The 244,785-nt window shown below is 40.4% G+C and overlaps 2 protein-coding genes and 1 long non-coding RNA gene across 8 annotated transcripts; 1 reads left to right on the forward strand and 2 right to left on the reverse strand.

Moving 5' to 3' along the window:
- Window positions 1–40,465: 40,465 nt before the first annotated feature.
- ANP32A (acidic nuclear phosphoprotein 32 family member A) lies at window positions 40,466–81,743 on the reverse strand. Of its 3 annotated transcripts, none has more exons than XM_082447255.1 (7): window positions 79,913–81,705; window positions 48,550–48,699; window positions 48,194–48,316; window positions 45,650–45,848; window positions 44,245–44,342; window positions 41,913–41,976; window positions 40,466–41,701 (listed from the first exon to the last, which is right to left on the reverse strand). In XM_082447255.1, the coding sequence occupies exons 1-7, from the start codon at window positions 80,627–80,629 to the stop codon at window positions 41,640–41,642; spliced, it is 1,413 nt and encodes a 470-aa protein (XP_082303381.1). In that variant the 5' UTR covers window positions 80,630–81,705; the 3' UTR covers window positions 40,466–41,639. The 3 variants fall into 3 exon arrangements, 2 of the variants coding, with proteins under 2 accessions (XP_082303381.1, XP_082303382.1); XM_082447256.1 differs by lacking the exon at window positions 79,913–81,705 and adding an exon at window positions 79,712–79,842; XR_014258919.1 differs by lacking the exon at window positions 40,466–41,701 and adding an exon at window positions 42,281–42,477 and having other exon boundaries at window positions 79,913–81,743.
- On the forward strand, window positions 77,146–243,328 carry SPESP1 (sperm equatorial segment protein 1). 4 transcript variants are annotated; one of them, XM_082447979.1, is made up of 4 exons: window positions 77,204–77,304; window positions 155,954–156,046; window positions 172,894–172,953; window positions 236,488–243,328. In XM_082447979.1, the coding sequence occupies exons 3-4, from the start codon at window positions 172,920–172,922 to the stop codon at window positions 237,498–237,500; spliced, it is 1,047 nt and encodes a 348-aa protein (XP_082304105.1). In that variant the 5' UTR covers window positions 77,204–77,304; window positions 155,954–156,046; window positions 172,894–172,919; the 3' UTR covers window positions 237,501–243,328. The 4 variants fall into 4 exon arrangements, 3 of the variants coding, with proteins under 3 accessions (XP_082304105.1, XP_082304106.1, XP_082304104.1); XM_082447980.1 differs by lacking the exon at window positions 77,204–77,304 and adding an exon at window positions 150,901–150,921; XR_014259131.1 differs by lacking the exons at window positions 155,954–156,046; window positions 172,894–172,953; window positions 236,488–243,328 and adding an exon at window positions 79,788–79,925 and having other exon boundaries at window positions 77,146–77,304.
- On the reverse strand, window positions 158,653–228,056 carry LOC309654358. Its single transcript, XR_014260183.1, has 2 exons — window positions 210,729–228,056; window positions 158,653–158,775 (listed from the first exon to the last, which is right to left on the reverse strand). It is a non-coding gene; the product is annotated as an uncharacterized lncRNA (long non-coding RNA).
- Window positions 243,329–244,785: the final 1,457 nt, after the last annotated feature.

Here is a 244,785-nt window from a genome sequence, read left to right on the forward strand (position 1 = left end):
AATTCAGAGTAATGATAGTAAAGATGACCCAAAATCTCGGAAACAGAATGGAGAAAATACAAGAAACATTTAACAAGGATCTAGAAGAACTAAAGAGCAAAGAAACAGTGATGAACAGCACAGTTACTGAAATTAAAAATACTCTAGAAGGAGTCAATAGCAGAATAACTGAGGCAGAAGAACGGATAAGTGAGCTGGAAGATAAAATGGTGGAAATAACTGCCAGGGAGCAGAATAAAGAAAAAAGAATGAAAAGAATTGAGGACAGTCTCGGAGACTTCTGGGACAACATTAAATGCACCAACATTCGAATTGTAGGGGTTCCAAAGAAGAAAAAGAAAAAGAGTCTGAGAAAATATTAGAAGAAATTATAGTCAAAAACGTACCTAACATGGGAAAGGAAAGAGTCAGTCAAGTCCAGGAAGCACAGAAAGTACCATACAGGATAAACCCAAAGAGAAACAGGCCGAGACACATATGAATCAAACTATCAAAACTTAAATACAAACAAAAGATTTTAAAAGCAGCAAGGTAAAAGCAACAAATAACATAAAAGGGAATCCCCATAAGGTTAACAGCTGATCTTTCAGCAGAAACTCTTCAAGCCAGAAGGGAGTGGCAGGACATATTTAAAGTGATGAAAGGGAAAAACCTACACCCAAGATGACTCTACCCAGCAAGGATCTCATTCAGATTTGACAGAGAAATTAAAACCTTTACAGACAAGCAAAAGCGAAGAGAATTCAGCACCACTAAACCAGATTTACAACAAATGTTAAAGGAACTTCTCTAGGCAGGAAACACAGGAGAAGGAAAAGACCTACAATAACAAACCCAAAACAATTAAGAAAATGGTAATAGGAACATACATATCAATAACTACCTTAAATGTAAATGGATTAAATGCTCCAACCAAAAGACATAGACTGGCTGAATGGATACAAAAACAAGACCCATATATATGCTGTCTACAAGAGACCAATTCAGACCTAGGGACACATACAGACTGAAAGTGAGGGGATGGAAAAAGATATTCCATGCAAATGGAAATCAAAAGAAAGCTGGAGTAGCAATTCTCATATCAGACAAAATAGACTTTAAAATAAAGACTATTACAAGAGACAAAGAAGGCCACTACATAATGATCAAAGGATCATTCCAAGAAGAAGATATAACAATTGTAAATATTTATGTACCCAACATAGGAGCACCTCAATACATAAGGCAAATGATAACAGCCATAAAAGGGGAAATCGACAGTAACACAATAAGAGTAGGGGACTTTAACACCCCACTTTCACCAATGGCCAGATCATCCAAAATGAAAATAAATATGGAAACACAAGCTTTAAATAACAAATTAAACAAGATGGACTTAATTGATATTTTTAGGATATTCCTCCAAAAAACAACAGAATACACTTTCTTCTCAAGTGCTCATGGAACATTCTCCAGGATAGACCATATCTTGGGTCACAAATCAAGCCTTGGTAAATTTAAGAAAATTGAAATCGTATCAAGTATCTTTTCCAGCCACAATGCTATGAGACTAGATTTCAATTACAGGAAAAAAAAAAACTGTAAAAAATACAAACACATGGAGGCTAAACAATACACTACTAAATAACCAAGATATCACTGAAGAAATCAAAGAGGAAATAAAAAATACCTAAAAACAAATGACAATGAAAACACAACGACCCAAAACCTATGAGATGCAGCAAAAGCAGTTCTAAGAGGGATGTTTATAGCAATACAATCCTACCTCAAGAAACAAGAAGCATCTCAAATAAACAACCTAACCTTACACCTAAAGCAATTAGAGAAAGAAGAACAAAAAACCCCCAAAGTTAGCAAAAGGAAAGAAATCATAAAAATCAGATCAGAAATAAATGAAAAAGAAAAGGACACAATAACAGAGATCAGTAAAACTAAAAGCTGGTTCTTTGAGAAGATAAACAAAGTTTATAAACCATTAGCCAGACTCATTAAGAAAAAGAGGGAGAGGACTCAAATCAATAAAATTAGAAATGAAAAAGGAGAAGTTACAATGGACACCGCAGAAATACAAAGCATCCTAAGAGACTACTACAAGCAACTCTATGCAATAAAATGGACAACCTGGAAGAAATGGATAAATTCTTAGAAAGCTATAACCTTCCAAGACTGAACCAGGAAGAAATAGAAAATATGAACAGCCCAATCACAAGTAATGAAATTGAAACTGTGATTAAAAATCTTCCAACAAACAAAAGCCCAGGACCAGATGGCTTCACAGGCGAATTCTAGCAAACATTCAGAGAAGAGCTAACACCTACCTCTCTCAAACTCTTCCAAAATATAGCAGAGGAAGGAACACTCCCAAACTCATTCTACAAGGCCACCATCACCCTGATACCAAAACCAGACAAAGATGTCACAAACAAAGAAAACTACAGGCCAATATCATTGATGAGCATAGATGCAAAAATCCTCAACAGAATACTAGCAAACAGAATCCAACAGCACATTAAAAGGATCATGCACTATGCTCAAGTGGGGTTTATTCCAGGAATGCAAGGATTCTTCAATATACGCAAATCATTCAATGTGATACACCATATTAACAAATTGAAGGATAAAAACCATATGATCATCTCAATAGATGCAGAAAGAGCTTTTGACAAAATTCAACACCCATTTATGATAAAAACTCTCCAGAAAGTGGGCACAGAGGGAAACTACCTCAACATAATAAAGGCCATATATGACAAACCCACAGCCAACATCATCCTCAATGGTGAAAAACTGAAACCATTTCCACTAAGACCAGGAACAAGACAAGGTTGCCCCCTCTCACCACTATTATTCAACATAGTTTGGGAAGTTTTAGCCACAGCAATCAGAGAAGAAAAAGAAATAAAAGGAATACAAATCAGAAAATAAGAAGTAAAACTGTCACTGTTTGCAGACGACATGATACTATACATAGAGAATCCTAAAGATGCTACCAGAAAACTAGTAGAGCTCATCTATGAATTTGGTAGAGTAGCAGGATACAAAATTAATGCACAGAAATCTCTTGCATTCCTATACACTAATGATGAAAAATCTGAGAGAAATTAAGGAAACACTCCTATTTACCATTGCAACAAAAAGAATAAAATACCTAGGAATAAACCTACATAAGGAGACAAAAAGATCTGTATGCAGAAAACTATGACACTCATGAAAGAAATTAAAGATGATACAAACAGATGGAGAGATATACCATGTCCTTGTATTGGAAGAATCAACATTGTGAAAATGACTATACTACCCAAAGCAATCTACAGATTCAGTGCAATCCCTATCAAACTACCAATGACATTTTTCAAAGAACTAGAACAAAAAATTTCACAGTTTGTATGGAAACAGAAAAGACCCTGAATAGCCAAAGCAATACTGAGAAAGAAAAACAGAGCTGGAGGAATCAGGCTCCATGACTTCAGATTATACTACAAAACTACAGTAATCAAGACAGTATGGTACTGGTACCAAAACAGAAATATAGATCAATGGAACAGGATAGAAAGCCCAGAGATAAACCCACACACATATGGTCACCTTATCTTTGATAAAGGAGGCAAGAATATACAGTGGAGAAAAGCCAGTCTCTTCAATAAGTGGTGCAGGGAAAACTGGACAGCTACATGTAAAAGCATGAAACTAGAACACTTCCTAACACCATATGCAAAAATAAACTCAAAATGGATTAAAGACCTAAATGTAAGGCCAGACACTATAAAACTCTTAGAGGAAACCATAGGCAGAACACTATGACATAAATCACAGCAAGATCCTTTTTGATCCACCTCCTAGAGAAATGGAAATGAAAACAAAAATAAACAAATGGGATCTAATGAAACTTAAAAGCTTTTGCACAGCAAAGGAAACCATAAATAATACGAAAAGACAACACTCAGAATGGGAGAAAGCATTTGCAAATGAAGCAACTGACAAAGGATTAATCTCTAAAATATACAAGGAGCTCATGCAGCTCAATATCAAAAAAACAAACAACCCAATCCAAAAACAGGCAGAAGACTTAAACAGTCATTTCTCCAAAGAAGATATACAGATTGCCAACAAACACATGCAAAGATGCTCAGCATCACTATTCATTAGAGAAATGCAAATCAAAACTACAATGAGGTATCACCTCACACTGGTCAGTATGGCCATCATCAAAAAATCTACAAACAATAAATGCTGGAGAGGGTGTGGAGAAAAGGGAACCCTCTTGCACTGTTGGTGGGAATGTAAATTGATGCAGCCACTATGGAGAACAGTATGGAGGTTCCTTAAAAAACTAAAAATAGAACTACCATACGACCCAGCAATCCCACTACTGGGCATATACCCTGAGAAAACCATAATTCAAAAAGAGTCATGTACCACAATGTTCATTGCAGCTCTATTTACAATAGCCAGGACATGGAAGCAACCTAAATGTCCATCGACAGATGAATGGATAAAGAAGATGTGGCACATATATACAATGGAATATTACTCAGCCATAAAAAGGAACGAAACTGAGTTATTTGTAGTGAGGTGGATGGACCTAGAGTTGGTCATACAGAGTGAAGTAAGTCAGAAAGAGAAAAACAAATACCATATGCTAACACATATATATGGAATCTAAAAAAAAAAAAAAGGTTCTGATGAACCTAGGGGCAGGACAGGAATAAAGACACAGACGTAGCCAATGGACTTGTGGACGTGGGGAGAGGGAAGGGTAAGTTGGGACGAAGTGAGAGAGTAACATTGACATATATACACTACCAAATGTAAACTAGATAGCTAGTGGGAAGCAGCCACATAGCACATGGATATCAGCTCAGTGCTTTGTGACCACCTAGAGGGCTGGGATAAGGAGGGTGGGAGGGAGACGCAAGAGGGAAGGGATATGGAGATATATGTATGCATATAGCTGATTCACTTTATTAAACAGCAGAAACTAACACAACATTGTAAAGCAATTATACTCCAATAAAGATGTTTAAAAAAAAGGAGTTTGTTGAAAAATACAAAAAAAACCCTAGATGTTGCAGAGCATTACAAAAGATTGGAGTTATCTTAAAGCAGGTCTATTGTGGCCTAACTGATAAACCAAGAATGACACAGATTTAATGTGTGCAATTTTATGAGTTTGGACACATGCCCACACTTGTGAGATCTTTACCGCAACCAAGGTAATAGACATACACATCACCTCCCAAAGTTTGCTTATGTCCCTTTGTTTGTTTGTGATAAGAACACTTAACACCCTCTTTTTTTTTTTTAATTAATTAATTTCTTTATTTTTGGCTGAGTTGGGTCTTCGCTGTTGTGTGCGGGCTTTCTCTAGTTGCCGTGAGCGCGGGCTACTCTTTGTTGCGGTGCGTGGGCTTCTCATTGTGGTGGCTTCTCTTGTTGCGGAGCACGGGCTCTAGGCCCACGGGCTTCAGTAGTTGTGGCACGTGGGCTCAGTAGTTGTGGCTTGCGGGCTCTAGAGCGCAGACTGAGTAGTTGTGGTGCACGGGCTTAATTGCTCCGCGGCATGTGGGATCTTCCCAGACCAGGGCTTGAATCCGTGTCCCCTGCATTGGCAGGTGGATTCTTAACCACTGCGCCACCAGAGAAGTCCCACTTAACACCCTCTTAACAAATTTTGAACGAGAGACTGAAGTCAGGCGTCGACTTCCAAGTACAGTGTAGGTGACAAGGACAAATTTGAATAGGGAAGTTGTTGGTTCAGTGGGATGCTGGCCTCCAGGAAATGATGCAGTCCAGGAAGTTATATATTTCACATAAAGACACAACCAGGAAGTGGTGCTTTAGTTCCAGTGGAAAGCATGGGAGGCATTGTGGCTGAGGCTGCACAGGGAGCTTCCTGAGCCAATGGCTTGGGGTTGGATGCTGAGCTTTGCAGGAGAATCGAGGGCAGGTGCATAAAGGAGAAGAAAGGCAGGGAGGGATGGACCACCCCTTGGGGAGGAGGCAGGCCCTGAGGGGGGCTCCCCATCAGCAAGCGTATTCTTGAAATGACACAGGATCAGGAAGCAGGCTTCTTCCAGTATCCATAGTTGACCCCTTTCATCATGAAGGAAGAACAGCTGAAAAGAATAGATGTTTTGAATACTACCATGAAGCAGAAGAAAACCAAGACAATGTTTTAGTTAAATAGGTAAAGTAAAGAAAAGGAAAGGAAGTACAAACCTCAAAACACCAGTAGCAAATATCCACCAGGAAGATGAGCAGTTATGGGGAAGATCTCAAAGAAGACAGCAAATTCTGTCCCTTTTTGTTGTAAAGCATCAAATATCACGTCTAGCTTTAGGGCTCCAACCATGGCCATAGAGTGTGGATCCCTCTGACCTCGGGACACAAAGGGAGTTTACGAATTCAGGAACCATATCAGTTCCAGAAAACCCTTCCAGTCACCTCCAAGATACCAGCGCAAAATAATAATGGGACAGTAAAACAGGGTTCCCAGGATACAATGAACAGCACATTTTTAGATCAATGAGAAAGGAGGCAGAACGTTTTTCTCCTAAAGTTTTCCAAATGCCCCATACTCCAAAAAAACTCTCAGCAGAAGTATGAAAGAGAAAAAAAGCTAACAATGAAAGAAAAGCTAAGATGAAGTTGGAAGGAAAGCTGACCACTTTAAGAAGTATGAAAAGGGTGACAAAAAGAAGAGAGGCATGAAAAATTAGGATCCCCTGATGGGAACTTTATCCAGAGCCTGAAGTGAGTGGAACAGCTTGGACCTCAGAGGGTTGGGTGGACCGGAAGAGATGCTTTCTGCTGAGAACCTCAGCAGCCCAGTTCTTTACAGGAAGATGAAACTTTAGTCCTCTTCCTGGCTTTCCTGGTAGAGAACTGATTCCTTAAAAATTGCCTTTAGGGACTTCCCTGGTGGCACAGTGGTTAAGAATCTGCCTGCCAATGCAGAGGACACGGGTTTGATCCCTGGTCCGGCAAGATCCCACATGCTGCGGAGCAACTAAACCTGTGCGCTGCAACTACTGAGCCTGTGCTCTACAGCCCACGACCCACAACTACTGAAGGCCGTGCACCTAGAGCCCGTGCTCTGCAACAAGAGAAGCCACCGCAATGAGAAGCCCACGCACCGCAATGAAGAGTAGCCCCTGCTGTGGAAGCACAGAGTCCTACCCACTGGACCACCAGGGAATTCCCTCTCCTGAAATCATCAATTACTTTGTTCTGTGTGCTCAGACCTACTCCACCACCTCAGCCTAGACTGGACCTTTCAAAAAAAAGGATTCCCTTTAGGATCATTCATAGACAGCAACCCCCCCCCCCACCCCCGCACATCCTGGTGTAAAAGATCTTAAATTTAACTTTAATTGGTATCTGGTGAAAGAGAAATTCAAGTCAGCTCGGGAAGATTCCAGGGGTTCAAAAGAACTTAGAAATGGAGGAAACAATATGAAAAGTGCTAAAGGAAAGTGAACTGTCTTGTAGTCATTTAAATACTATTAGTATTTGATAAGTGACTTTAGTAGATGATTGTGCTGAATCAATTAAATGACCTCCTAACAACAACAACAGGCTCAGTAAAAAGATTCAAATAATTTGGAAGTATTCAAAGTGAAGTCCCTATCGCTCGCTCACAATCAGGGGGATTTGGAGTACATATCCTTAATTGTTTAATTATCCTTCTAGACCTTTTATTATCTGTCAGATTGAAACATGACTACTGACATCTATTGGAATGTCCTCAGCCTGTGCTAACTGCCCTACAATCTCCTTTTAAATATTTTTAACAAGACAATACATTGTGGATATGTGTTAAGGTTGCCGTATGAAGATTTACTTCATTCTTTATCATGGTTACACTGTTTCCCACAGTGTAGATTTATAATAATACATATATATATTTTATTGAAGTATAGTTGATTTACAATGTCGTGTTAGCTTTAGGTGTACAGCAAAGTGCTTCAGATATGTATATATATATTCTTTTTCAGATTCTTTTCACTTGTAGGTTATTATAAAATACTGAGTATAGTTCCCTGTGCTATACAGTAGGTCCTTGTTGGTTATCTGTTTTATGTATAGTAGTGTGTATATGTTAATCCCAAACTCCTAATTTATCCCCCCCCCCCGATAATAATATTAATTAACTCACTTTGGAACATTCAGGCTTCTCAATTTTTTTTTTTTTTCACTATTTCAGAAGAGTATATTTGTATCATGCTAAGAGCACAGACTAGGAGCAGCCTGCTTGGGTGCAGTCCTCTTTCTGCAGCTTTCCCCTCTGTCTCCAGGCTCCATAACTGTAAAACGGGGAGAATTAGCCCTGCCTCATAGGATTGTGAGGCTTAGATGAGTTTATATTGTAGAGCACTTTGCACTATGTCTCCACGTCACCCATTCTTGCTATAATTATTCCATATGTCTTTGCAACTTGTGCTAGAATTTCTGTAAGATGGCTTTCTAGAGTGAGAATTTGCGAGATTAGACTGACCATTTAAACTGGAGCTTAGAATACCTGCCAAAATTTCAAATACGTATACTCTTTGACCCAGCAATGCGAGTTCTGGAAATTTATCCTACAGATAGACTAGCAGGCTTGCAAAATGACACGTCTGCAAGGTTATTCATTGTGGTATTGTTTGTAACAGCAATAGACTGGAAACTAATAGGAGACCAGTTAAATAATTTATGGCTCAACCACACAATGGATTACTATATAGCCACTTAAAAAAAAAAAAGAAAAAAAGGAGAGGCTCTCTTTGTACCAATACAGAATGATATCCAAGATGTATTTTTAAGTGAAAATAAGAGTGTAATAGCTAACACTTGTATCCCATATTACATCAATTCTAAGATGTGCATTTTTTCTCTTTGTGACGTACTTGAAATGAGGATATGTTATAGTCAAAGGCATGTCATAATTTAATTGGATTTTTTTTTTCTTTCCTAGTCCATAAAATAATGATGTGTCTTACATACATGGCGTTTTGGACCTGAGGAAATACAGCCATGCTTACCCAGTGTGAGGCACTGTCCATTTCAATCTCACAACAACCCTGTGAGGGTAAGTACTATTATTTTCTACATTTCACATGTAAGGAAGTAAGATTTGATCTTGCGCAGTCTCACTCCAGAGCCCACGCACTTAGACTTCTGATATCACACCTCCCTATGGTGACAGTACCACATGTCACATATAGGTGGCTCACTGTGTGCCAGGCCCTGTCCTAAGTGCTTCATACATATATTTGCTCATCTAATCCTCAAATAACCATATGAGACAACCTTATTATACAGATGAGGAAACTGAGGCACTAAGAGGTTATGAAACTTGCTTAAAGCCACAGCTAATTTGTGGAAGAACTGGGGTTTAAACATGGGCAATCTGGCTTCAGAGATCATGCTCTTAATGCTACTTTTTGTGTAAAGAAGGGGGGGAGTTATGATATATTCTTTTTTGCAAAATATCTTGGAAGTAATTTAAAAAGTGATGCAAGTGTATCATCAGTAGGGTAGCACATAGGAACTGAGTAATTGGAGGATGCCAAAGTTTTTATTGCACACCTTTTAAAATTTTTTATTTTTTATTTATTTTATTTATTTAATTTTGGCTGTGTTGGGTCTTCGTTTCTGTGCGAGGGCTTTCTCTAGTTGCAGCAAGCGGGGGCCACTCTTCATCGCGGTGCGTGGGCCTCTCACTATCGCGGCCTCTCTTGTTGGGGAGCACAGGCTCCAGACGCGCAGGCTCAGTAGTTGTGGCTCACGGGCCTAGTTGCTCCACGGCATGTGGGATCTTCCCAGACCAGGGCTCAAACCCGTGTCCCCTGCATTGGCAGGCAGATTCTCAACCACTGCACCACCAGGGAAGCCCTTAAATTTATTTTTTAATACATTTATTTATTTGGCTGTGTTGGGTCTTCGTTTCTGTGCAAGGACTTTCTCTAGTTGCGGTGAGCGGGGGCCACTCTTCATCGCAGTGTGCGGGCCTCTCACTGTCGCAACCTCTCTTGTTCCAGAGCACAAGCCCCAGACATGCAGGCTCAGTAGTTGTGGCTCACGGGCCCAGTTGCTCCGCGGCATGTGGGATCTTCCCAGACCAGGGCTCGAACCCGTGTCCCCTGCATTGGCAGGCAGATTCTCAACCACTGCGCCATCAGGGAAGCCCGCCCTTAAATTTTTAAATTTTATTTTATTTACTTATTTTATTGAGGTATAGTTGATTTATAATGTGTTTGTTTCAGGTGTAAAACAAAGTGATTCAGTTATATGTGTGTGTGTATATATATATATATATATATATATATATATATATATTGTGTTGGCCAAAATGTTCATACGGTTTTTTCTGTAAGATGGCTCTAGTAGCACTTAGTTGTCTTTAACTTCATTCGAAACAATTTTGTTAGATTGTATGTGACAGCTGTCATATCAGTGTGCATTTAAAAAAAGACATCAAAATTGGTGAATTTTTGTGTAGCCATTTAAATATTGACGATGGAAGAAAACAACATTTTCAGCATATTATGGTTTATTATTTCAAGAAAGGTAAAAACACAACTGAAATGCAAAAAAATTTGTGCAGCATATGGAGAAGATGCTGTGACTGACCGAACATGTCAAAAGTGGTTTGCAAAGTTCCTGCTGGAGATTTTGCGCTGGCTGATTCTCCACGGTCGGGTAGACCAGTTGAAGTTGATAGTGATCAAATTGAGATGTTAATTGAGAACAATCAATATTGCACCACGTAGGAGATAGCCAACATACTCAAAATATCCAAATCAAGCACTGAAAATCATTTGCAACAGCTTGGTTATGTGAATCAATTTGATGTTTGGTTTCCACATAAGCTAAGCGAAAAAAACCTTCTTGACCATATTTCTGCATGCGATTCTCTACTAAAATGTAATGAAAACGTTCTGTTTTTAAAACAAATTGTGATGTGCGATGAAAAGTGGATACTGTACAATAATGTGGAATGGAAGAGATCGTGGGGCAAGTGAGATGAACCACCACCAACCACACCAAAGGCCAGTCTTCATCCAAAGAAGGTGATGTTGTGTGTATGGTGGGATTGCAAGGGAGTCCTCTATTATGGGCTTCTTCCGGAAAACCAAATGATTAATTCCAACAAGTACTACTCCCAGTTAAACCAACTGAAAGCAACACTCGATGAAAATGTCCAGAATTAGTCAACAGAAAATGCAGGATCTTGCATCAGGATAACCCAAGACTGCATGTTTCTTTGACAACGAGGCAAAAACTGTTACAGCTTGGCTGGGAAATTCTGATTCATCTGCTGTATTCACCAGACATTGCACCTTCAGATTTCCATGTATTTAGGTCTTTACAAAATTCTCTTAATGGAAAAAATTGCAATTCCCTGGAAGACTGTATAGGGCATTTGGAACAGTTCTTTGCTCAAAAAGATTAAAAGTTTTGGGAAGATGGAATTATGAAGTTGCCTGAAAAATGGGAGAAGGTAGTAGAACAAAAAGGGTGAATACGTTGTTCAATAAAGTTCTCGGTGAAAATGAAAAATGTGTCTTTTATTTTTAGTTAAAAACTGAAGGTACTTTTTGGCCAGCCCAATACATATTTTTTTCAGATTCTTTTCCATTATAGGTTATTACAAGATATTGAATACAGTTCCCTGTACTATATAGCAAGTCCTTGTTGTTCATCTATTTTATATATAGTAGTTTGTGTCTGTTAATCTCAAACTCCCAATTTATTCCTTCTCCTCTTTCCCCTTTGGTAACCATAAATTTGTTTTCTATGTCTGTGAGTCTATTTCTGTATTGTAAATGAGTTCATTTGTATCATTTTTTTAGAGTCCACATATAAATGATATTGTATGATATTTGTCTTTCTCTTCTGACTTACTTCACTTAGTATGGTAATCTCTAGGTTCATCCATGTTGCTGCAAATAGGATTATTTCATTCTGTTTTTATGGCTGAGTAATATTTCATTGTACATGTATGCCACATTTTCTTTATCCATGTAGCTGTTGATGGACATTTAGGTTGCTTCCATGTGTTGGCTATTGTAAATAGTGCTGCTATGAACATTGGGGTGTATGTGTCTTTTTCTTTTTTAAAATTTTTATTGGAGTATAGTTGATTTACAATGTCATGTTAGTTTCAGGTGTACAGCAAACTGAATCAGTTATACATATGTCCACTCTTTTTTAGATTCTTTTCCTGTAAAAGCCATTACAGAGTATTGAGTAGAGTTCTCTGTGCTATACAGTAGGTCCTTATTAGTTATCTATTATATATATGCATATGTCTTTTCAAATTAAGAGTTTTTGTCTTTTCCAGATATATGCCCAGGAATGGGATTGCTGGATCACATGGTAACTCTATTTTTAGTTTTTTAAGGAACCTCTGTGCTGGTCTCCATAGTGGCTGCACCAATTTACATTCTCACTAACAATGTAGGAGGGTTTCCTTTTCTTCACACCCTCTCCAGCATTTATTATTTGTAGCCTTTTTGATGATGGCCATTCTGACTGGTGTGAGGTGATACCTCACTGTAGTTTTGATTTCCACTTCTCTAATAATTAGTGATATTGAGCATCTTTTCACATGCCTGTTGGCCATCTGTATATCCTCTTTGGAGAAATGTCTACTTAGGTTCTGCCCATTTTTTTTTTTAATTTTTATTGAGCTGTATGAGCTGTTTGGATAGTTTGGAAATTAATCCCTCCCTTGTCAGTCTCATCATTTGCAAATATTTTCTCCCATTCTATAGGCTTTCTTTTCATTTTGGTGATCGTTCCCTTTGCTGTGCAAAAACTTTTAAGTCTAATTAGGCCCCATTTGTTTATTCTTGCTTTTACTCTAGGAGACGGATCCAAAAAACTATTGCTGCAATTTAGGTCAAAGAGTGTTCTGCCTATGTTTTCCCCTAGGAATTTTATAGTATCCTGTCTTACATTTAGGTCTTTAATCTGTTTTGAGTTTATTTTTGTATATAGTATTAGAGAATGTTCTAATTTCATTCTTTTACATGTAGCTGTCCAGTTTCCCCAGCACCACTTATCGAACAGACTGTTTTTTCTCCATTGTATATTCTTGCCTCCTTTGTTGTAGATTAATTGACCATAGGTGTGTGGGTTTATTTCTGGGCTTTCTATCCTGTTCCATTGATCTATGTGTCTGTTTTTGTGCCAGTACCATACTCTTTAATGACTGTAGCTTTGTAGTATAGTCTGAAGTCCCAGAGTGTGATTCCTCCAGCTCTGTTCTTTTTTCTCAGGATTGTTTTGGCTATTCAGAGTCTTTTGTGTTTCCTCACAAATTTTAAAATTATTCTAGTTCTGTGAAAAATGCCATTGGTAATTTGATAGGGATTGCATTAAATCTGTAGATTGCTTTAGGTTATATGGTCATTTTAACAAGATTGATTCTTCCAATCCAAGAACATGGTATATCTTTCCATCTGTTTGTGTCATCTTCAGTTTCTTTCATCAGTGTCTTATAGTTTTCAGAGTACAGGTCTTTTGTCTCCTTAGGTAGGTTTGTTCCTAGGTATTTTATTCTTATTGCAGAACTTTTTGTTTGATTTTTGACCCATATGAGTGTATTACTTATTTAAACCATAACAAAACAATTTAAACTTTGCTTCAAATTAATATGTCAGTGGTTTGAGAGAAGTGATCCCAAGTAATCAGTTAATGAGATTTCTGTACCCATTTGCTCTTTTAATATTTATCTTTTAAGCCTCAGAAGGATTCTGTTTTATTGTTTTTAAAGTAGCAATGGATAACGATGAAAACCTCCATTAATCCTGATTACAAATACCATGATTTCAAGGCTTGAATCCCATCATAACACCTATATATGGCTCTGCCAGACCATGCCAATATGAAGATGGTAACATATAACCCACATGTAATTCCACCTTTCTTTTTTTTTTTTTTTTTTTTAAAGTGAAGGGTGGGTAGTAGCTTGAAGTACTGATGAAACAGAAATGGCAGATAATTAGTAGTCACTGAAGCTGGGTGACAGGTCTCTTTTTTTTTTTAATATATATTTTTTCTTAACCATATTTGCTTATTTATTTATTTATTTATTTATTTATTTTTATTTTATGGCTGTGTTGGGTCTTCGTTTCTGTGCAAGGGCTTTCTCTAGTTGTGGCAAGTGGGGGCCACTCTTCATCACAGTGCGTGGGCCTCTCACCATCTCGGCCTCTCTTGTTGCGGAGCACAACCTCCAGATGCGCAGGCTCAGCAACTGTGGCTCACGGGCCTAGTTGCTCCGCGGCATGTGGGATCTTCCCAGACCAGGGCTCGAACCCGTGTCCCCTGCATTTGCAGGCAGATTCTCAACCACTGCGCCACCAGGGAAGCCCCCCACCTTTCTCTTTGATCACAATGCTGCCTCAGGCTGTCACCTCCAGTGAGTGAACAGTAGAATGGCATGAACGTCAGTTGTGTTGTGGACTGATTTTTTTTTTGTCTTTTAACTCATGATAGTGTTCAATTTAGTAAGGCCATGAACTCTCCTGACATTTTCCTCTATCCTCCATAATTTGGAGGATATGAATTTTTTAAATATCTAGATTCACCAATAAAATCCCATCTTGAAGGACTGGAACTTGGTCCTTGGCCTGTATTTATATCACACAGTAATGGCATCAGCTTTCAAGTGGATTTTGAGGAAGCTTTTGGCTTTCCAGAAAAGGTGATAAAGTGTCTACTTTGTATTTGTATTTAGTTTGGGAATCTGCCTGCTATTACAGACATAAAGGACAAGATGTGATACATTTTAGTTTTGTTAAATGGTTTATTTGAATTGGTAGATCAGCATCCCAGCCTGATGTTTCATGAGGGTGGGTAGAAAGCAACCCTTCTAGTGTTGATTCTTCCAGGGTGCCGTTCCAACACAAGGGGAAAATACCTGGGCTCTGTTTCTTTCTGGATAAAAACCTAAATAATCAGCTAATATGAATCCAGTCATCCTAGATCAGGGCATACTATACTCAAAGGACTCAGGACTCAGCAGAGCCATCAAAAGAGAACTCTGTTAATGCCATTTTTTAGGATTCCTGGTAAGTTATAAAATGAAGAAACGTCTGAATGGGGCCACAAAAATTAAAGCATATTTTAAATATCTACATTTTAAAAATTGGCCATTTTAATACAAAAAAATCAGAAATAATAAAATTTACTATAATTGTGCTAATTAGAAGATAATTACAGAATTCATAAAAATATTAATTCACAACACACAATCATCAATGTGGTCCAGTAATGGACCACAAGTTTAAACTTCCTGGATAAGCCTCTTTCAGTTTCGTTTGCATGCCTCTGAGGTTATATGTATGGTTTCATTTGGAAAAAATATTAAAATTCTATATTTAAGATCTTTTGTGAATGTGAGGCCTGGGGGAATCCAGCAAAATTCTAGAGGTTGGGAGAATCATCCCCATAAAATACTAATTAGGAGAAGACCTCTGACTGTAGTTCTGTTCTTTGGCATAAATTCTACAAGGATTGGTATAAGTCAGCTTTGAATCAGGCATATCAAAGTTACTAGGATTCATTTCTTTTTTTAAATTAATTTGAAATTAATTAACAAGAGAGCACATAGGGAGTAAAATAAGTAAATTCAGCAATGCTGCTTGGTCTTGGCAATTTTAGGTTCTTTTCATTATGGAAAACTAAAAGTTTACTCTATTTTTTAAAAGTATTTAACTAGAATTCTCATCATCTATTTTCCATTTTAAAGAAGCTCTTTAGAAAATATAACTTCTATGCAGATAGCAATCAAAAGAAAGTAGGAGTGGCTATATTAATATCAGATAAAGTAGACTTCAGAGCAAACAATTTTACCAGGGACAAAGAGGGACATTACACAGTGATAATGGGACCTATCTACCAAGAAAGTGTAGCAATCCTAAATGTATATATACCAACAACAAAGCTGCAAAATATATGAAGCAAAAACTGATAGAGCTGAGAGGAGAAATAGACAAATCCACACTTGGAGTTGAAGACTTCAATACTCCTTTCTCAACAAGTGATAGAGCTAGACAGAAAATCAGCAAGGATAAAGAGGAAAACAACAACTGACAGGATTTCATTGACCTTTTTAGGACATTCTACCCAACAACAGCAAAATTACACATTCCTTTCAAGCCCTAACAGAATACACCAAGATATGCGAAGATAGACCATATCCTGGGCCATAAAACAAGCCTCAACAAATTTAAGAATTAAAATCATAAAGAGTTTCTTTTTTGAACACAATGGAATCAAACTAGATATCAATAACAAAAAGATAACAGTGAGATTTTTAAACAATTAGAAGCTAAACAGCACACTACTAAAAAAAAATTCATGGATCAAAGAAGATGTCACAAGAGAAATAAAAAATACATTGTACAGCACAGGTGTAGAAAACTAACTTATGGTTACCAAAGGGGAAAGAAGGGGGTGGTAGGGATAAATTAGGATTATGGGATTAACAGATACAAACTACTATATATAAAACAGATAAGCAACAATGATTTATTGTATAGCACAGGGAATGATATTCAATATCTTGTAATAACCTATAATGGAAAATAATCTGAAAAAAATATATATAACTGAATCACTTTGCTGTACACCTGAAACTAACATAATATTGTAAATTGACTTTACCTAGATAAAAATTTTAAAAAATACATTGAACTGAATTCAAATAAAAATAAAATATATAGAAATTTGTGGAATGCAGTTAGAGCAGTGCTGAGAGGGAAATTTTAGCACTAAATGCATACATTAGGAAAGAGGGAAAAATCCCAAATCAACAATCTAAGCTCTCAAGAACCTCAAGAACCTAGAAAGAGAGTAAAATAAACTCAATGCAAGAAGAAAGGAAATAATACGGACAAGAAGAGAAATCAATGAAATTGAAAACAGAAAAATCTATAGAAAAAAATCAATGAAACAAAGAGCTGGTTCTTTGAAAAGATTGATAAAGTTGACAAAACAAGGAAGACAAAGCAAAAATGAGAGAAAGCATGAATTACCAATATCAGGAATGAAATTGAGGTTATCACTATAGACCCTGTAGAGATCAAAAGAAAAATAAGGAAATACTAAGAACAACTCTACACACATACACTTGACAACTTAGATGAAAAAGATCAATTCTTAAAAAAACACAAACTGTCACAACTTACTTAAGATGAAACAGATAACTTGAGTAGCTAGCCCTATAACTATTAAGGAAACTGATAAAAACTCCTGCAAAAAGAAAACTTCAGGCCCAGGTGGTTTCACTGGAAAAGTCTACAAAATATTTAAAGAATTAACACCAATTCTACACAATCTCTTCCAGAAAATAAAATAAGAGAGAATACTTACCAATTCATTTTATGAAACTAGTATTCCCCTGATACCAAAGCCAAATAAAAATAGTACAAAAAAGAAAACTACAAACCAATATTCATCATGAATATACATGCAAAGTCCTTAACAAAATATTAGAAAATAGAATTCAGCACTATATAAAAAGAATTATACACTACAACAAAGTGGAGATTATTCCCTGGTTGCAAGGTTGATTCAACATTTGAAAATCAATTACTGTAATCCACTTTAACAGTTTAAAGGAGAAAAATCACTCAGTCATATCAATCATTTCAGGAAAATCCTTTGACAGAATTCAACATCCATTCTTGATAAAGACTCTTAGAAAAAAAGGAAGAGAAGGGAACTTCCTCAATTTGATAGAAAAAATCTACAGCTAACATTTTACTTACTGGAGAAAGACCAAATGCTTTCTCCCAAATTTCAGGAACAAGGCAAGTATTTCCACTTTCATCACTCTTAGTCAACATACTGCAGGAAGTTCTAGTCAGAGCATTAAGGCAGGAAAAGGAAATTAAAGGAATAAAGATTTTAGGAAAGAAACAAAAATGGCACTATTTGCAAATGATATGATTGTCTGCCTAAAATTCCAAAGAATCTACCCAAAAAACCCTTCTAAAACTAATAAGTGAGTTCAGCAAGTTTGCAGGATACAAGATCCACATAACAAAATCAATTATATTTCTATATTCTAGTAATGACCATGTGAACACTGAAATTAAAATACCATTTTAAATTGTTCAAAAAATGAAATACTTAAGCATAAATCTAACAAAACATGAGAGGGCTTGTGTGCTGAAAGCTCAAAGCACTAATGAAAGAAATCAAAGAAGATCTAAATAAATGGAGAGACAGATTGTGTGAATGGATTGGAAGGCTCCGCACAGTAAGGATGCCAATCATCTCTAAACTGATATATAAGTTTAATGCATTTTCTATCAAAATCACACAAAGATTTTTTTGTAGACATGGGCAAGGTTTTTATAAAATTTATATGGAAAGGCAAAGAAGCTAGAATAACTAAAACAATTTTAAATAAGAAAAAATGGAAGGAATTTGTCTACTTAATTTCAAGATTTATTAAGTAGTTACAGTAATCAAGACTGTGTGCTATTGGCAGAAGGATAAACACTAGATCAATAGAATAGAGTATCCAGAAATAGATAGATAGATAGATAGTTAGGTAGATAGGTATAGATCTCCACATATATGCCTAATTGATTTTTTTACAAAGGTGCAAAAGCAATTCAATGGAGGAAAGACAGACTTCTCAAAATATGGTGCTGGAGTAATTGGACATTCATAGGTTCAAAACAAACAAACCCTCAACCTTAGCCTCACACCTTATATAAAAATGAACTCAAAATGGATTATGGATTTAAAAGTAAAATGTAAAACTATAAAACTTTTAGATAAAAACATAGGAGAAAATCTTCCAGATATAGTGCTAAACACAGAGTTCTTAGTCTTGACACCAAAGGCATCATCCATAAAAGGATTAACTGGACTTCATTAAAATTAAAAACTTGTGCTCTGCAAAAGAGCATGTTAAGAGGATGAAAAGAGGATGTTAAGAGGGGCAGAAAGTATTTGCAAACCACATATGTGACAAAAGACTAGTAACTAGTATGCATAAAGAACTCTCAAAATTCAACACTTAAAAAAAAAGAAGAAAGAAAGACAGGAAAAGAAAAAGGAAATAAGAAGAAAGAATCTAACGAGAAAACAGAAAAAATACATGAAGTGACATTTCACCAAAAAAAGGATGTAGTGATGGCAGATAGGCACATGGAAATTTTTTTTTTTTTTAATTGTGGCTATGCTGGGTCTCCATTGCGGCACGTAAGCTCTTCATTGTGGTGCACGGGCTCAGTAGTTGTGGCAGGCGGGCTTCGTTGCGGTATGTGGGATCTTAGTTCCCAACCAGGGATCAAACCTGGGCCCCCTGCATTGGGAGGCAGAGTCTTTACCGCTGGACCACCAGGGAAGTCCCTGGAAAGATGTTTAACATCATTAACCATTAGGGAAATGCAAATTAAATCCACCATAAGCTACCACTACACAACCAGCAGAATTTCTAAAATTAAAAAAAAAAATTGTGACAACACCAATGCTGGCAAGGATGAGGAGAAACTGGATCATTTACATATTACTGGTGGGAATGTAAAATGGAATGTCCTCTCTAGAAAAGAGAGAGTTTCTTTGAAAACTAAACATGCAATTTCCTTACAATCTAGTTATTGCACTCCTGGGTATTTATCCCAGAGAAATTAAGACGTATGTTTACATAGAAACCTATACAGGAATTCTTATACAGTTTTATCATAATAGCCAAAAACTAGAAACTACCCACATGTCCTAGAATGGGTGGAATGGTTAAGCTCTGGTACATCTGTATCATGAAATACTACTCAGCAATGAAAAGGAGGGAGCTATTGATACAACAACTGGTATGAGTCTACAGAGAATTATGCTGAGTGAAATTAGACAATCCCAAACATTTACATATTGTATGATTACACTTATACAAAATTCCTAAAAGATGAAATTTTAGAAATGGAGAACACAATCATGGTTGTCAGGGGTTAGGGAGGGTTTGGAGGCAGGAGGAAAGCATGACTATAAAAAAGACAACGTGAAGGATCTTTGTGGTGACAGAAATGTTCTGCATATTGACCATATCAATGTTAATATCCTGGTTATGATATTTTACTATAATTTTGCAAGATCTTACCATTGGGGGAACTGGGTGAAGAGTGTGCAGAATTTCTCTGCATTATTTCTGACTACTACATGTGAATCTACAAGTATCTCAAACTAAAAATTTCAGTTAAAAAAAAGAAGCAATAAATTGGGGAAAATATCTGTAGCAAGCACATAAGTCATGGGATAGTAAACTCATTTTATAAAAAGCTTTAAAATAAATATTTTTTAAAGTTTTAGTTAATCAATAATTAAAATAGTAAAAATCCCCCAGAATGATAGGGAAATAGATGTGGATAGATAATTCACAAAAGAAATACAAATCACTATTAGAATTTGGAAAAAGAAATGTTTGGTAGCAAAGGAATACAAATTAAAACTATAATAAGATACAATCTTCCATCTATGAAATTGACCAAAAAACTGAATTTAAAAAAATATATATCCAAAGGTGACTAAGTTGCATGAAAAAAAACCACTCTCATACACTCCTTGGAGTATGTAAATTTGCTAGTGTTAAATGTAAAAAATGTGTCTAACTTTTGACCTAGTAACCCAACTTCAAGGAATCCATCCTAAGAAAAATCAAAATGTGGTAAAAAATGTATGCACAGAAATGTTCACCCCAACTTTGTTTGCAGCAGAAAAACTTGGAAACAGGCCAGTGTTTAACAATAGGGAATGATTTTTATAATTTATATATAGTATATACATACAATGGAATATACGATCTAAAAATCATGCTTTTAAGAACACTTAATGACAAGAAAATGTTCAAGATATATTAAGTAAAAAAATAAACTTAATATGTCACTAAGTGATTCTCTATGCGTCATGGGTTTACAGATTAAAAAATTTTTGTTTCTACTTTTCTGCATATTCCAAAATTTCTAAAATAAACCTTTTTTTTTTTTTTTACTTTGGTAATGCAAGAATGATGTTAAAGTATTTAAATTGAATATAAAACACAATTTAATGTTTTAGGTGATTTTAAAAAGTCCTCCATAATCTTAATTCTACAATATCTTTGTTTTTGCATGTTATCTTCTACATCATTATTTCACCCTGAAATTTTTCATACATACAGACAACCTGAAAAAATTGTACATTAATCGCTCACATATTTGCCATTTAGATTCTATAATTAACATTTTGCTTATTTACTTGATCACATATCCATCAATCCATCTTATCTTTTTAGGTGTTTAAAAATAAGTTTCAGAAATCAGTGCCTTTCACTCCTAAATACTTCAGCAGGAATATCCTTAGCTAAAGTTCAATATTTATTTATGGTCCTAATTTTTTTTAGTTAAAATTTACACCCAGTGAAATGCACCAATCTTGTGTTTGATGCATTTTGACAAATGTGTACACATGTGTAACACACACCCTAATCAAGATATAGAATGATTCCATCACCCTGATAGTTCCCTCATGCCTTTTCCAATCAATCCCCAATCTCATGCTCCCAGAGGCAAATCAGTATTTGACTTCTTTAACTATAGATTAGTTTTGCTTATTATTAAATTTTATGTAAGTGGAGTCATACAGTATGTACTTTTTTGTGTCTGGCTTGGTTGCAGCATGTGGGCTCAGTAGTTGTGGCTCACGGGCTCTAGAGCACAGGCTCAGTAGTTGTGGTACACAGGCTTAGTTGCTCTGTGGCACGTGGGATCTTCCCAGACCAGGGCTCGAACCCGTGTCCCCTCCATTGGCTGGCAGATTCTTAACCACTGCACCACCACGGAAGTCCAGTGCATGAGATTATTTCTGGACTTTCTATCCTGTTCCCTTGATCTATGTGTCAGTTTTAGTGTTTTGATTACTATAGCTTTGTAGTATAGACTTAAGTCAGGGAATGTGATTCCTCCAACTCCATTCTTCTTTCTCATGATTCTTTTGGCTATTTGGGGTCTTTTGCGTTTCCACGCAAATTAAAAAATTTTTTGTTCTAGTTCTGTGAAAAATGCCATTGGTGATTTGATAGGGATTGCATTAAATCTGTAGATTGCCTTGCGTATGGTCATTTTAACAAGATTGTTTCTTCCAATCCAAGAACATGGTATATCTTTCCATCTGTTTGTGTCATCTTCAGTTTCTTTCATCAGCATCTTATAGTTTTTGGAGTACAGATCTTTTGCCTCCTTAGGTAGGTTTATTCCTAGGTATTTTATTCTTTTTGATGTGATGGTAAATGGGATTGTTTCCTTAATTTCTCTTTTTGATATTTCATTGTTAGTGTATAGGAATGCAACAGATTTCTGTATATTTATTTTGTATCTTAATTTTGCAGAATTCATTGATTAGCTCTAGTAGTTTTCTGGCAGCATCTCTAGGATTTTCTATGTATAGGATCATGTCATCTGCCAACAGTGACAGTTTTACTTCTTCTTTTCCAATTTGGATTCCTTCTATTTCTTTTTTTTCTCTGATTGCTGTGGCTAGGACTTACAAAACTACGTTGAATAAAAGTGGTGAGAGTGAGCATCCTTGTCTTGTTCCTGATCTTAGAGGGAATGCTTTCAGCTTTTCACCGCTAAGTATGATGTTAGCTGTGGGTTTGTCATATATGGCCTTTATTATGTTGAGGTATGTTCTCTCTATGCCCACTTTTTTTTTTTTTTCGCTGCATTTAGTCTTCATTGGTGCGTGTGGGCTTTCTCTAGTTGCAGCGAGCAGGGGCTACTCTTCGTTGCAGTGCATGGGCTTCTCATTGCAGTGGCTTCTCTTGTTGCGGAGCACAGGTTCTAGGCGCGTGGGCTTCAGTAGTTGCAGCATGCAGGCACAGTAGTTGTGCCTCGTGGGCTCTAGGGTGCATGGGCTTCAGTAGTTGTGTCGCATGGGCTTCGTTGCTCTGCGGCATGTGGAATCTTACTGGACCAGGGATCAAACCCGTGTCCCCTGCATTGGCAGACGGATTCTTAACCACTGTGCCACCAGGGAAGTCCCTCTATGCCCACTTTTTGAAGAATTTTTATCATAAATGGACGTTGAATTTTATCAAAAGCTTTTTCTACATTTATTGAGAGGATCATATGTTTTTTATTCTTCAATTTGTTAATGTGGAGTACCACATTGATCGATTTGTGGATATTGAAAACTCCTTGCATCACTGGGATAAATCCCACTTGATCATGGTGTATGATCCTTTTTTTTTTTTATTGCAGTATAATTGCTTTACAATGGTGTGTTAGTTTCTGCTTTATAACAAAGTGAATCCGTTATACATATACATATGTTCGCATATCTCTTCCCTCTTGCATCTCCCTCCCTCTCACCCTCCCTATCCCACCCCTCTAGGTGGTCACAAAGCACAGAGCTGATCTCCCTGTGCTATGCGGTTGCTTCCCACTAGCTATCTATTTTACGTTTGGTAGTGTATATATGTCCATGCCACTCTCTCACGTTATCACGTCTTATCCTTCCCTCTCCCCATATCCTCAAATCCATTCTCTAGTAGGTCTGTGTCTTTATTCCCATCTTGCCACTAGGTTCTTCATGACCTTTTTTCTTTTTCCTTAGATTCCATATATATGTGTTAGCATACGGTATTTGTTTTTCTCTTTCTGACTTACTTTACTCTGTAAGACAGACTCTAGGTCCATCCAACTCACTACAAATAACTCAATTTCGTTTCTTTTTATGGCTGAGTAATATTCCATTGTATATATGTGCCACATCTTCTTTATCCATTCATCCGATGATGGACATTTAGGTTGCTTCCATGGCCTGGCTATTGCAAATAGAGCTGCAATGAACATTTTGGTACATGACTCTTTTTGAATTATGGTTTTCTCAGGGTATGTGCCCAGTAGTGGGATTGCTGGGTCCAATGGTAGTTCTATTTTTAGTTTTTTAAGGAAGCTCCATACTGTTCTCCATAGAGGCTGTATCCATTTACATTCCCACCAACAGTGCAAGAGTGTTCCCTTTTCTCCACACCCTCTCCAGCATTTATTGTTTGTAGATTTTTGGATGATGGCCATTCTGACCAGTGTGAGATGATATCTCATTGTAGTTTTGATTTGCATTTCTCTAATGATTAATGATGTTGAGCATTCTTTCATGTGTTAGTTGGCAATCTGTATATCTTCTTTGGAAAAATGTCTATTTAGGTCTTCTGCCCATTTTTGGATTGGGCTGTTTGTTTTATTGTTATTGAGCTGCTTGTAAATTTTGGATATTAATCATTTGTCAGTTGCTTCATTTGCAAATATTTTCTCCCATTCTGAGTGTTGTCTTTTGGTCTTGTTTGTGGTTTCCTTTGCTGTGCAAAAGCTTTTAAGTTTCATTAGGTCCCATTTGTTTATTTTTGTTTTTATTTCCATTTCTCTAGGAGCTGGGTCAAAAAGGATCTTGCTGTGATTTATGTCATAGAGTGTTCTGCCTATGTTTTCCTCTAAGAGTTTTATGGTGTCTGGCCTTACATTTAGGTCTTTAATCCATTTTGAGTTCATTTTTATGTATGGTGTTAGGGAGTCTTCTAATTTCATATTTTTACATGTAGCTGTCCCATTTTCCCAGCACCACTTATTGAAGAGACTGTCTTTTCTCCACTGTACATGCTTGCCTCCTTTATCAAAGATAAGGTGACCATATGTGCATGGGTTTATCTCTGGGTTTTCTCTCCTGTTCCATTGATCTATATTTCTGTTTTTGTGCCAGTACCATACTGTCTTGATTACTGTAGCTTTGTAGTATAGTCTGAAGTCAGGGAACCTGATTCCTCCAGCTCCATTTTTCTTTCTCAAGATTGCTTTGGCTATTTGGGATTTTTTGTGTTTCCATACAAATTGTGAAATTTTTTGTTCTAGTTCTGTGAAAAATGCCAGTGGTAGTTTGATAGGGATTGCATTGAATCTGTAGATTGCTTTGGGTAGTAGGGTCATTTTCACAATGTTGATATTTCCAATCCAAGAACATGGTATATCTCTCCATCTATTTGTATCATCTTTAATTTCTTTCATCAGTGTCTTATAATTTTCTGCATACAGGTCTTTTGTCTCCTTAGGTAGGTTTATTCCTAGATATTTTATTCTTTTTGTTGCAATGGTAAATGGGAGTGTTTTCTTAATTTCACTTTCATATTTTTCATCATTAGTGTATAGGAATGCAAGAGATTTCTGTGCATTAATTTTGTATCCTGCTACTTTACCAAATTCATTGATTAGCTCTAGTAGTTTTCTGGTAGCATCTTTAGGATTCTCTATGTCTAGTATTATGTCATCTGCAAACAGTGACAGCTTTACTTCTTATTTTCTGATTTGGATTCCTTTTATTTCTTTTTCTTCTCTGATTGCTGTGGCTAAAACTTCCAAAACTATGTTGAATAATAGTGGTGAGAGTGGGCAACCTTGTCTTGTTCCTGGTCTTAGTGGAAGTGGTTTCAGTTTTTCACCATTGAGGACGATGTTGGTTGTGGGTTTGTCATATATGGCCTTTATTATGTTGAGGAAAGTTCCCTCTATGCCTACTTTCTGCAGGGCTTTTATCATAAATGGGTGTTGAATTTTGTCGAAAGCTTTCTCTGCATCTATTGAGATGATCATATGGTTTTTCTCCTTCAGTTTGTTAATATGGTGTATCATGTTGATTGATTTGCGTATATTGAAGAATCCTTGCATTCCTGGAATAAACCCCACTTGATCATGGTGTATGATCCTTTTAATGTGCTGTTGGATTCTGTTTACTAGTATTTTGTTGAGGATTTTTGCATCTATGTTCATCAGTGATATTGGCCTGTAGTTTTCTTTCTTTGTGACATCTTTGTCTGGCTTTGGTATCAGGGTGAAGGTGGCCTCGTAGAATGAGTTTGGGAGTGTTCCTCCCTCTGCTATATTTTGGAAGAGTTTGAGAAGGATAGGTGTTAGCTCTTCTCTAAATGTTTGATAGAATTCGTCTGTGAAGCCATCTGGTCCTGGGCTTTTGTTTGTTGGAAGATTTTTAATCACAGTTTCAATTTCATTACTTGTGATTGGTCTGTTCATATTTTCTATTTCTTCCTGGTTCAGACTCGGCAGGTTGTGCATTTCTAAGAATTTGTCCGTTTCTTCCAGGTTGTCCATTTTATTGGCATAGAGTTGCTTGTAGTAATCTCTCATGATCGTTTGTATTTCTGCAGTGTCAGTTGTTACTTCTCCTTTTTCATTTCTAATTCTATTGATTTGAGTCTTCTCCCTTTTTTTCTTGATGAGTCTGGCTATTGGTTTATCAATTTTGTTTATCTTCTCAAAGAACCAGCTGTTAGTTTTATTGATCTTTGCTATTGTTTCCTTCATTTCTTTTTCATTTATTTCTTATCTGATCTTTATGATTTCTTTGCTTATGCTAACTTTGAGGTTTTTTTGTTCTTCTTTCTCTAATTGCTTTAGGTGCAAGGTTAGGTTGTTTATTCAAGATGTTTCCTGTTTCTTGAGGTAGGCTTGTATTGCTATAAACTTCCCTCTTAGAACTGCTTTTGCTGCATCCCATAGGTTTTGGGTCGTTGTGTCTCCTTTGTCATTTGTTTCTAGGTATTTTTTGATTTCCCCTTTGATTTCTTCAGTGATCACTTCATTATTAAGTAGTGTATTGTATAGCCTCCATGTGTTTGTATTTTGTACAGATCTTTTCCTGTAATTGATATCTAGTCTCATAGTGTTGTGGTCAGAAAAGATACTTGTTAAAATTTCAATTTTATTAAATTTACCAAGGCTTGATTTGTGACCCACGATATAATCTATCCTGGAGAATGTTCCATGAGCACTTGAGAAAAATGTGTATTCTGTTGTTTTTGGGTGGAATGTCCTATAAATATCAATTAAGTTCATCTTGTTTAATGTATCACTTAAAACTTGTGTTTCCTTATTTATTTTCATTTTGGATGATCTGTCCATTGGTGAAAGTGGGGTGTTAAAGTCCCCTACTACGATTGTGTTACTGTCGATTTCCCCTTTTATGGCTGTTAGTATTTGCCTTATGTACTGAGGTGCTCCTATGTTTGGTGCATAAATATTTACAATTCTTATATCTTCTTCTTGGAATGATCCTTTGATCATTATATAGTGTCCTTCTTTGTCTCTTGTAATAGTCTTTATTTTAAAGTCTATTTTGTCTGATATGAGAATTGCTACTCCAGCTTTCTTTTGATTTCCATTTGCATGGAATATCTTTTTCCATCCCCTCACTTTCAGTCTGTACGTGTCCCTAGGTCTGAAGTGGGTCTCTTGTAGACAGCATATATACAGGTCTTGGTTTTGTATCCATTCAGCCAGTCTGTGTCTTTTGGTGCGAGCATTTAATCCACTTACATTTAAGGTAATTATTGATATGTATGTTCCTATTACCATTTTCTTAATTGTTTTGGGTTTATTATTGTAGGTGTTTTCCTTCTCTTGTGTTTCTTGCCTAGAGAAGTTCCTTTAACATTTGTTGTAAAGCTGGTTTGGTGGTGCTGAACTCTCTCAGCTTTTGCTTGTCTGTAAAGGTTTTAATTTCTCCATCAAATCTGAATGATATCCTTGCTGGATAGAGTAATCTTGGTTGTAGGTTTTTCTCCTTCATCACTTTAAATATGTCCTGCCACTCCCTTCTGGCTTGCAGAATTTCTGCTGAAAGATCAGCTGTTAACCTTATGGGGATTCCCTTATGTGTTACTTGTTGTTTTTCCCTTGCTGCTTTTAATATTTGTTCTTTGTATTTAAGTTTTGATAGTTTGATTAATATGTGTCTTGGCGTGTTTCTCCTTGGATTTATCCTGTATGGGACTCTCTGTGCTTTCTGGACTTGACTAACTATTTCCTTTCCCATATTAGGGGAGTTTTCAACTATAATCTCTTCAAATATTTTCTCAGTCCCTTTCTTTTTCTCTTCTTCTTCTGGGACCCCTATAATTCGAATGTTGGTGCTTTTAATGTTGTCCCAGAGGTCTCTGAGACTGTCCTCAATTCTTTTCATTCTTTTTTCTTTATTCTACTCTGCAGTAGTTTTTTCCACTATTTTATCTTCCAGGTCACTTATCCGTTCTTCTGTCTCAGTTATTCTGCTATTGATTCCTTCTACAGAATTTGTAATTTAATTTATTGCATCGTTCATCATTGTTTGTTTTCTCTTTAGTTCTTCTAGGTCCTTGTTAAACGTTGTATTTTCTCCATTCTATTTCCAAGATTTTGGATCGTCTTTACTATCATTACTCTGAATTTTTTTTCAGGTAGACTGCCTGTTTCCTCTTCATTTTTTAGGTCTGGTGGGGTCTTGCCTTGCTCCTTCATCTGCTGTGTGTTTCTCTGTCTTCTCATTTTGCTTAACTTACTGTGTTTGTGGTCTCCTTTTTGCAGGCTGCAGGTTCGTAGTTTCCGTTGTTTTTGGTGTCTGTCCCCAGTGGCTAAGTTTTGTTCAGCGGGTTGTGTAGGCTTCCTGGTGGAGGGGACTAGTGCCTGTGCTCTGGTGGATGAGGCTGGATCTTGTCTTTCTCGTGGGCAGGTCCACGTCTGGTGGTGTGTTTTGGGGTGTCTGTGGCCTTATTATCATTTTAGGCAACCTCTCTGCTAATGGATGGGGCTGTGTTCCTGTCTTGCTAGTTGTTTGGCATAGGGTGTCCTGCACTGTAGCTTGCTTGTCATTGAGTGAAACTGTGTCTTGGTGTTGAGATGGAGATCTCTGGGAGATTTTTGTCATTTGGTATTACGTGGAGCTGGGAGGTCTCTTGTGGACCAGTGTCCTGAAGTTGGCTCTCCCACCTCAGAGGCACAGCCCTGATGCCTGGCTGGAGCACCAAGAGCCTTTCATCCACACGACTCAGAATAAAAGGGAGAAAAAATAGAAAAAAAGAAGGAGGATAAAATAAAATAAAGTAAGATAAAATAAAATAAAGTTATTAAAATATAAAATAAAAAATAATTATTAAGGAAAAAAGAAAAAAATTTTTAAGTAAAAAAACAAAAACAAAAATAAACAAACAAACAAAACAAAACAAAACAAAAATAAAATGGACGGACAGAACCTTAGGACAAATGTTGAAAGCAAAGCTATACAGACAAAATCTTACACAGAAGCATACACATACACACTCACAAAAAGAGGAAAAGGGGAAAAAATAATATATCTTGCTCTCAAAGTCCACCTCCTCAATTTAGGATGATTCGTTGTCTATTCAGGTATTGCACACATGCAGGTACATCAAGTTGTTTGTGGAGCTTTAATCTGCTGCTCCTGAGGCTGCTGGGCGAAATTTTCCTTTCTCTTCTTTGTTCGAACAGCTCCTGGGTTTCAGCTTTGGATTTGGACCCACCTCTGTGTGTAGGTTGCCTGAGGGCGTCTGTTCTTCGCTCATACAGGACGGGGTTAAAGGAGCAGCTGCTTCGGGGGCTCTGGCTCACTCAGGCCGGGGGGAGGGAGGGGTACGGATGCGGGACGAGCCTGCGGCGGCAGAGGCCAGCGTGACGTTGCACCAGCCCGAGGTGTGCCGTGCGTTCTCCCGGGGAAGTTGTCCCTGGATCACGGGACCCTGGCAGTGGCGGGCTGCACAGGCTCCTGGGAGGGGCGGTGTGGATAGTGACCTGTGCTTACACACAGGCTTCTTGGTGGCAGCAGCAACAGGCTTAGCATCCCATGCCCCTCTCTGGGGTCCGCGCTGATGGCCGCAGCTCGCGCCCATCTCTGGAGCTCGTTTAGGCGGCGCTCTGAATCCCCTCTCCTCGCGCACCAGGAAACAAAGAGGCAAGAAAAAGTCTCTTGCCTGTTCGGCAGCTCCAGACCTTTTCCCAGACTCTCTCCCGGCTAGCTGTGGTGCACTAGCTGCCTTCAGGCTGTGTTCACACCGCCAACCCCAGTCCTCTCCCTGCGATCCGACTGAAGCCCAAGCCTCAGCTCCCAGTCCCCGCCCGTCCCGGCGGGTGAGCAGACAAGCCTCTCAGGCTGGTGAGTGCTGGTCGGCACCGACCCTCTGTGCAGGAATCTCTCCACTTTGCCCTCCGCACCCCTGTTGCTGTGCTCTCCTCCGTGGCTCCGAAGCTTCCCCCCTCTGCCACTCACAGTCTCCACCTGCAAAGGGCCTTCCTAGTGTGTGGAAACCTTTCCTCCTTCACAGGTCCCTCCCACTGGTGCAGGTCCCGTCCCTATTCTTTTGATTCTGTTGTTTCTTTTTTCTTTTGCCCTACCTAGGTACGTGGGGAGTTTCTTGCCTTTTGGGAGGTCTGAGGTCTTCTGCCAGCATTCAGTGGGTGTTCTATAGGAGCAGTTCCACGTGTAGATGTATTTCTGATGTATCTGTGGGGAGGAAGGTGATCTCCGCGTCTTACTCTTCCACCATCTTCTCCTCTCTTTTCTGATTCTTTAAATATATTGTTGGATTTGGTTTGCTAGTATTTGGTTGAGGATTTTTGCATCTATGTTCATCAGTGATATTGGCCTGTAATTTTCTTTTTTTGTGTGTGATACTGTTGTCTGGTTTTTGTATCAGGGTAATGGTGGCCTGATAGAATGAGTTCAGAAATGTTCCTTCCTCTGTAATTTTTGGAATAGTTTCAGAAGGATATTAACTCTATTAAGGCACTAACTCTTCTCTAAATGTTCGTTAGAATTTACCTGTAAAGCCATCTGGTCCTGGACTTTTGTTTGTTTGGAATTTTTAAATTTCTGATTCAATTTCAGAATGGTAATTGGTCTGTTCATATTTTCTATTTCTTCCTGGTTCAGTCTTAGGAGATTGTACCTTTCTAAAAATTTGTCCATTTCTTCTAGGTTGTCCATTTTATTGGCATATAGTCGCTCATAGTAGTCTCGTATGATCTTTGTATTTCTGTGGTGCTGGTTGTAACTTCTCCTTTTTCATTTCTGATTTTATTGATTTGGGCTCTCTCCCCATTTTTTTCTTGGTGAGTTTGGCTAAGTTTATCGATTTTGTTTATCTTTTCAAAGAACCACCTTAATATCATTTATCTTTTCTATTTTTTTTTAGTGTCTATTTCATTTATTTCTGGTCTGATCTTTATGATTTCTTTCCTTCTAATAACTTTGGGTTTTGTTTGTTCTTTCTCTAGTTGCTTAGGGTATAAGGTTAGGTTGTTTATTTGAGATTTTTCTTTTTTTCCTGAGGTAAGCTTGTATTACTATAAACTTTTCTCTTAGAACTGCTTTTGCTGTGTCCCATAGGTTTTAGATCATCATGTTTTCATTTTCATTTGTCTTTAGATATTTTCTTGATTTCCTTTCTGATTTCTTCAGTGATCCATTGGTTGTTTAGTAGCATATTGTTTAGCCTCCACATGTTTGTGCTTTCTGCAGTTTTTTCTTGCAGTTGATTTCTAGCCTCATAGTGTTGTGGTTGGAAAAGATGCTTGATATGATTTCAGTTTTCTTAAATTTACCAAGGCTTGTTTTGTGACCCAGCGTGTTCTCTATCCTGGAGAATGTTTCACGTGCACTTGAAAAGAATGTGTATTCTGTTGCTTTCAGATGGAATGCTATAACAATCAATTAAGTCCATTTGGTCTAATGTGTCATTTAAGGCCTATGTTTCCTTATTGATTTTCTGTGTGGATGATCTGTCCATTGATCTGTCCCTTGATGTAAGTGGGGTTTTAAAGTCCCCTACTATTAGTGTGTCTCTCCTCTTATGTCTGTTAATATTTGCCTTATATATTGAGGTGCTCCTGTGTTGGGAGCATATATATTTTTAATTGTTATATCTTCTTTTTGGATTGATCCTGTGATCATTATGTAGTGTTCTTTGTCTCTTGTAACAGTCTTTATTTTAAAGTCTATTTTGTCTGATACAAGTATTGCTACTCTGGCTTTCTTTTGATTTCCATTTTTGTAGAATACCTTTTTCCATCCCCTCACTTTCAGTCTGTATGTGTCTCTAGATCTGAAGTGAGGCTCTTGTAGGCAGCATATATATGGGTCTTTGTTTTGTATCCATTTAACCAGTCTGTGTCTTTTGGTTGGAGCATTTAGTCCGTTTACATTTAAGGTAATTATCAATATATATGTTCTTATTGCCATTTTGTTAATTGTTTTTGATTTGTTTTTGTAGGCCTTTTTTTTTTTTCCTTTTTCTTTTGTTCTCCTCTCTTGTGATTTGATGAGTTTCTTTAGTGTGGTGTTTGGGTTCCTTTTTCTTTTCTGTGTGTCTATCTATTATAGGTTTTTGGTTTGCAGTTACCATGATGTTTCTGTGTAGTAGTCTCTATATATATGTGATTGTTTTAAGTTGCTGACCTCTTAATTTCAAATGCATTTTAAATACCCTGCTTTTGTACTACCTTCCCCTCATGATTAATGTTTTTGATATCATATTTTACAACTCACTGTTTTGTGTATCGCTTAACTGCTTATTATGGATACAAATGATTTTACTACTTTTGTCTTTTAATCTCCCTGCTAGCTTTGTTTTGAATGATTTCCTATCTTTTTTTTTTTTAAATAGATTTGCCTATTCTGAACATTTCATATAAATGGCATCTTATAATAAGTGATCTTTTGTAACTGGCTTTTTGTCACTTAGCATGATTGATTGATTGATTGATTGATTGATTTATGGCTGTGTTGGATCTTCGTTTCTGTGTGAGGGCTCTCTCTAGTTGCAGCAAGTGGGGGCCACTCTTCATTGCGGTGCGCGGGCCTTTCACTATCACGGCCTCTCTTGTTGCGCAGCACAGGCTCCAGACGTGCAGGCTCAGCAATTGTGGCTCACGGGCCTAGTCGCTCCACAGCATGTGGGATCTTCCCAGACCAGGGCTAGAACCCGTGTCCCCTGCATTGGCAGGCAGATTCTCAACTACTGTGCCACCAGGGAAGCCCCTGATTTCCTATCTTTACTGCATGTTTGTCTTTACTGGTAAGCTTTTCTATTTTGTAATCTTCTTGTTTCTAATGTGGCCTTTTCTTTTTTGCCTAGAGAGGTTCCTTTAACATTTGTTGGAACCCTGGCTTGGTGGTGCTGAATTCTTTTAGCTTCTGCTTGTCTGTAAAGCTTATGATTTCTCCATCAAATCTGACTGAGAGCCTTGCTGGGTAGAGTATTCTTGGTTTTAGGCTTTTTTCTTTCATCATTTTAAATATATCATGGCATTCCCTTTTGGCCTGCAGAGTTTCTGCTGAAAAATCAGCTGATAGCCTTATGGGAGTTCCCTTGTATGTTATTTGTTGCTTTTACCTTGCTGTTTTTAGTATTCTCTCTTTGTCTTTAATTTTTCTCATTTTGATTATGGTGTGTCTTGGTGTGTTCCTCTTTCAGTTAATCCTGTATGGGACTCTCTGTGCCCAGGCAGCTCTTTCTACACAGTCCTTAGGGATTATAAATTACAGCTGGAGCCCCCACAGCCAGACGAATGAAGCAGGGGTTGGTGTCCAGGCCAGAACCTGACCAATAAGTGAGGTTTCCTACTGCCCATGACTGAGCAGCTCAGGCAGCTTATTTTTGCCTGGGGAGGGGAAGGTGGGGTGTGCAGAGAGCAGCAGAATCCACTGAATGGCTGAGGCCCCAGAGCTGCCATTATATCTGAGTGACAAAGGAGCCTTTGCTGCAATTCTCCAACATGCCTGTTGTATAGTCTGTGAAGGGCTAGGACCCAGAGGGGCTAGGCAATGGTGGTGTTTCCTGCTTTCCTCCCTGCCATCTGAATCCCACTGATAAAGTTAGAACACTGGCCAAAGGTGTGCAAGTAAGAGGGGACATCTGGCTTAGACATTTGGCCAATGGATGCATATCTGGATGCTCAATCAGCCAGCGTCTTGCCAGGCTGGGTGGGGCTAAGTCGACAGGCAGAGACCACCACCTCTATCCAGCTAGAACAGAGATATCAGGGGTATGGGTTCACAGGGAGTTGGCAGCCCCTGAGAGGAGAAACCAGCGAGCTCCAAAGAATCTGAGACAACAAACGACACAAGACAGCCAGCTCCTCTGTGGATTCCCACAACCACCAGAATGGAAAAGACCCAGCCTTCTCTTCTGCCTTAGCCCTGCCCCACCACCAACCTGAAAGTACGTGGAAGTTGTATTAAGGGGAACAAGGGCTGTTTCCCACACTCTTCACCTCCTCAGTCTTTCTGGAAGCATGTATGGTCCATCAGTAAGCAGCTGATGGACCTCCTCTCTTATCCTAGCTCAAACCTAATGATGCCACTTCCCCTGCAGTCTTCTCATGAGGAGGCCACAGGGGAGGCCGGCCCCCTCCTTCATGGAACTGGAGAATTGTTCTTGTTCCCCATCACTGCTTCCATTTCTCTTCCTGCCTCTTTTACAGTCACGTCTACCTCTTTGATGCTGTCATTTGCCTCCTTATTAGTGAGGGCTCTAGCAGTTGGTTCATTATCTTTTTTCCTATTATTGTTCCTGTTATCATTCTTGTCAACTTCAATAACCTCATGGATGAGCCATCCAGGGGACTTCCCTGGCAGTCCAGTGGTTAGGACTCCATGCTTCCACTGCAGGGGGCACAGGTTTGATCCCCGGTCAGGGAACTAAGATCCTGCATGCCTCGTGGTGTGGCAGAAAAAACAAAAAACAGAAAAAAAGCTAACAGTTAAAAAAAAAAAATGAGCCATCCAATACCTTGGCCTCTCAGTTCTGCAAACTGCTCACTTCTACACCTCCAATGAAGATATGCTTCTCCATCCTACCTACATGGTCATTTCCTTGACCTTCTCACCAATAAGTGCACCACCTTGGACACCTCCACTCTCTGACCACTGCCTCTTCTTCTTGCCGCTCACCTACCTTGGTGCTCCCGTCCCAACAATCCTTCAGCTCCAGCCATTCTCCAATCTACCGACCGTCTCCTGCTTCCTCACTCTCAGTCATGACTCACTTCCCTCTTTAGCCAATTTAGGACACACGGTCCCCTCTTACAACTTTCTAAACACCCCGTCTTCCTTGCCCCACGCTCTGTGCATTACAGTCGTCCGGCTAGTTAAACCCAACTGTCTGCCACCTTGATGCCTGCACTCTAGCAGCTAAGCCATGCTGACAGGTCCTCCTTTAAAGTCGTGGTCATCTGTTGCAGGTAAATAGGCGTTCACCGCCCCCAGGCTTCCCAGGGGTGGTGGTTTACCTAGCCTCCAGAACAACGTCTCATAACTTCTTGTCTCTCTTCAGACCACTACTCCCATTCTGCCCCTCTCTGACTCCATACCCCACTGGTGACCTTGGCTCATATGTCCTTCAAAAGCCGATGGAACTCTACCTTCTTCCCTCCACCAAAGCTACCCACCCACCTGTACCCATAACCTTTCTCTCCCTTCTTTCCTGTCACAAAGGAAGAAGTGTCCTTTCCTCTACCAAAGGCTAAGCTTCTATTACAGGATCCCAGGCCTCTGATTTTCTCCCAGATTCTGTCTCTTCTACATCATTGATGCCTCCCTCTCCACTGGACCAGTTCTATCATCTCTGTATCTCCTGACACTTCTGGGAGGTACACACTCCAGAGAGGTGGCTCGTCCCCAGTCACACAGGCCTCCCAGCTCTAGCCCAGGATGGTACCACCAGCCTTGCTCTCTCTTCTATTTTTCAAGCATTAGAAGGAGCTGCTGTTGATCCTTCAAAACATCTAGGGTCCCTCTCTCCAGAGGTAGCGATCCATCCTCCTTGTTCCTGAGGTTCAGATCATTTTTGTCGTAAGACATCTGTTCCCAGGGACCATGGAGAGGCTGATTTTGTCAGATGTAGAAGTCTGGAGAACTGCAGAGATGAGTGGGAGGAGTGTGCTAGGCCTGACAGCTAGATTCTCGAGAAAAGCTATGAAATTAGTCCACCAAGATCTGGAGGAGATGAATCTCCCTGCAGTTCATTGTAGGCTTCACAGGACCTGAGAACTGAGGAAACACTTCCGTATTTTGGGCCAGGGAGCTATGGGTTCTGATACCAGCTCATGGCTTCCTGGGCTGTATGATGTTGAGCAGATGACGTAATGTCTCTGAACCTCAGCGTATTCATCTGGAAAGTGGGGAGAATAATAAATACCTCAAAGGAGATTCTACAACAAGAATGAAATGAGAGCACCTGTGTCGAGCTCTGGGCACCCAGTGAGCACTCAGTTCAGATTAGTTTTCTCTCTGCTTCCTTATTGGCCCGGCTAGATGACCCAGGCAATTGTGGGTGTGTATAGACTGGGCTGTCTGTCTACTCGTTGGGACCTCAGGAAGTCATCGGAGAGCTCCTGCCTCAGCAGAAAGGCTGTTTCTCCCACATGAACCCTTCTGTCACCTCGAAGTTTTTACCAGGGAATACCTTTCCTAAACTTCACATTCAACAAAGCCCTAACTAGAGCCTCAGGGCAGGGAGGGAAAGAACGTAACAAACTATAGACTGAGGCTGTCAGTAGTCATGCAGTCTACATCACTCTTCTCATAGGATGTAAAGGTGACCTGTCTGCAATTACCCAGCTATTAGTCTCAGAGCGAAGATGAGAGTCTAGGTCTTCTGAACCTTGGCCAAAACTTGTAACACCTTCAAAAGGCCATCAGCAAGACTTAGGATACCCCCCGGAGTGCAAATCCTTTTCTGTTTACAACTAAGATCTTCTGCAAACTAAGATCTAGCATGACTGTGGTGGTTGATACAAAGAGTGAATCTCATTACATGTAAATTTTAAAGGGAGGAAAAAAAAACTTCCACGTAGATTATCTTAATTACCAAGTGGCTTTTAGGACTTCTGTTTTTCCCTGGTTAGAGAAAATATTTGAGTTGCTTGGGCTTCTCTCTCTCTCCGTAGTGGTTTTCACTTTCCACGTTGCGGTGTTCTTTCCATCTTTTGCATCATCTCACAATCTGTGAGATACACAGGCAGTCATTATCATCCCTTTTCCCCAAGGAGTGTGAACGTCACGTAGACCCAGGTTCAAACCCCAGCTCTGTCACTCACCACCTGTGTCAGCTTGGGCAGGTTATATAACCTCTCTTGAGCCTCACTTTCCTCAGCTTTAAATAAAAATGGCTGTAATACCTTCCTCAGTAGGCTGTGGTGGGGATTGAGTTGACTGCTTTTCCCGAATGTCCTCGATGATGAGAATCCTCTGGGCACTTGTTAAAACACAGATTCCTGGGCCCCGCTCCAGAGCCACTGAACCAGAATTCCCAGGGGTGAGACCTGGCAGTCTGACAAGCCCCAGGGATTCTTATCAGGGAAATTTAGGAAACACTAGGCTGATTTTTATAAAGTATTTATTGTGTGCCGGTCACTAAACAGCTAATATTTATCAAGTACTTATATGTGCTCAATCTTCGACATGGGGGTAATAATGACTACCAGATAGGATATTATGAGAAACGAGCAAAATAATGTACAATGCCCAGCAAACAATACGTTCTAAATGTATGCTGGTGTCCTCACTTCACTGTGTTAGTCAGGACTCTCTCAGGCTGAAATGGAAACATCTAGAGGTTCTCTCCGAGGGATGTGCCTCCATCCTCCCAGCCCAGTACCCCCAGTAGGAGGTTTCTCCTTTTCCAAATCCCAGGGACCAAACCTCATTTAACCAGTTTGGGTTCCAGGCTCTTCCTTGTACCAGTCACCATGGTCAAAGTTCAGAATATGCTGATTGGCCAGGACAGTGTCACCTGCTCACCCCAGGAACCAGAGCGGTGGGTAAGCCCCATCTGAGCTTCAGGAATGGGAGTGGTCCATAGCCATGTGAGTCCTTCCAGTGGTCCCTTGTAGTGTTGTTGCCAGACCAAGAGCAACTGATGCTTGGCCGGCAACTGCACTGATGTCTCCTTCATCAGCTCCTAAAGTCAGAGACAGTTAGCAGTCTACGGATGCCCCGTCAGGTTTGAATCTTTCTCCAGTCTCTCCCCTTGCTGGCATATTCGTGGCTATCTTGAGGGCCTCAGTCAGGCCGATTCAGCCTCAGACCTGCCCTCATCCGTCCCACCAGCTCCAGCCCTCTCCTTGGCCCCGCTCACCCCTGGGTCCAGCCGGCCACAGGGGCCTGTCCAAGGGCTGGTCCGGGGACTCAGGGCAGCCATTGTCCAAAGCCGCTTTATTAGGGACCCACTGGGAATCCTTCCAACCAAGAACAATGAGTTTCTGAATCAGGATAAAAACAGCCTTTCCAAGTCAGCAAATGAGACAAACTGAATTGCTCATCCCCTCTTCCCTCATCTGCCTGGCTCTTTCAACACAGTGGATGAGAACAAGGTCTCTTGCATCAGAAAGACATAGGTTTGAGGCTAGTTCTCTCACCTCTCTGAGCCTTGGTTACATCTATGAAATCTGTATGAGGACTGAGGGAGGCAATGGATATAGCACATGACACAGAGTAGGAGCTCATGATCAAGAATCATCACATTACCAAGAAATGCACACCCTTTTCAGGGATGATCAATCTCAGACACTAGCGGGAAGGCAAACCCACTGTGAATATTTAAAAACATAGGATGCACTCCAAAGCCACATGAAACAGAGAGATGTGCCATGCATTCACTACCTCCTGTCCCCCCAAGGCTTGGCTGTGTTCTGGAAGACACTACACTGTGTACCTTCTGCATCTCAGGACAGCTGGCTTCCCTGCAACCGCATGGTGCAGCTGCGAGATGTGGTGCTTCAGAAGCCCAGGAATGGGAGTCCTGGACTCCAGCTGGGCTCTGGCACTGCCTTGCAGGGTGACCTTGGGCACATCACTTATGCCCCCTGGGTTTTGGTTTCCTCTTTCATCAAATGAGAGGGCTGGTTGATGACTAGGTGGTTTCTAAGGGCCCTTCCATTTCAGGGGTCCGTCCTGTGGCATTCGCTAGACCCGGTGCGGAAACCTGTCACCAGGGCTGTGCTGGGCAGGGGGTGAGGAACTGCTTCAACACAGCTGGCCCACACAGGTGGTTGCAGCTGGGGGAGGAGTCGACGGGAGGCACTCTAGTGGAAGGCAAGAGGGCTGGTGCTGGAACCACACACCCCTAGTTTATTCCTGATGCTGCTCTTTTCTGGCTGCAGGACCTTGGGCAAATCACATTCTGAGCCACCTGTATAGCAAGGGCAATGGCACCCACCTAAGGCGGTTGTGAGGATTCATCTCAAATGAATGAGATGCTGCACGTAAAGCACGGTACCCGGCACACAAGAACTCAATAAAGGTCAGCTCTTACTGCCTCTCCCCCTCTGGATGAGCTTCCTCTTCCCCTTGCCATTCATGACTAAGTTTGATGAAATGGAAATAGCCCAAACAGGTTTAACCCTGCCTCCCCCTCTTCTTACCTCCAAGTCACTGGACCTGTTTTCCTCATCAGTAAAATGGGCACAAGACCGTATCTCAGGTGCTGATGTAACTGCTTGATATGACTGACATAGGGTTTTCCTCCCTTGGTCCCATGAGCATTAACCCATCCATCATCATTCATTTTACCTTACATTTTATAGCATTTATTTCCATATCTATGTGAAGTTAACCAATCCTTAAAGTCCCCATGGAGAGAGTCAGGGCCAGAAAACCTGAGTCCAAGCTTGAGTGCCTCTGGATTTCACTCCACTCCCATGTTCCTTCACCAGCTCTGGGAGGGACAGAGCACACCTGGCCAGTTCATCCTCATAGTCCCGATGCCTAGCATAGGACCTGGCCTCAAGGCCACCTCCCAAGCCTACACCTGGAGCCAGAGGACGTCTGTCTGCTCCAAACAAGAGGGCAGTAGGTGTCAGGGTACCACCCAGAGGGTGGGGTGGGTCAGTCTCTACTGAGAACACCTCATTCTGCTGGAATTACACAGGATCTAGGGCTTGCTGTCGGGTTCAAGGCCATACGGCTGAGAATGAATATATGTGTATAAATTACCACAGTACATTGGTATAACCCTTCTGGAAAACATGGAACCTTGCACATGAGCCTTATAAATGTCACCTTTTGGTGTAATGACTCTGCAAAGTATAACAGAATGTCTAGTGGTAAGTTAGAAATAACCCAAACATCTTAACCGTTTGGTTAAAATTAAGCAAATCAGAATAGTTAATGGACTACTACATAGCCATTTCAGATACATGCTTTTAAAGACTCCTCTTTAGAGGTAGAGAAATTATAATTAACATTAAGTGAAAAAGGAACAAATTTGTATATTCCTCAGGTTTTCCTGTATTCTTTTTACAGTCTGAACAACAAAACGATGAAAGATAGTCAAAGTAAGGTCTCAAGGCTGGCCTTTCTGGTGAGTGTTTTTTAATAACTTTTTATATCTTTCTCTCTGTACATCACCACCCCCACTTCCCTGCCCAAATGAAGTTTTTAATGAAGATAGCACACCACCGAGTCTCAAGTTGAGACCCAAAGTATCCAAACTTAGTGTATCAGGTTATATATCCTGTAAGAAAAATGATTTTATCAGGTAACCAATGTGAAGCTCCCCCCTGCACCCCCATCAGTTAGCAGGTTATCTGGAATTCATCCTAGATCAATGACCTGTTGGACTCAAAGAAGCCACCCCCAAAAAAATTGTATAAAAAGATTTATTGAAATTTATCAATGACAAACAGACATAAAACTCAACGTTTGGCTCTTCTGAGGGGGAGGAAAACCGGTGCAGATGTTCTTTTATACAGATGAAACACGGGCTAAGGAATCACACGTCACTTCAAAAGCAATCCAGAAGAGGGACAGGAAAGCAAACCTGTACATTCGCTAGGAATTTGCAGTCATTTCAGATTTCCACTAGGTAAGAAAATACAATTTTGCGTTAGTTTTTCCGTGCTCGGGTGTATGAAAAAAAAAACCCAGCCGACATGCAGCAGCGTCTCCTGTGCTTAGGTTTGTAAAAATGGTCTAAGCACAGAAGGACACGTAGAAGAATTCTCTTGTCATTTTGTAAAACAAAGCGTTCTAATATTTTACAGAACAAGATAGGACAGTTTTGTTTTTAATCTTTGAAAGAGGTTGAAGTTTGAGGGTTTGCTTCTTCTCTTTTAATTAGAATTACCAGATCCATTTTACTCCTAACAAACAACTCAGAAGCCTGCTGTTCTCAGCTCTCTGGCTCATCACAAGAGTGACATCAGAGTCTTCTTCGGACAGCAAAGCCCACCACCATCTGTGAAGAGGGAAAGGGGACGGGGGACGGGGAAGATCCCCCGACCAGTGCCAAAATACGCCTTTAGGTTGCTATTTACAAACCAGGGCGCTGGCTGCCTCTAGCAGGTCCAAGAAATGCGGAAATCACGGGAACCAGAACAAGAGGTAAGATGCGGCTGGTGCTCAGCCCCTCCTGGGCTCTGAGAAACCAAACTGAGGCCAGCCATGGCCTTCCAACCAACTCAAGAGAGAGAGAGACTCGGGAAATACCAGGAAACGTCAGAGATCTCCAAACCGTCCTCTTTGAGGGTAAGGAACAAACGTTCACTTGTGTGTACTCAGCTATCGCAAATTTATCAGGGACAAAACAGACACAAAGAAAAAGTAGGGGAAAAAAATAAAGAGTGGCAGTAAAAATAGTATTTTATTCCACCCCCTCCCCCCTCCCTCCCCCCACAACCCCCAGTACACTTTTCCCCTCTCGTTCCCACAGCAACGTTACAATCAGAAAAAAATAAGTTTCGGGGAGCGGGATTTGGGGGGGTACGGGTAAAAACAGTCAAATCACAATAGGAATTTTTCAAAATAGGTTATTCCACTTAGTCATCGTCTTCTCCCTCATCTTCAGGTTCTCGTTTTCGCTTCTGACCCCTTTCTTCTTCTGGAAGAGTAAGGAAAAGGCATTCAGATTAAACGTGGATCTCGCCTCCTACTCAACCCCCCCCCCCCCCCGCTGGGAAAGCAGGGGACCGTACGTCTAGGACGCTTTACCAACCCTGGCAAACCGAGGCCAGGTCCTCAGGACCCAGGCCATCTACTGTCAACTGAGGGGGCCAGCCTGCTACCCGCGGAGAGTAAAAACGCTGCCGTACCACCAAGCTCCTCTTCATCTTCCTCATCGTCTACTTCCCCGTCGTTATAACCCTCCTCATCCTCCTAGGAGAGAAGATGGACACTGGACATTAGGAACGCCCCGACCGTGGGACACGTGGAGGATGCCACTTGCCCTGACACCGAGCACAGAAAGGTGGGGGCCGCCCCCAGCCCCTCAGAGCGCCCACGGACCTGCTTCGCTCCGGTGAACCTAAAGCAGAGGTTGTTTTGTATCAAGGACCCCCTTTAAGAATCTGTAGAAAGTTTTGAACCCCTTCCCTAGAAAATACCCACATTACACACAATATCTGCAAACAATGTCGGCAGAGGGGGGTGAATTCTACCCCCCCCGTTAAGAATTCCTGACCTGAAGTCCCTATAACTCAGGCAGCTCCGCAGTGTGCCCTCCTAGGGGAACAAGTTTCCCAGCCGACTCTCCATCGTGTGAAGTAGGCCGAGCTTTCATCTGTCCTCACTCTAGTTTTGGCTTCAAGAGAAGACCCCAGTCCAGACCCCCGTCTGTGGGTGAGTGCAGCCCCTTCACCGTCTTGCAAACTTGGGTCACTTGGAGGGAGGAAAAATACAATTCTCACCCCCTGCCCAGGACATCACTCCCAGCTCCGTGAGATTCAGCAAGGGGTGTGAATTCACCCTCAACACAGGACCACGCTTCACGCTGCTCCTGTAGATCCAGGCTAGTTGAATCTCTGCATGAACACTGTTCCTAAAGCACCAGGCAGCCCATTGTTTAATAAGAACTCGGCAATAGACTTCTTTTTGTCAAGGGAAATATCCTTTTATAATGTCACCAAATAGTTCCTTAATCAGTCTGTTTGCTAACAGAGAGAGAGAGAGAGAGAGAGAGAGAGGGAGGGAGGGAGGGAGGGAGGGAGGGAGAGAGAGAGAGAGAGAGAGAGAGAGAGAGAGAGAGAGAGAGAGAGAGAGAGAGAGAGAGTGTGTGTGTGTGTGTGTGTGTGTGTGCGTGTGCGTGCACGCACGCGCTCTCCTTTACTGGAAGCTGGAAATTTGCAGATAGTCAATGAGATTACCAAAAACAACAACAACAACAAAACAACCCCAAACCGAAAACAACCTCTACATGTTGGCGGCTCCTGACAGGAAGAGCAAGACGAAAAATCCATTGGCCAACATGACTTATTGCCCTGTCCTAGGGGGGCCTATTTTGCTAGGTCTCTATTTTTAAAATACACAATATTCTTCAGAGGTGAGCCTAGCAGCCTACACCTGGGGAGAAGAGACACCCAGCAGCACAACTTGACGGGAACCAAGACTATCTCACCAGCTTTCTCACTAACCCCGACCTGCCTCTCCCCAGCTTGTGGGGGGCTGGCTGGGAGATCCCGCCTGAGCAGGTCTGTGTGGCAGACAGGTATCTGTGACCTTGATGGAGACAGACAGGAAACCTGGGGGAGAAGGCAGGCACCTTGTCCATGCTGTCATCATTTTAAACCTCTCTTGGTCTAAGTTTTGCAATCAGCAAGAGTTGATTTAGAAATCTGAAAAGCTAGGGAAAATGACTCTGCTATAGAAAGACTCAGAACATCCAAACACAAAACCCAGCACACAGAGCCAGGACCTTGGAGAAGGGTGTGAAAGCCTAAAATAGTAAGTGGTCAAACACTCCCTGTCCTTAAACATTTTACTTACAAATTATTTTATCCTCTTAAGCCAGTGAGTTGATCCCTATTTACAACCCAGCTGTAAAATGACACCTATTGTACAGATGAAGAAATAGGCTCAAAAGGTCAAGGAACTTGTCCAGGGACACACAGCTAGCAAGTGGTAGAAGCTGGGATCCACCCCGTCACAGACACATCCCAGACCTTGTTAAAAAATGATGCCAGCCAGTGTGTTTGGATAATGGCACTATCCGCTGTGTACAGGGGACCCCTGTCACCCTCTGATGTGGAATCCAGAAGTGTCTTTATCCTATTACCCACCAGTTCAAGGCAGTCTTTGATTTTCCCTAGCACACTGTAAGTGCTCACTGAATATCTGAATTAACATACTAATGCAAAAAGGTAGAAAAAGGGGATGTGGATTCTACAAGAACTAATTTTCATGTGGAAACAAGTGCCAGGCTTGCCCCAGCAGATGAATCCCCTCCCTCTTTCTTTTGCAGGGCCAGCTGCAAGGCTTGCCTCTCCCAAACCAACCCAGTAACAGGCCCTGAAGTGGATTCAATTCCCAATCAGGGCTCCCGGCTGCCGAGGCGGATCACTGAGGCAGTTAGCGGGACTGACTCAGAGGCAGCAGAGCAAGTAAGGGGGGGCTCCGAGAGACAGTTCCCTGCCCAGCCCAACCTCTTACCTCTTCCTCTCCACTCACATCCTCCTCTTCACCTTCCTCCTCCTCCTCCTCGTCCTCCTCATCTTCCACTACCTGAGCATCTTCATCGTACTCTTCCTCTGTGCAGTGGGAATGGGGACAAGAACAAACTGGTGGTGAGCTGGCCCTTCCCTCCCACAGCACAGGCCCAGGGCCTGGCACCAGAGGTGCGGTCCTGTGTGGGGCCCACGACTCTCCCACGCCCATCCAGGCCCACAGCCTGGATGCTCTAATGTGACTGAACGCATCCTAAAGTAACCCAAAAGATAAGCATCTTAAAATGATCCCAAAGGTAAGCCCTCCTCCCAAGTATGAAAACAAAAGACCTCTCGTGGAGGCTGAGATGGGAGAGAAAATGCCAGATTAGAGAACCAAGTTACGGGGCCTGGGACAGCTGAGAAGTCAATTCATTCACAAAGAGCATCTAGCCAAACTCGCTGCTCTAAAGGTGAGGAAACTGAGTCCCAGAGGGGGAGAAGTGAGTTGTTCAAGGTCACACCTGGAGTTAGCTGCAGATCTGGGCCTAGAAGCCTGGTCTCAGGGCTCCAGTCCTGGGACCTTTCTGTCCCATCAGAAGAGGGAACAAACTAAGGCAAACAGGGTGTCTGAATCCCTTGTAAAATACTCCCACCTAACAAGGGAAAAGCACTCTTAACGTCTGAATTATTCAGGCAAGGTCTCAACCCTCAACTTTACTCTGGCCACAAAGACCTGCAGGGAAGCCGCACCGAGCTGGCAGCGTGGGAAGGAAATACGAGGCTCTCCATCCTTTTCCTTCTTTCCTTCCTGTGGTCCCTGACTGCTCACCGCACCACCAGGGAGCCCAACGTGCTGCCTGCAGCCTCCTCTGCTTCCTGGGCCCCTGGGGCTCCTGAGTCCTCACCCCCCCCCAGGTCCTACCATGTGGTCCTGTGGGCGGCAGTCACCTGGGGGCCCCACGACCTCTCCAGCAGTGACCTCATCTCCAATACCAGACCCTAGATGGAGATAGGGGACCCTCAGGCCACACCCCACCTTCCTCCATCCGCTCATCCCCTCCCTGGAAGAGTATCTGAGTCCAGCACCACACTATAGAGAGACACTGTAGGATCTCATTTTCAGAGGGACTTTGGAAAAGGTTAAAAAATTGAAGGAAGACTCAGATGGTTTTTAAGAAGTTATTATGCAGTTGGAGAACCTCAGGATGTTTCTCTGGGGCTCAGGCCCTGTTATTTTAGGGGCGTCAATCAATGAGACAGACCAGGGACAACAGTAAACAGAGCAGACAGCCCACTCCCCTCCACAGCTCTAGAAAGAGGTTGATAGCCCTCGGGGGCCGGTGGGAGCCCCCTGACACCCAGCCCGCCCCCCATAAAGCCTGGCCTGGCCTCTCCCTGGCGCCACCCACCATCCTCATCCTCCTCGTCATCCTCCAGGCCCTCCACGTAGCCCTCGGCGTCCGAGTCGGGGGCCTCCTTGTCGTCCCGATCGTAGCCATCGAGATACGTGAGCTGAGGAAGGAGCTTGAACACGTTTTCTCGGTAGTCGTTCAGGTTGGTCACCTCGCAATTGAAAAGGTCTAAGCTCTTGAGGTTTTCTAACTTTTTCTGCAAGCAAACAACAAAGTTGACAGTGAGTGGCGTGGGAGGAGGGTGGGGAGACAGATGGGGGTGACGTGAGACGGCGTGCAGAGCTCCAGGCTCACAGGTGAGGAGCGCACTCTGGTTTGGCTCTGTTCGGCCGCGTCAGCCCTGGCTGGGGGGCCTCGTGTTCATTCACGTGGAAGATGGGAGGTTGGACTTGAGGATCTTCGAAGCCTCATCCGATGCCAACACTTTTATTCTGCAATTACAGCTCTTGCCGTAACAGTGACGCACCTGAAATTAACCCGGGGCTCTCTTGGTGCGTGAGCCAAGAGCTTTGCTGCCTGCCCCTGTGACTAAGGAGCCAGAGAGGAACTGAAAAGGCCTCAGGAACTAACAAACTACCTCCTTCTATGAATAATAATAATAATGGCAATTAATATAGCACTTTATGGATTAACTCAATTTATCCTCATGACCCCGATAGGGCGGAAATAATTATTAGTTCATTTCACAGACAAGGAGGTAGAGGGCAGAGAACTGGGATTTGATCAGGCAGCCCAACTTCAGACCTGTGCTCTTACTCTTTGCCTGTCAAAAAGGACAAGAGAAAAACCAATGAAGCATCCAGATTTTGTCCACAATTTGCTTTATCAAAGCTTTATATATCGATGGGTTCTAGGTCCATATTATACCCACTTGGTGGCTGGAATCTGAGGCCCAGGAAGCAAAAGGGTCATACTTCTAGCAAGAAACAGCTGCCTCCTGACTTCCTACCTCACAGGTCTCCAAGGCGCAGGTACCCCGCCCCGGGCCAAGTCCCTGTTCCAGTGGGGCCAGGCGTAACTGGTGATTAAAGCTACTGTCCCTCAGGGTCAATGTCAGGAACGAGGCTGCTCTCTTGAGATTTCGTGACTGAGACCCGGTCATTCTCAGCAGAGGGTCAAGGGCAGGGAAGGAGTCCGAGCTGCGGACCGGGTGGGTGAGGCCAGCATCCCCCAACCAAAGGCAGTTTCCCCACCCTCAGAAGTGAGTAAAACACATTAATCACACTGATAATCAGGGAAGAAGCTACAAAACCATGTGTGGTCTGGGCAAGGGAATAGGGTGTGTGTGTGTGTGTGTCTGATCTAGAATGGTACGCATATCACAACCAAAACACACATATACAGAACTTCAAAGATTTTTTCCTTTTATAATGAAATTATGAAATCAAGGCTTCCAGGTAGATCAAAATAGTTTTGCTTTCCCCAAGGAAAGTGGTGGAAGACCTGAAAGAAAGTTCTATGGGAAGCACAGTCTAGTAGTTGACCCCATGCCACAGATGAGCAGGTAAAGTCTGAGTTGGGAGGAGAAATGCCAGCTTCCCGTTCTGCCACGCTGGCCCATCAACCTGCCCTTCAAGCATCCACGAAGGGCAAGGCATGCTTTTTGGACAAGAACACAAACTGAGAGATGCCCCAACTGCCACTCTATATACCCAGAAAAGGGGAATGTGGCAAACTTGGCCAAATATCCTCATGGCCTTTCCCTGATTCTAAGGTGCACGGCTTATGAAGTAATTCTTACGTATATATATCTACAATAAGTGTTAATGCGGTAGTTATTTCTACATTTCAAGAAAGCTATCATTAATCAGTGATACATCTTACAGCTGACTTCCCTGAAGTCAAGGGAATACAGTCATTCAGATCTGGGTAATGCAGACACTGTTATTCTAACCATGACCTGCCCCTTCTGGCTAGTGATCGTGAAGTTTGGGGTGTGCTCAGCTCTATGTGGACCAGCAGAGGAGGAAATGCGGCCCAGATCTCTGAGTCCCTGGTCACCATCACACCCAGGACTGGTGACCAGGGTCCCTCTTCTCTACGCCCCACAGAGGAAGGCCTGCATGGGGTTCCCGTGCCACACAGCTCTCTGTCATCCCAGGGGGCCTGTGTCAGGACCGACCCACCTCCCACGGTTCAGAGGGGCTAGCCTCTGGCCAGTGACCCAAGGAGAAAGCAGGTGAGCACCTGCAGGGTCAGCTTAATTCCTGGATGGCTCCTCTCTCCCCAGTGAAGGGCACAAGCCATGCTCTAAGCCTAAAGAAGTGACAGCTCAGGTTTCCAAAGCTGAGCAGAAACTGTAAGAGGAAAAGCACTAGACCAGAAATTGAGACCTGGGTCCTACAGCATCCTTCACCCTGATGCCCATTCTAACTGTGCGACCCTGGTCAAGCTCTTCAACTTCTCTAGGCCTCAGTTTCTCTACGGACGGAGCAGAAGTAGGAGCCCCGACTCTATCTCATGGCGCACAATTAGAGTAAAAACAAAACAGCATGTTATACCAGTGCGAAAGCAGTAATCCCTCCCACCCCAGTGACTCACCAGTGGCTCTATTGTGCTGAGGTCTTTAATTTTGTTGCCACTTAAATTTAGATGCGTGAGGTTCGGACACTTTTCTGCCAATACTTCCAGGCCCCCTGAGATTCTGTTATCGCTTAGTTCAAGCTAAACAGGCAGGGAGAGAAAAAGCAGAAACGGCTTTTAAAATGAAGGCTCAGGGCTCAGGCGGCCGGCTCCCCTTCGACAGGCCAGGAAGGGAGTTGGCTCAGGAACTGGCAGGCGTGCTGGGGCTCGCACCTGGCCTCCCCTTCAGTTATGCTCCCTCAATGTGGAAAAATGACCCCTTCCTCCTCCCCAGCCCGGCCTCCCAAGCACACACGCTCCTCCGCTCTGTTTACCTTCTTAAGTTTGTTTAACTTTGGTAAGTTTGCGACTGAGGTGAGGCCTACGTTGATTGTACTCAAGAACTCCAGTTCTTCAAATTCATCTGTGAGGCCTTCGATTTTGCCTTCATTTGACCGACAGTTGTCCAGGACAAGCTCTTTCACCTGGAAAGGGAAGGAGGGCGTGAACCAACTGGGCGAGGAATCGGGGCTGAGGCCGGGGTAGGGGGAGGACAGGAGGCAGGCCAGGAAGCATCGCAGCACCAGCGCCCACCCTGACCTTTCTGCCTTTACCAATGCTGGGGGGATCGAGGGGAGCGCTGCGGTGAACGGAGCTGCAGAACCAGGGGGCCCCTCTGGACAGGAGCCTCGGCTGGACCGGAGAAGACAAACCCAATAAGCCCTGCTGCTGTCAGCAAGGTTGGGGGCGGTGTCTCGTTCCAACCCTACCGCCACACCTCAGCCCCCAGCTCTCCACTGTACCAGCCGTTAACACTGTTGGCAACCTCTGGGCCTTGCCATTCCATCAGAGCCCCTCTCCCAGCGCCCACCACGGCCCCAGCCTGACCGTCTTACTGAGGCCAGCCACCTACGACTTCGCCTCCTCGGCCCCCACGGGCCTTTCACCTCCATGTGTCTGTGGACGGGTCCCAGGATGTACCCGTCTGCTTGCATTCGTACCTGCCCCTGCCACCAGTCAGAGCCTGCCCATCCGGCCTGGCATTCACCACTTGGCCCCACTGTAAGGGTCACAGACCAGGGACCCCCTCCAACTCTCCATCCTCTAGACCAGCGCTGTCCACCAGAACCAAAAGAACTTCCTGTGACGATGGAAACCCATCTAAGAGAAGAGCCCCTAGCCACATGTGGCCGCTGAGGTGAGACTGAGGAACTAAGTTTTAAATTTTATTTAGTTTTTTTTTTTTTTTTTTGGCCACACCGCACAGCATGTGGGATCTTAGTTCCCCAACCAGGGGTTCAAACCAGTGGAAGCGCAGAGTCTTAACCACTGGACCGCCAGGGAAGTCCCAAATTTTATTTAGTTTTAATCAATATAAGTGTAAAGAGACACATGTAAATTACCATATGGAATATCATGGCTCTAGACTTTGCTCTTCAGGGTCCTGGGAGTAGATGTGGAAGGAGAGAATGGATATCTACAAACCCAGGATGGACCCATATAGAAGTGCTGAGGTTGGCAAGGTCCAAAAGTTAGTCTTTGGAGGCACCTCCGTGGTCCTGCCTGCCCCCCCAACTCCCTGGAGGTGGTTTCGCCCTATTAGAGTTCTTAGATTCCCCTCTCTTCTCTTCTTACTGAAAATTTGGGCCCTAAATCCTCATTTCAAATGAGATAGAAAGAACTGATAAAGAGCTACCGTCTCATTGTGTTGTTAAAAGGCAGACCTGGCTGCAGGTTCCAGCGCAGATGGTAGGGAGACAGGCTGAGGAAGAGTCCTCAGGTCTCAGGCCTGAAATGACCCAGGGGAGTCAGCAAGGGATGCCAGGGTGCCTGGCCCTCCAGACAGATGCCCAGAGTTATCCACTCCTGTCCTGAGCTGATAGGGGACTGCTCCCTGGCCTTCCAGGGCTGGCAGGCACCTTAAAGGTGATCCCTCCTGGCTGCACCTGGTGCTTGACACAGCATCTCCACGTGCCCCCTCCCTGCAGCCTCCAGGAAACATGTACTGACGTCACCTGGGTATGATGCCTCCCTGGGACTTCCACCCACAGGTTCGGATTTCTCACCCATGGGTCACTCGGTACAGGCCCGTCCTTCTCCACAGCAGCCCTGCGTTGTCACTCCCTGTGGAGAGGCAGGGAGCAGCCTTTCCTCCTCCTAGATAAGCAGACAGGCCTATGCTAAGCAGTCCTTGTCCAGGGCTGCTCCCTGCCCCTCCGCAGGCCCATTTGCCCAGCTTCTTCCTGCAGGGCCCAGGATGACTGTCTGTCTCAGTGGTCCTCTACTCGGGCATCACTGGGCCAACATGGGGGAACAGAGTCCACAGCAGGCTGCTGTGCCCCTCCTCAGTCCACCCTTGCCAGTGGTCAGACCAGGAGAGCTCGGGGCATGTCTGGGCCACAGCACCCTGTACTTGCCCTGCCTTCTTCTTCCCTGGTGGAGAGAGAGAGCCTGCTCAGTCTAGGACAGCAGCAATTTGCCAGGAGGGGCAAAGCCAGGCGAGGCAGCTCTCACCCAGAGCTAGCAAGCTCTCGGCTCAAGCACCAGCGCCAGGGCCCACCTTTCCCTTGGATCTGGGATGGGGGAAGTTAAGTTCTTTCCCACTCTCTCAGTCCCCAGGGGAGGGGATGCCCAGGTCAAGCCACCTTTCTCAAGGTCACTGCAAGTGTGCCTGGGAATAAATCCCATGAGGCCTTCTGCCCTAGGGCAGGAAATCAGTGTAGAGCCAGGAAACCAGGCCTTAGGGGAGCAGTGGAGGGAGATCAACTTTCCTGGGGGAGGGAGAGTCACCTCCCCTTCGTTTGCAGTTACTGCTGGGGTCACACAGCCACTGGAGTGGCTCCTCCAGTCACTCCTTTCCTTGGAAGGCCCTGGGAATTCTTTAAGCTCCACCAAAGAAAGACAAATATGAGAAGGGTTTCCAGTCCACCCTCAAAGGTTTCAGACATGTGGTTTTTCTAGATGGGTCAAGGGCTTCTCCTCATACGGCCATCAGCCAAGGAGGAGGCCTCAGTAACAGGGGGAGGCGGCGCTGTGGAGTCAAGGGAATTCGTCCTGGAAGTCGGCCTCTGTCCCGGAGAGGCACAATGCTGCCTAGGAATCCTACAGACAGACCCAAGGTTCCAGCCCCAGCTCCCAGCACCATGCCCAGACCGGTGGCCATTCCTCTCGGGGACAATATGCAAGTCACCACTACTAGTGCTTTTATTAACAACAATCATGGGCTCTTTCCAGAGCCCTTAGCAGGCACACTCTTCACAGGCACTGTCTCATTTAATCCTCACAATCGCTCCACGGGGTGTTCGTGGGGGTATTCTCCCATTTTACAGCCACAGCTGAACCACAGATCCTAAAGCCCCAGGAATGGGCACAGGAGGGTATTTAATGGACCCCGATGGTCAGTGTTGCCGCAAGATAAGGAGGGTTTCCCTGCTATTCCCAAGTGCAGGGCACAGGCTCTTGCAGACCCCCAAATGATCCTACAAGCTACCCTGATGGCAACTAAACCCCCTTTGGCCCCTCTTCTAACTGTTCCACCAGCCGGGTGGGGGCCACTCCCAGTGGTCCCCACCCTGGGTACATTTCCTCGGTAACCAAAGCACAAAACTTAACCCAGCTCCCGTTCCAATGACACTGCAGTCAGTGGGGGAGGATCTGGAGAGGGGCCCGGGGGCCTGAGACCCCGCTCTTCCCCAAGGAGAAAGAGGCTGCTTCCCATCACTCGGGAGGGAAAGCCTGTGGTGTCTGGAAGGCCAGGTGGCTGCTCCAGGTCTGTGGGGCCTCCGGGATCCCCATGGTTTCTGCATTTCCTTCCTGGCGGGGTTTCAGCACAGTTTGGGGAGAGATCAAAGAGGGGAGGGGTGGGCTGAGGCTTACACCAGAGAGGCCAAACCACATGGGGGAAACCCACTGCCTCTCTGTGGGGTGATGAGTCACATCGGGGATGGCAAGTAAGCAGCCTGTGAAGTGTCTGTAATGCACCAAACAGGAAAAAACAAAAACTCCAGCCCAAGAGCTGACCTGTGGAAGGTATTCCGTCCACCCCCTGTTCCACCTGCTTCCACACAGGGCCACGCTTTCTTACAGCTCCAGGGCAGGCTAACGTGTTTCAAAACGTCCAACCCACCCCAACCTTCCTTAAACTGACTTTGAAATCCTGCTGCAATTACAGCCCACTTCCTCCCATCTCTGCTCGCTGCTGCTGCCGCTGCAAACCCTTCCATGTGAAGAGAACATCCCTTTTACATCCAGGGTGTATTCTGCTTAAAAAAGAAAAAAAAAAAAAAGTGAGGCCCATTCTCCCCGCCAAACCATGGGTGTGAGCTAAGTGCAAAGTTAAAATTAAACTGAAAATTTGTACTTTGGGTTTAGACTCTCTCCCAACTCCACTGGCCGTTTAAAAATATCCGAATGCGGTTACTCTCTCCAGAACCCAAAACTGGAATTACTCTGCTTGTATCGGGAACTTTTCAATCACCCCAAAAACCCTCCACAGGATCCTTTGCTTCATTCCTCCAGTGTTAACACCCAAGAAGTGTCTGCGTATTCATACTCAGCGCCCACCCCCCCATCCCCCCCGGAGATATTAGTGGGGAGGCACTGAAGGTTCCCAAGAAATCAGACTGCGCGGCTCCAGCATTTCCTGAAAAACTTGTCTCCAAAGCAAGGACGCAGCAGTCATTTCTCACCAAGGGGAGCTGAACCGTCCGTGATAAACACGAACACGTTATTACTCTAAGGAACAACCCGTTGCTTGTTTCAAAACTGTGAAGTCTTGTCTTTACAGATCTCTGACATTTGACCATTCCTCTCTACTGCCGGCACTGCAGTCCTGGTCACGGTCATCTAAGTCACTCTAAGTCTGCTTCTGCTTCCAAATGGGGTCCATGTAACAGTGGGAATGCTGGACTACTGGGAATAGGCCCCCACCCAGAGGCCAAGGCCTGGCTGGCTGAATGACTCTGACTCGATCCCTGACGTCTCAGGCTCTGCCTCGAAGAAAGGGGAGGATGATATCTGTTTAACCTATAAAGTGCAAACTCTGGCCTAGAAAACATTGCTGGCTTCCCGCCGCCTCTGGGAAAAAATTCAAGGTCCTAAACTGACCCAAGGAGGCCCTCCACTCTCCACCTCTCCCCACTCCCTCCAACCTCATCGCCCCCTGCCCACCTCTCACACTCGCCTGCAGATCTAGTTAAGCCCGCCTCCCCAGGAAGCCTTCTGCACCCAGCTCTGAGCATCCCGGGGCACCGAGGGCAGCTGCCGCATGAATCATTTAATCGTGTATTAAGCATCCGATCCTCCTAGAGGTCAGGAACTGTCCTTCTCCGTAATCAGCCTAGCAGGGAGCGGACACCAGAGCAACTGCTTAACAAATGTTCCTGTTTATCGTGCCAGCCACAGCACTAGGCGCTGGGGCATACAGAGGGAGACAAAGCATCGTGACACGGTGCAACCAGTCCGATACACCTTGAACAAGCCCTCCCTTATTATAAACAATAACAACAACGTGTTCTCGTGTGTTTTGTGTCCCCCCAGGTAAGCATAAGCCCCAAGAGGAGGTAGGTCAATGGTGCACCCTCCTCTTGACCCGACCCAGTGGTCTGCACTCAGGTCTCTTGCCCGTAAGAAACCCCTCTTTCCACCCAGCAAGCTCCTGTGACACTGTCCATCTGAGCAGCTGAGGGGACACGGAGGTGACGGAGAGCCACAGCTGGGGTCCCTGACAGCAAGAGGTGTGGTGGCGGGCTAGGAGGAGACAGACCCCTGGTAAACAACTATAGTCCACTGTGTGCCAGGTAGCAGGCCCGAGGCTGGGAACAGGGTGCGTGCTTCACATGGCTCCACCCTGAGAGGATGGGCACACTAAGGACAGGCAGGAGGGACCCAGAAAGACCAAGAAAGGGGATGCACTACAGCAAAGCCAGGGCTGGCCAGATAATTTGCAGGGCCCAGTGCAAAATGAAAATGGGAGACCCCTTACTCAAAAATTGTTAAGTATTCCCAGACAGTGACAGGAGCGCATTAAACCCAAGAGCAGGGAGGGACCTTCTAAGCCTGGAGCCTGTGTGACCACACAGGTCACATGCCCATGAAGTTGGCCCTGATTTAAATGGACAGCTTGGGCCTAAAGCAGAGCCCTCTGAAGGCCAGAAGCAGAGAGAAGGAAGCTCGAGAGGGCACTGCTCTTTATTTTTCCAGCACTTCCTGAGGCAATGTGGAGAGGTGGACAGAAGGCAGGCTCTGGAGTCGGACGCACCTGGCTCAAGTTCAAATTCCCCACTGCAAGCTCATCATCTCACCTCTACTGAGCTTGCTTCCTCCAATGACAATAGTGCCCACCACTTAGGGTTGGATTAGATGAAATAATGCACTTAGAGCATCCCCAGCTTGGAAAAAGTCACCTGCCGATTCCTCAATCCACGGCCTGTGGATTGAGTCAAGGCACAAGAATGGGAATCAAGGCAGGTCCGCAGCTCTGAGTCACCCCTGCTGCCCGCAGGGCTTCTTCATGGAACAGAAGCCTCTCTACGCTCTGGAGAGCTAAGATGGTGTGCCCAGAAGACACCCCCTGCTGGATTTTATACCTACACCTTGTTTTGTTTAGTTTTTCCCACTGAACTCGAAGCCTGATCTTCTTTTCTTTCACCAAACAAGAATGTAATAAATATTTGTAGCTTTGGTTTCAACCTTGTCAGTCCCTGACCAATTTAGTTTTCAGGTCCCAGCCTTCCAACAGAAGACTTAAATCAGATTGACCCCGTGTTTTTTTGGTGCTCATGGGTTTTAAATAGGTCAGCTTTTAAATGGGCCATCCCCTGTTGCAGATCCCATTTCTAGCTCGAAGACCAACTGCTTGAGACACCGAGGCTGAGGGGAAATGGGCTTCTTCTCAGAGGTGCTCGATACGAGTGATAGACACTTGTGGTTCTGTCCCTAAAATCTCTAGTTCTGCTTAACAGTCAGTGTGGCAAAACCTGCAAAAATCAGTCGGGTTCCACGAGGGAAAAGTCAGGCTCTGGGGGAAAAGCTGGACATTTAGAAAGCTTAGAAAGGCCTTCAGGATCATCTAGGTCAGTGGCTTTCTGACCACAACCCACAGTAAAAAATACATTAACACCTTGGCTCAGCACACACATGTTTTTGTGTGTGTATAGGCATACACACTGAAACAAAACTTACGCTGTTACAATTACTCTTTTCTATCACGTTAAAAAATAATTTTTTAAAAAAATGTGACCCACAGTTTGCAAAATGCTGGTCTAGTTTAGCTCTCTTTTTCTAGAGGAAGAAGCAAGGTCCAGAGTTGGCCAAGAGCCCAGGAACCCCAAGCTGGGTGATTCTCCCACCACACCACACACCACGCCGCTGCTCTGATCGGAAATCACAGTCCCCAGTGGAAGACCGGGGAATCAACCACGTAGCTTTCGTGTTTCTGCTAACAGAAGGCTGTTCTGCAGCCTCAGTGGTAGCTAAGACTCAGGTCTCCATACCTCTTAAAGATCTTTTAAAATCTTAACTAAGGGGCAGGGCCCCACCTTACTTTAAAACAAACAAACAAAAAATCTAAGAAAAAAGCATCTGGGTCTCTGGATTTTGTTTGTTTCCTACAATAGAGCTCTGAAGGCACGGGTGGGAGCACATGGCGCGGGAAGTCGGTGACGCCATCCTTATTATTTTAGGGAACCATGGAAGGCAGGCCGAGGCTCGCTGCGGCGGTAATTAAGCTGTCGGCAGGGCCTGGGTAATAGGCTAAGCGCCGGCTGGGGGAGGGCCCGCATTAACATAAACCCTGTGACTGGCTCCCTCGCGGCCTGGAACCGGCTTCCTACCTCCTGCCCCAAGCATGGGGAGGACTTAGTTTCTGCCTCGCCAAAGACAGAGGAGCTGGTGCCACTGCAGATGCTTCTCCGGCCAGAAGAACAGACTCAGGGCAGTAACCCCAGGACTGGCGCAATTGGTATAGGACCTGGGCTTTGGGCTTATCAGATGGACCTGTTTAGCTAATGAAGCCTGGCAGAGCTGGAAAGCAAATGTTATGCCTTTGCTTTCCTCCCCTTGAACCTCACTCCTCCCTTCCAGACAGTCTAGATTCTACTCCACTTCAAGGACTTGTCAGTTCCATCTCCTGCAGGAAGCCTTCCCTGATTGCTCAGCCCTGTCCTAGCCCTGCCTGACTTAACAGCAGGTGAACAATTCCCAGAGCCGGAGAAAATAGGCCCGGAAGGCTGTCTGCGGTCTGTGGGAAAGGAAATGGGGAGGAGTCAAGCTGGGTCTGACTTTACCGTGTGTGTGTGGTGGGGGTGACAGTGCAGTAGGGACAGGGAGAGATGAGGGTTTTGGAACTGGTGAATGACATGATCAAGCGAAAATCTAGCAGGCTGCATCTTCTACGTGGCTGTCCCTTGCTACCTTCAGCGGGTACTGGAAGGTGTGAGAAGCAGGAGTTGGAAGCAGAGCCCAGTGAAGGCGCAGTCCCAGCAGGCAGTGTTTGAATGGTGACCAGAAGGAAGAGGGACAAGAAGCACGGAGGTTTGGTGCAAAGGATGCTCGTCAGGCAGTCTGCTGACCTGGACTCTGGGCCCACTTTGCCACTAACTTGCGATGTGCCCCGGGGGGAGTCACATCCACACCCTCTGGGCTTCTACAGTCCCCGAATCCACACACTGGACAGACAGACACGAGATTCCTTCTAGTTTCAAAATTCTGTGGGTCCACCCACTTTTAGTCCTCCCTACATCCAAACTCAATCATTGTTCCCCAAAAGGAGGTGGGAGATTTTATGGGCCAGAGGAGCCCAGGATTCATCGTGTTGAGGGATGCCAAAAAGTAAATCTGGGCCGCCGGGCAATTATCCCGGATAATTACTGAAATGCGAAAATCAACCATGTAGTCTCTTAAAACACACCGGGATCATAAAAACAGCCCCCAGGGCTCAAGGTTTTGGGTTCCAAATGTGGGAGTCTGGCATCGCCCCATCTGATGCCTGCCACCTTACAGGACAGCTTGGAGCAGGTATCTCAACACATGGGGTCCTACTGCCTGCTGTGCAATCCTGTGGTTCATAAAAAAACCACACCATCCATGATGATCCAAGAGCCACAGCACTGGCCCCATGCAACAGAAGAGCCCTGAGGAGAGTGAAGAGGAAGGCCCAGAGAGCAGAGGGGGTACACCCTGGGCAACCTTCCCAAAATGCTGTTTTGATCATGTCACGTCATGGCCCATCACTCCTTGTCCAAAAGCCTGTAATGGCCACGGGATTCTAGTGCCAAATCCAGGGGAGAATTCCCAGCCCCCCGACCATCAATGTCCCCTGACTAAAACCCTGTGGCTCTTTTCAAGTTTGTCCCTGCCTCACCCCTCTGCCAGCCTCCCTGATTGGCAGCAAACACAATGACACCACCTGGCATTTCTTCCCCACGTTACAGTTTACGAAGTGCTTCCCCAGGCATCACCTCATCGAATCCACAGACAACTGGATCCCACCCCCTGGAAACCGTCCCTGTCCACCTACCAGGGCCCTCAGAGAACCGTGGCTTGGTCACAGGATGCCTGGCAGTCTTTCGTCCTGTGGTCTCCCCTCCAAACACAGCCTTGCTATGGTCTGAGGTCTTGGTGTCCCTTGCTGGTGCCCTGCCCAGAGGGGCTGGCTAAGTGGTCAAACTGGACCAGGTCACTCAAGAGGAAAAGATGGAGTGGGGGAGGGCAACGGCACTGACCCCTTACTCACTTTTGGAAGCAAAGCACTCCACTAACTCCACTCTTGGGCAAATCAACAAAACGATACAAAAATGGCTTCCTGGGCCCCCTGTCCCAGCTGCCCTGATATGGCTAATTTGGGTCCCTGATATCAATTTCAGGGATTTGAGCCCAGCTGGGCTGGGACCACTTGTGGAAATCCCACCAGAGTCCTCGAGTCAGCAGGGTCTGAAAAGAGGACACAGCCCAGGGTCTCTGCCGTGGGTCTGGTGTGGATGGTGACAGCTACCCACTCGCCAGGGACCAAGTGGAAGAATGGTCTGCAAAACAGAAGTTAATTCATTTCCTCAGCTTCACCACACAGAGATCCATAGGCCAGCAGTTCATAGCCCCTACCCAGCCCAGGCGAACAGCACAACCCATCTAAGAAGACACCATGCCTTCAGACTCGGGCTGAGACACTTCCCACAGCCCTCGTATGGGCCCCTGCCAAATTTCCAGTCGGCTTTAGAAAAGCGCTTCAGAGAACTAAAGAATCCCTCATCGCACCTCTAGGGAACCACTGGATCCAGTCCAGCTCCTCAGGCAACTAACAAAGCCAGGTAGAAACCAACACCGTGACTCACCCAAGGTCACACAGTTAGTTAGCCCTTTATGGAACCAAACCTTGGGCCATTTCTTAATCCTCTTAACTTAGGGCCCACACCCCAAAGTCACAGGCCTCTCCATGGTGAACTCCTTGAAGCAAGAGGAAATGGAGTAGGAGAAAGAAAACAGCTGTTAGGAAAAGAGCCCCAGGCCTGAACCCAACCCTCCCCCCCACACCCCGGCCTGCCTCTCCTCTCCATGCATGCCGGGAGGGCTGGCAGGGCAGAAGAGGCCAGGGAGGGCTAAGTGGCCTCAGAGAAGAAACCCTCGACCTTGGCCTCCTTCCCTGCCACCTCTACCAAAATGACAGCCACATTGGCAATGACAGAAGCCGAGCAAACACCGTGGCACTGAAGCCCTCGTGTCCAACCACCAATCGGAAACCACTGATTTGGGCAGAAAAGGGAACCAATCATGCAAAAGAACCTAAAGCTGGGGACTGAAAGTTTTTTCTATCCAAGACCGCAAAACAAATTAGCCAAGGGTCACACATAAGAAGGAATTTAATCTCTTTCTCCCTTAGAGAAATGTGACATGTGCAGCTTGCCTTAGTCTGGAAATTAAGTGCTTATGGTAAAAGTATTGGTGATGGAAGTGCAGGAAATCCTAAGGAGTAATGTTAGTTCCATATGCTACTAGCTAGAAGGGGGAAAACAGGAGGCAATGGAATGAGAGCAAGGAAGGAAGGGGAGGCGAAGGGCTGCTGGAAGGAGGGGAGAGGGGTGGAACATGGAGGGCGGGGGGGACAGATGGACACTGGGAAAAGGACACAGGCAGTCAAAAAGAGGGCAGAAAGGAGAAAGTTAAAGGCTCTGTGGGTTTTTCTTTACTTCCATAGTTCCACCCTCTTCACCTAGATCTTGGTGATAGAACTTTACCTATGTTTACTGTTTTTTAAAATATAGTACAGGTTGAATTCATTGCTGTTCACAGATTTACAGCTGCTTTAATCTTAAAATGCTAAAAACGAAGACAGAACAAAAACCTTCATGATTCTTGAAGAGTCAGGGAGGGGCTAGACAAATAGAGACGATGTAAAAAAAAGAGCCTAGAGATTTTAGTCTTCATCAGAAGCTCATAAAGGAGGTCCCTGCCAAGGTGGCCAACACAGACAAGGCCGTCCCAGAACACTGCTGTGACGGGACCAAACCAGAAACTCCAACACCTGAAGCAGAACAAACTTGAAGAAGGTGACAAGGGTGGGAAGGCTTCTGAAAACCGTGCCTCTAGAAGAACAATGGAAGGAACTAGTATGTTTAGGCCAGAGGCGGTGGAGACTCATGATAGCTCTCTCTCTCTCCAACTATTTGAAGGAGAGTCGTATGCAAATAGAAGTACATTTATTCTGTGTTCTCCGGCAGCTCAAGAGCTAAGATCAGTGTGCAGGAATTACAAATAGGTAGTTTTCGGCCCAACGTAAAACATAAGAGGGTGTTTAAATCTTTACAGCTGTCCCACGAAAGAATGGGCCGTTCTAAGAAAATCAGTGATCCCGCTGTCCCAGTAAGCATACACATTGGAGACTGCTCAGTGACTGTCTGCAAAGAACCGTACACATAAACAGCACTGAACAATTATTAAATGAATTAATAATATTGTATGATGAAGTCCTGCATAAGAGATGAGCCTCGGGTCTTTTCACCTCTTAAAACGCTATGACTGATTCTTTCCTCTTTAAAGAAGCATTATGTGTTTAGGCCACAGGCCCAATGTACTCATTCAACAATATCAACAGAGTATCTGTCAGATGCTGGGCACCTGTGCTAGGCAGTGACCAAGCAGCAGAGACCAAAACTGGCTGCCTAGCCCACGGGTTTACAATCTAGTGGAGGAGTGAGATAATAAGCCAATAAGTGTATATGTCTATATACAACATATATAAATGCTACAAAGGGAAAAAGGGGAAAGAACAGAGATCATGACGAGAGAGGAATTTACAAAGCGTACCACGGAAGGCCGATCCAAGCTGAGCTTTCAGTGGGGACTTGAAGCCAAGTGAAGAGGGCAGAGGGAACAGCCAGGGCAAAGACCCTGAGCAGGGAGCATGCTTGGTCCTTCTGGGGAACAGCTAGGATGACAGGTGGTGGTAAAGGAATTTGTGGAAGGGAAGGAAAGGAAGTGGTGGAGTGAGAAAGGGGTGGGGAGAAGGCGCTGTCTGTCAAATGCACTCGTGCACACCCATGGGACCTTCTGCACCTAACTGGTGGCAGGGTGATGGGTTTCACAAGCAGTGGAAGTCAGAATTGTCTGGACCACAGCAAAGGGGGTAAGACCCAAGACCTGACCATAAGCCTGAGATTTCTCTTGCCTTTCCTTAGAGGAAAAAAGGAGCTTTACTCAGGACAGTGCTCACCCAATGTTTCCCAGTAGAAACGGGCCTTGGCTACACCCCTGGGGAATATCCTATGGCAGAAGGTTTTGCTTATGAGTGTTTGGGTGCATGAGACGTAGTCAGAAAAAATGTGGTTTGGTTCCAGGCTTTACCACTTAGGAACTGTGTGGCTTTGGGCAAGACTTCACTGAGACTTAATTTCCTCATCTGTAAAATGGAGAGAAGAATCCCTACCAATCCCACAAATCTCTGTGGGACCAGACGAGGTAAACCGTGCTGTCCTGGACAGTACAGGGAGGAATTTTACGAGCAAGTTTCGTACCCAAAACTTGGCACCCCAGAGAGCAGAGCGGAGGTGTTATGTAGCTGATTCCCCCATACTGCCTTGCACTTAGCTCACAATAAATGTCTGCTGAACTGAAAAGCATTAAAAATAACCTGGGAAAACATGCTGCCATTTTTCCTTCTTCCTATTAAACTGGAGCACTTTGCCAGAATGCTCCAGAACAGTCTCTCTTCTCTGTAATCCTTCATTTAGGGGAAGAACCAACTGAGTCACATCAGGGCAGGGTGTTCAGAGGATAAAGTCCCACGAATGGGGACAGAAACTAGGCCCGACCCCTCTGCAGAAGGCTCCTGGCTCTCTGCATCACCCCAGTCTTTCTCCAACAGCCTGAGCTGATCCAAGTCCAGGCCACCAACGGAAGAAGGGACCGCAGACCATCCTAGGGTCAGCAGCTCCTAGAAAAGCCCATGAAAGCCAGAGATACACAATATATACCCCATGCCATCCACATGAAGCCTTGATCTAATCCAATCACCTCTCCCCTACAGATGCGGAGACTGAAGCCCAGATACATAGACTAGCTAGTCCAAAGCCACTTCCGTTATTTTCTTCTTTTTAATTTTTTGAATAAGTAACACAATCATTCTCAACATATACAGTTAATTTTCCTTCTCGTCCTGTCCAGTAACTATTCCACCCATTAAAAATCCTTCCACAGTTTGTTTATACATACACGAGCAAATTCAGAATCTTATTTTTCGGGCTTCCCTGGTGGCGCAGTGGTTAAGAATCCGCCTGCCAATGCAGGGCACATGGGTTCGAGCCCTGGTCCGGGAAGATCCCACATGCCGCGGAGCAACTAAGGCCGTGCGCCACAACTACGGAGCCTGTGCTCTACAGCCCGCGAGCCACAACTACTGAAGCCCACATGCCTTAGAGCCCCTGCTCTGCAACAAGAGAAGCCACCGCAACGAGAAGCCTGCGCACTGCAAGGAAGAGTAGCCGCCGCTCACCGCAACTAGAGAAAGCCCGCGCACAGCAACAAAGACCCAACACACAGCCAAAAAAAAAAAAAAAAGAAGAAACTTATTTTTCTCTTTTACACCAAATTAACATATTATATATTGATCTTTGCCTTGCCTTTTTTCATGAAGTTTGTGTAATATACAGTACGCAAAAACCGTCCTTGTTTCTTACTTGCATTGTATTCCATTGTGTGGATGTGCCATCATTTTTCTTAACCAGTCCCTTATTTGATGAGTATTTGGGTTACTTCCAATCTTTTGCTATAATGTTGCAATATAGATAAGCTGGCACATATGTCATTTTGCATTCACCCAGCTTATTAACCAAAGAGCTGGAATCAGACCCCACTTCTGACCTGCAGGGCAGCAGTCATAGAGACTGGGAGTTCTAGAATCTAATGGGCTCACCACTGTACCTGTGTGAACAAGTTACCTCGTCTCCATCCGTTCAATACTACTACTTAGAACCTACCAAATGCTAGGCACTGCACCAGGCTCCAACGATAAAGGTATCCTTGCCTTCTGCCCCCAAGGTGTTCAGTCTGGGATAGACAAGCAGAAGGGACTGCTACAGCATAAGGGCAAGTTCAGTGTGCCTTGAAGGCCACCTGACCTCTGTGGGCTTGTTTCCCTGTCTGGTAACAGGGTGGCCAGACGTGGACTGTAGGGGGCGTTCTAAAGGATCAAAACGTAATGCTTGCTAAGTACCTAACACGAAGCAAGGCTTGGAGCAGGTGCTCAACAAGGGATAAGCCTAACTCCTGTCCCAGAAGGGGTCTTACTGATGGCAAGGGCAGCAAGGTGTTCTAGGCAAAACACATGGCACTCACTGCCATGCCCGTTCACAACACTTTCCTTACAGAAGGTTGGAATGCACTATTAGTTTTTGAGGCAGCACCCAAGCCCCCAATTATGTCTTAGCCCACTTTTATTGGAGAATGATTTGGCCTTCTCCCACCTTCCAAACCCTCTTTCGTACTTTGAGGTATCCTGGGTATATTTCTCATTTGTGTGCACAAGCCCTCATGTTTGAAGTACATCAGAGCTGTCAGTGGAAACCCAGACACATATTTATTAAGACCCTGGCACACAAAGGCAAGGATAGGCACATGGAAAGTTGATTTTGTTAGGATTTCCCTGACAGTGTAAAATAATCATTTAAAGGAAAAAAAAATCTAAAGGAGAAAAATCACTGAACCTCACATTTGTTTTGTTTACTTTTAAATGTGTTCTATTTCACAATAATACACTTTTAAAAATCTGAAATTCTGGCATCATCTGTTTTGCTTTCCTGGGGGAACAAATGCAGCAGAGAAAAGAAAGAAATGGAAGTCAGGAGTGTAGAGTATTTCCATATTAGCAGCAGCCCCAAAAGTGGCTGAGAGGAGGCAAGAGGTCAAAGTTAAGACGCAAGGTTCCATGAATTGCTCTGAAGCCAATGACCTGGCTTTGCACCCAGCTCAGCTCCTCAGTACTATGTGACCTTGAGCTAGTTCACTAGCTTTCTGAGCCCCACTTCCCTCATCTGCTAAAGTGGGAATAATCCCATTCATTTTGTAGTGTTTCTGTATAGATTAAATAAGAACAAATGAGTACCTATGTGCCAGACACCACAACAGTTAAAAACAAACAAAACACACACAAAAGATACTACTTTCTCTCAATACTTAGCAAAAAGATGAAAATCTAGTGCCTTTCCTTTAGCAGCTCAAAGCAGAACAGGAGGCATCAAATTACCCAGCCCCCATAATACTGGGAAGCCAGGCTCCTAGCAGGCTGATTAATGAAGTCTTACTTCACCAGAAGCTCCTTTCATATTCATGCAAGACGCCTGCTTCTAGATGAAAACTATCAGCCAATTAAGGCTCATCCCGGTCCTTGGGAGAGGGTGGGTCATGGCTGGATTTGTGATCTGACTTAACTGTGGGTTTCTCTCCCTAAAATAAGCTCTGGGGCCTCTGAGTTCTGTCTTACTATCCTTCATCAGAGGCTCTGGCAGGGTCTCCGTTGCCCACTCAAAGGCACTTGGCCCCCCAAACCAGGTGGGGAGGGCCTGAAAGATCCAGATGGAATCCAAAGAGTACCAGTAGGGGTCCTTCAAGAAACTGCTATTTCAGAAGCATGGATAGAAATCCCACCGTGAAAGGAAGCGAGAGCCCGTGGTTACCCACACCGGGCCGCATCTCTGCCGAGACAGGAGCCTAAGCAGCTCCCGGTGGTGAGCCCGTGCCTGGGGGGCTGACTGGCAGTTACAGATGCGTTCCTGCTCCCCACCCCCCAACACACCAGCCACAAATGAGAAAATAAATCTACTATTGTTAATGAATGCAATTTGGAAGTACCAATCTTTCAAAGTGCGAGCCTCAAGAGGATGATAAAAGACATTATGGGATGAAAAGGCAGAGGGTCAGCTGGCCTGGGGAAAGGCATAAGGTTGAGAGCAGAGAGTACTGGCCGGTTATAGTTTGTCACTCTTTTGTGTCATGTCATTAGCTCATGAATTCTCATCGTAACCTCGCTGGGCCTCAGCTTGCTCCTCAGCAAGATGATTCGTAGGTACTTCCAAATCAGACATCCTAAGTTGCTGGCTCAGGGGGGCCAGAAGTCCAGTGTAGGTTACTTGAGCCTCTGCTCAAATGCCACTGTGTCAGAGAAGCCTTCCTGGATCATCTATCCCCTTTAACACAGCTTTATCTGTCTTCATGGGACCTATCACACCAGCAGTCATGCCTTTGCTTGACTTATTGATGGTCTCCCTCAACGGAATGGAAGCCCCACATGGGCAGCCCAGATAATGTCCTTGGTCCTGTTCACTGCTGTATCCGGAATGTTCAGGAAAGAACCTGGCACAGGGCGGGCATTCAATCAATACTGGAAACGAATGACCCTCCACAGTATTTTCTATCTTCAGAAATCACCCTCACAACTCTGGCTAACATCAGGCACCAGCCGCCAGCGCTGCTCATCATCAGGGACGTCTATGGCCGTAATAAGCCTCCTGGGGCTGGCAAGCCATGCGCCCAATACAAGTCTGGTTTCCGGCACAGTGGGCACCTCAAACTGGGATTCAGACCTCGCTGGAGTCTAAGCCCACAGGTCAAGTTCGGAGGTGCTTTTTCACTCTCACATCTGACCCTCTTGGGTGACCACTCCTGACAATGACCACACTGGCCACGGGATCTGAGGGAAGATTCCTGAGAGTCTACAGAGGCCAACTGTCTGCCCTGAACCAAGTTCCCCTCGCTTTTAAGAAGCCAGCATTCCATTTCTCCTCCCAGATTGGCTGCTCTACCTCACCCCACACAGCAGCCCCCGGAGGGCCCTACCCTAGATGTCTCCCCAGACTCCCAGACCACACCTCAACGTACAGACACACCAGCTCTCTTAACCGAGACTCACAAAGGCATGACTGCAACAGAGCCGCAAACGAGATGGGGGCTCAGAGGAGAACCACTCATTATGGCAGCAGGCCAACCTCTGCAGAGGCTTCTTCAGGCCTCCCAGACAGCTGGGGAGCTTTACTCAAGTCCACGCCTGCCCACTCTCCCTGGGCTGCACCGGGGTACACCCGAATCTCCAGGGGGAAAGGGAGACGTGCAGCATTGCAAGGAACGCCCCGAGTGACTGCAATGGCCTGTTCCTGGCCCTCCATATGGAACAGGCCCCTGTGCCAGAACAGACAGATCCTTCCCACTGGCAGCCAGGCGGGAGGCTGGAGGCCACATGACATCATCACAGCGCCTTCCTGATGCACCCAGCTACAGGGGAGCTGTGCTGGGCTCTGCAAACCGTCAGCGCTGCCCTCCGGCAGGGGGGAATAAAGGGACCCTGACTAATCCAAGGAGAGAGGGGCCACCATGCACACCCTAAGGAGGTGATCCCAGAATCAGTAGAGAGAACACTGCTGCAAGACCTAGAAATCCTGGGGACGTCTACATCTCGACATCACCTGGGATGGACATAATTTGCTCCCCCTTCCTCCAGTGAGTCAAGGAAGACTTTCTGGAGGAGACCGCTCAGGAGCCGTTTGGATGAAAGATAAAGGCCTGAGCAGGGCAGACCCAGAATTCTGTAGCCAGCAGGGGAGCTGAGAGGCAGGAGGGGCTGCTGGCACAGAGCATGCCAGGTAGAGAGCCTCTAACCCCTACCCCACGATAGGAAGGGAGGCCCTGGGGCAGGGGATGTCTGCAGCTTGGCTGATGTAGCTCCAGCCCCACCTCAACAAGAAACTGGGGGCTCTGTCCCTTGCTTGGGACCCCTCCTGCCCTCGCCCACCTGCTTGAGCCACTCCAAGTGAGGCCTCCTTCTGAGGCAGGCAAAGACAGCTCTCCCAAGAAGTATTCCCACTACACACAAGCTCAGACAGCGAGCAAGGGCCTTCTTTAGCCGGGCTGGCTCCCCCTCATTCCAACAGCTCAATCAAGCCCAGGCTGGTTAGAATCTACTAATCTTCAGGGGCTGTCCACAACACACACCTGGCATGAACCTTATTTCTTTCAGTCCTGACAACAGCCCCTGGGAAGCAGGTGTTAGTATTAGTCACCATTTTACAGATGAGGCAACTGAGGCTTAAAAACGTAACCTCCTAGATATCCTCAAGCCACAGGGCTCAGCAGTCCCTGGCACGGCCCAGTACATCTGACTGCTTGGCCCTTTGGTCCCCTCCTTTTCACAAGATGCCCACTTGCCTCAGTCCCCTGGAGATCAAGGATGGGCCAAGTCCAGCCTTGCTCAATAAATCCCACTTAGCACTCGGCAGCCTCATGAGATACAAGTAAATGAAAACTCACAAGTGTGATGAGCAGGAATCTGGGCACGTGTGAAATGTGTGTGGCCATGGCGGGTGGGGCTGGGGGGGGGGGATACAGTGAGCAGGCCAAGGACCGGGTCCCAGCACCTCAGCAGCTTAAATCCTGCATCCTTTCCAATCTCCTGTTTTCCTTGCTCCATTTTCCTCTCTCTTACATCCACTTAGCTTACTTCTTCCTACCCACTGTGAAGTTCTGCACCCCGCCTCAATGTGGCGGCTTCCAACCTTGCTTTAGAGAACCCCTTTAGAGCATTCTAAAAATACACAGACTGGGCACCACCCTCGGAGACTGACTCGGGAGTTGGGTAGAGCCTGGGAATTTCTCAAAATGCTCCCCTGGTGGTTCTGATACACAGCTGGGGTTGAAATCTGCCTTACCAACCACACACCTTTCCTCCTGCCTATGTGCTGTGTTTTTATATATATATATATATATATATATATATATATATATATATATATATATATATACACACACACACACACACACACACACATATATATATATATATATATATATATATATATACGCCTCCCCAGCTCCACCACAGAAACGGGCAGTACGTACCAGCTTTCTGTAACCTGCTCCCCCATGTTCATATCCCTTGCCCCCCAGCCCAGGACATAAGTAACTAGATTCAATGAACTCTACCTGCTACACGGATATTTACGGAGCGTTCCTAAAGCCCCGTGCATCATCCTGGAGGCTGCGCACACAGCCCATGTCAGTGAATGTGGGCTCCCCTCACCCTCCCCTCCACAGCCACACCGTTTGGGCCCGTTGGTGAGGCCAAAAGCTCAGGGGAAAGCTGGTTACATTACGTGGGATGGGGCTCTCCTCGGGATGCATGCCCCTGTAGAAATCTACAATTAATCCCTTAAAATTTACTATAAGGGCTGTGCTCCCTCCCAGCCCCCACTCACTCAGGACTCTCACTCACTCACGCCTTCTGCAAGAGGCAGCAGAATCCACCGATCCAGACCTTCTGGGCACTTCTGACTGCAGAGTCCTGGCACAACCTTGCTGATGGTGCCCCACAAAAACACACAGGAACACCAGCAGGCTTCTCTCCTCCAGGTTTCCCTCTGGCCCGCACAGATCCTGCCTTTGACTTATTTCCAGCCTGACGGATAAGCAGGAGAAAGCCTCCTCCCCCCGCTGCAATGACCAGCTGAAGTCTATGGCTGATGGAATCCTCTCATCTCAGGTGCTTCTGGGCCATTCCAAGCATCTTCAGAAGCAGCCCAGGAGTTGGCTTCACTGGACCCCAAGGGACGACCTGAGGGAAACTGGGAGGGTCTGTGCACACAGCCTGACCAGGCAGCACCCAGCTGACATGGGGCAATGGACGCTTGATTTGCTAGGGAGCTCAGGCAGACCACTGGATCTTCCCTGCTTATCAAAGAAGGGCTAAGAATGCTCTCCACTCCTACCCCATCAACACCAGGGCGGGGAAGATCTTAATAAGGAAAGGGCACTTAATAAGGCACAGGCATTTCTTGTATGCCGTGAACTTTTGTAACCAAATTAAAAATAAAATAAGCAACTGACTGGCTCAATATTAAAAAAACAACTCAATCAAAAAAATGGGCATAAGACCTAAAGAGACATTTCTCCAAAGAAGACATATAGATGGCCAAGAAGCACATGAAAAGCTGCTCAACATCACTAATTATTAGAGAAATGCAAATCAAAACTACAATGAGGTATCACCTCACACCAGCTAGAATGGACATCATCAGAAAATCTACAAACAACAAATGCTGGAGAGGGTGTAGAGAAAAGGGAACCCTCTTGCACTGTTGGTGGGAATGTAAACTGACACAGCCACTATGGAGAACAGTATGGAGGTTCCTTAAAAAACTAAAAACAGAATTACCATATGACCCAGCAATCCCACTATTGGGCATATACCCAGAGAAAACCATAATTCAAAAAGACACATGCACCCCAATGTTCATTGCAGCACTATTTACAATAGCCAGGTCACGGAAGCAATCTAAATGCCCATCGACAGACAAATGGATAAAGAAGATGTGGTATATATATATATATATATATATATATATATATATATATATACACACACACACATACATACATACAATGGAATATTACTCAGCCATAAAAAGGAACGAAATTGGGTCATTTGTAGAGATATGGATGGATCTAGAGACTGTCATACAGAGTGAAGTCAGAAAGAGAAAAACAAATATCGTATATTAACGCATATATGTGGAACCTAGAAAAATGGTACAGACGAGCCAGTTTGCAGGGCAGAAATAGAGACACAGATGTAGAGAACAAACGTATGGACACCAATGGGGGGAAGTGGTGGCAGGGGTGGTGGTGGTGGGAGACTGGGATTCACATGTATACACTAATATGTATAAAATAGATAACTAATAAGGACTTGCTGTATAAAAAAATAAGTAAAATAAAATTAAAAAAAAAAAAAGCAAATGACTGGAGGAGTGGTCTCCTAAGTGGATCAACCCCAGACAATCCATGGGGCTGCCGGAAGAAAACCCTCGGACTTTTAATATTTTTTAACTTAACCTCTTAAATTTTAATTTTTTGGTGTAGTTTTACAATGTACATATTTATAGGCAGTGTATGTGAATAATTCCTAACTAAAGGGAGACATACCGGGGCCAGGGCTCAGGTTCAAATTTTTTACCGACACGGGATATGAAACCCAGAAAAACGTGAAGACCACTAGGCTGAGAAAGTGTGAATCAGCCACCCAGAGGCAGGAGCTCACACTGACCCTGGGAAAGCTGAGGACACCAAACCACAGTGGTGTTTCGGATGCTTTGTTTCAGTGGCTTCGTGCTTGGCTCACCAGACCGTGGGTGATGAAAATGACAAGAACGTGCAAGGACCATGGCTCCTTCACTCAACCAATACTTCTACAATGCCTGGCACGTGCCAAGTGCACTGCTGAGCCCAAACAGGCCCCATCAATCATGCAGCCTATCGGCTACATGGCGACAGAGATGCCATTTCAAACACACGCAGGAATGTCTAATTACAAACTGAAGCTCTTTGAAGGAAATTTCTATAAGAGTTTTAGAACAAAAGAAGACCTAGAGCTGAGGAGGGATGGAGGATGAAGGAGATCGTAAAGATGATTAGATGCGAGGGAAGTAATGGTGGCAGTTCCAGAGTGGAGTAGATTTGAGAGCGTAAACGGTAGTGAGTGAGGCCAGCGCAGTGGGAAAGGGGGGTGAGGAAAAAGAAGAGAGTAAGAGGCAGACCATGCAGGACCCTTGTTGGTCTTATTAAGGCTTTTGGGCTTTATCCTAAGGACAATGGTGTATTTTAAGTACAGGGTGACATGATTACACTTGCATTTTGGTAAGATCATTCTGACAAGTTTGAAGCATGGCTTCAAGGGGGCTTTGTGCAGGGGAAATCGGCTGGATGATATTTTGAACTGACAGGATTTGTGATGGAAAGATCACATGTGTACGTGTGGGGAGGATGGAGGAGGTTGCAGAGGCCATGGGTTTCCATTGGACATGCTGAATGTGGGGCGCTCTGGGGACACTCAGGGGGAGACACTAGGCGCGTCCTGAGCTCAGTCAAGAAGTCAGGCCGGAGATGTTAACAGTAAACGTCAGACCCCAGGCACCACAAAGTACCTGCAGCTGTCAGTGAGGAAGAACAAGATTTTGTGGGGAGGGAATACAGAACAAGAGAGAGCTCAGGGCCTGGGCCTGACTGAGTCTGATACTTCATGGCTGTAGAGAGGAGGGCCAAAGAACCGCAGAAACTGAGGAATGGCCACAGTCGTAGGAGAAATACCGGAGAAAGGGGGAGGTAATGGGGAACGTATCTCATGAAGGTCAAGGGTGGGAAAACAGTACTGCTGCTGAGGAGTCATGTAAAAGAAGACAGTGACGGCTGCTGGGATTTGGGGAGCTGTTTGGGAAGCTGAGGAGGCTGAGGTGTGAGAGAAGTGAGGGAAGGGAGAAGGTGGTTAAAGACAACTCAGGAAGTTTGAATGTAAAAGGGGAGAGACAGCCAGTTGCTAGAGTGAGATAGGAGATCCAGGGATGTTTCCTGTCTGCTTTAAGATGGGAGAAACACCCCAAGCTTGAGAAGGATCCAAAGGAGAGTAGCTAGGTGCCCAGGAGGAAAAAGGTAACTGAAAGGCAGGCGCAGGTAAGACCCAAAGGACAGCTGAGCAGGGCACAGGTTTGGTCTAGGAATTTCTTAGGAAACCAGGAAGTTTCCATTTTCTCTGTGAGGGGAAGGTCGTTGGCTGGGAGGGAGGGGGTGGAGGGTTGGTGGGCAGTTTGAGGAGTAGAGTCTGAATTACTCGCTTTAGGTGGTGACCAGGTGTTGCCCAGGAAAAGGGAGAGTCATGTTATTACCCTCAGCAGAAACTACCTACTTAGAATCCAGTGCTGGGGCTATTCCATGATGTTTAGATGCTAGAGCTACACTCAGGTGGAGAAACAACACATTTACTGTTGAATTGCTTGTGGGGAAAAACAACTGGCAAGTTTGAATCTCTAGCTTCTAACCTCCTTCCCCACTGAAACAAATGTTACTTTTTGATATAACGTGTCTGTTGATAATGTAAACTTTTTTTTTTAAGTGAATGCCAACTGTGGTGTTCTAACGGAACAGACCGTAATAACAATGACATCTAACGTTTCTCGAGCCCTTACTTTGTGCCAGACTGTGTGGTAGGCACTATTACATTGTTATTTTACAAAGACAAAAAGGGGGGGTGGTGGTGAGGGTAGAGAGAAGGGGGTGGAGGAACATGCTTGGCGGAGGGCTGCTGGCACAACCAGGAGACTTGGAAGGCATCCATCCGGGCAGGAATTTAGGATAATGATTCCATAATGCCGTGAGAAGGTCTGGGTTGGGAAAGGGCTAAGGAGAGCAGCTTGAGAACATAGGACCCAAGATGAGATGGTTTCAAAGCAGGAGGAATCACTACTGACCCTCGGTGGAGAGATTTCACAAAGCTGCAAGTGGCATTCCCGCATTCCTCCAAATCAAACCACAAAACATTTGAGTGTGAAGGAACGAACCTTAATATTCATCTTTTAATGTCTTTTAAACATTAACAAGTAATGAAATCAATTTATGGGTCAAAGCCAGCATTTTTTTTAATGAATATAAGAGTGTTTTATCCACAGTAAGGGAGCGTGTTGTCAGTTTTTCAGATAACCTGTGTATGTTATCAACATATACACACTGGGTAGTGGTGTAAAACATATTTCTTAGTATAGGAACAAAAAGTTTGAAAGTCACTGATCTCACTCAACACTCCCATTTTAGAGTGGAGAAAACAGAGGCCCAAAGAGGCCAAACAACTGTCCAAGTTAGTTAATAGCAAGGCTGAGAAGAGCACCGAAGTCTCTAATAGTTCTCTGTTAATTTCCTCACCAAACCGGAATCTCCAAACGCAAATCCCTCTGGGAAAGACAGCCCAGACTTTAATCCACATTAGAGTAAGTGATAGTGGGGTAAGTAAACTCATCTTCTAGATTTGACACCTGGAGCAAGTTTTGGTAACAGAAGGCAACAGATGTGTGCACCAGGGCATCTGTGAAGCTGAAACAAAATAAATTTGAGTGAAAACACAGGGGTTTCAGGGTGTGGCCCAGGAGGCACTCGATGGGGCCCAGTGCCAGTGAACAAAGACATCTTATCTTGTTTTACAGGCTTCGTGTTAACAAATGTCATCAGGACAACTGGTTCTATGCAGGGAGGCTGCTTCCATGTCTGGGAAGGGGGCCCAGGCCAACGGGGGCTTTGTTCATCTAGCTTCAACCCATTTTATTAAATGAGAAGTTCGGAATAACAGATGCCTTCACAAGTCTCCATCCCTGCCAGACTCCATCTCTTTAATGAAAACATCATTGTTGGGTATTTATCATTTGTCATATAATTATATTTCAAAGTAATATAAGATTCAGACTCAGGTCACTATTTCTCTCCTTTGCTTGTGGGAGGAAGGCAGTGGTGATGGGGGACTGGGGGAGGGTACTTCCTAGGAGACTAGAGCACTAGCTAGAATAGGGGGTGGATAGGTCAAAACGTGTGTGTTGCAGGGGAGGGCATGGTAGCGAACATCTGTAAGGGAATAGCCCCTCTGGACAACAGAGTAATGAGCCTCCTCTTCACCAAGTCATAATTCAGGCTCAACAACGGGGCCAAGCTCATTCGACCAGGGCTCATGACCACTCAGCAACAAGCTCTCTGCTCCTTTCCTAAGTGATACACCAGAGTAGAGGGCAGGCACCGTGGTAACGAGACATCTGATGAGCATCCTACACAATCTCCATAAAAGATCCCCAACAGCCCTGAGGTTTATTTCAATGCGGTAAAATTAATATAAAATGAAGCTCTGGATGACCAGCCCCCAAAGCTCAATCAAGGTGCCTGTATTACCTTGAGAGGCTGGTGGTGCAGCAGCGGCCCAGAGAGGGAACTGGGTCTGCAGTTTGCTGTCCTTAAAGTACAGGCCACAGTTACGGGGACTGGGATTCACCCTCTTGGATTTATCGCCTCCTCCTGTGGCCTGGCCAATTTTCTATCCATTCCTTCCGCTCATTAGCTCAGGCACAAGAGGCTAGAGAGGTAGAAAGAAGGGCTCTGGAACTCAAAGCCACTTTGCTGCTAGTACGTTCCCCAGGCAACATGCCCGGTGGAAGAGCAGCAGGCCCAAACTAGAGATTCTAGGATTATCTGTGCTTTTCAGTGATCTGTGCTCTGAAGTTCTGATGTCAGCCACCAGGTACACAGCTGCTGCACCTTCCAGGCCTCAAAGCTCCAACCGTTGCAGTTCAAAGCTCCTTTTCTCTAGCTCTGAGAAGACATCTAAAACTTAAGGGTAACCATTTAACTACAAGGTATGCAAAAACCTTTTGAAATATCCTGAATATGCAAGATGAAGAATTTCGGTTGGTTACACAGAATAACTTCTGGATAGAAGGGATGCTCAATTTTACACCAGCAACAAGTACGATTTCTCTTCTTATGGATGTTCACGGATTGAGGCTGATTTCCACCAGACATCAACTAGATAAAAGGCACATGTAAAAGGACTTGGAAAGACCCCTAAGGCACCACCCAGAAGAAAGGCTTCTTACACGCTTAATAAAAAATTTAATAATCAAAAAAATTAAAAAACTGAGATCCCAAGGTCCTTCCCCACAATCTATTAAACTAGGGATTACTAAACTTTTTCTGTAAGGGGCCAGATAGTAAACCTTACCTAAAGGTAAAACTGACAATACTACATAGGCACTTTTATAATGAAAGAAAACAAATTTCCACAATTCTTTTATTGATAAAATTCAAAACATATAATGAGCACAATTTTTTTCCTAATAAAGGTCCAAGGAGACAAGTATAATTCTTTGCAGGGGGGAAAGGGAGACAACATTTCACTTAACTGAGATTCAGTGTTCCACATCATCAAACTGATTGCAATGTTTACATGTACAAATTATTCTTAGCTCGTGATACAAACACAGGCAGTTCACCCAAAATTTGGCAATGCCTGTGCTAAACCAATGTCCAGGGGTGGAGCCAGGAATCTGCATTCTACATGCACCCGGATGATTCTGGTGATGGGCCACGTTTGGGACCCAACAGACTATACAATTTTCCAAGTCCTTACTGTCTAACTAAGGACCTCCGGTTTTACAGTGGGAGCAGAACCCAACTCTGCTGCCTACCAGCTGTTTGACCTACTCTCCCAGCCTGGATGATTCACCCTCACAACAGAGGATGTCACCCTGCTTGGCCTATCCTTAAGGAGTTGTTGGAGGATTAAGTGAGATGATCCATGAAGTGTTATTAGTAAATTAGATCCTGGAAACCAAGGACATGCCAATTCTGTTCAGCTTTTTGTCTGATAATAAAAGTGGGAAATGCATTACATGCACGATCCCACACACACCACTGCCTGAGTGGCTCCTGCTTATCTTCTCATTCCTCAAAATGTGTCCCCCAACACCTAAAAGGCCAGATTCTAACCAGATGTGATGTGCTAACCCAAACTAGGGAAGTGTATGTATGGCCTCCTCCTTAAAACCGACAAGTCAGAGAGCCTCTGATCCTGACCACCCACCTCAGTATCTTCAACCAGGAGGCTGTCCAGTCTTCTAACTCTCTCATAAGGTGGCAATATTTCAAAGCCAAGGAAGAAGCAGCTCTTCCCCACAGTCTCTTACAAGTAAGGGTACTTCAGGGGAGGCAGTATAGAGGTTGAGTATGCAGATTGGCTGTGATAACATTTTTATGCCTCGATTTCCTGTGTTAATATAAGGATTATAATAGTACCTGCCTCCTAGTGCTGCTGTGGGGACTAAATTAACTGATATGTGTAATCCACTTAAAACTGTACCAGGCATAGCATGGGTGCTATACAAGCATCAGCTATTATTATTGTTGTTCTCTAAACCCTAGAGACGCCTAAAGTTGTGCTGCATCACACCCCCCCATCTCTCTGAGAATAACACTATCACATACTGAGCACCTGAGGGCCAGATCAAGCCAGTTTTGTCACTGACTCATTAAATAGGATTATTCCCATTTTACAGGTGAGGAAACCAAGGATCAAAGAGCTAGGTTAAGTTAACCGGCTTGAGATCACAGGGGCAGGTTAACTTATCTTACCTCTGTGACACGAGGAATTTACACTTAGGCCTGCGTGGTTCTACTACCCAGCTCCCCCGTGAAGCCCTCAGGCTCAAAACTACCATCAGCAGCAGCAATCCAGTACCAAAACATAACTGACCATGTCCATACAGAACTCATGCTCAATTTTCTGCCTCTGGATCCCTGGTAGGCTTCCATAAACTGGAGTTAATATCAGGCTACTTGAACCCAATTAGGCAGTAAGTCAGTCTGGAAAACATGATGTGACGTATTCCAAAGGTCAAAGTTAAACCTGGCTTCCTGGGCAGCCTTGGCCGGGCACTGCCATGAAAGCTAGTCTCCATGCAGACGTCTACCAGAGTTTAACCAGTGAGGTGCTTAACCAGCATGGATATCAGCTTTTAAAAAGTCTCAGAGAGATGCCGGCGACGCGATGCCTTGCCTGGTTCACAGTCAACAGCCAGAGAAAGGCAGTTAGAAAAAATAAGACATCATTTACTTTTTAAAAAGCAACCCTTATTCCCTAATCTTTTCGGTTTAGGGTTACCTTTACTACTGTAGCTGCCTTCCCCTGGGCAAAAATAAAAGGGGGAGGGGCAGAGGAAAAGCAAGGGGGCCTCCCCTAGCAGCCAGCAGGGCGCTGCAACACCCACCTGAAACACCGAGCGCGACCTACCTTCCCGGAGAGCCCAGCCCCGGAGGGCGTTTCCCCAACGCATCAACTCGTCCCTCCCGGCTAAGCGGCTGCTGTCCTCGGCTTCAGTCAGGGCCGCTAGAGTCGCGTGCGCCCCCCCCAAAAGAAACCTCATGTTTAATTTCTCCCCCCACCCTCCTATCAGTTCCGCATAAAGAGCAAACACCAGGGCGATCCGTTCGTCTTTAGGGCCACATTGAACTACGTCTAAAACGCCTGCAGGAGGAAGGACGAAATACTGGCGAGAAGAGGGGCGGGGGAGGCAGGGAGCGCGCTGGGGGTGGGGGGAGCACTCGCCAGGAGGATCGTCGCCCTCCCGGAGCAACGGCCGCCGCAACGCTCCAGCAGAGCCTCAGGCCGTTGGCAAGGGGCGGGGACCCCCATCGGGGTCCAGAGCACAACTGGGGGTCCCCGGAGCCCGCTCCCCCTGCTGCCTCCACGTCCGGGGCCGTCGGGGCGATGGCGCAAGTCTGCGCCCCCCCCCCACCCAGGGACAACAGCCACGGTGACAAAATGGCAGCCCGGCGCCCGGCAGTCGTGCCACAGGCGAGCAGGGCCCCGGCGGCCGCCCCTGCCCCCCAGTAACGCCTCGGCGCCCTTCGGGCTCGGCCTCCGGCGGGCCTGGCCGTTACAAAAACAATAATAATAAATAAAACACCTCGAGCTCCAAACCAGCTCGGGAAGCCAAAAGGCCCGCCCGGAGGCCAGCCCGGCGCGCCCGCACCCCGACCCGCGCGCGCGAGGCCCGGCCGCCGGGTCGCCCGGCCGCCGGCCCGCGCCCCGCGCCGCATGGAGCCCGGCGCCCGCATTAGGAGCCCCGCGCTCGGCGCCGGCCGCGCCATGGGGGAGGGGAGGGGCGGGCCGCGCGAGACCCGGGAAACATGGCTGCTTGTCCTATTTCGGCGTCGCGGCGTGGCCACCAGCCCCCGGATCAGAGTTGGGAGAGGCTCCGAAGGTGGGTGTGTGGGGGCCCTGGGGGGAGCACGGCAGGGAGGGGTGCAGGGGGCGCTCTCCGGGAGCTATTTGTCTTAAGAACGTTTAAAAAACCGAGTTTCTCCTCCCTCACCCCTTTTGTCCCTCATTAGCTAGCTTTCTCCCCCTCCTCCGCAAACGGACAGAAAGTGCCCCCTCCACCCCCACCCGCGCCCCACCCCGCCTCAAGGTAGGGGGCAGGCGTGTGGGCCGGGAGACTCGAAGGCGAGGGGGCGTAAGCGTGAGAAATCGCTCCCAGTTCGGCGCGGTGCGCTCCCCTCCCCCAGCACACACTCGGGAAGTTTAAAGAGCCGGTTCGACCCGCTTTCGATCTCGCTCCCAGTTGGCCAGCAGCGGCGATAGGGTTGGCCGGGCGAACCGTGCCTCCTCACCCTCCCGCCGCGACCCCGGCCCCCTACTTGGCGCCCTTCCCCCTCCGCACGGGGGGCTTCCGGAAAGTACGCGGGAAGCCCGCGGCTCCGGCCCCCTCCCCCAACACCACACCCAGCCCCCCAATCCTCTGGCTCGGGGTCCAAGCTGGGATGAAACCGGCCAGAGAAAGGCAAACCGCCGGCAAATTGTTCGCGGAAACTCCAGCGTCCTCCGGCGGGCAACCCCTCCCCTCCCTCCGCCACCCCCTCCCCGCCCTGCGCGCCATAAGGCATTGCACGTCTACAGTCCACAGCTGCGTTATGATGGGGGGGGGCACAAAAAGGATCTTGTTTTCAAAAGTCTCACTCAGGTTTGGGGGAGGAAGTAGAGAAAAGAGGAAGCAAGGCCTGCCTACGCCAGGGATTCGGGTTTTAACGGGCTGGAGGGGCGACAGGTCAGCGCATAGTGCTACCCCAAACTCCCAACTCTGTGGAACCCTGGCCACCGGGGCTGGGGTGAGGGGTCCTCCCGCCCGCGCTCCGCTGGTCCCCCGAGGGGCCACAAGAGGAGTCAGCCAGCGTCTCCGCCCCAGACCCGGGGTCTCCTCCGCTGAGCCTCCAACTCACATAAAACAGTGTTTGAAAGCGAGAGGGAGACAAATAAAAACGGGCGTTCGAGTAACCCACCCTCACCTTTCCCCTCCTCGGGGGTAGGCTTTTGCCCGAGCCTCCCAGTTCCCATCGGTGTAAGTTTCCTCCGGCCGTACTCCCGCTACTGCCCAATCAATAACGGCGAGGGGAAGGCAAACTCCCATCCCGGAGCTGCGTGTCTGCTAAGCCCGCATAAATCTGGACCCAGCCAATACCCACCACAGGCACCAGCTCTGGGCAGCTCGCGTCCTGACAAAGTTTCCCGGGCCCATTTATTAACTGGGCGCCGAATGGCTGCCAAGGAGCCCACCCTAGAGAAAGACGGGCCGGGGGTCGGAGCCGGGGGTCGCCAGGGCTCAAAGGCTAGCATCTTAGGGAGGCCGGAAGGAGCAGGGGCGAGGGGGGACCGGGACGTAGCCTTTGGGTAACTTGCAGTAGCGATCGCGCGAGGTGGGAAGGCGCGGGGATTATCTGTGCCTTTGCACGTTCGAAAATCCCTCCCCCCGTCTTCCAATTTATCCTCCCTTCGGAAGGAAAGGAAGAAACATCAGCATCTGGCCCGAAGGTGGGGTGGAAAGAGTGAGGGAGAAAGAGGAGGAGAGGAAGGGAGGCAGAGAAAGGGAGGGAGGGAGAGAAAGGGCGCGTTCACGAACACTACAAAGTTACAAATATGGCTCCCCCGTCTCTCGCCTCATCACTGCAAAGAAATGAAGACGCACTTTAAACTCGAGCCATTCCCAACTCCACTGCAGCCCCCTCCCCACGCGCTCTCCCCAGGGGCCTCGGCCCACATTTATCAGAAACTAAACCGGACTCGCGAAGCCCAAAACTTATTGTGTGTGTGCGAGCGAGCGAGCGAGCGAGCGAGAGAGAAAGGGAGGGGGAAGGCGCGGGAGGGGGGCGGAAGGGGGGATTCATTTATAAAATATAAAACCCCCTTTTTTTGTTGTTAAATCCAGGAGGCAGCCCCTCTCCTCCTCCTCTCTTGTTAATCTTTCCCTCAGACGGAGTCACGGGAGCAGCGAGCTCAGAGGGTTATTTTGCCTCATTCTCTCCGACCCAAACGCGTGCGCCCGCTGGCCCCCGATGGGTGCACACTCTGGCACCCACACTCGCACACGCGGGAGCACACGCACAGGTAGTCACACACCAAGGGCAGCGGCGGCGGCAGCCGGAACATGCTCGGATGGCACTGCAACCCCCCAACCTTGCAATTCATTTGCAGTCCGACCCCCAAACCTACATCTCCCGGGCGCCCCCCTCAAAAAAAAGTGCCTCCCCCCAACGCACACACACACACACACACACACACACACACACACAAAGTAGGAGAATGGACCGACAGAGATATTTTTGGCAAATGCTCACATCAGAGGGCGTCCTGTTCCGCAGCTCTAAATGAATCCGTTTGTCCATGTCCATCTCTCGCGCTCTCTCTCTGCAGAGGCTCCCGCGCCGGCGGAATTCAATCAATAAACCCCGAACCCACGGCCGCGCGTTTTAGGACTTTGAAGGCTCAACCAGCTCCGCTCGGTTCTCGAGCCCCCAGCACCCGCGGCGCACACTAACCTGATCACCGTGGAGGCGGGATTGGCAGCCCGGAAGAGTGGCAGCAGCCTTAGCCAATCGCCGCCGAGGGTCTCCGGGCAACAGCGAATGGTGGCGGAGGCGGGGGGGAAGGGACCAATGGGCGGGCTGCGCAGCCGGCCAGGGAGGCTCAGCCATTTGGTTGTGGTGCCGGAGACGGACCCCTTTAGATTTCGGGGCGGCTGAGGAGCGCGGCGGCAGCTCGGCGGCTGAGCGAGGGGGGTGGGCGGAATGTAGGGGGAAGGGAAGGCGACTGTGCCTGGAGGGCCGAGCCGCCCGGCCTCGCCAGCCCGCCGCCGCCTCAGCGTTTGGCCGGGGGCGGGGCCGCAGGTGCGTTATACGAAAGGGAGGGGCGCGGCCGGAGGGGCCGGGGGTCGGGGTCCTCGCCGGGCCATGGGCTTCGTGGGGTTGCCCCGGGCCTGACCGCGCCGCACGACCGGGTTGTGGAAAGAGGCAGACGGCGAGAGGTCTGGGGGCCGCGGACTGCCGGGCGGGCGGGTGGATGAAAGGCCTGGAAAGAGGGGAGGGGTCAAGGGTGCGGTGGGGGGAGGGGCTGGTCATTTTCTGGGTCCAGCGGGCAGAGCTAGTGGAGCGTGGCTGCTGCCCCCCATCTCCTCTGCGGGTTCCCACCCCCGGGCTGCGGCTCACAGCCCGCGCGCCCTTTCGCCTCCCGCCTCGTCGTAGTCCAGCCGTGGCCATCGCAGCCCCTTGAATACATAAGTAAATAAAAAGCAAGATGCGTCCACTTCTGGATGACTTACCTTGCGGTCTCGACTCTCCCCAGGGCGAGGCATTTCAGTTTGCATGTCAGCTTGGAAGGAGTGATCACCAAGAGGCACCTGGGGTTTTGTTTAATCAATAAATGAGTGAAGACCATGGACTAAGAATTCATGCTGAATATATTGAATATTTTTAAAAATGGAAAGGGAAGGTGCTAGTAACTCCTGGCTTTCTGGACCGAACATAATTTATGGGCTTTATAGACCTTGTGAAAGAAAACGGCGCACAGTTTATTTTAATTGTCCACCTGAGTCATTTGGTTCAATCTGGGCTGCCAAAGAGGCTCTATTTGGAGCACTTTCTCCAAGTTTTACGGTTTGCTTGCTTTCGGTTTTTTGAATCACATTGGTTGTAAGAGACCTTAAAGCCTTAATTCCTACTTGGTTAACAACTTCTTATGGCCAGTTCTAGGACAGTGTTGTGTACTACGTTGGCTGCCTATGTCTGTTAACAAATCATGGGGATTGTTGTCAACAGGACAGATACATCTCCACACAACTGTTTTTCGATTCTTTTATTTCTACACGTCTACACTCTTCCTCATGCACCCCAAGGTAGTTCTTTTGCATACATTGTGTTTATTTTTCAGGGACATGGGTTCAAGGGAGAGATTAAACCAATATGTATGTTGCAAGTTTGAAATATTGTTACATAACACCAATACAGTTTCATTCTTGAGCATACAAAGTTTAGGAGGAAATAAAAAGTGACAGAATGTAAATAAAAGGCACATACAGAATGCTTACACTGGGGAAGAAAACTGTAGTAACTTTAATTTTGTAACCTGACGGATTGCAAATGTGAAATCCTGCAACTAAGCATTTTACTCAGTAAATTCTTCTTTCAGATAAAATATTAAGTGGAATTGGAAAAGTGATCATGTATACTCTGAGTAGCTGTGAAATGCAAAATAAAAATGGAAAGCCATTGTTTTATCTCATCTGCGTAAAAATAGTATGGGGTAATTTATTTGACTTGTTGCCTTAGCTGACATCAGTCTTCCTCAGTTTTGTTAATCTTATTGAGGTCAATTTGTGTAGCTGGAATTTATTCTTTTTAAAATTGGCTTAGTTATAAAACATACAGGGACCCCAAATTTCCTCTCTTTACCAGAGTCAGCTGTTATTTCTGGATATGGTATTTAAGGTTGTTTCAAAACAGAGCTCTTCATCAAACACATTTAGCCAATATGATGTCTAGAATCTATATAGCACAGGAGTCCTGAAGTTTATGTCCTCTCTGGTGGCAAATGCTCATCTTCAATTTCAAATTTTAACCACAACTAAGTCCACGCCGCTAGCAATGGGATATGGCACGGTACCTTTCCAAAGAAGTAATCCTTTAAAAGCCAACCAATCAACTGCAGAGATAGCCCCCATCCAGCTCTGCTAAAGGGAAGCAAATAGCTCATTTTATCGTACAAAGACTGGAGAAGATGACTTGGAAGCCCAAACCCCCCGTTAAAAAATGTACAGGAACAAATTAGAATGGAAAAAGTCATGACTTCATTACTACTCAAAATATTAAACTTAACGGTTGTTTTTAGATAACAGCTTTTGTACTGGTTTTAGAAAATCGAAAGAAGGCTTCACTGGATGTCAATCATTACGGAAGCTGAAATATCCAAAAAGTGTATTTAGCCAATTGAATACTTAACTTCCCATCTTTCCAACATACTTTGAAAGAAGAGATTTTTCTCTCACTTTCACAAATAGATTTCTTTGTAGTTTATTTCTCAGAAAATTTTAGTGATTTTGATTTTTGTTATTATCAAAAGGAAATAGGAATATAGTTCAGCCAAAGCTGAGCCATTTGCCCCAGGCTACTTAACCAAACATCCAAACAAACAACAACAACAAGCACTGCCCTTACAGTCCCTATTTTACAGAGTTGTTTCTTAAATTGCACTTCATTGCATATTATAGGAAATAAATGCCCTTGAATGGCTCTGAATATCAGACATATAGTAAGAAAAGAAGCCCCATATCAAGGAATATGGGCTGAATTTTGATGTGGAGTGGGAAGAGGATGAGTTCCTAACTCCTGAGTGATTCTACAATGGGAGTTAGGTTATGAAAGATGTAGAGTCTGTAACTTGCAGAACTGGATTTGATTCACACTGAGAAGAATAAATGAGATACAGTTCAAAGGTTTGAGCCCCTAGGGAGAAAGATGGCCTTCAAGTAAGGAGAGCTATCTTCCTGCCTTACAGAATATTTTCCTTCAAGAACCAATGCAAACAAATGAGCAGCCCATCTTATTCTTTAAGAGGTACGAGCAATGGGTGTCCTTAGCCTCTTGATACATTTTGGAAAACACTGTTTTATAAATAACCCACATTGATGTTGCTGCCATTTTAACTCATTTGCCCTTGTTTGGTCTCTAAAGATGGAGACCCTCTGGTTAGCATCCTTTTATGAGTCAAGTTGATGTATTCACAAGTTCAACTTTTTGTTCTTCAGCTTGAATCACATACACTGGAACCTGGCCATAGTACTTTTTCACCTACATCATGGTTCTGCTGCCTGGACCCCAAAAGACAATGATATGGAAAGACTCCAGCTTAATTATGTTCTCTTTTGTCTTTCTATATAAATAGCTTTTAGAAATGTAGATTATTCTTTTTTTCCTCTTGTTTTTTAAAAATGTAGATTGTTCTTTTGAAATTCATGGTAACAAATGTGAAGACTACTGCATTTTGATTTGAATAGCAAAGGCATGTTGAGGTCCAGGATTTAAAAAGTTAAACCATTCTTAATTCTTTTGCTTAATAAAGCATTGGATGATTTTATCTTTCAAATTATTGAATAGTTACCTTATCAATGCATTGGTCATGGAGAAAAAGCACTGTCGTTATGAAATATATAATGAAAATAGTCATTATATGTGATTTTTAAAATTAATAGTAAAAATCATAAAAGCAGCTTAAAGATAGCTTATAGATAGAAAAATACCTATCATCTATCTACACACTCGTTAGAAACTCACTAGAAATTTTGTGAGTCTGTTTCTTAGATATATTTATTAAGGGTAATTTGGGGGTAGCAATAAGAGGAAAGTTTGTATACCACTCACCAGGAAGAAAACCATAGCTATAATCTCTTATTTTTAGTATTAATTATGGCTATAAAGGAAAAAAAAATAGATGCCTTAAAGACAAATAATGGGTTAAGGAGCCATAGAATAAGACTGACTGAGGACAACCTAGGTTGAAAAAATAGAAATGCAATTAATTTAGAATCTCCTAATTCATTTTAATCTATCTGGGGTTGAAGTTTACCTCTATGAAGAAAAGAGTACTAAAGTCTATTAAGATGGAAGAGGTAGAGAATAGATTTTCTAAGAGCTTTTAATATATTTACTATCTGCAACTAGTGTTTATAAGTTTAAGCATGCCTGGTAAAACTGTCCTCTCAGACTGCCTACTTTGTAATGGCAGTTATTATTTGTACATATAAGTAATTATTTAAAAATGTATATTCTGCAATTCTTCTTAGAGATGAATTTAGTGCATTCTGAGAAATTAGTAATTTAAAAATTATTTCTAGTGGAAATATTAGGTCCTCAGGAGAGTCTACCTATAACCTGAACTTCCTCTGAAAATTCTGAATTCTAGCAACTTGAATATAAAAATTACACCCAATGCACTTGACCAAGTGAGTCATGTGAGGACTCTTACCCAGCAAAGGAACACTGTCCTCTGAAATCATTTTGTACGCCTTATTGTGTAAGAGAATTATATCACTTCTACGTATGTTTATTCAAAGGCAACTTGAGTAAGGGTGACAAATACTTTTCACTAGGCTGGACCAACTCATTATGTCTATATTCACGTTCATGTGCAGAAGCAAAGCTATAGATGAGGCAGAACAGCAGGTCAATAGCAAGCACGTTGATCACAATGTGGTAGCACTTTTTATAATAGCTAAAGAAAGAAACAAAGAATATATTCATATACCCAGGAAAAAAGTCTAGGAGAGTATGCACCAGAAAATGTTAAAAAAAATTTTTTTACAAAGGTTCTCTGTGGGTGATGAGGTTACACTGTTTTTTGTTTTTGTCTATATTTTCTAAGTTTTTCAGTTGATAAATAATTTTTGCAATAAGAAAAAGTTATTTTAATGGAAAATACAGGTGTAACAGATTTGGGGGATGTTTGTGCTAGTAGGATTTCTTAGTTGCAGACAATGGAAACTTTCCCTGACTGATACAAGCAGTAGGCAATTTCTTATAAGGCTGTTACAAACCAAAGAACAAGGTACAGGAAAAGAGCAGGAAGTGGGAAGCTGGGCAGCCTGGAGCAGCCAAGATGGTACTCCAGGTATAGTCTACAGAAGACTCCCATACCTTGGAAGTCATCTCTAGGCTGTGGACTCTGCACCCCTCCATTGCTGGGAATGATCGATCTTTCAGGAGCCTTCATTTTTGTGTCACTCCCTCAAGCTTCAGAGCCCTTGGCAGGAATATTTGCAGATGCCCCAGCTGTCAGGGGAAAAGATTATCTGAGCCCTTTAGCTCCTACAGTGGGGTGTGTGACCCTGCCTCCCATCTATTTTAGGATTCTGCCCAAAGAGTATTCTGATGCTAGGTGACCAAAAGCAAAATCCACTAAAGTGTTCTGATTAAACCATACTCTGAAGTTTTCCTAATGATCCAAATTAGCCTTGTCTGAGCTCCTCCCCTGCTCCCTGCTATTTACGAGGAAGAGACTTGCTGTAGTCTGAATGTTTGTGTACCTCCCCCTACAGTTCATATGTTGAAATCCTAATCCTCAAAGTGTTGAGTTTAGGAGGCGGGGCCTTCTCCTTCAGGAGGTGACTAAATCTTTAGCCCTCATGATTGAGATTTGTGCCCTTATTAAAGAGGCCCCACAGAGCTCCCTAGCCTTTCTGCCATGTGAGGACACAGCGAGAAGTCTACAACCTGGAAGACAGCCTTCACCCAACCATGCCGGCACCTGACCTCGGACTCCCAGCCTCCAGAACTGTGAGAAATAAATGTTTCTTTTAATTTGTAAACCACCCAACCTGTGGTATTTTGTTGTAGGAACCCAAACATACTAAGACAAGACTGCATCACCTATCTAGGATCAACCTAAAACAGAGCTAATATCCGAACTCTTTGATTTCCTTTCAAATGCTTCCCTCTCCAGACCCTAGGCCAGAAGAAACAATGTACTATTGTTGATGTCAATGAAATACTTAACAAATCCGAGCTGGTAATAACTTTGACTTTGAGAAGAAGGATGCCCAGTAGAGATAATTGATTTTACATTACAAGGAATTTAGTCCTAAGGGTTATGCTAAAGATGAGAATAACCTACAAGTCATTTGTCATGAATAAATGCAAAGATCTCTGGATATCTTGTGGTATAAGATCTTGAGTAGTGATATATTACTGCTGATGGGTTTCTATCTGCTGCTGTGAGCGTATTTTCAGGCTCAGGTGCAGAACTAAGCTGAGGGGTATGAGATTTGTAGTAAAAATTTATTGGAAGTAGGCAAGCGGTCATAGACTAAGTAAGGGTTCACAATAGGATGCAGTCACTTTAAGGACAATTCTGAAGAAAAAATGCTGATGGTGAAAGAAATGCAAAAACCACAAACACATCAAAGAGGTTCATATTCCTGGGAACAAAAAGGAAGGTCGGAAAGGATCTGCTTATAGAAAACATATTAATCTTGGGACGCTGTCCTTTTGCCTCTTGCCCCCCATTATTTCAGGTCACTTAGCTTAGATTCCTTTTCAGCTGGAAAAAGCAAATGATACCCTTGCAAGGACTCTGCACAACATTATAGGAATTCAGCTGTTTTATTTTTACAACTATTAAAGCATGGTTTAACTGTTACATGAATAGCAGTTCCTTATAAATGGCAGTAACTTCTCTCCAGAGATGCAGTGCTCAAGATTCTGTTCATTGACATACAAAATGCTCTTCATGATCAAGTGTCTTACTTATTAGAATTTAACTCTTTCTCAGACGATTTAATACAAACCGTGGCAGACAGCTGATTATTCGACAAAATCCATTTCCTCTTCTTCCCAGACACAAAGCTTGACTATGCTTTCCAGCTGCCCTTGTCATTAAATTGGGCCATATGACTGAGTTCTAGCCAGGGGAGTGTGAGTAGAAGTAATGTTTGCCACTTGGAGGGCTGAAATCTTGAATTCATGCTGACTGAGATGGAAGTGACAGAGTGACCTTAGGTGCCATGTGTTGTTCATGAAGGTGGAACCCCCATCTGCCTGGGTCTCTATGGAGAGCTGTTCTACCAACCTGTTCACTTGCTCATCAAGAGACAAAGTGTGACCAAGATAGAAACTTTTAGATACTGTACCGTTACATGTTTGTTTATTTGTTACTGCAGCCTAGGCTAACCAATACACTAATAAAACTTTTTTCAGTCTTAGTTTTTGATTCATTTATGATTTTGTAGATCAATTGTAAATTTTAAATATTTATCATTATATTTGCAATATATCTTTGAATTAGAGGTTCTAAAGCACCATTAAACAGAAATAAAAGAGTTATACTGTTGACTCTTGAACAGCGTGGGTTTGAACTGTGCGGGTCCACTAATATGTGGATTTAAAAAAATAAATACAGTAGAATACAATACCACGTTGGTTGAATCAATGGATGCAGACTGAAGGTTACAGAGGGCTGACTCTGGGCCTTGAGCATCCACAGATTTTGGTATCCACAGTGGGTCTTGGAACCAATCCCCCATTGATACCGAGGGACGATTGTATTAACAAGTACTTAATGAAAAGATCATTGTAAGGGAGTCTATATAAATGACATGCAAATATATCTTTCCCCCCCAAATTTAGTGCTTGGCTCATAGTAGGTATAAAATAAATATCTTTTCTCAACAATAACTTAACCTCCCTCCCAAGCTCCAGACTGATTTCAGTTGCCCAAGGGACATTTTTCAACAGTTTCCTACAGGAACATCCGCAGAACATTTCCACAACTAAAATGATCTTCCCTGTCAACCTCTGCCTACTCTGCCTCTACCAAAATACCATCATGCTCCCCACTCTCCTGTTTTTATCAAGGGCACCCTTCGAATTGTCCTCTGTTGACTCACATAGCCAAATGGTTGCTTCATCTTCTAAGTTTTATTTCCCAAATATCTTTCCTCCTTTAGCACACTTTCTCCACTCTATCCAAGAGTACTCAACCAGCTCTAATTGACCCTATGTAACAGTAGCTCCCAGGCTTCTAGTTTTCTGGCCAATAACATTGCAAAAAAAAAAAAAAAGTGTTTTAGGGACCAACATATGATTGCAAACTTTTAATTTGGCCAAATAACATTATTTTGAAAAAATTTTTTATGGCTGAATAACATTCATATAAAAATATATATCACATTTATATATATCCTATATATATCACATTTTATTTATCCATTCATCCATTGACACTTTGTTTCTATGTCTTGTCTATTGTAAATAATGCTGCAATGAACATGGGCATTTATCATATATTTTCTATAGACTATTTTTAAAATAGTAAGGTAGAGAGGGCTCATTTCAGAAAATAGGAAAGCCTTTTACCTTAAATAAATTAAATTTTATGCAAACCATGACATTCTCCAAGATTTTCTACTCAGGTAGTTAGAAACTCTTCGGTGGACCAGCATTGGTCCTGAGGTCCTGATATCCTCTCATAGCTAGATGAATATTTCTGAGCTCCAGTCACAGTGTTCCTTTGATCAACAGTAGCCTCTTTGGTTCCAGGTGGCCTACCCCCCAACAAACTGGCATTTAATCTCCCAAAAAGAAGACCCCACACTACCTTCCCATTATTATCTCTAATTTCCAGACAAATCAGACCATCTGCTATTCCCTTCTTTTCTATCTTTGATGTGATTCTCCCAGCTTATATACCCTTTCCTTTTTATCCTCATCAGTCAAAATTCTACCCAAAATTTAAGATCAATTTTGATGGCACTGCATCACGAAACCTTTTATGATCCACCTAAACAAATAAGATCTTTCCTCTCCTTGAACTTTCATAACACTGTAAAGGGTATCAAGGGACCACTTACTTCCATGTACTATGTTTATTTACCCCTCCCACAATAAATTCTTTTTTTTTTCACAATAAATTCTTGAAGGTAAGAATAATGTTTGACACATTTTTGTTACCCCTGCATTATATATACATATATATAAAATGTATACGTGTGTGTATATATATATATATATATATATATATATATATATATATATATATATATATATACACATACACTAAATAAATGCTTTGAGAATAGTGGGCACTCTACTTTTAAAAGTTCTTTTGTCCAGCAATCCCACTCCTGGGCATATATCCAGAGAAAACCATAATTTGAAAAGATACATATGCACTCCAATGTTCATTGCGGCACTATTTACAATAGCCAAGACATGGAAGCAGCCTAAATGTCCACCAACAGATGAATGGATAAAGAAGATGTGGTACATATATACAATGGAATAGTACTCAGCCATAAAAAAGAATGAAATAATGCCATTTGCAGCAACATGAATGGACCTAGAGATTATCATACTAAGTGAAGTAAGTCAGACAGAGAAAGACAAATATCATATGATACCACTTATATGTGGAATCTTAAAAAAATGATACAAATGAACTTATTTACAAAACAGAAACAGACAGACACAGAAAACATACTTATAGTTACCAATGGGGAAATGGGGGGAAAAAAAGTTCCTTTGAAACATTTAAATAACTTTGATCTTCAATGTCACATAAATAGCAATAGGGTATTGGGGAAACAGGGATTGCTAAGTAACTTCTTTATTCTTTCTAACATGAGGGAAACAAAAATAAATTCATGTTTCTATGACCATAACACAGAAGCTTGTCTACTATAAAAATACTATTTTCGACTCCTACTCAGGAATTGTCTTTTATTTTAGGCTCCTACCCAGGGATTGAATCGTCTTAAAAGACAACTTGTTGGAGAGATGGGAATTACAGAGCTCCCTAACTCTAATCTAATTTTGTGTCTATGCCAGTTTTAGTGAAGGTACACAATATTTATTCCTTTGGGTTTTACATTCATCATGAAGCAAGACAACAAAGCTCAAAGATCTGAAACCATAAAATTTCTAGAAGAAAACATAGGGGGTAAATTCCTTGACATTGGTCTTGGCAGTGATTTTTGAATATGATACCAAAAGCGAAGGCAACAAAATTAAAAGTAAACAGGTGAGACTACATCAAATTAAAAAGCTTCTGCACAGCAAAGGAAACTATCAACAAAAGGAAAAAGCAAACTATAGAATGGGAGAAAATATCTGCAAATCGTGTATCTGATAAGAGGTGGTTAATATTCAAAATGTATAAACAACAACTCCATAACAACAACAACAACAACAAAAAGAATCCAATTTAAAAATGGATAGAGGAACTGAACAGACATTTTTCCTAAAGAAGACATACAAATGGCCAACAGGTACCTGAAAAGGTGCTCAACATCACTAATCATCAGGGAAATGCAAATCAAAACCTCAATGACCTATCACTTCACACCTGTTAGAATGTCTTTTATCAGAGATACAAGCGATAACAGGTGTTGTCAAGGATTTGGAGAAGAGGTAACCCTTGTGCACTGCTGGTGGGGATGAACATTGGTGTACCCACTATGGAAAACATGGAGTTTCCTTAAAAGATTAAAAATAGAACTATCATTTGATCCAGCAATTCCACTTCTGGGTATACAGCTGAAGGAAAAAAAAAATCACTATCTAGAGAAGATATCTGCACCTTCATGTTCATTGCAGCATTATTTACAATAGCCAAGATATGGAAACAACCTAAGTATGCACTGATGGATGAATGAATAAAGAAAATGTGAGATATAAAAAAAGAAGGAAATTCTGCCATTTGCAACAACATGGATTGACCTTGAGGGCATTATCCTAAATGAGAAGTCAGAGAAATACAAATACCATATGATCTCACTTATATGTGGAATCTTAAAAAACTGAACTCAAAGGTACAGAGAACAGATTGATGTTGCCATAGGTGGGGGATGTGGGGAGGGGAAAATGGGTAAAGGTAGTTAAAAGGTACAAATTTCCAGTTATAAGATAAATAAGTTCTGGGGATGTAATGTACAGCATGGTGACTAAAGTTGATAATACTGTATTGTACATTTGAAAGTTGCTAAGCGAGTAGGTCTTAAAAGTTCTCATAACAGGAAAAAAAATAACTATTTGTGGTGATGGATGTTAGCTAACCTTATTGTGGTAATCATTTTGCAATATATACATATATCAAAGCGTCATGTTCTATACCTAAAACTAAGGAAATCTGAGCACTTATACTACTGTGTCCTATCTTTGAGCTAAGAAATCTAACTTTTTGTCTGTAATGCTCTATAAATATGAAAATCAATATGCAAATGCTTTAGTTTCACTCCAATTATATGAATAGAAAATTTAGCAAAGATTAGAATGAGCATATTTTATTAAGCTCTTAATTGTTTTAAGGGAGGCATGAAAATAAAGGACAGAACCCTATAAAAACATAGGACTTTCAATTTGGAATTTAAATTTGAGTGGGAGCATTTGGTAAGAGGATCTTTATGCTTAGCCTTGCTCTACAGCTAGAGATGAGAAAAACATAATGGTTGCTTAAATTCATTCCTTTTAAAAAATGAATCTCTTGATTTCCAGCTCTGGTTGTGATTGAGTACCTGACATTGGACTCACCTTCCTGCTGTAAACAACAATAAAAGCTAGATAAATTGTGTAAAACAATGATCGAAGGCACTGGACAGCAACCAAGGCAGAAAAGGGAAGCACATGAGGTCAGCTTCATGTTTATCCCAGTATAGGGATATACAGCCCAAGCAGAGAATAGGAGTGTCTCTGGGCAGAGGAAACAGAGATCAAAGTTCAGACCTGCTAACCCAGCTGGGTTTGAAGGGCAAGGTGCCTTAGAGAAGGGAGCTGCAGAGAAGAAGCCCTCCAAAACTGCATAAAAATTTCCCTCAGGTACTTGGTCCACTGTTGAGATGTGAATGAGCAGGGCAAGACTCCAGGAGACCTAGCAGAGGACAATTTCTGGGAAACTGAGCGCTGAACAGAGATTTCAGAGGTTTCACAATATGGGGAGACATGAGAGGTTAGGCCCAGCCTAATGGAGAATGTATAAACCTTCACAAATACTTACGCATTAATTGAGACCCCACATCCTAGGGTTAAGGACCATGAACTAGCAGGGTTACCAATAGGAGTAAGGACTAGATTTAAATAGACACTTGTTGCCAGAACAAGATTCAAACTCAGAGCCTCTTCACTGTATTAACCACTGCACCAGTGGATACACACACACACACACACACACACACACACACACACACACACACAACCAACCACTGGACATGCAGAGGAAAAAGAAAAAACAACCAAATCATCATGAGATAAAGTAGTAAAAGAAGCAGACCCAGAGATGATTCATATATTAGAGTTATCACTTAAAAATGTCAAAATAACTATACTTAGTATGTTAAAGAAATTGGAGGAAAATGGAGACAAAATGGATAAAAAGAGTGCTTCAGTAGAGAATTTAAATCTAGAATAGGAATCAAATGGGCATTTTAGAAATGCAAGTTGAAATATCTGCAATTAAGAACTAGTTGAATGGTTACAGTATGAGTCTAGATTCAAAGATAGTCATATAAAGTATTTACACTGAACACAGAAGGAAAAAATACTGAAAAAGAACAAAGTATGAGACAGATTTGGGTCACAGGCTAAAGGTTTAACATACATGTAATTGGAGTCCCAAAAGGAGAGAAGAGAGAGACAGGACATATGTGATATTTGAAGATTGATGCCTGAGAATTTTCCTAATCTAAGGAATGATAAATGACACACATTCAAAAAGCTTCACAAACACCGAGCAGGATAATAAAAGAAAACCACACTTAAGGACACCATAATCAAACTTCTGAAAAGTTAAGTTAAAAAGAAAATCTTTAAAGTGGCCAGAAAAAAAGCCACACTATCTCCTGAGGAAACTATTATAAAAATAGTAGTTGATATCTTAACAAAAATCTATGGATGCTGAAAGACAATGAAATAACATCTTTAAACTGCTAAAAGGTAAAACAAACAAACAACAAAAAACACAAAAAAACCCTGTCAAACTAGAATTCCATACCAAAAAGAAAAGGAAAAAAAAACCTTCAAATATGAGAGTTTAAAAAAATATTCTCAGATAAATAAGAGCTGCAAAATTGTATCCCTAGCAGGCTTACATGACTAAATAAATAAATCTTAAAAGTACTTATTCAGGCTAAAGGGAAGTGATCCTACATCAGCATACTCAGTAAATATAAAAGACTATTGACTATTAACAATAATAACAAATACTTGTGGGGTTTATAACACAGGTAGGGAATAAAATACATAAAATCAATAAAAATATGTGTGTGGGGATAAATGGAGATAAACTGTAGTAAGATTCTTGCATTATTTGTGACAATGATAGGTACACTGTAATGAGAATACACTTTTTAAATTCTAGGATTAAGTGCTGAAAGATTGACAGTAAAAGGGAAACAAAAAAGATAAAATGGAATATTAAAATACCTGATTAATAAAAAGAAGGCATGAAGGGAGGAAGAAAAGAACAGATGGGAAAAATAGAAAACAAATAGCAAGATAGTAGACTTAACCCCAACTTAATTATGTCATAATAGAGCAAGTGTAAGTGTAAAGAACAAAACACCCTATAAAAACATAGGTTGGTAGGAGATTTTTTAAAAAAGACTCAATTATGTGCTGCTTACACAAGACATGCCAAAATACACCAAAGTATGAAAACACAAATAAGTTTTGTGTGAAAAGACAAATCAAATATGTCATTTAAACAACTAACCAAAGAAAGTAAGTATGATTTCATTAATATAATCATATGTAATCAAATAATCATAGAAAGCTGAAAACTTTAAGCCAAGAAGCTATTACTTGAAATAAAGAAATTCCATACTGATAAGAGTTAATTCAACAAGAAGCAACAACAGTGCACCTAAGAATATAACTATAAAATGCATAAAGCAGCGATTGACAGAGTAAAAGGATAGACAAATCCATGATCATATTTGGAGAATTCAACACAGAATGATCAGAAAAGTTAAAAATGGAATATCTAAGCAATACTATCAACCAATTTTACCTGATTAGTATTTATAGAATACTATACCCCAAAAGTACAGAATATACATTCTTTTCAAGTACAAGTAACACTTATCAAATAAAACATACTTCAGTCCATAAAGCAAGTTTCAGCAAATTTCAAAGGCTTAAAACCATGCAGTGTATTATTTCTGACCACAATAGAATTAAATTAGTACACACTAACAGAACTGTAAGTTAAAAAATGCCAAGTATTTAGAAATTAAGGGGAAAACTTCAAAAATAAACTTTGGATCAAAGCAGTCATTACAATGGAAATTATAAAGTAATCTGAGCATTAGCTTAGATTATAATGGAAATGCAACCTATCAAAATTAGTGAGATGCAGTTAAAATAATATGTTAAATAAATTTATAGATTGAAATATATATATTAGAAAAGAAGAATAGTGTAAATCAATGACCTAAGCTCCCAATGCAAGATGTTAGAAAAAGAACTTTTAAAAAATCCAAAGCAGGCAGAAAGAAGGAAATAATAAAAATAAGGGCAGAAATCAAAATAGAATATACACCTATATAGAGTATATCCGTATAGTCAAAATTTGTTTTCTAGGGAAAAAAAAAAACAACCCTAGCAAGACTGAATAAGAAAATAGAGAACACACACATACACACAACAGTATCAAGAAAGAGATGATATTATGAATAACTTTATGCCAACAAATATGAATATTTAGATGAATGGACAAATTCCTTGAAAAACACAATTTACCAAAATATAATCAAGAAGAAATAGAAAATCTGAATAGTCCTATATCTATTAAATAAATTGATAGCAGGACTTCTCTGGTGGTCCAGTGGCTAAGACTCCATGCTCCCAATGCAGGGGACCTGGGTTCAATCCTTGGTTGGGGAGCTAGATCCCACACACTGCAACTAAGAGTTCTCATGCTGCAACTAAAGATCCCGTGTGCCGCAGCGAAGACCCGATGCAGGCAAATAAATAAATAAATGTTAAAAAAAATAAATTGATAGCAAACCTTTCCATGAAGTAAACTCCAAGCACAGATGGCTTCACTGGTGAAATCTATTACATATTTAGTGAAGAAAAGATGCTAACTTACATAAATTCTTTCAGTAAATAGAGGATGAGAATATTTCCTAATGCATTTATGAGTTCAGCATAACCTGGATATAAAACTTTATAAGGCTATTACAAAAAAGGCAATTACAGCAAAATAATATCTTTCATGAACATAGGTACATATTCTTAAATAAAATTTAGCAAATGAGAACTATTCCAGGGTAGCAAGGGCAGTTTAATGTGAGAAAATCAGTCAATGAAATTTGTCACAATAATAAGGTGTAGGTAAAAACCCATGTCATACTCTCAGTAGATTCAGAAAAAGTGTTCAGTAAAAGGGAGTATCAGTTCACAACTAAAATATCTTAAACTGGCATGGCAGGGAGCTTCTTTTTTTTTTTTTAAAGATATTTGCCATGTATTTCTTCTTTAGGTTTTTTTTTTTCCATTTATTTACTTATTTTTATATTTATTTTTGGCTGTGTTCGGTCTTCGTTTCTGTGCGAGGTCTTTCTCTAGTTGCGGCAAGTGGGGGCCACTCTTCATCGCGGTGTGCGGGCCTCTCACTATTGCAGCCTCTCTTATTGCGGAGCACAGGCTCCAGACGCACAGACTCAGTAATTGTGGCTCACGGGCCTAGTTGCTCCGTGGCATGTGGGATCTTCCTGGACCAGGGCTCGAACCCATGTCCCCTGCATTGGCAGGCAGATTCTCAACCACTGCGCCACCAGGGAAGCCCCAGGGAGCTTCTTCAAGCTGATAAAGGGCATCTAAGAAAATCCTAGAGCTAACACAGTACGATTATGGTGAAATGTTGAAAAATATTGCCTTAAGGTCAGAAAAAGGCAAGCATTTTCACTGTTATCACTTCTGTTTGACATTGTATTGGAAGTCCTAGCCAATGTGACAAAACAAGAGAAAGACATAGGTATACAGATTGTAAAAGGTTGAAGTAAAACTGTCTTTACTACAGACAATATGATAGTTTACGTTAAAAACTCTTTTTAAATCTATGAAAAAAATACTAAAACTGAAGTGTGAATTTAAGAACTTTATATGATTATTCTTGGTTGTATGTTTTTCTCTTTTATCACTTTAAGTATATCATGCCACTCCCTTCTGCCTGCAGAGTTTCTGCTGAAAAATCAGCTGATAGCCTTATGGGAGTTCTGTTGTATGTTATTTGTTGCTTTTCCCTTGTTGCTTTTAATATTCTCTCTTTATCTTTAATTTTTGTCATTTTGATTACAATGTGTCATGGTGTATTCTTCTGTGGGTAAACCGTGAATGGGACTCTCTGTGCTTCCTGGACTAGGTCGACTGTTTCCTTTCCCAGATTAGGGAAGTTTTCAGCTATTATCTCTTAAAATACTTTCTCAGGCCCTTTCTCTCTCTTTTCTCCTTCTGGGACCCCTATAATGCAAATATTAGTGTGCTTGATGTTGTCCCAAAGGTCTCTTAAACTGTCCTCATTTCATTTCATTCTTTTTTCTTTTATCTGTTTGGTGGCAGTGATTTCCACTACTCTGTCTTTCGGCTCACTGATCCGTTCTTCTGCCTCATTTAGTCTACTATCAATTCCTTCTAGTATATTTTTCATTTCAGTTATTGTATTCTTTAATTACATTTGGTTGTTCTTAATATTTTCTAATTTTTTGTTAAAAACTTCTAATTTCTTGTTCTGTGCATCCATTCTTCTCCTGAATTCTTTGATCATCTTTATGATCATTACTCTGAACTCTTTCTCAGGTAGATTGCCTATCACCACATCACTTAGTTCTTCTTCTGGGGTTTTATCTTGTCCCTTCATCTAAAACATATTCTTCTGTTGTGTCATTTTGTCTAAATTGCTACTGATATTTTTATGTATATGGCAGGTTATGTTTTTTCACCTTGGAGAAGTGGCCCTCTGTAGGAGATGTCCTATGCATCCCAGCAGTACACTCCTCTCTTGTCACCCAAGGGCCAGGGGCCAGCTGGTCCCAGGGTAATGATTGGCCTATGTTAGCAGATTTGGTCTGCAGGCTGCAGGACTGTAGTTTTCTTGCTTCTGGTGTCTGCCATCTGGTGGGTGAAGCTGGTCTAGAGGCTTGTGCAGACTTCTTGGTGGGAGGGGCTGGTGCCTGCCCCCTGGTGAGTAGAGCTGGATCTTGGTGCTCTGGTAGGCAAGGCCCTGACTAGAGGTGTGTCTAGAGGTACCTGTTGTCTCAGGAAGTCTTTAGGCAGCCTGTCTACTGATGGATGGGGCTGTGTCCCTGCCCAGTTTGTTGTTTGACCTGAGGAATCCCAGCATTGAAGCCTACAGGCTGTTGAGTGGGGCCAGGGCTTGCTGCCAAACTGTCAGCCTCCAGAAGAGCTCACACAGATGAATACTCCCCGATATGTCCGTCACCAGTGTCTATGTTCCCAGGTGGGCCACACCCATCCCCTGACTCCCTAGGAGACCCTCCAAGATCAACAGGTGGGTCTGGCCCAGGCTCCTATCAAATGACTGCTGTTTCCCTTGGTCCCAGTGCACATGAGATTTTGTGTGTGCCCTTTAAGAGTGAAGTCTCTAAACAAACGTATGGACACCAAGGGGGGAAAGTGGGGGCAGGGGTGGTGGTGGGATGAATTGGGAGATTGGGATTGACATATATACACTAATATGTATAAAATAGATAACTAATAAGAACCTGCTATATAAAAAATTTTTTAAAAAAAGAGTGGAGTCTCTATTTCTCCCTATCTTCTGGAGCTCCTGCAGTCAAGCCCCACTAGCCTTCACGGCCAAGTGGTCTGGGGGCTCCTCTAATCACTTCCAGACCCCTGGGCTGGAGGGTCTGACATGGGGCTCAGAACTGGTACTCCTGTGGGAGAATCTCTGTAATATAATTATTCTCCAGTTTGTGGGTTGCCTACCCAGGGGGTATGGGATTTGATTACATTGCAAGTCCGCCCCTCCTACCCATCTCCTTGTGGTTCCATCTTTATGACATTAGTTGTAGAGGATCTTTTCTGGTAGGTTTCAGTCTTTTGCAGTGATGGTTGTTCTGCAAACTGTTTTGATTTTGGTGTGCTTGTGAGAGGAGGTGAGCTTAGGTTCCTTCTACTCCATGACTTTGGATGCTTCTCCCCTCCAGGTTTTTCTTTATGCAATTCCTTCACCTCGTATTGTGTAGGTCACAGGTCCTGGGCAAGCTAAGCTGGGCTCTACTCAGGGTAAATGAAGTTATGGACCAGCTGGACTCTTATCTGGAGGTACTGGAGGAGAATCCACTTTCAAGCTTATTCAGGTGTCGGCAGAATTCAGTTCCTTGCAGGTGTAGGATGGAGGTCCTCATTTCCTTGCTGGCCATCAGCCAGGGACTGCTGTTTGCTCTTAGAAGCTGCCCACATTCCTTCTCATGTGGCTCCTGCCATCTTCAAACAAGCAAAAGCATGTCCATGCCTTCTCATGCTTGGAATCCTCTGACTTTCTCTTCTGCCTACAACCAAGAATACTCTACCCAGCAAGGCTCTCATTCACATTTGATGGAGAAAGGAAAAGCTTTACAGTCAAGCAATCTAAAAGAATTCAGAACCACCAAACCAGCTTTACAACAAATGCTACAGGAAATGCTCTAGGAAAAAAAGAAAAGGCCACAACTAGAAACAAGAAAATTACAAAATGGAAAAGCTCACCGGTAAAGGCAAACATACAATAAAGATAGAAAATCATCCATGCACAAAGCTAGTAGGGAGGTTAAAAGACAAAAGTAGTAAAATCATTTGTATCCACAATAAGCAATTAAGGGATGCACAAAACAGTTAGATGTAAAATGTAATAGCAAAAACAGTAATTGTGAGGGGAAGAGAGTACAAATGCAGGGTATCTAAAATGCATTTGAAATTAAGAGATCAGCAACTTAAGCACATAAAAATTTAGACTCCTAAACAAATACCTCATGGTAACTGCAAAACAAAAATCTATAATAGATATACACACAAAAAAGAAAAAGGAATCCAAACATAACACTAAAGATAGTCATCAAATCACAAGAGAGCAAAAGGAGGGGGAAAGAAAGAACTACAAAAACAAATTTAAAAAATTAACAAAATGGCAATAAGAACATATATATTGATTATTACCTTAAATGTAAATGGATTAAATTTTCCAACCAAAAGACACAGACTGGCTGAATGGACATAAAAACAAGACTGAAATATTTGCTGCCTACAAGAGACTCACTTCAGATCTAGAGACACATACAGACTGAAAGCGAGACAATGGAAAAACGTATTCCATGCAGATGGAAATTAAAAGAAAGCCGTTGTAGCAATACTCATCAGACAAAATAGACTTTAAAATAAAGACTGTTACAAGGGACAAAGAAGGACACTACATAATGATCAAAAGATCAATCCAAAAAGAAGATATAACAATTGTAAATATATATGCACCCAACATAGGAGCACCTCAATGTATAAGGCAAATGTTAACAGACGTGTAAGGTGAAATTGACAGTAACACAATAATAGTGGGGGACATTAACACCCCGCTTACATCAATGGACACATCATCCAGACAGAAAATCAATATGGAAACCCAGGCCTTAAGTGACACATTAGACCAGCTGGACTTAATTGACATGTATAGAGCATTCCATCCAAAAGCAGCAGAATATACATTATTTTCAAATGCACTTGGAACATTCTCCTAGATATATCACATGCTGGGTCACAAAGCAAGCCTCAGTAAATTTAAGAAAACTGATATCACATTAAGCATCCTTTCTGACTACAACACTCTGAGGCTTCAAATCAACTACAACGAAAAAACTGCAAAAACTACAAAAACGTGGCGGCTAAACAATATGCTACTAAACAACCAATGGATCACTGAAGAATCAAAGAGGAAATTAAAAAAAAATACCTAGAGGCAAATGAAAATAAAAACACAATGATCCAAAACCTTTGGGGTGCAGCAGAAGCAATTCTAAGAGGGAAGTTTATAGCAATACAAGCTTACTTTAAGAAATTAGAAAAATCTCAAATAAACAACCTAACCTTACAACTAAAGCAAATAGATAAAGAAGAAACAAAACCCAAAGTTAGTAGAAGGAAAGGAATCATAAAGATTACAGCAGAAATAAATGAAATAGATGCGAAAAAAAAAAGAAAGGAAAGAAAAGATCAATGAAACTAAAAGCTAGTTCTTTGAAAAAATAAGCAAAATAGATAAACCTTTAGCCAAATTCATCAAGAAAAAAAGGGATAGGGCCAAAAACAATAAAATCGGAAATGAAAAGGAGAAGGTACAATCAACACCACAGAAATACAAAGGATCATAAGAGTCTACTACAAACAACTATATGCCAACAAAATGGACATTCTAGAAGAAATGGACAGATTCTTAGAGAGGTACGATCTCCCAAGAAAGAAGCAAGAAGAAATAGAAAATATGAACAGACCAATTACCAGTACTGAAATTATATCAGTAATTTAAAAACTTCCAACAAGCAAAAGTCCAGGACCAGATGGCTTCACAGGTGAATTCTACCATACATTTAGAGAAGAGTTAACACCTATCCTTCTGAAACTATTACAAAAAATTGCAGCACAAGGAACACTTTCAAACTCATTCTATGAGGTCACTGTTACCCTGATACCAAAACCAGACAAAGATATCACAAAAGGAAGAAAATTACAGACCAATATCACTGATGAACATAGATGCAAAAATCCTCAACCAAATACTAGCAAACTGACTCCCACAATACATTAAAATGATCATACACCATGATCAGATGGGATTTATCCCAAGAATGCAAGGAGTTTTCAATATCCACAAATCAATCAATCTGATACACCACATTAACAAACTTAAGAATAAAAACCATATGATCATTTCAATAGATGCAGAAAAAGTTTTGATAAAATTGAACATCCATCCGTGATAAAAACTCTTCAGAAAGTGGGCAGAGAGGGAACATACCTGAACATAATAAAGACCAAAAATGACAGACCCACAACTAACCTCATACTTAGTGGTGAAAAGCTGAAAGCATTTCCTCTAAGATCAGGAACAAGAGAAGGATGCCCACTCTCACCACTTTTATTCAACATAGTTTTGGAAGACCTAGCCACAGCAATCAGAGAAGAAAAAGAAATAAAAGGAATCCGCATTGGGAAAGAAGAAGTAAAACGGTCACTGTTTGCAGATGACATGATGCTATATGTAGAAAATCCTAAACATGCTACCAGAAAACTACTAGAGCTCATCAATGAATTCTGTAAAGTTGCTTGATATAAAATTAATAGACAGAAATCTGTTGCATTTCTATACACTAACAACAAATATCAGAAAGGGAAATTAAGGAAACAATCCCATTTACAATCACATCAAAAAGAATAAAATACCTAGGAATAAACTTACCTAAGGAGGCAAAGAACTGTACTCCAAAAACTATAAGACACTGATGAAGGAAACTGAAGACAACACATACAGATGGAAAGATATACCATGTTCTTGGATTGGAAGAATCAACATGGTGAAAATGACTATACTACCCCAAACATTCTACAGATTCAATGCAATCACTATCAAACTACCAATGGTATTTTTCACAGAACTAGAACAAAAAAGTTTTAAATTTGTATGGATACACAAAGAACCCCAAATAGCCAAAACAATCTTGAGAAAGGAGAACAGAGCTGGAGGAATCACATTCCCTGACTTCAGACTATACCACAAAGCTACAGTAATCAAAGCAGTATGGTACTGGCACAAAAACAGAAATATAGATCAATGGAACAAGATAGAGAGCGCAGAAATAAACTCATGCACCTATGGTCAATTAATCTGTGAAAAAGGAGGCAAGAATATACAATGGAGAAAAGACAGTCTCTTCAATAAGTCGTGCTGGGAAAACTGGACAGCTACATGCAAAAGAATGAAACTAGAACACTCCCTAACACCATACACAAAAATTAACTCTAAATGGATTAAAGCCCTAAATGTAAGGTTGGATACTATAAAACTCCTATAGGAAAACATAGGCAGAACACTCTTTGACATAAATCACAGGAATAGTTCTGTCTCCTAGAGTAATAGAAATAACAAAAATAAACAAATGGGACTTAATTAAACATAAAAGCTTTTGCACAAGAAAGGAAACCATCATCAAAACAAAAAGACAACCTATGGACTGGGAGAAAGTTTTTGCAAATGATGCTACCAACAAGGGATTAATTTCCAAAAGATACAAACAGCTCACACAGCTTAATATAAAAAAACCAAACAACCCAATTTAAAAAAAAGGGCAGAAGAACTAAATACACATTTCTCCAAAGAAGACATGCAGGTGGCCAGCATGAAAAGAAGCTCAATATTGCTAATTATTAGAGAAGTGCAAATCAAGACTACAATGAGGTATCACCTCACACTGGTCAGAATGGCCATTTTTCAAAAAGTCTACAAATAATATATGCTTGAGGGGAGACCTTCAAGACGGCAGAGGAGTAAGACATGGAGATCACCTTCCTCCCCACAAATACATCAAAATACATCTACATGTGGAACAACTACAGAACACCTCTGAACACTGGCAGAAGACCTCAGACTTCCCAAAAAGGCAAGAAAATCCCCACATACCTGGGTAGGGCAAAAGACAAAAAGAAAAAACAGAGACAAAAGAATAGGGATGGAACCTGCACTTCTGGGAGGGAGCTGTGAAGGAGGAAAAGTTTCCACACACTAGGGAGCCCCTTCACTGGTGGGGACAGGCGGTGGGCGGGGGGGGGGAAGCTTCAGAGCCACAGAGGAGCGCGCAGCAACAGGAGTGCAGAGGGCAAAGTGGAGAGCTTCCTGCACAGAGGATTGGTGCCGACCAGCATTCACCAACCTGAGATGCTTGTCTGCTCACCTGCTGGGTTGGGTGTGGGCTGGGAGCTGAGGCTTGGGCTTTGGAGTTCAGACCCCAGGGAGAGGACTGGGGCTGGCTGCGTGAAGACAGCCTGAAGGGGGCTAGTGCACCACAACAAGCCAGGAGGGAGTCAGGGAAAAAGTCTGGACCTGCCGAAGAGGCAACAGACCATTGTTTTGGGATGTACAAGGAGAGGGGATTCCTTCCCCCTGTGCCCACAGAAGGCAGAGCACTGACTAAGCGATATCCAGACATGGGTGTGAGCTGCAGCTATCAGCTCGGACCCCAGAGAGGGGCAGGAAATGCTAACTCTGCTGCCACTGCCACCAAGAGTCCTCTGTGCAAGCACAGGTTACTACCCACACCCTCCATGGGAGCCTGTGCAGCACACCACTGACAGGGTCCTGAGATCCAGGGACAACTTCCCCAGGGGGAACACACAACATGCCTCAGGCTATCGCAATGTCATGCTGAATTCTGCCGCCCAGGCTCACCCTACATTCCAATTATGACTACAGTACCCCTCACTCTCCCTGTCCTGAGTGAGCAAGAGAGCCCTAATCAGCTGCTGCTTTAACCCCCTCCTGTCTGGGCAGGGAACAGATGCCTCAGGGTGACCTACATGCAGAGGTGGGGCCAAAACCAAAGCTGAACCCCAGGAGCTGTGGCAACAAAGAAGAGGAAGGGAAATCTCTCCATGCAGCCTCAGGAGCAGTGGATTAAATCCCCACAATCAACTTGATGAACCCTGCATCTATGGAATAACTGAATAGACAAAGAATGTTTCCAAAATTGAGGCAGTGGACTTTGGGAGCAACTGTAGACTTGAGGTTTGCCTTCTGTGACTGATGTGTTTCTGATTTGTATGTTTCTCTTAGTTTAGTCTTTAGTGCTTGTATATCATTGGTGGATTTGTTTATTGGTTTGGTGGCTCTCTCTCTTTTTTAAATTTATTTATTTATTTTATTTTATTTCCTTTTTTTTTCTTCCTTTTCTTCTGAGCCGTGTGGGTGACAGGGTCTTGGTGCTCTGGCCGGGTGTCAGGCCTGAGCCTCTGAGGTGAGAGGGCCAAGTCCAGGAAACTGGACCACCAGAGACTTCTCGGCCCCACGTAATATCAATCAGCGAGAGCTCTCCCAGAGATCTCCATCTCAACACTAAGACCCAGCTCCACCCAATGGCCAGCAAGCTCCAGTGCCAGATGGCCCATGGCAAAAAACCAGCAAGACAGGAACACAACCCCACCCATTAGCAAAGAGGCTGCCTAAAGTCATACTTAGTTCACAGACACCCCAAAACACATCACCGGACGTAGCCCTGCGCACCAGAAAGACAAGATCCAGCCCCACCCACCAGAACACAGGCACCAGTCCCCTCCACCAGGAAGCCTACACCACCCACTGAACAAACCTCACCTACTGGGGGCAGACACCAAAAACAATGGGAAGTACGAACGTGCAGCCTGTGAAAAGGAGACCCCCAAACACAGTAAGTTAAACAAAATGAGAAGATAGAAAAATATGCAGCAGATGAAGGAGCAAGGTAAAAACCCACCAGACCAAATAAATGAAGAGGAAATAGGCAGTCTACCTGAAAAAAAATTCAGAATAATGGTAGTAAAGATGATCCAAAATCTTGGAAATAGAATGGAGAAAATATAAGAAACGTTTAACAGGGACCTAGAAGAACTAAAGAGCAAACAAACAATGATGAACAACACAATAAATGAAATTTAAAATTCTCTAAAAGGAATCAATAGCAGAATACCTGAGGCAGAAGAATGGATAAGTGACCTGGAAGATAAAATAGTGGAAATAACTACCACAGAGCAAAATAAAGTAAAAAGAATGAAAAGAATTGAGGACAGTCTCAGAGATGTGTGGGACAACATTAAACACACCAGCACTTGGATTATAGGGGTCCCAGAAGAAGAAGAGAAAAAGAAAGGATCTGAGAAAATATTTGAAGAGATTATAGTTGAAAACTTCCCTAACATGGGAAAAGAAATAGTCAATCAAGTTCAAGAAGCACAGAGAGTCCCATACATGATAAATCCAAGGAGAAACATGCCAAGACACATATAACCAAACTATCAAAAATTAAATACAAGGAAAAAATATTAAAAGCAGCAAGAGAAAAGCAACAAATAACATAAAAGGGAATCCCCATAAGGTTAACAGCTGATATTTCAGCAGAAACTCTGCAAGCCAGAAGGGAGTGGCAGGACATATTTAAAGTGATGAAAGGGAAAAACCTACAACCAAGATTACTCTACCCAGCAAGGATCTCATTCAGATTCGATGGAGAAATTAAAACCTTTACAGACAATCAAAAGTTAAGAGGATTCAGCACCACCAAACCAGCTTTACAACAAATGCTAAAGGAACTTCTCTAGGTGGGAAACAAAAGAGAAGGAAAAGACCTACAATAACAAACCCAAAAATATTAAAAAATAGTAATAGGAGCATGAGGCGGGGCCTAGGTGGGGCGACGTTCAAGCGTGTGGCAGGGGCTCTGTTTAGGACCTGCGCGGAAGGGGAGATGCAGCACGTTGAAAGGAGGGCCTCTGGGCTGTGGAATTCCAGAGTTTGGAGGTTCTGTCTTTTGGAAAGACAATTCCACATATTGAAAGAGGACTTTTGGGGCCACCAGGACATAAGGCAAGTGCTCTCAGATGACCAATGATTAAAAAGCTGAACAAGGGACTTCTCTGGTGGTGCAGGGGTTAAGAATCTGCCTGCCAATGCAGGGGACATGTGTTCGAGCCCTGGTCCGGGAAGATCCCACATGCCGCGGAGCAACTAAGCCCATGAGCCACAACTACTGAGCCTGCGCTCTAGAGCCTGTGAGCCATAACTACTGAGCCTGTGTCCCACAACTACTGAAGCCTGCGTGCCTAGAGCCTGTGCTCCACAGCAAGAGAAACCACTGCAACAAGAAACCCGCACACTGCAATGAAGAGTAGTCCCCACTTGACGCAACTAGAGAAAAGCCCATGTGCAGCAATGAAGACCCAACACAGCCAAAAATAAATCAAAAATTAAAAAAAAAAAGCTGAACAAGTAGGGGAATATGGTGTTGGAGGCTATGAGGCAATGACCGTTGGATAGTTCTGAGTATCAGATAGCCCTTATTGTGTTACAGTAAATGTTCTCCTCATGTTTCTAGCAAAATCAGTCACATAGGTGTTCTCTGAGATGGAGAACAGAAAAGTCTTCTTGCTGGTAGGTTTTTCTGAAGGGAATCATATTAGCGCCTGGGAAGAGTTTCAGTGCTCTAAACTTCCAGAAACAAGGTGATTGGCTTTTTTATGATTATAGAAGTGATACATGAAATACATGAAGAGTTATATAAAAGCGAAAGTATGACATTATAAAAATATAAAAAACAACCCTCCATGACCCGGAGAGAATATATAATCTATATATACATAGATTTTAAACAATGGGACTATACACTTTAAACAGTTTTGTAAACCTACTGTTTTCATTAACAATATCTCATAACCATCTTTCCATGTCAGGAAATGGAAATACGCATCATCATTTTAAAATCTAAATAGTATTCCATTTGTGGAGGAATCATAGCATATTTAATCAATCTTCTGTTTTTCCCATATTTAAGCAAATATTATAAACAATGCTATAATAAATTTCTTTAACTTAAAAAAAATGGTAATAGGAACATACATATTGATAACTACCTTAAATGTAAATGGATTAAATGCTCCTACCAAAAGACACAGACTGGCTGAATGGATACAAAAACAAGACCTGTATATATGCTGTCTACAAGAGACCCACTTCAGACCTAGGGACACATACAGACTGAAAGTGAGGGGATGGAAAAAGATATTCCATGCAAATGGAAATCAAAAGAAAGATAGAGTAGCAATTCTCATATCAGACAAAATAGACTTTAAAATAAAGACTATTACAAGAGACAAAGAAGGACACTACTTAATGATCAAGGAATCAATCCAAGAAGAAGATACAATAATTGTAAATATTTATGCACCCAACATAGGAGCACCTCAATACATAAGGCAAATGCTAACAGCCATAAAAGGGGAAATTGACAGTAACACAATAATACTAGGTGACTTTAACACCCCACTTTCACCAATGGGCAGATCATCCAAAATGAAAATAAATAAGGAAACACAAGCTTTAAATGACACATTAGACCACATGGACTTAATTGATATTTATAGGACATTCCATCCAAAAACAACAGAGTACACTTTCTTCGCAAGTGCTCATGGAACATTCTCCAGGATAGATCATATCTTGGGTCACAAATCAAGCCTCAGTAAATCTGAGAAAATTGAAATTGTATCAAGTATCTTTTCCAAGCACAATGCTATGAAACTAGATATCAATTACGGGAAAAGAAACCTGTAAAAATTACAGACACATGGAGGCTAAATAATACGCTACTAAATAACCAAGAGATCACTGAAGAAATCAAAGAGGAAATAAAAAATACCTAAAAACAAATGACAATGAAAACACGATGACCCAAAATCTATGGGATACAGCAAAAGCAGTTCTAAGAGGGAAGTTTATAGCAATAAAATCCTCCCTCAAGAAACAAGAAAAATCTCAAATAAACAACCTAACCTTACACCTAAAGCAATTAGAGAAAGAAGAAGAACAACAAAAAACCCAAAGTTAGCAGAAGGAAAAAAATCATAAAGATCAGATCAGAAATAAATGAAAAAGAAATGAGGGAAACAATAGTAACAATCAATAAAACTAAAAGCTGTTTCCTTGAGAAGATAAACAAAATTGATAAACCATTAGCCAGACTCATCCAGAAAAAAATGGAGAAGACTCAAATCAACAGAATTAGAAATGAAAGAGAAGAAGTAACAACTGACATTGCAGAAATACAAAGGATCATGAGGGATTACTACAAGCAACTCTATGCCAATAAAATGGACAACCTGGAAGAAATGGACAAATTCTTAGAAAAACACAACCTTCCAAGACTGAACCAGGAAGAAATAGAAAATAAGAACAGACCAATCACAAGCACTGAAATTGAAACTGTGATTAAAAATCTTCCAACAAACAAAAGCCGAGGACCAGATGGCTTCACAGGTGAATTCTATCAAACATTTAGAGAAGAGCTAACACCCATCCTTCTCAAACTCTTCCAAAATATAGCAGAGGGAGGAACACTCCCAAACTCATTCTATGAGGCCACCATCACGCCGATACCAAAACCAGGCAAAGATGTCTCAACAAAAGAAAACTACAGGCCCATATCACTGATGAACACAGATGCAAAAATCCTCAACAAAATACTAGCAAACAGAATCCAACAGCACATTAAAAGGATCATACACCATGATCAACTGGAGTTTATCCCAGGAATGCAAGGATTCTTCAATATACGCAAATCAATCAATGTGATACACCATATTAACAAACTGAAGGATAAAAACCATATGATCATCTCAATAGATGTAGAAAAAGCTTTTGACAAAATTCAACACCCATTTATGCTAAAAACCCTCCAGAAAGTAGGCATAGAGGGAACCTACCTCAACATAATAAAGGCCATATATGACAAACCCACAGCCAACATCGTTCTCAATGGTGAAAAACTGAAAGCATTTCCTCTAAGATCAGGAACAAGACAAGGTTGCCCGCTCTCACCACTATTATTCAACATAGTTTTGGAAGTTTTAGCCACAGCAATCAGAGAAGAAAAAGAAATAAAAGGAATACAAATCAGAAAATAAGAAGTAAAGCTGTCACTGCTTGCAGATGACATGATACTATAACTAGAGAATCCTAAAGATGCTACCAGAAAACTACTAGAGCTAATCAATGAATTTGGTAAAGTAGCAGGATACAAAATTAATACAGAGAAATTTCTTGCATTCCTATACACTAATGACGAAAAATCCAAAAGAGAAATTAAGGAAACACTCCCATGCACCACTGCAACAAAAAGAATAAAATGCCTAGGAATAAACCTACCTATGGAGACAAAAGGCCTGTATTCAGAAAACTATAAGACACTGATGAAACAAATTAAAGACGATACAAACAGATGGAGAGATATACCATGTTCTTGGATTGGAAGAATCAACATTGTAAAAATTATTATACTACCCAAAGCAATCTACAGATTCTGTGCAATCCCTATCAAACTACCAGTGGCATTTTTCACAAAACTAGAACAAAAAATTTTACAATTTGTGTAGAAACACAAAAGACCCCGAACAGCCAAAGCAATCTTGAGAAAGAAAAACAGAGCTGGAAGAATCAGGCTCCCTGACTTCAGACTATACTACAAAGCTACAGTAATCAGGACTGTATGATACTGGCACAAAAACAGAAATATAGATCAATGGAACTATATAGATATAGATCAAGGATAGAAAGCCCAGAGATAAACCCACGCACATATGGTCACCTTATCTTTGATAAAGGAGGCAAGAATATACAGTGGAGAAAAGACAGTCTCTTCAATAAGTGGTGCTGGGAAAACGGGACAGCTATATGTAAAAGAATGAAATTAGAACACTCCCTAACACCATATACAAAAATAAACTCAAAATGGGTTAAAGACCTAAATGTAAGGCCAGACACTATCAAACTCTTAGAGGAAAACATAGGCAGAACACTCTATGACATAAGTCACAGCAAGATCCTTTTTGACCCACCTCCTAGAGAAATAGAAATAAAAACAAAAATAAACACATGGGACCTAATGAAACTTAAAAGCTTTTGCACAGGAAAGGAAACCATAAACAAGATGAAAAAGTAACCCTCAGAATGGGAGTAAATATTTGCAATCGAAGCAACTGACAAAGGATTAATCTCTAAACTATACAAGCAGCTCATGCAGCTCAATATTAAAAAAACAAACAACCCTGTCCAAAAATGGGTGGAAGACCTAAACAGACATTTCTCCAAAGGAGATATACAGATTGCGAACAAACACATGAAAGGATGCTCAACATCACTAATCATTAGAGAAATGCAAATCAAAACCACAATGAGGTATCACCTCACACCAGTCAGAATGGCCATCATCAAAAAATCTACAAACAATAAATGCTGGAGAGGGTGTGGAGAAAAGGGAATCCTCTTGCACTGTTGGTGGGAATGTAAATTGATACAGCCACTATGGAGAACAGTATGGAGGTTCCTTAAAAAACTAAAAATAGAACTACCATATGACCCAGCAATCCCACTACTGGGCATATACCGTGAGAAAACCATAATTCAAAAAGAGACATGTACCACAGTGTTCACTGCAGCACTATTTACAATAGGCAGGACATGGAAGCAACCTACGTGTCCATCGACAGATTAATGGATAAAGAAGATGTGGCACATATATACAATGGAATATTACTCAGCCATAAAAAGAAATGAAATTGAGTTACTTGTAGTGAGGTGGATGGACCTAGAATCTGTCATACAGAGTGAAGTAAGTCAGAAAGAGAAAAATAAATACCATATGTTAACACATATATATGGAATATGGAATCTAAAAAAAAAAAAAGAAAGAAAATGGTCAGAAGAACCTAGGGGCAGGACAGGAATAAAGACACAGATGTAGAGAATGGACTTGAGGACACGGGGAGGGGGAAGGGTAAACTGGGACAAAGTCAGAGATTAGCACTGGCATATATACACTACGAAATGTAAAATAGATAGCTAGTGGGAAGCAGCTGCATAGCACAGGAAGATCAGCTCGGTGCTTTGTGACCACCTAGAGGGATGGAATAGGGAGGGTGGGAGGGAGATGCAAGAGAGAGGGGATATGGGGATATATGTATACATATAGCTGCTTCACTTTGTTATACAGCAGAAACTAATACAACATTGTAAAGCAATTATACTCCAATAAAGATGTTAAAAAAATATATGCTAGAGAGGGTGTAGAAAAGTGGAACCTTCCTACACTGTTGGTGGGAATGTAAATTGGTACGGCCACTATGGAGACCAGTATGGAGGTTCCTTAGAAAACTAAAAATAGAGTTACCATATGATCCTGCAATCCCACTCCTGGGAATATATCCAGAGAAGATTCTAATTGAAAAAGATACATGCACGCCAGTGTTCATAGCAGCAGTATTTATAATAGCCAAGACGTTGAAGCAACCTAAATGTCCCTCGATTGATGAATGGATAAGGAAGATTTTGTATATATATATATACAAAATGGACTGTTACTCAGCTCTAAAAAGAATGAAATAATGCCATTTGCAGAAACATGGATGGACCCAGAGATTATCATATTAAGTGAAGTAAGTCAGTGAAAGACAAATATCATATGATATCACTTACATGGGAAATCTTTAAAAAAAAAAGGATACAAGTGAACTTATTTACAAAACAGAAATAGACTCACAGACATAGAAAACAAAAGGGGATAGTGGAGTCGGGGGGAGAGGGGAGCAGGGGGAGATAAACTAGGAGTTTGTGATTAACACATACACATTATAAAACAGGTGAACAACAAGAACCTATTATATAGCACAGGGAACTATACTCAATATCTTGTAATAACCTATAATGGAAAAGAATCTGAAAAAGAATATATATATATGTATAAATGAATCACTTTGCTGTACACTTGAAACTAACACAACATTGTAGACTAACTATATTTCAATATAAAAAGAACATTGCATGATCCAAGGTTAATATATAAAAATCAGCTGTGTTTGTATATGCTACCAAAAACAATAGAAAAAATGAACTTTAAAAAATAACACAACAATATCATTCAAAAACAAATTATTTGGGAATAAATTTGATGAAAGATCTGTAAGACATTTACCCCACAATTATAAATCATGGTGAGAAAATTTAACAAGGTCCTAAATGAATGGTGATATATAATGTCCCTAGAATAGAAAATTTGATACTATTAAGGTGGTAATTTTCCCCAGTTTGAACTACAGATTCAACATTATCCTAATTCCAAGCAGCATTTTTTTGTAGCTAATCAAGAAACTGATTCTAAAGTTTAATGGAAATCCAAAGGACATAGCAAAAACTATCTGGAAAAAGAACAAAAGTGGAGGACTTACACCACCTGAATATAAAGCTACAGTAATCAAGTACAATGGGGTTATTAGTACATTGGTACACTGCAGATTAATGAAACAGAACAGAGAGTCCAGAAATAAATTCACACATATATGAGAATTGATTTTTGACAAAATAGCTGAGATCATTCATCAGGAAATGAAGATCTTTTTCAACAATAAATGTTGGCACAACTGGATAGCTCTATGGAAAAAAAGTAATCTTGGCCTTTGTCTGACAGCATACACAAAAATTAATTTGAGATGCGTCAAAGATCTAAACATAAAAATCTAAACCTTTAAAGCCTTTAAAAGAAAATACAGGGGAATATCTTCATGAATTTGAGGTGGGCAAATATTTCAGATGACACACAAAAACCACTAGCCATGAAATTTAAAACTCATAAATTGGATTTCATAAAAAGTAAAAGTTTCTGATCATCAATACCATTAAGAAAATAAAAAGACATGCCAAAGAGTGGATGAATACATTCTCAATACACACATTTAAAAAGGACTTGGCTCCAGACTTTATGAGCAACTCTTACAAATCAGTAAGACAAAGAAAAAACACTTTGTAAATGGGCAAAAACTTCACACAGACACTTGACAAAAGGTATACAAATGCCCAATAAGCACTTAAAAGAAGTTCTGCATCATTAGTCATCAGAGATATGCAAATTAAAAACATAATGACTACCATGTCATACCCTTTAGAGTAACTAAGATTTAAAGGAATGACAATACTTCCACACCACTTCCTCTTTCCTTTTGTTCCTCCCTTTCATTCCCTTTCCAAATGATTCAGTCCTCAGGCCATTATGTGGAGCAAAGCAAGGTAGGTGCCACACAGTGGAGACTGGAGGAGAGGGAACAGCCACAATGGGTTAGAACAGCGCTCTAGGAGGGTGAGGGGGGCAACCATGTTCAGGGACAGTCCAACGTGGCATATTAGAGCATAAGCAGGGTGAGACAGGTGCTTATACAGAGGGAAGCCCAGTGTTGGATGTCAGAGCTTGAACAGGAAGAGCAGAGAGTCCATACGGGAGACAGCCCAACGTGGGGAGTTAGAGCCTGAGCCAAACATGTAGAGTCAGAGCCTAAGTGGACTAAGAAGGTCATCTACTTGGACGGGAGGCCCAAAGCTTGAACCTGAGCAAGGAGAGTAGGGTGTTCTGGTAGAGGCGTGATCAGGAATGGAGTGTCAGAGAGTAAGCATAGTGAAGAGGGTGCTGCCACTGGGGATTCAGATGATCAAAATGAACATCATCAGTAAAAGGACAAATTAAAGTCACGTACCTTCTGTGATAATCTTGCCAAAGATGTATAACGTGAATCTAATTGTGAAGAAAGATCAGAAACCCTCAGTTAGGGGCCATTCTACAATATAATTGGCATGGACACTTCAAAACTGTAAAAAAGGAAACAAGAACAGTTCCAGTTTGATGGAGAGTAAAGACATTTGACAATTAAATGCAATATATAATTTTTGAACTGGATCCTTTTACTAGAAAGAACATTACTGGGACAATTGTTAAAGCTTGAATAGTGTCTGAGGATTAGATGGTTGTGATGCACCAATATTAACTTACTACTTATGATGGTTATGTAGGAGAATGTCCTTGTTTGTATTAAATACACACTAAAGAATTAGGGGGAGTTGGGGCACCAGGTTGGCCACTTATTCTAAAATGGTGAAAGAAAAATACTCTTTGTACTGTACTTGCAACTTTTGTGATTGTGCTATTTTTTTTTAATTATTAAAATTATAATGACACAAAAAAGATAACTACCAAGTATTGGTGAGGCTATAGAGCAGCTGTCCCTGGTAGATGGTTAAATGGTGCAACCACTTTGGAATATTGTATGTCAGTTTCTTATGAAATTAAAGTTACACCTACTTTATGACCTAGTAATTCCACTTCTAGAAATATCCACAAAAGGGCTTGTACTAGCATGTTCTTAGCAGATTTAGTTGACATAGTTTCAAACTGGAAAGAACCCAAATGTCCACCAATAAGTGAATGGGTAAGTTGTTGTTTATCCATACAATGGAGTACTATTCAGCGATAAACAGGAACTGCTATTACACAGAACAACATGGTTGAATCTCAAAAGAATTACATTGAGTGAAAGAAGCCAGACCTAGATGAATTTATACTTATGATTCCATTTATATGAGGTTCAAGAACAGTTAAAACCACAGAGATTGAAATTAGAATAGTTATTGCTTTGGGGAAATGGGGATTGACTGGAAAGGGACAAGAGGGAAGTTTGTGGGTGTGGAAATGTTTTATATCTTGATTAGATGGGGGTTATATGAGTGTATATATTTGTCAAAACTCATCAAACTATACACTTAAAATCTATGCATGTTATTTGTATGCTTCAACTTAAAAGGCTAATTTTTAAAAATGCACTAAATCATTATCAATGGTTATCTCTAGAGGGCAGGATTCTTTCACTTTCCACACTATGTATTTCTGAAGTGTTTGGACTTTTTTCCAACAAGCATGTCCTACTTATTTAAAAGAGCCACATTTAGAATCTAAAAAATGTAATTACATAATAGTAGGGAGCACCAAAGGGTGCTCAAGCAACTAGTTGTTTGGGGAGAAAATTAAGTTACATCTTCTCCTTTTAAAATATACCAAAAAAAAAAAAAAAAAGCTCAGGTAAGTCAAAGAGTTAATGTATAAAACTCAGCCACAATTTTAAATCAAGCCATAACTAATAGAAAACAGAAGTTAATACTTATCTGATTTCTGAATGGCAGATAAACTATTTAATATTAAAAGCAATGTTAGGAACTCTAAAGGAATAGATTTCTGCTACATAAACATATTGCTATATAATAAAATATAAACAAAATTAAATGCAACAGGAAGTTGGGGGATTTATAAAAACATAACATTTGACAGATTTATAGGCAAAGTATGTGAATTCTAAAAGGAAGGAAGACTAGAGGAAAGAAAGGAGGAAGGGAGAGAGAAAAAAGTAGGAAGGAAAGAGAAAAAAGAAGAAAAGGAAAGGAGAGCAAAGGGGAAGGGAGGGGAGGGGAGAGGAGGGGAGGGACTTTAGGACAGAAGGAAAGGAAGGGGCAGGAGGGAGAGAAGAGAAATGGCTAATCAACAAGTGAATAAAAAATAAACCTGAAATTTTACCTTTCAAATTAGCACACATTATTTTTACATTACAGTATTTGATGGCAGTCATAGAGTGGCAAGACGAATACTTGGTCACATGTAGGAGTGTAAATTACTACATTTCTGGAAACCAATCTAGCAATGTGTATCAATAATCTTTAATATGTTTCTATTCTTTGAATCAGAAATGTCTCTTTTTGGAATCTGTCTAAAGGAAGCAATCAAAAAAGTCGCTCTTTTCAGGATTATTCAAAATAGCCAAAATAATAAAAACAACCTAAATGCCAACATTATGGAACTAATTCGTTAAGTCACAGGATATCTGATGATTATTCTACCATTAAATGGTGTTTACAATGAGTTTTTAATGGCGCCTTTTTTAAACGCTCATGATAAATTAAAAAATAGCAAGCCTGGACTCAAGTTTGGCTCCGAAACAGAAATTCCCCGTTGGTGAAAAAAAAACCACTGTCTCTAGACACACTGCATTTCCCCGCCTTCGTTATATTTAAATATTTTAAACTTTAAATGGTACCTCTGTCCCAATATGCATGTGTATTACTCAGGGTTTGTTCAGGAAAACACAAGCCACTCTATGTCTTCCGGGTATAAAGGGCATAATATAGCAACAGGGGCTTACAGGATTGTTGGAAGAGCCGAGGGAGCGGAACTCAGGGCAGCTACTGCGAAGGTAGAAGTGGACGTGGAAGGTGTCAGCCTGAAGTTTGGCTCCTGAGAGCTTGCTGGGAAGCCTCCTCACTCATATCTGTGCCGCATCTGGCTGTCGCCACCTCTGGAGAATAATAGATTCCCTCTCCTTTGTGCATTCCAAATTTCCCCCAAATTCCTTTCATACAAACTCCTGCCTGGAAGCAGGGGTGGGAGGTGGAGAAAGGGGGTGTCTTCTGGGAAATGTAGTTCCCTGCTGCTCTGCATTGCGGAGGACGGATGGGAGAGATGCTGAATGCTAAAACAGTCTCGCCAGCACCACGTGCCAGGTCTATCTGAGAATCATCCGCATGTTTTCCTGTCGGTCAGGGAAGTAGTCAGAAGGCGACAGGTGTTAGGGTTGAATAGAAAAATAATCTAGTTTATAGATATCAGAGGTAGTATTATATTTTTTATTATTGAAATAATGTGTGGCATTCCCAGCTTATTTTATTACAAATTTGCAAAACAAAGCAAAACATAAACTATATAATTTAAACCAAGTTATACAACCTTTTAAGAAAGTTTAGAAAATGACAAGATTCAAAAACTGTTCACCTGAAACCTTCACATTGGTAGGAATGTAAAATGGTGCAGCCACTGTGGGAAACAGTCTGGCAGTTCCTCAAAAAGTTAAACAATACAGTTACCAGTTCCACTCCCAGGAATATTCTGAAGAAAAATGTAAATGTATGTTCACACAAAACCTTGTACACTGATGTTCATAGCAGCATTATTCTTTTTTTAAATTTTTTATTGAGGTAGAGTTGATGTGCAATATTATTAATACATAAGTTTCAGGTGTACAATGTGATTCACAATTTTTAAAGGTTTATACTCCATTTATAGTTATTACAAAATATTGGCTATATTCCCTGTGTTGTACAATATATCCTTGTACCTTATTTATTGATTGATTGATTGGTTTATTGATTTGGCCGTGCTGCATGGCTTATGGGATCCTAGTTCCCCCACCAGGGATCAGCCTGGGCCCTCAGCAGTGAAAGCGTGGAGTCCTAACCACTGGACCGCCAAGGAATTCCCTAGCTTTTTAATTTTATACATAGTAGTTTGTACCTCTTAGTCCCCTACCCCCATCTTGCCCCTCCCTGATTCCCTCTCTCCACTGGTAACCACTAGTTTATTCTCTATATCTGTGAGTCTGTTTCTTTTTTGTTATATTCACTGGTTTGCTTTATTTTTTAGATTCCACATATGAGTGATTTCATATGGTATTTGTCTTTCTGTATCTGACTTATTTCACTTAGCATAATACCCTCCAAGTCCATCCATGTGGAAATGGCAAAATTTAATTCTTTTTTATGGCTTAGTAGTATTCCATTATATATATACCACATCTTCTTTATCCATTCATCTGCTGATGGACGTTTATGTTGTTTCCATATCTTGGCAATTGTAAATAACGCTATGAACATTGGGGTGCATGTATCTTTTTGAATTAGTGTTTGTGTTTTTTGTGGTTATATACCCAGGAGTGGAATTGCTGGGTCATATGGTAGGGTAGTTCTATTTTTAGTTTTTTGAGAAACCTTCATACTGTTTCCCCACAGTGGCTGCATCAATTTACACCAACAGTGTATGAGGGTTCCTTTTTCTCCATATCCTCCCAACATTTGTTATTTGTGTTCTTTTTGATGATAGCCATTCTGACATGTGTGAGGTGATATCTCATTGTGGTTTTCATTTGCATTTCCCTGATTATTAGTGATGTTGAGCACCTTTTCATGTACTTGTTGGCTATCTATATGTCTTATTTGGAAAAATGTCTATTCAGACCTTCTGCCCATTTTTTAGCTGGGTTTTTTGTTTTTTTCATGGTGAGTTGTATGAGCTATTTATATATTTTGGATATTAACCCCTTATTGGTCGTATTATCTGCAAATATTTTCTCCTATTCAGTAGGATGTCTTTTAATTTTGTTGATGGTTTCCTTTGCTGTGCAAAAGCTTTTAAGTTTAATTAGGTCCCATTTTTAAAATTTTTGCTTTTATTTCCCTTACTTTAGGAGACAGATCAAAAAAATATATATTGCTACAATTTATGTCAAAGAGTGTTCCACCTATGTTTTCCTTTAGGAGTTTTATGGTTTCCAGTCTTACATTTTGAATTTATTTTTGTATATGGTGTTAGAGCATGTTTTAATTTCATTGTTTTCCATGTAGCTGTACAGTTTTCCAGGCACCACTTATTGAAGAGACTGCCTTTTTTCCATTGTCTATTCTTGCCTCCTTTGTTGTAGATTAATTGATGATAAGTGTATGGGTTTATTTCTGGGCTCTCTAGTCTGTTCCATTGATTTACGTGTCTGTTTTTGTGCTAGTACCATACTGTTTTGATTACTGTAACTTTGTAGTACTGTCTAAAGTCAAGGTGTGTGATACCTCCAGCTCTGTTTTTCTAAAAATTGTTTTGGCTACTCAGAGTCTTTTTTGTTTTTGTACAAATTTTAAAATTATTTGTTCTAGCTCTGTGAAAAATGCCCTTAGTATTTTGATAGGGATTACATTGAATTTGTAGATTGCCTTGGGTAATATGGTCATTTTAATATTATATCTTCCAATCTATGAACATGGTATATCTTTCCATGTGTTTGTGTCATCTTCAATTTCTTTCATCAGTGACTTATAGTTTTCCAAGTACAGGTCTTTGCTTCCTTAGGCAGGTTTGTTCCTGTATATTTTATTCTTTTTGATGTGATTGTAAATGGGATTGTTTCCTTAATTTCTCTTTCTGATAGTTTGTTGTTGTTAGTGTATAGGAATGCAAGAGATTTCTGTGTATTAATTTTGTGTCCAGCAACTTTACCAAATTCATTGATTAGCTCTAGTAGTTTTCTGGTGGCATCTTTAGGATTTTCTATGTATAGTATCATGTCATCTGCAAACAGTGACAATTTTACTTCTTCTTTTCCAATTTGGATTCCTTTTATTTCTTTTTCTTCTCTGATTGCCGTGGCTAGGACTTCCAAAACTATGTTGAATAATAGTGGCAAGAGTGGACATCCTTGTCTTGTTCTTGATCTTAGAGGAAATGCTTTCAGCTTTTCACCATTTAGAATGATGTTTGCTGTGGGTTTGTCATATATGGCCTTTATTATGTTGAAGTAGGTTCCCTCTGTGCCCAGTTTCTGGAGAGTTTTTATCACAGATGGATGTTGAATTTTATTAAAAGCTTTTTCTGCATCTATTGAAATGGTCATATGGTTTTTATTCTTCAATTTGTTAATGTGGTGTATCACATGGATTGATTTGCAGATATTGAAAACTCCTTACATCCCTGGGATAAATCCCACTTGATCATGGTGTATGATCCTTTTAATGTATTATTGGATTCTGTTTGCTGGTATTTTGTTGAGGATTTTTGCATCTATGTTCATCAGTGATATTGGCCTGTAATTTTCTTTTTTGTGTGATATCTTTGTCTGGTTTTGTCTGGTGATAGTGGATTCATAGAATGAGCTCAGAAGCATTCCTTCCTCTGCAACTTTTTGGAATAGTTTCAGAAGGATAGGTATTAACTCTTTTCTAAATGTTTCGTAGAATTCACCTGTAAAGCCATCTGATCCTGGAGTTTTGTTTGTTGGGAATTTTTGTTTGTTTGTTTTATTTTATTTGTTTTTTACTGATTCAATTTCAGTACTGGTAATTGGACTGTTCACATTTTCCATTTCTTCCTGGTTCAGTCTTAGGAGACTGTACATTTCTAGGAATTTATCCATTTCTTCTGGTTGTCCATTTTAAGCATTAATAGCCAAAACATGGAAACAATCCAAATATCCACCAACTAATGAATGAATAAGCAAATGTGATATATCCACACAATGGAATATTATCTGGCCATGAAAAGAAGTGAATTACTGATACATACTACAACATGGATGAATCTTGAAAATAGTATGCTAAGTGAAAGACACAAAGGCCACATACTTTATGATTTCATTTATATGAAATGTCCAGAATAGGCAAGTATATAGAAATAGAAAGTCAATTAGGGTCTAGGGAAAATGGGGACTGGGGAGTGATTGTTAATAGTAATTGCTACTACCAGGTTTCTTGGGGGGGGGGTGATAAAAATGTTCTAAAATTAGATAGTGGTGATGGTTGTGAGCACACTAAAAATCATCAACTTGTACACTTTAAAAATTGTGGCAAAATATACATAACATAAAATTTATCATTTTAACAATTTTAAAATGTACAGTTCAGTGAAATTCAGTACATTTACATTGTTGTGCAACCATCACCACTATACATCTCCAGAACTCTTTTCATATTACAAACTAAAACTCCATAGCCTATTAAACAATAACTCCTCATCCCCTCCTCTCTCCAGCCCTTGGCAACCACCATTCTACTTTCTGTCTCTATGATTTTGACTTCTTTAGGTACCTCATGTAAGTGGATCATACTGTATTTTTCTTTTTGCAAGCAGCTTATTTCACTGAGATAATGTCCTCAAGTTTCGTCCAGGCTAGAGCATGTGTAAGAATTTCCTTTCTTTTAAAAGGAAGATAATATTCAGTATATATGTGAATATATACACTGGTTGTATATATTCAGGTTGCTTCAACCTTTTGGCTGTTGTGAATAATGCTGTTATGAACATAGGTGTTCAAATATCTTTTTAAAACCCTGCTTTCAGTACTTTTGGGTTTATCCCTAGGATTGGAATTGCTGGGTCATAGAGAAACTCTGTTTTTCATTTTTTTGAGGAACCACCATACTGTTTTCCATAATTGCTGCACTATTTTATCTTCCCACCAGCAATGCACATGGGTTCCAGTTTCTCCATATTCTTGCCAACATTTGTTATTTTCTGTTTAAAGCAATTTTTTTTTAAATGATAGTCATCTTAAGGGACGTGAAATGGTATCTTACTGTGGGTTTTCTTTTTTTTTTAACGCTTCACAAATTTGCATGTCATCCTTGTGCAGAGGTCATCCTAAACTCTGTTATCATCTCAATTTTAGTATATGTGCTGCTGAAGCAAGCACTTGTGGTTTTGATTTGCACTTTCAATTGGTTGCTTTTAAGGCATTAGCTCTCTTTTTTATTAATTAATTAATTAAAAAAATTTGGTTGTGCTGGGTCTTAGTTGCTGCAGGTGGGCTCCTTAGTTGCGGCTCGCTGGCTCCTTAGTTGTGGCACCTAGGCTCCTTAGTTGTGGCATGCGAACTCTCAGCTGTGGCATGCATGTGGGATCTAGTTCCCTGACCAGGAATTGAACCTGGGCCCCCTGAATTGGGAGCACAGAGTCTTAACCACTGTTCCACCAGGGAAGTCCCCAATTGTTCACTTTTAAAGAGTGAATTTTGTCATATAGTAATTACATCTCAATTTGAAAAACTGTTGGTTGAGAGACCCTAGAAGCACTGAGCATGCCTAATGTTCAGATCTTGGCTTCTAAATATCTTTCTTCACTAAAGCAGCCCCAATCTGGGGCAGAGAAAGTAGAAGGTAAGCCTAGGACATTTCATTGTGCCAAAAAGCAAGGAAGTGCTCAAATAATGATGAGACATGTCTAAAGGACAATGGCCAAATTTGGGACAATTTGAGCATCAAAAAGAACAATGAATGTAATTGTAATATAATGCATAAATAACAATCTATGAATTCACGGTAATAAAAAGGAGAGAGAGAGAGAAAAAGTGATTCTTTATGGAAGAGGGCAAGGAATGATAGAATTTAAAAATCATCATTTTTTGCAACTCCTAATGAATAATTGGTTCAAGCAAGGATTAGTAATATATGCTGCAGCCATTAAGTGAACAATTATCAGGAAGCCATACATCCACATGGTATCATCCCCAGATTACAGATTAATTGCAAATGGAAACACATACCTTTGCAATGGAGAAGTCTGGCGATCACAACTTGAAACAAGTGATCAAATTCAACATGACAAATTGTAGAAAAGCTTGATAGTTGTGCTTCCTAATATGAGGCAATATTAAGTACACAACATCAACTACTAAGTATTCTTACTAAAATCGTTTGCCTGAATGTAATCAAGCTTCTCTAGACCTGATCTCCACTTTCTAGGAATTCAGGGGATAGTGGGACAAGTGAAAAGACGCCATGTAGGATATTTTACAAGGCAATTGACCTAAAATCTTCAAAAAGTCAATGCTATGAAGAAAAAGAAAATAAACAGCAGCAGCAAGGGGACTGCTGTACAGTCTGTCATACAGAGTGAAGTAAGTCAGAAAGAGAAAAACAAATACGGTATGCTAACGAATATATATGGAATCTTAAAAAAAAGAAAATGGTACTGATGAACCTAGTTGCAGGGCAGGAATAAAGAGGTAGACATAGAAAATGGACTTGAGGACATGGGGTGGGAGGGCGAAGCTGGGGTGAAGTGAGAGTAGCATCAACATATATACACTACCGAATGTAAAATAGTTGGCTGGTGGGAAGCAGCCAAATAGCACAGGGAGATCGGCTTGGCTCCGTGCTTTGCGATGACCTAGAGGGGTGGGATAGGGAGGGTGGGAAGGAGGCTCAGGAGGGAGGGGATATGGGGACATGTATGCATATGGCTGATTCGCTTTGTTGTGCAACAGAAACTAACACGGTATTGTGAAGCAATTATACTCCAATAAAGATCTATATATAAAAAAAAGACATTTGAGAGACCGAATTAAACAGTAACAACAGCAACAAAACACAACACTTGTTCAGTAAGGGCCTACTGCTGATTGCATATAGATTTTGTAAATTGATGCTAAAATGATGCAGGCACATTATTTATCATGCTTTAATGATCATCTAAAATACTTATAGTTAAAATTTTTTAATGAATGTAAATTTTTATTGTAAATCTCTTTCGTATTCCCTCCCTTATGGGAAAAGAAATTATAATCACATAAAAGGCTGTGCCTGAAAGCAGATAATATAGCATGTGCTTCATGATATTTGTATGATTTATCACTAAATCACAGATTCAACCTGGAAGAAAATAGAAATGTATGGAACAATTTTTCATGTCATTAGGCATGTAAAATCATTCCACTTGTTAATGCCATTAACTGCAGTATGGGCCACTTCATAACATAATACTTCTAGACAAAGTGAAGCTTTAAAATAGCACTGTCCTTGGGACTTCCCTGGTGGTCCAGTGGTTAAGACTCTACTCTTCCAATGCAGGGTGTGTGAGTTCTATCCCTGGTTGGGGAACTAATATCCCTCATGCTGCGCCATGGCCAAAAAAAAAAAAAGTGTATATGAAAAAAAATAGCACCGTCCAACAGAAATGTAATGCGACCACAAAGTGAACCCATATATAATTTTACATTTTTAAATAGTAATGTTTAAAAAGTAAAAAGAAATAGGTAAAATGAATTTTAATGATATATTTTATTTAATCCAATATATCCAAAACATTATCATTTCAATAAGTAATCAATATAAAAATTATTTAAGAGGTACTTTACATTCTTTGATATAAGTGTCTCTGAAATCTGGCATATAATTTACACTTTCAGCACATTTCAGTTTGGACTGGGCACATTTCATATACTCAATAGTGGCTTCTCTGTTGGACTAGACAGTGCAGGTCTAGAATATAAATACTGAAATACTGAGTCTAAATAGGATTGGTTTTAAGTGCTACAGATGAACAATATCAAATACAGAATTTTCAAGAGTGAACTTTCCTAACATGTACTTTTGATTTGCTTTGGTACTAAAATGTTTTGTCAGGGGTGAAAAAATAAGCTGACAAATTCTGTTTACCTACGAAGTGATTAATATTTTTGCACTTAAGATAAAAGAGTGGAGATGACAGTGGTGATGGAGGGCAAGAAGCTCCAATTTTACACATCTGCATTCAATATCACTAAACATGGAACTAGCTTATACAGTTTGCCATGAGCGTGTGAATGCAAGGGACGTAAATGTTCCAAATCCTACCAATTCTCCCTTCAAACCAGCTAACATTTTTCCTTTTAGGTTTCCACTACCCAGACCTTAACCCAAGCTCTTTTCCATTGGCTCCTGGGCAGGTAGAGAAGGCTTCTCTGTTTTCTCTGCTCCGGAAATTGCCCCAGCCCTGCCTCACAGGCACCACCAGGTCTGTCCTCCTTTTCCACATCCTGCCTCACAGACCCTCCTGTAGATGCAGCTCCAGCCACCTCACTGTGACCCAGCCATCCTGGGTGGACAGATTCTATTATCTGCCCTAACCTTGTCTTTCCACCTCGAATGCTATCTTCCCTCAGTAACCCAGGCTCACCCCTGATGTTGCGCTTTCTATCACATCATTTCCCTCAGCTAAGACATTCTTCCCTCCCTCTGTCTGGCTAGTTAAGTTCTATTTGCCTTCCCCTGCTTGGTGTAAATTTCATTTCTTTCAAGGAAGTTTTGTTGTTCAGACTGTTGGCAGTCTGCTTTCCCCTCCTTCTCCACGTTGGGTCACCTGTCCTCCGTGCCATTCACTGTCTCGTGATTGTCCCCATGTGTATGTTACTTTGCTTGCGAGGCTGCAGGGCCAGGTCACTGACTCCCGCATATTGCGACCTCTTTGTTCTCCCCTCAGCACCCTGCGCAGGGCAGAGCCCACAAGAGGCTCTCGCAGTTACCCACAGGACTTCCTTCCCGAGGCCTCTCCACAGTGCCGAGATGTCTAGAAAGTCAAAAGACACGCTTAATGCTCGTACTTGAAAAAAGTGTCAGGACCATGGGAGACATTTGCTTTTTGTGGTAGATTGATTGCAAAAATATCCTCAGTTCTTCAACCTGTCCTGTATCCATGCCTGTTTTTATGTGACTTTGTGGCTCCTCCTACCAGGAGGTGGACCCCGCTTCCCCAGTCTTGAATCTGGGTGGGCTATGTGACTTGCTTTGGCCATGAGAATGAGGCAGAAGAGACAAAGCACCAGTTATGACCCTAGGCCTCCAGGTAAACACGGTCAGAAGTCTGGGCTCCCACATGCTGGTCTCGCTCTGCCAGTAACCAACGAGGATACTAGGGCAAGACACTTCACCTCCTGGGTCTCCATTTCCTCATCCATGAAATAAAGAGATCCAACCAGGATAATCCTAAAGAGCCTTCTAGGTCTTTATCACTTCATGTTCATGAAAACTATGAATATATGTATACTATATATAGCTGCTCTCACCCAACTAGACTACTGAATTAAAATTTTGCCAGCCATTGTGGAAAATGAAAGTATTCTACACATGCAACAGATAATCGAGACATTGTGTCCACACAGTCTTAGCAATCATTAATAAAATCTTGAACCATCTTTGGAAATAGTCACTAAAAAAAGCAACTAGTATTTGCCAGGTGATTTCGTGTACCCTCGTCTCATTGAATTCTCACAACTCTGTAAGATTAAGATGGATAATCTCTCTTTACTTTGGGGGAAACCATCCCCAAATTAATTAAGTTACCTTCAGGTACTTGGGTGTGAAGACAACCTACTAAAACACTTGTAAAGGTGGTAAATTTTAAATACCTTAATCCTCTTCCTTCAGAGTTTACGCCAAGGGGAAGGTCCACAGTCAGGGATTTCCCTATAACTTCTGTTTCTTTGGGAAGTTCTCCCAGTTAGAGCCTGTCATGGCCAGATGGCCAGGGACCCACAATTCACAGAATAACATTCGCATTTAAATTGTAAATGTCATATATCAATAGGTTCATCTCTCTCTTTACAAAGTACACTTACAGCTTTAAACTGTGGCCCTTTAATGAACATCAGTACTGATAGTGCACTGTAATTCATATTCTCATAAGTAGCTAGTAAATAAAATGTAAAGAATTGCATGTTTTGCCTTTTTATAAAGGTCACATTTGTTACATATAAACACTTAAAATATGCTATAATTTTTGTAACCCTAATTTGAAATTTCTTTAATTTATGTTGATATAATATAGACTTGATAAAAGGAAGAAATGTGCTGTCTACTAAGAGAAACAGTTTCCACCTACATCTGAGCCCTTTAGGGTACAGAGAACACTGATCTTATAGGATGGCTGGTTTCATATTAGCTCTTTCTAGAGAAGAACAGAATGCACCTAGTTTTTTTCCAGTGCCTAAGTAGGCAACTGCTCTAGAAGGACGGTGGTCTACACATACTCCAATCCAATTCTCCCCCCACTGCCCAAATCAGACAGTGAACCTATTGACTCACCAATTCAAAGGAGCATTTAACAAAAACAAAACCAAAAATTCAGATGTAGATGTCTGCTTCTAGCTATGGCAGAGGAGCTGGTATCAGAGTTATTCTCCTACTGAAAACCACTATGAAAATTAGATTTGCTTAAAAGCTGGGGTTTTTTTTAATTGAAATATAGTTGATTTACAATACTGTGTTAGTTTCAGGGGTACAGCAAAGTGATTCAGTTTTATATGTATTTTTTCAGATTATCTCCATTATAGGTTATTACGAGATATTGAATATAGTTCCCTGTGCTATATAGTATATCCTTGTTGCTCATCTATTTTATGTATACGTAGTTTGTATCTGTTAATCCCATACTCCTAATTTATCCTTCCCCTGCTTTCCCCTTTGGTAACCATAAGTTTGTTTTCTATATCTGTGAGTCTGTTCCTTTTCTTTTCTTTTTGTGGCCATGCTGTGCAGCTTGTGGGATCTTAGTTCCCCAACCAGGGATTTAACCTGGGCCCTCGGCAGTGAAAGCACAGAGTCCTAACCACTGGACCACCAGGGAATTCCCATGTTTCTGTTTTGTATATAGGTTCATTTGTATTATTGTTTTAGATTCCACATATAAGTGATATCATATAGTATTTGTCTTTCTCTGTCTGACTTACTTCACTTAGTATGATATTCTCTAGGTCCATCCTTGTTGCTGCCAGTGGGAATATTTCATTCTTTTTTATGGCTGAGTAATAGTCCATTGTATATATATACCACATCTTAAGCCAATTGTCTGTTGATTGGAACTTGGGTTGTTTCCATGTCTTGGCTATTGTAAATAGTGCTACTATGAACATTGGGGTGTACCTATCTTTTTGAAGTAGAGTTTTCATCTTTTCTGTATATATGCTCAGGAGTGGGATTGCTGGATCAGATGGTAACTCTATTTTTAGTTTTTAAAGAACCTTCATATTGTTTTCCATAGTGGCTGCACCAAATTACATTCCCACCAACGATGTAGGAGGGTTGCCTTTTCCCCACACCCTCTCCAGCATTTATTATTTGTAGATTTTTGATGATGGCCATTCTGACTGGTGCGGGGTGATATACCTCATTGTGGTTTTGATTTGCATTTCTCTAATAATTAACAATATTGAGTGTTTTTTCTTGTGACTGTTGGCCATCTGTATGTCTTCTTTGGAGAAATGTCTGTTTAGCTCTTCTACCCATTTTTTTATTGGGTTGTTTGTTTTTTTGATATTGAGTTGCATGAACTGTTTGTATATTTTGGATATTATCTCCTTGTTGGTTACATCGTGTGCAAGTATTTTCTCCCACTCCGTAGGTTGTCTTTTCATTTTGTTGATGGTTTCATTTGCTGGGCAAAAGCTTTAAAGTTTGATTAGGTCCCGTTTGTTTATTTTTGCTTTTTATTTATTTTGCCTCAGGAGGCTGATCTAAGAAAATATTGCTACAATTAATGTCCAAGAATGTTTTGCCTATGTTCTCTTCTAGGAGTTTTATGGTGTCATGTCTTATATTTAGGTCTTTCAACCGTTTTGAGTTCATTTTTGTATATGGTGTGAGGGAGTGTTCTAATTTCACTGATTTACATGTAGCTGTCCAGCTTTCCCAACACCACTTGTTAAAGAGACTGTCTTTTCTCCATTGTATATTCTTGCCTTCTTTGTTGTAGATTAATTGACCATAGTGTGTGGGTTTATTTCTGGGCTCTCTAGTCTGTTCCATTGATCTATATGTCTGTTTTTGTGCCAGTACCATGCTGTTTTGATAACTGCAGCTTTGTAGTATTGTCAGAAGTCTGAAAGGGTTACGCCCCCAGTTTGTTTTTTTCCTCAGGATTGCTTTGGCAATTCTGGGTCTTTTGTGCTTCCATATAAATGTTAGTATTTTTTGTTCTGGTACTGTGAAAAATGTCATGGGTATTTTGATGGGGATCACATTAAATCTGTAGATTGCCTTGAGTAGTATGGCCATTTTTAACAATATTAATTCTTCTAATCCAAGAGCATGGGATACCTTTCCATTTCTTTGAATCACCTTCAGTTTCCTTTAATAATGTTTTATAGTTTTCAGTGTAAGGGTCTTTCACCTCCTTGGTTAAATTCCTAGGTATTTTTTTAATGTGATTTTAAATGGGATTTTTAAAAACTTTCTCTTTCTGATATTTCATTGTTAGTATAAAGAAATGCAACAGATTTCTGTATATTAATCTTATATCCTGCTACCTTGAGGAATTCATTTATTAGTTCTAATAATTTTTGTGTGGAGTGTTTAGGATTCTGTATATCAAGTATCATGTCATCTGCAAATTGTGACAGTTTACCTCTTTCCTTCCAATTTGAATACCTTTTATTCCTTTTTCTTGTCTGATTGTAAAAAGCTGTTTTTTGTGTGTTTTTTCTTTTGAAGGAAAAAAAGGGATGCTCTCTTGCATTCAAGAGCAAGCAAGATAGCTAGGACTTGAAGGACTATTGTCCTAAAGCAGAGAGAAGTGCATCGATTGTGTTCTACATTCTTAGTGACTTTTTCCCCTCAGAGTGGTTGGCAATTCATGGTTCTGGCCATAGAGACTGAATATAAAGCAGAAGCATAGAACCTGCAGCAAGTTTACTGGGCTAAGGGAGACAAAAATTGGAGTTCAGGGCCACCTAGGTAGGTGGGATTTGAGGGGAAAAGATCCCAGAAGAGAGAGAAATACAAAGAAGTGAGCCTGAAATTCTATTTATAATCCCATCTCAACATTTGTTGACACTTAAATTGAGCTCATGAAATTCCAAGAAAATGAACATAAAGTTACGAAGGGGCTAAAGAGCTAAGCAGAGATTTCGGCAGTCTCACATTTATGAGGAGACACATGTAGGAGTTTAAAGTTCACCAACTGAGACCCATGAACAGGTACTGCTCTAGAGGTAAATGCAAACTGGACATAGACCAGCTTTAACTTGACCAAGGTGATCTACCTTAATCGGTCTGTCTGCCAGCGTGAGGAGGGCATCCATGCGGTAAGTTGGCCTAAGGCCTATTGTAGGAGCCAGACAACATGGGGAGGGTATTTCATAGCAGAGCTGCCAGCACAGGGTGACAAGGCTGTCCGTGGGGCAGGGGAGGGGGAGGCTGGCATAGGAAATGCATTCACAAGTGGGGGTGGCCCATCCTGGGGACTCAGAGTCCAAGAAAGGTAAGGAGGATATCCCAATGGAGAGGGGAAGGGGCCGTCTTGAGTGTAAGGTCCTGAGCAGGGTGGGGAAGGAAATCACATGGGGTTGTTGGGGAGGCCCAGATTTGGGTTTCAGAGCCTGAGCAGTGGGAAGGTGGGCATCCATGTAGAAGGCCAGCCTGGCATAGGGTGTTGGAGCCCAAGCAGAGAGAGGACGGTGTTCATGCAGTGGGCTTGTCCTATGTGAGAAGTCAAAACCTGAGTGGGAATTTTGCAGGAGAGAGGGGTTGGTGGCGGTGATGCAAAATTGGTTATATAAGTAAGCATACTAAGGATGAATGGAGCCACGTTTCTCACTGTCAGAGAAAGGCATTACAAACATGACTTGAATAAACCCTGTGATGTTGGATTGGAATTCAAGGTATCGGTGTGAGCTTATAGTTTTCAAAAGAGATAGACAGAGATAGAAATAAATGTGTGTGTGTGTGTGTGTGTGTGTGTGTGTGTGTGTGTGTATACATATGTATTCTCTTGCTCTGTCTACTGAAAGGACCTGGGAGAAGGAACATCCCAACATGAATAAGCACAAGTAAGCCTGGGTTATGTTCTGATGGAAAGCCAGAAGGTACTCAAAAATGATGGGACTATGTCAAAAAGACACTGATAGTAATTTGAAGGGATTCCCATTAGTCAAGTCAGGGACAATTTGAGAATCAAAAACATAATAATAGTAATGGATTATAACCATTTAATTAATCAGGAAGTTCATACTGATATAAATAGGTAAACAAATTGGCGGAAAGTTTGATGAGGAGCAGGATATTACATAGTTTAAAATTACTTCCCCATAAATATTTATTAATTACAAAGGACAATAGAGTAACTTTAACTACATACTGTATGATTCCATTTATATAACATTATGAAAAAGGCAAAACTACAGAGATGGAGAACAGATCAGTGGTTGCCAGGTATTAGGGGTGGAGGGAGGGCTTCACTACAATGTTTCTGGAGTAATATTTTATGGCGTGATGAAACTGTTTGCATCTCGTCTATGGTAATGGTTACATGACCCTATGTATTTGTCCAAGCTTATAGAACTGTGCACCGAAAAGTGGAAAAGCCTGAGAGACAACACCTTAATCAAACAATCAAAGTGAACATCATCAGTAATGGGACGAACTGAAGCCCTGTGATCCCTGAGGGCATGCAACGAGAAGAATGCAGCATCACTTTTGTGATATTCCCGCCAAGGATGCATAACCTGAGAATTCGTTTGGAGGTTCTAGCAGGGGAACACAGCTATACCCTTGGTGGAAGATCAGTCCTTCTCTTTCAGGGAAGTTCTTCCTCTTTGACACAGTCAGTGTGCAGCTTTGGGAGGAAGCATGTGGAGCAATGATCAAGGAAGGGGACACCCACCTAGCCAGCCAGATCAGATCAACCCTGGCACTCAGTAGGGTGAGAGATGTCACACAACCAGATCGCTCTCATATCCTAAAGATGCATAAACTGCATCTAATCATGAAGGAGCATCATACAAACCCCAATTGACCCACATTCAGCAGAATACCTGCCCTGTGATCTTTAAAAGTGTTAAAGCCAGGAAAGTCATGGAAACATGAGAAAGTCTTCTATAATTTTCAGCCGCAAATCGTGTACATATTTTGTTAGATTCATGTCTAGGTATTTCGTTTGCTTTTGAGTGGTTATAAATGGTCTTGTGTTTTTAATTTTTTTTTCACATCTTTGTTGTTAGTATATTGAAGTATGTTTGATTTTTGTGTGTTGATTTTGTAGCCTGAAACCCTGCTGAAGTGTTGTTTCTCAGACTTTCCTTGAACATACTTTAGAATTCCATTTGACCTCTCTACACTGATTTTTTAGAAAATTGAAATATAGTTGGGATCCCACAAGTGCCCTGAGCCCTGCGCTTCAGGCAGTCAGAACTCTGTGCTGGGCTGAGAACCTTGGAGTCTTGGCATTTGGCTTGCTGTGCATCTGGCCACTGAACCTCGTTTGTTAGCACTTCTAACAAAGCTAGGACCTGGGGAAATGCTGGGGAAGTCTTCCGGTCGCAGGAAGGTATAAGTTCAGTGTTTTGAAGCAAAGACTGTGGAAGAGTTGCAGAAGTCTTTCCTGCTTCATTTTCCAGCACCTCATACACGGCATCAGCCTCGCAGAAGAATATGAAAGAGATTCATTTTAACTGTGTTTCAGTGAGGAGAGGCCTCTGAAGGCTGGTCCTGGGGAAAATTTTCCGGAGGTGGATCAAAAAAGATCTTGCTACTGAACTGCCCTGGAGCCCGAGGGGAGGGCGGCCTCACTGAGGCTGCCAGCTCTGGAGGAGCCCCACCAGCCGAAGCCGCGACAGTTCTTGGGACCACGGGCCAGTTGTTTCAACAAGTAACTTAAAGACAAAATCAAAAACAAGGAGGTTTGTGCCTGAGATCATGTTGATGTGAAACCAAGGATGGCCACCTTGTTCCAGGAGTTGCCAGTCTGCCACCTGCTAAAGAAGAGGATGTGTCACCAATACCTGCTGTTGGAATTTCTCCCCGGGCAGAGAGTGAGTACAACTTGGAGGAGCTTCAAGATGGCGGACGAGTAAGACGCGGAGATCGCCTTCCTCCCCACAAATACATCAGAAATACATCTACATGTGTAACAACTCCTATAGAACACCTACTGAACACTGGCAGAAGACCTCAGACCTCCCAAAAGGCAAGAAACTCCCCAGGTACCTGGGTAGGGGAAAAGAAAAAAGAAAAAACAGACAAAGAATAGGGACGGGCCTGCACCAGTGGGAGGGAGCCGGGAAGGAGGAAAGGTTTCCACACACTAGGAAGCCCCTTCGCGGGTGGAGACTATGGGTGGCAGAGGGGGGAAGCTTCAGAGCCATGGAGGAGAGCGCAGCCACAGGGGTGCAGAGGGCAAAGCGGAGAGGTTCCCCACAGAGGAGCGGTGCCGACCAGCACTCACCAGCCCGAGAGGCTTGTCTGCTCAGCCGCCGGGGCGGGCGGGGCTGGAGCTGAGGCTCGGGCTTTGGAGGTCGGATCGCAGGGAGAGGACTGGGGTTGGCGGCGTGAACACAGCCTGAAGGGGGCTAGTGCGCCACAGCTAGCCGGGAGGGAGTCCGGGAAAAGGTCTGGAGCTGCCAAAGAGGCAAGAGACTTTTTCTTGCCTCTTTGTTTCCTGGTGCGTGAGGAGAGGGGATTAAGAGCACCGCTTAAAGGAGCTCCAGAGTTGGCGCGAGCCGCGGCAATCAGCGCGGACCCCAGAGACGGGCATGAGACGCTAAGGCTGCTGCTGCCGCCACCAAGAAGCCTGTGTGCAAGCACAGGTCACCATCTACACCTCCCCTCCTGGAGCCTGTGCAGCCCGCCACTGCCAGGGTCCCATGATCCAGGGACAACTTCCTCAGGAGAACGCACGGCGCCTCAGGCTGCTGCAACGTCACGCCGGCCTCTGCCGCTGCAGGCTTACCCTGCATCCGTACCCCTCCCTCCCCCCGGCCTGAGTGAGCCAGAGCACCTGAATCAGCTGCTCCTTTAACCCCGTCCTGTCTGAGCGAAGAACAGACCCCCTCAGGTGACCTACACCCAGAGGTGGGTCCAAATCCAAAGCTGAACCCCTGTGCGAACAAAGAAGAGAAAGGGAAATTTCTCCCAGCAGCCTCAGGAGCAGCAGATTAAATCTCCACAAACAACTTGATGTACCTGCACCTGTGGAATACCTGAATAGACAACGAATCATCCCAAATTGAGGAGGTGGACTTTGGGAGCAATGATATATATTATTATATATTATATATATATAATATATATTATATATTATATATATAATATATATATAATATATATTATATATATATATATATTTCCCCCTTTTTCTCTTTTTGTGAGTGTGTATGTGTATGCTTCCATGTGTGATTTTGTCTGTATAGCTTTGCTTTTACCATTTGTCCTAGGGTTCTGTCTGGTTTTTTTTTTTTTTATTACTTAAAAAAATTTTTTTTCTTAATAATTATTTTGTATTTTAATAACTTTATTTTATTTTATTTTACTTTATTTTATTTTATTTTATTCTTTCTTTCTATTTTTTCTCCCTTTTATTCTGAGCTGTGTGGATGAAAGGCTCTTGGTGCTCCAGCCAGGCATCAGGGCTGTGCCTCTGAGGTGGGAGAACAAAGTTCAGGACACTGGTCCACCAGAGACCTCCCAGCTCCACGTAATATCAAATGGCAAAAGCTCTCCCAGAGATCTCCATCTCAACGCCAAGACCCAGCTCCACTCAACGACCAGCAAGGTACAGTGCAGGACACCCTATGCCAAACAACTAGCAAGGCAGGAAAACAACCCCACCCATAATCATAATAAGGCCACAGACACCCCAAAACACACTACCAGACATGGCCCTGCACACCAGAAAGACAAGATCTAGCCTCATCCACCAGAACATAGGCACTAGTCCCCTCCACCAGGAAGCCTACACAACCTGCTGAACCAAACTTAGCCACTGGGGACAGACACCAAAAACAACGGAAACTACGAACCTGCAGCCTGCGAAACATTTAGAGAAGAGCTAACAGCTATCCTTCTGAAACTCTTCTAAAATATAGCAGAGGGAGGAACACTCTGAACTCATTCTACGAGGCCACCATCACTCTGATACCAAAACCAGACAAAGATGTCACAAAGAAAGAAAACTACAGGCCAATATCACTGATGAACATAGATGCAAAAATCCTCAACAAAATACTAGCAAACAGAATCCAACAGCACATTAAAAGGATCATACATTATGATCAAGTGGGGTTTATCCCAGGAATGCAAGGATTCTTCAATATATGCAAATCAATCAATGTGATACACCATATTAACAAATTGAAGGAGAAAAACCACATGAACATCTCAATAGATGCAGAGAAAGCTTTTTGACAAAATTCAACACCCATTTATGATAAAAACCCTCCAGAAAGTAGGCATAGAGGGAACTTTCCTCAACATAATAAAGGCCATATATGACAAACCCACAGCCAATATCGTCCTCAATGGTGAAAGACTGAAACCATTTCCACTAAGATCAGGGACAAGACAAGGTTGCCCACTCTCACCACTATTATTCAACATAGTTTTGAAGTGTTAGCCACAGCAATCAGAGAAGAAAAAGAAATAAAAGGAATCCAAATCGGAAAAGAAGAAGTAAAGCTGTCACTGTTTGCAGATGACATGATACTATACATAGAGAATCCTAAAGATGCTACCAGAAAACTACTAGAGCTAATCAATGAATTTGGTAAAGTAGCAGGAAACAAAGTTAATGCACAGAAATCTCTTGCATTTCTATACATTAATGATGAAAAATCTGAAAGTGAAACTAAGAAAACACTCCCATTTACCATTGCAACAAAAAGAATAAAATACCTAGGAATAAACCTACCTAAGGAGACAAAAGACCTGTAAGCAGAAAAATATAAGACACTAATGAAAGAAATTAAAGAAGATACAAACAGATGGAGAGATATACCATGTTCTTGGATTGGAAGAATCAACATTGTGAAAATGACTGTAGCACCCAAAGCAATCTACAGATTCAATGCAATCCCTATGAAACTACCACTGGGATTTTTCACAGAACTAGAACAAAAAATTTCACAATTTGTATGGAAACACAGAAGACCCCGAATAGACAAAGCAATCATGAGAAAGAAAAACGGAGCTGGAGGAATCTGGCTCCCTGACTTCAGGCTATACTACAAAGCTACAGTAATCAACATAATATGGTACTGGTACAAAAACAGAAATATAGATCAATGGAACAGGATAGAAAGCCCAGAGATAATCCCACGCACATATGGTCACCTTATCTTTGATAAAGGAGGCAAGAATATACAGTGGAGAAAAGACAGTCTCTTCAATAAGTGGTGCTGGGAAAACTGGACAGCTACATATAAAAGAATGAAATTAGAACACTCCCTAATACCATACACAAAAATAAACTCAAAATGGATTAAAGACCTAAATGTAAGGCCAGACACCATCAAACTCTTAGAGGAAAACATAGGCAGAACATTTTATGACATAAATCACAGCAAGATCCTTTTTGACCCACCTCCTAGAGAAATGGAAATAAAAGCAAAGATAAACAAATGGGACCTAATGAAACTTAAAAGCTTTTGCATAGCAAAGGAAACCATAAACAAGACCAAAAGACAACACTCAGAATGGGAGAAAATATTTGCAAATGAAGCAACTGACAAAGGACTAATATCCAAAACATACAAGCAACTCATGCAGCTCAATATCAAAAAAAAAAACAACCCAATCCAAAAATGGGCAGAAGACCTAAATAGACATTTCTCCAAAGAAGATATACAGATTGCCAACAAACACATGGAAGAATGCTCAACATCATTAATCATTAGAGAAATGCAAATCAAAACTACAATGAGATATCATCTCACACCGGTCAGAATGGCCATCATCAAAAAATCTACAAACAATAAATGCTGGAGAGGGTGTGGAGAAAAGGGAACCCTCTTGCACTGTTGGTGGGAATGTAAATTGATACAGCCACTATGGAGAACAGTATGGAGGTTCCTTAAAAAACTAAAAATAGAACTACCATACAACCCAGCAATCCCACTACTGGGCATATACCCTGAGAAAACCATAATTCAAAGAGAGTCATGTACCACAATGTTCATTGCAGCTCTATTTACAATAGCCAGGACATGGAAGCAACCTACGTGTCCATCGACAGATGAATGGATAAAGAAGATGTGGCACATACATACAATGGAATATTACTTAGCCATAAAAAGGAACGAAACTGAGTTATTTGTAGTGAGGTGGATGGACCTAGAGACCGTCATACAGAGTGAAGTAAGTCAGAAAGAGAAAAACAAATACCATATGCTAACACATATATATGGAATCTAAAAAAAAAAAAGAAAAGAAAAAAAAAGAAAATGGTCAGAAGAACCTAGGGGCAAGAAGGGAATAAAGATGCAGACCTACTAGAGAATGGACTTGAGGATACGGGAAGGGGGAAGGATAAGCTGGGACAAAGTGAGAGAGTGGCATGGACATATATACACTACCAAATGTAAAATAGTTAGCTAGTGGGAAGTAGCCACACAACACATGGAGATCAGCTTGGTGCTTTGTGACCACCTAGAGGTGTGGGATAGGGAGGGTTGGAGGGAGGGAGATGCAAGAGGGAAGAGATATGGGGACGTATGTATATGTATAACTGATTCACTTTGTTATAAAGCAGAAACTGACACAGCTTTGTAAAGTAATTATACTCTAATAAAGATGTTTAAAAAAATAAAATAAAAAGAAATATAGTTGGTGTACAATTTTATGTTAGTTTCAGGGGTACTACATAGCAATTTGACATTTGCATACATTATGAAGTGATCACCAGCAGAACTCTAGCAGTCATCTGTCCTCATACAAAGTTATTTACAATATTATTGACCGTGTTCCTTATGCTGTATAATACATCCCCATGGCTTATTTATTTTATACTCAGTGAGCTTTTTTCAGAGTACTAGATTTATTTATTTATTTTAAAATTATTTCATTTATTTATTTTTATTTATTTGGCTGCGGTTATGGCATGCGGGATCTTTAGTTGCGCCATGCAAGATCTTTCAGTTGTGGTATGTGGGATCTAGTTCCCTGACCAGGGATCGAACCCGGGCCCCCTGCATTTGGAGTGCAGAGTCTTAACTGCTGGACCACCGGGGAAGTCCTTAGATTCATTTATTTTTAATAGTCCATGCTTCTTAGTACCACCTTCTTATCTTAGCTTTGTCGTTGTTGATGGTAATGATTTTTTGTTTGTTTTTATTGTGGTAAGAACATTTAACATGAAATCTACTCGCTTAACAAAATTTTAAGTGTGTAATAGCATATTGTTAATTATAGGCATGATATTGTACAGCAGATTCCTGAATTTCTGTTTATTTTTTTCGTCTGTTTTCTCTTTGTTGCTCAGATTGGATCATTTCTATCCTTCTAGCTTCAGGTTCACTCCTCTGTCATCTCTACTCTTCTACTGAGCCCATCCAGTGAGTTGTTTTTTTTGTTTTTTTTTAAAATTTCAGTTGTTGCTTTTTAAATTCTGAAATTTTCATTTGGTTCTTTTTATATTTCATATTTCTTTGAATGTTTGCTAAACAATTAAAAATATGTCATCCCTGAATACCCCAATATGCTTCTGTATCAGAGTGGAAGCTCAGCTTCCACTAAAAGATGCTGCTGTAAAAAGCAACCCCAAACCTCAGCAACATACGACAAAGGTTTATTTTCCTTCGCATTACATTTAAGTTGTTAATCACCAGTGGCTATACTCCAGCGTATGGATAGGCTGAGGCTATTTCACCTCTCTCTTCATCCTGGGATCCAGGATGAAGGAGCAGCCCCTAGCTAGGTCATGCCATTCCCATGGAAGAAGGAAAAGAAGAAGGGAGCAGACAGAAATTTGCAGTGCCACTTCAAGCTTCTGTCAGACTGGCAAAGTGTCACTTCTGCTTATGTTTCACTGACCAAAGGCCAGCATGATGTCAATGGAGAGGGAAAATATACTCCTCCTAGAGGAAGGCCTGTAAATCACAGGGCAAGAGATGAAGGGAGGGGAGGATATATAATTCTTATCCAGAAAAGAAGGATCAAATAATTGAGAACAATAAAACATCACTAAAGCATTTCCAAAGAGTAAGGACATTTCCTACTTAATCACAACCCTTGTCACCTCTAACCAAATTAACAACAATTCCTTAATATCATCTAATACTCAGCCTATATTTAAAATTTTCCAATTATCCCAAAACTATATTTAAAATTTAATTTATTGAAACCAAAATCAATCAAGGGCCAATGTAACATGGTTACATGTCTTAAAGTCTTCTAAAATCGAGAACAGTCAGGAAACTGCATTTTTTTCATCATGGGATGTTTTTTCAAGGGACTTGGGCATTTGTCCAGCAGTATCTTCTACCTTCTGGATTTGTTTGGTTGACTCCTCATGGTGTCAATTTAACCTGTTCCTCCATCCCCAGATTTCTCATTAAATGAAAATTAGATATAAATAATCAGTTAAACTCAGGTTACATATTTTTGGAAAGAACATTCAGGTACTACTGTGTTGTTCATATTACATCACACCAGACGGCATATATGTCTTGCTGTCTTACCATGAAGGATGATAAGATTGATCATTGTGTTAAGGTGTTGACAATCTGATTCCTCCAATGTAAAATTTTCCCTCTTGTTAATATCACACCTGTGGTGTGAGACTCATGAACTATGTGAATAGCTGGTTCCCAACCAACCTTTCATTCAAATGCTTTGGCATCCATTGACAAGCTTGCCTGAATTAATTGTTTTCAGTTGTAGTAAAATGATAATTGTTATCATTACTTTTACATTTGTTAGCTGGCAATCTTGTGTAAAGAAGGGTGTTCTTTATCATCATATCTCATATATTTATGAGATAGCTAGATAGATAGCTATTAGATTAAAAAATAAAGCTCTTAGGATCCTATACATTGAGTTTTTAATCTTACTTTTAAGAAGCTAGTATTATATCATAAACACTTTTCTCTATATATTCTTTTTTTTTATTTTTTTTTATTTTTATATTTCTGGCTGTGTTGGGTCTTCGTTTCTGTGCGAGGGCTTTCTCCAGTTGCGGCAAGTGGGGGCCACTCTTCATCGTGGTGCCTCTCACTATCAGGGCCTCTCTTGCTGCGGAGCACAGGCTCCAGATGCGCAGGCTCAGTAATTGTGGCTCACGGGCCTAGTTGCTCCGCGGCATGTGGGATCTTCCCAGACCAGGGCTCGAACCCGTGTCTTCTGCATTGGCAGGCGGATTCTTAACCACTGTGCCACGAGGGAAGCCCTCTCTATATATTCTTCAAAATAGTTTTGATGGCTTATAATATGCATTATGGTGATGAATGACTATGATGAGTATTAATCTAATATACAGAATCTGTATGCTGAGCATTATAAAACAGTTTTTTTGTGTTTCCTTGACTTCCATGGCTTTGATATTTTAAAATATTACAGGGCAAGTATTTTGTAGAATATCGGTCAATTTGAATTTGTCTGATAATTTCTCATGATTAGATTTAGATTTAGGCATCTAGAATTTCTAGAATTCTGGAATTTCTATCTGGTTCTTTAAAAAACTTTTCTCTTTTCTCCATTGAGATTCCCTGTTTGTTCATCCACTGTGGCTACATTTTCCTATAGTTTCTCTATCATATTTATTATACTTGTTTCAGCTAATTCCAAATCAAACATATGAGTCACTTATGGGTCATTGTATACAATATGTTATAGAAAATCTGGGTTAAGTTATCTTCCTCTAAAGAATATTGCATTTTGTTGTGGCAACAGTTAAATTACTTGCAGATTATCTTGATCCTTGGGGGCTTAGTTTTAGCCTTCATTAGAGAAGGCATATTCAGATTTTCCCTTGGTCCTTAGATGTGGTCTTTGCTCCTAAGGTGTAGCTCTTCAGGAATGTCAGTGGAAAGCTCTAGCTGTTTGCCAAGCTCCTCTATTTTGGTTGGACTTAAATGCCAAACTTAAACTCCTGAGTCCTAGGCAGCTGCTAAAATCTCAGCTCAGTTCCTTAGCCTCTTTTTTGCTGAGTTTCTTGAAGTCTTGTCCTGTGCATACACAATTTAGGAATCAGTCAAGGATTAAAGGGATATTTATATTAAAATTTTGGATCTCCTTCTTTTGTGACTGATTCCTTTCGGGGTTGTTCTCTCCCCTGCCCGTTCCTGCTCCCTGATTTCCAGTGCTTCTGGATCATTTCCAAAACTCTGAATTCTGTCTCATACTAGTAAAACTCCTACTCTCTGCTTGAGCTCTATTTGCCTAGGCACTTCAGTAAACTATGAAATGCCCCAAGGGGCAAGGCTGATTAAATGTCGGTCTCACCCAGTGAGCTTCTCTTCTTCAAGGATAATATCCTTCCCATTTCTCTCTACTTTGGGTTGCTCTCCAGTGCCTTCACACAGTTGTTTTTTATATTTTGTCCAGGATTTACAATTGTTATTGGCAAGAGAGTTAATCTAATACAGGCTACTCCTCCATTCCATAACCTAGAACCGGATAGGTGTGTTTTGATTAAAGGTTATTTAGAATTCATTATAAAGATGAAGAAGTAAATCAAACAAGCAGTAATAATATTTATATTTTAATGAATTTGTTTCTGTTTGGTACTTCAGGTGTTTGTAATGTTTCATAGAATTTGGCATGCTAGGATTGCAATTCTAACTTATAATGTGTAATTAAATAATTTGTTTAAATTTGTTGCTTAATGTTTAAATCTCACTTATTTTGTAAACAGTATGGGAACAATTAAAGGCATTTTAGATTCATATTTATATTTAACTTATTGGATTTACAAATATTCTTAAATACTTCAGAGTGGTCTCCCTGTAAATCAGATACTGAAATACTTAAAAAGGAAATTGACTATATTAGATTCAAAATTCAATTTGAAATAACTAAAGCATTTAATTAAATTTGTAAATAGGACCAAAATTAATACAAGCTCCTTATTAATGATTATTAAAATTTTCTACTTATAAGGAAAACAGGAAAGTGATTAATATTGTAAATTGAATAATTGTATTTGTAATTTTATTTATTTATTTATTAAATTAATTTTTATTCGAGTATAGTTGATTTACAATGTGTTAGTTTCTGCTCTACAGCAAAGTGAATCAGTTATACATATGCATATATCCACTCTTTTTTTAGATTCTATTCCCATATAGGTCATTGCAGAGTATTGAATAGAGTTCCCTGTGCTATACAGTGTATTTGTGATTTTAATAAATTGAACAATTAATTTTAAACTAATATTCTAAATGAGCATGTGTTGACATAAACTCCATGAGTTTGGACTCTGCAAGACTGGGTTAAAATGGCTCTGGATCACAATTTACTTAATGTCTGTCATCCATGATTTCTTTATCTGTAAAATGAGGATAATGATACCTCCCTAAAAGTACATGTTGCAATAAATATTAATGTTCATGATGGTAATAATAATGATTAATGATAATATTTTTAAAGGAGAGTTATAAAACAATGTACACACTATGATTCCATTTTTTGGTTAAAAAATAAGATATGCAAAGACAGGTATTAAAAAAATCTCCAAGAGGTTATATACATTAGTTTTTACATACAATTATCTATCATTTAAAATTTTTTTCCACAGTATAAATGTATTATATTATGATATCTATTTGTTGTATGTATATGTGTGTGTGTTCATATATAAAACTCCTAGTTGTAGTTGATCATTTTGTGGGGAGGGATTATGAGTAACTTTTACTACTTGTTTCTTAATTTTATTTATTGTCTATGTTGAGCAGATATAACATAATCAGCACAAACACGTACCTGAACATTTTAAAGTCAAGAAAGAGACATCTTTCCTTGGTTTTAATCTTGCATGGAGATCTTGCCACAAGGGTCCAGGGAGATAGAAGTCATGCTCAGTATCATCCATCACACAACCATTAAGTCATTGAAAAATCCTTGTGTAGAGTATTTGCTTTGAGATTGGGTGCAGCCTGATTTCCATCCACACATACTTCATTTCTGCCAGTAAATGTGATCTTGCTTCACAGCATAATGAAGGTGCAGGCCTCTGCCTGTCCGAGTCTCTTAGTAGAGTATGTGTGTTGAGAAACCTTATAAGTAGGAGGGACCCTTGTGTCCTTTCCTTTTCTCCTTTTGCCACCCCTTTTCACTCCTCATGCCCTCTTATAAAGACTTAACCCCTCTCGAGGCCCCCCCTGAGCCTCTGCCCATCCCAGGGGAAATTTCCAAATCTGTCTCTGAAACTCCTTCCTCTTCCCAGGACCCAGGTCAGAATTTCCAAATGTCTGCTGGACATTCCCACCTCAAATTCAGCAAACCAAACACTGGCAGTTTCATGGCCTGCAGACCAGCTTTTTGTCCCCTTTTCTGGATAATGGTTAATGGGATCTCCAATTTACTTAACCAGATAAATGTATTTAACCTCATATGTCCTTTTATCCTGGAGGCTTTTTCTGACCATCTCTCTCCCAGAGAATAAACCCTCTCTCACCTGAGCAATCCGGGCTCCATGGTACATACACCTCTTAGAGCACCTCTCACTTTGGACTATGAGTCTTTCATTATATTTTTTTGTCCTTGACAAGATCATATGTTCTTTGAAACTAGGGATATATCAGGGTATCCCAGAACTGACCACAATGCCTGTAAGATATTCTTATCACTTGTTAATGTCTTGAAGCAAAAGCAATGCATTTTACTCCCCCAGTGAGAAGAGACAACGCTTCTTTACAGAGGAATCCCAAATAATATATGTAGATAACCCCACCTCCTACTTCATGTATGGCCTGGGCTGTTACTCATTTCCAAAGGGTAGCATATAGGAAAGGAAAAAATAATAACTTTATAGTATAGAAATCTTGCAAACACCACCTTTATCAAGTGATGAAGGTCAACATCATCAGTCATGTTGTGTAGATACCAGGGGTATCAGGGGTACCAGGTCCTCCTGATAGCATGTAATGGGAAGGGCACTTCACCTCTGTGCTGTGCTTCCTCCAAACCTGTAATCCCAGTCTAACCTTGAGAAAACATCTGACAAACCCAGACTGAGGGACATTCTACAAATACCTGACTTGTACTTCTCAAAACTATTGAGGTCATTAGAAACAAAAATTTAAAAAGGAAAGACTTGAGAAACTCATTGACTAGAGGAGACTAGGGAGAAATGATAGCTAAATGTAATGTGGGATCTTGAATTAGATCCTGGAACAGAAAAAGGGCAAACTGGTGAAATCTGATAAAATCTGGAGTTTAGATGATGATAATGTACCAACGTTGCCTTTTTAGTTCTGACAAATGCACCATGGTAATTTAAGATGACAGTATTTGGAGAAACTGAAACTGGGTAAATGAAGAGCTCTCTGTACTACATTTGCAATTTTCTGTAAGTTTAAAATTTTTCCAAAATTAAAAGTTTATTTTAAAAACTCACTCCCCCATGTACTACACCCTCTGTAAAGGCTGAAAGGTTAAACATCTCTGTTTGGATATAAATGGAACCCAGTTAGTTAGAAACTGTTCAGTAGAGTTGAGCAATTAAAGCAACAGAATTTATTTTTTATTTTATACTGATTATAAGGGTCTGTGCAAGAGAATGCCAATTGCCTGCACAACCATTTTTTTTTTTTAAGATTTTGTTTTGATGTGGACCATTTTTAAAGTCTTTATTGAATTTGTTACAATATTGCTTCTGTTTTATGTTTTGGTGTTTTGGCCGTGAAGCATGTGGGATCTTAGCTCCCCGACCAGGGATCGAACCCACAACCCCTGCATTGGAAGGCGAAGTCTTAACCACTGGACCGCCAGGGAAATCCCTGCACATCCATTCTTAACTAACTGAACCCACATTGTCACTCAGCTGAATGGCTATATTTACTGCCTCCCTTGTAGCCCAGGGTGACTTGTGACTAACTTCTGGTCAATGCTATGGAAACAAGAAGTGTATGCCATTTCTGGGAAGGCTCCTTCAAAGGGCAGGGCGCTCCCTTTCTCTTTCCTGCTGCTGGTATGAGAATGGGAAGGCCCTAGGTGGCACACCGAGGTGGATGGAGCCACAAGAGGGCATGGGTCTGGGTCTTTGATGAAGTCTTGGAGGTGTCATACCTAATCCTGACTAATACAGGATCATACGCATCCATTTTTTAAAAGGGAAAAATTCAGAAAAGTAGATAGGCGCATATGAAGGAAAATAAAAATGGCCTGTAATTCCATGTAGAAACGGCTGGTTTTGACATATCCAGTACCATTTATAAGATAAATACATATCAGATTTTTAAAAATACTCTTAGGATCCCATACGTGGAGTTTTCTATCTTACTTTTAAAAACTTAATATTATATTAGGGACATTTTTCTGTATATTTATTTTTTGAAAATATTGTTTTGATGTTTGTACAATATACATTATGGTGATGAATGACTATGATGAATGTGAATTTAGTGTCACACAGACTTGTGTTCAAGTCTCACTTGGGCCACTGAGTGTGTTAACTTCAAGCAAGTTGTGCCGCCTCTTGAAAACAATGGGGATACCTTTTAGAGTTATTGAGAGGATTAAATTAGTTAATGCATATAAAATCTCTAGCACAGGGCCTGGATCTTAGTAAATTCTTAATATATATAAACTATTGTGATTGTCATTATCATCCTTTAACCAGTTCCCTCTTCATGAACAGTTAATTGTCAGGGTCTAATTAAGAAATAGACAATCCACTATAGTTCAATTAAAAAAAAAAAAATAGAAACCACATGAAACCTTAGAACAGAAGGAATTTAATGCAGGGAATTGGTCACAAAGGTGATAGGAAAGCTGAGAAATAAAATAGGGGAAATAAGATGACCCAAAGATTAGCAACAGCAAGAAGGCACTAAAGTGTTAGGTATAAGGAGAGAGGGAAAAGGCAGTGTAACCAGAGCCCAGGGCCATGGTCACCTGGTAGAAGCTATGATCATGGCAGACCTCTCCAGTGGGAACTAGAACAATGGAGGAAATTCAGCTACTTCTGAAGATGCCACCTGATGTGCGGAGGCCTGGATTTTCTCCCTCCCACATTATAATCTCCCTCCAGAACCTCCCATTGCAAATCCATGAAGGGCCCTGGTCCCTCAGTCAGCACCTTGGCTATTTGGGGCTCTTTGGGGTTATTTACTTGATGAAAATACCTTCATACCCAAGTGGTCTGAATTCTTGTTTTTCCATGACTTTATTGGGTTACTTTAGTCTTTAACTGAACTTTAATATTGGACATGCAATTACTATTCTTTAACTATTTCCAGATTCTAAATGGCACCCCATTGACTCTCCCAGGTCCCAGATATGGTCATTCCTGCACCAGATGTATAGCAGCAACCTAATTTTCCCTTGATAATTGATACCAATAACCCCAGAGAGTAAATTCTCCTTTCTCAGCCTGACAATTCAATGACCTGAGGAATCCTAAATGGTCAGGTGGCATACTCAACTTCACATTTAATTATTTTATCACCTGAAGAAATAATACTTTTCCTGAGGACCTAGATCACAAAAGTAGCAGAGCCCAAGGTTTGTGGATGGGAAACAAGAGCTCTTCCAGTGATTTATCAAGTGTAACAGTGAGAGTAGCCACTTCCAGTTTTACACCTTAGTTCCCAGACCCTTCAGACTTGCAGGTGTTATCTCCCAGTAGACACCACAAAAAGTCTTTAGCAGGTCATTCTCTGTTTTATTAGGGCACCTGCTTCTGGGTGATGGGGTATGGTGATAAGACCAGTGAATTTCATAGGCAGGTGTCTATTGATGCATTTCTATTGCTATGAAGTGAGTATTTTGGTAAAAAATAAATGTCATATGGGATCTTTTTTAAATTAAATTTAATTTATTTATTTATACAGCAGGTTCTTATTAGTTATCCATTTTATACATATTAGTGTATATATGTCAATCCCACTCTTCCAATTCATCCCACCCCCAACTCCCACTTTCCCCCCTTGGTGTCCATACATTTGTTCTCTACATCTGTGTCTCTACTTCTGCCCTGCAAACTGGTTCATCTGTACCATTTTTATAGGTTCCTCACATATGCGTTAATATACGATATTTGTTTTTCTCTTTCTGACTTCCTTTACTCCCTATGACAGTCTCTAGATCCATCCATGACTCTACAAATGACCCAATTTCATTCCTTTTCATGGCTGAGTAATATTCCATTGTATATATGTCCCACATCTTCTTTATCCATTCGTCTGTCAATGGGCATTTAGGTTGCTTCCATCACCTGGCTATTGTAAATAGTGCTGCAATGAACATTGGGGTGCATGTGTCTTTTTGAATTATGGTTTTCTCTGGATATGCCCAGTAGTGAGATTGCTGGGTCATATGGTAATTCTATTTTTAATTTTTTAAGGAACTTCCGTACTGTTCTCCATAGTGGCTGTTATCAATTTACATTCCCACAAACAGTGCAAGAGGGTTCCCTGTTCTCCACACCCTTTCCAGGATTTGTTGTCTGTAGATTTTCTGATGATGCCCATTCTAACTGGTGTGAGGTGACACCTCATTGTAGTTTTGATTTCCATTTCTCTAATAATTAGTAATGTTGAGCAGCTTTTCATGTGCTTCTTGGCCATCTGTATGTTTTCTTTGGAGAAATGTCTCTTTAGGTCTTCTGCCCATTTTTTGATTGGGTTGTTTGTTTTTTAAATATTGAGCTGCATGAGCTGTTTATATATTTTGGAGATTAATCCTTTGTCCATTGATTTGTTTGTAAATATTTTCTCCCATTCTGAGGGTTGTCTTTTCGTCTTGTTTGTAGTTTCCTTTGCTTTGCAAAAGCTTTGAAGTTTCATTAGGTCCCTTTTTTTTTTTTTTTTCCATTACTCTAGGAGGTGGATCAAAAAAGATCTTGCTGTGATTTATGTCAAAGAGTGGTCTTCCTATGTTTTCCTCTAAGATTTTTATAGTGTCCAGTCTTACATTTAGGTCTCTAATCCATTTTGAGTTTATTTTTGTGTATGGTGTTAGGGAGTGTTCTGATTTCATTCTTTTACATGTAGCTGTCCTGCTTTCCCAGCACCACTTATTGAAGAGACTGTCTTTTCTCCATTATATATCCTTGCCTCCTTTGTCATAGAATAGTTGACCATAGGTGCGTGGGTTTATCTCTGGGCTTTCTATCCTGTTCCATTGATCTATATTTCTGTTTTTGTGCCAGTACCATATTATGTTGATTACTGTAGCTTTGTAGTATAGTCTGAAGTCAGGGAGTCTGATTCCTCCAGCTCCGTGTTTTTCCCTCAAGACTGCTTTGGCTATTTGGGGTCTTTTGTGTCTCCATACAAATTTTAAGATATTTTGTCCTAGTTTTGTAAAAAAATGCCATTGGTAATTTGATAGAGGTTGCATTGAATCTGTAGATTGCTTTGAGTAGTGTAGTCATTTTCACAATGTTGATTCTTCCAATCCAAGAACATGGTATATCTCTCCATCTGTTTGTATCATCTTTAATTTCTTTCACCAGCGTCTTATAGTTTTCTGCATACAGGTCTTTTTTCTCCCTAGGTATTTTATTCTTTTTGTTGCAGTGGTAAATGTGAGTGTTTCTTTAATTTCTCTTTCAGATTTTTCATCATTAGTGTATAGGAATGCAAGAGGTTTCTGTGCATTAATTTTGTATCCTGCAGCTTTACCAAATTCATTGATTAGCTCGTAGTTTTCTGGTGGCATCTTTAGGATTCTCTATGTATAGTATCATGTCATCTACAAACAGTGACAATTTTACTTCTTCTTTTCCAATTTATATTCCTTTTATTTCTTTTTCTTCTCTGATTGCCGTGGCTAGGACTTCCAAAACTATGTTGAATAATAGTGGCGAGAGTGGACAACCATGTCTTGTTCCTGGTCTTAGAGGAAATGCTTTCAGTTTTTCACCATTGAGAATGATGTTTGCTGTGGGTTTGTCGTATAGGGCCTTTATTATGTTGAGGTAGGTTCCCTCTATGCCCACTTTCTGGAGAGTTTTTATCATAAATGGGTGTTGAATTTTGTCAAAAGATTTTTCTGCATCTATTGAGATGATCATATGATTTTTATTCTTCAATTTGTTAATATGGTATATCACATTGATTGATTTGCATATATTGAAGAATCCTTGCATCCCTGGGATAAATCCCACTTGATCATGGTGTATGATCCTTTCAATGTGTTGTTGGATTCTGTTTGCTAGTATTTTGTTGAGGACTTTTGTATCTATATTCACCAGTGATATTGGTCTGTAATTTTCTCTTTTTGTAGTATCTTTGTCTGGTTTTGGTATCAAGGTGATGGTGGCCTCATAGAATGAGTCTGGGAGTGTTCCTTCCTCTGCAATTTTTTGGAAGAGTTTGAAAAGGATGGGTGTTAGCTCTTCCCTAAATGTTTGATAGAATTCACCTGTGAAGCCATCTGGTCCTGGACTTTTGTTTGTTGGAAGATTTTTAATCACAGTTTCAATTTCATTCCTTGTGATTGGTCTGTTCATATTTTCTATTTCTTCCTGGTTCAGTCTTGGAAGGTTATACCTTTCTAAGGATTTGTCCATTTCTTCCAGGTTGTCCATTTTATTGACATAGAGTTGCTTATAGTAGTCTCTTAGGATGCTTTGTATTTCTGCGATGTCTGTTGTAACTTCTCCTTTTTTATTTCTAATCTTATTGAGTCCTCTCCCTCTTTTTCCTGGTGAGTCTGGCTAAAGCTTTATCAATTTTGTTTATCTTCTCAAAGAACCAGCTTTTAGTTTTATTGATCTTTGCTATTGTTTTCTCTGTTTCTGTTTCATTTGTTTCTGCTCTGATCTTTATGATTTCTTTCCTTCTACTAATTTTGGGTTTTGTTTGTTCTTCTTTCTCTAGTTCCTTTAGGTGTAAGGTTAGATTGTTTTTTTGAGGTTTTTCCTGTTTCCTGAGGTAGGATTGTATTGCTCTAAACTTCCCTCTTAGAACTGCTTTTGCTGCATCCCATAGGTTCTGTATCGTCGTGTTTTTGTTGTCATTTGTCTCTAGGTATTTTCTAATTTCTTCAGTGATCTGTTGGTTATTTAGTAACGTATTGTTTAGCCTCCATGTATTTGTGTGTTTTACATTTCTTTCCCTGTAATTGATTTCTAATCTCATAGCATTGTGGTCAGAAAAGATGCTTGATATGATTTCAATTTTCTTAAATTTACTGAGGCTTGATTTGTGACCCAAGATGTTACCTATCCTGGATAATGTCCCATGTGCACTTGAGAAGAAAGTGTAATCTGCGTTTTTGGATGGAATGTCCTATAAATATTAATTAAATCTATCTGGTCCATTGTGTCACTTAAAGCTTGTGTTTCCTTATTAATTTTCTGTTTGGATGATCTGTCCATTGGTGTAAGTGAGGTGTTAAAAGTCCCCCACTATTATTGTGTTACTGTCGATTTCCTCTTTTATAGCTGTTAGCAGTTGCCTTATGTATTGAGGTGCTCCTATGTTGGGTGCATATATATTTATAATTGTTATATCTTCTTCTTGGATTGATCCCTTGATCATTATGTAGTGTCCTTCCTTGTCTCTTGTAACATTCTTTATTTTAAAGTCTATTTTATCTGATATGAGTATTGCTACTCCAGCTTTCTTTTGATGTCCACTTGCATGGACTATCTTTTTCCATCCCCTCACTTTCAGTCTGTATGTGTCCCTAGGTCTGAAGTGGGTCTCTTGTAGACAGCATATAGATGGGTCTTGTTTTTGTATCCATTCAGCAAGCCTGTGTCTTTTGGTTGGAGCATTTAATCCATTCACGTTTAAGGTAATTATCAATATGTATGTTCCTATTACCATTTTCTTAATTGTTTTGGGTTTGTTTTTGTAGGTGCTTTACTTCTCTTGTGTTTCTCACTTAGAGAAGTTCCTTTAGCATTTGTTGTAAAGCTGGTTTGGTGGTGCTGAATTCTCTTAGCTTTTGCTTGTCTGTAAAGCTTTTGATTTCTCCATCGAATCTGAATGAGATCCTTGCCGGCTAGAGTAATCTTGGTTGTACTTTCTTCCCTTTCATCACTTTAAATATGTCATGCCACTCCCTTCTGGCTTGTAGAGTTTCTGCTGAGAAATCAGCTGTTAACCTTATGGGAGTTCCCTTGTATGTTATTTGTCATTTTTCCCTTGTGGCTTTCAATAATTTTCTTCGTCTTTAATTTTTATCAATTTGATTACTATGTGCCTCAGTGTGTTTCTCCTTGGGTTTATCCTGCCTGGGACTCTCTGCAGTTCCTGGACTTGGGTGGCTATTTCTTTTCTCATGTTAGGGAATTTTTCAACTATAATCTCTTCAAATATTTTCTCAGGTCCTTTCTCTCTCTCTTCTCCTTCTGGGACCCCTATAATGCAAATGTTGTTGCATTTAATGTTGTCCCAGAGATCTCTTAGGGTGGCTTCATTTCTTTTCATTCTTTTTTCTTTATTCTGTTCTGTGGCAGTGAATTCCACCATTCTGTCTTCCAGGTCACTTGTCTGTTCTTCTGCCTCAGTTATTCTGCTGTTGATTCCTTCTAGTGTATTTTTCATTTCAGTTATTGTATTGGTCATCTCTGTTGTTTGTTCTTTAATTCTTCTAGGTCTTTGTTAAACATTTCTTGCAGCTTCTCGATCTTTGCCTCCATTCTTTTTCCGAGGTCTTGTATCATTTTCACTATCATTATTCTGAATTCTTTTTCTGGAAGGTTGCCTATCTCCACTTCATTTAGTTGTTTTTCTGGGGTTTTATTTTGTTCCTTCATCTGGTACATAGCCCTCTGCCTTTTCATCTTGTTTATCTTTCCGTGAATGTGGTTTTTGTCCACAGGCTGCAGCATTGTAATTCTTCTTGCTTCTGCTGTCTGCCCTCTGGTGGTTGAGGCTATCTAAGAGGCTTGTGCAAGTTTCCTGATGGGAGGGACTGGTGGTGGGTAGAGCTGGGTGTTGCTCTTGTGGGCAGAGCTCAGTCGAACTTTAATCTGCTTGTCTGCCGATGGGTGGGGCTGAGTTCCCTCCCTGTTGGTTGTTTGGCCTTAGGCGACCCAACACTGGAGACTACCGGGCTCTTTGGTGGGGCTAATGGCAGACTCTGGGAGGGCTCATGCCAAGGAGTACTTCCCAGAACTTCTGCCGCCAGTGCCCTTGTCCTCACGGTGAGACAGAGCCACCCCCCGCCTCTGCAGGAAACCCTCCAACACTAGCAGGTAGGTCTGGTTCAGTCTTCTCTGGGGTCACTGCTCCTTCCCCTGGGTCCCGATGTGCACACTGCTTTGTGTGTGCCCTCCAAGAGTGGAATCTCTGTTTCCCCCAGTCCTGTCGAAGTCCTGCAATCAAATCCTTCAAATCCAGCCTTCAACGTCAATTCTCTAGGAATTCCTCCTCCCGTTGCCGGACCCCCAGGTTGGGAAGCCTGACGTGGGGCTCAGAACCTCCACTCCAGTGGGTGGACTTCTGTGGTATAAGTGTTCTCCAGTTTGTGAGCCACCCACCCAGTGGTTATGGAATTTGATTTTATTGTGATTGCGCCCCTCCTACCATCTCATTGTGGCTTCTCCTTTGTCTTTGGATGTGGGGTATCTTTTTTGTTGAGTTCCAGTGTCTTCCTGTTGATGATTGTTCAGCAGTTAGTTGTGATTCCGGTGTTCTTGCAAGAGGGAGTGAGTGCACGTCCTTCTACTCCGCCATCTTGAACCAATCTCTCTCGTATGGGATTTAATAATGGTAAATAAGACTTTCTCTAATTCCACAGATGGTATGCTTGCAAAAGCATGGAAGGCAGGGAAGACAAACCAATACTCCCAAATAGTAATTTATCCCATTTAGGACAAACTGATGAGTCCAATATAGCACAGTTGGTAATGGGTAGTTGACTATTAATGGGATGGGTCCTCCTGGGAAATGGTGTTTAGCCTTGGTTTCTGCTGTTAGCTGATCCAATCTAGATTCATAATTCCATTTGGTGGATGTGGCCACCTTAGTATTAAGTGACTCCTCTGCAATGGATGCCCTCTAGTGAACTTTCACATGGGACACAAATATCCCCACACTCGATGCTTATTTCCGATGTCCATCCTCATTCCTCTTACACAAACTTTCTTGTCACCAATCTTACATTCTTATTCTTTCCAAGTCCCTAACCGGGTGTTAGCCACTGTCCCAAACTCAGTGTAGATCCATTTCTCAGGTTATTCTTCTCCCGTAGTGAACAGTCATAAGAATTGCTCCAAGCTCTGTCTACTGGCTGAAATTTCCTTCACCACTATCCTTGAGCGTCATGCCTAATTAGACTGTAATATGGCAGCATGCACTTCTGGCTAGAGCACCTGTAAACCAGGCTCAAGTTCTTTCTTTCTCTATCAACTAGGCAAAGGGAGGTCCTCATAAGGGCACAGGTGTGAGGTGAAGGAGCACCAGCACTACAGCAGAAGGTGGTAGATGTAACTTGCTTATGCCATACAGATCTACTTGAACCTGATCTCATAGATACCACTTCCATTTGAAAAGAAATTGTTTCTGTACACACCAACCCTTATGGCTTAGTGGATCAGAGAGCACTCAATTCATGACAGGAAGCTCAAGCAACATAGTCACTCAGAGTCCATGATATAGTGGATCCTATGGCACCCTGCCCAGAGGCCCCAATCCAGGACTGAGACACTCATTACCCTGCTGTAATGACACTATTATGAGAACGTGATCACAGTTGATCCCCTTCTGGAAATTTCCCAGAGCCCATGTAAGCAGCCTTGCTCAAAGTTATGCTCCCCTCCCTGGGGCAAAGACCACATCCAGTACCTGGGTGATGTGGCAATACCTGGCTCTCTTTCCTCTTCAAGGCAAGACAACTTTATAGAAACATCCCAACTCCAGAACTCCCTGTGTGATCAACTGAGGCCTCTGTTGCAACTGCATCACAGTTCAACTCCTCCCCTTGCCCAGTCCTGACTCTTTCACCCTCTTACAGTTGTTGCACCCAAGTGCAGTCCCCAGTATGCCTCCTGTACACCAGTCTCCATCTCAGACTTGGCTCTGTGGGGAACCAAACACACAGTCAAGTGTTTAGACTCTGTGAAGTCCTTGAGGCATGCCAGGGTCTTCTTCTCAAAGGAAGAATAGTTATCAGCTCAGAAAGGCACAGCTTTGCTTCAAAACTCTATGGGACTATGCTGTGATTCTCTTACTGAGATTTCCTGTTCCAAAAAACTTTGAGTACCATTGAATCTGTTGGGTCATAGGCCTGATGACAGCCTGTACCCACTAAAGAATCTGCTCTTACTCTGAGCCCTTCTTGAAACTCACAGTCTTGCAGGTTACTTGGTAGATACAGAATATATATCCACCGAAATCTAAAGAAGCTCAGAAATGGTACAGATAGTTCAGTAAAATATGTTAATTTTATAGACACTTACTGATGTCTACAATGTGTCAGTCACTCTGGGAGATGCAGGAAAGAAATGAAAAGTGGCTTCACACTTAGAAGAATTTCATCTAGTTAGTTGCAGAGCAATAAGAGTCATGATGATGGCTTTTTGTGGGCAATGCCATACTACATTTATGTATGAAGTGTCACAAGCATGCAAGAAGAGAGTAATCATTCCTGCCCTGGCGGGCTGAATAGGAGGAGTAGGTGATATTTGGTCATATTAAACTGTGAGCTGATCAGCTCAGTGAACAACAAAATACTTTTTTGGGGCCAAATATGAAAGGTGTTAAGATATTTAATGACCCTGAGATTTAAGCTGTTCCTAAGTACATAATTCACCTATCAGATAAATTTGCTTTCTGGGTTTGGAGCCTAAAAAATGCAACAGAATGAATTTCTGTTTCAACTTTTTGGGGGGAATTTAAAAATAATTTCTGACTTCTCTTCAAAACAACAATATAATTCTCACCATTGTCATTTTCTGCTCATGGCCTGGCATTGAACAGTGATAAACAACTATACACTTAATTATAAATTATGTGCTAAATGGATGTTCTAAGTAGATTGTTGGACATATAATATCCTCACCAAATTCTGAGAGTTGAGTACAGCCTTTCTTTTGTCTCTTATTGATGAATCAGATGCAAGATACTCAGAACACCCTAGCATTAATTGTCATTCACTATTTCTAAAGTTTTGGTTTTTTTTTTTAAATAGGAAGTCTTCTTAGAAATGAAGTCAGGAAATGTTCAGCAACTTGGAGAAACAATCTGTATACAATATCTCATGCAGTCTTAAGTCAAACACGATCAAGATTGAATAATTTATAGTTTGCTATTGACATAAAAGATTATTCTGAACTTTTTCTTACAAAAAAAGGAATTTTTCTGATGCCTTTTTATTCTAAACGAACACACACACACACACACATACACACAGAGCTATTGAAATGGCTTGCCTTATAGTGTCATAGCTAATATTTTAAGGCTTAATGTATACTTGAGGTGATGTTGATAGTTAACAATAGTGTGTGCAAGCAATATATCTCTAATAGTTTTCTTGAAAATTCAAGGCTTTTTGGCTGACTGTTTGTCAGACCTGATTATTGGATGGTTGCTGTTTTCAACCTTGTAAACTGGCAGGAGATATATCAGGTTTGCCTCTTTTTTGTTGTTCAATTGTGCTTGCTCTGTTAGTGTTATCTTTGATCTAAAGCCCCTTTGAGGCCCAATTTTACGATATTTTAGGAGGGTTACTTAATTTAAAAGGAGATAATATAGTCTGTAAATCCATGTAACCCAATGCCGGTAAATGTCAGTGCATTGCCATTGGCTGGAAGAGAGGAAGCTCTCAAGGGCACCGTTGTCAGCTTCTCCAGGTCATGGACCCACCTCTCATCCCTCACCTCCTGGGGTTCCCCTGGAGAACATGTGGATGTCATGGTATCGGTGCGATATGAACTAAGTATTATCACTAATCTAATTCTGTGTATCCGAAATTCGACAGTAAAAGAATTTAGGGCCCAGTGAGGTAGGTGAAATCTGAGGCCGCGGATCTGTCCGCGGCATCTACAGATGGATTCCACTGCTTTCTAATGGAGGCGGCAGAGCTTGTGATCTTGGGGACCACGCTCTTCAGCAGCTCTCCTGGACGGGTGCTTTAGGCCAGGGCTATCCCAGAAAGCGCTCAGATTTCGCTGTGTGTCCTGTGTGGGGTAAACTAAGGCAGCTCTGCATCTATCCTGAAAGAGAGAGCCCTTGAGACTGGGTGATGTATAGTCTGCTGCCTGATTGTGTGGGCCAAGCGTCAGCCCCTTGGAGACCACTGCAGGGGATGCAGTTGGAAGGGGCCTAAAAGACTAGATCTTAAAAGTTCTCACCACACAGAAGAAGAGGGTCTTGCTCGTGGGGCGGCCTCAGCAGGGAAGGAGGTAGAGAGTTGGGTCCGCAGAGGCTGGTAAGGTCCAAGAGCGCAGTCCTCACATGCAGTCCTCCTCAGAGGGGGTTGTTCTACAGAAGCCCAGAGCCGCTGGAGGGGAGGGGCTCACTTCAGGTGTCAGGAGCCCCACCTGAGAACCTGTCAGTCCTGCACCTGGCAGATGCTGTGTAGGAGGGATGACCAGGCCCACAGCTGCCTGTTCTGTGGGCAGCAGAGACAGTGATGGTGGCTTCTTCAGCCCGGGGGTCTGGTGGCAGATCAGGAACATTCAGTCACTCACTAGGAGAGCTCCCCGCCAACTCGAGCCTGGCAGGGGACCCTCTCTGACTTGCCACCAAACCTAACTGTCATCACCCCCTGAGGCGGCCTTGGCCTAGTGTAGGGGCTGATGGTTGGATTTGTTAGGTTCAGTTCTGTCCACTGACCTCCTGTGTTCTCTTTGATTTCTGTTTATTTTTATATATTTAAATGTTTATGAATAGGTAATACGATGACATAGTCCAGAATTCGAGAGCAATAAACAGTTATATACAGTGAAAACTCTCTTCTATCCCCCAGTCCGTCCTTCTCTCCAGAGGTAACTGTTGTCAGATCCTTGTGACTATCTGAGGCTTTATATACATATGTGTATGTGTATCTCAACAAGCATCTATTCTTTTCTATCCCTGGCACACTCATGGTAGAATACCATGTCCATGGTCTTATACTTTTTTCATTTAATTTATCTCAGAGGTGTTTTCATATTAGTTCATTAAGAGCTTTGTTATTATTTGTAACAATCACATGACTTTCCTCTGTATGTATGTATGGTACCTTATTTAACCAGTCACCTATTGATGGATATTTAGATGTTTTCCAATCTTTTGATATTACAGTGTTACACAGAATGACCCGGTACAGTGCAATTCCCATGTGTGAAAATATCTGTAAGGATTAATTCTGAGAAGAGGAAAATCCCAAGGCAAAAGGTATGTATACTCATGACTTTGATAGATACTGCCAAATTATCCACCATAAGTGCTGTACTAATTTTCAGTCCCACAAGGACTATGTGAGAGAACTTGTTTATCTGAATCTTTACCATCCTAACGTGTTATCAATCTTTTTGATTTTTGCCAGTCTACTAGATTAAAAATGATATCTTGGTGGGTTTCTAATTTGTTTTTCCTTAATAAGAGTGAAGTTGAGCATATTTTTATATGTCTAAGATGAATGCATGAATGCATTTTTATTTATCTGTGAACTGGTTGTTCAAATCTTTTATCCATTTTTCTATTGAGTTATTTGTCTACCAGTGATTTGTATGTCCCTTTGGGATGTAGTTTGAGTATTTCTGGCACTCGCATTTTGATTTTTCTCATGGTATTTTGAGTGTGTGGGTAGCCAGATTTATCATATATGTATATATGTATGTATGTGTATGTATATATTCCCCTCCTGCCCCTTTTTGCATGGCTTCTGGACTTTTGTCTTAGAAAAGGATTCCTCACTTCTTATATTGACATTTTTTCACCTTTATTTATTCTAGTACTTTGATGGTTTCATCCATTTTTTATACATACATTTTGATCCATTTGTCATTTGTCCTTATGTAAGTTGTAAGACATGGGTGTTCACTTGATTTCTCAGATGGTTACCCAGATGTTGCAATACCATTTATTAAATAATTCATCTTTTCCCCACTGATTAGAACTATCACCTTTCTTACCACATTTTTTGTTTGTATTTAGATCTATTTCTGAATCTTCTATTATTTTCCATTGATTTCAGTACCACCTTTTAAATTACTATAGTTTTATGTTTTAATATGTGAAAGGAATGTTGGCCCTTCATTATTTTCATTAGAATTCTTCTAAATATTATTGTTTATTTATTGTCTTATTGTTAAAAAAAATTAGAACCAGCATGTCTAGACATACATATACAGATGAAAAAACCCATGTTAACTTAAGGAAAATTGACATCTTTGACATACTGATTGATCCTTCCCATGCATGTGGTAAATTTATATTTGTTCACGTAATTTCTTGTGCCCCATAGGAGTAATTTAAAGTTATATCATAGATCTTGCCCTGGAGTTCAAGTCTGCTGTCGTGTGGTCACTGTTAGACCAGTGAGAAGGGTTAACCACCCAAGGCACCACTAGTGGTATGCATCATTTTTTTAGAAAATCAACTTTATTGATTTATAGTTTACATACAATAAATTGCATCCTATTCATGAATTTTTACTCAAAAAATAAAATGTCAAAAAATTGTTCACTGCAATGAAATACCACTTCACACTTTTCAGAAAGGCTTTCATCAGAAAGACAACAAGTGAAGGAGAGGATGTGGAGAAAAGGGAACCTTCACGCACTGTTGGTAGGAATGTAAATTGGTGCAGCCACTATGGAAAACAGTATGGAGTTTCCTCAAAAAATTAGAAATAGAACTACCGTACAATCTAGCAAATCTATATACTTCTGGGTATTTTTCAAAAAAACCCCAAAACACTAATTTGGAAAGATATATGCACCCCTATGTTCACTGCAGCGTTATTCACAATAGCCAAGATATGGAAGCAAACTATGTGTACATCAATAGATGATGGATAAAGAAGATGTGGTGTATATACATACACACACACACACACACACACACACACACACACACACACACACACACAATGGAATACTACTCAGCCATAAAAAAGAATGAAATCTTGCCATTTGTGACCACATGGATGGACCTAGAGTGTATTATGCTAAGTGAAATAAGTCAGATAAAGACAAATACCACATGGTCTCACTTATATGTGGAATCTAAAAGACAAAACAAACCAACAAACAAAACAAAACAAAAACAGACTCATAGATATAGAGGACAAATGGGTGATTGCCAGAGGGGACGAAGTAGGGGGAGCAAAATAGGTGAAGGGGATTAAGAGGTCGAAACCTCCAGTTATAAAATAAATGTCATGGGTGTGTAATATAAAGTGTAAACAATATGGTCAATAATATTGTAATAACTTTGTATGGGGATAGATGGTTACAAGACTTGAGGTAATCATTTCATAATATATGCAAATGTCAATATCACTGTATAATATACCTGAAACTAACATAATATTGTACATCAACTATATTTCAATTTAAAAAAAGGAAAAAATATAGCTAAATTTTTTAGCTATAAAATGACACTAAAAAGGAAGGTGCCAGGAGCTTTTCCCAAACCATGAGTGCATAGTTTAATCAAGGACTGCTTGGTACACTCCCTGCTGCATTTGCCTCCCTCTGGTCCCAGATAGGTCATATTCAACTCCTTTTTGGAGTCTGTGACCCCAAAGCATCATGGGTTCTTGGAGCTTGAAGATGCCCTTTGGAGGCTAATGAGTCCAGCTGACCAGATCAGTGTCATGTAGGAGAAAGAATGATGCATCAAGGCAAAGGAGACCTGGGCATCCTCATGTAGGCCCATCTGGTATCCACCTGACTGGCCAACACTTTCAGCTTTTTTTTTTTTTTTTTTTTTGGATTAAAGGCTGGAAACAGCCTACTACCTTTTTTTTTTTTTTTTTTAAAGGAATTCCTTTATTTTTATTTTATTTATTTATTTTTGGCTGTGTTGGGTCTTCGTTTCTGTGCGAGGGCTTTCTCTAGTTGTGGCAAGCGGGGGCCACTCTTCATCGCGGTGCGCGGGCCTCTCACTATCGCGGCCTCTCTTGTTGAGGAGCACAGGCTCCAGACGTGCAGGCTCAGTAGTTGTGGCTCACGGGCCTAGTTGCTCCGTGGCATGTGGGATCTTCCCAGACCAGGGCTACGAACCCTTGTTGCCTGCATTGGCAGGCAGATTCTCAACCACTGCGCCACCAGGGAAGCCCCTTTCAGCTTTTTTGAGACTCAATTTCCACAACTGTGACAGAGGGATAAGTAATACCTGCTTGGTCTACTTTTAGGATTGTTATGAGGGTGAAATGAGATAGAGCGTGTGCAAGGTATTAGTAAGTCAAAAGGTAATGAAAATACAAGCGGCTATTATTAAACAGATGCGAAAATAAGATGTGGACATATTAAAATCCCCTGTACCCAAGGTCATCTTTTTTGGCTTGGTGGCACCAATCAAAAGAGCTCTGTATCATTCAACAAACTCTATAGAGCTTACCCTCTGTCCAAGCATTGTGTAAAGGATACAAAACAAGAAAAGAAAGACATGGTTATCCCTGCTCTAAAGAAACTCATCATCTAACGGGGTAATATATTTCTTTTTGAGTGCTGGTAACTAGAGTATGTTTACTTTGTGAAAATCCATTGAGCTGTACAATAACTTGTATACCTTTCTGTATACATGTTAGGTTCAATAGAGTTTACAGAAAAGTAAACTGGATTCATTTTAACTATATGTTTGTAATATGCATTCATAGATTTGAATGTGGCATCGCATTTTATTATATGTTCCACTAGAATTTATTTGCCTGTTCTACTGGTGATGGACATTTGGATTGTTTCTGGTACGGGGCGTTTGTGAAAAATGCTTATATGTGTCTCCTGGTGTGCATGAACACAAGCTGCTCGGGGAGGGGGACAGCTGAATCATTGTTTGTGGCCATCTTCAAGTTTACTAGATCGTGCTAAACTGGTGTTTGAAGTGGTTGCTCCAATCCTCCTTCCCACCAGCAGTGTGTGAGATTACTCTAATTGGTTTGACAGTCATTACAAATTTTGCCAGTCTGACCAGTGTCCTGTGGTATCTTATCGTGGTGTCACTTTGCATTTTCCTGATGTCGAACCTATGTTTACTGGACTTTTGGATTTCTTCCTTTGAGAACTCCTTCCTCAAGACATTGCCCATTTCTCTACTGGGCTTTTCTTTTCTTATTGATTTGGATTGAGGATTACTCAAGAATTCTGGGACTCTGAGTGGACAGGTACTTAGAGTCATCCTAATATATCCCACGGGAAGAAGTTATAGCTTCCACATCTCTCAGGTCACCAGCTGTGCTTCTTTTCTCAATGTGTCACTGGGGAGGATGGATTTTCCATTATGTTTTTATTATTGATTCCTATCTTAATTGCATTATAGCTAATGCTTTGAAATTGTTGAGATTTGACTTATGGCCTTACTGTACAGGCAATTTTTGTAAATATTACAGGTGTGATGTGAAGGATGTATATTTTGCAGATGGTTGTTGCAGACACACCATGTGTGTTACATCGAGTGTGTTACATGTGCTCTTCAAATCTGTACCCCTCGTTGATTTTTTGGTCGCTTGTCCTATTAATTACCGAGATGAGTATAGTAAAATATTCCATTGAAATTACAGATTTGTCTATTTATCCTTGTAATTCTTTCCACTTTTGCTTTACATATTGTAAGACCGTTTCTGTCTACTTTTGCTTTACGTGGTACAAGTCCATGTCCTCAGCCCAGCTTGCTGTCATAGGAAAACAAGCCCTTATGTCTGCCTGGTAGTGTGTCTACAACCTCTGTATCATGAAGCTTTTCCTTTCATCTCCCTTTATAATCCTGCCTCTCTTACTTTACAGAAGGAACGTACCTTACCCATTTCCCTTCTTACTATGCTTCTTTGCCTCTGGAGCACCAAAGGGTACTCTGAAATATTAGTTATTAATATTAATCAAGACACCATAAATTGAAGTCAAGGCTTTGTGTTTTTCATTAGTTAGACATTTATGTGTTAGGGACACAGCATAGCATAGGATGATGATAGGATTTGGGGCATATAACTTAAGAATATTTTAAAAGTTGAATGACATTACATAACAAAATTTCTCCCATTTCCACCCATTGATATATATAAACATATTTTCTAATGATTTACATATATAGAAATGGAAAGAGGAATAGAATTTATGCTGACCCTTGTTTCATTCTAATAATCAGTCATATTTATCACAGCTGTAGAACTAATTGAAAAGCAAAAGCCCCAGTCATTTCATTAAGAAATACATACATACTTTAATATAATTTAAATATGATATATTTAATGTAACTTGAAATTTTATGTTTAAGAAACATAAAAATTTATAATTATGATGTTTTAGCTAAATTTAAATCAATTTTCCCATGTTTTAGTTGCAGATAAGGGTGATAAGGTAATCAGTTTTCAAAACTTTGAAATATAAATGTGTATTTTTATGTAAAATTCTGAGTTCAAGGAGAAAAAAGAATTATGTAAAATTTTTGACTGTTAAAGATGAGTTCATTCATAATATGTTTTAAATGGAACAACAATGGGAATCAAATCGCATAGTGTTTATTTTCCATTGAGTGTATTTAAAAGAATGATGTGAAAGTTTTCTTTTAAAATGTCAATTTCTGTAATGTGCAAGAAATAACAAAGGTTTTTGAGATCAACTTTTAAAAAGTGTACAGTTCTTTTACGGGTATGTGAGCAGAACACGGTGAAGACCCTGACCTCATGCTGGCCTAGTCCATCTCCTGTCTCTGGGCATTCAAATCCCGCTGGACACTTGAAGAACTATGAATTTCCTGGGAAGAAGTTTCCTCCCTCGGTAAAAGTGTTTTAGTATCTCAGCACATTTACCATCTGGGAATACTGATGCTTACCTTTCTATCTAATGGAAGGTATGTGTGAGAAAGGGCTTTATTGTCCAATCAGGAAAGGAGTGTCACCGTGTAGCAGTGAGTGCCCAGAGCTGGAAGTACTCCAAAGGAGCTGAAATGGTGGACCTCGCTCCGTTTTAGAGCTCACATCTGATTGCCCACCTTACTCCTGCTGGAAAGAATAGGGAGGAAGGGAAAATGAACAGACAGACTAGTTATGAAGTGCCTACCGTGTTTGGGTATCTTACTTGTACTTTCCTGTACGTTGTTTGATTTCTATAACAATTCATCCCTACAGATGAAGAAATGGAACCTCAGAAAGATGACAGGTGTGCCAAGTTTGCACAGCCTGTCAGTGGCGAGGCTGCGGTTTGATCCCAGGTCTGTCTGACGTGGCTACATCCATGGCCTCACAATCAGAAGATTCATGTGCCCACAGGCAAATTACTTAGCTTCTCTGAGCTCAAGCTCCCTCATCTGTAAAATGGCATAGTAATAGCTATTTTGCAGGGTGGTATTCACAATCTAGGGAGTTAATGTGTGGACATACTCAAATCTTTAGCATAGGGCCTGGCCCATGGAAGGCCCTGAAGATATGAGAATGAACTATTCAGGCACAAAGTTGGGTATTCTGGCACAATACTTCTGCCAGCAAAGTGTTGGCTAGTACTGGGGACATAAACCTTTGGGCATATAGCTGTGTCTTGAAGACGACAAACTGAGTGGTGACTTGCCTTAAACTTTGAGACCAAGCAGCTAAGACTGAAGGCTGGACTTGGACCTGGGGGTAGCCAAAAGGAAAGATGGCTGTTGCCACCCAGACCTGTCCATTCCAACCCCTCCTAACCAAGAATTTCCCACCACCCACTATGTTAAGACAAAACAATGTGGTCCACAGAGCCCATTCTTCTGTCTGCAGGAAAAGAATAAAACCTCAAGTTGCCTCACCCAGGAAAGGCAGCAGCCACAAGGAGACACCCTGCCTCCAAGGTTCCCTTCCAACCTTCTTTTTTTTTTTTGACCTCACCGCACAGCTCCTTGGATCTTAATTCCACTGCTCCGCCCTCCAACCAGGGATTGAACCTGCGCTTGGCAGTGAAAGCGTGGAGTCCTAACCACTGGACCTCCAGGGAATTCCCTCCCTTCCAGTTTTTTATATGACAAAGCAGTTTCAAGCCCAAGACCCATCCTCAGCCTAGCTGCAGATGGTAAGCTTTATCAGAAAATGGCAAGCAGAAAAGCTCTCTTTAGGTATCCTGGACTGAGGCAAATCTCAGAGAGTGAGGGCTATTCTTTATTATTTTTTATTTTTGAATCACTATTCATATAACCAACATGATCTTTGATGCATTTGCTATTCAAAGCGCTAATGTGTGTGTCTAAACTTTCCACTGAAAAGATGAATTTACTGGGACTTCCCTGGTGGCGCAGCAGTTAAGAATCCACCCACCAATGCAGGGGACACGGGTTTGAGCCCTGGTCCAGGAAGATCCCACATGCTGCGGAGCAACTAAGCCCGTGAGCCACAACTACTGAGCCTGTGCTCTAGAGCCCATGAGCCACAACTACTGAGCCCATGTGCCACAACTACTGAAGCCCACGCACCTAGAGCCCATGGTCTGCAACAAGAGAAGCCACCGCAATTAGAAGCCCACGCACTGCAACGAAGAGTAGCCCCTGCTCGCCACAGCTAGAGAAAGCCCATGCATAGCAACGAAGACCCAATGCAGCCAAAAATAAATAAATAAATAAATTTTAAAAAGATGAGTTTATCAATCTGGGAGAATCCAGCCGTCAAGTTCTAGGAGCCATTGGTGTTGTTTGGGTGCCACCTGGTGGCCAATGACCTTCCCTGTTGGAGAGGTTATTGGCACTGGTCATCAGTTTCTTCACCCTGGCTACCTGTTAAGAATCACCCTGAGATTCCTATGGGACTTCCACTTGCTAGTTCTGCATGTAAGCATCACTCTGCCCTGACAATAAGTAAAAAGCTGAACAGATTGAGAAACCAACAACTGTTTTAGGATCCCTAAGAGAGATAGGACACAGGGTAAACCACTGCCCCCAAGATTAGAGAGACCAACAGGCAGGTACAGAGAATAACAACTTAATGGAGCAGAGATTCACCAGGCAAAACGGCTACAGGAGCCAGTGCTGGGTAGGAAAACCTGAACTGTAGCTGAGGAATTGAGGACCCCGTCACGGGGGGACTGCCACAATATTATGAGATTTACCTCCAGGAGCTTGATCAGGTTCCACAGTAAACAGCAGAGAAAAATCCCCTCAGGCTTCCAGGAGGGGGAGGGGGAAAGGAACCATTTTGAAATATGCCAGAGCACTTTGTTCTTCTTAACACCTACCCTCAGAAGAAACTAGTTAAGTAGAGCATAACTGACCTGGGGGAAGGGAAAACCCAACTCCAGCCCACTCTAGCCAGCCTGTTCCACCTAAAGGGGTGGGAGTGGAGATGAGAAACACTTGTGAAGCTCACAGTCCAGAGGCAGAGGCTTACTAAGAGACCGAGACCTAATCACAGGACACAGGACAACGGAAAGCTTCCCCTCCTCCCCACACTGCCCCTCCCCCCAACATTACTAAAGGCCCATTTACAGCCGTTCCTTCTACCTGGTACATCACGTCACGTCCAGCTATCAAGAAAATATTACAAGCCACACCGAAAGGCAAAAATTTTAAGAGATGGAGCAAGCATCAGAATGAGACATGGCAGGAATGTTGGCATTATCAAACTGGGAAGTTAAAATAACATGATTAATATGCTAGGGCTCTAACAAGTAAAGTAATCAGCATGCAAGAACAGATGGGCAATGTAAACAGAGAGATGGAAATCCTAAGAAAGAACCAAAAAGAAATGCTAGAGATAGAAAACACTCTTACAGAAATGAAGAATGTCTCTGATGGGCTCATTAGTAGACTGGACACAGTTGAGGAAAGACTCTCTGAGTTTGAGGATATCTCAATAGAATCCTAAAAAGAAAAAGCAAGGAAAAAGACTGAAAAAAAAAAAAAACAGAACAGAATATTCAAGGGCTATGGGGCAACTGCAAAGGGTGTAACACACACACTGGAAATACCAGAAGGAGAAGAAAGAAAGGAACAGAAGAAATATTTGAAACCGTGATTGGGAATTTCCCCAAATTAATGTCAGACACCAAACCAAAGATTCAGGAAGCTCAGAGAACACCAAGGAGGATAAATGCCAAAAAACACCCTACACCTGGGCACATAATTTTCAAATTACAGAAAATCAAAGATAAAGAAAAAATCCTGAAAGAAACTATAGGGGAAAATATATCTTATCTATAGAGAATCAAAGGTAAGAATTACACCCAATGTCTCCTCAGAACCCATGCAAGCAAGACAAGAATGGAGTGAAATATTTAAAGTGTTGAGTGAAAAGAAACCACCAACCTAGAATTCTGTACTGTGTGAAATTATCCTTCAAAAATGAAGGAGAAATAAAGGCTTTCTTGTACCAAGAGAACTGAGGGAATTTGCTGCCAGTAGATCTGCTTTGCAAGAAATGTTAAAAAAGTTCTTTAGAGAGAATGAAAATAATATAGGTCAGAAATATGATCTACATTAAGAAAGGAAGAACATCAAAGAAGGATTAAGTGAAAGTAAAACAAAAACTTTTATTTGTCTTATTCTTTTAAATTTATTATTTATTGTTAAATACTATTACTACATTTTTCTTATTCTTAATTGATTTAATAGTTTGTTCAAAATAATAATGGCAATAATGTATTTGATTATGATGCATGTATATATACATATACATTTACATATGCTTATAGATAAGTGAAATGGTATATGGGAAATCTCTGTACCTTCCTCTTAATTTTTCTGTGAACCTAAAACTGTTCCAAAAAAATAGAGTCCTTTAAAAAGAAAAAGTCTATGGTTGGGATGGACATTAGTATTGTTAAAAAAAAAAAAAACCAACTCCATAGGTGATTCTAACGTGCAGCCAGGGCTGAGAACCACTATACAAGGAGAATTTCATTTAAAATTACTGATGGATGTTTTTCTTTGATTGATTCCCTTCACAAAATATTATTGAGCTCTTACTAGGTGCTAAGCACTGTGATAAGAGATGATGAACCAAAAAGACCAGTCTCCTGTTCTCATATAGATTACAGTCTACATAAAATAAGTATGCAATTCTTTAATAGTTATTACAGCTAAGAACAGGGCAACCTGAACTCATCTAGGGGTTAGCAAAGGTGTACCTAAGGAATTGACTTTTTTTTTTTTAATTAATTTATTTATTTATTTATGGCTGTGTTGGGTGTTCATTTCTGTGCGAGGGCTTCCTCCAGTTGTGGCAAGCGGGGGCCACTCTTCATCGCGGTGCGTGGACCTCTCACTATCGCAGCCTCTCTTGTTGCAGAGCACGGCTCAAGACGCGCAGGCTCAGTAATTGTGGCTCACGGGCCCAGATGCTCCGTGGCATGTGGGATCTTCCCAGACCAGGGCTTGAACCCGTGTCCCCTGCATTGACAGGCAGATTCTCAACCACTGCACCACCAGGGAAGCCCAGGAATTGACTTTTGAAGTGAGTTCTGAAGAGTGAGTTGGAGTTATCTAGGTCAGGGTGATGTACTGAACTACCCAAGTAATTGCCCCAGCTGTCCTTGCCCTTTTGGGCAAATGGCCTATGAAGCTGGAGGTAGGTCTTCCCTGATCTGACTCTGATCTCTCCTTAAGTGGACAAGCATGCCCCTGGGTGACTGAAGACGATCACATATTTATTTCACTGGGTTAACGTGAGAAAACATGAAATGTAGGAAAGTGTTGTCTCTAGGGACAGCTACAGGTGTGTGGCTGAGGAAGGTAGGGGAGGGAGGCAAGATGGAGCACTGAAAAGAAAGAAATGCAACTTAAAACAAAAAGGTGTCATATTTGGTGAAGCCAATTGGCAAAGGCGGATAATACACAGTGCTGGTGAGAATGGAAAATCTCTCTGACCCACCAAATTCACTGTTAGGAAATTACCCTAGAGAATTATGGGCATGGATATGTGGAGAGTCTAGCAGAGAAAGGGAGCGTGGTTGGGCTTAAATAATAGGATCATAGCCCCGTTGGCAGAGAGGTTTCTTTCTGAGAGAGGAAGAGTACGTACCGTGTAGGAGGTTGTCTCAGAGGCTGAATGACCATTGATCTCTCCATGTGGGATTATGTAAAAGCAGATTCATGTGTAGAAAAATTTCTACATAACAACCTCTCCCATCCTTTTAGTTTCAGTTCAGTTCAACACACTTATTGAGGACCTGCTGAACAAGTCTTTGGCAGGGATAAAGAGCTGCATTACAATGAGAATGGTTAACACCCTGGCTTCCTGTACTTCAGCAACATGGTCTAGAAAGGAAGGCTGACATGTGACAAATCCAAATACAGTAATTATACTGAAATAATTGTTATATTCTGGGTATGAGAATGTGGGTTTAAATGTGTTGTACGAAAGGAAAAGCACAATAAATTGTAATTGAAGAAATGTGAGTGAGGAAGATTCCCAGAAGACATGATATTTGAACAAATTTTGAAGCATTAATTCGACTTCCATAGATTTGGCATAGGAGTAGGGGAGGGGGCAAGGTGCTTCTGCTTTAAAGAAAGAATTGCACGAAGCTTTATTTCTTTGATAAGTCTTTGTTGAGCTCCTGCTGAACATGTTATAGATGCTGTGTGGGATACAGAAGGATGAGGACCTTCCATCATGAAAAGAGACAAAAACACATCACAAGGAGAAAAAATTATGATGTTAAATTATGCTGTGTAATTAGGTGTCAATATTGTCAGCAGGACCCAGGGATGGGGCAGAGCCATTGCCCCAAATATTTGCACCATAGTGGAAAAGAGCCTGCTGACGGCAAAGGGAAAGATGAGAGGTACATTGTTACCATCACCTTTCCTCAGGCTTCTGGATTAATATGTATTATATTTCCTAATGTTTTATGAATTATATCTGAAAATATTTTGGCAAAAATTTCAAGCATAAAAGGTAAAAAAAGAAAATCAAAGCCTCCCTTTACTACTCCTAACTCCCTCAAAGCCCACATCTCTCTGCAGATATAACTACTATTGCCAGTTTGGTGTGGATCCTCCCAGAACTTTGTCTATGCATTTACATACAAATCTGTGTATACGGAAATATATATAGTTTTTTGGTCTCTGTGTTTTATAGAAATGGTAACATTCTGAACATTTTCAACTTTTTTTTACTCCAGTATATTTAGGGAAATTTACATGTCAGTCCATCTATATATACCTCATTTTTAAAAACTATGGTATGGTGCATCTTATTTAGTTACGTAACTATTCTATCTGATCAACCATAAAATGGGCAACACATTCAGGTTCTTCTTTTTTTAACGTTTTATTTTATATTGGAGTATAGTTGATTAACAGCCTTGGGCTTCCCTGATGGCGCAGTGGTTAAGAATCTGCCTGCCAGTGCAGGGGACACGTGTTCGAGCCCTGGTCGGGAAGATCCCACATGCCGCGGAGCAACTAAGCCCGTGCGCCACAACTACTGAGCCTGCGCTCTAGAGCCCGTGAGTCACAACTACTGAGACTACACGCTTGGAGCCCGTGCTCTGCAACAAGAGAAGCCACTGCAATGAGAAGCCCGTGCACTGCAAGGAAGATTAGCCTCCACTCGCCGCAACTAGCGAAGGCCTGTGCGCAGCAACAAAGACCCAACACAACCAAAAAATAAATTAATTAATTTTTAAAAATCACTGCTTAGTTTGTATTTAAAAAAATACTAAACAATGTTGTGATAGTTTCAGGTGTACAGCAAAGTGATTCAGTTATACATATATATGTATTTATTCTTTTCCAAATTCTTTTCCCATTTTAGGTTGTTACATAATATTAAGCAGAGTTCCCTGCGCTATACAGTAGGTCCTTGTTGGTTATCCATTTTAAATATAGCAGTGTGTAATGTCAATCCCAAACACCCTAACTATCCTTTCCCCCACGCTTCCCCCCGGTAACCATAAGTTCATTCCCTACGTCTGTGAGTCCTTCAGGTTCTTCTTGATATATACAACAACAACAACAAAACCCAGTCTAGGTTTAGTAACTGGAGGCTTGTCTTAAGCCACCATTCTAGAGAGTCATGGTGCCATTGCTGATTCCTAGATCTGAGTCAATTCACAGATCCAGGAAGGAGGGGAAGCTGAGGAGCCCTGAAGAAGAACCCAGTGACGGCACTAAGAGGGTGAACTGAGAATCTTACTCCAAGCCTTCCCCAAAGAGACTAGTGGCCATTGACTAAGTAACTGGGTGCTGAGTAAAGGGCAATACCGAGAGCTTGTCAGCCATCGTTGTCCATCAGTGAGGGTGGGGGCTCCTAGTGGGCAAGGGAATAAATGGTGCTTTGATTTGAACCCATCTCACAGTAGGCTGATTGGGGCATGGACCTTAAAGACATTCAAAAGCATTTGGGGTGGGGTAGGGAGGCCTTGATAGAGCTCTTTGCCTCACTAAAAATTAAGGAAATGAAGATTAAAACACGATCCCCATTTTGCCAAGCTGATTGTTAAGTCAATACATTGTTTATGGGATGGAAATTACTATTTTCCCTTTGACCCACTGATCCCACTTTTAGGAATTATCCCTTAGAATTACCTTCACTGATATGTAGAGAGAAGAGAATAAGAGAAGCTGGTAAACTTCTTTTTTACTTAAATTATGGAATTAAAAAGCCTCTGAGGTAAGGTATTTTGAACCTATTTGGTAATTATTTCCCAAATTCCTGAATGTATAGTTGAAATTGATATACTGAGAAATTAGCAGAATCTTCACACTGGGTCCCTGATCCATGGAGAGAGAGCTATTATAGTTGGAAAACCCAGACCTCCCCCTTTTTACCAAATCAAAGAGTAATACTGCATCCCTGGGAAAATTGCAGCAATTAGTGCTGCCATCAAAAACTTGAAAGATGCAGAAGTGATAATTTCTCTCCCATCTGCAATTTACCTGACAGTGTGGCTAATGCACAGTTTAGAAGAACTTGGAGAATGGAATGACAATGAGTTTAATAGCATCTGCTTTCGCAGATGTTGTCTCTTACATGGCCCCTGATATGTATTATCAATTTGGCAAGTGCTTTTCTCCATCTCAAGAAACAGTGACACCAGAAGCAGCTTGCTTTCACATGGCAGGGACTGCAGAATACTTTCAATATCTTGCCTCAGACTTATAGCAGCTCCATGGTTTTGTGCTTCAATTTTGTACTTAGAAACCTTGATCATCTCACCAACCCACAGGACACAGTCCTGGTCCTCTACACTGATGTCATCATGCTAAGTGGGCTTGATGAGTAGGAAGGACTAGGTCCCCTGGCCGCCTTGGAAGACACAGGCATGCTGAAGTTGGTAGATAAATCCCAAGAAAAATCAGGGAACTACCATATCAGTAAAGTTTCTGGGAGTCCAGTAGTCTGAGTTATGATAGATACTTGCTCCAGAATGAAAGACAAGTCTCTTCATCTTGTGCACCCCCTACAATCTTGACAGATATACTATACTGTATAGGATATTTTTGGAGAAGCAAAAGCTTGCCAGCTTTGAGTGAGGCCTAGAGAAACGGAACACTTCTCAAGCTAACTAGGCTGCAATGAAAGTAATCTGACCCCTAGCCTTTCTGGCCCAGTATATCCAATGATGTTCAAAGTGTCTGTGGAAGATTGGGCTGTGTGGAGCTTGGGGCAAGCATTATGAAGGCTACTGTATATATGGCCTAATATTTCCATTATTGTAATTTTCCTGTGATGGTACTACATGATTTTTGTTATTATTAATATTTTAAGAAAATTTTAATAGTGTAAAATATAGATAACATAAAATTTACCATGTTAACCAATTTTAATTGTACAGTTTAGTGCTGTTAATTACATTCACATTATTACGCAACCATCCATCTCCAAAACTTTTTTTCACCTTGCAAAACTGAAACTCTGTATCCATTAAACAATCACTTTCCATTCCCTACTCCCCCAGCCCCTGGCAACCACCATTCTACTTGCTGTGTCTATGAATTTAACTGCTCTAAAGTACCCCAGGATTTTAATTTTGATCTCTGTATAGTATCTTTTGCTCTCTAGAAAGTCAAATTTTTCCTCATTACTCTTTAAAAAAATTTCCTGAACACTCTTGTACATTTGATTTTCCAGTTGAGTTTTTGAGTGAGCTTATCACGTTTCATAAACGATTCAGATGGGGTTTTTGATATTACATTGAATTACCATTTCTAACATGTGACAATTCAGACTTCAGAAGCAATTTGTAATTTATTAAAGCAAGCTAAGTCTATTATATAAAGCCATGAGACTCTAATGACTCCAAATGGAGAATTTCTTTTATTTTCAAATAAGTAGTCCTATACTCAGGTTAATTTTATTCAGGTAAGAAAATATTTTGTTTAAATTTAACTAAGTATATTCTCAGGATGTTTTCATTATATCCCTACAGAAGGATAAGACCCTTCCCATGGACTATTAATAACCAGGCTCATGAGACTTTCTGCTCCTCCAACACATGGTGTTAGAAGGGGAAGGACAGGGGCATGGAGGGTGTTGGGGGGAGGAATCTAAAGACTGAGGTTACAACCTCAAATTTTCAAAATAGTTTTGTATCAGATAACCTAACATTCCTAACTAGGTTTTAGCCATCTTGTATCGTAAAATGATTTGATTCTCCCCAAATTCCTTCCACCATATGCCAACCAGCCATAGGGTGAGTTTTGTTGACCCTCGCAAATGCTATAATTCAATATGGTGTGTGGAATCTGTGTAGCATGGTAGTCCTAAAGGTATTGTCTCATAATTTTACTTTCTTTAATGATAAATATACATCTTTTTTAAAATAGATCTTTATTGGAGTTTAATTGCTTCACAATACTGTGTTAGTTTCTATTGTACAACAAAGTAAATCAGCTATATGCATACCTATATCCCCAGATCCCCTCCCTCTTGAGCCTCCCTCCCACTCTCCCTATCCCATGTCTCTAAGTCATTGCAAAGCACTGAGCTGATCTCCCTGTGCTATGCTGCTGCTGCCCACTAGCTATTTTACATTTGGTAATGTATATATGTCAATGCTACTCTCACTTTGCCCCAGCTTCCCCCTCCCACCCCATGTCCTCAAGTCCATTCTCTACATCTATGTCTTTATTCCTGCCCTGCCACTAGGTTGATCAGTACCATTTTTTTTCTTTTTAGATTCCATATATGTGTGTTAGCATACAGTATTTGTTTTTCTCTTTCTGACTTACTTCACTCTGTATGACAGACTCTAGGTCCATCCACCTCACTACAAATAACTCTATTTTGTTTCTTTTTATGGCTAATATTCCATTGTATATATGTGCCACACCTTCTTTATCCATTCTCTATCCAACATTTAGGTTGGTTCCATGTCCTGGCTATTGTAAATTGTGCTGCAATGAACATTGTGGTACATGTCTCTTTTTGAATTATGGTTTTCTCAGGGTATATGCCCAGTAGTGGGATTGCTGGGTCATATGGTAGTTCTATTTTTAGTTTCTTAAGGATCCTCCATACTGTTCTCCATAGTGGTTGTATCAATTTACATTCCCACCAACATTGCAGGAGGGTTCCTTTTTCACCACACCCTTTCCAGCATTTATTGTTTCTAGATTTTTTGATAATGGCCATTCTGACGATAAATATACATCTTTAAGAACACTTTTAAAATCATGCCTAGGACCATGGAGCTTATAATGTGATGTGGGATAGTGCCCCTTTCCCAGAAGAGGAATCCATTAAAACCCTACCAATTCATGTATGGATGTGTCCCATTCAGCTCTTCTAAGCAGAGGCAAACAGCTTATTTCATGTAGTACAAAGATTGGAGAGGGTTACCTAGGAGCCAGAACTCCCATTACAGAGAGTAAATGAGGATAAACGGAATATATGGACAGAGCCCTTCCTTAGTCTGAGTGGTAGAATTTGATATTGGAAAATTCCTGGACTGATAATCAAATCAAAATCCAATGCATTATAGTTAAGTTTTTAGAAACGTCCTGGCTTCACCCATCTTGATGATTATCCTTTCATGTGGTCTAGAACGTTGAAAGAAGACTTCTCTGGATGGCATTCTAATTATACCAAATTTGAATCAATCACTTTGTAAGTTGAAGTATTCAAAAAGTATATATGACTAACCACATGCTTGACATTAAAGAAATTTTTTTTACAGAATGAAATAATGCTGTTTGCAGCAACATGGACGGACCTAGAGATGATCATACTAAGCAAAGTAAGTCACAAAGAGAAAGACAAATACCACATGATATCACTTATATGTCAAATCTAAAATACAACACAAATGAACCTATCTATGAAACAGAAACAGACTCACAGACATAGAGAACAGACTTGTGGTTGCCAAAGTGGGGGGAGTGGAGGAGGGAAGTATTGGGAGTTTGGGGTTAGCAGATGCAAACTATTATATATAGGATGGATAAACAACAACGTCCTACTGTACAACACAGGGAACTATATTCAATATCCTGTGATAAACCATAATGGAAAAGAATATATATGTATAACTGGATCACTTTGCTGTACAGCAGAAATTAACACAACATTGTAAATCAACTATACTTCAGTAAAATTAAAAAAAAAAATTTTACACCACACTTTAGAAAAAACACTCCCCTCCATATTTTACAAATAGAAATTATGTTTGTAGTTTCTGAGATAATTTTTATATGACTGATTATTTTATATATGTCAAAAAGAAATAGAGTTACATCCCACATATAAAGGCTGAGTGGTTTACCCGTGCTACATGGCAGTACTGAGAATGGGACAACCAGATGTGCCGTGTGTCCTGAGATGACGAAACATGCAGTGCACAGCAGCACAGAGGCAGTGCCCTTGCCTAAGAAAGAAAAATTCCTGAACCCAAGTCTAATCAACCAGTGGATCCAACAACATGCTAAACAACATCACAAGGATACAGTCAGTTTAAAGATACCTTTTCATTAAAGAATATCACCACTTTCCAGATTATTGGTATACACTATTGAACTAGTTCCACAGAATTAAAAATTTACACACCCACCATAATGAACAAGAATTCATCTTACTGAACCTTGACCAGAATTGCTTATTGTATAATTAATTTTAAATACTGTACACTATTTGTATTAGGCAAAATGGCATTTGTTATTACATTAATTTGCATACAGGTGAGGCTAAATGTATTTTTGCCTGTTAGTTATTTTTTCTTTTTCTTTTTTTTAGAATCGTCTATTTATATTTTTTGCCTATTGATCTGTTTGATCCTTGATGGTTTTCTTACTTCTACTGGAGGCCTTTATTTGGTAAAGATATTTACCACTTATCATATTTGTTGCAATCTTTTTCCAGCTTCTAGTTGGTCTTTTAATTTTGTTTATAGTCTCATATAGATTTCAAACATTTTAATGCTGTTAAATATGCTGCTACTTTCCTTTGAGTTTCTGACATTGCTCTTAAAATTAGGAAGTTATTTCTCATTTAGGGAGATATGCTGCTTGATGAATAGAACCTGATAGATATGCAACTTTATTTTTTTCTATTTATGGCTTGATGCTTACATATTTAACTCCTTGATCTACCTACACATTTTTTTGGCATAAGGTAGGAAAATAGGATCTAACTTATTTTTTTCCCCAAATAAAAAAACCTGTGGCTTGAGTACTATATTGAATAATTCCTATTTTCATATAATTATTAGTAAGTGAAGTTACAATGTCATCAAGACCCCATGTTCCTTCTTTATTGCTGATCTAGAAAGACCAATTTTGCCAAGACCTGAATTGCTTTGGTCTGGATATATTTTGCTCTATTTTATTGTTTCTGTGAGGTAAAAATGGAGGCTAGCTTTTTCCTCCCTTATATAACTGAATAACAAACAAGAGATCAACTCATTTGCATTTGATATTAGTGAATATTTTGCCTGTTTCACATTTTATAATTTAATATCATTTAATTTTCACCGGTAGCAATACATTTTGATTTCTGTTTGCATGCACTAGCTAAAACTAGGAAAGTCAATTTCTTAAATTACTCAAGGTGAAATCCTGACTGATTCTGGCTTTAAAATATACTCCTAAAGGGAAGTTCAAAATTTAAAAAAATCAATTCACAAACAGAGAAAATAAATAACAGCCAGCATGTCTATTGAATTAAAGGACCACAGGAAGTAAAGAGAAGATGAATTTTGTCATGGGAGGAGGGGACAAGAGGGCTGCCTGCCCGAGGACAGAGCCAGAGTGGGGGATGGCCCAGACATTCCAGAGTCGCTGTGAGATCCAGGGAGAACCCAGCAGGGCTGCATTCTGGTATGCTGCTGGAAGATATCTTTTAATATATTGAAAACCCCATGGTGAAAACATTGTCTGCCTCGGGATACAACACTGGGTTTAAATATACTAAATGATGCCAAAGAAGGAGCATATGCCAAGTGTATATGAGCCTTCCACGGCCATTCCTGCATGTCAGAATTGAGCACAGGTGCTGGGATTGAGTAGAAAAATCATCCAGTGAAGACAAAGTTGTGTTATCCATTGAATTATTAATACACTGTTAAAATATTTCACTCTTCACACAGCTGACATTTTGAGTTCATTCTTTTACAAATTAGTAAAGAAGCAAGCCAAATTGCTCAAGCTAAGTTATACAAGCTTTTCAAAGGTAAGAGCAGAAAATGTTCAGAAACTGTTCAGTGAGGGCCCACACTAGCTAGACCAGAATGTCTCAATAAATTAAAGCTAAAGGTAAACATGCAGCTTAGTTTACCATGCTTTTGTAATAAATATAAAGTGTTCGTATTGACGTATTTTATGTTCCCTCCCCACAGGGGAGGAAAAAACCCATAAATGTCTGTCCTTAGAAGCAGAGAGTATCATGGTATCGATATGACCCATCACTAAAGGGTAGAGCTAGCCTGGGAAGAAAATGGAAAAGTTTTGAACAACCTATGCCTTCACTGGACATGTAAAACATCTCCACCTGATGGTGTCATTACCAGCATAATGGAACACTCTTTGACAATGCCTAGGGTCTATTTAAATATTGGACCAAGGTGGAGCTGGCCATGCAGATGTGCAATACAGTACATCTTCAAGTGTCTGCTATGGGTCTGTCCCCAACCACTGCAATTAACTGTTGGGACCCTGTGTGGGTCTCACCTCGTCCATGAGCCTGCAGGGATGGGGCACTAACCCCTGAATATTCCTGCTTCTGGTCTAGCTCTCAACAAGCTCTCCTGTGTACTCACTGAAGAGCATTCCAGAGGGGCCCACAGTTTATAGAGACGCTGTCTGGAAGGTCTCACAGACATTAATTTATATTTGAAAAAAAGAAAAAATACATTTGGGAGAACCATGGCTGCTTTTGTGTACAAAATAAAATTTTTTTTTATTGTTTTGCACTTTAAACAATAGATTCTTTTGCAGCTGAACTTCTAGACCTAAATCTTTTCGACCTTGAATTACACTTGAAAAATGAGCACAGATTGTGAAAGATGATTGCGAGGTTGTGGAAAGTACTGACGTCAGAATCAAAAGAACAGAGTTTAAGTTTCTGCTCGTTTAGTTTCTGAATGTGTGATCTTGAGCAAGCCACTTGACCCATATACAAAAGACGTAAACAAAATAGAGGAAAAAGTTAATGTTAAAGAAGACACATGCAAACTTTGGGCTGGCCAAAAAGTTCACTCGGCTTTTTTCCATTGGATGGCTCTAGTAGCACTTAGTTGTCTTTAACTTCATTTGAAACAATTTTGTTAGATTGTATGTGACAGCTGTCATATCAGCGTGCATTTAAAAAAACATCAAAATTGGTGAATTTTTGTGTAGCCATTTTAATATTGAAGATTGAAGAAAAAAGCAACATTTTTGGCATATTATGCTTTAATATTTCAAGAAAGGTAAAAACACAACTGAAATGCAAAAGATTTGTGCAGTGTATGGAGAAGGTGCTGTGACTGACTGAACATGTCAAAAGTGGTTTGAGAAGTTTCGTGCTGGAGTTTTCTCACTGGAGGATGTTCCACAGAGTTGGGTAGACCAGTTGAAGTTGACAGCGATCAAATCGAGACATTAATTGAGAACAATCAATGTTATACCACATGGGAGATAGCTGACATACTCAGAATATGCAAATCAAGCTTTGAAAATCATTTGCACCAGCTTGATTATGTCAATTGCCTTGATGTTTGCGTTCCACATAAGTTAAGCGAAAACAACCTTCTTGACCGTATTTCCTCATGCGATTCTCTACTTAAACATAACGAAAACGTTCTGTTTTTAAAACCAGTTGTGATGGGCAATGAGAAGTGGATACTGTACAATAATGTGGAATGGAAGAGATCGTGGGGCAAGCGAGATGAACCACCACCAACCACAACAAAGGCCGGTCTTCATCCAAAGAAGGTGATGTTGTGTATATGGTGGGATTGGAAGGGAGTCTTCTATTATGAACTCCTTCCAGAAAACCAAACAATTAATTCCAACAAGTACTGCTCCCAGTTAGATCAACTGAAAGCAGCACTCGACAAAAAGCGTCCAGAATTAGTCAACAGAAAATGCATAATCTTCCATCAGGATAATGCAAGACTGCATGTTTCTTTGACAACGAGGCAAAAACTGTTACAGCTTGGCTGGAAAGTTCTGATTCATCTGCTGTACTCACCAGACATGGCACCTTCAGATTTCTATTTATTTCGGTCTTTACAAAATTCTCTTAATGGAAAAAATTTCAATTACCTGGAAGACTGTAAAAGGCACCTGGAACAGTTCTTTGATCAAAAAGGTGAAAAGTTTTGGGAAGATGGAATTATGAAGTTCCCTGAAAAATAGCAGAAGGTAGTGGAACAAAAAGGGTAAATACGTTGTTCAATAAAGTTCTTGGTGAAAATGAAAAATGTGTCTTTTATCTTTACTTATGGGCTTCCCTGGTGGCGTAGTGGTTGAGAATCTGCCTGCTAATGCAGGGGACACGGGTTCGAGCCCTGGTCTGGGAAGATCCCACATGCCGCGGAGCAACTGGGCCTGTGAGCCACAGCTGCTGAGCCTGTGCGTCTGGAGCCTGTGCTCCGCAACAAGAGAGGCCGCGATAGTGAGAGGCTCGCGCACCGCGATGAAGAGTGGCCCCCGCTCGCCGCAACTAGAGAAAGCCCTCGCACGAAACGAAGACCCAACACAGCCAAAATAAATAAATAAAGTGAAAAGAAGAAAACAAAAAACAAAAATCCAAGGGACGGGGACTTCCCTGGTGGTCCAGTGGTTAAGACTTCGCCTTCCAATGCAAGGGGTGCGGGTTCAATCCCTGGTCCGGGAGCTAAGATCCCACATGCCTTGCGGCCAAAAAAACCAAAACATAAAACAGAAGCAATATTGTAACTAATTCAATAAAGACTTTAAAAAATGGTCCACATCAAAAAAAAAAAAAATCTTAAAAAAAAACCCAAAAATGAAGGAGCTTTTTGGCCAACCCAATACTAATGTATTTAACATCCCATATCCTCTAAATAATCTTTACAAGAGTATTTTCTGTAATAATCAGTAATAATAATATTCTTGATTTGTTCTTTAGTTTTTTATAACAACTAACTATTTAAAAAGAATTGATATAGGGCTTCCCTGGTGCTGCAGTGGTTAAGAATCCGCCTGCCAATGCAGGGGACACGGGTTCGAGCCCTGGTCCGGGAAGATCCCACATGCCGTGGAGCAACTAAGCCCGTGCGCCACAACTACTGAGCCTGCACTCTAGAGCCCGCGAGCCACAGCTACTGAAGCCCACGTGCCTAGAGCCCGTGCTCCGCAAAAAGAGAAGCCACTGTGATGAGAAGCCCGTGCACTGCAACAAAGAGTAGCCCCCGCTCACCACAACTAGAGAAAGCCCACGCACAGCAACGAAGACCCAACGCAGCCAAAACAAAAAAGAATTGATATAAATTTTAAAGATATTTCACATGTGAAGTAAAATTTGCACTTACCAATAAAAAATGTATTTCACAATTGGCACGCTATTTCAGTTTTCAGTAAAAACTCCAAGAGGTCGCAAAGAGTGATGGAATTGAAGTAACTCAGGCTCTGCTTCTTCCCTCATTGCTTAATGTCAGATTTACCATCTAAAGGCATCTAAATACACCTAAAATCGTATCACAAGCTCTGGAGGCACACACACTACACCAAAGAAAGCTTGAACGATCCTGAATGGTTTGAACTTAATCTCAAAACAAAAATGCATAGCTGAGTGTGTTGGGGTCAACGGTATAACTGGGAGTTTTCCAAATTAGTCTCCACATAAAGCATAATGCTTACCAAAGTATAAGTGATAAACAAATGTGCTAATTCAAAGCTTACATATGTTCTTAAAACTCAACAATAACTACTATTGTTTAGAACATAGACCAATAACCTTTTTTTTTCAGGGAAGAGTATTTTTTAAAAAATGTTATTGAAGTATAGTTGATTTACAATGTTGTGTTAATTTCTGCTGTACAGCAAAGTGACTCAGTTATACATGTGTATATATATATATATATATATATATATATATATATATATGTATATATATATTCTTTTTCATATTCTTTTCCGTTATGGTTTATCACAGGATATTAACTATAGCTCCCTGTGCTATAAAGTAGGACCTTGTTGTTTATCTGTCCTATATGTAATAGTTTGCATCTGCTAATCCCAAACTCCTAGTACTTTCCTCCCCCCAGGGAAGAGTGTTTTTTTTGGGGGGAGGGAAGAGTATTTTATCATTGACATGTTTTAGAATTGTCAGAAGTAGTGATAACAAAAAGCAGATCAGCTTTCAGTCAGTTTTATTATTATTTCTAAATTCTCTTCAGTGTTCCCCTGTTGCCTGCTTACCTTGCCCTTGGTAATCCACCCTCCCAAGTCTCTTGCATTTTGCCACTTTAATGGTGAGATAACCACTGACTCACACCCGCCAGCCCACCTCCCCCCAGCAGCCTATCATGGCCCAGGGCTCATATTCACAGACGGTTTTACATTTAGATGTGTCATCTATATGAATCTATTTTTTTAAATATATGAAACGGTATTTATTCTATGGCCCTGGTAGTTTTGGGACCAAACCCATAACTTGCTATTCACTGAGTGCACAATCCTGCTTGCGCCAGCATTGTATTCTGCATTCTATTACTCTAATATGTTGTTTCAGATGAAAGATATTATGCTATCCTAATTCCCATACAACATACCACATTTCTAATTCAAATCTTTGGTCAAGGATCATATTTTTTATGAAGACCAAAACATTCTTACTTGCTGTCTTTTCTGAGGCCCTGTAAACCTTCCTACCTAATTATTATTATTACTACTCAGTAGTCATGGTAATTACTTCTTGGCTGCCTGTATTCTACATTAGAATGTGAACTCTTCAGGAAAATGATCTATTTCTTCTTCACCTTTCTATCCACAGTGCTTAATTCTGTGTCTTATGTATTCTAGGTTCTCAAAATTTTATGCTTAGTGAATGAATATTAAATTAATGAACTGAAATTCTGGATATATGATTTTAGTTTCCATGTAATCTCTAATTGTGGTGGATTGAGAAAAAACACACAATTATCTTTGTCTGTATATGTTGAAGGTTTGTATACATCCTCCACAAGTGGATATTGATTTAAGAGGTGAGATTGTGAATGTGGATCTGAGGAATCTTGTTAATATTTAACAATGAGAATTTCCTTTTCTGTTCAAACTTATTTGACTGTGCCCTATTTTCTTCAGTAAAAAGTATAAACTCTTAAGCATCGTAGTCAAGGTCCTTCCTGATGTGCTGTGTCCTTATTGTTTAGTTTCACGGTTCAGCTTTTCCCTATGATGCTTCTTTCACTTAGAATATTATTATGTAGTTGATTTCTTTCAACCTTATGAAGCTGTTCTTGTGGTCACAGAGACAGACCAACAAGAATGAAGGAAGATGTTCACCTCACAATTTTTAACTTGTGTCATTACTGGACTGCTACACATACATTAATATTGTTTAAAATTCTGAAATTATCTTGTGACTAGCACAAGCATAATGTATTGTACATTTGGGGTGTTTAAAGTAGGTTATTTTTTTGTTATATGTAAATGTTAAAATGTGCCACAATTTTTAATAACCATTTTGTCATTTCTACAAAATGGCAAAGTAATAGATGTAGCTGAGCCTGTTTGCACCACTAGGGTGACCAATCCTATGAGTTTTCCAGGAACTAAAGGGGGTTCTCTGGGTTACAGGACTTTCAGTGCTAAAACTGGGACAGTTCAGGCAAACCCAGATGGTTAGCCATCCTATCTGAGCCCCTCAGAGAACAGCACACTCTGATCTTATAGGATGGCTGGTTTCTCGCATGCTGAGTCTGGCAGTCTTTTCTGAAGAGAAGCAGAAGCCAGCCATTTCCGCTTCCTGCTGAAACAGGCGCTCAGACTAGGAGCCTTCAGCCTAGAAGCATGACTGCCTCCATACACCGCTGTCCTCTCCTCCCTAAACTGATGACCTCTCTCTACCTCAAACAGAGCATTTCTTTGATGACAACAACAACAAATGCTATTAGGTAATGTCCTTTATATAAGTCACAGTAGAGTGTTTTACAACGAATGCAAGAAGAATGTAGACATTTTGCAAATTTTAAAGAACGTAGAGATTTAGCTTTCTGGAGATCATCCGAGGCTGCTGCCGCACCTGTGTGATGTAAATCAGAAAGCCCTGGATTTGGGGTTTCAGAGCTGAAATTTGAAGTGTCCAAGATAGTTGAGGGATCCAGACTTTTGAATATGTAATGAAATAAGAGGCTTGGACAGTATATGGTCCTGCTAAAACTGTACCCCATGTGAGGTAAATAACTAAAAAATCAATACCCAGTGTTACTGACAACCAAGCTACTGTCTTGTGGCGATCTTGTGCTGAAACAGTTAGCAGTAAAAGAGACTGGTGGAGTTTTTCACGCATCATATGTTGCCCTCCAACCAAAGGCATGATCTGGGGCAATCCATAAATGATGATTTATGGCAGGACTCAATTGTTGAAATAAGTCATTTGTGATCAAGTTTGATGAACATCTTTGCCTGTTTTTACTTTAAAAACAATAAAATAAAAGGCATCTAGGTCTGAAAGATAATCATCAACATATAAGGAGAATAGCTTACAGAAACTTCATTAACTGAACACTTAAAACTTGGTCTTTTGCAGCACCCGTAAGATTTAAGCTGCAAGGTCAGTCAAAACAAAGGCAATTGTCGTTCATGAATGATTGAACATGCATTAGCTTTATGAAAGTGGAGAGCCAAATAGGAAGGTCCCAGAGCAAGGGTATGATTTGAACACTCACATCTGTGTTTGTTGGAAGGTATATTGGTACAAATTTTTTGGGAGGCCATTTGGCCTTATATACAAAAATTTTAAATACAATGTCCTCTGATTGAGCAAGGCCATGTCTAAGAATTTGGTGCATTGACATATGGGCACGGATCTGCAAAAATATATGAACAAGGAAAGCTTATTGCTGAATATTTATAATATCTGTGATAGTGAAAAGTGGACAACCTGTATGTCTCATAGTAGAGTTAAAAACTTTATTGTAGATCCATACTGAAGAATGCTATGCAACCATCAGAACGAAGGAGGTAGCTTTATGTGCTTTGGCTTGGAAATAAGACTGGGATATATTGGGGAGAAGATGGCAAGTTGCAGGGCAGCATGCATAGTATGATTTTATTTTGTAAAATAAATTTAAGAAAACAATCTGAATACACATTTAATGTGCGCTTCTAAATAATTCAGGAAATACTATATTTGCAGCAAACTGTTAAGAGTGGTTAATACTTGGGAGTGGAAGTGGGGTGCTTCATTTGAATTTTTTAGGATGTACTTACCTTACTTTTTGTGTTTTAAGACAAAATTTCTTTTTTCTTTCTTTTGAGAACGAGGGAGCATGTTGTCAGTTAGGTCCTGACCGAAAATCATTGTACTTTTCCCTTGCACTGACCACATCCGAGACAAAAGACAGTGGTGATTGGATATAAAAAGACACCATTGACACTGTAAGTAAAATCAGACCTCGCCATCAAAAGAGAGAGCTGCTCTATCCTATGGTATTTTTGGCAAAAGATTTCAGCTGGGTAATGTACTAAAGTCACTTATCAAATAGAGATCATATATTTATTTAAGGAATTTAAGTTATATATTTGTGCCTATTTATATTGCTCTATTTTAAGTTTGGAGGTTGGAGAATGCTTTTTCGTCTTCCCTAAGTTATTTCTCATTTCCTGGGTCTTCCCAAGCCTACATCTGTCTCTCTCTAGACACCATTCAATTAAAGTAAATTTTAAGATATTTTAAAACAGGAAGCAGAAGCTGTCTTGTGAGTGGCTCTAAAAGAAGTGTTATTTCTGGAAGTTTCCAAATGGGCTAAGGGAATGGAGTGGGTCAGGACATACTTGTGGGATCCAACAAGTAATGCAACAATTATTAAGAGACTGAAGAGCAACTGCCCAAAGACCAAGAGTTCTCACCACTACGGCAATTCTGTCTCCACCCGTGAATAATGCCTATCAATCAACTTAGTACCTGTGAAAGCAACCAAAGAACTAACAGAGAGTATTAACAATATATTATTCAATTGCTTTGAATAATAGCAGTTTAATCTTGGAAAACATCATTTGAACTCTTATAAAGGGATTAAAAAAACTTTTAATTGAAGTATAGTCTACAAACACAAAAGTACACATATAGTAAATGTACAGCTTGTTAAATTTTCATAAACTCAACACTTCCATGTAAGTAGCATCCAGATTAAGAAATAGTACATTATCAATACCCCAGGAACTCCTTATTGTTCTTAATGTCAGGTGACAGTATATGTGTGGGCCTCTTTCTGGGCTTTCCTGGGAAGGATCAAAGTTGTCACAATATTGAGTTCTCCAGTTTATCAACATGGTTTATCTCTTACAAAGGGAAGCTTTATGATTCAACAGCCTTCCTGGGAAATGCAGGAAAATCAGGAAAAAGTGACTAAGTTCATCAGTTTCTCTGGGGCTTCTGAGGGTCCCTGCAGGGAGATGTCCTGCTTCACCACTTCCTCCAGGAAGAAGGTGGATACGCCCCTTGGTTCATGGAGTGGGTAGACTTGCCAGGTGGAGCCTCCAGTTTTCTAGCCATCACCCCCATTTCACCTTCCCAGTCACTGCAGGTATTCAGTGGCTTCCTCCCTCCGTAGGACGTACTCCATCATCTTATGTCACTTTTTTCTCCAGTTCCTCTGCTGAGAATTTTTAGGATGGCCCAGAGCAAAGCACTTTGGTGGCCTTCCATCTTAGCGCAGGGATCTTGGCCCAGCCTCCTTCCTTTCTGGTCACTTCTAGTGGTGCTGCTAGTTGTTCCTTGTGGATTTTGACCTCCTCTCCTGGAACTTTCCTAAATTTATTCTTCATCCTTGTGTGGCTTAAGGGCAAACAGGGATACATTCTTATTTTTTATTGAAGTATACTTGATGTACAATATAAGTTACAGGTATACAACACAGAATGCACAATTTTTAAAGGTTATACTCCATTTATAGTTCTTATAAAATATTGGCTATATTCCCTGTGTTGTATAATATATCCTTGTAGCCTACTTTATACCTACCCCTATATTTCCCCTCCCGTCTTCTCTCTCCCTACTGGTCACCACTAGTAGAACCGCTTGTTGGGAATGTTAAGTTGGTGCAGCCACTATGGAAAACAGTATGAAGGTTCCTCAGAAAACTAAAAATAGAATTACCACTTGTTCTCTATTATCTGTCAGTCTGCTTTTTTTGTCATTGTATTCACCAGTTTGTTGTATTTTTTTTTAGATTTCACATATAAGTGATATCATACAGTATTTGTCTTTCTCTGTCTGACTTATTTCACTTAGCATAATGCCCTCCAAGTCCATCCATGTTGCTGCAAATGGCAAAATTTTATTCTTTTTTATGGCTGAGTAGTATTCCATTCCATATATATATATATTTTATATATATATATAGATACACATATATATATATATACACACACCACATATTCTTTATCTATTTATCTGTTGATGGGCACTTAGGTTGCTTCCATATCTTGGAATATATACATTCTTTTTCTATATTCTTTTCCATTATGATTTATCCCAGGAGATTGGATATAGTTCCCTGTGCTATACAGTAGAGCCTTTTTGTTTATCCATTCTAAATGTAATAGTTTGCATCTTCCAACCCCAAATTCCCAGGCAATCCCTCTCCCTCCCCCTCCCCCTTGGCAAACACAAGTCTGTTCTCTATGTCTGTGAGTCTGTTTCTGTTTTGTAGATAGGTTCATTTGTGCCATATTTTAGATTCCACATATAAGTGATATCATATGGTATTTGTCTTTCTCTTTCTGACTTACTTTACTTAGTATGATAATTTCTAGTTGTATCCATGTTGCTGCAAGTGGCATTATTTTGTTCTTTTTTATGGCTGAGTAGTATTCCATTGTATATATGTACCACATCTTCATCCATTCATCCGTTGATGAACATTTAGGTTGTTTCCATGGTTTGGCTATTGTGAATAGTGCTGCTATAAACATAGGGGTGCATGTATCTTTTTGAATTACAGTTTTGTCCAGGTATGTGTCCAATTGTGGGATTGCTGGATCGTATGGTAATTCTATTTTTAGTTTTCTGAGGAACCTTCATACTGTTTTCCATAGTGGCTGCACCAACTTAACATTCCCACCAACAGTGTAGAAGGGTTCCAAAAGGGATCCATTTTAACCTGAAATGCTTCGCCCTAATTTCCATGATAAAATTTTTAACATAAAGAAAGAAAGAACAAATTGAAGAGTTCATACAAATCAACTAGAGTTAACAATTGTTAACATTTGCCATATTTGCCACACTGATCTTGTTAAAGTGTTGTGAAGTAAATACAGATGTTATCATATTTCACCCTAAACATCAGAAAGAATCTCTAAAAATTAGTACCTTTTCCTACATGACTAGAATAACAATATCATCTCTAACAATATTAACGATAATTCCATTATATAATTGAATATCTAGAAGTTATTCAAGGTTTTCCAACTGTTCCCCAAATATCTTTACAGCTGCTTTATTCATGTGTTGTTTTGTTGTATGTTTCTTCATCTCGGACTACCCTACCATTCACTTGTTGAAGCCCCACCATCTGGATTTGTCTGCTTGCTTCCTCAGAGCAGTGTGAGTTGTTTCTTCATCTCATCCAATTCCTTTCACCTAGGAGTTAAATATTTTTTGGCAAAAAAATACTTTATAGGTGGTGATGTATATTTCATATTTCATCATATTGGAAGGCACATGAATCTAATTCTCTCAATATTTGCAATGCTAAGATTGATCCTTGGTTGAAGATGATAACAGCCTGATCCTAGGATTATAAAATTACATTTTCCTGCTTGTGCTTAGCAAGTAATCTGTGAAGTGAAATTTTGCAAACATGCAAAACACTGGTTCCCCATCGATCTTTCATAAAATGCATTTAACATCTTTTGTTGATCCTTACCTGAATCAACTCTCTCACTAAGGGGCTGTAAATTCATTTCCTAATTCTATTATTTCTTTTACATTTATTATCTGGCATTCTTGTATAACTAAGACTCTCCCTCATCAGCAAGGTTTATTTGATTATCCTGATAATAATTCCTAATGAAAAAGCAGAATAAATGCCTAATTACTTTCCTTTAAAAAACAGTTTTCAAAGTAAGAAAGTAATTACCAATTTTCAAAGTTAATGTTTAGCCACCACCACTGATAACAAATGAGTTTGTTGTTTTATTCTTATTTGAATATCATTATGGATTTTTAATATGATATCATTATGAATTCTAAATATTTCAAATATTTTTTATGTTTACATTGTTATACATTTGGCCAGTAGAACCCCTTCAAGCTGGCTTATTCCTCTGACAAACTTTTATAAGCCTTTGAAAGTTTCACAAGTTTCTTAAACTCTCTAAGCTCCAGCGTCTTCACTTACAAGATACAAATAGTGGTACCTACCTCATAGGATTAATAATAAGAATAAATGGGATAGTGTTAATTGGTATGGTAACTGACATTCAGTAGGCAGGTAATAAGGCATAGTTTTTATTATTATTGGTCCAAGCTTTGCATTTAACAACCCTACTAACCTTGGATAAGACATTTGTCTTCTCTGGGCCTCAGCTTCTCTATCTGTACAATGGGAGATTTAAACTTTGAGGTCCTTTCCACTTTCAACATTCAGTAATTTTTTTTGGTAACCAGACCAGTGGTTTTGTATGGGCTTAACAAGAAAAGAAAAACAAAACAAGAGAAAAACCCCAAGAAGGGCATTTATGAAAATCCCATAGCTAACATCATATTCGATGGTGAAAGACTGAAAGTTTTCTCCTTAAGATCAGAAACAAGATAAGAATGTCTTCTTTCATCACTGCTATTCAACATTATACTGGAAGTTCTAGCCAGAACAATTAGGAGATGAAACATGTTGAAGGAGCACTGAAGTAGTGCCGTAGGACTGAGCCACTGTGCAAGGGCTGGGAGAGGTTTTTCTCTCCGTGTCTGTCTCTCTCTCTCTCTCTGCATTCAATTCCTGGTATCCAAGGAAATCTGTCAAAATGCCAGCTGAATATAAGCTAAAGGAAAAGAGACGTCAGAGACCACATATAACAAAGATTGCAGACTTTACAAAAATAATTTAGAAAAGTAATTCAGCAAACAAACAGCCAAAGCTTACAGCAAGCAACAAAAACAAACACTGAAGGAAGGAACAAGCTGATCTCCAGAGCTGCTACATTATAATATTCAAAATGCTCAGTTTTCAAAATAAAATTATGAACCATGAAAAGCAACAAGAAAGTATGGCACATTCACAGAAGGTATTAACAGAAACTGTCCCTAAGGAAGTTATTGAACTTACTGGAAAAAGACTTTAGTGTCACCCCCCAACCCTGCCCACAGCCGCACCACTGCCTCGCTCAGGAGGGACCCAACAGCCGAAGCCCTATTTGCCCTCGGGGCCAACCGCGAGGTTCAGTGCCTGGAACCCAGAAGTGAAACTGAGAAAAAGCAGACTAACAAGAGAACAAAAAAGTTTAAATGACATATGTACAGAGAAACCAAGATGGCAGAGGAGTAGGAGGATGTGGAGTTCATCTCTCTCCACAAATGCATCAAGAATACATCTGCAGATGGAACAACTCTCACAGAACACCAGCTGAACACTAGCAGAAGACCTTGGGCACTGGAAAGGACAAGAAAGATCCCGGCATAACCAGGTAGGATGAAAGAAAGAAGGGAAAAAGAAGAGAAGAGGAAGCAGGGCGGGATCTGTGCCCCTGGGGAGGAGCTAAAACAGTGGAGAGGTTCCCACATCTGGGGGAGCCCCCTCACCAACGGGGAAATCAGTTGGGACAGAAGGGGAGCATCTGAGGCTTTCGGAGGAGGGTGAAACGGCCAGTCTGTGGCAGACGGGACAGAGTGAGACCTACACAGACAGTCCATGCCACAGCCCTGCATGCCCCAGACTGGGACATATGTCCGCTAATGCACCTGGGGGCTGATAGCTGGAATGTGGGGACTGCAGAGCAAACCCAGGAGGAGGAGTGCTGTTGGCTTCAAGCAGACAGCATGAGGGGATGGGAGGGAGGAAATCCACAACCAGGAATGCTTGTGGAGGAAACCCAGACTGCCATTGAAGCAAGGCGCCACTGATGAGTGATGCACAGGGGGTGGAGCCACCATTGCAGCCTCTTTCCCCATGCGCTGGCCCCCTGCCCCACCAGGCACTGGGAAAAGCCCCCACCGGGGCTGACCCTTTCACATTGGCCAGCAGGCACTAGGAAAGGCTCCCACTAGGGCCGGATCTCTCGCACCCATGGCCACCAGCTTTCCCGTGCACCTGTTGCCACCAGAGCCCCCACGACCCAGGCATTCATGCTACCTCCATGCCTTGTCCTCACCGGGGCAGACCCGAGTGCTCCAGGGCAGCCTCGGGAGCAGACTTCTGTGGGTGGCCCACATGCAGAGGTGGGGCTAAAACCACAGCTGAGCCCCAGGGGCGGGGCGACTAAGGAAGAGGAACAAAAATCTTTCCATGCAGCTGCACAAACTGCAGATTAAATCCCCGTGACTGGCTTGGTAAACCCTGTATCTATGGAATATCTGAATGGACAATGAGTGTTCCCACAACTGAAACCGGCTTAGCTCTAGCAGCTGTGGACTTTGGGGACTAGAACACGTGGGAGCTGAGCCAAGTCAAAGTCTGAGCTGCCCTCACAGCGCCCACAGAGGAACCAGACACCTACCTAGAGGTTGTGGAGGGCCTCCTGGGGAGGCAGAGGTTGGCTGTGACTCACAGTGGGGGCAAGGACACTGACGGCTGAGACCCCAGGAAAATATAATTATTACTATTTTTTAATATTTTGTTCTGTTGTTTTTTATTATTATTTGTTTTAATTTTTTTTAGTTAAAATTTTTAAAATATATTTTTTATTTTTAAAGTATTTCTATTTCTACATTACTTTTTTGTTGTTCTGTGTTTTTTCCTTTTTTTTTCTTTCCTTTATTCTATTTTGTTTATCTTTTTTCCCTTTATTCTATTCATTCTTATCTTTTTCTTAACTTAAAAAAAATCATTTTGTGTGTTTGTTTTGTTTTCTTTGCTTTTTCCTTCAGTTTGCCTTCTGCATTCATTTTGTTTTTTATTTTTTGTTTTTGTTGTTTTTAATTGATTTCACTTTGGGATTCTTTTGTTTGTCTGGTTGTTCTCTTGTTTTCTGTTTTCTCTGTTTTTGTTTTTGTTTCTTATTTTGTAGGTGTGTGTTTTTCTTTGGTTTTTTGTTTTTGTTTTTGTTTGGTTTTGCTTTTACCATTAGTCTGGGGTTTTGTTTGTCATTTGTTTGTTTGTTTTTAATTGTTGCTGTTGCTGTTTGCTTGGTTTTGTCTTTGCTATTTGTCTTGGGCTTTGTTTGTCTGTTTGTTTTCATTTGTTTTCATCCCACCCTTCTTTTTTCTTTTTTCATTTCTTTTTTTTCCCCCTTTTTCCTAAGCCTGTGGCTTGTAGGGTCTTGTTTCCCAGGCTGGGTGTCAGGTCTGAGCCTCTGGGGTGGGAGTGCTGAGTCCTGGATGCTGGAATGCCAGAGAATTCCCGGCCCCAGGGAATATTAACCGGCAAGAGCTCTTCTGGAGCTCCCCATCTCAACTCCAAGACCTGGCTCCACCAACTGCCTGCAGGTTCCAATGCTGAATGCCCCATGCCAAACAACAAGCAAGATGGGAACACAAACCCACCTATCAGCAGACAGGCTGCCTAAATTCACACTAAGCCCACAGACACCCCAAAACACACCACCTGAAGTGGCTCTGCCATCAGAAGGAAAAGATCCAGTTCCACCCACCAGAATGCAGGCACCAGTCCCTCCCACCAGGAAGCCTACATAAGCCACTAGACCACCCTCACCTACTGGGGGCAGACATCAGAAGCAAGAGGAACTATGACCCTGCAGCCTGCAGAAAGACCTCAAATACAGAGAGTTAGACAAAATGAGAAGACAGAGAAATATGTTGCAGACAAAGGAGCAAGGTAAAAACCCACAAGACCAAATCAAAGAAGAATTCAGAGTAATGATAGTAAAGATGATCCAAAATCTCAGAAATAGAATGAAGAAAATACAAGAAACATTTAACAAGGACCTAGAAGAACTAAAGAACAAACAGTGATGAACAACACAATAACTAAAATTAAAAATACACTAGAAGGAATCAATAGCAGAATAACTGAGGCAGAAGAACGGATAGGTGAGCTGGAAGATAGAATGGTGGAAATAACTGCTGTGGAGCAGAATAAAGAAAAAAGAATGAAAAAAATTGAGGACAGCCTCAGAGACCTCTGGGACAACATTAAACACACCAACATTCGAATTACAGAGGTCCCAGAAGAAGAGAAAGAGAAAGGGTCTGAGAAAATACTTGAAGAGATTATAGTCGAAAACTTCCCTAACATGGGAGAGGAAGTAGTCAAGTCCAGGAAATGCAGACATTCCCATACACCATGATCAACTGGGATTTATCCCAGGGATGCAAGAATTCTTCAATATACACATATCAATCAATGTGATACACCACATTAACAAATTGAAGAAGAAAAACCATATGATTATCTCAATAGATGCAGAAAAATCTTTTGACAAAATTCAACACCCATTTATGATAAAAACTCTCCAGAAAGTGGGCATAGAGGGAACCTACCTCAACATAATAAAGGCCATATATGACAAACCTACATCAAACATTATTCTCAATGGTGAAAAACTGAAAGCATTTCCTCTAAAATCAGGAACAAGACAAGGGTGCCCACTCTCGCCACTCATTCAACATAGTTTTGGAAGTCGTAGCCATGACAATCAGAGAAGAAAAAGAAATAAAAGGAATACAAATTGGAAAAGAAGAAGTAAAACTGTCACTGTTTGCAGATGACATGATACTATGCATAGAAAATCCTAAAGATGCCACCAGAAAACTACTACAGCTAATCAATGAATTTGGTAAAGTTGTTGGATACAAAATTAATACGCAGAAATCTCTTGCATTTCTATACACTAACAACAAAAGAGAAATTAAGGAAACAATCCCATGCACCACTGCAACAAAAAGAATAAAATACTTAGGAAGAAACCTACCTAAGTAGGCAAAAGACCTGTAAGCAGAAAACTGTAAGATACTGATGAAAAAATCAAAGACAACACAAACAGATGGAGAGGTATACAATGTTCTTGGATTGGAAGAATCAATATTGTGAAAATGACTATACTAACCAAAGCAATCTACAGATTCAACAAAATCCCTATCAAATTACCAATAGCATTTTTTACAGAACTAGAACAAAAAATCTTAAAATTTGTATGGAGACACAAAAGACCTCAAATGACAAAAGCAATCTTGAGAAAAAACAAAAACAAAAAAATGGAGCTGGAGGAATCAGGCTCCCTGACTTCAAACTATACTACAAAGCTACAGTAATCAAGACAGTATGACACTGGCACAAAAACAGAAATATAGATCATTAAAACAGGATAGAAAGCCCAGAGATAAACTGACGCACCTATGGTCACCTAATCTATGACAAAGAAGGCCAGAATATACAATGGAGCAAAGACAGCCTCTTCAAAAAGTGGTGCTGGGAAAACTGGATAGCTACATGTAAAAGAATGAAATTAGAACACTCCTTAACACCATACACAAAAATAAACTCAAAATGGATTAAAGATCTAAATGTAAGGCCAGGCACTATAAAACTCTTAGAGGAAAACATAGGCAGAACACTCTTTGACATAAATCACAGCAAGATCTTTTTTGACCCACCTCCTAGAGTAATGGAAATAAAAACAAAAATAAATAAATTGGACCTAGTGAAACTTAAAAGCTTTTGCACAGCAAAGGAAACCATAAACAAGACAAAAAGACAACCTTCAGAATGGGAGAAAATATTTGCAAATAAAGGAACTGAGAAAGGATTAATCTCCAAAATATACAAGCAGCTCATACAGCTCAATATCTCAAAAACAAACAACCCAATCAAGAAATGGGTGGAAGACCTAAATAGACATTTCTCCAATGAAGACATACAGATGGCCAACAAACACATGAAAAGATGCTCAACATCATTAATCATTAGAGAAATGCAAATCAAAACTACAATGAGGTATCACCTCACACTGGTTAGAATGGGCATCATCAGAAAATCTACAAACAATAAATGCTGGAGAGGGTGTGGAGAAAAGGGAACCCTCTTGCACTATTGGTGAGAATGTAAATTGATACAGCCACTATGGAGAACAGTATGGAGGGTCCTTAAAAAACTAAAAATAGAACTACCATGTGACCCAGCAATCCAACTATTGGGCATATAACCAGAGAAAACCATAATTCAAAAAGACACATGCACCCCTATGTCCATTGCAGCACTAGTTACAATAGCCAGGACATGGAAACAACCTAAATGTCCATCAACAGAGGAATGGGTAAAGAAGATGTGGTACATATATACAATGGAATATTACTCAGCCATAAAAGGAACGAAATTGGGTCATTTGTAGAGAAGTGAATGGACCTAGAGACTATCATACAGAGTGAAGTAAGTCAGAAAGAGAAAAATAAATATCGTATATTAACGCATATATGTGGAATCTGAAAAAATTGGTATAGACAATCTTATTTACAACGAAGAAATAGAGACACAGACGTAGAGAACAAACGTTTGGATACCAAGGGGGAAAGGGGGTGTGGGATGAATTGGGAGATTGGGATTGACATATATACACTATTGATACTATGTATAAAATAGATAACTAATGAGAACCTACTGTATAGCACAAGGAACTCTACTCAGTGCTCTGTGGTGACCTAAATGGGAAGGAAATCCAAAAAAGAGGGGACATATGTATACATATAGCTGATTCACTTTGCTGTACGGTAGAAACTAACACAACATTGCAAAGCAACTATATTCTAATAAAAATTTTAAAAAAGAGAAAAAGAAAAAGACTTTAAATCAATTGTCTTTAATATTCTCAATCAGCTAAAGGAAACCATGAACAAATAGACAAAGGAGATCTGGAGAACAATATGAAAAATTATGAAATAGTAACACAGAAATATAAATGATAAAAAAGAGCCAAAAAGAATTTCTGGCGCTGAAAATTACCATAATTGAAATGAAAACTCGCTAGACGCTTTCAAGAGCAGATTTGAGCAAGAAGAAGAAAAAAATTGGTGACCTTGAGAACAGACCAATTGAAAATACCCAGTTTTAGGGACAGAAAGAAAAAAGAATGAATAAAATTTAACAGAGCCTAAGAGACCTGTAGGACACCATCTGTCATACCAACATATGTATAATGAGGATCCCAGAAGGAGAGAAGAGAGAGAAAGGTACACAGAGAATATCTGAAGAAATAATGATCCAAAACTCCCCAAATTTTATATAACACATGAATCTATACATTCAAGAAACTCAACAAATTCCAAGAAGGATAAACACAAAGAAATCCACACTGAGACACATAAGTAAAAGGCCAACAGCCAAGGACAAAAAGAAAGCAGCAAGAGTTAAGTGAGTCTGTATGTAAAAGTATCCTCAATAAGATCAACAGCAGATTTCTCACCAGACACATGGAGGCCAGAAGGGAGTGGGATGACATTTTTGAACGTTCTGAAAGAAGAAACCTAGCAGCTGAGAATTGTGTAGGAGTGAAGGAAAAATTAGGACATCCCTAGATGATACAAGCTAAGAGAATTTATTGATAATAGAACTGCCGTACAAGAAACACTAAAGGTGTTCTTTAGGTTGAAATAAAAGGGCACTAACAGTATCCTAAAGCCATATGAAAAAAATATAGATCTCCTATAAAAGTGACTACATAGGTAAATATAAAAGCTGGTATTATTGTATTTTGGCTTCTAACTCCACTTTTTATTGATACATCCTACATGATTAAAGGACAAATACATAAAACAATTATAAATTTGTCTCAGTGGGTGCGAACATATAAAGATATATTTTGTGAAAAGAACAACCTAAAGGGGGAAATGGAACTGTCTAGGAGCAGAGTTTTGTATGCTATTGAAATTAAGTTGGAATAAATTCAAACTAGATTGCTATAAATTTAGAATGTTAATTGTAATCCCCATGGTAACTACTAAGAAAAATATCTAAAAATTATACACAAAAGGAAATGAGAAGGCAATCAAAATGGCACACAAAAAAAGTTAAATAAGCACAAAAGAAGGCAGTAATGGAGAAAATGAGGAACAAAAAGGTATAAGACATACAGAAAATAAGTAGCAAAGGGCAGAAATAAGTCCTTCCTATCAGTAGTTACCTTAAATGTAAATGGATGAAACGACTCTAACAAAAAGCAGAGATTGGCAGAGCAGATGTTTTTAAAAGAATGATCCAGCTATATGTTGTCTACAACAGAGGCACATTAGATCTGAGGACATGCATGGGTTGAAAGTGAAAGGATGGAAAAATATATTCCAGGCAAATACTAACCAAAAGAGAACTGGAGTGACCATACTGAAATCAGAGAAAATAGACTTTAAGTCAAACACTATTATAGGAGACAAAGAAGAACAGTATATATTAGTAAAAGGGTTGATTCATAAAAGAAGTTATAACAGTTATAAACATATGACAGAGCCCCAAAATATATGAACAGTGACAGAATAGAGAAATAGACAGTTCTACAATAGTAGTTGGAGACTTCAATATCCCACATTCAGTAATGAATAGAATATCTAAAAAGATCATAGGAAAATAGACTGATAATATAATAATAGGACAACACTATACACCGACTAGATTTAACAGACATATATTGGACATTCTACCCAATAGCAGCAGATACACATCCCACTCAAGTGCACATGGAACAGTCTTCAGGTTAGGCCATACATTAGGCCACAGAAAAACCTCAATACATTTAAAAAGATTGAAATCCTACAAAGCATCTTCTCCAAACATAATGGAATTTGAATAACACAAGGAAAGCTGAAAAGTTTTAAAATATGTGTAAATTAAACAACATACTCTTAAACAATCAATGGGTCAAAGAAGAAATCACAAGTGAAATTGCAAAACATTTAGAGATGAATGAAAATGAAAACACAACATATCAAAACTTACGGGATGCAATGAAAGCAGTGCTAGGAGGAAAAATCTATCGATGTAAATGCCTACATTAAAAAGAACAAAGATCTCAAATCAACAACCTAAATTTACAACTAAGGAACTGGAAAAAAAAATATAGAAAGTTAAACCTACAGCAAGCAGAATAAAGTAAGTAATAAAGATTAGAAAGGAGACAAGCAAAATAGAAAATAGAATTATCTATTCTTTTCATAGAGATTATCAATGAAATCAAAAGTTGGTTCTTAGAAAAGATCAAAATTTACAAACTTTTAGCTAGAATTACTAAGAAAAAAAAGAGAGAAGACTTAAACAACTAAAATCAGAAATGGAAGTGGGGACATAAAGACTGACCTTATGTGAATAAAAAAGATTGTAAGAGAATACTGTGAACAACTGCATGCCAACAAATGGGATAACCTAGATGAAATGGAAAACTCCTAGAAACATACAAATGACCAAAACTGGCTTAAGAGGAAATAGAAAATCTCAGCAGACCATCAACAAGTATAAGAATTGCATGAGTAATTTAAAAAAAATTCCCAATAAAGAAAAGTCCCGAACAAGATGGTTTCAATAGTGAATACTATGAAACTCTAAAGAAGAATTAATACCAATTCTCAAACTCTTCCAAGAAATAAAAGAGGAGGGAACACTTCCTCACTCATTCTACAGAGCCAGTATTACCTTGATGCCAAATCCAGACAACGACATCACAGGAAAGAAAACTACAGACCAGTATATAAATATAGATATAAAAACTCTCAACAAAATAGTAGCAAACTGAATTCAACAGCATATTTGATAAGGACTATACACCATGGCCAAGTGGGGATTGGCTTTTCTCACTCAGCATAATTCCTTGGAGATTCATCCCAGTTGTCAAATCGGTAACTCTTTCCTTTTTATTGCCGAGTAGTATTCTGTGGCATCGATGTACCACAGTTTGTTTAACCATTTATCCATTGAATGACAGTTGTTTCTAATTTTTTGAGTTATTATGAACAAAGTTGTTATGAATATTCATGTTCAGTTTTTGCACATTTTCAAGTCTCTTGGATAAGTGCCCAAAATTGCAATTCCTGAGTCATATAGTTGTTTCATGTTTATTATTATTATTATTATTTTTGGCCGCACCGCACAGCATGTGAGATCTTATTTCCCTGACCAGGGATTGAACCTGCACCCCCTGCACTGGAAGTGCAGAGTCTTAACTACTGGACCACCAGGGAAGTCCCTTCATGTTTAGTTTTATAAGAAAATGACAAACTGTCTTCTAGAAAGGCTACATCATTTTACATCCCACCAGCAGTTTATGAGTGATCCTGTTTCTCTGAATCCTCAGCAACATTTGATGTTGTCACTCTTTTTATTTTAGCTATTCTGATATGTGTGTATCTTGTAGTGATTTTAATTTGCAGTTCTCTAATGACCAATAATGGTGAACATCTTTTCATGTGTATTATTTGCCACCTCTATATCCTCTTCAGTGACGTGTCTGTTTGTGTCTTTTGCTCATTTTCTAATTGAATTTTTTTCTTTTACTCTTGAGTTTTGAGAACTCTTTATATATTCTAGATACTAGTTATTTGTCAGATTTGTGGCTTGAAGATATTTTCTCTAAGTTGGTAGCTTGTCTTTTCATCATTTCTTGGAGCAAATGTTATTAATTTTGATGAGGTCTAACTTATCAAATTTTTTTCTTATAGAGATCACGTTTTTAGTGTCAAGTCTAAGAATTTTTCACTTAGTCCTAGATCCTGAAGATTTTCTCCTGTTTTTTTTTTTTTCTTAAAGTTTTATACTTACATCTGTGATTCATTTGAAGTTAATTTTTGTATAAGGTGTGATGTTTGGGTCGAGTTTCATTTTTAATAGTGTGAACGTCCAATTGATCCAGCACCATTGCTCGAAAAGGTTATCCTTTCTCCATTGTTTTGTGTTTGCATTTTGGAAGAAATCAGTTGGGCAGATATGTCTGGGTCTATTTCTGGATTTTCTGTTCTGTTCCAGTGATCTATGTGTCTATCCCTCTGCCAATACCACATAGTCTTGATTACTGGTTAATATTTTTTTAAAGCTCTGCACTAATTATAAAGTACAGTAAGGACTGAGACCCACTGCTGGAGCTAGAAAAAAAGCTTCCAAGAGGTCTAATAGTCAGTGAAAAGTTTGCTGTACTTAGAGTCAAAAGACCTGGGTTTTGTAGTCTTATTGCATCAGGATATGACTGGGTGACCTGGCCAGATCTTTTAGCCTGAGCCTCATTTTTCTCATCCACAGAACTGGGATGCTAATACCTGTGTAGCTCACCCTCCCAGTAGGCTTGTGGGTATAAAAGGAAATACAGAGTCTATAAGGTTTAGACTAAAGCCAGTATTCAAATATAAAAGGTTATTATTTGAGGGATAAGGAAAATGAGATCCATAGAGATCAAGGTCCTTCTTACCAAAGGTCACCTTCTACTTGATTTGGTACCATCTGCCAGAAAGTTTCACATGTTATTCAACAAATACTTACACATTCTTCCAGGTACTGTGAAAAGTCCCTGGGACATAGGTACAAAAAGACATGGTCCTGTCCTTGTGAATCTTCCTTTTTTGTGGGAATGTATTCCGTTTTTCAAAAGTTAAGTGAATTCGGGGCTTCCCTGGTGGTGCAGTGGTTGAGAATCTGCCTGCCAATGCAGGGGACACGGGTTCGAGCGCTGGTCTGGGAAGATCCCACATGCCGCGGAGCAACTGGGCCCGTGAGCCACAATTACTGAGCCTGCGCGTCTGGAGCCTGTGCTCCGCAACAGGAGAGGCCATGATAGTGAGAGGCCCGCGCACCGCGATGAAGAGTGGCCCCCGCTTGCCGCAACTAGAGAAAGCCATCGCACAGAAACGAAGACCCAACACAGCCAAAAATAATTTAAATAAAAAACAAAAGTTAAGTGAATTCAAATTAAATGTATATCGAGCAGTCCTTTTTAAAAAAATTGTATAGTTATCTTAACTACTCCCTTTTATTGAAACACTTTATTTTTATTTTTTAATTTTTTTTGGCTACACCATGTGGCATGTGGGATCTTAGTTCCCTGACCAGGGATCAAACCGGTGCCCCTGCAGTGGAAGCACAGAGTCCTAACCACTGGACTGCCAGGGAATTCCCTGAGCACTCCTTTAGAATTCTAGGACCCTTCTAGATGGATGGATCCATGGAGCAATAAATCATTGTTCTGACTTCTCTGTAAGACACCAGCTATATCCTCAGACTTTCACGGGGCTGCACACTGACTTCAGCAGAGCCAAAAGGAAAGGGGGAGGGTTTTCCTGGACAAAAGTAAAAACACTCTGAGACTCACATTCTTGTCAACCCTTCCCAGCTAGCCCCATCTCCAGTCCAGGATTTCTTTGCCATGTATTTATTAAAACAAAACAAAGACATCCCATGGAGCCAATTCAGAGTCCTGTAACTGTGAATAAAAAACACATTTTGCCTACTTCAAATAGGGCAGAACCTGTTGAAAGGGTCAGCCTGCCTCATCTGTATTTTCCCAGGTCTCATTTTACAAAGTGATTTCAGTCCAGGTTTGTCTGGACTGAAATCAATTTGTAAGATGAAGTAGTTTTAACAGTCAGAGAAAGACTGGATATTCATCATTCCTCTTGAGAGCCTGCAATGAAGAAAATCTCACTTGGAAGATAAAGGCTATTATTATTTAATCATTTAAAGTATTTTTACATGCTATCTGGTACATTTACAAAGCAAAGCATTAGAGTAAAACAAAACACACAGTAGCAAAACATGCTCCAGCGCAACAAAATCAGAATCCTGTTCCTAGGCTCACAGCTGGAGGAATATTTGGAAGTAATTCCAAGTACCATCCCAGCCATTGGTGGGGCTCTGCTGCCCCCAGGAGGCTGAAGCCCTTCTCTGACAATGCTGGTGCTCTAGTGCTGATATTAGGGTGATTTTCAGAAGGGCAGAGTGGATGAATGGATAGGGAGGGAGATGGGTAGATTCATTCGTTTACTCATTCATTTAATAAATATAGAATTTCAACTATTTTGCCAGGCACTGTGCCAAGTGCTGTTAGGAAGTGGCATTTGAGATCTGAGATCTGAAAACCGCCTCGGCATTAAGAAGGCAAGGGCCATGGTCAGAGCTGCCCTGTGCGTTGGTCCCAGGAGAATAGTAGGAGCAGTGGCAAGGACTGGAGAAGTAACCTATGATAATGCAGGCAGGATTTCCCAAATATGCTTCTTCCCCCAGGGGCACAGACATATCTCATAGCCTATTAGTTGAAATCCACTGGGTTAACAAGAGAAAGAATAGAGAGTAGGTAAACGTGAGCTTTGGATACACACTAGAAAGTATACAGGGAAAGTTTGAGGTGGGGACAGGAAGAGAGAGTAGGCAAATCCCTTTGCTTCACTGAAAAAAATAAGTGAAACAGATTAAAACAACCGGATACCATATTTAACATGGCTTAGCCTCAAAGATTATGACACCCAGTATTAGTAAGTCACTATAGTATTGATAGGTATGGAAACTGGTGCATTCCGTTTGACATAGCAATTCCACCATTAGGAAATCATTGCCCAGAACTACTTGCAGAGGTATGTAGAGAAAAGAGCATGTGCCGTTAGTTTCACCTGGGCTTAAATGATGGCATCACAGATGCTTAGAGCTGAGGGGTTCCTTCTTGAGATTGAAAATTGTGCTGGCAGTTGCCTCTGTGGCTGGTTACTATTCTTATCTCCTTTTAAGATTCTGTAAAAGCCTTTATAAAATTCCCAACCTTATAATTTCAATTGAACTCAAACATTCATTTATTGAGCACCTGGTGAATGCAAGACTTTGGCTCGGTGGGAAGAGTACAATAAAGGAACGACTTAGATTTGGTTTCCTGCACTCAAGGACCTTGGTCTAGAGAAGATTGACTTGTAAGAACATGAAATACAGTAATTCAATAAAATAATGCCTATAACATAGCATTATGGAAATATGGTATAGGGAAGATACAGTACATTCTATTTAGAGGGTTAGGGAGGGGTGGATTCCTAGCAAGTGTGATATTCGAGCCTTGGAACACAACAGGATTTTGATATGTCTGGGAGGTTGGGCATGGGGGAAAGGACACCGTATCTTTAAGTTGGAAGAGCATGAGCTGTTATTTGTTTAGTCAGTCTTCACTGAGCACCAAAAGGTGCTATGTGAAATAGAGGAGCACGAGAACCACTATAAAGGGGAGATAAAAATACATCCCTGAGGGCTTCCCTTCCCTTCCCTTCCCTTCCCTGGTGGTGCAGCAGTTGAGAATCTGCCTGCTAATGCAGGGGACACGGGTTCGCGCCCTGGTCTGGGAAGATCCCACATGCCGCGGAGCAACTAGGCCCATGAGCCACAACTACTGAGCCTGCGCGTCTGGAGCCTGTGCTCCGCAACAAGAGAGGCCACGATAGTCAGAGGCCCGCGCACCGCGATGAAGAGTGGCTCCCGCTTGCCGCAACTAGAGAAAGCCCTACCACAGAAACGAAGACCCAATATAGCAATCAATCAATCAATCAATCAATCAATCTTAAAAAAAAAAAATCCCTGAAAAAAAAGTCATGTAATACTAAATCATCCGGAGGTGAAGCAGAAATGCAGGCTAAATACTTTTTTTTTTTGGTAGTGAATTAGCCACTTTAAAAATATTTCAATGAAGTCAGCAGGAGAAAGCATGAAGCATAAGATACATATTTATACCAATGCCCCCCTTCTCCAAGCTTCCAGATTTTGTAAAAATTTATTGTTTTTATTTTCTATTACATGAGCAATGCGTGTTTCGAAAAATGCAAGGGATAAGAAAAATATTTAGAGTAAAATTCTTCCTTTAAAATCTCCTGTTCTGGGGCTTCCCTGGTGGCACAGTGGTTGAGAATCTGCCTGCCAATGCAGGGGACACGGGTTCGAGCCCTGGTCCGGCAAGATCCCACATGTCGCGGAGCAACTAGGCCCCGTGAGCCACAATTACTGAGCCTGCGCGTCTGGAGCCTGTGCTCCGCAACAAGAGAGTCCGTGATAGTGAGAGGCCCCCACTTGCCGCAACTAGAGAAAGCCCTCGCACAGCAACGAAGACCCAACACAGCCAAAAATAAATAAATAAATAAATAAATAAATAAATAAATAAATAAATAAAATTAAGAAATTAAAAAAAAAAAATCTCCTGTTCTCTGCCCAATCTCATTTCCTTTCCTAAAAGCAAGCAATGCTCTCAGCTTGGTGTGTTTTCTTCCAGAATGATTTCTAGTGTATGTATGTAAATATATAACTCTGCCGTGATTTCACATAATGGATATATGTGTTTTTCTGCATTCTTTCTTTAAAACTCAATACCATATTTTGGAGATTTTTCTGTTAGTACATAGAGTTAAAACTCATTCTTCTTAACTAGAATTCCACAGTAAGGCTATACCTCAGCTATTTCACCATGTCCATTTTGATGGTCCATAACGTGAGAGCCACTAAGGTCTTATCTGATTTATATAAACAAGCAGCGAAAACAATCCCAACTCTGGACCTAACAGACATCTTTTTTTTCTTATTTATTTATTTATTATTGAAGTATAATTGATTTACAGTGTTGTCTTAGTTTCTGGTGTACAGCACAGTGATTCAGTTATATATATATATATATATATACACTTTTTCATATTCTTTTTTCATTATAATTTATTATAAGATATTGAACATAGCTCCCTGTGCTATACAGTAGGACCTTGTCATTTATCTACTTTATATATAGTAGTTTGTATCTGCTAATCCGAAACTCCTAATTTATCCCTCCCCTCGAACTTTCCCCCTTGGTAACCATAAGTTTGTTTTCTATGTCTGTGAGTCCATTTCTGTTTTGTAAATAAGTTCATTTGGATCATATTTTAGATTCCACATACAAGTGATATCATATGATATTTGTCTTTCTCTGCCTGATTTACTTCATTTAGTATGATAATCTCTAGGCCCATCCATGTTGCTGCAAATGGCATTATTTCATTATTTTTTATGGCTGAGTAGTATTCCATTGTATTTATATATAATATACCACATCTTTTTCATCCATTTATCTCAAACAGATATCTTATTTGAAACTCTCACTTAAAGCTCCTCACCCAATTCCCTTGAACTCTATCCTGGAAAGGGAGACACAAACAATCTTTGCAACCCCCAAACCTGTCCAGGCTTCTGTCTGCAAACTACAAACTCACTTTTCTGCTCCCAGAAATTTTACCCTGCATGGGGGAAGCAGACCTTCCATCTCCTGAATCCACATCCAACCTATGGTTTTTGCTCTCCCGCTGTCCAGTTTCCTTGACCTTTGATATCCAAAGCCAAGCACGTCCACTAAAACACCAACAAAACAAATTAACAAAACTTTTTACCCAAGCAGCAGCTCCTACAGAAGTGCTTTGACTCTCAACCCCACCGTGAATTGAAAAAAAAAATCAGCCCCTCTTTTAAGTCTCTGAGATTCTAGCTGGTCTTCCCTGAGGCAAGTGCACTAATATCTCAATGGTGAAATGAAAGGTAACAGGACAAGGAAGCCCAGGGAGGGTGAGACCTGAGTTAATACCTCAAATATGATCTACTACAACTTGAACATTTTCCCAAATTAGGTATACTTTACAAGCATCATTTTAATGGTTGCCCAGTATTCTAACCAACAAATATAATTTACCATTCTCTTATTTTTTTAAATTATATTATAAATGATCCATTATGGTTATCTTAGGACATACTCCCCCACCCCACCCCAAATCTGTATTATACAATTTACATAATAGTATTTATATTATGTTAAGGCTTTTGTTGCATATTCCAAATTGCTTTCTAAATAGTTGTAACTGTTTGAGTCTAGAAGGCTGTCGTACTTGCATTAAGCACTGGTAGAGCACATAAAGACTCCTGCCCCAATCTTGAAAAAGCTGTCTGTATTAGCTGTCACTGCATCCTCACCTCTTACTCATTCCTCAACTCACTGTGGTCTGGCTTCTGCCCAAACCACTCCACTGAATTTGCTTCTGCCAAAGGTCTTGTTGCTAAATCTAAGTCCTTCTCTTGTTTGACTTCCCAAAAGCATTTGAGAAGCTTCTATGCTCTCCTAGGTTTCTTCTCCCCATATTCAGTCTCCTTTGCAGGTCTGTCCTCCTCTTTCTAGCCTGCCCATATTTCCCAGGGATCTGTCTTAGGCCTAATCACCTTCTCACTCTAAAAACTCTCTGATACCTGAAAACTGGGTTCACCTCATGGTGGGTGTTGAGCCAAAAGACACAACCAAGCCAAAGATCAGGAGAAGGAAGGATTTATTATTACTTGCAGCAAGTAAGGGGAACACCGGAGATCTCTCCCCGGTAAGAGGTGTCTCCCCCAAACACCAAAACTGGGGAAGTTTTAAGCTAAGGGTATATGCATATTCATGAAGGGGCTTGAACAGAGGAAAATTCAGTATAGAATTGGGGCAAAGGTCGACAGAGTCCAAGCTTTAGTTGAGTGAAATTAGGAGGGTCAACATCATCATTCTGTCCTCCACCTGGATAGGGGCCTTAGTTCCTGCAGAACTCAAAGACTATATCACATTGTCATGTACATCCCTTGAGGAGGAACTAGGACTCTGTTTTATTCCTGAATAAAATTTATTTATTTCTTGACTGCTTTTCCTTTGTTCCTGCATTCCCTTACTTTTCTTAAGATCATTATTACTGAGACCTGTTTAAGGGCAAGCACTGTGGCCAGGCTTAGATCACAAAGTGGTTTAGGCCAAAATGGCTTCTCTTATGTCGAAGCCATTCCTGGTTCTCCTTCTCCTGGGACCCCCTAACCTACCTGCTTACATCTCCTCAGGCAATCTCATACATGCCTACTTCTAAATGTTGATGCCTCCTAAACCTCCAGCTCCATTCTCAGCTCCCTCCAGAGCCCTATGTCCATCTGCTCACTGGACAGGCCACTCCAGTAGGAAGTCCCAAGCCCATCTCAGTAGAACAATGTTGAAACTAAACTTACCTTCTTCCTCCACCCCTGCCACCCCTTTATCCCTCATTTCACACCACATGTGAGGTGACCAAGCTAGAGACATGAGCATTCATGTCTCTCATTCCTCACTTTCAATTAATTTCCCAGTCTTGTTGATTCTAGCTCTAAACGTCTCTCAAATCAGTCCACATGTCCCATGTCCTCTGTCACTATGAGTTCAGGTCTGTATCAATGAATGGTGCCTGGATTACTGGATCAGGCTCCTAACTTGGTTACCTGCCTCTAGTTTTGCTTCCCTCCAACCCACTTTTGTTTTTGTTTTTGTTTTTCGCCATGCTTCATGGCTTGCAGGATCTTAGTTCCCTGACCAGGGATCGAACCCAGGCAACAGCAGTGAAAGCCCTGAGTCCTAACTATGGGACCACCAGGGAATTCCCCCTCCAACCCACTCTTGACACTGCAAGGATAGTAAGCTTTCTGAAGTGCAAATCGAATTACACCTTTCCCAGCTCATAACCTTGCAGTCTTTCCCCACTGCCTCAGAATAAACTCCAAGCCCCTTGCTTCCTGAGGCAGAGGTATGGGTGTCTGTAAATTTACAAAATTACCATACAGTAAAATTGATTCTACAGTTCTGTGACTTTTAACACACGTATAGATTCTGAGGCCACCACAACAATCCATCACCCTCCCCCCCAAACCCCTCATGTTATCCCTTTATAGTCAAGCCCTTCCCCATCCCTAACCCCTGAAGACCACTGATCTATTCTCTACAGCTATAGTTTTGTCTTTTCCAAAAAATGTAATGCAATCTTTTGAAAAAAAGCCCCTTAAGGCGGCTTTAATGCTTCTACCTAGCTCTCCTCCCTCACCTCCAACAACTGCCCCTCCCCCGCCCTTGCAATTAGACTGAACTATTTTCAGTTCTTGGGGAGCTCCAAGCTTTCCTACATCTAGGCAACCTCCCCGATCCCTGCCCTTTGGAATAGGGGGCCCCTCCTCTGTTCTGCACAGTGCCTAGGGTTTCCCCATTACGGCTCTTCCACGCTGTTGTAATGGCCAGGTTATTTATCGATCTCGTCCATCAGACACTTCCTTCTTCGCAGAGGCCTTGTTTTAGGCACAGCTACAAGTCCAGTTTCCCGCATGGGCCGACACCACCACACACCCACCCTTAAAGCCCCAGTATTCCCCGGGGTGTCAAGACTTTCGGAGGCCCGCGAAGCCTCAGCAATCATGTGCACGGGGGCGGGGCGAGGCGCCGCGACCCCGCCCCCTCTGCGCGGCGCTAAGAGCGGGCGGGGCCACGGCCGTTCGCGCGCCCCTCATCCACCGTTTCTGCGCTTGCGCGCTGTAGGCAACCGTTGCCTGGCGCCCGCGGCCCTGAGGTAGGAGCGTCGGCCGCCGACGCCCTCCGCTTTCGGCCTGAGGTAACCGGCCTGGCGGTCCCAGGACGTTCCCGACGCATGGCGGAGTGCTGCGGACGATGCCCATGAAGTTCGCAGTCCTTCTAGTTGCGCTGTTGCTATGGCCTTCGTCCGTGCCGTCGTATCGGAGTGAGTGACCGGCCCGAGGTAGCAGCCACCCCAGGGGACACTGCTGGGGGAACTTCCCGGGTTTCAGGGCCCGTCCGAGACCCGGCTCTTCTTTTTCTTGGTCCTGCGTGCCTCCCCAGCCCCACTGTCCAGGGGCCCTACCTCTGGTACTGAGGTGTGTCCCTGTCCTACTCCGACCCCACCTGCGCGCGACCAGGCAGTGATCCAGGCAGTGGATCCCAAACGTGACCGGGCTGCGCCGGGCTGGGTCCCTGGGGCTGCGGGGGTGAACTCTTCACCCCGGCGGAGACGGTCCTTGCTCCCCTGGCCCCGTTTACCGGAGAGTCGCTGCAGCTGTGATAAAACGGGGTGGGCCACCTGCGGCCAGAGGGTCCGGGCGGCCGGCTTTGGTTCGGCTGGCTGGCTGGCTGGGCATGGTTTTCACATTTTTAGCCGTGAATGTGAAATGTGATCTTTCGTGACTTGCGCAAAAGTACGAAATTCCAATTCATTAAGTTTTCCTGGAACACAGCCAGCTCATTCTTTTGTGTATTGTCCAGGCTGCTTTCCCGCCTTTTAACAGCAGAGTCCAGTAGTTGCCACGGAGACAGGATGGGCTGCAAAGCCTGAACTATTTGCTCTCTGGCCCTTTACAGAAAGAGCTTGAGCCTGTGGTTAAACGGGGGGAGCGTGTGGATTGCGGGCAGCTGTCTGGGACGCTGGCTGACCTCCTATGCACTTCCACAGAGCATCGTCGGGTGCACAGGATTCAAAACCCTAGCTGAGCAGAATTACAGCTTCCCACTTGCCCCTCCCCGATGGCTGAAAACTAATAAGGTCATATTCAGGGGTGCTGAGACTATTAACATCACACGGACACCTCGAGGTGTTTGTGTCTGATAGCTGATATTCCAGATGGGACCATGAGGCCTGTTCATCTAGTCTAACGGTAGTTTATTGTAGCATCTAGTAATGTTGGGGTTTCATTTAACTATCTAACTAAATAAAATTTAACTGGTAGGTGTGAAAAAAGTACTAAGGTACACGCTAGCTATGCAGAGCTGTATTTCAGACTTGTTAGAAAGTCTTAGTTAAAAATTAGATTTCAAAAATGAAAACACAGCACAACCTAAGTCATAAATAGTAGTGGATAAAGTTCTGAATAAAGTGCCCTAGATAACTAAAGTTAACCCTTTCAATACTAGCCCTTATGATAGTTGATTTAAACAAAAGTCTTCATAAAATTTTTCTTTTTTGTGGTAAAGGAACAGAACATACTGAAGAGGATAATTGTCTTTTCTTGCTGTCTAGTGGTCATTATTACTAACACCAGCTATTGCCTTTTGGTAGTTGTAGAGCAGTAGGTCACAACTGACTAACATATATGCAGACTTTAGTTGAAGTGACATTAATACTGTCACACAGTACTCTCTGAGACTGCTGGTTAGCAATTCCTGGATTCTCAGCTCAGCACAATCTCCGGCCTAACTCCATAATTTCATGGCCTGTGCTTTTTCTTTGTACCCTCTTAACCTAAACTTTCTTAAGGCTTGTAGGAAATGAAAAGATACTTCTCAGAAAAAGGAATGATTTTGTGTTGAAGATATAGATGATACAAGACATAAGGAAAATATATACAGGTCCCAGATCATAGAAGATACCTTAGAAAAATGTACTTTACGTCTTTTCCATGGAAGGGCTTAAGGGGTATGTAGGGCCATGCTAACATGTCTACTTTCTCTGTGAAACTAGGCTTATCATTGTGTTTGATTTAAGTCAGTTATGTATTCTTTATTTTGTATGTCCAGTATTCCAGCAGTGTTGGCAAGAGTCATATAAAAGAAATGCTCTCATGCCAAAGTAAAGGCATATAGGTTTTCATAATGAAAAGTGCATCTTTAACAATTTTTTTTTTTAGAATACAAGACAGTTTTGAGGTTATCTTATACAAACATCACAGGTATGTATTAAGTAATTACAGTTGTTGAAAACATCAGTACTTCTTGTAATTACTCATACCTTTTTAGTTACAAGTACTTTTTTTTTTTTGGCTGTGTTGGGTCTTCGTTTGTGTGCGAGGGCTTTCTCTAGTTGCGGAGAGCGGGGGCCACTCTTCATCGCGGTGCGCGGGCCTCTCACTATCGCAGCCTCTCTTGTTGCGGAGCACAGGCTCCAGACGCGCAGGCTCAGTAGTTGTGGCACACGGGCTTAGCTGCTCCGCGGCATGTGGGATCTTCCCAGACCAGGGCTTGGACCCGTGTCCCCTGCATTGGCAGGCAGATTCTCAACCACTGCGCCACCAGGGAAGCCCACAAGTACTTCTTGTAACTACTCATACCTTTTGAGTATACCTTATACTCTTTGAGAGTTGGGTGTACAGCAGTCTACACTCGTCTACATACACATAGATCCTGATGATGCAGGATAAACATCTTTTTACTATGTACTTAAATTTATATACATTTAATTAATTTCCTTATATTTGATTTTTCCTTAGTTTTATTTTTTCAGCTTTAAAAATCATGCCTCTTTAATGCATTGCATTGTACAACTTGCTTTTTTTCTTTTTAAAGAGAATACTTTTTGCTTTTTTAAAGTGTAACTTCTAAAGTAATATTAACATAATAGTTATATATTTAAGTACTATTAACTACTATTAAAATAAATTATATAATTTGCCTTTTATAATTTTAAGTCACTAGATATTCATGGGCCTGAAGCTATAAACGCAAGAATGTGAAATATTAGTTTTAGGGCCTTTTTTTTGGTATCTCATGAATAACTTGTTTTTTCCTAGTCATCTCTTTGGATAAATCAGCAAGAGTAGAGGTAATGATAGAGGATTGTTTTAATAGGGTTAACAAAAACTCTTAACTTGGTTCTCTAGGTTTGTGTTAAAAGAAGGCTCAATATGTGAGTCTTTTTTGTCTTTAGGACGGCTTTTGTCCTAATGGACCACAGAAGGCAAGGGAAGTAGTAGTAAGGCAATAATTATTCAAATCTATTGGCAATTGATGGAGTTGAAAAGGAAAAATTGGAAGGAAAAGCAGATTCCTTTTATTTCAAGAACATTAAAAAGGTAAAATTCACTTGGTTCTGGTGCTGCAAGTTCACTTTTCACTGTTTCAAGGACCAAGGCCATGGCACTTGGGAGAGTCTTTCAAACCTGTGAACGGAATGTCATGACACACTTTGTTAATGTTTTAGATAATGAGGAGCATGTCTTCTAATGCGAAGGTCCAGAGGGTGGCCTTTGGAGGTATAGTAGTTTCATTAGCCTGTCTATTAATATTTTATGGGGAAAAAGTTCTGTTTTTCTGTTCTTTTGAGCTGTCTTCTGTGTTCTTTTGATAGGATCTCATGTATTTTTTTTAAAATAGATTTATTTATTTATTTATTTATTTTTGACTGTGTTGGGTCTTCGTTTCTGTGCGAGGGCTTTCTCTAGTTGTGGCGAGCGGGGTCCACTCTTCATCGCGGTGCGCGGGCCTCTCACTATCGCCGCCTCTCTTGTTGCGGAGCACAGGCTCCAGACGCGCAGGCTCAGTAGTTGTGGCTCACGGGCCCAGTTGCTCCACGGCATGTGGGATCTTCCCAGACCAGGGCTCGAACCCGTGTCCCCTGCATTGGCAAGCGGATTCTCAACCACTGCACCACCAGGGAAGCCCCGGATCTCATGTATTTTTCAAGACTTCTTGTTTCCTGACATGAACCAGTTGTATCAAGACCACTTCGTATATTCTGTGTTCTGAATGGGATTAGCCATCCTTTTGAGGAGACAAAGTAGAACATGGTATTAGAGACCAAAGTACCTGGGATGCATATCAGTGCTGGGTGATATTATTATTTAGGTTATTTTACTCAACAGAACTAGAAGAGATATATTTCAAGGTCATGAATTTGTTTTGGTTCTGATTAAATTTTAACATTACTCATTGGATAACTTTCTGATTTTTAACTCTTTACCTAAACTAAATTTGTATTCCTTTTTCAAAATATAATTTAGTGAAGCTGTTTTGGTTATCTGTTGCAGCATAAAAGACCATCCCCAAATTTTATTATTTCTCACGATTCTGTGGGTTGTCTGGACTCAGCTGGGCAGTTCTGCTTCATATGGTAGAGTTGAGGAAGCTCAACTTGGATGAGAACATCCAACATGGCTGCTCATATTCCAGGGTCTTTCTCTACATGACTTCTCATCTTTGAGTAGTCTAGCGCAAGTGTCTTTATACCATGGCAGCTTGCTTCCAAGAGGGAGCTTTATAAGCCCCCTGTACGCAAGCTCTTATAAAGCCTATGCAGTGTCAGATTTGCTAATGTCCTATAACAGGCCAAGACAATCACATAGGGAGAGCCTGTATTCAGTGGGGGAAGAAAGACACTACCCAAAAACATAAATACCAAGAAGTGCAAAGCCATCAAGTTATATATCTTCTTTGTTTTTCAGCTTCATTGAGGCATAATTGACTAATAAAATTATAATATATTTAAAGTGTACAATGTGATAATTTGACATATGTGTATGTTGTGAAAGAATTCCCACCATTGAGTTAATTAACACATATCACCTCACATCTTTACATTTATTTTTTTATTTTTTTTTATTTTTTTTAAATGTTTGATGCAAATCTTTTTTTTTTTTAATTTTTATTTTATTTTATTTATTTATTTATTTATGGCTGTGTTGGGTCTTCGTTTCTGTGCGAGGGCTCTCTCCAGTTGTGGCAAGTGGGGGCCACTCTTCATCGCGGTGCGCGGGCCTCGCACTATCGCGACCTCTCTTGTTGCAGAGCACAGGCTCCAGATGCGCAGGCTCAGCAGTTGTGGCTCACGGGCCTAGTTGCTCCGCGGCATGTGGGATCTTCCCAGACCAGGGCTCAAACCCGTGTCCCCTGCATTGGCAGGCAGATTCTCAACCACTGCGCCACCAGGGAAGCCCTACATTTATTTTTTATTTTTTATTTTTTAAAGCTTGTGTCATGCTTTATTTATTTATTTATTTATTTATTTATTTATTTATGGCTGTGTTGGGTCTTCGTTTCTGTGCAAGGGCTTTCTCTAGTTGTGGCAAGTGGGGGCCACTCTACATCGCGGTGCGCGGGCCTCTCACTATCGCAGCCTCTCTTGCTGCGGAGCACAGGCTCCAGACGCGCAGGCTCAGTAATTGTGGCTCACGGGCCCAGCTGCTCCGCGGCATGTGGGATCCTCCCAGACCAGGGCTCAAACCCGCGTCCCCTGCATTGGCAGGCAGATTCCCAACCACTGCGCCACCAGGGAAGCCCCATCTTTACATTTTTGTGTGTATCATCAACTGTTGTCACCATATTATACATTAGATCCTCAGGCTTTATTTTTCTTATAACTGAAAGTTTGTACCCTTTTACCAGCCTCTCTCCCTATTGCCCCATCCCCAACCCTAACATTACATTTCTTTAACAAGGACATTTAATTAATATAAACATAATTACTTGTTTGTTTTACCTGCCAGCAAAAATTAAAATTTGCGTTAACAAATTATAGGAAAACTGCTGGAAGAATAACAAGATGCAATGTTTCTTTTTGTGATCATTTTTTGAGTACACACCACTAATGAAGCATAGTTATTACAACTTTGATTTGAGTTGGAAGTACTTCAGCTCAGTTATTCAAGTTCATTTTAATTTGAAGGTGTTGGTGTTTTAGCTGGCAGTTCTTACATGATGACAGCTTTCAGGTATTAATTCTTACTTGCAACACTTAACTTCTGTAGAGTATGGGAAGTCTATTCTTTGTGAGCTCATTTCATGACATGGACGGAAAATACAAGCAATTTGTTCTCCAAAGTTAAGACATTCAGCCAGAGTCTGGCCCACCTATAAATGATTCAGTGTGTGCGTGTATGCTAAGCTTTATATACATGAGTTCTTTATTGATAAAGCCATTGTGGTTTTCGCTCTTGTGGTAATAAAAATCCTAGTTATATTTGAATCTTTTAAAAGATTAGCATCCATGATTTTGGTTAAATTTTGGGTGCAATCACCAGTTGCTGTATCAAGATTACAGGCCAAGGGCAAAGTAAAAACATATGAGTTCTTAAAGCACAATGACCAGACATATTCCATTGAACTTTAATTTTTTTTGTCATTATGTGAAAAGTTTAAAAATTGATCTTTCCTTCTTTACTGAGCTACTAGGTTTCCCCTAGTTATATGGAACATTTTGCTACTACTTTTAACTTACCAGGTATTTAATGTTATACCAATTTTTTTGTTTAAATTAACAATATTATTGGGCTTTAAGGCCTTAGTTTTTTAAAACATAAATTGCATTTTAAGCACATGATCAGATAGCAGCCATCTTATATTGAGAGGTATAGATTTTTTTAGAATTCCATCTTGACTTGTAGTGTTTTTGAGTGTGTTTCTTTGTACTGCCTAGGTATTACATTATGTATACATAACATCACAATATTGGTATCAGCATTTTACCAGTTTCAGTGAAATGTAGAAACCTTACCTGCCTTTATGTTCTTTTACCCTCTCCCATTCATAATATAATTGTCATATATATTTCTTTTACATACCTTGAGAACCATATCAGATAGTATTATAGTTTTTGCTTCAACTTTCAAACTTAATTTGGAAAACTCAAGAGGAAAAGAAAAGCTCACTGAATTTACCCATATTTTTCCTCCTTCCGTTATTCTTTCTTCCTTCTCAACGTTCAGGATTCCTTCTTTTATCATTTCCTTTCTGTTTAATGAGCTTCATTTAGTCATTCTTTTAGGGTAGGTCTTCTGGCCACAACTTATCTTAATATTCCTTCATCTGAGAGGTCTTGATTATCCTTTCATTCCTGAAGGAGATTTTCCCTTGATAAAGAATTCCTAGGTTGACAGTCCTTTTCCTTTTAACACTTGAGAAATATTATGCCATCTCCTTCTGACCTTCATGATTTCTCATGAGAATTCAAATTGTCATTTAACTTGCTTCTTTCAAGATTTTTTTCTTTGTCTTTAGAGTTTTCAGAAGTTTGACCATGATATGTATTGACATGGATTTCTTTGGGTTTATTCTGTTTGAGATTCACTCAGCTTCTTGAATCTGTAAATTCATGTCTTTTGCCAAATTTGGGAAATTTTCAGCCATTATTATGTCTTTGAATGCTTTTTCAGACTTATCCTTTTTCTTTTTTCCTTTCAAGGCTCAGATGACATGAATGTTAGATCTTTTCATTGTAGTCTCACAAGACCCTGAGGCTCTGTTCAATTTTTTTTTTTTTCATTTTTTCTCTGTTATTCAGATTGGGTAATTGCTATTGTTCTGTCTTCCACTTCACTGCTTCTTTCCTCTTTTCTGCTGTTGAGCCTACCCATTGAGTTTTTCATTTCAGTTATTGTGTTATTCAGTTCTAAAATTGAATTCATCCTTATATATTCTATTTCTTTGCTGAGATTTTCTATTTATTTGCTAAGACTTTCTATTTTTCATTTGTTTCAAACATGTCCATAATTGCTTGTTGAAGCATTTTTATGATGGCTACTTCTAAATCCCTGTCAGATAATTCAAACATCTGTATCATCTCTTACATCTCTTTAGCTCTTCTGCTACAGATTTAAATAGACCTCTGACACCACTTCAGTGGTGGATGGGGAGTGTTGCGTTGTTACCACAGGGTGGAGAAGAAAGTCCTAGCTCCTTACTTAGTCTTCTCTACTTGAAGAGAAGAGGTATTCACACTTTCAGTGGCATTTCTGTGGGATAAGGGCAGAGGGGTCGGGGCAGCTCAGTGAAGCTTGATGAGGGTGAAAGTCTATGTTCTCCACTCAGCCTTTGCTGGTGGAGGGGTAGGATTGCAGTGTTTTCTGTGGTTTTGGCTTCTTAAAAAAATTTCTGTCTTGCTCGGCTATTCTTTTCCTGGTCCTTTGGCTATGCAGAGAGCAGTCTTTTCTTGGAGCCTTTTTTGTCTGTGTCCATTGGTGCTTCTGGATTGCCAGCATCTCCAGTCCCCAGTCTAGGGTATATGTGGCAAAAAGAAAACCCAGGGAATTCACTGCTGTGTCATTACTCAGGTCCTGAAGTCCCTAGTTGGTCTCTCTTCCTCTCTCCACCTTTCCAAGTCTTCTTATCTCATGCTTGTCTTGCATATAATGTTCAGGGGTTTTAACTGTGCTTAGTAGTAAGGATATGGGGAAAAATACATGTTTTCTATCTTTTTGGAAGTGGAAGTCCAGATATATTGTTTTAAAACATTTTATTTGGGGCTTATGGAAGAGGCAGTGTGTTTTACAAGTAAACAAGAGTACCTAAGTAGGACATGCATGGGAATTATGTGATGACCTGTTTTTATTTTGGTCAAAATATGTTGGAATTAAGCTTACAGTGCTTTTGTCTATATTATTTTCCAGTTTGTGTATAAGGTACTAGTTGTTGGAAAGGAGAGAGAAGTCCTAATTGACTATCAGATATCTATTTAAGTTATTTAGATAGAATTTTATCTGAGTAGTGATTCATAGTACTCTAAATAATTTAGAGAGACTGTAAATAAATTCAATATTTTGAGAGTTTATCTAAAATTGTCCTTTAATTTTTAATTATTATAGGCAATTAACCATTGTACATTATTTTACTAGCAACATTCTTTTTACTTTAAAATCAGTTTGATGCCAAACCTCAAGTTTTTTTCTTTTAAAAATCTTTAGATAAATACGTGTGCTATTAATCTAAAATTGTTTTAGTTTGAAGGTTCATAATTAAGAATGTCAGTAATTATAACCAAGTTAATGTCAAAGTAAAATGCAATTCATATTAAGTATTATCAGAGAACTATAAAAGGTAAAGACTCTACACAGAACATTTTAATGGAAGAATTCTGTTGGTCCTTGTGACTTTACAGTATTGTATAAGTTTTATAATAACCAGTTTTTAAGATACCAAGTGTTTGGTTTATAACACATTTCAAGTGAAATCCCATATTCACATTTTATTTATGTGTTGTTCAGTACAGTTCTTGAAAAGTTTAGCTATATGGACCTCAAGTGCAAAAACCCAAATTCTGCATAGATTTGGATGTGCCCTATTTGCTTTCCAGTTTTGTATTCTGTGATAACTACACAATCACCATACAAGTAAAACTCATAAAAATACTTTTTTAAGAGTAAAAGTTTTAAAAAGACCTAAAATTGACCAATATTCTTCTGAAATTTTAAATTGTTACATTAAATAAGGAACTTCCCAAAGATATATTAAAATTACCTACTTTTATTATAACCCTATATTTTATTACCCTTTGAAGTAAAGATTTTTCATATTAAAGCTCCCAAATTTGAGGTTATATATTTTTAAAAGAAATCAACCCCCCCCTGCCCTTTTTTAACCAAAGAAGAAGGGGGAGTGGTTTAGTTTTCCTCTTTATTCGGCTTAGAAACTATTGGTTCTTTGGCCAAGATTTAGGGTGACATGTTTTTTCCTTTTTTAAAATTTTAGTCTCAAAGGAACTAGGTGTGTTTCTAAATAAGCTTTTTAATGTTAGCATTTTATTGCTGTCATTACGTTTTATTGTAATTTTTGGCATGCTGTCACTTTTTAGGAGCATAAAAACTCTCCCCCCACCCCTTTTTTGAGAGTAAGGTTTTTCTGGAAAAAATTGTTAGTTAAAACACTTAGTGCATTTTAGCTTTACTGATTAGAAAATCTCTCCAGAAACAGCTAAAGGTGTAGCCTTCAGGATGTTTATAAAAAATACATTTATATATTTCCATTCTTTTAAATAGATGTTGTAGAAGAAATTTTTTTTCACACCTATTACCAAGTGAATTAGATATATTCATGCAATTAGATATTTTAATTGGTGCTTAATGGTGCATTTTTAAGAACTTGGGACTTCCCAATATCATTTTCAAAACTTGATTAGTGTACAGTATATTTGCACAGATAACAGAGCACTAAGTTTTCTTGGAGTGGTTTTTTATGCAGTTTCTTGAGCAAATAAAATAAGCCAGTTAATTTACATATGTTAAAACCATTATTTATAGCTTAAAATGAGTAACTAAACCTAAAAATCATATTTTTTAATTAAAAAAAATTTACAATATCTTTGGTCACATAAACCATAGTTTCTTAGCTGTGATGGGGAACCAAACCACTCCTAACTCTTTGGTAGAAGAAGAAAAATCTTATGAGTTCTATTTTCAGATTCATAATCTTAAATTTAAGAAATTTTATATTAACTTCCTCTTTAAAGTAATAAAAGTTATGGCATAATGAAACTGGTAAATATAACTCTTGGTTTATATATGTCTTCAGTTAGCTCTGCTAACTAAAATGGAAATAACATCTTTGATAAAATTAAATTTTATAAATTCTGGTTCTTTAAAAATGATTTTTTAAAATCGGTGTTAATGTCTAGTAACTATAATACAAAACAGTTACAAAAATGAGATTTTAAATATATAATATATGTAGAGTAAAGTGCACAATCACAATGTATGGCTTAATGAATTTTTATAGTTAATGCTCCTGTGTAACCAGTGCCTAAACCAAGAAACAAAATATTACCAACTAGTTTACAAGCATTATATTTTAATGAATGCAAATATATAAAATCTTGCATAGAAATTTAAATGGCTGGAATTTTCTAAATTTCTTGCACATACAAAACTGGGTTTACCAGAAAGAACTTGTATAAAAAAGAAAGGTTTGTAGTACATGCATAACCTTGTATAGAAAGGTTATGCACAAAGCCACATGAGTCATTAGGTTAATCAAATAAAATTCTTGACAGTGACAGATCAAACTGCTTATATTTTTCATCCATCTGATAAAGTATACTAATAAAAAACAGCCTTCCCTTAAACTCTAGTATTGTAATGCTGCTACCAAGAAAGAATTGTCAGTTAAAACATCAACAATCTCAAATTAAAATTAAAGAATTAGAATAGAGAATACATCAGATAACTGTATATTTAACAACAAAACAATTTAAAAAATTACAAGTAACCCCAAACAAGATAATTTGACTGTTCATTAATTGGAGTAGAATGTAGTCAAATTATACAAAGGCAATTGTAATATTTAACCTTGTTATTGTGTAAATACTTTTATGCTAAGTTTTAACATTAATAAGTTGTTATTGACAGAACCAATAATTATACCAGTTTTAATCAAGATTTTCAGCTAAAGTAATAGTTGTATGGTTTATCATGTTACAAAAAGGAATGCAGTTACAATTTAGATAAGGGGTTTAAAATTAAAGTAAGTATGCCTTAATGTTAAAATTCAGTTGGAAAAGAACAGTAAAAATTAATGTCTTTACATATATATTTTCTAGTTCTGTTGACTAAAATGGCCTAAGAACAATGTCAGTCCATAAAGCCAATCTTGAAATGTACCTCTAGCCCACAGACTTTTGTCTCTAATATTGTGTTCCACTAAAAGAAACCAGAACTTCTTGAAAGGATACCTGATTTTCTTAGGCAGATTATACTTAGGCAGATAAAGTACAGATTGGAGGGGTAAGGGTAGAAGTGGGATAGGAGATGGGAGGGAGGCAGGCAGCAGTAACTGCCAGATAGCAAACAAGGATGTTTTGAAAATTCAGAGGCTCCCTCAAAAGGACACAAGAGGCAGCTTACAGTGGCTCCAACTGACTAAATTGTGACCATTTGAACATAAAAAAAGAAAAGATAATATTATAAGTTAAGACTGTAAAAAGCCTATGAGTCATAATGAAACTCAAAAATATAAGAACTATTTTTCAAATAATGAATACTTTACTCAGGTGAATTTTATTCTAATATTTAAAGATATTATTTACATTTAATTTTATTTATGTTCCTAAGGTAAGCAAAAGTATTTCCATACACAAAAACGAATACAGATCAATGCTTACAAAAAGACCATACTTTCTTCCTGTAGAGTATTTATAGACAGGCTCATGATTCTTTTGCTGCTATCCCAGAGGCTCCCCTGCCAACAGGATTCACATATTAGAAGATAAGCTACCATATTGTTTCAGAAGTCAATGAAATGTGTCAAGATGGTCCATTCACACTAAGGAGCCCTCCCAACTGATCCTGATGGCTATACCACATAGGATAAAGAGAACTTGATGCTCCAAAGCCAAGTGAATTTAACCTTTTATATGTGCTTAATATATATATAGAATTATACTTTTTCCTTAAATTTTTTGCTTATTGGTAGGTTTACCAGTTGTTGCTGGTTGCTACCTTAAATTCTCTTCTTGCCCTATGTGGTTCTTGAAAAGAATGGAGTAGATAAAAACATTCCCAAAGACAATGTTAGAAGCCAAGGACTTACACACCAGGTCTTCTGCTTTCCTGGTCCAAAATAATCTTTGTAAATTTCATTTGCAACATTTAGTCTTAGGAGGTAAAATGAAAAATAATTTATTTGTGTTGCTTACTCTTCAGATGAAAAATAATGTTCCAGATTCTTGGATTTGTGGCTTCAAGGCCAAGAAAATTTAATGACTTAAAAATGTATGAGGCATATCTTAATAAAAAAATTTTTTAAACACTGATCAAGTATAGTAGTATGTATAGTATGATTGTAGTTATGTAAATATACATAACTTGAAAGATGTTATAAAATGTATATAGCATGGCAATACTCCTCAAATTGATCTACACATTCAACACAGTCCCTATCAAAATCCTAGCCTGCTTTTTTTGTAGAAATTAACAAACTGATACTAAAATTGCTATGGAGTTGCAAGAGACCCAGATACCCATAACAATCCTGAAAAAGAACAAAGTTCAAGGAGATTTCAAAATTTAGTATTACAGCTGCAGTAATCAAGACCGTGTAGTACTGGCATAAGATTAGACATATACATATAGGAATTTGGGATTAACATATGCACACTACTATATATAAAATAGATAATCGACAAGGACCTACTATATAGCACAGGGAACTCTACTCAATATTCTGTAATGACTTATATGGGAAAAGAATCTGAAAAAGAATAGAGGTGTATATATACATATAACTGAATCACTTTGCTGTATACCGGAAACTAACACAGTATTGTAAATCAAGTATACTCCAATATAAAATAAAAATTAAATTTAAAAAGAAAGAAGAGAATAGAAAATATAAAAGTGTGCCACACATAAAAAAAAAAAAAAAGAATAGACATATATATTAATGGGATTGAATTGAGAGTCCAGAAAGGAACTCTTACACTTATGGTCAATTGATTTTCAACAAGGATGCCAAGACAATTCAGTGGGGAAAAGAATAGTCTTTTCAGCAAATGGTGCTCGGACACGAGGAAAAGAAAATGAAGTTAGACCCTTACCTCAAACCACATACAAAAATTAACTCAAGCTGGATCAGAGATCTAATGTAAGAGCTAAAACTATAAAACTCTTAGATGAAAATGTAGGTGTAGATCTTTGTGTCCTTGGATTTGGCAGTGGTTTCTTAGATATGACACCAGAAGCATAAGCAACAAAAGAAAAAAAAAAGATAAATTGAACTATATCAAAATTTAAAACTTCTGTGCTACAAATGATAACTTTAAGAAAGTAAAAAGACAACTTACAGGGGCTTCCGTGGTGGCGCAGTGGTTGAGAATCTGCCTGCCAATGCAGGGGACATGGGTTCGAGCCCTGGTCTGGGAAGATCCCACATGCCGCGGAGCAACTAAGCCCGTGCCCCACAACTACTGAGCCTGCGCGTCTGGAGCCTGTGCTCCGCAACAAGAGAGGCCGCGATAGTGAGAGGCCCACGCACTACAATGAAGAGTGGCCCCCGCTCGCTGCAAGTAGAGAAAGCCCTCGCACAGAAACGAAGACCCAACGCAGCCATAAATAAATAAATAAATAAATAAATAAATAAAAGAGAACTCACAGAGTAGGAGAAAATATTTTCAGATCATATAAATGATAAGGGACTGGTCTCCAGAATATATAAAGAATTCTTACGACTCAATAATAATAAAGCAACTCAATTAAAAGCTGGGGAAACTATCAGAATAGACATTTGTCTAAAACAGATATACAAATGGTCAACAGGCTCATGGAAAGATGCTTAATATCATTAGCTGTTAGAGAAATGCGAGTCAAAACCACAATGAGATAGGACTTCACACCCACAGAGATGGCCGTATCAAAAGGACAGACAATAACAAGTATTGGAATCATATGGAGAAATTAGAACCCTCATATACTGCTGGTGAGAATGCAACTGCTTTGGTAGTTCTTGAAAGGATTAAACATAGTGTCAGTTCCACTCCTAGGCATGTACTCAAGAGAAATGAAAATGTATTAATACATCCACACAAAAACTTGTACATGAATGTTCATAGCAGCATCACTTATAATCACTAAAAAGTAGAAATGACCCAAATGTCCATCAGCTGATGAATGAATAAACAAAATGCGTTACATCCGTACAATGGTCTATTATTTGGCCATAAAAATGAATGACATACTGATATATGCTACAACATGGATGACCTTAAAAATATTATGCTAAGTGAAAAAAGCTAGTCACAAAAGAACACATATTGTATGATTTCATTTATATGAAATGTCTTGAATAGGCATTTCATAGAGAGACAGAAAGTAGATTAGTGGTTGCCTAGGGCTGAGGGGTAGGGGTGGGCTTATTTTTGGGGTGATGTTTTAAATTTAGATTGTGGTAATGGTTCCACAACTGTGGCTATACTAAAAACCGTTCAATTGTATACTTTAAAATATGTAATAGAGAAACCATGAAGATATTTTAACATTGCCTAAGATTATAATTTTCTTAAAGTTATGTTAATGTGATGTTATTTTAGAGATTGATAAAATCAAATAAAAGAAAATTAATAGAACATAAACAAATTTAGTTAAATTTATGTGATCTCAACTTATATTATGCCCTTTAGTAAGAACCAGTTAGAAGTTCGGGGGCTTCCTGAAAATTGGAGCTGTTTAACGACAATGTTTATGATGTTGTTTTAGATAAACTTCAGATTTAGAAATTTAGAAAAATATGGTTAAAGCAGTATCTTTTATTATAAAAAAACTGCCTGCTTTGCCTAAAATAAGAACTGTTTTTACTTGTCCAGATTTTCTCCCTAATTATTTTTGGACTATTAGCCAAAAGCAAACAAACAAAAAGCAAACTTAAACCAAACCAAAACAAAGAAACAATAGAAAACAGTCTTTAGACCAGCAGAGTTATCTTAAACATAACATGGAGTTTAGTTTTCCTCTACAGCATTCTTCTTTAAAAATTTTTTTGCGTGTGATTATTTCCTTAAGGTAAATTATGGGAAGTACAATTAATTTACATACTTGCCAGCATTTGGTCCATTCATTTAATCATTCATTTAACAGATGCCTTTTGACTGTCTACTATGGTGCTAGGCACTGGTTAGAACAGGGGAAACAGAAAACAAAGCAGATATGTCACAGCTCTCAAAGAGCTTATAATATGTAGCAGTTAGCAAACATTAAATATATACATAGTCAAAATTATCCCAAGTTTTATAAAGAAAAGACCAGCATGCTAGAGAGAGACTAATGAAAGATCTGGGGATCAGAAAGTAAGGAAGTTACTTGTTTTACTAAAGAAGTAACATACGCACATGACAATCCTAGGTTTTATTGTTTAAAAATTTTTTTTTGCCTAATTGGTAAAAGAAAAATTGTTTTTAACTTGGCGTTTGTTTATGGATAGTGAATTTTAGCAAGTTTTCATGCTAATTGACTTTTATGTTATTCCTTAACCCTCTTCTTCCTCCTTTAATTGACTATTCTATGAGGAGGAAGTGTGTATTTTGAATGTATTGTTTGTTGATTGAAGTTTTATATTTCATTACTCATTTTAAATCATGATTTTATTATTTTCCTCAGAATAAACTCAAAATTAATTAATTTCCTTTTTTCCCTCTGTGTGAAGTGAATATATTCCTTTGTAAGTCATTGACTGTCACTTCCTACCCATACTTTGTGTTAAGAAAACGTTAGGGACTTCCCTGGTGGTCTGCTGGTTAAGACTGTGCTTTCACTGCAGGGGGCGCAGGTTTGATCCCTGGTCAGGGAAGTAAGATCCCACAGCGTGGTGTGGGAAGGAGAGAGAGAGAGAGAGAGAGAAGGAAAGAGAGAAAGAAAGAAAACATGTTAAATTTGGATCAGTTATTTTTAATATTGCCAATACATCTTAATACATGAAAGGGATATATTTTGGTCCAGTTGACAGTAGAGCAAAATTTTGTATATTTTACCTATTTATTTATGATATTTTAGTATTCACGTGTATTTAAAAATAGAGCTGTATTCCTTCAGAACAATTTTATTATCATACTTTTACTATTTTGCCAGCATCCTAGTGTCATCTTTTTATGACAACATTGTGTAGTTGTTATGTGTACCTGCTTGAAGTAAGGCAGCCTGTGTTTGAATCCCTTATTACCACTTATAAATTAAATATAATATCAGGCAAATTACTTATTCTTTCTAGGTGTCCTCCTTTTCCTCTTTATAAAAACACTTCACTGGACTTCTCTGGTGGCGCAGTGGTTAAGAATCCGCCTGCCAGTGCAGGGGACACGGGTTCGAGCCCTGGTCTGGGAAGATCACACATGCTGCGGAGCACCTAAGCCCGTGCGCCACAACTACTGAGCCTGCGCTCTAGAGCCCGCGAGCCACAACTACTGAAGCCCGTGAGCCACAACTACTGAAGCCCGCGTGCCTAGAGCCCGTGTTCCACAACAAGAGAAGCCACTGCAATGAGAAGCCCGTGCACTGCAACGAAGAGTAACCCCCACTCGCTGCAACTAGAGAAAGACCACTCGCAGCAGCAAAGAGCCAACACAGCCATAAATAAATAAATAAATAAATAAATAAATTAATTTAAAAAAACATTTCACATCCAAAGCCTTTAGTATAGTGCCTGGCACATAGTAATCGCTCAGTCAGTCAGAGCTGTTATGGTCTTTTCAATCACTGTTTTCCAATTTCCCCTTCAGATTTCATGCTACTTTTGTTCCTACAGTTTTACTATTTTGTTTACTTTTCTGTTATTTCTGTCATGTGACTAATTCTCCCTGTACTATTTCAAGAAGAAAAGTGCAGGCAGTCCCAAGCTCAGCTATTGATATAATCTCCATATCTGTGATTCCTGTTAAACCTCAAGCCTGCATTAGCAGGTAGCCATCCTGCTTAGTTGAGGCACTTTCCAGGCAGCATTATGGCTTCTCAGGGTGGAAGAGATTCTTACTTTAGCCACATTCTAAGACATTGCAGTGTTTGGTTGGATCACTAACTGGTGAACATAGAGGGAATATTATAAAGTACACCAGTGTAGACAGCAAATATCCGAAGTATAATAACCAAACTTCTAGCAGAGTAGTCTGGTCTTTGTAAGAATTTGAATTTTGTTCATCTTTCTAGCACCTCCTGAAGAATGGGGAATAGCAGATTTTCACAGCGGCCAGGGCCATTTGTAGGGATATTTGAGCCTTGATTATCTTTTACTACCTTGCTTTGTGAACATTTAAAAAAATATTTATTTTATATTGAAGTATAGTTGATTTACAATGTTGTGTTAGTTTCAGGTATACAGCAAAGTGATTCAGTTATACATATACATATATCTATTCTTTTTCAGATGCTTTGTGAACAATTTTATAATGATCAAATTGACTGGCAAGACCAGTCAATATGAAATATGTAGATGTTTTTGGAGGAAAAAAGCAGGAGGTGGGAAGTGTGTGCGGAGAGGATGGATTTAACAATAGAACAGTGTATAGACAAAGAGTACATGAAGAGGGGAGGAAAAGCAAGGTAGAAGGTAGGGTGCTCTGTTTTTAGGCAGCCATGAACAGGATTTTTAGTGTTGCCTGAGTTTCAGTATAAAGGGATTATGAGTACTTCAGTTCTTTTAGGAATCAACTAGCAATAAGTATCACCTATTTCTGTCCTTTGACAGTCTAATTTGCCTAATAGTAACCTGGGTATCCTATTTACTACTTTGAGAAGAGACAAGTTAATTAAAACATGAATGTTTAGCAGGCTGTAATCTAATAGCAATGTCTTTTAAGAAGCATTTAAACCACTGTTGGTTGCAGACTTTAGATTTGCTTGTGAATAGTTGCCCAGAATTGAAATTTTTCCAAAACAGGTTTTTAAAAACATTTAATCATGGAGAAGTTTAAATATATACACAAGTAGAAAGAATGGTATAATCTTCATATATCTATAACCAGTTTCAACTACTATTAACCTATAATTAATCTTGTTTCATTGATATTTCCACCCACATTCCTTTCCACCATACCTCCTTGATCCCTCTCCCCAAGGCTTGGTCCCTCTCCCCAACTCCTAAGACTTGGATTATTTAGAAGCAAATTCCAGACATCACATAATTTTATCAGTAAATATTTCAATATAAAGCACTAAAATATAAGTACCTTAAAAAACTACAAAATGTGAATTTCACACCTAAAAAGATAATAATTTCCTAATATTATCAAATACCTGGTCAGTGTTCAAACTTTCCTGATTCTCTCTTTTCCAGTTTAATTGAATTCAGATTCAAATAAGATTCATGCATGTAATTCATTGATATGTCTGTTAATTCTCTTTTAATCTGTAGTTCCTCCTTCATCTCTATTTTTCCCCTTGCAGTTGTTGAGGAAATTGGATCATATGTCCTATAGTTTCCCGTAGTCTAGATTTTGCTGAGTATATGCCCATGGTGTACTTGATATTTTCTTTTGTTGTCTCTTGTACTTTCCATACATTGTTAGTTAGATCTAGAGAAACTTGTTAGATTCAGGTTTGACCTTTTTTGCAAGGCCACTTCATAGGTGGTACTGTGTTCTTTTATCAGGAAGCATATGTCTGATTGTGTCTTTTGTGATGTAAATAATCATTGATACATTGCAAAATAATTATATTCTAATTATAAATGGCTTCTTCATTTATTAGCTGGAATAATTCATAAATTGAAACCTTCCCTCACCTTTAGCTGTATTTCAATATGCAGTTGCATCTATTTCTGTATTTTCTGTTCCATTCATCTGTCTATTCATGTACAATGCTATACTATTTTTATAATAGAGGCTTTGTAATATATTTTAATATATAATAGGGCTAGCCTCTTGTCTTTCTGGCTATTCTTACTCTGTTCAAATGAACTTTATAATCTATTTTTATAACCATTAATATTATTAACATATTAATGATATTTTACTAGGAGCATATTAAGTATAAAATTAACAGAGAATCTGACATCTGAGCATCTTTATTTTGAATCTTCTGGTCTTAGAACATGGTATGTCTATTTGTTGAAGTTTTCATTATGTCTTTCAGAAGATTTTACTATATTCCTGTATCAGTTTTCTGTGACTGCTATAACAAATTACCACAAACTTGGTGTCTCAAAACAACAGAAATTTATTCTCTCACAGTTCTAGAGGCTAGAAATCTAAAATCAGCTTTACTGAGCCAATATTAAGGTATAGGGCAGAGTTGTGGTCCCTCTGCAAGCTCTAGGAGAAACTATTTTCCTTGTCTCTCATTCTTTACCTTATGGCCGCTTCAGTCTAATCTCTGCCTCCTCTTCTGTGTTACTTTCTCCTCTTCTGTGTGTGTTTCAAATATCGCTCTGTCTCTCTCTTATAAAAACACTGGATTTAGATCCCTCCCAGCTAATCCAGGTTAATCTCCTTTGTCAAGATCCCTAACTTAATCACATCTGCACGGACCCTTTTTTCTTTTCTTTTAAAAAATTTTTGTTTATCTGCCTCTCTGTTCCCCCCACCACCAGTTTTATTGAGTTATAATTGACATACAGCACTGTATAAGTTTAAGGTATACAGAATAGTGATTTGACTTACATACATCATGAAATGATTACCACAGTAAGTTTAGTGAACATCTGTCATCTCATATAGATACCAAATTAAAGAAATAGAGAAAAAAAATTTTCCTTGTGAAGAGAACTCTTAGGATTTACTCTCTTAACAACTTTCATATATAATGTACGTCAGCGTTATATTTAGCGTATTGTACATTACATCCCTAGTCCTTATCTTATAACTGGAAATTTGTACCTTTTGACTGCCTTCATCCAATTCCCCCTCCCGCCCACCCCCTCCTCTGGTAACCATAGATCTAATCTCTTTTTTCTGTGAGTTTGTTTGTTTGTTTGTTTTTGAAGTATAATTGACCTACAGCACTATGTTAGTTCCTGTTACATAGTACAGTGATTGGATATTTCTGTACATTTCAAAATGATCACCACCATGAGTCTAGTCACCATACAAAGATATTACATAATTATAACTATATATTATAACTATATTCCCCATACTGTATATTTCATACCTGTGACTCGTTTATTTGTAAGGTAACATTTACAGGTTCCAGGGATTAGGACCTGATCTCTGGATGTCTATATTCAGCCTAGTATAATTCCTCATATAAATTTTGGACATGTCTTTTTCAATTTATGATTTGATATTTTCTTTCATTTTTTGTTATCATAATAGCATCTTCTTTCTCATTTTATCTTCTAACTGGTTTATATTTGTATATTGATTTTTGTGTGTTGATTTTATAACGTGCTACTTTACTAAATTCTCTTACTCCATGTAGTAGCTTTTCAATGGATTCTTTTGTGTTGTCTCGATGTATAATTATATCATCTGCATATAAAGATAGTTTTATCTTTTTCTTCCCAATTCTCATGCTTCCAGTTATCTTATCTAATTACATTGACTGATACCTCCAACATGATGTTAAATAGTAATGGAGATATTAGTATTCTGATCTTGTTCCTTGTCTTTAGCAGGAGAGCTTCTAGTGTCTTTTTAATAAATAGAATCCAAAACCTATTTCTTTTTAGGGATTTAAATTTATATTTTAAAATGAGAAATGTAACCAGTTTTGCCTTCATAGAGAATAATATTATCTTATATAGTGCTCTGTAGCTTTTCAAGTGTTTTCAAATAACTAATTTATTTAGTTCTGTGAGATAAAAGGGCAGATATAGTATCTTAATTTCATAGTTAAGTACATGTTCAGAGAAATTAGGTAGTTACCTAAGGTCATGATGCTAGAAACTGGTAGAACCAGGACCAGAATGAAAGGGTTTTTTTGACTGCACTAGGCTACAAATTCATTTTACTTAATATTTTCCTTCAGGAAAACTCTAGATTCAGGACAATGCATTTTATAAATATAAGAATACATAAATAAGTTATTTTCCTTTTTAAAATGTGACTTTTAATGGTTTACTATGTTAAGTGATTGTGTGTGTGTGCTTAGAGAGTAAAACATTATAGATAAGTCTAATGACCCCTTTAATAACCAACTTCAGTCCCATTCCCTCTCCTCTGGGGCAAATGCCCACATGAATTTGGTATGTCATGCTTCTAATCCATTAAAAAAGTTCTCAATTCACAGACAAATGTATGATGCTATGTCACTGATTCATAAAAATTATAAGGATAATATATAAATCTACCTTATGTTCTATATCTTTCTTTTTTCACCCATCATCATCAAATGGACCTCGGGGTATGCAAGACTTTTCTGAACATGACATAATACGCAGAGTCTCCTTTTAGAATCTAGATCTCTAGTAGACAAATCTAGTGTCTTTCCACTATCACTTTGACTCACTAAACTGTTCTGGTTAAGATTTTTAAAATTTAGAAATATAATTTCAATTTTGATTAAAATTCCATCTGGTCTTTCTAAGTTGTAACAGATGAGTTAAGGAAGAGAGGAGGTAAATCGTTTTTGGACTATTTTGTGCTTTCCAAAGAGCTGAATAAAAGTGCCTCCTGAGCAGAAAGTTTGTTATTTCATTTTGCCTGCAGAGGGAGGGTTCAGATAGAAGTTATTCATTAGTGTTTGGGAAAAAGTGACTTACTTCCTTGAATTAAATCAGTTTGTATCCATGATAGTGGCAAAGTCAATTCAAAATTACTTGTAACACAAAATCCTAGCACTTAAAATTAAAAACTTCTGACTCTGGAGTTGGGGAGTTGAGCCGAGTTTCAGAATATATTATTCAATAATCTTTTCCGTTTTCCACATTGGAAATGAGAGGCTTCACCACTCAGATACTGCAAAATACCAGTATAAATAGAACTGCCGGGGAGAGGGGCAAGATGGCGGAAGAGTAAGACGCGGAGATCACCTTCCTTCCCACAGATACAGTAGAAATACATCTACACGTGGAACTGCTCCTACAGAACACCCACTGAACGCTGGCAGAAGACGTCAGACCTCCCAAAAGGCAAGAGACTCCCCACGTACTTGGGTAAGGCAAAAGAAAAAAGAAATAACAGAGACAAAAGAATAGGGACGGGACCTGCACCAGTGGGAGGGAGCTGTGAAGGAGGAAAGGTTTCCACACACTAGGAAGCCCCTTCGTGGGCAGAGACTGTGGGTGGCAGAGGGGGGAAGCTTCGGAGCCACAGAGGAGAGCTCAGCCACAGGGGTGCGGAGGGCAAAGCGGAGAGATTCCCGCACGGAGGATCGGTGCTGAGTAGCACTCACCAGCCCGAGAGGCTTGTCTGCTCAGCCGCCAGGGCGGGCGGGGGCTGGGAGCTGAGGCTCGGGCTTCGGTGCTAGCCGGGAGGGAGTCCGGGAAGAAGTCTGCAGCTGCTGAAGAGGCAAGAGACTTTTTCTTGCCTCTTTGTTTCGCGGCGTGCGAGGAGAGGGGATTCAGAGCACCGCCTAAACAAACTCCAGAGATGGGCGCGAGCCGCGGCTATCAGTGCAGACCCCAGAGGTGGGCGCGAGCCGCGGCTAACAGCGCGGACCCCAGAGACGGACGTGAGCCGCGGTTATCAGCGCGGACCCCAGAGACGGGCGGGAGACGCTAAGGCTGCTGCTGCCGCCACCAAGAAGCCTGTGTGCGAGCACAGGTCACTCTCCACACCGCCCGTCCCGGGAGCCTGTGCAGCTCGCCACTGCCAGGGTCCTGTGATCCAGGGACAACTTTGCCGGGAGAATGCACGGCGCGCCTCAGGCTGCTGCAACGTCACGCCGGCCTCTGCCGCCGCAGGCTCGCCCTGCCTCCTCCGTACCGCTCCCTCCCCCCCGGCCTGAGTGAGCCAGAGCGCCCGAAGCAGCTGCTCCTTTAACCCCGTCCTGTCTGAGCGGGGAACAGACGCCCTCAGGCGACCTACACGCAGAGGCGGGTCCAAATCCAAAGCTGAACTCCGGGAGCTGTACGAACAAAGAAGAGAAAGGGAAGTCTCTCCCAGCAGCCTCAGAAGCAGCGGATTAAAGCTCCACAAACAACGTGATGTGCCTGCATCTGTTGAATACCTGAATAGACAACGAATCATCCCAAACTCAAGAGGTGGACTTTGGGAGCAGAATATATTAATTTTTCCCCTTTTCCTTTTTTTGTAAGTGTATATGTGTATGCTTCTGGGTGAGATTTTGTCTGTATAGCTTTGCTTTCACCATTAGTCCTAGGGTTAGGTACGTCCGTGTTTTTTTTTTTTTTTTACTCAGAAAAAAATTTTTTTTCCTAATAAATGTTTTCTTAATAATTTTTTCCTTATTTTCTATTTTTAGAAATTAAAAAAATTTTTTAAATAAGTTTTTTCGTATTTTTTATTTTTAAAAAATTAAACATTTTTTTTAATAAATTTTTTTCTTAATAATTTTTTTCTTATTTTTTACTACAAAAAAATAATAAATCTATTTTTAAAAATTAAAAAAAATATTTTTCTGAATACATTTATTCTTAATAATCTTTTTTCTTATTTTTTATTGTAATAGCTTTATTTTATTTTATTTTATCTTCTTTCTTTCTTTCTTTCTATTTTTTTCTCCCTTTTATTCTGAGCCGTGTGGACGAAAGGCTCTTGGTGCTCCAGCCAGGCATCAGGGCTGCGCCTCTGAGGTGGGAGAGCCAACTTCAGGACACTGGTTCACAAGAGACCTCCCAGCTCCACGTAACACCAAACGGCGAAAATCTCTCAGAGATCTTCATCTCAACATCAAGACGCAGCTTCACTCAATGACCAGCAAGCTACAGTGCTGGACACCCTATGCCAAACAACTAGCAAGACAGGAATACAGCCCCATCCATTAGCAGAGAGACTGCCTAAAATCATAATAAGGCCACAGACACCCCAAAACACACCACCAGACGTGGACGTGCCCACCAGAAAGACAAGATCCAACCTCATCCACCAGAACACAGGCACTAGTCCCCTCCACCAGGAAGCCTACACAACCCACTGAACCAACCTTAGCCACTGGGGACAGATACCAAAAACAACAGGAACTACGAACCTGCAGCCTGTGAAAAGGAGACCCCAAACACAGTAGGATAAGCAAAATGAGAAGACAAAAAACCACACAGCAGGTGAAGGAGAAGGGTCAAAACACACCAGACCTAACAAATGAAGAGGAAATAGGCAGTCTACCTGAAAAAGAATTCAGAATAATGATAGTAAAGATGATCCAAAATCTTGGAAATACAATAGACAAAATGCAAGAAACATTTAGCAAGGATGTAGAAGAACTAAAGAGGAACCAAGCAATGATGAAAAACACAATAAATGAAATTAAAAATACTCTAGACGGGATCAATAGCAGAATAACTGAGGCAGAAGAACGGATAAGTGACCTGGAAGATAAAATAGTGGAAATAACTACTGCAGAGCAGAATAAAGAAAAAAGAATGAAAAGAACTGAGGACAGTCTCAGAGACCTCTGGGACAACATTAAACGCACCAACATTCGAATTATAGGGGTCCCAGAAGAAGAAGAGAAAAAGAAAGGGACTGAGAAAATATTTGAAGAGATTATAGTTGAAAACTTCCCTAATATGGAAAAGGAAATAGTTAATCAACTCCTGGAAGCACAGAGAGTCCCATACAGGATAAACCCAAGGAGAAACACGCCAAGACACATATTAATCAAACTATCAAAAATTAAATATAAAGAAAACATATTAAAAGCAGCAAGGGAAAAACAACAAATAACACACAAGGGAATCCCCATAAGGTTAACAGTTGATCTTTCAGCAGAAACTCTGCAAGCCAGAAGGGAGTGGCAGGATATACTTAAAGTCATGAAGGAGAAAAACCTACAACCAAGGTTACTCTACCCAGCAAGGATCTCATTCAGATTTGATGGAGAAATTAAAACCTTTACAGACAAGCAAAAGCTGAGAGAGTTCAGCACCACCAAACCAGCTTTACAACAAATGCTAAAGGAACTTCTCTAGGCAAGAAACACAAGAGAAGGAAAACACCTACAATAACAAACATAAACTATTTAAGAAAATGGGAATAGGAACATACATATCGATAATTACCTTAAATGTAAATGGATTAAATGCTCCCACCAAAAGACAAGACTGGCTGAATGGATACAAAAGCAAGACCCATATATATGCTGTCTACAAGAGACCCACTTCAGACCTAGAGACACATACAGACTGAAAGTGAGGGGATGGAAAAAGATATTCCATGCAAATGGAAATCAAAAGAAACCTGGAGTAGCAATTCTCATATCAGACAAAATAGACTTTAAAATAAAGACTATTACAAGAGACAAAGAAGGACACTATATAATGATCAAGAGATCGATCCAAGAAGAAGATATAACAATTGTAAATATTTATGCACCCAACATAGGAGCACCTCAGTACATAAGGCAAATACTAACAGCCATAAAAGGGGAAATCGACAGTAACACAATCATAGTAGGGGACTTTAACACCCCACTTTCACCAATGGACAGATCATCCAAAATGAAAATAAATAAGGAAACACAAGCTTTAAATGATACATTAAACAAGATGGACTTAATTGATATTTATAGGACATTCCACCCAAAAACAACAGAATACACATTTTTCTCAAGTGCTCATGGAACATTCTCCAGGATAGATTATATCTTGGGTCACAAATCAAGCCTTGGTAAATTTAAGAAAATTGAAATCGTATCAAGTATCTTTTCTGACCACAACGCTATGAGACTAGATATCAATTACAGGAAAAGGTCTGTAAAAAATACAAACACATGGAGGCTACACAACACACTACTTAATAATGAAGTGATCACTGAAGAAATCAAAGGGGAAATCAAAAAATGCCTAGAAACAAATGACAATGGAGACACGACGACCCAAAACCTATGGGATGCAGCAAAAGCAGTGCTAAGAGGGAAGTTTATAGCAATACAAGCCTACATCAAGAAACAGGAAACATCTCGAATAAACAACCTAACCTTGCACCTAAAGCAATTAGAGAAAGAAGAGCAAAAAAACCCCAAAGCTAGCAGAAGGAAAGAAATCATAAAGATCAGATCAGAAATAAATGAAAAAGGAATGAAGGAAACGATAACAAAAATCAATGAAACTAAAAGCTGGTTCTTCGAGAAGATAAACAAAATTGATAAACCATTAGCCAGACTCATCAAGAGAAAAAGGGAGAAGACTCAAATCAATAGAATTAGAAATGAAAAAGGAGAAGTAACCACTGACACTGCAGAAATACAAACGATCATGAGAGATTACTACAAGCAACTCTATGCCAATAAAATGGACACCTGGAAGAAATGGACAGATTCTTAGAAATGCACAACCTGCCGAGACTGAACCAGGAAGAAATAGAAAATATGAACAGACCAATCACAAGCACTGAAATTGAAACTGTGATGAAAAATCTTCCAACAAACAAAAGCTCAGGACCAGATGGCTTCACAGGCGAATTCTATCAAACATTTAGAGAAGAGCTAACACCTATCCTTCTCAAACTCTTCCAAAATATTGCAGAGGGAGGAACACTCCCCAACTCATTCTACAAGGCCACCATCACCCTGATACCAAAACCAGACAAAGATGTCACAAAGAAAGAAAACTATAGGCCAATATCACTGATGAACATAGATGCAAAAATCCTCAACAAAATACTAGCAAACAGAATCCAACAGCACATTAAAAGGATTATACACCATGATCAAGTAGGGTTTATTCCAGGAAGGCAAGGATTCTTCAATATATGCAAATCAATCAACGTGATACATCATATTAACAAACTGAAGGAGAAAAACCATATGATCATCTCAATAGATGCAGAGAAAGCTTTCGACAAAATTCAACACCCATTTATGATAAAAGCCCTACAGAAAGTAGGCATAGAGGGAACTTTCCTCAACATAATAAAGGCCATATATGACAAACCCACAGCCAACATTGTCCTCAATGGTGAAAAACTGAAACCATTTCCACTAAGATCAGGAACAAGACAAGGTTGCCCACTCTCACCACTATTATTCAACATAGTTTTGGAAGTGTTAGCCACAGCAATCAGAGAAGAAGAAGAAATAAAAGGAATCCAAATCGGAAAAGAAGAAGTAAAGCTGTCACTGTTTGCAGATGACATGATACTATACATAGAGAATCCTAAAACTGGCACCAGAAAACTACTAGAGCTAATCAATGAATTTGGTAAAGTAGCAGGATACAAAATTAATGCACAGAAATCTCTTGCATTCCTATATACTAATGATGAAAAATCTGAAAGTGAAATTAAGAGAACACTCCCATTTACCATTGCAACAAAAAGAATAAAATATCTAGGAATAAACCTACCTAAGGAGACAAAAGACCTGTATGCAGAAAATTATAGGACACTGATGGAAGAAATTAAAGATGATACAAATAGATGGAGAGATATACCATGTTCTTGGATTGGAAGAGTCAACATTGTGAAAATGACTCTACTACCCAAAGCAATCTACAGATTCAATGCAATCCCTATCAAACTACCACTGGCATTTTTCACAGAACTAGAACAAAAAATTTCACAATTTGTATGGAGACACAGAAGACCCCGAATAGCCAAAGCAATCTTGAGAACGAAAAATGGAGCTGGAGGAATCAGGCTCCCTTACTTCAGACTATATTACAAAGCTACAGTAATCAAGACAGTTTGGTACTGGCACAAAAACAGAAATATAGATCAATGGAACAGGGTAGAAAGCCCAGAGATAAACCCACGCACATATGGTCACCTTATCTTTGATAAAGGAGGCAAGCATATACAGTGGAGAAAAGACAGCCTCTTTAATAAGTGGTGCTGGGAAAATTGGACAGGTACATGTAAAAGTATGAAATTAGAACACTCCCTAACACCATACACAAAAATAAACTCAAAATGGATTAAAGACCTAAGTGTAAGGCCAGACACTATAAAACTCTTAGAGCAAAACATAGGCAGAACACTCTATGACATAAATCACAGCAAGATCCTTTTTGACCCAGCTCCTAGGGAAATGGAAATAAGAACACAAATAAACAAATGGGACCTAATGAAACTTAAAAGCTTTTGCACAGCAAAGGAAACCATAAACAAGGCCAAAAGACAACCCTCAGAATGGGAGAAAATATTTGCAAATGAAACAACTGACAAAGGATTAATCTCCAAGATTTACAAGCAGCTCATGCAGCTCAATAACAAAAAAACAAACAACCCAATCCAAAAATGGGCAGAAGACCTAAACAGACATTTCTCCAAAGAAGATATACAGATTGCCAACAAACACATGAAAGAATGCTCAACATCATTAATCATTAGAGAAATGCAAATCAAAACTACAATGAGGTATCATCTCACACCGGTCAGAATGGCTATCATCAAAAAATCTAGAAACAATAAATGGTAGAGAGGGTGTGGAGAAAAGGGAACACTCTTGCACTGTTGGTGGGAATGTAAATTGATACAGCCACTATGGAGAACAGTATGGAGGTTCCTTAAAAAAGTAAAAATAGAACTACCATACGACCCAGCAATCCCACTACTGGGCATATACCCTGAGAAAACCATAATTCAAAAAGAGTCATGTACCAAAATGTTCATTGCAGCTCTATTTACAATAGCCAGGCCATGGAAGCAACCTAAGTGTCCATCATCGGATGAATGGATAAAGAAGATGTGGCACATATATACAATGGAATATTACTCAGCCATAAAAAGAAATGAAATGGAGGTATTTGTAGTGAGGTGGATGGAGTTAGAGTCTGTCATACAGAGTGAAGTAAGTCAGAAAGAGAAAAACAAATACAGTATGCTAATACATATATATGGAATCTAAGGAAGAAAAAAAAAAAAGGCCATGAAGAACCTAGTGGCAAGATGGGAATAAAGACACAGACCTACTAAAGAATGGACTTGAGGATATGGGGAGGGGGAGGGGTGAGATGTGACAGGGTGAGAGAGTGTCATGGACATATATACACTACCAAATGTAAAATAGATAGCTAGTGGGAAGCAGCCGCATAGCACAGGGAGATCAGCTCGGTGCTTTGTGACCGCATGGGGGGGGTGGGATGGGGAGGGTGGGAGGGAGGGAGATACAGGAGGGAGGAGATATGGGAACGTGTGTATTTCTGTAGCTGATTCACTTTGTTATAAAGCAGAAACTAACACACCATTGTGAAGCAATTATACTTCAATAAAGATGTTTAAAAAAAATAAAAAAATAAAATGAGGGGTGACTAAATCTAAAAAAAAAATAAAAAAAAAATAGAACTGCCATTTTGTTGTAAGAGTAAAATGTTGATGATTTAAACCAGGAATCAGTAAACTTTTTCTGTAAAGGGCCAGGTAGTATTTTCAGCTTTGTAGGCCATATCATCTCTGTTCCAACTATTCAACTCTACTGCTGCAGCCAAAAGCAGCCATACACAATACATAAACAAAGGGGCAAGACTGACTGAGTTCCAAAAAAACTTTATTTATGAAAATATTTGAGTGGATGTGACCCACAGGCTGTAGTTAGATTTTTGCTGGGTTGAAGGCAGTGGTATACCGGTAAATGTTTAACAACTGGCTTTTCCGAGAGGTGGGTACACCCTGACTTACAGCGTTTGCCCATTTACGTGAGGCAGATACTCTCACCATGGTTGATTTCAAACTACCTACTTGACATCACTCATCAGGGAGGGGAAAGAGATAAACAGTGGCATACCATTATATAGCATTTATAACATACTAGATGTAAATAACCTCAAGAGCATAAATAATAGTAAAATGAAATAAAATAAAAGTGATAAGTTTTGAATATTACCTTGTTTTGAATACATTTACTTAATTGTAAATTCAGATAATTTAATTTTTAACAATGTCTGTGTTTACCATCTGGCTCACAAAATTCCTAAAAATTTAATAATTGGCTCTGGTGAGCCACTGTAAGCCTACTATGGCACACCACTGTGTTAGAGAACATAACCAAGAATTTTGTTTTAATAAGTTGCCTACTGAATCATAAGCTATATGGGAGAGTAAAAGCAAAGAGATATAGAGAATTGTGTTAATATGTAACTTTTGCACTAATTTTGCTCATCTGTTTTAATAAGAATCTGAAAAAATAATTTTGTTCCTGTAAATGAGAGTTGACTGTGTCAAAGGTGCTTTATTTCTTGGTTCTTTATCTCAACTTTTAAGTGATGGCATATGAAGTAAAATTAGGTGAGTAGATTCTGTCAATATGACATACATAATAATAAATGTTACTTATTGTTTGGTTTTTTGCCTTAAGGAATAACTGTGACGCCTGACGAAGAACAAAGCTTGAATCATTACGTACAAGTTTTGCAGAACCTAGTACTAAGTGTTCCCACTAAGGAGCCAGGTCGTCAGAAAAAATCAAAGTCTCCAAATAATGCTGATTCTGTAGGATCGAGGGTATCAAAATTTAAGGAGGTAAAGTTTACACGTGATGAAGCTCCAGCTGAGAATGATGTTTTAATCAATCCTGTCAGTGAAGAAACTACAGCTTTCCCTACTAGGGGCTTAACACTGGAAATAGAGAAGAAAAAACATACTAAAAGTACAGCTTTCTGGTCAATTAAACCAAATAACATTTCTGTTGTTTTACATGCAAAAGAACCTTATATTGAGAAAGAAGAGCCAGAGCCAGAGCCAACTGTACGTCAAACTGAGGCACCAAAGCAATTGCCAAGTGTTACTGAATCATTTACAAGTCAAGGTGTCACCTCTTTAAGTAGGAACACTGACTTGGATACTGCCACAGAAGAAGATGTTCCTCAGCTCTCAGGCGACTATGAAATGGAAAATCCTGAACCACACCATTTGTATAATGAAGACATTTTGAAAAAAATTGCAGATATTGGTTCACAGGTGCAACAGGTACCTCTTCCTGAGAGCTTCAAGCCAGAATATAGAGCAGACATTCGAGCCTCTAAAGAACACCTAAAACGAAGCCTTGCTCTAGCAGCAGCAGCAGAACATAAATTAGAAAAAATGTATAAATCCCAGATGTTACCACTAGGACAAAGCAGTGATGGAGTTGATGACATTGAAACTGTTATTAACATGCTGTATAATTCTAGATCTAAATTACCTGAATATTTAGATATTAAATATGTTCCACCAGAGATGAGAGGAAAAGCTACTGCAGTATTCAATATATTAAAAAAAATATTATGTGTAAGTCAAGGAGAAACTCAAAACCTCATTAGGAAGTTATTAAACAATAACATAAAACTTTTAAAACTACTTAATATTCATGACAAAGTTGATCTAAGCTAACTGTGCATTCATTCACAGGGGAAATAAGCATATTAGTGATACAAAAGTTGTATAAAAATATTTTCTATTGTAGTTCAATGTGCTAACATCTTTATATGTCATGTATTATGAAAAGTTTTCATATACACTAAAACCTAACAATTTAAAATAAAATTTTGGTTCAGGAGTTTGTAGTTTTTTCTCATTAATTTTAAAAGTTATAAAGATCTAATCCATAAAATGTTTAAGCTTTGATTTTACTTGAATTGGTTAGTAAATTCATCCATTTTATAAGACTTAAGAGACTTATGCAGTCTGTATATGTAGCTGGTTTTAAATAATTGCATATAAATGTAAAATTTTAGGATATGTGGTCTTTATTACTCTTTCAGAGGATCTGAGTTTTCTATCTGAATAGCATAGTTGGAGTATGTATCAGAACTACTTTTATTTGAATATATATGTGCCTCCTTTGAAAGGTGGATGATACATTAAGTAAGATACATCCTTGTTCCTTTGTTGTTAAATACTTTTGGAGTATCAGTGAGGGACTGTAAACGGGATTGTAATGAAATCATTCTCACTTATTTTCTCTTTTTGTTTGTTTATATACATATACACTGAAGCTTTGCAAATCTTTTATTTGGGAGTATGACTAACACCATTTAGGTTAACTGTAATATTATAATTATGGTACAGGTAATTCTGTTTCATGATTTGACCGGTATTATATTTAAATTCATTTATTTATTCATTTATCAAGTCAGTCATTTATAGTTTAATAAATATTTATTGACCTTTTACTATGTGCAGGACAAAATGCTGGATTTGGGGATACTTAGTTCCTTCTCTCTTTGAAATCGTATTATAGCAGCAAAGACAGACATAACTTCAACAATTTTTAAATTTCAGTTGTTATAAAAGTATGAGAAATTTGACCTCACCAAGACCAAGAATAATGGGAAAGCTATCCTGAGAAAGTAGCATTTAAAGTGAGATCTGAAGGATGAGGGTGTGTGTAAGGGAGAAGGGAGCATTCCAGAAAGAGAGAACAGCACGTGTGAATGCTCTGAGTTGAGAATGAGTATGGCAAGTTCAAGAAGTAGCTGGAGTATAGAAGGGCAATGGAGAGCATCTTAAGGTGGAGCTGGTAAGGTACACGGGGTTGGAATAGATCTTGCAAGGCCTCAAATTGCATATTAAAGATTTTAGCCTTTATCTCATGATCAATGAGAAGCCATTAGTAGATTTTAAGCAAAGGCTAGGTATGATCAAATTTGTGTTAAAAAAAAAAAAACCCACTCTGGCTACGGTTTTGAAAGTAGGCAAAAGTTGAAGTGTACTGTGTGCAGGCCAAATTTAGCTTGGACTAAGATGGAAAGAAGTGGCAGTTAAGAGGTAGAATCAACAAGATTTGGTGATTGAATGGATATGGTGACTGAGGGAGTAGCAGGGATCAAAAATAATTCACACACAATTAGCTATATTACAAAAAGGACTACAAAGGTTTTGTTTCATAATAACACTTTTACTGTTTACTACTGTTGCTTATTTTTAAAAAATAATTTTACTATGGAAAATTTCAAACATGTGCAAAATAAACAGATTAATAAACCCATGTACCCATCATCCAGTTTCAACAATTATCTACTAATGACCAGTCTTATTTCACCTAAACCGCTTTCCCTCTTTTCTATTTTATGTTGGATTAAATGCCAGATACTTTTTCATTTCATCTGTAAGTATAACAGTGTGAAGCTCTATAAGCTTTTTAAAAAAACCACTACCACAATATCACACATAAAAATTTAATAATTCTTTAAATCATCAAATCTAGTCAATGTTCACATTTCTGATTGTCTAATAATTTAAAAAATTTAGTTTGTTTGAATGAAACAAACTAAATCCAAATAAAGTTTACACGTTGAGATTGGTTGATTTGACTCGTTAAGTCTCTTTTAAACTACACCTCTTTTTTTCACCTTGAAATTTATTTGTCAAAGAAATTGGTCACTGGACCTATGGTTTTACACAGCGCAGATTTTGCTGATTATATCCCCATAGTGCCACTTAGTATGTTTTCGGTAAGTTGGTAGTTGACTCTAGAGAGGCTTTATCAGACTCAGGTTGGTTTTTTTGTTTGTTTTTGTTTTTTGTTAAGATATTGATGTATTCTTCAATCTGGTATGTTTCTTTTGTATTTTTAGCAGTCTTTGATGATTATTACGTAGATAAATTGATCAAGTGTTACAAGAAGGGGATATCATTCCTTCCTTTATTAGCTGGAATATGTCTATAAAGAGAAAATTCCTCCCATATATTGTTTGAGTGCCCAGTGGTCCAGTGTGTATTGGAAAGGTATCAAATGCTTGAATCTTTCTCTGTGTTTAACAGTTTTCAAAACAATTTGTTCATAGAATTCTCCAATGGTGCCCAGTTTTTAAAAATTAGATCTTTATTCTGTTAGAGCAGTTGTAGGCTTGCAGAAAAATTAAAAAGTACAGAGTTCCCACATACCTCCCTCTCTTCCCCCATAGTTTCCCCTATTATTTATATCTTGTGTTAGTGTGGTACATTTGTTACAATTGGTGAACAAATGTTGATACATTATCATTACTGAAGTCCATAGTTTACATTAAGTTTTACTCTTTGTGTTGTACATTCTATCAGTTTTGACAAATGTAAAATGACATGTATTCACCATTATAATATCATACACAATGGTTTCACTGTCCTTAAAATGCCCTGTGCTCCACTTACTCATCTCTCTCTCTCCCACCCCTCCAGCCCACGGCAACACGGATATTTTTACTGTCTCTATACTTTTGCCTTTTCCAGAATGTCAGATAGTTAGAATCATATGGTATATAACCATTTCAGATTGGCTTCTTTCACTTAGCAATATGCAGTTAAGATCCCTCCGTGTCTTTTTGTTGCTTGACAACTCATGTCTTTTAGTACTAGATAGCATTCCATTGTACGGATGTACCATAGTTTATCCATTCACCTATTGAAGGACATCGTGGTTGCTTCCAAGATTTGACAGTTATGAATAAAGCTGCTATAAACATCTGTGTGCATGTTTTTTAAAAAATTATTTATTTATTTATTTATTTATTCATTTATGGCTGTGTTGGGTCTTCGTTTCTGTGCAAGGGCTTTCTCTAGTTGCGGCAAGTGGGGAACACTCTTCATCGCGGTGCGCGGGCCTCTCATTATCGTGGCCTCTCTTGTTGCGGAGCACAGGCTCCAGACGCGCAGGCTCAGTAATTGTGGCTCACGGGCCTAGTTGCTCCGCGGCATGTGGGATCTTCCCAGACCAGGGCTCGAACCCGTGTCCCCTGCGTTGGCAGGCAGATTCTCAACCACTGCGCCACCAGGGAAGCCCCCTGTGTGCATGTTTTTGTGTAGACATACATTTTCAGTTGTGCCAGTTTTTTCACAGTTTGAAAGTGAGATACTTTACCAGACTTTTACATTTGGCCAATCTGATTGATGAAAAATGCTAGCTAGTTGTTTTAGTGTATATTTCTTAATTATGAGTTGGACATCTTTTCATATTTATATTTTTATCTGTAGAAATGATCTATTCATTTCTATTTCTCTACTGGTTTGCTCTTTCTTAGTGATGCATACAAACTGTTTATATAATAAGGAAATCGGAATTTTGTGTCGTAGTTTTACAGATATTTTGTCTAGTTTATTATTTGTATTTTGGTTTTTCCATGTAGAAATTTAAAACATTTATAAGTCAAATTTACACATTTTTTCTTTGGGTGTCCTTATGTTTTGTGTCTTGCCTTTCCCACTCTGAGATTTTACAGAATTCCCCTGTTCTATTATAGTGTTTTAATGGTTTTACCTTTTGAAAATCAGACTATTTTTCAGAGCAGTTTTAGGCAAAATTAAACAGAAGACAGAGATTTCCCTTATATCACCTATCCCCATACATGCGTAGCCTCCTCCATATCAACGTCCCCCACCAGAGTGGGACATTTGTTACAATTGATGAGCCTACTTTGACACATCATTATAACCCAAAATCCATAGTTGACATTTGAGTTCACTCTTGGTATTGTGCATTCTCTGTGTTTGGGTAAGTGTATAGTATCATAAGGAGTAGTTTCAGTGCCCTAAATATCCTCTGTGTTCTGCCTATTCATCCCTAATCCCTGGCAACCATTGATCTTTTTTACCTTCTCCGTAGTTTTGCCTTTTCCAGGATGTCATATAGTTGGAATCATATAGCTTGTAGGCTTTTCAGATTGGCTTCTGTCACTTAGTAATATGCATTTAAGGTTCTTCCATGTCTTTTCATGGCTTGATAGCTCATTTACATTTAGCTCTGTATAATATTCCATTGTCTGAATGTATCCCAGTTTATTCATTTGCCTGTTGAACATTTTGGTTGCCTCCAAGTTTTGGCAATTATGAATGAAGTCTGTGTAAAAATCCACGTGCAGGTGTTTGTGTGGACACAAGTTTTCAGTTCCTTTGGGTAAATACCAGGGAGCACAACTGCTGGATCATATGGTAAGAGTATGTTTAGTTCTATGGAAACTAACAAACTGTCTTCCAAAGTGGCTGTACCATTTTGCATTCCCGCCAGCAGTGAATGAGAGTTTCTGTTTCTCCACATCCTCACCAGCATTTGGTGTTGTCAGTGTTCTGGATTTTTACCATTCTAATAGGTGTGTGTAGTAGTCTCATTGTTGTGACCTATTATTTTTTAATTAAACTTCTTATTTTTTGATAAATATAAATAAATACGCAGTTGTAAGAAATAATACAAAGAAATCTAGTTAATGTATTCCTTACTCATATCACTTATGGTAATATCTTTAAAAACTATAGTACAATATCACAACTAAGATACAAATATTGATACAAGATACAGAATATTTCCATCAACACAATGATCCCTCATATTGCCCATACAGTCACTTTATAGCCACATCCACTTTCGTCCTGCCTTCACCTCTCCCTAAACACTGATAACCACTATTCTGTTCTCCATTTTGATAATTTTGTCGTTTTAAGAACGTTATATAAATAGAATCAAACAGTACATAATCTTTTGGGATTGACTTTTTTCACTCAACTTAATTCTCCAGAGATTTATCAAGGTTGTTGCATGTATCATTAATTCCTTTTTATTGCTGACTAGCACTCCACAGTTTGTTTAACCATTCATCTGTTTAAGAACCTCTTGTTCTTAAACAGGTCAAGCACCTCTCCAGTTTTTGGCTATTACAAACAAAGCTCCTATAAACATTCACTAGTAGGTTTTTGTTGAACATAAGTTTTCATTTCTCTGGCATAAATGCCCAGGAATGAAACTGCTGTGTTGTATTCAGTTTTATCAGAAACTCGCCACTGTTTTCCAGAGTGGCTGTATCATTTCATATAGCCACCAGAAATATATGAGTTTCTCTGAAAGCTTGCAGGCATTTTGTGTTATCACTATTATTTAATGTTTATTTTAAAGTGTACAAATCAGTGGTTTTAGTATATTCATAAAGTCTTACAACCATCATGCTATCTAGTTCTGGAATTTCATTACCCCAGAAGGAAACCCTATGTCTCTCCCCTAACCTCTAGCAAGCACTAATCTGTGTCATGTCTCTATGGATTTTTCTATTCTGGATACTTGATATAATCATACAATATGTATTCTTTCATTTAACATAATGTTTTCAAAGTTCATCCATATTGAAGCATGTACCAGTACGTTATTACTGCTTATGGCTGAATAATATTCCATTATGTGGATATACCACATTTTGTTTATACATTCATCAGTTGATGGGCATTTGGGTTGTTTTCACTTTTTGGCTATTAGAAATAATGCTGTTGGGCTTCCCTGGTGGCGCAGTGGTTGAGAATCTGCCTGCCAATGCAGGGGACATGGGTTCAAGCCCTGGTCTGGGAAGATCCCACATGCCGCGGAGCAGCTGGGCCCCGTGAGCCACAATTACTGAGCTTGTGCGTCTGGAGCCTGTGCTCCGCAACAAGAGAGGCCGCGATAGTGAGAGGCCCGCGCACCGCGATGAAGAGTGGCCCCCACTTGCCACAACTAGAGAAAGCCCTAGCACAGAAACGAAGACCCAACACAGCCATAAATAAATAAATAAATAATTAAAAAAAAAAAAAGAAATAATGCTGTTATATATGTACATGTGGACATATGTTTTAAATTCTCTTGGGTGTATACCTAGGAGCAGAATTGCTGGGTCATATGGTAACTTTATGTGTAACTTTTTGAGGGACTTCCAAACTGTTCTCCAAAGGAGTGAACCATTTTACTTTCCCACTAGCAATGTATGAGGTTTCAGTTTTTCCACATCTTTCCTAACAGTTGTCAAGGTCTGCTTTTTTTATTATAGCCATCCTTGTGAGAGTGAAATGGGTATATCATTGTGGTTTTGACTTGAATTTCTCTAATGTCTAATGATGTCAAGCACCTTTTCATGTGCCTATTTGCCATTTGTATATCATCTTTGAAGGAAAGTCTATTTAGATCCTTTACAATTTTAAAATTAGGTTATTTGCCTTTTTATTATTGAGTTGTAAGAATTCTTTATATATTTTGGATACTAGTTCCTTATTAGATACATAATTTGAAAATATTTTCTTCCATTTTATCAGTTGTATTTTCACTTTTTAAATGGTATTGTTTGCAGCACAAAAGTTTTAAATTTTGATATAGTCAAATTTATATTTCCTTTTGCTACTTGTACTTTGGTGTTATATCTAAGGAACAACTGCCAAATGCAAGGTCCCCCATTCAGTATGACTGGTGTCCTGTTACAAAAAGATAAGAATGCCATGTGAAAACAGAGACACAGAGAGAACACCATGTGATGACAGAGGCAGAGATTAGAATGCCAAGGATCAACAGGCACCCCTGGAGGCAAGGAAGAAGAAAGGAAAGAGTCTACCCAGAGTGTCAGAGGGAGAATAGCCCTGCTAACACCTTGATTTTGGAATTGTAACCTCCAAAACCATGAGAGAATAAATTTCTGTTGTTTAAAACCATCCAGTTTGTGATACTTTAATACGGCAGCCCTAGGAAACTAAAATAGCCAAGGTGTTTAATTTTTTTTTTTTTTTGGCTATGCTGCAGGGCATGTGGGATTTTAGGTCCCCCGACCAGGGATTGAACCTGCACCCCCTGCAGTGGAAGTGTGGAGTTTTAACCACTGGACCACCAGGGAAGTCCCTAATTTAAAAAAAAAATAAATTTATTTATTTATTTTTGGCCACGTTGGGTCTTCGTTTCTGCGCACAGGCTTTCTCTAGGTGC

This window comes from Balaenoptera physalus (genome assembly GCF_965194825.1).
Source record: "Balaenoptera physalus genome assembly, chromosome: 2".
NCBI lineage: Eukaryota > Metazoa > Chordata > Mammalia > Artiodactyla > Balaenopteridae > Balaenoptera > Balaenoptera physalus.

Coding starts and splice junctions, on each gene's coding strand:
- ANP32A (XM_082447255.1), bottom strand. CDS start 80,629: ATGGCCACGGCTGGACTACGACGAGGCGGGAGGCGAAAGGGCGCGCGG. Junction 44,343..45,649: donor TGACGAGGAGGATGAGGATG/GTGGGTGGCGCC, acceptor CCCACTGCACAG/AGGAAGAGTACGATGAAGAT. Junction 41,702..41,912: donor AGATGAAGAGGAGCTTGGTG/GTACGGCAGCGT, acceptor TTACTCTTCCAG/AAGAAGAAAGGGGTCAGAAG.
- SPESP1 (XM_082447978.1), top strand. CDS start 205,904: ATGCCCATGAAGTTCGCAGTCCTTCTAGTTGCGCTGTTGCTATGGCCT. Junction 205,974..236,487: donor GTCCGTGCCGTCGTATCGGA/GTGAGTGACCGG, acceptor TTTTGCCTTAAG/GAATAACTGTGACGCCTGAC.